Source organism: Sminthopsis crassicaudata, chromosome 1, assembly GCF_048593235.1.
Source record: "Sminthopsis crassicaudata isolate SCR6 chromosome 1, ASM4859323v1, whole genome shotgun sequence".
In the NCBI taxonomy this organism is placed as follows: domain Eukaryota; kingdom Metazoa; phylum Chordata; class Mammalia; order Dasyuromorphia; family Dasyuridae; genus Sminthopsis; species Sminthopsis crassicaudata.
Window position 1 is genome coordinate 186,459,900 of NC_133617.1, and position 288,358 is coordinate 186,748,257.

Consider the following 288,358-nt stretch of genomic DNA (forward strand, 5'->3'; position numbering starts at 1 on the left):
AAATGCAAATTAAAGCTACTTTGAAGTACTACCTCACACTTCAGATTGTCTAACACGTCAGAAAAGGAAAATGTTAAATATGGAAAAATCAGGACACTAATGCATTGTTGATGGAGCTGGAAACTGGTTAAAAAAAAAACAAAACTAGGACATTATTTGTAACTATGTCAAACAGCTATAAAACTGTGCATATCTTTCCACTCAGTAATGCTATTATTGGTCCAACCAAAGAGAGTAAGGAAAAAATGTAAAAATACATATATGTACAAACATATTTAGGCCAGTTCTCTTTATGGTCCCAAGGAATAGGAAATTGAGGGGATGTTCATCAGTTAAAGAATAGCTGAAAAAATGATGGTGTATGATTATGGTAGAATGCTATTACATTTTAACAAAGGCCAGGAGGACAATTTCAGAAAAAAACCTGAGAAGATATGTATGAACTGATGCAAATTGAAATGAACAGGTCCTGGACAACATTGTGCACATTAAAAGTAATACTTAAAGATGATTAGCTATGAAAGACTTAACTACACTAATCAATATAATTAATCAAAACAATTCCAAAATGACTTACAAAGAATAATGTTAACTACATCCAAAGAGTAAGGGCAGATTTAAACATACTTTTCCTACACTCATTTTATTTTTCTCCACATGGTTAATAGGGAATCATGTTTTGCAAGTATTCACATGTATAATTGACGTCACATTGATTGCCTTCTCAATAGATGGGGGAAGGGAAGAATTAGTAACTCAATATTTTTAATGAATGTTAAGTGAATAACATAATTATCTTTAAAAATAAATCAGTGAGTTCAACTTCTTCATTTTTAGAGTGGAGGAAATAAAGCCCTGAGATTAAAATACTTGCCCAGGGTCACAGAGTTATCATTAATCTGAGATAGAAACTGATTCCAGGTCTCCTTATTTTTAGGAGTAGCACATCATTTATAATTTAGGGAATTAGAAACAGCTGAGAATACTGGAAATTTTGCTAATTCTGCAAAAGATAGATTTGAGCAACTTGATTCAGAATAAGAGGGACTATCCAGCTAGGAAAAAAGGTCGGATACTTTTTCATCAAAGAGGGATAGGAAGGCTTATATGAAAAGTGAGAATAATTACTGTCACAATTTGGGATTTTTGTCATCCAGTTCTTTGCTATGTCTTTCTCTAAGTCAGTTATTAGAAGACAAAACTGAGGCAAATAGGATTAAGTGACTTATCTAGGGTCACATAGCTAGTAAGTGACTGAGGTCAGATATGAACTCAGGGGAATGATTCTTCCTGACTCCAGCCCTAACACTCTTCACTATACAACCAAATGATCAAATTGGGACTGGAAATACTGTTATACTCGGTTGGGAGTTTGGTGGTTTAACCTCTGTCTCTCTCTTTCTCTGTCTCTGTCTTTGTCTATTTCTGTCTTTCTGTCTGTGCCTCCCTCTCCCTCTCTCTCCCTCTCTCTCCCTCTCTCTCTCTCTCTCTCCCTCTCTCTCTCTCTCTCTCTCTCTCTCTCTCTCTCTCTCTCTCTCTCTCTCTCTCTCTCTCTCTCTCTCTCTCTCTCTCTCCAGGGTACATTATAACAGTATTAAAAAAAATTTCTCATGACTCAAACAGGGAGGCTATATGTGAAGTATCAATTCAAACCAGTGAACACAAAGGCTCCCCTAGGTGGAGTGAACATATATATTCAAAGCATGCTAAAGGATAAGCACAGGTGCTTGAGACTTCCCTTGTTATCTTCACTTTAGGCCTGGGATAACTTAGTGATACTTAGAAAGAAGGGTGAAAATTCAGGAAGCCTTGAAGTGATCCATTTGTGATTGTTCACTGTGACCAAAGTTATTCTTACCTCTCCTTCCTTTCCCTAGGACTAAAAAACTCTGTGTGGTGCATGAAGTCGAAAGTCTCATTTAAAAAAGGATTTGCCCATTGGGTGTTTCTCCCTGATTTCCTAGCAATTGATGCTAAATGAAACAGGACATTTTTTGTCTACTTTGTGGAAAAATTTCTGGAAAATACATAGAATCAAAAATTACACTAAATTTAAAATTGTTTAAAATAACAATAATTAGCAATTGTTATTTGCCATTCTCAAAGAGGACCAATGAAATCATTAAATGATGTCTCATATGTACATTGAATTGCACAAAACCAGTCTCACTTTTTCTTCCAGTCAACAATGTCCATTGACAAGATAAAAGTCAAGTCAAGTGGAGATTGACCATGGTGCAGTGGGTAACCATGGCTGCTTCTATGTCTCACCTAACTCTAAACATTATACAATGTTATAACTCCACATCTGGTCATTCCACTGGGGAAAGTCTTTATATATTTGATGTTGACACCCCTCTAACTCACCAATAGGTTTGAGGTTTTTCATTATCTTCAACCTGGTTAGCCCATCTGCTGAGTACATTTTATTGGAGTTTGGCTACTGTGCATGCTACAGCTTCTTGAAGTCACAGGCAAGAATGGAATGCTAGGTGGATGATCAGCCCTGAAAAGGACTGAGCAGGTCCTTATACTGAAGTTGCTAGTTCATTCTGAACACCCCAAATAGCATTTACTTGGCAAATGAGAACTTATAAAATGCTTCCCATGTTATTTCATCTGACCCTGAAAACAACTCTGTTCTATTTAATTCCCTTTTTTAATAGATGAGGAAACTGACTCTGATTCTGACATACCTTGGCCTTACAAGCATCATATGGCTAATCAGCATTTGAGGCATGATATAAACTCATATATTTGAACATGTTGTCCAATGCATCACCCCAGTGTTATAATAAGGATAAATTGTTACTATAAAAACTAGCACATCTTCTTCATCCTTTTTATTCTCTAATGCAGTGGAGTTAGACTTCTATTTTCTATATGGCATAAAGAAATTTAATTTAAATTAGAGGTATCAAACTCAGACACAGGAAGATGGCGGAGAAGAAACACATGACTCAGTGAACGTCCTCACTCCCTCACAACCAATTAGATAAATTAAGTCTCAGAATTAGCTCAGGACTGATAGATACCACAAGGACTGGAAGCACGACTTACCAGCTGAAGAGAATCTGGAGTTTCAACAGGAAAGGTCAGTTCTCAGGGGAGGAATAAGAGAGACCAGCACAGACGGTGGGGTAGTGGCACACTGCACCGGTCGCGCTGGGGAGGGCTCTGGGATCAGAGAAGCCACTGAGGTAAAGGAATCTGGTACAGGCTGTTAGCTCTTCTCTGCTAATTATTTAGCAGTTCAGAAGAGAAAGCCAAAATATTTTAAAACTCTGATTAGATTTTCCCCGATCCGGGGGGTGACTCAGCAGATCTCGGCACCAGGGGGTGTGGCCTCAGCTCCCACCTGAGAATAGTTAAGAGATTGACAAGTGGGTGGATACGGCCCAAGGCAACACACACTGCCTAGCTTAGCTGGAGGGAGTGGAACTCAGCTCCAGGAAGTCCCAGAGAAGCGGAACCTTTGAACTAGGGACCGAGGTTTCTGGCAGACACTTCCAGTTTGAGCACAGGGGCTTAATACGTCACCTGCTGCAGACATCCACGCCCCACCCGGACACATAGGCTGGGCTTTGTGCTGCCTTTACTATTCAACGCCCCCAAGGCACAGCAGTGCTAATCACCTCTGAGGCACCTCCAGGGAGGGGGTGGGGAACTCTCTCCCAGAGCTCTATCTTAGCTCAGGCGCAGGAGCCGCTGCATCCATCCAGTCTGGGAGGAAGCTGGTAAAGAAGTAAATAAATAATTTCCTACCCCAGGGACAGACCCCAAAGGATTTTTTAAGTATGAGCAAAAAGCCAAGAAAAACCATAGATTCCTTCTATACAGAGAAAGAGCGGGTATCCAACCCCGAGGAAGTTAACAGCAGAGAGTAAGCAGATAACAACCTAAAGGGGAACGATCCCTGCCCCCCATCACATAACTCTCTCCTAGAAGAAACTCTTAAAAAATTAAGGGAGATTGAAGAAAAATGGGGAAAGGAAAGGGAAGCTATGATAGAGAATAACAACGTCCTGAAATTGGAGTTGGAAAAAATAAAGAATTCACAGGAGATGCAGGGAAACAAAATTTATGAATTAGAAAAGGTTAAAAAAACACAGGAAAGTAGGATTTCTGAATTGGAAAAGATAAACAAGTCTCAAGAAAATAGAATTTCTGAATTGGAAAAAGAAAATAATTCTCAAAAAAAAAATTAGGGAAATGGAAAAAAATTCAATAGAGCAAAATAATTCATTTAAAAACGAAATTGGGCATTTACAAAAAGAACTAAAAACTGTGAAAGAAGAAAATAACTCCTTAAAAGTCAGGATGGAACAAATAGAAATGAATGATTCACAGAGAACCCAAGAATCAGTCAAACAAAACAAAAAAAATGAGAAGCTGGAGAACAACGTCAAATACTTACTGGGAAAATCTATAGACCTGGAAAATAGATCTAGGAGAGATAATCTGCGGATTATTGGACTTCCAGAAAACTATGACCAAAAAAAGAGCCTAGATTCTATTTTACAGGAAATTATCAAAGAGAACTGTCCAGAGATAATAGAAACAGAAGGGAAAGTAGATGTGGAAAGAATTCATCAAACTCCTTCTGAAATAGACCCTAAAAAAAGAACACCATGGAATATAGTGGCTAAGCTGCAGAATTACCACACAAAGGAGAAAATCCTGCAAGCAGCAAGAAAAAAACAATTTAAATACCAAGGTGCCACAATAAGGGTCACCCAAGATCTGGCTGCCTCCACATTAAAAGATAGAAGGGCCTGGAACCTGATATTCTGTAAGGCAAAAGATCAAGGACTGCAACCACGAATGAACTACCCAGCTAAGTTTAGCATCTTTTTCCATGGAAGAAGATGGTCATTCAATGAAACAGAGGAATTCTATATGTTTCTAAGAAAAAAACCAGACTTAAACAAAAAATTTGATCTACATCCACAAGACTGAAGAGAAACAGAAAAAGGTACACAGAACCCTTAAGAACTATAACTCTGTTGTGGGTATATAAAAAATACTCAAGGATAATTTGATTTTACTGATATAAAAGAAAAAAAGGGGGGTGTAGTAAAGGGAAGGAGGTCAGTTCAGAAAAAGGGGAAGGAATGATAAAAAGAGGGAAACTACATCCCAGGAAGAGGCATAGAAAATACACCATATCTGAGGGAACTTAGTGAGGAGGAGAATCATTGTGTGAATCTTACTCTCATCAGGAGAGGCTCAAAGAGTAAATAATTAACATATTTGTTTTTCAGAGAATTTTCTCTCACCTCATTAAAAGGGGGGAGAGGAAAAGGGAAAAGGAAAAGGAGAATAAGTGAAGGGACTTGGAGGGAGGGGGGAGGGATCCTAAAAAAAAAAAAAAAAAAAGGAGAGAGGGTTGCGCGTCACAAGGGGGGTCTGTAAATTAAATATCGGGGAGGGGGATCAGGGGGGTAAAGGGAAAAAAGCATAATCTGGGGATAATACGATGGCAGGAAATACAGAATTAGTAATTTTAACTGTAAATGTAAATGGGATGAACGATCCCATCAAATGGAGACGGATAGCAGATTGGATCAAAAAGCAGAACCCTACAATATGTTGTCTACAGGAAACACACTTAAAGCAGGGAGATACATACAGAGTAAAGGTAAAAGGTTGGAACAGAGCCTATTATGCTTCAGGTAAAGCCAAAAAAGCAGGGGTAGCTATCCTTATCTCAGATCAAGCAAAAGCAGAAGTAGATCTCTTTAAAAAAGATAAGGAAGGAAACTATATCCTGCTGAAAGGTAGCATAAATAATGAAGCCATATCAATACTAAACATATATGCACCAAGTGGTATAGCATCTAACTTTCTAAAGGAAAAGTTAAGAGAACTGCAAGAAGAAATAGACAGTAAAACTATAATAGTGGGAGATCTCAACCTTGCACTCTCAGATTTAGATAAATCAAACCACAAAACAAACAAGAAAGAAATTAAAAAAGTAAATAGAACATTAGAAAAACTAGGTATGATAGACCTTTGGAGAAAACTGAATGGCAATAGAAAGGAATATACTTTCTTCTCAGCAGTTCATGGATCCTATACAAAAATAGACCATATATTAGGACATAAATATCTCAAAATTAAATGTAGGAAGGCAGAAATAATAAATGCCTTCTTCTCAGATCACAATGCAATAAAAGCTACATTCAGTAAAAAGTTAGGGGTAAATAGACCAAAAAGTAATTGGGAACTGAATAATCTCATCTTAAAGAATGACTGGGTGAAAGAGCAAATTATAGAAACAATTAACAATTTCACCCAAGATAATGACAATGATCAGACATCATATCAAAATCTTTGGGATGCAGCTAAAGCAGTAATAAGGGGAAATTTTATATCTTTAGAGGCTTATTTGAAGAAAATTGAGAAAGAGAAGATTAACGAATTGGGCTTCCAACTTAAAAGGCTAGAAAAAGACCAAATTATAAGCCCCCAACCAAAAATTAAACTTGAAATACAAAAATTAAAAGGAGAAATCAATAAAATTGAAAGTAAAAAAACTATTGAATTAATAAATAAAACCAAGAGTTGGTTTTATGAAAAAGCCAATAAAATAGATAAACCTTTGGTAAATTTGATCAAAAAAAAGAAAGAGGAAAATCAAATTGATAGTCTTACAAATGAAAAGGGGGATCTTTCCACCAATGAAGAGGAAATTAGAGAAATAATAAGGAGTTACTTTGCCCAACTTTATGCCAATAAATTTGATAACTTAAGTGAAATGGATGACTTCCTCCAAAAATATAGGCTCCCTAGATTAACAGAGGAGGAAATAAATTGCTTAAATAGTCCCATTTCAGAAAAAGAAATAGAACAAGCTATTAACCAACTCCCCAGGAAAAAATCCCCAGGACCAGATGGATTTACATGTGAATTCTACCAAACATTTAAAGAACAATTAGCCCCAATGTTATATAAATTATTTGAAAAAATAGGGGATGAAGGAGTCCTACCAAACTCCTTTTATGACACAGACATGGTACTGATACCTAAACCAGGTAGATCGAAAACTGAGAAAAAAAACCAATCTCCTTAATGAATATTGATGCTGAAATCTTAAATAAGATATTAGCAAAAAGACTTCAGAAAATCATCTCCAGGATAATACACTATGATCAAGTAGGATTTATTCCAGGAATGCAGGGCTGGTTTAATATTAGGAAAACTATTAATATAATTGACCATATTAATAATCAAATTAATAAGAACCATATGATCATCTCAATAGATGCAGAAAAAGCATTTGACAAAATCCAACATCCATTCCTACTAAAAACTCTTGAGAGTATAGGAATAAATGGACTATTCCTTAGAATAATCAGGAGCATATATTTAAGACCTTCAGTAAGCATAATATGCAATAGAAATAAACTGCAACCTTTCCCAGTAAGATCAGGAGTGAAACAAGGTTGCCCACTATCACCATTACTATTCAATATAGTACTAGAAACGCTAGCCTCGGCAATAAGAGCCGAGAAAGAGATTCAAGGAATTAGAGTAGGAAATGAGGAAATTAAACTATCACTTTTTGCAGATGACATGATGGTATACTTAGAGAACCCCAAAGACTCTGCTAAAAAGCTACTAGAAATAATTCAAAATTTCAGCAAAGTGGCAGGATACAAAATAAATCCACATAAATCCTCGGCATTTTTATATATCACTAACAAAATGCAACAGCAAGAGATACAAAGAGAAATTCCATTCCAAACAAATGTTGAGAGTATAAAATATTTGGGAATCCATCTACCAAAGAAAAGTCAGGAATTATATGAGAAAAATTACAAAACACTTGCCACAAAAATAAAATCAGATTTAAATAATTGGAAAGACATTCAATGCTCTTGGATAGGCCGAGCGAATATAATAAAGATGACAATACTCCCCAAACTAATCTATTTATTTAGTGCTATACCAAGCAGACTCCCAAGAAACTATTTCAATGACCTAGGAAAAAATAACAACAAAATTCATATGGAAGAATAAAAGGTCGAGAATTGCAAGGGAACTAATGAAAAAAAAACTCAGAGGAAGGTGGTCTAAGTGTACCTGATCTAAAGCTATATTATATAGCAGCAATCTCCACACTCTATCCATTATATCACCAATTGCCTTTAATATAGTTACATTTATATATACATATGAATGACTATATATTTGTATGGAAAGTATATGCCTAAACATATTTTAAATTTTAGTAGGGTCCATTCAACATCACTGAGATAAAAATGAAAAATAGTCAGGTTATGGACCTTCTATGAAACATGATGTGAGACATAGTTCCAACACGAGAAAAGGAAAAGTTCTCTCAGGTATCCAGAAGAGAAAACTGATTGGGGGCAAGTAAAGGGAGGAGCATATTTATTTTAATTAACTAAGATACAATATGGAAAACATTTTGTTTGTTTTTTTTAACTTTTGAAGATTCCTAATGTTGACATTTATAAAGCATGCTATAGTCCCATTAACAATGGTTTTTAATTAGAACATACATAAACATGTCAACTCCATTCATTTAATGAGGTGAGTCTTACAGACCTTTGTTGGAATGTACCTAATATATTAAGATTACAATCTTTTAATGGGCATCTTTATTGTGCATCCTTATTAACTGAGATAACATAAAGCAAAAGAAAACAAAATCATTGGAAGAGTAAGATTTTTATAACTTGGTTATTCTCAAGAAAGAGCCTAAGTGTTACATGGATTTCCTAGTTGTCAGTGATTATCTTTGGCAAAAAAAAAAAAAAAAAAAAAAAAAAAAAAAGAAAGAAAGAAAGAAAACAGTACAGAAAAAATATTGGAATGGTTGAACAGTGATTCCATATAGAAATCCCCCTTTCATTTTGGTCAGGAGAAATATGTTTATGCTTATTACAAAATGAAGCAAGATCTTTTTCCTAATGATCATAACCATAGTTGTTGTTGGCCTTAGGTTAATTCTGAGGGTTTTTTTATTATTATTATAGCTTTTTATTGACAAAAATATATCAATGAGTAATTTTTCAAAATTGACCCTTACAAAAACTTCTGTTCCAACTTTTCCCCTTGTTCACTCCACCCCTCCCCTAGATAGCAGTCAGTCCCATATATGTTAAACATGTTAAAGTATATATTAAATACAATATATGTATACATGTTTATACAGTTATCTTGTTGCCCAAGAAAAATTGGATTTAGAAAGAAGGTAATAATAACCTGGGAAGAAAAACAAAAATATAAACAAACAACAACAAAAACAGTGCAAATGCTTTGTTGTGTTCTACACTCATTCCCCAGGATTCTTTCAATGGGTATAACTGGTTCTGTTCATCACAGATCAAATGGAACTGATTTGGATCTTCTCATTGCAAAAGATAGCCACTTCCATCAGAATTGATCTTCATATAGTATTATTGTTGAAGTGTATAATGATCTCCTGGTTCTTTTCATTTCACTTAGCATCAGTTCATGTAAGTCTCTCCAACCCACTCTGTATTCATCCTGCTGGTCCTTGCTTACAGAAAAATAATATTCCATAACATTCATATACAATAATTTACCCAGCCATTCTCCAGTTGTTGGGCATCCATTCAATTTCTAGTTTCTAGCCACTATGAAAAGGGCTGCCACAAACATTTTGGCAAATATAGGTCCCTTTCCCTTCTTTAATATCTCTTTGGAACATAAGCTCAGTAGTAACACTGCTGGGTCAAAGGGTATGCACAGTTTTTGCACATAGGTGCCTTTCCTTTCTTTAATATTACTTTGGGATATAAGCCCAGTAGGAACATTTCTAGATTGAAGGGTATGGACAGTTTGATAACATTTTGAGTATAGGTTTAAATTGCTCAACAGAATGATAGGATCCATGAGGACAGTTCCACCAATTTCCCAGTTTTCCCAGATCCCCTCCAACATTTGTCATTATCTTTTTCTGTCATCTTAGCCAATCTGAAAGCTATGTAGTGGTATCTCATACTTATCTTAATTTGCATTTCTCTGATCAATAGTGATTTGGAACACCCTTTTATGTGAGCAGAAATAATTTCAATTGTAAAGTCCTGTTGTCTCCAGGGACTGCCAATCGCTCTCTGGGAGGAGATCTGCTGTCTCAACTCAATCTCTTGGCCACCAACTCTGACCTACAGCAGAGACTCTTCTTAACTTGCTCAATGTTGTTTCTTTTATCCTCCCAGATAATGGGTGTGGAATAACTCAGGGGCTTCTGGGAAAAAATACTTCAACCAATGAACTTGCTCCTCCTAAGCATGCAAGCTCCTCCCCAGAAGTTAGAAAGGGGTAAAACTCCCCCCAAAGGCTGGAACTAGAGAACTGTTAAGTACTGACTTAGCACCTAGTAAGAACCTAATATCTCATTATCTCATTAGCACTTAGTAAGAGCCTAACATCTCCCCCTTTCTTTTGATTTAGAACATAGAGTGGTCATGACCTTGAAACATAAATCTATCAATGTGGGAGGCATTACACATAATTACATAGATTATATAAACACATAGTAACATAGTAACATTGTAACATAACACATGCTAGAAATATGTAACAAATAACATGATCAAATAATCATAAATTGAGAATTTATAAATATCCATAAGTCCATTGTCCATTAGTCTCATCTTGTGTTAGGAAATCCAATGATTCCCTCTGGTTTTAAAGTTCTTTAACAGTCTTCTTATTAGCCATGCTCTTTCAGTGTCAGATGTTTCTTATATTTTCTCCTTTGTTTTGAGGTCTTTCTCTTTTTCTGTCTCTTTCCAGGTGCTTGTTGCCATCTATCTGTTTCCTTCTTCATCTGTTTCCTTCTGTCTGTTAAAATACAAGCAAACCCTCTCTCCCAGGCAGTTAACCTATCTAATTTCCTTCTATTTACCACTTTCTAAATCTCTTCTCATCATCTGGCAATTACATTGGAGTTGTTTACACTGGACACAGCCCTGTTGGTTTAAAAGGCCTGTATTTTTCCCAAGTGTAATCCATTTTTGCATTCTGATTGCCTTTTGGCTGACTGACCAAGTTTCTTCCTTGTGATTGCTTTTTGGCTGATAGATCAGATCAGAGTGCTGACCTTCTAAAGGCTATTTGGATGTAACATCAGCTGCCATCATGCCCCAAGTCTTTTTTGCCTGGGGCCTTGGACCTTGGCCCCTCATCCCATTTCCCTGAATTAGTCTACACTATGATGCCGAATGGAGTCCTCTGTTGCATTTTGGACATGGGGTATTGGGTCTTGTTCTCCCACATGTCTTCTCACTCTATCTCCATATATACACTGAGCTCTTAGATGTCCTTACCTACTCTAATTCTCTTTTTCATCTCTTATTGCTGAAGCTAGCATTTCTAATACAATATCAAATAGTAATAGTGATGGACTTATTATACTTCTGATTTTATTGGAAATTGTTCCAATTTATCTCCATTACATATGATGCTTACTGATGTTTTTAAATAGATGCTGACTATTTTAAAGAAAAATCTATTTATTCATATATTGTCTAGGATTTTTTAATAGGAATGGGTGTTGGATTTTATCAAATGCTTTTTCTGCATCTATTGAAATGATCATATGGTTTTTGTTAATTTGCTTATTGATATAGTTAATTATGTTAATAGTTTTTCTAATATTGTACCAACCTTACATTCCTGGTATAAATCCTACTTGCTCATGGTTTATTATCCTGGGGATGATTTTCTGTAATCTTTTTGCTAATATTTTATTTAAGATTTTTTTCATTAGGGAAATTGTTCTATAATTTTCTGTCTCTATTATCATCCAACATGCTTTAGGTATCAATTCTATGTCTGTATCATAAAAGAAATTTGATAAGACTCCTTCAATACCATTTTTTTATCCAAATAATTTATATAGCATTGGAATTAATTGCTCTTTAAATGTTTGGTAGAATCACATTTAAATCCATTTGGTCCCAGGGATTTTTTCTTAGGGATTTGATAAATAGCTCATTTTTTTTTTCTAAAATGGGATGGTTTAACCAATGTATTTCTTCCTTTGTTAATCTGGGCAACCTACATTCTTAAGGCATTCATCCATTTCATTTAAATTATCAAATTTATTGGCATAAAGTTGAGCAAAGTAACTCCTAATCATTGCTCTAATTTCCTCTTCATTAGTGGTTGGTTCTCCCTATTCATTTTTAAAACTAACAATATGATTTTTCCCTTTCATTTTTCTAATCAAATTTATCAAATGTTTATCTATTTTGTTGGGTTTTTCATAGAACCTACTCTTAGTTTTATTTATTAATTCAATAGTTTTTTAACTTTCAATTTTATTAATCTATCCTTTTATTTTAGAGTTTTGTGTTTAGTGTTTGGGCATTTTAAATTTGCTCTTTTCTAGCTTTTTTAATTGTAAGTCTAATTCACTGAATTTCTCTTTGTCTATTTTATGCAAGTAGGTCTCTAGAGATATAAAAATTTCCCTTATTACCACTTTGGCTGCATCCCACACATTTTGGTATGCCGTCTCATTATTGTCATTCTCTTGGGTGAAATTATTAATTGTGTCTATGATTTGATGCTTCACCCAATCATTCTTTATGATGAGATTATTTAGTTTCCAATTACTTTTTGCTCTATTTCCCCTGGCTTTTTATTTGATATAATTTTCATTGCATCGTGATCTGAAAAGGATGCATCTATTATTTCTGTCTTTCTGCATTTGAATTTGAGGTCTTTAGGTCCTCATATATGGCCAATTTTTGTATAGGTTCCATGAACTGCTGAAAAGAAAGTATACTCCTTTCTGTCTCCATTTATTTTTCTCTAAAGATCTATCATACCTAACTTTCCAATGTTCTATTTACCTCCTTAATCTCTTATTTATTTTGTGGTTTGAATTATTTAGATCTGAGAGTGCAAGATTGAGATCCCCCACTATTATAGATTTGCTATCTATATTTTTCTTGCAGCTCTCTTAACTTCTCCTTAGGAGTTTAGATGCTATAATAGCATTTTTGTTTAATATTGATATTAATTCATTATTTCTGCTACCCTTTAGCAAGATATAGTGCCCTTTCTTATTTCTTTTATTTAGATAAATTTTTGTTTTTGCTTGATCTGCTATCAGGATGGCTACCCATGCTTTTTGGACTTCACCTGAAGCATAGTAGATTCTGCTCCAGCCTTTTACTTTTACTCCTTATGTATTGTCCTGCTTCAAGTGTGTTTCCTGTAAACAACATATTGTAGAATTCTGGCTTTTAATCCAATCTTCTACCCACCTCTGCTTTATGGGGGAATTTACCCCATTCACATTTATGGTTAAAATGATTAATTCTGTATTTTCTGCCTTCTTGTTGACCCCAGATTCTGCTTATCTTTTTCCTTTCCTCCTTCCCCCTCTCTCCAGTATTAAAATTATGAAAACCATTTGCCTCATGCAGCCCTCCATCTTTAGGATACTTCCCCTCCCTTAGAGTCCTTCCCCTTTTCTTAAACCTTTCCCTTATAATTTCTGTATTCCCATCTATTTAGTCTACTCCTTTCCTTTTTTGCTTTTCTCCTCCAACTTTTCAATGAGGTAGAAGAAGTTTCTCTGTAAACTAAATAGGTTTAATATTTTCTCTTTGAGCAATCCTGATGAGTGTAAGAATCACACTATGTTAACCCCCCTCCTTTCTTTCCCTCAGATATAATAGATTTCTTTTGCCTCTTTGTGAGATGTAGTACCTCCACTTCCCCCTTTCTCTTGTACAATTTATTTTCCACCTCTAGATCCTTTTTTATATTATAACATTAAAATCAAATTTTATTATAGATATATGTATATACTCTTTATACATACTCATAACCAAAATACAGTTTTCAAGAGTTCTTTTTACCTTTTTATGCTTATATTGATTCCTGAATTTGGAGGTCATATTTTTTGTTTAGCTCTGTTTTTTGTTTGTTTGTTTGTTTGTTTGTTTGTTTTGTTTTGTTTTCATCAGAAATTTTAGGGTTAGGGTTGAAAGACAATGCTGTTTGGCTGGGTATGTTATTCTTGGCTGCATCACAAGTTTCTTTGCCTTTTGCAATATCAGATTCCAGGTCCTTCAATCCTTTAATGTGAATACTGCTAAATCCTGAGTAATCCTTATTGTGGCTCCTCTGTATTTGATTTTTTTTTTTCTTTTCTGGATGCTTGTATTTTTCCTTGGTCTGATAATTCTGGAATTTAGCCACAATATTCCTTGGAGTTTTGATTTTGGGATCTCTTTCTGTAGGAGATTGATGAATTGTTTCAATTTCTATTTTACCTTCTGTTTCTATAACATCTCGGCTGTTTTCCTTGATGATTTCTTCAAAAATGGTGTCTGGTCTCTTTTTTTCATCATGATTACCAGGGAGTCCAATAATCCTTAGATTACCTCTCCTATATCTACTTTCCAGGTCTGTTGTTTTTCCAAATAAATATTAAATTTTTTCTATTTTTTTTCATTTTTTTTGTTTTTTTGTTTTGTTTTGTTTTGTTTTGTTTTGCTTGACTGATTATTGTTGCCTTGTTGAGTCAATTATTTCAATTTGTTCAATTTTGGATTTTAGTGTGGTATTTTCTTCATTTACTTTTTTTTATATCTTTTTATAATTGTCCAATTAAGTTCTTAAACTAATTGTTTTGTTCTGTGGATTTTTATTTTCCCATTTTGCCAATTTTATTTTTAAGGGGTTATTTTTTTTTTTTTTCTAATTCACTAATTCTGTCTTCCAGAAAATTGATTTTTTTTCCACTCTTTTAATGAGTTACACGTCTTATTCAGATCCTCTTGCAAAGCTTTTCTTTCCTTTCTCCACTTTTCTTCTAGCTCTCTTTTAAGAGCCTTTTTAATTTCTTTAATGAGAGCATTATGTAATGGGGACAGATCATATGCACTTTTGGATCTAGAGACAAACTCTTTTTAGTCTCCTCAGGGTATGAAATCTGCTCTTTTTCAATATAGAAGTTATCTATAGTTATAGCCTGCTTTGCCTTTTTACTCATTTTAACAACAACAACAACAACAACAAAAGTCTCAGTCTGCTTTTGGGGCAATGTGGTTTTATTGAGCTTCCTCATAGACAACAGGAAGTATCAGTGAAGCAGCAGTTGGATAAAATAGCTGCTCTGGGATTAACTGTTGCATACTGACATCACGCTGAGTCCCTCCCAGTGCTGGGTGGGTGTGGTCAAATTCCAAGAAACTCTAGTGTTTTGGGCATATAGTCTTTACCCCCTGTGTTTATAGTTTCTCTGCTAATCTACTGGCTTGCTGCCAGAGCTTGGCAGACAACACTGTATTAGATTTCTTCTTTCAGAATTTCTACTGGAGAAGATCACATCCCACCCCTCTGTGGTCTGCTCAGCATGTGCTGTTTCCTATGCTCTCACTGACTATCTGCCTGAGACTGCCCCTGCTCTAGCCCCATTCAGTCCCCGTGGACCAGCAAAAACAGACCTTTTCTGGTGAATTTTGAGATTATCTTCTGTTGGTAATGTGTTATACTCCCAATATTCATGGGTTTTGACAGTCAAGCACTAATTCTGAGGCTTAGTTTAATTAATGTAGATTTAGGGTAAAGGTGAGCTCAGAAAGATGCATGTATTCTGCCATCTTGGCTTCACCCCAATTCTGAAGTTTTTTAACCTGGGATCCAAAGAAGGAATAAGAGGTTAGATTTCAAAATAATCCATGAATTTTGAGAGAAAAATAATTACATCTTTATTTTCATTTGCTTCTTACTTAAATTTATAATTCCTCCAGCTATCTAAGAGCATTGTTCTAAGAAGGGGGTCCAAAAGCTTCACCACTAGGAGTTGTTAAGTCACTTGAGACTTTTTATGACTCCATTTAGGGTTTTCTTTGCAAAGATATTGGAGCCCCATTCCTTAGTTGAGCTCATTTATAGGTGATAATTAAGGCAAACAGGGTTAAATTAGTTGTTCAGGATCATGTAGCTAGGAAGTGTGAATAGATATAAACACAGTTCCTCTTGACTTTTGAACTAAATCTATCCACTCTGCCATGTAGCTACCCAAAATAGTAAAGTAGTCCTCCTTTAAATGGATAGGTTGCCCTGGACTTGTCTCATTATAGAAGCAGCATCCAATTCAACAAATTTTACTAAACTCCTCTATGTGAAAGAAAAGAATGGAAATGATGACTCTGGAGAATTTTTCTCTACTCATGCTTTAGTTACACTATACTCTTTCTCCAAAGAGTAACTGGAAAAATTCAGCTAAGGTCAAATATGTTTGACCATAACCAGAGAGGTAAAAGTTTTGTATTCAGGTAGTATTCCATTGAACAATCTGGAAGGCCATTTGTGACAATGAAGGACTACATTTTTAATTAAGATGTGTCTGGAAGAAAGGACAGGTAGGTAAATTTTTGGCACATACCTATTTCTATATTTATCAATGACAAGGTAGAGGAAATGAAGAGTTCTTAACACTTCTGATATAAAACAAAATGAGCTATCCCTTATAACCTACCTCCAAATCAATTTCAATTATTACCACTACTCACCCTCTATAACTTATAACTAAGTTGAGGAAAGTATTACTATCCCAGAGGCACATCATTTCAAGGAGAGCCAGAGTAGCTCAAGTTTTGAGATGACTATGAGAAGTATACTAAAATAATTTCACTCTTTCCATAAATGAACATAAAAAGATGGGTGGGAAACCAGTGACTGTTTCAGTCTTTTATCATGCTATTTTTCTCAATCATCAACAAGAAGCAAACCATTCCTTAGCCTTTGTATTTCCCCTTCAAGTAATATTTTGTTTGAAAGTCATAGCATAATATGAAAACTGGACAACTACCATCACTACCATCCCTCTCACCCTTGACTTGAATGATGATTAATGACTGATCATGAAAAATAATTTTTAAAAAATCTTCATTTACATGTGAGCAGTGAAAGCCAAGGTTTAACATTGCAAATATGTGCAAATTTATCCAGACACAGTAAGAATTACCAAAAAAAATGTGATGATGCTCAGGAGTTGAAACATCAGGGTGCCTTAGCTTAAGCTCCCAGACCTTGCTGTGGAGTTTAATAGGCACAATTCTGTCTGTCCTTGTTCTTCCTATGAAAAAGAGCAAGGGACTGTTTAAAAAGAAATAAAACTCTCCAACAGAATTTTAAAGAATAAGCTATAAAGTGAACAATGATGTGACTGTGATTCTAAAGAGGATACCTAAAAATAAAATGTCTGTCCAAGAATTATTTAATAGGATAGTTGAAGTTGGAAGAAGATGCTTTATTTCTTTTTCTACTAATTAATTAATTTATTTACCTTTCTATTTATGTTTATTTGTTTTATCATTAAGAATTTGACAAAATCCATCAGATGTTTAGATAGTTAAGTAGCAGAGGAGATAGAGCCCTATGCTTTGAGCTAGGAAGAAGTGAGTTCAAATTCAGCATCAGATATTTATTAACTATGTGACACTGAAAAAGTCATTTAATTTCAGTTTCCTCCACTGTAAAATGAGAATAATAGTATCTACTTTCCAGGATTGTTGTGAGCACCAAGTGCAATATTTGTAAAATATTTAGCATATTATCTGGCATTTAAAAGTTACTATATGAATTATAATAATAAGCAATATGGCATAATGCACACTCTATTTGAGGTCAGGATTACCTGTGTTTAAAACAATTTCTGCCACTTACTGAATGTATGACTTTGGGGAAGTCACTTAAACCAGTATGAACATCAGGCAAATATTGATGATTATTAAGTTATAGCTAGAATTGATTCTGCTTCTTGGGACAGAATTGCAATATTGAGGAAACTCAAATCCCCAGATAAATATTTTTTCAAAGGATTCTTAAAACTGTTTGTTTGATTTTGCTTTGTTGGTGAGGCAGTTGGGATTAAATAACTTGCCCAGGGTTTCACAGATCGAAAATGATAACTGCCTGAAGTTGGATTTGAACTGGGATCCTTCCTGACCACAGGTCCCTTGATCTCTCCACTGTGCCATCTTGCTGCTCCTCCTAAAGCTAAATAAATTGCTGCACTTGGCATCACCAATCAAAAGACTTAAGGTTATTCTGATTTTTTTCCTTTTGCTTTTGTCTCTATTTTTCTCCCAAGTGAAGAATTTCTGTTTTCCTCTAGAAATTAATAGTGTTCTGATAGAATTTGTATTAAATTTGACCCAGTGGATAAATCATTATTCAAATTATACCTATGACTTCATTGAGTGATTTTAATATAAGATAGGGTTCACTGTCTTTGTAGAGCTCATCTAGAGAAAAAAAAATCATGGAAAATGGAAATGAGGCTTGAAAAACAGATGGTACTATCCAATATTTCTAATCATATATATATATATATATATATATATATATATATATATATATATATATATATAATATGTTTTTCCAAGTTACTTAGTCTTTGTCATATTATTAGATAATACCATAACTGAAAGTAAACATTTTCATTCTCATTCCTAGTATTGGTAACTTATGCTTGAAAAGAAGTAAACAAAATCTATGATTTGTATTTGGGAAATAATATATTTTTGATGACTCATTCACTTTGAAACAATTTTTTTTTTCAGAATTATATTCCTTGAACTAATGCTGAAATTCTGTGAGTCATGGAATACTAGACTCCAAAAATGTAAGTTGAAGACTATGCCAAGAATTACCAGAGAAGATTGTTATGGGCCAGAACTCTGTACTTTAAACAAGGATTCTTACAAACTGCTAATTCAGTGGAACTGATGAGACAATGGTTATCTAGTTTAGCATGGTGATTAATAGTTCTCTAAATTCAGTATGATTGATTGAATGTTACAAAAAGTAATGGTTTCCTAGTGATATAATGATTGGTTTATACTAAAAAAAAGATTTATGGATGAATACAGGCAAGAGTTATATAAGATAAAAAGGCATGGATGAATTATAAGATGTACTATTGAAGGGAATATCCACCTTGATCAGATCTTGCATCCACATGCTGAAGAATCTTAGACCCGTCACTTCCTTTTAGTGAGGTTGAATTTGTACTGGATTTAATAGGAAATGCATTCTATAATCTGTAATATATATCAAAGATGTCAACCACATGGTCTAAAAGCCTCATGTGGCTCATACATTACAGAGAGCAGCTGGAACTACATTAAAATGTAATTGAAGAATATTTAACAAATAAAAATGCAATATAACTCTATTGTTACTTAGCCATATTGGATTCTTAGTGACCCTGTGAATCATATATATTTTCCATTGAGTTTTCTTGACAAAAATATTGGACTGGCTTACCATTTTCTTTTCTAGTGAATGGAGGCAAACAAAAATTGTTACTTGTCCAGGGTCCCACAGCTTATGTCTGAAGTTGAATTTGAATTCAGGTCTTTCTAACTCTAGTCTGGACATTCTATCCTTTAAACTACCTAATTGGCTCAAAATAGAACATAGATAATGTTAATATGTAGTTTTGTAAAACAGCATACAACTGAAGGGAATTATTTTGGAGCATTTTTGGCTTCTGTGTCTGAGTTTTTTTTTTTAATTTTTTATTATATACATATTTTTTATAATATTATCCCTTGTATTCATTTTTCCAAATTACCCCCCCTCCCTCTATTCCCTCCCCCCGATGACAGGCAATCCCATACATTTTACATATGTTACAATATAGTCTAGGTACAATACATGTGTGTGAATATCATTTTCTTGTTGCACAATAAACATTAGAATCCGAAGGTACATGCAACCTGGGCAGACAGATATTAGTGCTAACAATTTACATTCACTTCCCAGTGTTTCTTCTCTGGGTGTAGCTACCTCTGTCCATCATTGATCAACTGGAAGTGAGTTGGATCTTCTTTATGTTGAAGATTTCCACTTCCATCAGAATACATTCTCATACAGTATTGTTGTTGAAGTATACAGTGATCTTCTGGTTCTGCTCATTTCACTCAGCATCAGTTGATTTAAGTCTCTCCAGGCCTCTCTGTATTCCTCCTGCTGGTCATTTCTTACAGAGCAATAATATTCCATAACCTTCATATACCACAATTTACCCAATCATTCTCCAACTGATGGACATCCATTCATCTTCCAGTTTCTAGCTACAACAAAAAGAGCTGCCACAAACATTTTGGCACATATATGTCTCTTTCCGCTCTTTAGTATTTCTTTGGGATATAATCCCAGTAGTAGCGCTGCTGGGTCAAAGGGTATGCATAGTTTGATAACTTTTTGGGCATAATTCCAGATTGCTCTCCAGAATGGCTGGATTCTTTCGCAACTCCACCAGCAATGTATTAGTGTCCCAATTTCCCCACATCCCCTCCAACATTTATCATTATTTGTTCCTGTCATCTTAGCCAATCTAACAGGTGTGTAGTGGTATCTCAGAGTGGTCTTAATTTGCATTTCTCTGATCAGTAGTGATTTGGAACACTCTTTCATGTGAGTGGATATAGTTTCAATTTCTTCCTCTGAGAATTGTCTGTTCATATCCTTTGACCATTTATCAATTGGAGAATGGTTCGGTTTCTTATAAATTATGGTCAGTTCTCTATATATTTTGGAAATGAGACCTTTGTCAGAACCTTTGTTTTTAAAAATATTTTCCCAATTTGTTACTTCCCTTCTGATCTTGTTTGTATTAGTATTATTTGTACAGAAACTTTTTAGTTTGATGTAATCAAAATCTTCTATTTTGTGATCAATAATGATCTCTAGTTCTCCTCTGGTCATAAATTCCTTCCTCCTCCACAAGTCTGAGAGGTAGATTATCCTCTGTTCCTCTAATCTATTTATTATCTCCCTCTTTATGCCTAAATCATGGATCCATTTTGATCTTATCTTGGTATATGGTGTTAAGTGTGGATCCATATCTAATTTCTGCCATACTAATTTCAAGTTTTCCCAACAGTTTTTTCCGAATAATGAATTTTTATCCCTAATGTTGGAATCTTTGGGTTTGTCAAAGATTAGGTTGCTATATATGTATCCTTTTTTGTCCTTTGTATCTAATCTGTTCCACTGATCTACCGGTCTATTTCTTAGCCAATACCAAATGGTTTTGGTGACTGCTGCTATATAATATAGCTTTAGATCAGGTACACTTAGACCACCTTCCTCTTAGTTTTTTTTTTTTTTTTTCATTAGTTCCCTTGCAATTCTCGACCTTTTATTCTTCCATATGGATTTTGTTGTTATTTTTTCTAGGTCATTGAAATAGTTTCTTGGGAGTCTGCTTGGTATAGCACTAAATAAATAGATTAGTTTGGGGAGTATTGTCATCTTTATTATATTCGCTCGGCCTATCCAAGAGCACTGAATGTCTTTCCAATTATTTAAATCTGATTTTATTTTTGTGGCAAGTGTTTTGTAATTTTTCTCATATAATTCCTGACTTTTCTTTGGTAGATGGATTCCCAAATATTTTATACTCTCAACATTTGTTTGGAATGGAATTTCTCTTTGTATCTCTTGCTGTTGCATTTTGTTAGTGATATATAAAAATGCCCAGGATTTATGTGGATTTATTTTGTATCCTGCCACTTTGCTGAAATTTTGAATTATTTCTAGTAGCTTTTTAGCAGAGTCTTTGGGGTTCTCTAAGTATACCATCATGTCATCTGCAAAAAGTGATAGTTTAATTTCCTCATTTCCTACTCTAATTCCTTGAATCTCTTTCTCGGCTCTTATTGCCGAGGCTAGCGTTTCTAGTACTATATTGCATAGTAATGGTGATAGTGGGCAACCTTGTTTCACTCCTGATCTTACTGGGAAAGGTTGCAGTTTATTTCTATTGCATATTATGCTTACTGAAGGTCTTAAATATATGCTCCTGATTATTCTAAGGAATAGTCCATTTATTCCTATACTCTCAAGAGTTTTTAGTAGGAATGGATGTTGGATTTTGTCAAATGCTTTTTCTGCATCTATTGAGATGATCATATGGTTCTTATTAATTTGATTATTAATATGGTCAATTATATTAATAGTTTTCCTAATATTAAACCAGCCCTGCATTCTGGAATAAATCCTACTTGATCATAGTGTATTATCCTGGAGATGATTTTCTGAAGTCTTTTTGCTAATATCTTATTTAAGATTTCAGCATCAATATTCATTAAGGAGATTGGTTTTTTTTCTCAGTTTTCGATCTACCTGGTTTAGGTATCAGTACCATGTCTGTGTCATAAAAGGAGTTTGGTAGGACTCCTTCATCCCCTATTTTTTCAAATAATTTATATAACATTGGGGCTAATTGTTCTTTAAATGTTTGGTAGAATTCACATGTAAATCCATCTGGTCCTGGGGATTTTTTCCTGGGGAGTTGGTTAATAGCTTGTTCTATTTCTTTTTCTGAAATGGGACTATTTAAGCAATTTATTTCCTCCTCTGTTAATCTAGGGAGCCTATATTTTTGGAGGAAGTCATCCATTTCACTTAAGTTATCAAATTTATTGGCATAAAGTTGGGCAAAGTAACTCCTTATTATTTCTCTAATTTCCTCTTCATTGGTGGAAAGATCCCCCTTTTCATTTGTAAGACTATCAATTTGATTTCCCTCTTTCTTTTTTTTGATCAAATTTACCAAAGGTTTATCTATTTTATTGGCTTTTTCATAAAACCAACTCTTGGTTTTATTTATTAATTCAATAGTTTTTTTACTTTCAATTTTATTGATTTCTCCTTTTAATTTTTGTATTTCAAGTTTAATTTTTGGTTGGGGGTTTATAATTTGGTCTTTTTCTAGCCTTTTAAGTTGTAAGCCCAATTCGTTAATCTTCTCTTTCTCAATTTTCTTCAAATAAGCCTCTAAAGATATAAAATTTCCCCTTATTACTGCTTTAGCTGCATCCCAAAGATTTTGATATGATGTCTGATCATTGTCATTATCTTGGGTAAAATTGTTAATTGTTTCTATAATTTGCTCTTTCACCCAGTCATTCTTTTTTTTTTTTTTTTTTTTTTTTTTTTTTTTTTTTATTATATATATATATATATATATATTTTATAATATTATCCCTTGTATTCATTTTTCCAAATTACCCCCCCCTCCCTTATTCCCTCCCCCCGACGACAGGCAATACCATACATTTTACATGTGTTACAATATAGTCTAAGTACAATACATGTGTGTGAATATCATTTTCTTGTTGCACAATAAACATTAGAATCCGAAGGTACATGCAACCTGGGCAGACAGATATTAGTGCTAACAATTTACATTCCCCTCCCAGTGTTTCTTCTCTGGGTGTATCTACCTCTGTCCATCATTGATCAACTGGAAGTGAGTTGGATCTTCTTTATGTTGAAGATTTCCACTTCCATCAGAATACATCCTCATACAGTATCGTTGTTGAAGTATACAGTGATCTTCTGGTTCTGCTCATTTCACTCAGCATCAGTTGATTTAAGTCTCTCCAACCCTCTCTGTATTCCTCCTGCTGGTCATTTCTTACTGAGCAATAATATTCCATAACTTTCATATACCACAATTTACCCAACCATTCTCCAACTGATGGACATCCATTCATCTTCCAGTTTCTAGCTACAACAAAAAGAGCTGCCACAAACATTTTGGCACATATATGTCTCTTTCCGCTCTTTAGTATTTCTTTGGGATATAATCCCAGTAGTAGCGCTGCTGGGTCAAAGGGTATGCACAGTTTGATAACTTTTTGGGCATAATTCCAGATTGCTCTCCAGAATGGCTGGATTCTTTCACAACTCCACCAGCAATGTATTAGTGTCCCAATTTCCCCACATCCCCTCCAACATTTGTCATTATTTGTTCCTGTCATCTTAGCCAATCTGACAGGTGTGTAGTGGTATCTCAGAGTGGTCTTAATTTGCATTTCTCTGATCAGTAGTGATTTGGAACACTCTTTCATGTGAGTGGATATAGTTTCAATTTCTTCCTCTGAGAATTGTCTGTTCATATCCTTTGCCCATTTATCAATTGGAGAATGGTTTGGTTTCTTATAAATTATGGTCAGTTCTCTATATATTTTGGAAATGAGACCTTTGTCAGAACCTTTGTTTTTAAAAATATTTTCCCAATTTGTTACTTCCCTTCTAATCTTGTTTGCATTAGTATTATTTGTACAGAAACTTTTTAGTTTGATGTAATCAAAATCTTCTATTTTGTGATCAATAATGATCTCTAGTTCTCCTCTGGTCATAAATTCCTTCCTCCTCCACAAGTCTGAGAGGTAGATTATCCTCTGTTCCTCTAATCTATTTATTATCTCCCTCTTTATGCCTAAATCATGGACCCATTTTGATCTTATCTTGGTATATGGTGTTAAGTGTGGATCCATATCTAATTTCTGCCATACTAATTTCCAGTTTTCCCAACAGTTTTTTCCGAATAATGAATTTTTATCCCTAATGTTGGAATCTTTGGGTTTGTCAAAGATTAGATTGCTATAGATGTACCCTTTTTTGTCCTTTGTATCTAATCTGTTCCACTGATCTACCGGTCTATTTCTTAGCCAATACCAAATGGTTTTGGTGACTGCTGCTATATAATATAGCTTTAGATCAGGTACACTTAGACCACCTTTCTCTGAGTTTTTTTTCATTAGTTCCCTTGCAATTCTTGACCTTTTATTCTTCCATATGAATTTTGTTGTTATTTTTTCTAGGTCATTAAAATAGTTTCTTGGGAGTCTGATTGGTATAGCACTAAATAGATAGATTAGTTTGGGGAGTATTGTCATCTTTATTATATTCGCTCGGCCTATCCAAGAGCACTGAATGTCTTTCCAATTATTTAAATCTGATTTTATTTTTGTGGCAAGTGTTTTGTAATTTTTCTCATATAATTCCTGACTTTTCTTTGGTAGATGGATTCCCAAATATTTTATACTCTCAACATTTGTTTGGAATGGAATTTCTCTTTGTATCTCTTGCTGTTGCATTTTGTTAGTGATATATAAAAATGCCGAGGATTTATGTGGATTTATTTTGTATCCTGCCACTTTGCTGAAATTTTGAATTATTTCTAGTAGCTTTTTAGCAGAGTCTTTGGGGTTCTCTAAGTATACCATCATGTCATCTGCAAAAAGTGATAGTTTAATTTCCTCATTTCCTACTCTAATTCCTTGAATCTCTTTCTCGGCTCTTATTGCCGAGGCTAGCGTTTCTAGTACTATATTGAATAGTAATGGTGATAGTGGGCAACCTTGTTTCACTCCTGATCTTACTGGGAAAGGTTGCAGTTTATTTCTATTGCATATTATGCTTACTGACGGTCTTAAATATATACTCCTGATTATTCTAAGGAATAATCCATTTATTCCTATACTCTCAAGAGTTTTTAGTAGGAATGGATGTTGGATTTTGTCAAATGCTTTTTCTGCATCTATTGAGATGATCATATGGTTCTTATTAATTTGATTATTAATATGGTCAATTATATTAATAGTTTTCCTAATATTAAACCAGCCCTGCATTCCTGGAATAAATCCTACTTGATCATAGTGTATTATCTTGGAGATGATTTTCTGAAGTCTTTTTGCTAATATCTTATTTAAGATTTTAGCATCAATATTCATTAAGGAGATTGGTCTATAATTTTCTTTCTCAGTTTTCGATCTACCAGGTTTAGGTATCAGTACCATGTCTGTGTCATAAAAGGAATTTGGTAGGACTCCTTCATCCCTTATTTTTTCAAATAATTTATATAACATTGGGGCTAATTGTTCTTTAAATGTTTGGTAGAATTCACATGTGAATCCATCTGGCCCTGGGGATTTTTTCCTGGGGAGTTGATTAATAGCTTGTTCTATTTCTTTTTCTGAAATGGGACTATTTAAGCAATTTATCTCCTCCTCTGTTAATCTAGGGAGCCTATATTTTTGGAGGAAGTCATCCATTTCACTTAAGTTATCAAATTTATTGGCATAAAGTTGGGCAAAGTAACTCCTTATTATTTCTCTAATTTCCTCTTCATTGGTGGAAAGATCCCCCTTTTCATTTGTAAGACTATCAATTTGATTTTCCTCTTTCTTTTTTTTTGATCAAATTTACCAAAGGTTTATCTATTTTATTGGCTTTTTCATAAAACCAACTCTTGGTTTTATTTATTAATTCAATAGTTTTTTTACTTTCAATTTTATTGATTTCTCCTTTTAATTTTTGTATTTCGAGTTTAATTTTTGGTTGGGGGTTTATAATTTGGTCTTTTTCTAGCCTTTTAAGTTGTAAGCCCAATTCGTTAATCTTCTCTTTCTCAATTTTCTTCAAATAAGCCTCTAAAGATATAAAATTTCCCCTTATTACCGCTTTAGCTGCATCCCAAAGATTTTGATATGATGTCTCATCATTATCATTATCTTGGGTGAAATTGTTAATTGTTTTTATAATTTGCTCTTTCACCCAGTCATTCTTTAAGATGAGATTATTCAGTTTCCAATTACTTTTTGGTCTATTTACCCCTAACTTTTTACTGAATGTAGCTTTTATTGCATTGTGATCTGAGAAGAAGGCATTTATTATTTCTGCCTTCCTACATTTAATTTTGAGATCTTTATGTCCTAGTATATGGTCAATTTTTGTATAGGATCCATGAACTGCTGAGAAGAAAGTATATTCCTTCCTATTGCCATTCAGTTTTCTCCAAAGGTCTATCATACCTAGTTTTTCTAATGTTCTATTTACTTTTTTAATTTCTTTCTTGTTTGTTTTGTGGTTTGATTTGTCTAAATCTGAGAGTGCAAGGTTGAGATCTCCCACTATTATAGTTTTACTGTCTATTTCTTCTTGCAGTTCTCTTAACTTTTCCTTTAGAAAGTTAGATGCTATACCACTTGGTGCATATATGTTTAGTATTGATATGGCTTCATTATTTATGCTACCTTTCAGCAGGATATAGTTTCCTTCCTTATCTTTTTTAAAGAGATCTACTTCTGCTTTTGCTTGATCTGAGATAAGGATAGCTACCCCTGCTTTTTTGGCTTTACCTGAAGCATAATAGGCTCTGTTCCAACCTTTTACCTTTACTCTGTATGTATCTCCCTGCTTTAAGTGTGTTTCCTGTAGACAACATATTGTAGGGTTCTGCTTTTTGATCCAATCTGCTATCCGTCTCCATTTGATGGGATCGTTCATCCCATTTACATTTACAGTTAAAATTACTAATTCTGTATTTTCTGCCATCATATTATCCCCAGATTATGCTTTTTTCCCTTTACCCCCCTGATCCCCCTCCCCGATATTTAATTTACAGACCCCCCTTGTGACGCGCAACCCTCTCTCCTTTTTTTTTTTTTTTTTTTTTTAGGATCCCTCCTCCCTCCCTCCAAGTCCCTTCACTTATTCTCCTTTTCCTTTTCCCTTTTCCTCTCCCCCCTTTTAATGAGGTGAGAGAAAATTCTCTGAAAAACAAATATGTTAATTATTTACTCTTTGAGCCTCTCCTGATGAGAGTAAGATTCACACAATGATTCTCCTCCTCACTAAGTTCCCTCAGATATGGTGTATTTTCTATGCCTCTTCCTGGGATGTAGTTTCCCTCTTTTTATCATTCCTTCCCCTTTTTCTGAACCGACCTCCTTCCCTTTACTACACCCCCCTTTTTTTCTTTTATATCAGTAAAATCAAATTATCCTTGAGTATTTTTTATATACCCACAACAGAGTTATAGTTCTCAAGGGTTCTGTGTACCTTTTTCTGTTTCTCTTCAGTCTTGTGGATGTAGATCAAATTTTTTGTTTAAGTCTGTTTTTTTTCTTAGAAACATATAGAATTCCTCTGTTTCATTGAATGACCATCTTCTTCCATGGAAAAAGATGCTAAACTTAGCTGGGTAGTTCATTCGTGGTTGCAGTCCTTGATCTTTTGCCTTTCGGAATATCAGGTTCCAGGCCCTTCTATCTTTTAATGTGGAGGCAGCCAGATCTTGGGTGACCCTTATTGTGGCACCTTGGTATTTAAATTGTTTTTTTCTAGCTGCTTGCAGGATTTTCTCCTTTGTGTGGTAATTCTGCAGCTTAGCCACTATATTCCATGGTGTTCTTTTTTTAGGGTCTATTTCAGAAGGAGTTTGATGAATTCTTTCCACATCTACTTTCCCTTCTGTTTCTATTATCTCTGGACAGTTCTCTTTGATAATTTCCTGTAAAATAGAATCTAGGCTCTTTTTTTGGTCATAGTTTTCTGGAAGTCCAATGATCTGCAGATTATCTCTCCTAGATCTATTTTCCAGGTCTATAGATTTTCCCAGTAAGTATTTGACGTTGTTCTCCAGCTTCTCATTTTTTTTGTTTTGTTTGACTGATTCTTGGGTCCTCTGTGAATCATTCATTTCTATTTGTTCCATCCTGACTTTTAAGGAGTTATTTTCTTCTTTCACAGTTTTTAGTTCTTTCTGTAAATGCCCAATTTCGTTTTTAAATGAATTATTTTGCTCTATTGAATTTTTTTCCATTTCCCTAATTTTTTTTTGAGAATTATTTTCTTTTTCCAATTCAGAAATTCTATTTTCTTGAGACTTTTTTATCTTCTCCAATTCAGAAATCCTACTTTCCTGTGTTTTTTTAACCTTTTCTAATTCATAAATTTTGTTTCCCTGCATCTCCTGTGAATTCTTTATTTTTTCCAACTCCAATTTCAGGACGTTGTTATTCTCTATCATAGCTTCCCTTTCCTTTCCCCATTTTACTTCAAACTCCCTTAATTTTTTAATATTGTCTTCTAGGAGAGAGTTATGTGATGGGGGGCAGGAATCGTTCCCCTTTAGGTTGTTATCTGCTGTCTCTCTGCTGTTAATTTCCTCGGGGTTGGATACCCGCTCTTTCTCTGTGTAGAAGGAATCTATGTTTTTTTTTTGCTTTTTTGCTCATATTTTAAAAATCTTTTGGGGTCTGTCCCTGGGGTAGGAAATTATTTATTTACTTCTTTACCAGCTTCCTCCCAGACTGGATGGATGCAGCGGCTCCTGCGCCTGAGCTAAGATAGAGCTCTGGGAGAGAGTTCCCCACCCCCTCCCTGGAGGTGCCTCAGAGGTGATTAGCGCTGCTGTGCCCCGGGGGCGCTGAACAGTAAAGGCAGCACAAAGCCCACCCTATGGGTCCTGGTGGGGCGTCGATGTCTGCAGCAGGTGAGGTGAAAAGCCCCTGTGCTCAAACTGGAAGTGTCTGCCAGAAACCGCGGTCCCTAGTTCAAAGGTTCCGCTTCTCTGGGACTTCTTGGAGCTGAGTTCCACTCCCTCCAGCTAAGCTAGGCAGTGTGTGTTGCCTTGGGCCGTATCCACCCACTTGTCAATCTCTTAACTATTCTCAGGTGGGAGCTGAGGCCACACCCCCTGGTGCCGAGATCTGCTGAGTCACCCCCAGGATCCGGGGAAAATCTAATCTATCTGAATTTTTAAAGTGTTTAGATTTCCCTTCTGAACTGCTAAATAATTAGCAGAGAAGAGCTAATAGCCTGTGCCAGATTCCTTTATCTCAGTGGCTTCTGTGATCCCAGAGCCCTTCCCAGTGTGATTGGCAGAGTATGCTAGCACCCAGCCATCTGTGCTGGCCTCTCTTCTTCCTCCCCTGGGGACTGACCTTTTCTGTTGAAACTCCAGATTCTCTTCAGCTGGTAAGTTGTGCTTCCAGTCCTTGTGGTATCTATCAGTACTGGGCTTATTCTAAGGCTTAATTTATCTAATTGGTTGTGAGGGAGTGAGGACGGTCACAGAGTCGTGTGTTTCTTCTCTGCCATCTTGGCTCCGCCTCCAGGATGATTTCATAGAGGCCTGGAGAGACTTACATGGATTGATGCTAAGTGAAAAAATCGGAACCAAGAGATTATTATATATATATATATATATATATATATATATATATATATATATATATATATATATGATTATATGATGATCAATACTAATGGATGTGACTCTCTTCAACAATGCAATGATTTAAACAAGTTCCAAATGTTTAGTAAAGAAGAGAATCAGCTACACCCAGAAAGAGAACTATGGGAAATGAGTACCACAACATAGCATTTCCACTCTTTCTGTTATTGTTTGCTTGCATTTCTGTTTTCTTTCTTAAGTTTTTTTTTTTCTTTCTTTCTTGGTCCAATTTTTCTTGTGCAGCAAGGATGGGTAGGGGGAAGGAAGGGAAAAGTTGGAACAGAAGGTTTTGCAAGAGTCAGTGTTGAAAAATTGTCCATGCATATGTTTTGTAAATAAAAAGCCATAATAAAAAAAAATAAAAAAGAGACCTAGTATTGTGAAGACCCATCACTTAATTTAAAAGAAAATATTTCCTTTAATGTTTTGACTTTGTTTTCCTTTAGCTGAATTTTGTTGTCATTTTTTTCAAGTTCTGCAAAGTACCATTTTGGTGGTTTGATTGGTATAGCATTTAATAATTAAATTGATGATAGTAATATTATCATTTTTATTGCATTAGTTCACAGTGTTTTATTTATTGTGTCCTATAGTTCCTGTGTATTGAAGAAATGAATTCCCAGGTATTTTCTGCTTTTTGTAATTGTTTAAAATAGACATCTCATCAGCTTTTGTTGCTGATAAATAGAAAAATCAGTTATTTAAATAGGTTTATTTTATCTTATAACTTTGTTAAAGTTGTCCATTGTTTCAACTAATTTTTTAGTTCACTCTATGATTCTTAAGCAAATCAACAAATAATGTGGAAAAAAGTCATAATTTTGTTTCTTCTTTGACCTTGTTTCTTTTATTTTTCTTTTCTTGACATGGGTGTGGCAGAATAGAAGGGCAGAAAGGGGCCAGCCTAACAGAAGACTTTTTAGTTTATACCAAGCAAAATATAGTTCCATTGGAGTTTAATGGGGATGTCTTTGTATGTGCATGAGATGGGGGTCATGTAGATATATTTGGGATTTAAGAAAATCATTGTTGCAATTGAGTGGCTGAGGGATATGAGTTGGAAGAGATTTTACTCAGGGAAACCAATTGAAAGCTATTGCAAAAATCTAGAGATAGCAAAGAGCTCTACAAGGGTAGTGATGATAAGTGGAGAAAAAAGGAAATATACAATGGATGTTCAAAATGAAGAAATGATAAAATTTAAAAACACTTTTATATGGGATAAATAATAGTAAGAAATCAAGGGCAGTAAGGTTATCAACCTTGGACACAAAAAAATGTTTAATTAAAGTTAATTAAATTAATCCGATTTACTAAGGGTTTGTTTATTTTGTTGGTTTTTTCATAGAACCAACTCTTAGTTTTATTAATTAATTCAATAGTTTTTTTTTACTTTCAATTTTATTAATCTCACCTTTTATTTTTAGAATTTCAAGTTTTGTGTTTGTCTGGGGTTTTTTAATTTGGTCCTTTTCTAGCAATTTTAGTTGTAAGCTCAATTCCTTGACCCTCTCTTTCTCTATTTTATGCAAGTAGGCCTCTAGAGATATAAAACTTCCCCTTATTACTGCTTTGGCTGTATCCCACACATTTTGGCATGATGTCTCATTATTGTCATTTTCTTGGGTGAAGTTATTAATTATGTATATGATTTGCTGTTTTACTCAATCATTCTTTAGTATAAGATTATTTAGTTCCCAATTATTTTTGGTCTATTTTCCCCTGGTTTTTTATTAAATGTAATTTTCATTGCATTGTGGTCTGAAAAGGATGCATTTACTATTTCTGCCTTACTGCATTTGATTTTGAGGTTTTTATGTCCTAGTATATGAACAATTTTTGTATAGGTTTCATGAACTGCTGAGAAGAAAGTATACTTCTTTCTGTCTCCATTTAGCTTTTGCCAAAGATCTATCATATCAAACTTTTATAGTATTCTATTTACCTCTTTGAATTCTTTCTTATTTATTTTGTGGTTTGATTTATCTAATTCTGAGAGTGCAAGGTTGTGATCTCCCACTGTTATAGTTTTGCTATTTCTTTTTGCAGCTCTCTTAATTTCTCTTTTAAGAATTTAGATGCTGCACCACTTGGTGGGTATATGTTTAATATTGATACTGCTTCATTATTTATTATTGATGCTACCCTTTACTCTTTTAATTAATTAATTAGATCAATTTTTGTTTTTTGTTTGATCTGAGATGAGGATGGCTACCCCTGCTTTTTTGGCTTCACCTGAAGCATAGTAGATTCTGCTCCACCCTTTTATTTTTAGTTTGAATGTATCACCCTGTTTCAGGTGTGTTTCCTGTAAACAACATATAGTAGGATTCTGACTTTTAATCCAGTCTGCTAACTGAAAAGCATAAAATTTTTAAAATCCTTAAGCATTGGTCAAAGTTTACAACTTGATATGATATAGGTTTTTTTTTTCCTTTTCATAAATCAATTAAATCCCATTTCTAAAAGACATGTTGCCTGAAGTATTATGCACACTTGATGATAGGTGTGAGAAAAAGTAAAGATCTTATTTTTGTTTTGGAAATCTTTGGAATTTGAAAACACATAAATGTTCAGTTACCATGTCTTGCTAAAGACCAAACTTAGTTCCTAATCAGGAGCATCTGTGCTTAGTTAGAATGTCTAAGCTGTGATCTCCTAATTCATTTGGAGACCAGAATATTCAGAATTTGTATTTGTTCCATAAAACATCTTGCCCTTTTTGTATTACTTTTTCCAAATAACTGATAATTAGGATTGCCATGTACCCTTTCTTTCCCCTTCCCATCCCTAAATCACATTGCCATGTGGCTCAATGGATTCATGTCATGAACTCTGAAAATTTCAGAACTGGTTTGTTGATTTCTCTTAAGGCACTTTTCTCTTAAGATGATGAGTGTACAAAATGGTAAGGTAACAGGACTAGGATTTTGTGTGTATGTGTATATGAGAGGGGGAGGAGAGGAATGTAGAGAAACAGACAAAGAAAGACACACACATACATACACACACACATATACACACAGAGACATCCTTATTGTAGCTTAATTTTTCTCTCCCTTTCCAGTATTAATTCTGTATTTAAGTATTCCATTTCTGTCTCAGTCTCTGTCTCTCTCTTCCTCTCAACCCTGATGCTTTCTTTTTCTCTCTTTCATGCATACACACATATACACATACACATATATACACATATGTTTAAATACATACATATATATTTATCTAATATATATTAGATAAATAGAAATAAGATACAGATTTTGAAGACTGGATCTCTCTAATAATCCCTCTACTGTTCTTCTTGAGAGTTTTAGACCTGCACCATTATTATGTTGAGTCAGCATTTCATATCATAAGCAATCTGCTGGATCCCTATTTCCTAGTACTCATCATTTTACTATAGATGCCCATGTCTCACAGTAGTCCAGAAATTCCAGAATTAAGAAATTCTCCAGGGGGCAGAGCCAAGATGGGTGGAGCCAAGATGGATGGAAAAGGTATATATATATATATATATATATATATATATATATATTGGGAACACAGCACATTACCAACAGAAGATTTCCTCCAAATTCACCAAAAAAGGTCTGTTTTTGCTTGTGGTGGGGACAATTAGACCAGGCACAGACCTCAGGCAGGCAGGGAGCACACAAAAGGCAACTAAAACTGACCAGATTGGAGAGGGGCGGGGTGTGGTCTCAGCCTTTGGAAAATTTGCAGAGGGAACTTTACTACAGTATGTGCTACTTTGCCCTGGCAGCAAGCCAGTAATTCATCAGAGAAGCTACAAACACAGTGGAAAAAGACTATAATCCCAAAACACTAGGTTCTTCCAGGACCTGGCCACACCACCTAGTATCAAGAGTAACTCAGCATGCTCTCAGAGTCTTAGAGAGCAACTTCTGTGCAGGCATTGAAGCTCCATTGCTGTTTTGCTGCTGCTTCACTGCTACTTGCTGTAGTCTGTAGGGGAAGTTTAGTAACATCACACTGCCCAAAAACCAGACCACATTTTCTTTTTTTGTTTGTTTGTTTGTTTTCTTTGTTTCTTTTTTTGTCAAAAGGAGTAAAAAGTTAAAGTGAGCTCTAAGGATAAATAGCTTTTACACTTATAAAGAGCAGACTTCAAACTCTGAGGACACTAAAACAGATTGTCTCTAGTTGAATCCCCACCAAACAAGACTCTCATAGAAGATATTATAAAGGCTCCTACAAAAGAGCTAGAAGAAAAATGGGGAAAGGAAAGGGAAGCTTGTCAAGAGAGTCTGAAAAAGTCATCTCACTCATTAAAAGATAGAGTGTATAAAGATATCAAATCCCTGAAAAACAAAATTAGTAAATTGGGAAAGATAAGCAATTTCAAAGAAAATAGAATTAGTGAATTGGAAAAAGAAAGTAGCTCTCTAAAAATAAAATTGCTAAAATGGAAAAGAATTCCATAGAACAAAACAACTTATTTAAAAACTCAATTGAACAGTTACAAAACGAAATAAGAGTAAATGAAGAAAATAATTCATTAAAAATCAGAATTGAACAAACGGAAATGGAAGACTCAAGAAGACACCAAGAATCAGTAAAGCAAAACAAAACAAAACAAAAAAAAAAAAAGAAAGAAAGAAAAAGAAGAAATTGAAAAAATGATAAATACTTGGGAAAACAACAGACCTGTAAAATATATGTAGGAGAGGTAATCTGTAAATTATTAGACTTCCTGAAAATTATGATGAAAAAAAGAGCCTAGACACTATTTTCCAGGAAATCTTCAAAGAGAACTGCCCAGATGTTTATGTATATATATACATAAATATATATATATGTATATATATATTTATATATATATATATATATATATTTATATATATATGTATATGTATATCATGTGTATATATGTATATATATATATATATATATATATATATATATATATACACACACACAACATATACTCAACAAAAAATTTGATCTCCAAATATAGAACTCAAGAGTAGCATAAAAAGTAAAAAGAAAAGAACTCTGGAGAACTATATCTCTGTTATACATGGAGAATGTATGTATAATTTGATTTTGCTGTTATAATATAAAAAAGAAACTAGAGGTGGAAAGGATAGTGTACTGGAAAAAGGGAAAAATAGAGATAAAATAAGGGAAACTATTTCTCATGAAGAAGCAAAGAAAATCTATTATAATTGAGGGAAAGAAAGGAGGGGAATGAACATGGTGTGAATTTTTCATCAATTTTGGCTCAAAGAGAGAATATTAGACATATTTGGTTTCACAGAGAAACTCCTCTCACCTTATAGGAAAGTAGAAAGAGAAAGGAGAAAAGGGAAGGAATAACTTAATAGAAGGAAAAATAGAAAGAAGGTACTCTAAATCACTATTTATCAGAGAAATGCAAATTAAGACAACTCTAAGATGCACTACAAAACTCTCAGATTGGCTAAGCTGACTGGAAAAGATAATGGCAAATGTTGGAGGGGATGTGAGAAAGCTGGGACACTAATACATTATTGGTGGAATTGTAAATGGATCCAACCATTCTGGAGAGTAATTGTGCATACCCTTTGATCCAGAAGTGTTTCTATTGGGCTTATCTCCCAAAGAGATTTTAAATGAAGGAAAGGGATCCATATATGCAAAAATATTTGTGGAAGCCATTTTTATAGTGGCAAGAAACTTGGAAGTGAATAGATACCCATCAATTGGAGAATGGCTGAATAAATTATGGTATATGAATGTTATGGAATATTATTGTTCTATAAGAAAGACAAGCAGGATGATTTCAGAGAGAGCTGAAGAGATTTACATGAACTGAAATGTGAGTGAAATGAGTAGAACTAGAGATCATTATACATAGGCAACAATAAGATTATATGATGATCAATTTTGATGGACATAGCTCTCTTCAACAATGAGATGATTCAAACCAGTTCAAATTGTTCAGTAATGAAGACATCCAACTAACCCAGACGGAGGACTATGGGAACTGAGTGTTATTCACAATATAGAATTTTCACTCTATTTGTTGTTGTTTGTTTGCATTTTGTTTTGCTTCCCTTTTTATTTCTTGCGTGGCATGAGAATTGTATAAATACATATGCATATGTTAGATTTAACATATATTTCTACCATGTTTAACCAAAAAAAAATCTTTAGACCAATGCCCATCTGGGTCTTTTCATGAGAAATATACTACTTCTTTGAGTTATGCAGCAAGTTAATTCATGTCCAAAGTCAGATTAGAAAGAGATCAAAGACTCATGACAGCTCTGGCTAACTTTCTTGGCTCCTTCTTTAACCACATTTGTCATCTTCTAAAGTTTTCATATGAGAAATACTGAAAAGTTGGATTGCCACAGTATTGCAAATATTGCAGTAGTAAGTGATAATGGGTACCACTGACCAAGAGATTTTCAGAATATATGAGGTTAAGAAATATTAAGATTCCACATATTAATTAATCAACCAATTACTTAATTAATTAAAGTGATTAATAGAAGCTTTGAGCAAATAAGGCATTGGGGAGTTAGGAAGGCACAGCTGGATTCAACAATCAAAAAATCAAAAAGAGTCTTGTGGTTTTGAGAAAACCACAAAATTAAGATAATAGCTCATCCAGCCCTAATGAGTTGGGGGTCAATTAACTTATATGACCAAATAACTATTGCAACCTGCTTAATAGCCTAATTGAATATTAAACAACATCCCATGGTGAAGTTTTCCATCATTTTTGAATATGAATATGAATATGAAAAGTATTAGGGGAAATATGCAGTGGACATATCACAAATATTGTAAAATGCAAGAAATGGACCAATCTTTTCGCTGGAGGGAGAAGCTGTGACAAAATAGCGAGTATAAAATTTCTCCAACTTCTGTTGAAAATGATTTTTATTCTTGGGTAAAACAGAAATTATTTATTTTTTTGATCTGTATCATTTGAGTTTAGACTCCTAACCATATTTCAAACCAGATTTAAAATCAGGTCCTCCTGACTTTAGAGCTGGGGTTCTATCTACTGTGCCACCTAGATGCCCCAGTATTTTTAAAGTTGTTTTTTGAATTATTAAAATATTACCAAATATATTTAATTCAAAGATTTTTCTTTGATTTTTATGCGTTGATTTTAGTTGTGCCAAAGTCTTTATATTTTGTAAATCACAAAATAGGCAATCTCTAATTTTTAAATTTCAAACTTTTTGTACAAATAAAATCAAATCTGCTCATTGTGCATATGGATGGAAGTCTTTTAACCAATCATGCTTTTGCAAGATAAAATCTTTTATTTTTTCCATTTTAATCATATGACTTTTTACATTAAAATCATTTATAAAACTAAACTTATTGTAAAATAACATAAAATTTCTACTTTTAATTTTCCCAAGAGTTATTATGAAAAAGAGTTTTATTTCTGGATTTAATCAGTAATAAAGTTCATTGTGTATTTATTTCTTTGTATTGTCTATCATAATTATGTGACAGAGCAACTTTTTTACTTTTCATCTGGTACTTGTTACTATTGTCAGTTACTCTTTTGTAGCATTCTTTGAGGTTAATTAACAGCATGTTCTCTTTCTTAATTTTTTTTTAAAAAATTACATCTCTTTTGATCTTGCACACTTCCTTTTCCATAATTTTTAAAAATTTTCAAAACACATGCATAGATAATTTTCAACACTCACCTTGCAAAATCTTGTGTTCCAATTTTTTTTCTTCCTCCTATCCCTGGATGGCAAGTAAACTAATTTATGTTAAAATGTGATGTTCTTCTATATACATTTACACAAATATCATATGTATAGGATTGGAAGTCTGGAGAAGTACACTTGAAACAAGCATACTTCCAACAAGGTGTTAACTCAGTGGAATTGATGAGAAAATGGTTCTCTAGTTCACATATACTTAGTACTTAGTACGGTGATATAATATTCTCAATGCTTTCAATGTGAAAAGTAGGGCATCTGAACTCTCAATGTTGGCATAGAAGATAGGGTGGGAGAATAAGACCCAAACCCTATGTCCAAAATGCAACAAAGTCCTCCATTGGGCATAAGAATATAGGCTGACTCAGGAAAATGGGGAGTAGGGCCCAGCTCCAGGGCCCCAGGCCAAAAACACTTGGGGCATGGTGACACCCAGAGAGCATTTAGAAATCCAGTACTCTGACATGACAAATCAGACAAGAAGCAACCTGATAGGAGAAAGGGGTTTTAATTCAGGAGAATAGTTATATACAGCTGGGACTACTGAGATATCCCCTGGAGAGGTGGAATCTGTCTCTGTCAGACTATAGATCTCTTGCCTCCAGACATACTAGGCTTGATCATTTCATCTCCAGAGAGTGCTTACAAAACAGTATCCATCTATACACTGATTTGGGAAATTGAGGAATGTGTAGCTTATATTGCAATCACTAATACAGGTAGACAATGTGTGACTTACCACCCAGGAGAAGTAGTAGCATCAGGGTTACTGATACACACTCCTGATAGGCAATCTGGTGATATGAACCCAGATTTTGACTCCCAACAATAGAATCTAGCAATATTTTGGACTACAGCCAATTCACGTGACTACCCTATTCTCACTATCTATGTAAATGGCATACCAATGAAAGGATTGGTAGACATGGGTGCAGATTGTGCAGTCATAGAGGTGCTAAATGGCCCAGTCATTGGCCAAATCTATATGTCTGGCAGAGGAGGATCAATAACAGCTGGAATTAATTCTACCCCTTTGATAGGGAAATTTGAAGATGAAACAGAAGTTTTTTACTCATTTTTCAAAATGACCAAAAAAAATTCCCATCAATCTATGGGAAAAGGCATCATACAACAGTTAGGATTGCAATTGAGTACTTTGACTTTTTAGGCAGAGCTGCTGTTGAAGGTCTGCTAACACTCTCATCTGTTCCCATTCAATAGAAAACTGATATAGCAGTGTGAAGACAGAGTTAGCACCCTGGATACCTTAGAATCAGCTGAAGTCAGGATAAGCAAAAGTCCTTGATCATTATTTGTGGTCTTTTGGGATAGCAGCCAGGGGAATGGACATAGAAATCTCCATCCCTTCTTTCTCTTTTCCCACTTCCAATAAGTGACTCCCACTTATTTTACTCCACCCTCTGATCCCTCTCACAATTCTCTGTTTACACCCTACATCAAGCCAGCACAGAATAGTTGGGCAAGGCCATTCTCCAAGCATATGCTAATAGAGTATTGTCCAATTGGTAATTAGTCTCAAGTGCTCAGACCTCAGTGCATCAACTCAGTTTCAGGCTTTTACATAGCAGCATGAGTAGAACAGTGAACCCTAACAAGTGAGAAAATTCAGGCCTTATTAGATACAGGAGCAACTTGAGCAAGGACACTTACAACCTTCTCTAAGTCCTTGGAATTGCCCTGTATTTGTTGTAAAAAAGAAATCAGGAAAATAGAAGATGTTGGCTTATCTGAGATAAGTAAATGAAACGATGGAAACTATGGGGACTCTTCAGCCTGGACTTCACATTCCTATTCAATTGCCTAGAGAATGGCCTCTTTGGGATATAGACATTGTTGATTTTTTTTCTCTTCTATCCCTCTGAAAAAAAAGCATATGAAAAGATTTGCCTTTTCAATACCCAGGGTTAATTTAGCTGAGCATTATAAAAATATATATGGAAAGTTTTGCCACAGGGAATGAAAATAATTGTACTGTGTGTCAAATATATGTTGCTGCTCTTCTTACTTCAATAAGAAAAGCATTTCCAAAAGCATTATTACATTACATGTATGATATCTTGGGATGTGCACCTGAGGAACAAATGTTAGAAGCATGTTTACAAAACACTGTAGAAACACTAAGGAACAACAAATTACATATAGCTCCAGAAAAAAATTCAAAAATGTGTCCCTTTTCAATATTTAGGATATAAAGTATATCCTAAGGTGCTTACAGTTCAAAAACTTTCTTTAAGAACAGAAAAGTTGAACACCTTAAATGACTTTCAGAAATTGATAGGAGACATCCAAATAATGCATCCATTACAACCATTATTTGACATTTTAAGGGGAGACACTACTTTAAACTCACCACTCCAGCTTACAAAAGAAGCTCAAGAAGCTTTAACAGAAGTTGAATTGGCTTTATCCAATTTGGTTGAAAGAGTTATTAAAAAACCCTTGGAAATATCAGTTTTTGCTACAAAAGAAACACCCACAGCAGTCCTTCATCAAGGAGACAGTTTGATAGAGTGGGTGAACCTCCCAGCACAACCAGAACAAAGCCTTACTCCTTACCCAGTACTTGTGGCTAGAATTTTATTAAAGACGATTAAGTGAGAAGTAAATTATCTGGGATAAGACCAACAATTTTTGTCAAATAATGAGTTCTTATTTTAGAAGCTGAGGTGTTTGGATTTATTAAACATTACTATACTATAACCATTGACTGTTGTCTCTTGTGAACTTAACCTATTCTATCGATCACCTTGTCTGTTTCTTTGCCAGTTCCAAATGGTGTTGATAACTGCTGATTTATAATATACTTCTGGATATGGTACAGTTAGGCCACCTTTATTTGCATTTTTTATTAATTCCCTTAAAATTCTTGACATTTTGTTCTTCCAGATGAATTTTGTTATTTTTTTTTTAGCTCTGTAAAATACTTTCTTGGGAGTTTGATTGGTATGGCACTGAATAAGTTGATTAATTTAGATAGAATTATCATTTTTATTATATTAACAATTTAGTTTTTTTTCCAATTGATTAGATCTGACTTTATTTCTTTTTTTATTAATTTTATAATTATACATTTTTGACAGTATATATGCATGAGTAATTTTTTTAATAACATTATCCCTTGTATTCATTTTTCCAGATTTTCCGCTCCCTCCCTCTATTCCCTTCCCTAGATGACAGGCAATCTTATACATTTTACATGTGTTACAGTATAACCTAGATATAATATATGTGTATAAATCCCATTTTCTTGTTGCACTTTAAATATTGGATTCCGAAGGTGTAAGTAACCTGGGTAGATAGACAGTAGTGCTAATATTTTACATTAAATTCCCAGTGTTCCTTCTCTGTGTGTAGTTGTTTCTGTCCATTATTGATCAGTTGGAAGTGAGTTGTATCTTCTTTATGTTGAAGATATCCACTTCCATCAGAATACATCTTTATACAGTATTGTTGTTGAAGTGTATAGTGATCTTCTGGTTTTGCTCATTTCACTCAGCATCAGTTCATGCAAGTCTCTCTAAGCCTTTCTGAATTTATCCTGCTGGTCATTTCTTACAGAGCAATAATATTCCATAACCTTCATAGACCATAATTTACCCAACCATTCTCCAATTGATGGCCATCCATTCATCTTCCAGTTTCTAGCCACTATGAAAAGAGCTGCTACAAACATTTTGGCACACACAGGTCCCTTTCCCTTCTTGAGTATTTCCTTGGGATATAAGCCCAGTTTCAATTTTTTTTTCTGCATTTGTTGAGATAATCATATGATTTCTGTTAGTTTGGTTATTGACATAGTCAACTATATTAATAGTTTTCCTAAATTGAGTGGATGCCCATCAATTGGAGAATGGTTGAATAAATTATGATATATGAATGTTATGAAATATTATTTTTCTGTAAGAAATGACCAGCAGGATGATTTCAGAAAGTCCTAGAAAGACTTACTTGAACTGATGTTGAATGAAATGAGAAGGATCAGGAGTTACTTATATAATTCAACAACAATACTATATGATGATAAATTATGATGGATGTGGCCCTATTGGACAAGGAGATGAAAAAATAGAACTGTTCCAATAGAACAGTAATGAATTTAATCGGCTACACCCAACAAAAGAACTCTGGGAAATGAGTGTGAACCACTACATAGAATTCCCAATCCCTCTATTTTTGTCTGCCTGAATTTTTCAATTCCTTCACAGGTTAATTGTACACTATTTAAAAATCCGATTCTACTTGTGCAGCAAAATAACTGTATGGCCATATATACATATATTGTATTTAACATATACTTTGACATATTTAACATGTATTGGTCTACCTGCCATCTGGAGGGGGTGGGGGAAGGAGGGGAAAAATTGGAACAAAAGGATTTGCAATTGTCAATGCTGAAAAATTACCTATGCATATATTTTGTAAATAAAAAGCTATGATAATTAAAAAAATTAGCTTTCCTAATATAGAACCAGCTCTGCATTTCTGGTATAAATATTGCTTGGTCATGGTATATCATCCTGGGGAATAGTATTTTATTTTATTTACTGTTTTTGCATCAATATTCATTATGGATATTGGTCTATAATTTTTTCTTTTCTTTTCTTTTTCTTTTTTTTGACCCTACCTAGTTTAGGTATAAGCATCACATCTGTGTCATAAAAGGAATTTGGTAGGACTACTTTTTTTCATATTTTCCTGTTAGGTTCTTACTAAGTGCTAATGAGATAATGAGATATTAGGTTCTTACTAAGTGCTAAGTCAGTACTTGACAATTCTCTAGTTCCGGCCTCTATTGGTAGTTTTACTTGTGAATTCCTGGGGAAGAGCTTGCATGCTCAGGAGGAGCAAGTTCATTGGTTAAAGTAATTTTTCCCAGAAGCCCTTGCATTATCCCACTCCCATTCTCTGGGAGGATAAAAGAGTGCAGCTCTGGAAGAGAGACGGAGTTTATGTCTGGACCAGACTTGAGGCGGCTCTCTACAGGAAGAAGAATCTGCCTGAGAGATTTGAGTTGACACAACAGATCTCCAAGAGAGCGATCAGCAGCTTCTGGAGACAACAGCATGTTACATTTTCCCAAATAGTTTGCATAGTATTGGAATTAATTTAAATGTTCTTTAAATGTTTGGTAGAATTTATATGTAAATCCATCTGTCATTGGAGATTTTTTTCTTAGGGAGTTGATTAATAACTTGTTCAATTTCTTTTTCTAAAATGAGATTATTTAAGTAATTTATTTCTTCTATTAATCTGGGAAATCTATATTTTTGTAAATTTTCATGCATTTCACTTAGATTATCAAATTTGTTGGACAATCTAATACATTTAAGAGTCCAGTGATCTGCTTTTGAGTAACCAACAAACTTTGCTTTTCTATTAACCTAACTACATGTGCTTCATACTTCCCTCAGCATGGGGGAGATTCATTCCTTAGTATTTGGGTCTTATACCTTACCGAGTTCCCCCACTATCTGCAACCCTCTACAGGTATACAGTTGGGCAAAATAGCTCCTAATTATTGCTCAAATTTTCTCTTTATTGTTGGAAAGTTCTCCCTTTTCATTTTTGAAATTAACAATTTGATTGCCTTCTTTCCTTTTTCTAATCAAATTAACTAAAGGTTTATCTATTTTGTTGGTTTATTCATAAAACCAATTCTAAGATTTGTTTATTAGTTCAATTGTTTCCTTACTTTCAATTTTATTAATGTCTCCTTTTATTTTCAGATTTTGAAATTTGGTATTTATGTATTTTTTAGTTTGCTCTGTTTTCTAGGTTTTATAGTGTCATGTCCAATTCATTGATTTTTTTTCTATTTTTTGCAAGCAAGCATCTGGAGGATATGAAATTTCCCTTAAGAACTGCTTTGGCTACGTTCCATACATTTTGGTGTGCTCTTTCATTATTGATTCTTTGATGAAATTGATTGTGTCTATGATTGGGAGTTTTACCCACTCATTCTTTGGATTAGATTATTTGGTTTCCTATTAACTATTTCCCCCTGATTCTTTATTGCATGTAATTTTTATTGTACCATGATCTGAAAAAGATTTGTCAAACCTAACTTTTCTTAGAAAATTTTAATTCAATTTACCTCCTTAACTTCTTTCTGATGTATTTGGTGGGTTGATTCATCTAATTATGATAGAGAAAAGTTGATATCCCTCACTAGCATAGTTTTTCTGTCTAATTCTTCTTTTACCTTTCTCTCTACTTTTTTAGAGATTTGGATGCTATATCACTTGGTGCACATATACTTAGTATTGATATTACTTCATATCTACAATACCAGTTAGGGTTCTTATATGGTGCTAAGTCAGTTGTCTAATTTAGCATGGTACTTAACAGTTCTCTAGTTCAGAGTTCACACCTTTCACACCTTTAGGAGTTTATAAAAGGACAAGCCCACTGGAAGCTCCAGGAGATTCAGAGCCAGGATTCAATGGGGAGATTCATAAGTCCAGGAGATTCACAAGTCTAAAGGACAAGCCCACTCATGGACTTCCAGGAGATTCATAATTAGGATTGACTTCCAGGAGACCCACAAGTTAGAAACCCACAAGCCAACTCTCTGAGAGGAGGAGTCAAGATTCATTCTAACTTCCACCTTCATGCTGGCTCAAGACATTCAGAAAAGAGCTCTTGGGAACCAAGGAGAGAGATAGGCCTCTATTAAAGCTAACAGGGCCCAAGGAAGGAGATAAGATTTGGAAGGAGAAAATAAAAGATTTGGACTTTAACTCCTTGCTGCATTTAGGATTATTGAACTTAACTGAAACTAAGGCTGCCTTCCAGAAGCTGCCCAAGAAATCTGCTCCCAGAGCATAATTATATTTTTATTAAAAATACCTTTTTAGCAATTTGTAGTTTCCTTCCATATCTCTTTTAATTAGATCTATTTTTTGTTTTTGCTTGATCTGAGATCAGGATTTCTGCCCCTCTTTTTTTTAAACTTCAGCTGAAGTATAATAGATTCTGTTCCAGTCTTTTGCTTTTGCTCTGTATGTATCACTCTGCTATAATGTGTTTCTTGTAAAGAATACCTTGTAGGAGTCTGGATTTTAATCCAGTCTCCTATCCATTTCTGTTTTATGAAAGAATTTATCTAATTGATATTCACAGTTAAAATTACTAACTCCACATTTCCTGGCAAGTAATACTTCTCTTTTCCCTTTTCCCCTTTCCCTCTTCTCTGTGTTTTGTTGCTGACCACTACCTCCCTCAAATAGTCCTCCCTTTTTACAACCCCAGCCTCCTTTCTCATCCATTTCCTCTTCTACTTCTGTTCTCCTTTCTATTAGTCTCCCTCTTTTCCTTTCCCTCACCTACTTCCTTATAGGATGACACAAGTTTTTCTGTGAAGCAAAATATGTATAATATTCTCTCTTTGAGTGAAATCTTATGATATTAAGGTTCACATAATGCTCATCCCCTCACTTCTTTCCCTCAATTGTAACACTTTTTTATAAATTTGCCCCATTTTATCTCCTTTCCTCTTCTTCCAGTACAATTCCTTTTCTATTTCTAGTTTCTTTTTTTTTTTATATCATCACAATAAAGCCATACACTTTAAGCATACACCTAAGAGAGATCTTCCTATATAGGGATGTAAAATTATTAATATTTAAAGAAAATTTTTTTTTTCCTTTTCCTATTCACTTTTTAAAATCCTTCTCTCAAATTCTGTATTTGAAGATAAGATTTTCTGTTCAGCTCTGGTCTTTTCATAATATTTAAATGAAATTCACCTCTTTCATCAAAAGGTCATTTTTTTCCCTGAGAGATAATGCTTAATTTTGTTGCATAGTTGATTCTTGGCTCCAATACAAGCTTCTTTGCCCTTCAAAATATCATATTCCCAGCCTTTCAATATTTTAAAGTAGAAGCTGCTAGGTCCTGGGTAATACTAATTGTGACTCCTCAATATTTAAATTGTTTTTTTTTTTCCTTTTTTCTGGCTGCCTGAAATATTTTCTTCTTGATTTAATAATACTGAAATTTAGCTATAATATTCCTTGGAGTTTTAATTTTGGGATCTCTTTCAGGAGGTGATCAATGCATTCTTTCAATGGATATTTTACCCTCTGGTTCTAGGATATCGGAGCAGTTTTCCTTGATGATTTCTAGAAAGATTTTGTCTAAGCTCTTTTTTTCATCATAGTTTTCAGGTAGTCCAATAATTCTTAGATTGTCTTCCCTATATGTATTTTCTAGGTCAGTTCTTTTTCCAATGAGATATTTTATATATTTTTAAATTTTTATTTGTTTTTGTTTTTTTGTTTTTGTTTTTGTTTGACTGATTCTTTATGCTTCATTGAGTCTTTCACTTATATTTATTCAGTTGTAAGTTTTAGTGAACGGTTTTCTTCAGTTTTCTTTTGTATTTGTCAATTGAACTTTTAAATGAGTTATTTTGTACAATTGATTTTTTTTTTCTATTTCAAAAATTTTGTTTTTCCAAGAGTTATTTTCTTTTCCAATTTCATCAAATCTATTTTATAAGGAGTTTTATGCTTTTTTCATTTCAATAAATCTATTTTAAGGAGTTTTCTTCATAATAATTTCTATGCTTCCTTCTCCAAACTCTCCTGCAAAGTTCTCATTTCTTTTCCTCATTTTTCTTTTTTCTTCTTTTCATTCTTTGAACTCTCTTTAAGTTTTTTTTTTTTATTTTTTATTTTTTTTTATTATTATTCCAAGAGAGCCTTGTGGAGGTGGAGATCTACTCATTTCATGCTTTGGTTCTCCATTTCAAGAAATTTTGCCTTTATTGATCTCAGGGTTTGAAATGTATTGTTCTCTGTGTCCATAAAACTATCTATGGTCAGAGCTCTTTTTACTTTTTGTTCATTTTAAAAAAAATTTAGGTCTGTTCATAGGGCAAAGGAGAGATTGGCCCAGGGTTTCTTCTAGAGGCAACAGTATCTACAGGTTTCTCTGGAGCCAGTGCTTCTTGCTTCCTTCCTATGCTGAAGGATATGGCCAAGTCCTGAGTTATTCTGGGGTTCAGGGACTCACTATTTGTTTTTTTCTAGTTGTTTTAGGTGTTTCAAAGCTACTCTGCTGATTCAATAGCTTCTGAAAAAAGGCAGAGTATCCAGTGCTTCTGTATTTTGGTAAATTCTTGGTAGATTACCACAGCATGTGGATCTCTGTACAACATCTGCACTTGGCCACCTCAACCTCTGACCAATTGAAACAAACCTTTTCTAAAGTTCTTCCAAAATATCTTCTGCTGAAAATGTGTTACACCCCAAATATGTGTGGGTTCTTTCACTCCAAAACCAGTTCAGACACTTGATCTGGTGATGAAATAAGAGAAGCCAGTAAAAGATCATAGACTTTTCTGCCCACTGTCATCTTGGTTCTGTCCTACCTCTACTTCCAAATTAGCAATATTATTATTTTATCTACTTCTATTGTGTGTTTATAAAATTAGATATATTTGAAATTTGTTAATTGTAAATTTGAGCAATATATATATATATGTATGTATATATGTGTATATATATATATATATATATATATATATATATATATATATATTTTTTTTTTTTTTTTTACTATATTGACATAGTCCTTATAAAGACTTAAACTCAGATTGTCGTTATCTACTACAGCAAACATGATTGGTTCTCAAAAAAACATTTATAAAAGATTACAGATGCTTAACTCTTTCTCCTCCCCTTTAAATATATTTTAGAGAAGGACTATGTGTAAATAATTTATCAAATCTTTAAATGATTGATTTTTTTACTATCTCTGTCTTAAATAGTACCTATTTACTAAGAATGATGTAAGGCTCAAATAAGATAATGTTTGTACAACATATAACATGGCTCCTGGCATACCATAAGTACTTAATAAATGTTCATTCTCTTATTTTAGCGACTGGAGCATTAAAATGTAGAATAAAATCTCCTCTCAATGACATATTTTATAAAGAGGTGAAAGTGAACACTTCAATTTGATTTTCTGACTGGTTTCAACTCCATAGAACAATAATACCCTCCAGCATAAGCTCATCACTTCTAAACTCAACACTATGGTAATAAGCCTTGATTGATATTATCTCACTCAGTTCCCTCTTTACTTTGATTGGAGGGTTGGAGGATGCAATACCAAATCCTTCCTAGTACTTTTCTTTATAGAGGGCAGAAAATCCATTGCATCTTTGTATCTAATGCTCTGGTTGGTTTCAATTCTTAAGAATGTGTCTCTATGCTGTGTACCCTTTAGATCTCTCCCCAATTTTCATTTCCTCCTTTTTGTGTGTATTATTCCTTCTCATTGTATTGTAAGCTTCTTAAAAGCAGAAATTATTGATGCTTTTTTAAACTATATCACAGTTGGCTAGCCTTGTGCCTTAGGTGTTTAAAATGTTTAATAGATTGATTTACTTAAAATAAACTGTTATAGTCTGCAAATAGGAATAATTTTGTCCTTTATTCCTACTTATAACTTCAATTTATTTTTCTTATCATCATGTCACCACTTACAAGAAGTCTATCATGATATCCCATAACTTTTTTTTTTTCCTAAAAATTTCTTACTCTGTATTTTATATATGTATATACTTCAGTATCACTGCACTCCTATAGAATAACAAGTTTTTTGAACAAAATTTCAATCTTCGTATTCCCAGCTTGTGCCAAAATGTTTGATACAGAGCAGGCACTTCATATATTGTGAAATCCGAATTAACTCCCTGTTGACCTCAGGATCTGCCAGAGTCAGGATCAGCAAAAGTCCTTGGTCTTTAGGGGAAGAAGTAAAGAAGATGGACAAAACTCCACAAGGCTTGCCACCAACCTCCTTCACCTCTTTCTCTTCCAAAATGACTCTTGCTTGTCTTACTCCATCCCCTAATCCCTCCTATGATTATCTGTATATACCAAAAGATTGCGCCAGCACAGAACAGTGAGAAGGGGCCATTTTTCCAAGCATATGCTAAAAGAGTATTGCCTAATAGGTAATTAGCCTTAAGTACTGGGTTGTCTGATTCCAGTGCACCTATTTAGAGTTTCAGCCCTTTACAATATATATGTTGTTTCAAAAAATGAAAAACTAGTATTTCTACCACTAGGTCCTATAGTAATATAGTCAATATGCATTCTTTCTTAATTGCTCTTGAATTTACATAAATGATGATTAACATTTTAAGGAAAAAAACATTTTTTTTTTCTCCTGTGCCTTGGAGCATCTTGTTGTTAGATAAATGAAGGATCTGTTTGTAAAGGGCTTTTTTTTTTTCTCCTATGAATATACTAACATTTTTGTGACTTTTGTTATTGACATAATTTATTATGGTTATAGTTTTCTCAAAGTAGTCATCATTAAATCCAAAGTATATTTAGAGGAAGAAAAGAAAAAAAGCAAGAAATCAGTAAGAGGTCATATGATAATAGATTTAAAACTGGAAAAGACCTTACTAGCAAACAAGTCAAACTTCATCATTTTTATTGATTAAAAAACTAGGACTAAGAGAAATTAAATGGCTTTCCCAGTCTTACAGATAAATGCATAAGGCAAGATTCAAACTTAAATCTTCCTGACTTCAGTTGCAGTGTGTTATCTATTATTCCATCTATGATAGATAGTGATGTTTCATAGAACCTTCTCTTCTCAGCCAATATTCAAATTCCTGCTTTTTGTCTCTCACCTCCCTTTTTGTTAAATACACCTATAAAAATGGATGACACACTTGGCTTAAAGCAATCTTCTTTCCAGATCTACTCTCTATCTTAAACAGTCCCCACCCATCTCTATCTTGGCTTACTTTATTCCTATTAAAATTTTAATCTTTCCATGAACCAGATAAAAAACAAACAAACAAACAAACAAAAACCTAGCCAATAATCAATCAATAAAAGTTTATTAGTCACTTATATGTTCCAGACTCTCTATTAAGTGCTGGAGTTAAGAAAAAGGAGCAAAAGGAATTCACTATCTAATGGTTGGTTCATCAGAAGCTTCTTTACTTTCATTAACTTAATAGTCTTCATGTACAGAACCTCATTTCCAAGAATTTTTTTTTTGTTTTTCCTTTATTTTTCCCTTAAATAACAATATCCAAAATTTCTATCCTTTTTTTTAATTACTTTTTTTTTTAAAGGAAATTAGTATTTTCTTCTTTAACCATGTAAGGGATTGATCATCACTTATATCTTTCTCACTATTCAGATTGTAACTTTTCTAACATTTCTTTTGTAAATTATGTTTACACTCTAAAGAATGTTAAATTTTGTTGCTTTTCCCTTCAAAAACAAGTGTTTAAGTCATAAAAAAGTTTGTTCTTCTGACCCCTATAAGATTATGCTCAACTTTGTAGAATAATTTTTCAAGTACAAATAATTATCTCTGCATTTCAGTATCTTAGTCTTGTGTTTTCTTCATATTTAGGAAACATTGATGAGAAATGGGAAATTCTTTTTTTTTTTTTTTTTTTTTTTTTTTTAGGCTAGATCTAGTTTTTTTTTTTTTATTTTATAATTATAACATTTTTTGACAGTACATATGCATGGGTAGTTTTTTACAACATTATCCCTTGCACTTACTTCTATTCAGATTTTTTCCCTTCCTCCCTCAACCCCCTCCCCCAGATGGCAAGCAGTCTTATATATGTTAAATATATTACAGTATATTCTAGATACAATATATGTGTGTAGAACCGAATTTTTTGTTGCACAGGAAGAATTGGATTCAGAAGGTAAAAATAACAGTTTACATTCATTTCCCAGTGTTCCTTTTCTGGATGTAGCTGGTTCTGTCCATCATTAATCAATTGGAATTGGATTAGTTCTTCTCTATGTTGAAGAAATCCACTTCCATCAGCATACATCCTCGTACAGTATCATTGTTGAAGTGTATAATGATCTTCTGGTTCTGCTCGTTTCACTCAGCATCAGTTGATGTAAGTCTCTCCAAGCCTCTCTGTATTTCTCCTGTTGGTCATTTCTTATAGAACAATAATATTCCATAACATTCATATACCATAGTTTACCCAACCATTCTCCAATTGATGGACATCCATTCATCTTCCAGCTTCTAGCCACTATGAAAAGGGCTGCCACAAACATTTTGGCACATACAGGACCCTTTCCCTTCTCTAGTAGTTCCTTGGGGTATAAGCCCAGTAGTAGTATGGCTGGGTCAAAGGGTATGCACATTTTGATAACTTTTTGGGCATAATTCCAGATTGCTCTCCAGAATGGTTGGATTCTTTCACAACTCCACCAACAATGCATCAGTGTCCCAGTTTTCCCCACAGCCCCTCCAACATTCATCGTTATTTGCTCCTGTCATCTTAGCCAATCTGACAGGTGTGTAATGATACCTCAGAGTTGTCTTAATTTGCATTTCTCTGATCAATAGTGATTTGGAACACTCTTTCATATGAGTGGAAATAGTTTTAATTTCATCATCTGAAAATTGTCTGTTCATATCCTTTGACCATTTATCAATTGGAGAATGGCTTGATTTCTTATAGATTAAAGTCAATTCTCTGTATATTTTGGAGATGAGGCCTTTATCAGAACCTGAGGCCTTTATCAGAACCGGGAAATTCTTAATAAGTTACTTGTGACTAGTTCTTTCTTTTATAAGACAATATCTCTTTTGTTTTCTCTAGAAATTTTCAAAAAGATACATGCTTGAGTGAAACCTATGGTGATTTTCTGGTAGGGTACTCTGATTTCTATGATTTGTAAATCTGGTTTCAATTTTCCAGCCACTTCTTTTTTTATTTAGGCTTTTATTTCAATATATTTCTCTGGGGTTGTCAGGTTCTTGGATTATTGGTTAAAGTTGTGTCAATTTTCAAAATTATAAATGTATGTGTATGTTATGTTACAAGTTAAATTATAGAACTTGTGTGAATTTAAAAAAAATATTAACTCCTATATATGTGTGTATATATATATATATATATATATATATATATATATATATATATATATATACATACACATATATATGTGTGTGTGTATATATATATACATATATGTGTGTGTATATATATATACACATATATATGTGTGTGTGTATATATATATATATATATATATATATATACACATATATATGTGTGTGTATATATATATATACATATATATGTGTGTGTATATATATATGTGTATATATATATATATATATATATATATATATATATATATATATATATATATATATATATATATATATATATATATATATATATATAATTATTTCATTGAGATATTGAGTTCCGATATATCTATTGGTAGGTGTCCATAATTTCTATCTTTTTTCAAAAGGCATTATTTGTATTATTGAACTTTTTAATAAGATATCAATTTTAGTTTCATAGGTCTTCCTTTTTTTCATTAAGTTTTAAAAACATTGCTGGGATTCTTGTTGTTTTTATTTTTGGTTATTATGTAATTATTATATTCTCCTATTTTCCCTAGAATTCTCTTAACCCACAATATTTCTCCATTTATTAGAAACTTTTTCTAAATTTATTTTAAGTATTTCTTCAAAGAAGATTTCCTTGTGTCTTCCCTTTCCTCTTCTCTCTTTAATTATTATTCCTTCAGTTTATAGTATGTATTAACACATTTGGAAAAATCAGGAGACTCTGGGTTAGTATGAAACCTCTCACAAAGACAGATTTTCTGAAGTTTCAATATCTACAAATTCCAGTAAGTATCTGAGGAATCAGAAGCCTTAGGAGAGAATTTTACTTTAATAATAAGAAACTTATTTTAAGGATATGTCAAGAGAATTAACTCTTTTCAACCTGGCTTTTGTTTCCAATTTCTCTGGCTACAAATGATAGAATAATGATAGAGTTACCAAATCTGAAACACTTATTTCATCTTTGTTTCCTGAGGGCATAGTAGATTCCTTTTATACAGTAGTCAACCAATACTTAAATTGAATTGAATAAACTTACTCTTAAGGGAACTTGATCACAATTTTGGTTTCTGCTTGCCGCTTTTAAGAAGCAGTTGATTATATTTGCACATGCTTTTCTCACTAGTCATATGGGAATAAAACACTTGGAATGAGATTGTTACTTTTATCAAATTATAGAATCCTAGATTTAGAAGGACTCTCAGAGGTCTCATCATAAAATGAGTTTCTACAATAATCCAAATAAGATTTCTGGCATTTAAAGTGCATTGACTTCTTTAGAAATGTTAAGTTCCTATTCCCCCCCCCCCTTTTTTTCCATTTCCTTTTTTTTCCTTTTTCTTTTTTATTAATTTTAAAATTACAATTTTTTTTCTTGACAGTACACATGCATGAGCAATTATTTTATACCATCCCCTGCATTCATTTATCCAAATTTTCCCCTCCCTCCCTCCACCCCCTCCCCCAGATGACAGGCAATCCCACACATATTACATGTCTTACAGTATAACCTAGATACAACATATGTGTGTAAATCCAATTTTCTTGTTGCATGTTAAGCACTGGATTCCGAAGGTATAAGTAATTTGGGTAGATGGACAGTAGTGCTAATATTTTACATTCAATCTCCAGTGTTCCTTCTCTGGGTGCAGCTGTCTCCATCCATCATCAATCAGCCGGAAGTGAGTTGGATCTTCTTTATGTTGAAGATATCCACGTCCATCAGAACACGTCCCTATACAGCACTGTTGTTGAAGTATACAGTGATCTTCAGGTTCTGCTCATTTCACCGAGCATCAGTTCATGCAAGTCTCTCCAAACCTTTCTGAATTCATCCTGAGGGTCATTTCTTACAGAGCAATAATATTCCATAACCTTCATATACCATAATTTACCCAATCATTCTCCAATTGATGGACATCCATTCATCTTCCAGTTTCTAGGTACTACAAAAAGAACTGCCACAAACATTTTGGCACATACAGTTCCTTTTACACTCTTTAGTATTTCTTTGGAATATAAGCCCAATAACAGCAATGCTGGGTCAAAGGGTATGCACAGTTTGATAACTTTTTGGGCATAGTTCGAAATTTCTCTCCAGAATGGCTGGATTCTTTCACAACTCCAACAACAATGTATCAGTGTCCCAGTTTTCCCACATCCCTTCCAACATTCATCATTATTTGATCCTGTCATCTTAGCCAATATGACAGGTTTGTAGTGGTATCTCAGAGTTGTCTTAATTTGCATTTCTCTGATCAGTAGTGATTTGGACACTTTTTCATATGAGTAGAAATAGTTTCAATTTCATCATGTGAGAATTGTCTGTTCATATCCTTTGACCATTTATCAATTGGAGAATGGTTTGATTTCTTATAAATTAGGGTCAGTTCTCTATATATTTTGGAAATGAGACCTTTGTCAGAACCTTTAACTTTAAAAATATTTTCCCAATTTGTTACTTCCCTTCTAATCTTGTTTGCATTAGTATTGTTTGAACAGAAATTTTTTAGTTTGATGTAATCAAAATCTTCTATTTTGTGATCAATAATGATCTCTAGTTCTCCTCTGGTCATAAATTCCTTCCTCCTCCACAGGTCTGAGAGGTAGACTATTTTCTGTTTCTCTAATCTATTTATTATCTCATTCTTTATGCCTAAATCATGGGCCCATTTTGATCTTATCTTGGTATATAGTGTTAAGTGTGGATCCATATCTAATTTCTGCCATACTAATTTCCAGTTTTCCCAACAGTTTTTCCAAATAATGAATTTTAGTCCCTAATGTTGGTATCTTTGGGTTTGTCAAAGATTAGATTGCTATAGATGTACCCTTTTTTGTCCTTTGTATCTAATCTGTTCCACTGATCTACCGTTCTATTTCTTATCCAGTACCAAATGGTTTTGGTGACTGCTGCTATATAATATAGCTTTAGATCAGGTACACTTAGACCACCTTCCTCTGACTTTTTTTTCATTAGTTCCCTTGCAATTCTCAACCTTTTATTCTTCCATTTGAATTTTGTTGTTATTTTTTCTAGGTCATTAAAATAGTTTCTTGGGAATCTGATTGGTATAGTACTAAATAAATAGATTAGTTTGGGGAGTATTGTCATCTTTCTTATATTCGTGTGGCCTATCCAAGAGCACTGAATGCCTTTCCAATTATTTAAATCTGACTTTATTTTTGTGGCAAGTGTTTTGTAATTTTTCTCATATAATTCCTGACTATTCATTGGTAGATGGATTCCCAAATACTTTATACTCTCAATATTTGTTTGGAATGGAATTTCTCTTTGTATCTCTTGCTGTTGAATTTTGTTGGTGATATATAAAAATGCTGAGGATTTATGTGGATTTATTTTGTATCCTGCCACTTTTCTAAAATTCTGAATTATTTCTAATAGCTTTTTAGCAGAGTCTTTGGGGTTCTCTAAGTATACCATCATGTCATCTGCAAAGAGAGATAGTGTGATTTCCTCATTTCCTACTCTAATTCCTTGAGTCTCTTTCTCGGCTCTTATTGCCCAGTCTAGCGTTTCTAGTACTATATTGAATAGTAATGGTGATAGTGGGCAACCTTGTTTCACTCCTGATCTTACTGGGAAAGATTGCAGTTTATTTCTATTGCATATTATGCTTACTGATGGTCGTAAATATATGCTCCTGATTATTCTAAGGAATAGTCCATTTATTCCTATACTCTCAAGAGTTTTTAGTAGGAATGGATGTTGGATTTTGTCAAATGCTTTTTCTGCATCTATTGAGATGATCATATGGTTCTTATTAATTTGATTATTAATATGGTCAATTATACTAATAGTTTGCCTAATATTAAACCAGCCCTGAATTCCTGGTATAAATCCTACTTGATCATAGTGTATTAGCCTGGGGATGATTTTCTGAAGTCTTTTTGCTAATATCTTATTTAAGATTTTAGCATCAATATTCATTAAGGAAATTGGTCTATAATTTTCTTTGTCAGTTTTCGATCTACCTGGATTAGGTATCAGTACCATGTCTGTATCATAAAAGGAGTTTGGTAGGACTCCTTCATCCCCTATTTTTTCAAATAGTTTATATAGCATTGGGGCTAATTGTTCTTTAAATGTTTGGTAGAATTCACATGTAAATCCATCTGGTCCTGGGGATTTTTTCCTGGGGAGTTCGTTAATAGCTTGTTCTATTTCTTTTTTCTGAAATGGGACTATTTAAGCAATTTATTTCCTCCTCTGTTAATCTAGGAAGGCTTTATTTTTGGAGGAAGTCATCCATTTCACTTAAGTTATCAAATTTATTGGCATAAAGTTGGGCAAAGTAACTCCTTATTATTTCTCTAATTTCCTCTTCATTGGTGGAAAGATTCCCCCTTTTCATTTGTAAGACTAACAATTTGATTTTCCTCTTTCTTTTTTCTGATCAGATTTACCAAAGGTTTATCTATTTTATTGGCTTTTTCATAAAACCAACTCTTGGTTTTATTTATTAATTCAATAGTTTTTTTTACTTTCAATATTATTGATTTCGCCTTTTAATTTTTGATTTCCAGTTTAATTTTTGGTTGGGGGTTTTTAATTTGGTCTTTTTCTAGCCTTTTAAGTTGCAAGCCCAATTCGTTAATCTTCTCTTTCTCTATTTTCTTCAAATAAGCCTCTAAAGATATAAAAATTCCCCTTATTATCGCTTTAGCTGTATCCCACAGATTTTATTATGATGTCTCATCGTTGTCATTATCTTGGATGAAATTATTAATTGTTTCTATAATTTGCTGTTTCACCCAGTCATTCTTTAAGATGAGATTATTCAGTTTCCAATTACTTTTTGGTCTATTTACCCATAACTTCTTACTTAATGTAGCTTTTATTGCATTGGGGTCTGAGAAGAAGGCATTTCTTATTTCTGCCTTCCTACATTTAATTTTGAGATCTTTATGTCCTAATATATGGTCAATTTTTGTATAGGATCCATGAATTGCTGAGAAGAAAGTATATTCCTTTCTATTGCCATTCAGTTTTCTCCAAAGGTCTATCATACCTAGTTTTTTCTAATGTTCTATTTACTTTTTAAATTTCTTTCTTATTTGTTTTGTGTTTTGATTTGTTTAAATCTGAGAGTGCAAGGTTGAGATCTCCCACTATTATAGTTTTACTGTCTATTTCTTCTTGCAATTCTCTTAACTTTTCCTTTAGAAAGTTAGATGCTATACCACTTGGTGCATATATATTAAGTATTGATATGGTTCATCATTTATGCTACTTTTCAGCATGATATAGTTTCCTTCCTTATCTCTTCTTGCTAGATCAACTTCTGTTTTTGCTTGATCTGAGATAAGGATAGCTTCCCCTGCTTTTTTGGCTTTACCTGAAGCATAATAGATTCTGCTCCAACCTTTTACCTTTACTATGTATGTATCACCCTGCTTTAAGTGTGTTTCCTGTAAACAACATATTGTAGGGTTCTGATTTTTGATCCAATCTGCTATCCATCTCCGTTTGATGGGAATGTTCATCCCATTCACATTTACAGTTAAAATTACTAAATCTGTATTTTCTGCCATCATATTATCCCCAGATTATGCTTTTTCCCTTGACCCCCCTGAACCCCTTCCCCAATATTTAATTTATAGACCCCACTTGTGACGCGCAGCCCTCCTTTTTTTTTTTTTTAGTATCCCTCCCTCTTCCCTCCAAGTCCCTTCCCTTATTCTCCTTTTCCTTTTCCCTTTTCCTCTCCCCCCTTTTAATGAGGTGAGAGAGAATTCTCTGAAAAACAAATATGTCAATTATTTACTCTTTGAGCCTCTTCTGATGAGAATAAGATTCACACAATGTTTCTCCCCCTCTCTAAATTCCCTCGATATGGTATATTTTCTATGCCTCTTCCTGGGATGTAGTTTCCCTCTTTTTATCACTCCTTCCACCTTTTCTGATACTACCCCCTTCCCTTTGCTACTCCCCTTTTTTATATATCAGTAAAATCAAATTATCCATGCAGACTTTTTGTATATCCACAACAAAGATACAGTTCTCAAGAGTTCTTTTTACCTTTTTCTTCTTCTCTTCAGTCTTGTACATGTAGATCAAATTTTTTGTTTAAGTCTGTTTTTTTTCTTAGAATCAAATGGAATTCCTCTGTTTCATTAAATGACTATCTTCTTCCATGGAGGTAATGCTAAACTTAGCTGGGTAGTTTATTCTTGGTTGTAATCCATGTTCTTTTGCCTTTTGGAATTTCAGGTTCCAGGCCCTTCGATCCTTTAATGTGGAGGCAGCCAGATCTTGAGTGACCCTTATTATGGCCCTTTGATATATGAATTGTTTTTTTTGCTCGCTGCTTGCAATATTTTTTCCTTAGTATGGTAGTTCTGCAGCTTAGCCACAGTGTTATGTGGAGTTCTCTTTTTAGTGTCTTTTTCAGAAGGTGTTTGATGAATTCTTTCAATGCCTATGTTCCCTTCTGTTTCTATTATCTCTGGACAGTCTCTTTGATGATTTCCTATAAAATAGAATCTATGCTCTTTTTTTTGATCATAGTTTTCAGGAAGTCCAATGATCCTCAGATTTTCTCTCTTAGATCTATTTTCCAGGTCTATAGATTTTCCCAGTAAATATTTGACGTTATTCTCCAGCTTTTCTTTTCTTTTTTTTTTCTTTTTCTTTTTCCTTTTTTTTTTTGTTTTGTTTGACTGATTCTTGATTTCTCAATGATTCATTCATTTTTATTTTGTCATTCCTGATTTTAAATGAGTTATTTTCTTCATTCACATTTTTTAGTTCTTTTTGTATATGCCCAACTGAGTTTTTAAATGAATTATTTTGCTCTGTTGAATTTTTTTCCATTTCACTAATTTTTTTTAGTGAGCTATTTTATTTTTCCAATTCACTAATCCTACTTTCTTGAGATTTTTTATCTTTTCCAATTCATAAATCCTACTTTCCTATGATTTTTTAACCTTTTCTAATTCACAATTTTTTTCCCCTGCACCTCCTGTGAATTCTTTATTTTTTACAACTCAAATTTCAGGACATTGTTATTCTCTATCATAGCTTCATTTTCCTTTCCCCATTTTTCTTCAAACTCTCTTAACTTTTTAATAGTCTCTTCTAGGAGAGAATTATGTGATGGTGGGCAGGTATCATTCCCCTTTAGAGTGTTATCTTCAGACTCTCTGTTAGCTTCTTCGGGGTTGGATACATGCTCTTTCTCTGTGTAGAAGGTATCAATCATTCTCTTCAGCTTCTCACTCATTGTTAAAAATATATTGGGGTTTGCCCTTGGGGTAAGAAGTTTATTTATTTATTTACCAGTTTCCTCCCAGAAGGGCAGGGGAGGGGAGGTAGAATGCAACAACCCTGTGCCTGAGGTAAGAGAGAGCTCTTGGAGAGAGTTTTCCTCCCCCCTCCCTGGAAATGCCTCAGTGGTGTTTAGCACAGCTGTGCTGTGAGTAGTGCCCATTGAAGGACCCCACTATGTGGCCTAGTGACTTCCCTGAGGTTTAAGGCTGAAAAGTGAAAGTGTCACAAACCTCAGCCAATGCCTCCCTTGGGGCCGTCAGCAGCTGATGTGAAAAGCCCCTGTGCTCAAACTGGAAGTGTCTTCCTGGAAACCATGGTCCCTACTACAAAGGTTCTGCTTCTCTGGGAGTTCTGATTTTCTAGGAATTCCTCTGCTGCTAGAATTCCACAGTCTTAGGCTGAGCCCCACACTATGTGGATTAAAGGCTACCTAGGGCTGTGTCCCCTGCTGTTCAGGCTCTCAACTACCCCAAGGAGTAGCCCCGGGCAGCAGAAGTCATCTGCACAGTCTGCACAGCCTGGAGGAGATCTATTAGGTCACTTCTGCATTGGGGTGGATTTAGGATCTGGTTTTATATTTTAAAGTGGCTTGATTTCTCTTCTGATCTGCTGTTTTATAAGCAGAGAAGAGCTAACATCCTGTGTCAGATTCCTCTATCTCAGTGGCTTCTCTGATCCCAGAGTTCTCCCCAGCCCAATCGTCACAGTGTGTTAGCACCAATCCAACCCTGTCTGTGCTAGCCTCTTTTTTTCCATCCTCTTGGAACCGACCTTTTCTGTTGAAATTCCACATTCTCTTCAGCTGGTAAGTTGTGCTTCTAATCTTTGTGGTTTTTATCAGTCCAGTGTTATTTTTGAGTCTTATTTAACTAATTGGTAATGAGGGAAGAAGGGAGCTTACAAATTTGCATGTATCTTCCCCGCCATCTTGGCTCTGCCCCCCCCCCCCCATTCCCCTTCTTAATTGATGCATGAAATGTATATGGTATGATGGGAAAATATGTGTAATTAAAATATTTGGGTTCCTATTTTTTTGTCTGAATTTTATTACCAGTTTGATTTTGGGGAAATTATTCAACTTATCTCACCTCTATATTTTTCATTTGAAAAATGGGAATGCCAATGTTTATACTTCATACATCAAAGTTTTATTTCAGTAATTCTGTGGAATATGTAACAATATCCAACTTCTTGTAGTTGTTAATCTTATAGGGGTATTTTTTATTTTTTATTTTTTTATTTTTTTTGGTCAAAAGGTAAATTTACTTAGGGGAATAGGTTACAGACAAAATGAAGCAATACAATAGACTTTGGGAATGGTAAATATCAATTAAAGAGAGAAAGAATATGAAAGACAAGTTCCTCAGTGGAATTCAAAATTATCAGGCAGAAAGGAAACACCCCATGAAGTTAGAGCTGCAAGATTAAATCCTTAAAGGGACTTAACTCCATAAAAGTGTTAGATAACTATAAGAAGAAGTGGGGTTGGGAAGCATAGTAGAATTAGGGGAGATACCATGTGGCATGAGGGAGGAAAAATAAGGAGAAAAACATCAAGAGGCAAAAGTATTGTGGCAGACTGACCCAAAGGAGGGTAACATAGTCTTGTTTTTTTTTGTTTGTTTGTTTTTTTGTTTTTGTTTTGTTTTGTTTTGTTTTGTGTTTATCTTTTTTTTTTTTTCCTTTTGGAAAAAAGGAAATTATTTTATTATCTGTTATTTCTTTGATTGCTATATTTGTTCATGTGGGGGTTATCTTTGTTTTTTTTCATTACTGAATAGATCCATATTTATAGAATATGTTTACTTGGACTATATCTTGAAGTTCTTTGAAAAACATTCTTCCACAAGATAGTCTTTTGTTATGCAAATTCTATATCTTGTTATTTTTGAACCTCTTCCTCTCACTTTTTTACTTTATTTCTTTTTTATCATTGAACTAATTGAATTTAAACACTCATGAATTGTCAATGGGTCTCTCATGCCTATTTCCAAACTCCATCCTTAAAATAATTTGTAATTTTTTTTTTTTTTTTTTTTTGATTTGTCTTTGTTTTCCTGCATCCAAGCTCTTTGGTTGTTTTTTTTTTTTTTTTTTTTTTTTTTTTTTTTTTTTTTTTTATTGCTTCTTAAATTATGGTGTTCACAGTATTTCTCATTTTTGTTTCTTTGGGGAGATTTGTAACTATTTTTCAAGTTTTTCTATTCTGTATTACTGTTGTGCAGGGGATAAATCCAGCTTTCACAATTTTTATTTTTCTTTGAAACCATTAAAAACCTCCTGTTGTGGTTCCCTGCTATCTTAAGAATCCACATGTGCTTCATGAGGTATTGATTAATTTTTTTGGTCTTATAATACTTATTCATAGATGACTAAATTTGATTACCTGATCCTTTTATTAAAATCTTCCCTATTGGTATATCTACTGATTTTTAAGATCTTTAATGGATCTGGATTTTGTTTCCTCCTATGATGTTTATTAATTTCAAAATTTTTCCTCCTCCCTTATATTGCCATTACTTACTTCTGCTTCCTTTCCAATGGATTTCAATTTCTCTGGAACTAGTACTCAGAGATTATTCAATCTTTTCTCATACTAGGTAATACTAGTTTCATTGGCCTTGTTATCTTAGTGAATCCTAATCGGAGAAAGAACTGTCTCTAGCTTTGTGCTGGACCTTTTTCCTAATGTCTAGTGGAATGCCATATGCATTAATATTGTGACCTAGTTATCTGACTGAATATTTTTTGCAGCAGAGGAAACTGCAATGCTGTAGTACCAATTTAAGGAACTTCTTTTTGGTTTTCTAAGGTACATGGATTAAGAACAGAATTGCATTCTCTCTCAAGCCTATAAATTGGCTTTTGTAGCCCAATTAGATGAAAATAAATATAGCAATCAAAGAAAATACAAATAATAAAATAATTTCCCTCTTCCAAAAGGCAAAAAAAAACAAATAAACAAAAATAATCTGATCTGATATCAGTAGATATTGATGCCTAGTATTGTCTGATGTTAATTCATCAGGTTTTTAACCTCATTAAAGTTTTTTTTTTGGTATCTTAGTGAAAATAATTGATATGGCTTTTCCCTTTGGCATAATTTCTATTTTAAATAAGTTTGAGAGGTTGTTCGGATTGGAGAAATTTTCTATTCATGTATCTTGTTATTATTGTTTCTTGGAAGATTGGTCCCACACAAAAGTGACTTTTTCTCTTAACTCTGTTCCTTTTTGATGTGAGTATAGTACTTCATATGGTTTGTATTCAATCACTTGTAGTGTGAGTCTGCTCTAGCCAAAAACAAGGTGATAAAGGGATAAGCATGCTCCAGTTTTGGAGGCTGGAAGGTGATATGTTTGTACATATGTTCTTTGTCAATATTAAAACAATAAATGTTATTTTTTCTAAAAGATAATTTATGTTAAATTGTTAAAGTGTACTGGGACTTTAATTATTGGCATTTGAGGAAATAGTAACTGACAGTGATTAGATCATATTCATTGGAAACTATTGGTTGATATTGGAGTTAACATACTGGAATGGGGATTTGAGCCAATAGCATTAGAGAAGTCAACTTGACCCTTGATAATAAACCTAGAAGTCTAAGCTAGAATGTGGCTGAAAATTCTGTCAGGATCCAAGTTGTCATATATATGGAAGTTAAGCTAAGGATCCTCAGAGTTTAAACAACATTTGTATTTTTAAAATAATCATTTTATATGTAATGCCAAATATATATTATATGTATGTGTTTATGAACATATAAACATATACAAGCATAAACAAAGAAACAGGCTATTTATACAGATACATATATGCTTAAAGATATATTTATAATATAGAACACAAACATATATGTTATTCTCAATTACAAACTAGTGATTATTATAGGAGAGAAGCACAAATGAGATTTTAAGCCAATAACATTAGAGAAAACTGGATAAGGTACTCTTAAAACCTTGAAAGGCAGAAGACTTAGTGGTATTTAGGATAGAGACTCCCAGAGTATATATGGTTACATATGAGGGATATATATATATATATATATATATATATATATATATATGTGTGTGTGTGTGTGTGTGTGTGTGTGTGTGTGTGTGTGTGTGTGTGTGTATGTATATAATCTCAGGCAATTGTGTGTATCCACATATTATGCACATGCATGTATAAAACATCCATATTTATCTTAATAACAACAATTATTTCTAAAATTATTTCTACTATTAAGTACTATAAATATATATTTGTTTGCAAGTTATCACACATAAATGTAAATATATGAATATATATATATATATATATATATATATATATATATAATCCAGTTGAGTGGTTCTTCACAATATTCCATTGAATAAGAATACAAATATTATAATTCTCATTTTTAAAGGTGAGGAAATTGAAGGTCAGAAATACACACACTTATGCACAGATATGTATACATATATACATATATTAATATGTAAACATATATGTGTATATGTATATATAAATCAAACTTTTATAGAGAAGAATTATCTATCTATACTTACATATCTAACCATATATTTATCTCTTGATTATCTTTCTATCTATATCTCAAATGTAGCACTAATTATATACCTAGGAGCATGTAATTTAAACTTAGTTATTCAATTTCCTTGTTGACATACATACATGACATCCATATTCGTCATCCAAAAAAAAAAGTGTTTTTTTGTTTTTTTTTAATAGAATCCAATTGCTTCTCCAAATTGGACTCTTCTCTCAATAGCATTTCTAAACAGAAATACAGCAATCATCCTTGGGTAACAAGCTACTTTGATTCCTTTGTCTGTGTATGCTATGTGAAGCATGGATCTGAAACACTACTAACTCTCAGTGCCAGACCTAACACCATACTGTAACATTTGCTATTTTGACTTGGGATAGTTAATTCTACCAGGTATGTCATCTTTATTAAAATCCTTATTTCTAGGGTATGTTAATAGTCAATGTTAGCACAGCGGGTGTAGCATAGTATCATTAACAAGGGAATTGCTTTAATACAATTTAGCCTTTCTATTTCACCTCTTTAGAGACAATATAATTTGGATGCCATTTGTTCATGTTGGCACCTGCAACATTATCTTCTCTGAAGACTTCCCACAAAACGGATTTGTTATGCTAGTCTGACTAGGGAGGGTCATTACCATATCTCTATGGGGCTTGCATAGAAATTATTTTTGCCATTGAAGCAATATCGTAATAGGCTCTGACTAGGTGGTTCCCTAACTGAAACCAGAATGTTTTCATTATACTTTCATAATGCAATACAATTCTGATCAAGTGCTAATTGCTTGTAGACCAATATAGGTCCTAAATGCATGGCTAGTTTTAACACAGAGGCAGAACAGGTGGGGCGTCCCAAGAGGCAGAGCATTGAGTGTAACAAAAGTCAAAGAGACCTGTATGTGTATGTGTGTGTGTGTTTGCATGCACATGCATATGTGTACCAGCATTTTGAAATTTGTGTAGAAGAATAAGTATGATTGGAAAGGGATTGGATTTTTCAGTTTACCCAGGGGGTAAGCAAAAAATTCAAGTCAACTGCTGACTAAATGGATTAGTAAATTCAAACATTTTCAGGAAGGGAGAGAGGAGAATTTGTAAGTGGGCTGACAATAAATTTACCATGTTTTAGCCTAAGGCAGTTAAAAAAATAGAAAAAATAGCACTCATATAAAATTAGGAGGAAATCATGAGGAAAAATATTAACTTTGGGAGAATCAATTTTGCTATGAAATACTTACAGATCCCTTGAGTTCACTGATTCCTCAAATTATTGTTGAGTATTTCAGCACATTTCTAATTGGGTCACAATAATAGAAATTCTGCTTCATACATGGAGGCATTTTAGGCATAAATTTTGCTCCCATGAAATCAAATAGTCAGCTTCCTGTCTTTTGTTACACATTGAAATATGCAATACTTATGGTATAATGAAAAACTCAAACTGCAAGGTAAAATGCTTGTCTTCAACAATTCAGATACTGTTTGAATTGTCGGCCATGTGCTCAACTATTAATAAAATTAACTGAATTTACTCTATTAATATTTGAGAGTCTTGTGAAGCTTATAAAATCTTTATTGCTGCTATACTTAGGGTTTAGTGACAGGGCAGGTTTACTCCAAGACCACACTCAGATAAAACTTTCATATAGTGAGGAAAGAGAACTTGGATAGAAGAGAGACAAAGATAAGAATCAAGTCAAAGAATCTTGACTCAATTCTTTATCAAACTAGTTGTTTAACTAGGGGCAAATAATTTAAAATTCCTGAACCTCTAAAATGGGAATAATATTTATAAAACTTGTCTCATAGATACAAAGCTTTAAGGACATATATAAGTATGAATGATCGATAGAATGATGAGCCAAGATATAGGAAATATTGTTTCTAATCATCATTTAACTACTGAAGAAATTGGAGAAATCATAATATACCTAAGCCTAGTTTCCCTAAATTAAAGGTGATAGCAATATTTTATTATCTATTTCATAGAATACTTATGGAAAAAAACTCAGTAAATAGTTAAGTCCTATATAAATGTTCCATAAATAGAACATTGAGCCAAGAGTTGGGAAAAATGAATTTTAATCATAGTCATAATCTCCTTTGATAATGATCATAATATCCTTCGTCCTCATTTTCCTCAGCTAGAAAAATAGAAATTGAGCTGAATGATCTTTAAAGTATATTCCAACTCTAACAATCTCTTTTACACCAAGAGCTGCTCTGAGTATTTTCTTATAAAAAGCATACATAACTATTACCTATTTTCCCAGGGAATCACCATGTTATGACAATTATAAGGTGCACCATCTTTCTGGACTCCAATATCTCATCTATCTCTGGAATCTTTCATTGTTGTGGTATTGTAATTATTAACTAAATTGCTATTGAAAGAAAGATGGCATAACAGACAGCAAGACAGTGAGGAAAAGGATGATTTGATCTGATATGTTTAATTGTTTCAAAGGGAATTCCACAAAATCATAGAAAAATCTTAGGGTAGTGTGGAATACACGAATCTGTCAGTACAACATGAGGTTGAATAGTAACACATTCTGTAACATCTTTCACAAGTAGTCATTTAGACTCAACTCAGTTCTAGTGAGAGATATATAATTACACGTTTTCTTGGGCTATTGTTAGAGTGGAAAAGAAGAAGGGAAAATAAGGTATAGAAGAGAACTCCAAGTCTTAGTTGAAGGAAATATTGATGTGATTGATGTTTAAATTCAGACTTAATACTTTCTTTATCAAAGTGTATATGAGAAGTAGATCAGTGAACAATAACAGAGAAGTTAAACAGCAAATTTATCAGTTTTAAGGTAACTACATATGTGTTAGATCATTAATGGTACCAATTTTCCTCTCCCTTGCTTACAAGCTATCTCAAAAATATGATAGGATCTTCTGTTTCTCACTCTTTTGTTCTTTTCTTTCTTTCACTTCATGCAAAGCTTCTATGCAAACTGGATAAAACCTGCTGTTTCCAATTTCTCAACACTAAGTTCATTCCTTTTTAGATTTCTAAATCATTATTTCTTTTAATTAATTTATATTTGTTGAATTTCTCCTATATGGAAAGTGAAAGACAAAAAGGAAGAAGAATGCTATCTACCTAATCAGAATACAAGGTGTTAATATATAAATATGTCTTGTATAATGAAGATTGTAAAAATACAAAAGACTTTATAATAGATGTATATTGTAGTGCTTTGGCATCTGTTCCATTATATTGGAAAGTTTTTTTTTTTTTTTTTTTTTTTTTTTTTTTTTTTTTTTTTTTTTTTTTTTCCCCTGAGGCTGGAGTTAAGTGACTTGCCCAGGGTCACAAATACAGCTAGGACATGTTAAGTGTCTGAGATCAGATTTGAACTCAGGTCCTCCTGAATTCAGGGCTAGTGCTCTATCCACTGTGCCACCTAGCTGCCCCTTATTGGAAAGTTTCATCAGTTTTTCTTGACTACAAATATTGCTTAGTTTGTTTTCAGCCCTTTACATTCTCCCATCTCATTCTTATGAAAAATGTGTGTGAACCGAGAAAATAGATTTCTGTTTTGTGTTTATTTTTAATAGAGAGGTGGAGTGAAATGTTATATGTACTTGTAGATAGTTTTATTTTTACTTTTTATTTTATTACAATAGACAATTCATAAAGTTAGAAAAATTATAAATGTCTGTGATGTAAAAATGCTTTTTTTGTCTTTTGCCTTAAAAGAATATGAAGATGAATAACAGACAGATAGAGACATAGGGAGAAACTGACAGCAGAAACAGAAAGACACTGAGTACGTAGGGATTCACTGTAGAAACTAGCTGCTTTCAGAGCTTTTTCTATTACCCTAGGAACTAATTTTAGCTTATGATAAGAGCAGGGTTAACTTTAATGAGTAAGGAACTCATCACCATTTAGGAAGCTGGGCATAGTATTCTGAATAACTGCATTTAACATGCTACTCAAGCTTCCAACAATAGGTATCAGCTTTCCTTTTTACTTAAAATTGATTTTGTATTCCACCTTTGCCAAGTTATCTAAGCACTTATACCTTAGTTATAAAGCTATAAATCACAAATATAGAATGTAATATTTGCCATCTGGTTCCTATTAAAATCAATGCAATTACATGCTACCTTTTTATCTCTCCCATCTTCTTCTACATTTTGAATATTTTACAGTTTTGAATCCATAGAAATGGAAGAATAATCTAAGTCAATTAGTAATTTTTCCTGGTAGTACTCCTGTCATGATTAATATTGGTTGTTCTTTCAGATTTGATGGAATCAGTGAATCTACATGGTAAAATACCAAAGCATTTTGAGCAAAGGCAAGTTTGGCTCAAGTCTTGTGGAAGTTACACAATGCAGAATCACTAAGCAATAGTTCTAGTACACTATGTCATTTCTTGAAATTTTTAATGCCCTGTGGCAATTTAAAAAAATTTTCAAAAGGAAAAGTTGAGAACAAATTAAGTGAAACAAATTTTGAGCAAGAAATCTAACTCCTTGAAATCACTTTCAGGTGCCATAGAAGAGCATAAATTTAGAGTGCAAAGGACTTTAGATATCACCTTGTCCAACTCTTTCCATTTATTTTATGAATGAGGAAACTGAGATACAGAGAGAGCCAAAGAGAGAATCAAAGGTAATAAGTAACAAAATGATATGTGAACCCATGTCTCCACACTCAAAATCTATTGTCTTTTTATTGCATCATGTTGCCTCTCTGCTCAGAAGTAAATTTACAGAATCATAAAACTAAAACATTTTTCAAATTGTGAAATTATTTCAGAGTTTACCCAAAATCTAGTCTAACATTCTTGAATAGATATAAGCCTCTATATCACAAAAGTCCAAAATTTTTATTCAAATTTGTTTGATGCTCAGTACTGAGCAGACAATCTAGTTCTTCCCAAGACAGTTCACTTAATTTCCTTTAGCTCTGTTAGGAAGTTTTTCTTTGTATCAAGTTGAATTTTGCTACACAAATAAAAATATAAATTGTGTCTATTGTTAGAGTTATAGAGGAGCACAGTGGTAGACTAGTGCAGTTGTAAATGGATCTAATCATTTAAAAACAATTTTCTCATAGTTTTGCCCTCCGGGGTAAAGTAGAAGCAGACTAATATGTATTCTATGTAGTAGCCAGCAAAGTAATGAATGACAAATACCATGTCCCTCACCTTCATCTCCATCCAGTCTACTTTTCTCCTGAATAAGCTCCTTGTTCATTTGATCAATTTTCATTAGGATATGATATTGTGTTCCTTCACTAACCTACTGGCACAGATCTGGACATTATCCAATTTATCTATGTCTTCTTTAATATGTGATACCCATTACTTAATTTTTCATGATATAGTCAGAGCATGGAAGAGATCATCCAAGAACATTATATCTTTATTCATGAACCCTATATCTCTTCCCCTTTATCTCTTTCTTGACTTTCTTCAAATCACTATGCAAAGCTTACCTTCTATAGAAATCTTCTCTCACCTTTTTTAATGCTAGTGCCTTTATTTTGTTGAGTATTTTTAATTTATCACGTTTATGGCTTATCTATACATAGTCTTCTGTATGTTGGCTCTTCCAGTAAACTATGTGCTGCTTGAGATCAGAGGCTGTATTTTGCCTTTCTTTGTATCCCCACTGCTTAAAATACAGGTATTTGGCTCAAAGAAGGATGTCCATAACAATTTATTCACTCATTGATTCTTTGGACCTCTCAATATCTATATCACATTAGTTTTGTTTTGTTTTGCTTATTCTATACAAGTTGATTAAGTTCCTCAGATATTTTTCCAGCTCCTTACTGACCATGTTTTTGCCTTCTAATATCTTTCTTTCTTTCTTTCTTTCTTTCTTTCTTTCTTTCTTTCTTTCTTTCTTTCTTTCTTTCTTTCTTTCTTTCTTTCTTTCTTTCTTTCTTTCTTTCTTTCTTTCTTTCTTTCTTTCTTTCTTTCTTTCTTTCTTTCTTTCTTTCTTTCTTTCTTTCTTTCTTTCTTTCTTTCTTTCTTTCTTTCTTTCTTTCTCTCTTTCTTTTTCTTTCTCTCTCTTTTTTCTCTCTTTCTTTTTCTTTCTTTCTCTTTCTTTCTTTCTTTCTTTCTTTCTTTCTTTCTTTCTTTCTTTCTTTCTTTCTTTCTTTCTTTCTTTCTTTCTTTCTTTCTTTCTTTCTTTCTCTCTTTTCTTTTTAAGCTCTGATATAGGAGTTTACATTTATCCCATTAAATTTATTCTTATTAGATTGGAGTAAAGCTCTATCCTGTCAGCATATATTCAGATTCTGAAAGTGTGAGATTTTTGCTCTCCTTCTAAAACTTGTTATCTGCAATTGTGATAAGCATGACATTTATGCCTTCTTTTTTAATTCATTGATAAAAATGTTTTATTATATGGTAAATGACTAAGTGCTCAATAGATACAAATGAGCAGTTTTTAAAAAGAAAAGAAGTGAAAACTTTCAACAACTATATGAAAGAGTGATCCCAATGAATAGTAAGAAGAAAAATAGAAATCAAAACAATTCTGAGGTTTCATCTTATATTAGTAAAATTATTCAAGAATATACAAGGCAGAAATTATGTCTATTGTTGGAGCTATAGAAGAGTACAGTGGTAGACTAGTGAAGTTATGAATTAATATAATGATTTAGAAAACAATTTAGAATTCTGCAAATTATGTGAATAAAATATTTAAGTGTCCAATTGTTTGGCATAAACCCAAGGAGATAAAAGACAGAAAACTAAATCTTATACACTTCCAACACATTTACAACTTCCCTTTTTTGGCAAAAAACTTGAAAGAAAGGAGTTCATTCATTTGGGAATGGGTTTTGCATATAAAAGTTAAAAATTTATTAAGTATCTACTCTATTGTAGATTATTACTGTACCATAAGAAGAGTAAATGAAATTAATTCAGAGAATCATGGGAAATATAAAATTATAAATTTAAAGCCAGAAGATACTTTTGAGTCTAGTCAGTTAACATTTTCTTTTCATTGCTGAAGTATAGGGAATAGAGTGGTTACTTACTCAATGTCACACGGATAAATAAGCCCCATCAAAACCAAAAATAAACAACAACAAAATAAAACCATAATTTGACCCAAGGCTCACTCTTTCAAAAACCAATGGCTTTACTTAGTATTTCTCTCAATTCAATAAGTTATTTTAATTAAGTGATACAGAGTGAAGTAAGCAAAACCAGGAAAATAAGAAACACAAAGGCTATGCTTATGAAAACAGAAAGAAGAAAACAAAACTAAATAAAACTTAAATGAATTTTGTAGACTACACTGACCAAACCTGACTTCAGAAAAGAGGTAAAAAATATAACTTCCTTTTTTTTTCAAGAAATGGCAGACTATGATTACATATTCTGTCAAATAATTGTACTGATTGATTTTGCTGAACTACTCTTTTTATATTTTTTAAAAAACTCTTGATGCAAAAAATAGTTTACTGAATAGAGGTTTATTTTGGAATGAAGATCAAAAAGCAAAAGTATATAAGATATTTAATTATCATTATATATGTATATAAAAGTTACATAAGATAGCTTTATAATATTTTTCATAAAAAATAAAAACTCAAAACAAGCACAGGTATCTTGGACAATCAACTAAAATTTTTTCAGGTATCATGAAGTAGTCATCATTATGACTAACTAACTAACTACATCATAAATATACACAGAGAAAGATATCTACATAATATGTTTATCAAGGAGTTCCTTACTTATTTAAATCAAACTTTTTTTCTTTTCCATGAAAATTGCCTTTTTAAAAATTTCATATTTGAGAGCATCCTATCCTTCCAAAGTGAATTTTCCCTGAAGAATTTTGTTCTGCAGAATCCTATCATTTCACTAAGACCTTTGCAATCAACTTTACCAAATTCTCATGTATGTAAAGCTAGTCCTAACATTCTTATGACATTATATTACAATTTTAAAGAAAAATTGATCATTTCTCCCATCTTATATTATTTTTATTTTAGGGACAAGTGTCTCCTCATAATCAATCAAGCAAGCTAGCCTGCAAACAATTACTGTTTGATAAGCATCTAGTATGTGACAGATGTAGTGTTAATCATTGGAAATTTAAAAGGAAAACAAAATTTCTTGTTTTCATGCAACCTATTGGGGAGTCTTATTATAGATAATTGTGTACAAATAAGTTCACAGGATGAATCAGGGATAGTCTCAGAGAAAAGCCATGAAATTTTCTTTTTTTTATTATACTTTTTTTATTGACAAAACATATCCATGGGTAATTTTTCAACATTGACCCTTGCGAAAACTTCAGTTACAAATTTCCCCCTTTCCCTGCCACTTCCTTCCCTAGATGGCAGATAGTCTTATACATGTAAAATATGTTAAAGTATATGTTAAATACAATATATGTATATATATTTATAGATGTTTTGCTACACAAGAAAAATTAGATTTAGAAAGAAGGTAAAAAAATTAACCTGGGAAGAAAAACAAAAATGCAAGCATACAATAACAGAAAGAGTGTAAATGATACATTGTGGTCCACATGCATTTCCCAATGATTTTTCACTGGGTATAGCTTTTTTCTGTTCATTGATCATCAATTGGAACTGAATTGGATCCTCTTATTGTTGAAGATAGCCAAGTCCATCAGAATTAATCCTCATTTATTAATGTTGTTGAAGTGTATAATGATCTCCCAGTTCTGCTCATTTCACTTAGCATCAGTTCATGGAAGTCTCTCCAAGCTTCTTTGTATTTATCCTGCTGTTTATTTCTTAAAGAACAAAAATATTCCATAACATTCATATAGCACAATTTGCCCAGCCATTCTCTAATTGATGGGCATCCATTAAATTTCCAGTTTCCAGCCACTACAAAAAGGCCTGCCACAAACATTTTTGCACATACAGGTCCTTTTCCCTTATTTAATATCTCTTTGGGATATAAGTGCAATAGGAACGCTGCTGGATCAAAGGATATGCACAGTTTGACAACTTTTTGAGCATAGTTCCAAATTGCTCTCCAGAATGGTTGGATCCATTCACAACTCCACCAACAATGCACCAGTGTGTCACTTTACCCACATCTCCACCAACATTAATCACTATCATTTATTGTCACATTAGCGAATCTGAGAGGTATGTAGTGGTATCTTAGAGTTGTTTTAATATGCATTTCTCTGATCAAAAATGATTTAGAACACCTTTTCATATGGGTAGAAATCATTTCAATTTCATCATTTGAAAATTATATGTTCATATCTTTTGGTTATTTATCAATTGGAGAATGGCTTGATTTCTTATAAATTAGAGTCAGTTCTCTATATATTGTGGAAACAAAACCTTTATCAGAACCTTTAACTGTAAAAATGTTTTACCAGTTTACTGATACCCTTCTAATCTTGTCTGCATTAGTTTTGTTTGAACAAAAGTTCTTTAACATAATATAATCAAAAATTTCTATTTTGTGATCAATAATGATCTCTAGTTCTTCTTTGGCAACAAATTCCTTCCTTCTCCACAGATCTGAGAGGTAAACAATAGTATGTTCTTCTAATTTATTTATAATCTCATTCTTTATGCCTAGATCATGAACCAATTTTGATCTTATCTTGGTATATAGTGTTGCCTATGGGTCAACGCGTAGTGTGTGTCATACTAATTTCCAATTTTGCCAGTAGTTTTTGTCAAATAGTGCATTCTTATCCCAAAAGTTGGGGTCTTTGGGTTTGTCAGACACTAGAGTTGCTATATTTATTGACTGTTTTTCCTGTGAATCTAACCTATTCCACTAATTAACTAGTCTATTACTTTGCCTATACCAAATGGTTTTTGTGACCACTGCTTTATAATATAGTTTTAGATCAGGTACAGCTAGGCGACCTTCATTTGATTTTTTTTTCCCATTGTTTTTTTTGAAATTCTTAACCTTGGACTTCCAGCCAAGATGGTGGCATGGAGGCAGACAGTTGCTTGAGCTCTGAGTTTTCTCTCAGGAATTACTTCATGACAAGCCTCAGAGTTAATGCTTGGGCAGAAAAGAAACCCACAAATAATCACCAACCAAAGACATCCTTGAAATTTGCCAGAGAAGGTCTGTGTTTGCTCGGGGGAGGGGACAAACAGACTGAGTGCAGACTGAGGACAATCAGAAAGAGCTAGACAGGCAGCTCATATAGCTCAGATCAGAGGGAGGAGGGGTATGATGTCTTCCATTTCTGCGAAAAGACCCCAGTATGGATGTTCTGTATTGGCAGCAAGCCAGGAGCAGCAGAGAAGGTGTAATCACCAGAGGTGAAGAATAAAACCCAGGAAAGCTAGTGTCTCTCAGGACCTGGCCACCCCCACCCTCACCCAGAGTGACTCAGCAGGTTCTTAGAGCCTCAGAGCACAGACACAGCACAGCTATTTCTGTCCTGTTAGTGCCTCGCTGCTGTCTCCCACAGTCTGTAGAGGAAGTTCGATAACACCATCCAGCCCCATCACAGACCAATTATTTCTCTAGTCAATTTGTTTTCTTTGATTCCAGCTCTGACAAAATGACCAAAAAATTCAAAAGGGCTCTAACCATTGACAGCTTCTGTATGGACAGAGAGCAGACTTCAAATACTGAGGAGACTAAAAGCATATTGTCTCCAGAGGAGTCCCCTAAGGGGGATATGACCTGCTCCTCAATACAAAAGAATCTCATAGAGGAAATCAAAAAGGCTCTCACAAGAAAGCTAGAAGAGAAATGGGAAAAGGAAAGGGAAGCTGGAGAAGTAATTCCACCCATTTAAAGACACAGTGGATAAAGAAAACAAATCATTGAGAAATAAAATTAGTGAACTGGAAAAAGAAAACAGCTCTCTAAAAAATTAAATGGATGAAATGGAAAAAAATTCCATAAAAGAAAAAAAAAATTCACTTAAAATCTCAATTGGACAATTACAAAAAATATAAAAAAAATTGAGTGAAGAAAATACATCTTTGAAAATTAGACTCGAACAAGTAGAAATGAATGACTCAAGAAGTAGTCAAGCAAAACCAGAAAAATGAAACTATTGAAAAGAATGTCAAGTACCTTATTGGAAAGACAACAGACCTGGAAAACAGATCCAGGAGAGACTAATTGAGAATAAATGGACTCCATGAAAAATGTGAGGAAAAAAAGAGCCTGGACACTATTTTTCAGGAAATTATCAAAGAGAACTGCCCAGACGTTTTGGAAACAGAGGGTAAAATAGACATTGAAAAAATTCATCATTCGCCTCCTGAAGGGGAACCTAAAATCAAAACACCAAGAAATATACTGGCCAAGTTCAAGAACCATCAGACAAAGGAAAAAATATTGGAAGCTGCTAGAAAAAAGCAATTCAGATATGGAGGAGACACAATACGGAAAACCCAGGATCTAGCAGCATCCACATTAAAAGAACAAAGGGCCTGGAATATGATATTCTGAAAAGCTAAGGAACTTGGTATGCAGCCAAAAATAACTTACCCAGCAAAAATGAGCATCATTTTCCAGAGAAGAAGATGGACATTTAACAAAATAAATGAATCCCATATATTCTTGATGAAAAAAAACAGACCTAAACAAAATGTTTGATCTTCAAATACAGAATCAAGAGATTTCTAAAAAGGTAAAAAGAAATCTTGAAAACTATATTTCTGCCATAAAGATACGTAAATAACACATGTCTAATTTGTCCTAGAAACTAGAGGTGGAAATGAAATTATATCATTAAAAAGGGTAAAGTGGTGGTACTACATCTCATGAAGAGGCAAAGGTAACCTATTATATGTTAGAGAAAGAAAGGAGGGAGATGAACACAGTGTGCATCAATAGACATATTCGATTTATGGTGAAAGTACTTCCACTTCATTTAAAGTGATAGGGAAGGAGTAAGCTAAGGGGAAGGGAATACAGAAATTGTAAGAAAAGGGGGTAAAATAGGAAGAGGAAATTTAAGGTGGGAGAGGGATAGTAAAAAGGGAAGGCTATGAAAAGCAAGTGGTATTCACAAGTTTAATACTGGGTAGGGGGGTAAGAGGGAAGGAAAGGAAAAAAGCATAAGCAGGGGTTAACAGGATGGCAAGCAATATGGAATTAGTCATTCTAACCATAAATGTGAATGGGGTAAACTCCCTCATAAAGAGGAAGCACTTAACAGATTGGATTATAAGCCAGAATCCTAATATAACTTGTTTACAGGAAACACAACTGAAACAGGGTGATACATTCAAAATAAAAGTAAATGGGTGGAGCAGAATCTACTATGCTTCAGTTGAAGCCAAAAAAGCATGGGTAGCCATCCTCATCTCAGATCAAGCAAAAACAAAAATTGATCTAATTAAAAGAGATAAGGAAGGGCATTGTATCCTGCTAAAGGGTAGCATTGATAATGAAGCAGTATCAATATTAAACATATACCCACCAAGTGGTGCAGCATCTAAATTCTTAAAGGAGAAATTAAGAGAACTGCAAAAAGAAATAGACAGCAAAACTATAAGAGTGGGAGATCTTAACCTTGCACTCTCAGAATTAGATAACTCAAACCACAAAACAAATAAGAAAGAAGTCAAAGAGGTAAATAGAATACTAGAAATGTTTGATATGATAGATCTTTGGCAAAAGCTAAATGGAGACAGAAAAGAGTATAATTTCTTCTCAGCAGTTCATGGAACCTATACAAGAATTAATCATGTACTAGGACATAAAAACCTCAAAATCAAATGCAGTAAAGCAGGGAAAGTTTTATATCTCTAGAGGCCTATTTGCATAAAATTGAGAAAGAGAGGGTAAACCAATTGGGCTTACAACTAAAATTTCTAGAAAAGGAACAAATTAAAAACCCCCAGATAAACATGAAACTTGAAATTCTAAAAATAAAAGGGGTATTAATAAAATTGAAAGTGTAAAAAAAATATTAAATTAATTAATAAAACTAAGAGTTGGTTTTGTGAAAAAACCAATAAAATAGACAAACCCTTAGTAAATCTGATTTAAAAAATGTAAGAGGAAAAGCAAATTGTTAGTCTTGAAAATGAAAAGAGAGAACTCATCACTAATGAAGAGGAAATTAGAACAATAGTAAGGAGCTACTTTGCTCAACTTTATGCCAATACATTCGATAACTTGAATGAAATGGAAGATTACCCTCAAAAATATAGCTTTCCCAGATTAACAGAGGAAGAAGTAAGTAGTCTAAATAGCCCCATCTCAGAAAAAGAAATAGAACAAGCTATTTACCAACTCCCTAAGAAAAAATCCCCAGGACCAGATGATTTACATGTGAATTCTACCAAACATTTAAAGAACAACTAACTCCAATGCTATATAAACTATTTGAAAAAATGGGGATTAAAGGAGTCTTACCAAATTCCTTTTATGACACAGACATGGTACTGATACCTAAACCAGGTAGTTAGAAAACTGAGAAAGAAAATTATAGACCAATTTCCCTGATGAATATTGATGCTAAAATCTTAAATAAAATATTAGCAAAAACTCTATAGAAAATAATCTCCAGGATAATACACTATGACCAAGTGTGATTTATACCAGGTATGCCGGGCTAGTTCAATATTAGGAAAACTGTAAGCATAATCAACTATATCAATAACCAAATTAATAAGAAACATTTGATCATCTCAATAGATGCAGAAAAAGCATTTGATAGAATCCAAAATCCATTCCTACTAAAAATGCTTGAGAGTATAGGAATAAATGGACTATTCCTTAAAATAATAAGGAGCATATATTTAAAACCGTCAGTAAACATCATATGCAATGGTGATAAACTGGAACCTTTCCCTGTAAGATCAGGAATGAAACAAGGTTGCCCACTATCCCCATTACTATTCAATATACTACTAGAAACACTATCCTTGGCAATAAAGCTGAGAAAGAGATTCAAGGAATTAGAGTAGGAAATGAGGAAATTAAACTATCACTCTTTGCAGATGACATGATGGTATACTTAGAGAACCCCAAAGACTCTGCTAAAAAGCTATTAGAAATAAACTTTAGCAAAGTTGCAGGATACAAAATAAATCCACATAAATCCTCAGCATTTTTATACATTACCAACACAATCCAACAGCCAGAGATACAAAGAGAAATTCCATTCAAAATACTGGTTGATAGTATAAAATATTTGGGAATATATGTACCAAAGGAAAGTCAGGAATCATATGAGCAAAATTACAAAACACTTGCCACAAAAATAAAGTCAGATTTATATAATTGAAAAGACATTCAGTGCTCTTGGATAGGCCGCACGAATATAATTAAGATGACAATACTCCCCAAACTAATCTGTTTATTTAGTGCTATACCAATCAGACTCCCAAGAAACTATTTTAATGATCTGGAAAAAATAACAACAAACTCATATGGAAGAACAAAAGGTCGAGAATTTCAAGGGAAGTAATGAAAAAAAAAATCAAATGAAAGTGTCCTAGCTGTACCTGATCTAGAACTATATTATACAGCAACAGTCACCAAAACCATTTGATATTGGCTAAGCAATAGACTAGTTGATCAGTGGAATAGGTTAGGTTCACTGGGTAATGTAGTGAATAAAAATAGCAATCTAGTGTTTGACAAACCCAAAGATCCCAACTTTTGGGATAAAAATTCATTATTTGACAAAAACTGCTAGGAAAACTGGAAATTAGTATGGCAGAAACTAGGCATGGACCCACATTTAACACCACATACTAAGATAAGATCTAAATGGGTCCAAGATTTAGGCATAAAGAACGAGATCATAAATAAATTAGAGGAACCTCTCAGATCTGTGGAGGAGGAAGGAATTTGTGTCCAAAGGAGAACTACAGATCATTATTGAACACAAAATAGAAAATTTTGATTACATCAAATTAAAAAGCTTTTGCACAAACAAAACTAATGCAAACAAGATTAGAAGGGAAGTAACAAATTGGGAAAATATTTTTACAGTTAAAAGTTCTGATAAAGACGTCATCTCCACAATATACAGAAAAGTGACTCTAATTTATAAGAATTCAAGCCATTCTCCAATTGACAAATGGTCAAAGGATATAAACAGACAATTTTCAGATGATGAAATTGAAACTATTTCCACTCATATGTTAGAGTGTTCCAAATCACTATTGATCAGAGAAATGCAAATTAAGACAACTCTGAGATACTACTACACACCTGTCAGATTGGCTAAGATGACAGGAACAAATAATGATGAATGTTGGAGGGGATGTGGAAAAATTGGGACACTGATGCATTTTCAGTTGAGTTGTGAAAGAATCCAACCATTCTGGAGAGCAATCTGGAATTATGCCCAAAAAGTTATCAAAATGTCCATATCCTTTGATCCAGCAGTGCTATTACTGGGTTTATATCCCAAGGAAATACTACAGAATGGAAAGGGACCTGTATGTGCTAAAATGTTTGTGGAAGCTCTTTTTGTAGTGGCTAGAAACTGAAAAATGAATGGATGTCCATCAATTGGAGAATGGTTGGGTAAATTATGGTATATGAATGTTATGGAATATTATTATGAAATGACCAACAGGATGAATACAGAGAGGTTTGCAGAGACTCATATTGATTGATTCTGAGTGAAACGAGCAGAACTAGGAGATCATTATACACTTCAACAATGATACTGTATGAGGATGTATTCTGATGGAAATGGATATCTTCAACATAGAGAAGAATTCCAATTGATCAATGATGGACAGAATCAGCTACACCCAGAAAAGCAACACTGGGAAATGAGTGTAAACTGTAAGCATTTTTTTTGTTTTGTTTTGTTTTTCTTCCCAGATTATTTTTACCTTCCGAATACAATTCTTCCTTTGCAACAACAACAACAACAAAATTAGGTTCTGCATATATATATATATATATATATATATATATATATATATACATATATATATATATATATATATATATATATTTTTACCTAGGATTTACTATAAGATATTTAATATGTATGGGAATGCCTGCTATCTAAGGGAGAGAATGGAGGGAAGAAGGGGAAAAATTTGGAACAGAAGGGAGTACAAGGGATAATGTTGTAAAAAAAAATACTTATGCATATGTACTGTGAAAAAAAAGTTATAATTATAAATTAATTTAAAAAATATAAAAAATAAAAAAATAAAATAAAAGGAATTCTTGACCTTCTGCTCTTCCAAATGAATTTTGTTGCTATTTTCCCCAAATCATTAAAATAGTTTCTTGGGAGTCTGATTGGTATAACACTGAATAAATGCATTACTTTAAGGAGTATTGTTATCTTTGTTATAATTATTAGATATATCCAAGAGCACTTAATATTTTTCCAATTGTTTAGACCTGACTTTATTTCTGCAGAATGTGTTTTGTAGATTTCCTCATATAGTTCCTGACTTCCCCTTGGCAGATAGATTCCTAAATATTTTATACTATTGAGAGTTATTTTAAATGGAATTTAGCTTTGTATCTTTTGTTGTTGGATATTGTTAGTGATATACAAAAATGCTGAGGATTTATATGGATTTATTTTGTATCCTGCAAATTTGCTGAACTTGTGGATTATTTCTAATAGCTTTTTAGTAGAATCTCTGGGTTTCTCTAAGTATACCATCATGTCATTTTAAAGGAGTGATTATTTGGTTTCCTCATTACCTATTCTAATTACTTTAATCTCTTTTTTCATCTCTTATTACTGAAACTAGAATTTCTAACACAATATTGAATAATAGTGATAATGGACAACCTTTTTTCACTCCTGATTTTATTGGGAATGGTTCCAATTTATCCCCATTACATATGATGTGTACTGATGGTTTTAAATAGATGTTACTGACTATTTTAAGAAAAAACTCCATTTATTCCTATACTCTATAGTGTTTTAATAGGAATGTGTGTTGGATTTTATCAAATGGTTTTTCTGTGTCTATTGAGATGATCATATGGGTTTTGTTAATTTTGTTATTGATATAATCAATTGTACTAATAGTTTTCCTAATATTGAACTAGCCCTGCATTCCTGGTATAAATCCTACTTGCTCATGGTGTATTATCCTGGGGATGATTTTCTGTAATCTTTTTGCTAATATTTTATTTAAGATTTTTGCATCAAAGTTCTTAAGGGAGATAGGATTATATATTTTTTTCTTCTATTTTCATTCTACCTGGTATAGTTATCAGTACCATGTCTGTGTCATAAAAGGAATTTGGTAGGACTCCTTCATTCACTATTTATCAAATAGTTCATATAGCATTGGAGTTAATTCTTCTTTAAATGTTTGGTAGAGTTCACGTATTAATCCCTTTTTTCCTCGGGATTTTTTTCTTATGGAATTGATTAATAGCTTGTTCTATTTCTTTTTCTAAAATGGGACTATTTAACCAATTTACTTCCTTCTGTTAATCTGGGGATTATATATTTTTGAAGGTATTCATCCATTAATTTTAAGTTATCAAATTTATTGGCATAAAGTTGGACAAAATAACTCCTAATTATTGCTCTAATTTTATCTTCATTAGTGGAAAGTTGTCCCTTTTCATTTGTAAGGCTAACAATTTGATTTTCCTCTTTACTTTTTCTAATCAAAATTACCAAGGGTTTACCTATTTTGTTAGTTTTTCATAAAATCAGTTCTTGGTTTTATTTATTAGTTCAATTTTTTTTTTACTTTCAATTTGATAAATCTCTCCCTTTATTTTTAGAATTTCAAGTTTAGTTTTTGATTAGGGTGTTTTAATTTGCTTTTTTTTCTAGCTTTTTTAATTACAAGCCTAGTCCATTGATTTTCTCCTTCTTTATTTTATATCTCTAGGGCTCTAGAAATATAAAATTTCCTCTTATTATCACTTTGGCTGCATCCCACACATTTTGGTATGGTGTCTCATTATTGTCATTCTCTTTGGTGAAATTAATTGTGTTGCTGATTTGCTCTTTCACCCAATCATTCTTTAGGAAGGGATTATTTAATTTTCAATTATTTTTAGTTTATTTTCCACTAGCCTTTTATTGAATGTAATTTTTTATTGCATTGTGATCTGAAAAGGATGCATTTACTACTTCTGCCTTTCTGCATTTGAATTTGAAGTTTTCATGTCTTAATATATGGTAAATTTTTGTATAGGTTCCATGGACTGCTGAGAAGAAAGTATACTCCTTTCTGTCTCCATTTAGTTTTCTCAAGAGATCTATCATACCTAACCTTTCTAGTATTCTATTTACCTCTTTGAGTTCTTTATTATTTCTTTTTTGTTTTGATTTATGTAGATTTGAGAGTGCAATATTGAAATCTCCCACTATTATAGTTTTGCTGTCTATTTCTTCTGGAAGCTCTCTTAATTTCTCTTTTTAGAATTTAGATGCTACACCACTTGGTGCATATATGTTTAGTAGTGATGTTGCTTCATTATCTATGGTGCCCTTTAGTAAGATATAATAACATTCCTTATCTCTTTTAATTAGATCAATTGTTGCTTTTGCTTGGTTTGAGATAAGGATGGCTACCACTGCTTTTTTGACTTCACCTGAAGCATAGTAGATTCTCCTCCAAGCTTTTACCTTTACCCTGTATGTATTGCCCTCCTCCAATTGTGTTTCCTGTAAACAACATATTGTAGGATTCTGGCTTTTAATCCAGTCTGCTATCTGCCTTTGCTTTATGGGAGAGTTTACCCCCATTCATATTTATGGTTAAATTATTAATTCTGTGTTTCCTGACATCTTTTTAACCCCAGATTTTGCTTTCCTCTTTCTTTTTCCTTTTATCCCCCTCTCCAGTATTAAACTTATGAGCAACACTTGACTTTCACAGCCCTCCATTTTAGGATCCCTCCTCCCACTTTAAAGTTCCTCCCCTTTTCATACCCCTCTTACTCACAATTTTTGTATTCCTTTCCACTTAGCTTACTCCTTCCCTTTTCACTTTTTCCCTCCTACTTTTAAATGAGGTCAGAAAAGTTTCCCTCTAGATTGAATTAATATTTTTCTCTTTAAGCCAATTCTGATGAGAGTAAAATACACACTGTGTTCATCCCCTTCCCTTCTTTCCCTCAGATATGATAGGTTTTCTTTGCCTCCTTGTGAGATGTAGTACCCCCATTTTACTCTTTTTCTGGTATAATTTCCTTTATACCTTTAGTTTCTTTTTTATAGTATAACTGTAAAACTAAATTATACATGTGTTCTTTATGTATATTTACAATAGAAATATAGTTCCTAAGATATCTTTTTAGTTTTTTATGTTTCTCTTGAATCCTATATTTGGAGATCAAACTTTTTGTTTAGGTTTTTTTTTTTTTTTTTTTTTTTTTTTTTTTTAAGAAATAGATGAAATTCACCTATTTCTTTGAATGTCCATCTTCTTCCCTGGAAAAATGCTCATTTTGTCTGGGTAAGTTATTATTGGCTATATAATAAGTTCTTTAGCCTTTCAGAATATCAGATTCCAGGCCCTTTGATCCTTTAATGTGGAAGCTGCTACATCCTGAGTAGTCCTTATTGTGGCTCCTCTATATTTGAATTGTTTTATCTAGCTGTTTGTAGTATTTTTCCTTGGTCTGGTAGTACTGTAATTTAGTTACAATATTTCTCAGAATTTTGATTTGTGGTCTCTTTCAGTAGGTGATCAATGAATTCTTTCAATGTCTATTTTACCCTCTGTTTCTATAACATCTGGGTAGTTTTATTATCCTCACTCTGGCTGATTTCTGGGAAGACAAAGTTCCAGCAAGGGGTAAAGACTATAAACCCAAAAAGCTAGGGTCTCTCAGGACATGGCCACACTCACCCAGTACCCAGAGTGACTCAGCACACTCTCAATCTCAGAGTGCAGACACAGCCCAGCTATTGCTGTCCTGCTGCTGCCTCACTACTACCTCCTACCCTTTGTAGAGGAAGCTTGGTAATACCATCTGGACCAAAAAGGCAGATGACATTTGCCTTTTTTGTTGTTGGTGGTGGTTTGTTTTCTTGATTCTTTTTTGACAAATTGAACAAAAAGGTAAAATACACTCTAACAATAGAATGCATCTATATGGATAGGGAGCAGACTTCAAACCCTGAGGAGACTAAAATCAGAGTGTCTCTAGATATCTCCCCAAAGAGGGATATGATCTGGTACCCAAGACACAAGACTCTTATAGAAGAAATTAAAAAGGCTCTCAGAAGAGAGCTAGAAGAAAAATGGGAAAAGGAAAGGGAAGTTTGGCAAGAGAGTCTGGATAAGCCATCCCACTCATTAAAAGATAGAGGGGATAAAGAAATCAAATCCTTGAAAAATAGAATTAATGAATTGGAAAAGGTAAACAATTCCTAGGAAAATAGAATTAGTGAATTAGAAAAAAGAAAATAGCCCTCTAAAAATAAAATTGGCAAAATGGAAAAAAATTCTATAGAACAAACTCAATTGGACAATTACAAAAAGAAATAAAAAAGTAAATGAAGAAAATAGTTCATTAAAATTCAGAATTGGATTAATGGAAATTAATGACTTGAGGAGACACCAAGAATCAGTCAAGCAAAACCAAAAAAAAAAAAAAAATGAAACAATGGAAAAATGTGAAATACCTACTTGGGAAAACAAAAGACCTGGAAAATAATTCTAGAAGAGATAATTTGAGAATTATTGGAATTCCTGAAAATTAGTATGAAAAAAAAAAAGAGCCTACAGGAAAATATCAAAGAGAACTACCCAGATGTTATAGAAACACAGGATAAAATAGACATTGTATGTTAAGTAGGGCAAGTATTGGAAAGCCATTGAAGGTCAAAATCAGGCCAAGTTTAATATACAGTCTAGATTTTGATAGAGGAGATTTCAAATGGTTTAGAGAAATGATAGAATGTTACAAACTGTTTCTCAGATAAGGATAGAAAGTGAATTTCTTGTGTAAAGATATATGAATCTGTTCAGAGAAGAGCATATCTGATAGATTTCCTGTTTCTCTAATGAGCTAAAGATGACTCTTTGGGCATTATTACTTATTCTAACAATATTCTAGGACTTCTGGCCAAGATGGTAGAGAGGACACACACATCTATCTAAGTTATTTCTTGCCCTCAGAATACTTTTCTTCATGACAAGGCCTTGAAATTAATGCTTGACTAAAAAAAAAAAATAATTACCAACAGAAGATATCATGGAAATTCCCTAGAAAAGGCATGATTTGGCTCGCAGGCTGGGACAGTTAGATCAGGCTCAGATTGAAGACAGGAAGGCAGTTAGAGCATAGCAAGCAGCAATAGTATTCTCTATTAACATGTCTTTAGTCTTGGTCTTTTGAGGTTGCAATCAGGGGATTAGCTCTAACAATCTCCACACCTCCTTCTTCTCTCTCCACTGCCAAGAGAATGCCTCAATTTCCTTCTCCTACTCCACCCACACAAGTCACTTCCCCTTCTTTGTCTACACCCACCAATGCATCCAGCACAGAATAGTTGGGGAGGGTCATTCTTCAAGCATGTTAATAGAGAATTGTCCAATTGGCGATTAGTCTCATGTGCTCCATTATCCAAGTGCATTTGCTCAGTTCTAGACCTTTACAACCCCCTCTGTTTATAGTTTCTCTGCTGTCTGCTGGCTTGCTGCCAGGGCTAAGTAGCCACACTATGATAAAGTTCTCCCCACCAAAATGGCTGAGATCTCACCCCACACCCCCTCTGGTCTGCTCAGTGTGAGCTGCCTTCCATGCTCTTGCTGCCTGCTATGCTCTAACTGCCTTCCTGTCTTCAGTCTGAGCCTGATCTAACTGTCCCAGCCTGCGAGCCAAATCATGTCTTTTCTAGTGAATTTCCAGGATATCTTCTGTTGGTAATTATTTTTTTTTTCAATCAAACACTAATTTCAAGGCCTTGTCATGAAGAAAAGTATTCTGAGGGCAAGAAAGAACTTAGATAGATGTGTGTGTCCTCTCTACCATCTTGGCCAGAAGTCCTAGAATATTGTTAGAATAAGTAATAATGCCCAAAGAGTCATCTTTAGCTCATCAGAGAAATAGGAAATCTATCACTTATGCTCTTCTCTAAACAGATTCATATATATTTTACACAAGAAATTCATTTTCTATCCTTATCTGAGAAACAGTTTGTAGAATTCTATCATTTCTCTAAACCATTTGAAATCTCCTCTATCAAAATCTAGACTGTATATTAAACTTGGCCTGATTTTGACCTTCAATGGCTTTCCAATACTTGCCCTAGTTATCACACAAGATAGTTTTGAGGGAAAAAAAAAAAAAGAGATAACACATAATAGTGCTTCTCATAGCTGTGTTTGCACATAAATTATTCTGCCCCCTTTTCAAATACCTGGAAGAACTTCTTGATCCAAGAGGTTTAGACCCAACATTTTTAATAAAATATGATTATAGTTAATGGTCTTTGCAAGTGAAGCAATGCACAAAACATCATTCAAAATTTTGGTCTCCGATTAGCTAACTTCAGTCAACTATAGATTTATCATAATCTATTTTGTTCTTAGTTACTTTATAGACAATTAAAGAAAAAGCCTTGGTAGCTTTATTTTCAATTTTTTCATTTGTTGCTTAATTTAATTGTATTTGGGAGAAACTTTCTTTAAATAAAACTACTCAGATTTTTTGTTATTGTTATGTTATGTTATTTCCTTTTGGAATGGTTCCATGTTCAAAAACATAAATTACAGTAAACAATCAATAGTTGTCCTTATGATTTGGGGGGCAATTAACATATTCCTTTCCTTCTCTCCTTTCCCAAATAGAATAAAATTCCTTATTCCAAAAAAAGATAAAGTTTGATTCAGAATCGTGTTATATGGTTTAGAATAATTAATAAAACAGATTTAAAAAATATTATAGTATCTCAGCAGTTATCCAGTGGTGCTTTCTCAACCTGGGGATATTCTAAAATGGTTTTTAAAAAGTAGCTTCTTGGGAACATAAATGTTCTATGAGAGTTCACAAATTGTTCTAAAAATGGGCCTTATTAATTTAAAGTCAAAGTTGATGTGGGGTGGCATATGGGTGTGTTTTATTATCTGCCATATTCATCAGAAAATAATACATTACATGAAAATTTGCCAAGTGCTATACTTGTGTTGGCTCTCATTTGAATCACATCACAATCCTTTGTAGGTATTTCCAGTATAATTAAATCTAATGTAATGTGAAAAAAACTGAAATTTCAGAGAAATTGTATGATGGAGACAGTTAGATGGCACAATAGATAGAATACTAGATTTAGAGGAAAGGAAGATTTTCCTTCAAATCTTGTCTTAGATACTTATAAACTCTGAGTACTTGGACAAATCACTTAAGTTTGCCTCAATCAGTAAATCTATAAACATTTGTTAAATACAAATATTTATTTTGTATTTATGTGTTAATCACTGAACATTAGCTTCTTGAATTGAAAAATTAAATATCTACCAGAAATATTCTGAGGATCAAATAATATAAGTCTTTGTAAAGCACTTACTGTCATGCATGACACATAGTAGTTACCATATACATTCTTGCTCTTATTGTTTTCCATGCCCACGTTTATGCAGCAGTAATAATTATTTGAGGAATGTGGTTCAAAGTCAGCTTGTGCTGACAGCAGTTTTAGTATTCTATATTTTGCTTCATCAGAAGTTCAAAACTTGGTTCCCAATATCTTTTGATAGTGTCTAAAAATCTATATATCCTTTAGAAATGCATATTTCATAACACTAAGGATATGCAATAGCCATCACAGAGACTGGAAATGCATGTAGCCATAGAATAAAATCAGAATCAATATAGAGTCTCCTCCTTAATGGACAACTTTGAATGGGCCGCAGCATTTTTGATAATCCAATTCTGGTGCCCTTATTACAAAGTAATTTTTCATTTTTATAAACTATTTGTAGGTCAATGACACATAGAATTATAGGGTGATAGATCTGGAAGAAATAGGAGCCTCAATCTTCTATATTTTAGAGGAGGAAATAGAAATAAAGAAAGGCTAAGTGATTTACTCATGAAACTAGAAAACTGGATTTGAATCAAGGCCTTCCTGATTTCAATTCCTGACCTTTACCAATATACTATGTTCCATTAGAGTCACAGAGGTAGTAAATAGCAAATACAGGATTTGAACCTAACTCCTCTCACTTAAAATTCAGAGCTCTTTTCCTCTTTATCATGTTGCCTCTTGGTTACAAATTTCTTCTATTTAGTGTTGTAATGTTACATACTAAGATAAGATCAAAATGGGTCCATGATTTAGGCATAAAGAATGAGATCATAAATAAATTAGAGGGACATAGGATAGTTTACCTCTCAGACTTGTGGAGGAGGAAAGAATTTGTGACAAAAGGAGAACTAAAGATCATTATTGATGACAAAATAGAAAATTTTGATTACATCAAATTAAAAAGCTTTTGTACAAACAAAAGTAATGCAAAAAAGATTAGAAGGGAAGTAACAAATTGGGAAAACTTTTTTACAGTTAAAAGTTCTGATAAAGGCCTCATCTCAAAAATATACAGAGAACTGACTCTAATTTATAAGAAATCAAGCCATTCTCCAATTGATAAATGGTCAAAGATATGAACAGACAATTTTCAGATGATGAAATTGAAACTATTTCCACTCATATGAAAGTATTCCAAATCACTATTGATCAGAGAAATGCAAATTAAGACAACTCTGAGATACCTCTACACACCTGTCATATTGGCTAAGATGACAGGAACAAATAATGATGAATGTTGGAGAGGATTGGGAAAACTGGGACACTGATGCATTTTCAGTGGAGTTATGAAAGAATCTAACCATTCTGGAGAGCAATCTGGAATTATGTCCAAAAAGTTATCAAAATGTCTGTACCCTTTGATCCAGCAGTGCTATTACTGGGCTTATATCCCAAGGAAATACTAAAGCAAGGACAGGGACCTGTATGTGCCAAAATGTTTGTGGCAGCCCTTGATAACTTTTTGAGCATAGTTCCAATTTTGAGCATAGTTTTGTAAATAATCATCCATTTCCATTAGATTGTCATACTTGCTGTTATACAGCTGGAGAAAATAGCTCCACATTATTGCTTTTCTTTGTTATTAATGGGTAAATTTCTCCTTTTAATTTTTAATGTTGGGGATTTTTTTTCTTTTCTTTTTTTTAAATGAAATTAACCAAATGTTTATTTATTTTGTTTTTTGTTTTCCATAAAATTAGCTTCACTACTATTACTACTATTACTTCTCAGATTGGTTAAGATGACATCGTTGGTAGAATTGTGAATGGATCCAACCATGGTATGGGCAAACTGAGCAACTAGACATTTGTTCAAGGACAGAGGGCCTACCACTGCTATTCTGTGTTGTGGCTAAGAGCCTCCAGATAGATTCCCTTAATTGCACTTATGCTGAGCCATGCTCCCCTTTTACCCAAGTAAGACAAAGTTTTACTGAAATCTTCCTATGCTATTTTAAGTCATACATTTTTAAGTGCTTTCTGTCACTCTGTAATTCTTTTAGAGATTAGATTTAAAGATGTTTCCTAGGGAAACTAGGGAGAGCTCAGACAACTTCTTGCCTTCTCTCCACCATCTTTCCCAATTCTAGTTTTTATGGAATTATTATTTTTCATTTGACTGATTTTATTTTTTATTAAAGCTTTATATTTTTCAAAGCATATGTATGGATAATTTTTTGACTTTAATGTTTGCAAAATCTTGTGGTTTCCCTCCTTCCTCCACCCCCACTCCTAGATAGCAAGTACTCCAATATATTTTAAACATGGTAGAAATGGTTGGATTCATTCACAATTCTACTAATGATTTATTAGTGTCCCAATTTTCCCACATCCCCTCCAACATTCATCATTACCTTTTCCTGTCATCTTAGCCAATCTGAGAGGTGTGCAGCGGTAGACTGATTCTACTTTATAAGGAGTTGTTTTCTTTATTGGAATTTCTCTCTCTCTCTCTCTCTCTCTCTCTCTCTCTCTCTCTCTCTCTCTCTCTTTCTCTCTCTCTCTCTCTCTTTAATTTTGCCAATTGTCTTTTTAAGGAATTGTTTTCTGTGGTTGTTTGCCCTTGCTTTTCCAAGCTGCTGATTGTTTCTTGCATATCTCTTTTCATGCCCCTCCCCCAATTTTTCTTTTACTTCTTATTTGACTTTTTAAATCCTTCTAGAGCTCTTGTAAAAAGGCTTTTTTAACTTAAGACCAATTCATTCAGCCCTTTGAGATTTCACGTCTAGATATTTTTATCCTGTTCTGAGTTGCTATCTTGAACTTTCCTGTCATTATAGTAGCTTTCTGTATTCAAGGTTTTTGTTTGTTTCTTGTTCATTGTTTTACCTATTTTATAGCTTAGCTCTATTCCTAGGACTTAGAGGACACTGTTTAAACCTTCTTGTTCTAGGGGTCATAGGCATGGTTACTGTTTTTGAGTGTGCTGTCTTAGGTGCTGGCATCTTTCTCACTGTTCTAAGGGATCCCAGTCCAGTGACTGGCACTTATCACTGCCTGGTTTTAGGGGCTGGAAATTTGCATTTCATCTATGGCTTGATGTTTCACCACTGACCTTCTGTGCCATCTGTTTACCCAGGACATAGGAGTTTCTCTTGCTAATTTGGACTGTGGTTAAAAGCCTCCTACTAGTTTGCCCACATCATGACTGAGTTGGGTTTCCTTCTCCTTTTACCCAAGGAGACAGATATTTCATGGATTTCTTTTAAGTTATATAAACCTGGAAAAATTGGTTCACTTTTTCATTTTGTAGGTTTTGTTGCACCACAATTTGCTTAGACACTTGATTTAATGTTGATTCTTAGGGAAACTAGAGTGAACTCAGCCAAATTCCTGGCTCCTCTCCACCAATTTGCTTTCACTCCCAGGCTCTCCCTTACTTATCTAAGCTTGGGATAGACAATCTCTCTTATCATTTTTGTCTTTCTTATACTCCCAAGACTTTTACAAATACATTGGGCTTTGTCTTACATAATTTTACATTTTTATAGCCTAGGTCCTCTTCTTTCTGATATCCAAGGATATAATGACTAACCAAGCAATCACCATCTTCAATTAGTCATTTATTTTCTACCTGGCACTGTGCTAAGTGCTGTTAATATAAAGACACAAACTAAAGCAATCTCTGCTTTCCAAGATCTGAATTCTAGTGGAGAAGTTAATATTAGCATATATAATGATATATTCAATGTATACAATATATGTTGGCTTGGGTATTGAGTATATTAATAACTAGAAAAAAATAAACAAAAATTGTTCCTGCCCTCAAGAAATTTAGAGCAGAATGAGAAAGGCAGTAAGTATATAAATGGATAAATACTACATATAGATGAAATAGATTTTAAGTTACAGAGAGAAAAGCAATAGTGACTGAAGTAAGGTAGTAGGTGGGAGATGAAAGATGGTAACTGGTAGAATGTCTGTCTTGATCTCAATTTTGAAAAAAAAAAAAAGATTTTTAAAGAACATCTGAGGAGGGACAGCATCTCAGTTATAAGAAATAGTGAATGAAGGGTATAATGACAAAAATTTACTCTTTCTATAAGGAATAGAAAGAAATACAATTTGCTGAGATATAGAGAACATTATATGTATGTATGTATATATAAATAAATAAATAAATAAATATATATATATATATATATATATATATATATATATATATATATACACACACAGACATCTAATATTCTGATGACAAAAAACATGGTAAAAGAAGATAGTAATGAGGTCTAGATCTATAATTTCATTTGTGTTAGGGACTACTAGATAAAGAGATTTCCTTTATCAATGGAGGTTAGCACTTTACAACTTAAGAGTAATAAGAGAATTTTCCTGAGTACTTAGAGAGGAAATAGAATCACAGGGCTAGTATGCAGAGGAAAAATTTGAATCCAGGCTTCTTGACTCCAAAGTTGGCTTTCCATCCAATATGCCTCTTGCCCTTTGTACTAAAAATAATTATATTGATGATACATAATAGTTACCAAAATATATAACACCAATGAGTTTATTGGACCTTCCATAGAAATTAAATTCTTAGGAAGAAGCACAATGTTGGATTTTAGGAGGTGAATTCCAGAGAATGGGTGGCTGCTTTAAGGAAGAGTCAGGTGAGCACTGAGTTCAGGAACATCCCAGAACAGTCAAAAGAGAAAGTATGAAGATACTGGACTTTTCAGCAAATCAAAATATAAACTGTGTCTCCATGTTCAGCTCTACAGAGATAGATAATATTCTCATTTTAGTAGAGCATGGTGGAGTAGACAAGAGGATGCTCTTAGCCACCCCTATTTGGGTGTGCATCACCATAGTTGTGCCCTTGCCTAACTGTGGGTTACCATAACAGTCACAGAGAGATTCAATTAATTTAACAAATTATCAATTTGTGTCATTTCTTGTATAAGCTGTAACATGCACACAAAGCATCTCTTTGTGATCCAGCAGCTGTCCCATCCTCAGCTTACAGCTTCATTAATCATGCATTCGGCATGTTATTGTCTAAATTACAGCACCATTTGAGATGGGAAAAAACATTGGAAAGGAAATGTTGCTTACACTTTGAAAGCAGGAATGGATTACAAATAAGTGCTAGAAAACAGTTTATTGAATTGGTAATGAGCTCATAAAAAATAGATACTGCCACTCACAAACATACAGTTGTGTCTTCCTTTCTCCTCCAGATACTGCTTGGCAGGATTCTGTAGCTAACAACTCAGGTACAAGCTGAGTATGACACAGGATGCTTGTAAATGGCCAACAGCTATTCTACTAAAAGGAATAAATTAGGCAGACTGTTAAAGTCTCCTCTGATGTGTCCATTAGTTCAAAGAACAAAGAATTCAAAGCAGTACCCTTTTATTGGTCATCATTTCTGGGAAAAAGAAGTGGGCTTGGTATAATTTTCATTCTTTCTGCATGTCATCATAGAACTAGCAAGTACTGTAGTAATCATATATAATGGACATTAGGATGAACACTAAGGAAGGTTGACTTTGCTTTATGATTCCTTGTTCTAGATCAATTACAAGTCCCTTTTATCCTGCAGAGCAATAGATAGTTTAATAAACAAAAATGACTCTCAGTTCACATACTGCTTATACTTAGGTTTTATCTTTTCTATGTTCACAAGGTAAAAATGCCTTATATTTAGGGAATAAGACTGGCACAGACAGTGATAAAACTAGGCTGGCATATTGTGCAGATCAAGCTGGGAAGGCCTCTGAGATTAGAAAAGCTACAGAGACAAAGGAATCTGGCATAGGCTGATTGCTATACTCTGCTTGCAAAACAGCACATCAGCAGAATAATCAAGCCACTTAAAAAAAAAAAAAAAAAACAGAAACTGCCTATGGGGTACCTATGTATCCCAAACCAGAAGTGACTCAGCACAGATCACAACACCCCTTCTGCTATCCGGGGCCTTTCCCCAGTTAAGAATCTGAAAGGCAATGGGACATAGCACTGGGCAGCCTCTAATCTGCATAGTGCGGGGATTGGCCTGAGGGAGTGGAACTTCCAAAGCAGGGAAAATTCTGTAACTTCCCAGGCCAGAGACACTTCTGGTCTGTGTGTCAGGGCTATTCACTGGTCAGCTGCTAATATCCACAGCCCCACGGGGGTTTTGGCCTGGGGTGGTGAAACTTTCACTGTTCAGCCTCTAGTCTAATGGCAGTCACTAGGCACCACAGCTGGGGATTCCTCAGTAGGCACTCCCACAGCCCAGCTATGCTAAACAGCTCTGAATCACTTCCAGTGGGGAGGGGGAGGAAACTTTTTCAACAGAGCACCCTCTTACCTTTATAGCCCATTCACAAGACAGCTATCATCCATACTATGTCTGTTCTGCAGAGGAGGCTGGTAATATCCTTACCCTGAAAGCAGTCCTATAAGTTTTTTGTTTCTTTTTTTTATTATTTTTTTTGTTGTTGTTAATTTTATAATTATAACATTTTTTGACAGTACATATGCATAAGTAATATTTTACAACATTATCCCTTGTATTCCCTTTTGTTCCCAATTTTTCCCCTCCCCTAGAAGGCAGGCATTCTCATACATATTAAATATGTTATAGTATATCCTATGTACTATATACATATATATATATATATGCAGAACTGAATTTTATTGTTGTTGTCATTGTTGCAAAGGAAGAATTGGATTCGGAAGGGAAAAATAACCTGGGGAGAAAAACAAAAAATGCTAACAGTTTACACTCATTTCCCAGTGTTCCTTCTCTGGGTGTAGATGATTCTGTCCACTATTGATCAATTGGAATTGAATTAGCTCTTCTCTATGTTAAAGATATCCACTTCCATCAGAATACATCCTCATACAGTATCATTGTTGAAGTGTATAATGATGTCCTAGTTCTGCTCATTTCACTCAGCATCAGTTGATGGAAATCTCTCCAAACCTCTCTGTATTCATCCTGTTGGTCATTTCTTACAGAACAATAACATTCCATAACATTCATATACCATAATTTACCCAACCATTCTCCAATTGATGGACATCCATTCATTTTCCATTTTCTAATCACTACAAAAAGGGCTACCACAAACATTTTGGCACATACAGGTCCCTTTCCCTTCTTTAGTATTTCCTTGGGATATAAGCCCAGTAGTAGCACTGCTGGATCAAAGGTATGCACAGTTTGATAAATTTTGGGCATAATTCCAGATTGCTCTCCAGAATGGTTGGATACTTTCACAACTCCACCAACAATGCATCAGTGTCCCAGTTTTCCCACATCCCTTCCAACATTCATCATTATTTGTTCCTGTCATCTTAGCTAATCTGACAGGTGTGTAGTAGTATCTCAGAGTTGTCTTAATTTTCATTTCTCTGATCAATAGTGATTTGGAATAGTTTCATATGAGTGGAAATAGTTTCAATTCCATCATCTGAAAATTGTCTGTTTATATCCCTTGACCATTTATCAATTGGAGAATGGCTTGAAATTCTAAAAATAAAAGTTGAGATTAATAAAATTGAAAGTTAAAAAAAAAAACTATTGAAATAATTAATAAAACTAAGAGTTGGTTCTATGAAAAATCCAACAAAATAGACAAACCCTTAGTAAATCTGATGAAAAAAAGGAGAGTAAAAGCAAATTGTTAATTTTAAAATTGAAAAGCGATAAACTGGAACCTTTCCCAGTAACATCAGGAGTGAAAAAGGATTCCCACTATCACCATTACTATTCAATATTATGCTAGAAATGCTAGCCTCAGCAATAAGAGTCGAGAAAGAGATTCAAGAAATTAGAGTAGGTAAGGAGGAAATCAAAGTCTCACCCTTTGCAGATGACATGATGGTATACTTAGAGAACCCCAAAGACTCTGCTAAAAAGCTATTGGAAATAATTCACAACTTTAGCAAAGTTGCAGGATACAAAATAAATCCACAGAAATTCTCAACATTTTTATACATTACCAACACAATCCAACAGCCAGAGATAAAAGAGAAATTCCATTCAAAATAAAGGTCAATAGTATAAAATATTTGGGAATATATCTACCAAAGGAAAGACATTAAGTGCTGTTGGATAGGGTGAGCAAATGAATTCTATGTAGTGGTATAGTCATTTCCCAGAGTTCTTTTGCTGGGTGTAGCTGGTTAAGTTCATTACTGCTCTATTGGGACTGATTTGGTTCATCTCATTGTTGAAGATGGCCTTGTCTGTTAAGTACTGACTTAGCACTTAGTAAGAACCTAATATCTCATTATCTCATTAGCACTTAGTAAGAACCTAACATCTTACTAAGTTCTTACTAAGTGCTAATGAGATAATGAGATATTAGGTTCTTACTAAGTGCTAAGTCAGTACTTAATATCTCATTATCTCATTAGCACTTAGTAAGAACCCCTAACACTTATCCATCAGAATTGATCATCATATAGTATTGTTGTTGAAGTGTACAAGGAAATCCTGGTCCTGCTCATTTCACTCATCAGTTCATGTAAGTCTCTCCAGGCCTTTCTGAAATCATCTTGTTGGTCATTTCTTACAGAACAATAGTATTCCATAATATTAATATACGACAATTTATTTAGCCATTCTCCAATTGATGGGCACCCACTTAGTTTCCAGTTTCTGGACACTACAAAAAAGGCTGTCACAAACATTCTTGCACATACAGATCCAAAAGGTAATCATTTTACCTATGAATTACTTTGAGTTTTTAATATTATATACTATATATACTTTTCTATAAAAACTAGTACCATAGCTGATTATAAACCAGAGCCCACAGAGTATATAACTGACCACTAACACATTTAAAATTATTGAGTGATTGAACACACAGAGGAAAAAGATACAAAGAGAAAAATCAAGCCTTTAAAAATATAACACCAACTATTTTAGTGCTTCAACTATATGAAGATCCATCAAGTACAACAATTTTTATTAAAATCCTATAGGGAAGAAACTATTGCAACCATGTTGCAATTTTCCAGATGTTTCCAAATTATTTTTTTTCTTCCCACCACAGCTAAATTAATCACTTGCAATGGGTCAAACTCTAATGAAAAGAGAATAAAACTTATGGATATAGCAGCTTTACAAATAATAAAAATACAGATTTTTAAAATAAAATCATTCCTATAAAGGAATATTAACTATTAAGGAGTTATTGAAAATATGATTAGGCATATAAATGAAGAGGAGCTTAATCTACACACTCTCATAGTATTTCCCTCCTACTCAAATTAGTATGCATTATGGTTTCCTAATTGACAAAGTACAGGCATATGCATGGATGCACAAAGGGACAATGATAGCTAATCAGCAAACACTCACATGAAGATAATTAAAAAAACATATTTGGCACATCTACCTTATGTTACTATCAACATGAAGAATGTAAAAGTACCTTTATTGTATTCCATCACCCTATTATCTTTCTGGTCAGGTCCTTTAAATGCTGGGGGTTCAGAGGTCTATTCTTAAGGTTGACAGGTGTTTCTATATTTTGTTGAAAAGCAATTTTACATTTTTCCGAAATGACAAGAAATTACAAAAGAAGAGGACATTGAGTATAAATTAGGATAAGGTAGTTGGAATTGCTCCTTGTGATGCTTTTGGGAATCTCTGAGAAATACAAATAAGGGGCCATGTCAATAGCAACTGACTTAGATATCTCCTAATTAACTAGGTTTAAATTCTGTGTGAATATCATCATCAGGTGATTGGGGAGTCTTGGGTTATACTAGGTAAAGACTGGCCAAGGCTATGGTACATGGCAGTAGACAGAATCTTTCACTATATAGAAAACAAAAGTCAATTTTAAGTCTAGTGCCCAATCATTTGCAGTAAGATTATTTGTTCATAGAAGCCAGAAAAAAATGATCATGCTGGAAGTAAGTGGGCTTTTCACATAAATAAAAAAGGGAGGACAACTAATTACAAATCAATAATTAAATGTATTCAAGAATAAGTCAATGAAGTGAAACGCAAGGTAAAGATACCCCCTATCCCTGCTGCACACACATCCAAAGTTTTCTTCTTATCTCAAATCACTGAGGAAAAAAAATATAATTTTATTGAACTCTAACCAGCATGAGCTCATACATTCTTCCCAAGTTTAAGAGACCTTTATATGGCTTTGATTTGAATTATTTCCTTTTTTAGAAGAAAACCAAATCCTGAAATGCCTATTTTTTTTCTCAGAAACATTTAGATTCTGAAAAAGAAATATATTTGAATAGATCATTTCAAAGGGACATGTAGTTTCTTTATAAGGGACATAAGGTATAGATAAATACATGCTTTGATGAATTTCATTGAATACCTTGGATGAAATGCCACCCCAATGTCAATGTCTGATTATTTATCTTTTTATCTGATTTTATGGCCATAAGAAAAAAATATATAGGGTTTTCATACCATATGTTTCCAAGAATAGAATTATTATCCAAAAATAAAGTTCTCCTTTTCATGTAAAGGAATTGTCTTATCACATGATACTTTACACATTTATCATATTCTTGTCCTCAAATTATAAAAGCTGATTTTTTTTCCTTTTTGAATTATTTTAATTATAGAACTAATAGTTTTGTAAGTAGAATTAGAAAATTGGTAAATTCTGATTCTCTTGAGGAAAATCAGTGCCTCTTCCTCATTTTCTGTTTCCTTCAGTAAGAGCTTCTAACTTTCTGCTGAAAACATACTCTAATTTCTCTTGATCTGCTGGCTGATTCTTTATCAACTTTTATTTCCACTTTCATTATTCATCTTCTATAGATGATAATCCAGTCTTTTTATTTTTCTTAGCACTCATTAACTTCTCAAACCCTTTCAATCTGCTTTCCATTTTAATCTCCCTAATAATAGTAATAGTCATTTATATAACACTATAGTTAACAAAGTATTTTATTAACAAGAACACTGTTAGATAGATATTATTAGGAGTTATGATCTTCATTTTGCAGATAGTATATCTGAGAGTTGGAGGCGTAATTCCAGAGTTGCAAAATTACTAAATGTTGGAAATGTTATCAGAATTCAGATATTTTGCCTTCAGGCCGTATTCCTTAAAAAAAAAGATAACTAAATAATGATTTTTAATTCTAATAACTCACATCATGTGACTGATCTTCTAATCAAAAATTATTTTGACATTTTCTATATCCTGCTCCTCATAGATTTCTCAAACTTTAGACCTTATTGAATAGCCCACTCCTACTTCTTGATTCCTCCCTTGGTTTTCACAACATTACTATCTTGTAGATCACCTTCTATTGTGACTACTGTATTCTGTTGTCAGTATTCTTCCATTTCTTTTGTAATTTTAATTCTGTCATTATGTACCCAACTCTTCCTCTTATCTCCTAAGAGCCTCTGTCCTTAGTCTTCTTACTTTCTTTCATGGTTCCTTCTTTCCTGGAGATTTCATCCATCTCCCTGGATTCAGTAATCACATCCATTAACCAGCTTTATGCATGAAGCTCCAATTTCTCTCTTGACATTTCTTATTTCATTGTTTAGATGTCACAAGTGTTTTTCAAAGTCAACATATCTGAAAGCAAACTTATCTTTCCCATTAAACTATTCTTCCTCCTACTTCATTGTTTCTGTTTCTGTTCCAATTATTCTACCATTTACACAAGTTCAAAATATAAACTTATTCTCAATTCTTTCTTTCAGATGAGGAATATCCAATAATTATCAAAGAATTTTCTTTGCATTTTTTTCTAACTTTAAATGTCATCTTTTCTATTTATAGCAAGCCACTCTGGACCTCAACATTTTTCATTTAGAATATTGGAATGGGGTCCTACTTGTTCCCTATTTTTCTTCCTTTTCTAAAGTATTTTTTATGCCATTTCCATAGTCATCTTTAGGTACTCAGTATTGGAAGGTAGAGAGTAGGTTACCTAAAGAGATCCTGGATGAGACAAAGAAAAGTAATGTATGTAATTTGATTTTACTTTTTTCATGTATTAATTTTTCTTTTAGGTCTTTTTTGTCAATTAGTACCTCTTTTCTTTTTTCTTTCTTTTATATTTAGGAGTTTAGTTATTCTAAATAGACATAGTTGAATGATAGAAGGGAAATTCAAGATACTTTTTTCTTTAAAATCCGTGGAGATAAGAAAAGATCCTGGAGGAATATTCTCCCTTTCCCCCTAAAATCAGAAGCAAAAAAGATGCTGTCTCAGGCTGCTCAGATGAAGCAATACAAGGACACCCTTAAGGTCTCTCTGAAGAACTTTGGAATTGATTGACATAGGGAAGACTGGAAAAGGACAACCCAACATGGAGTGACTACATCAAAGAAGGCCATTGTGCTCTATGAGCAAAGTAGAATAGAAATAACCCAAAAGAAATGCAAGATGCCCAATTTTAGAGAACCTACCCAATTGTTCATATGCACAATTTGTGCTCAATATTTGTTAGAGATTGCCAAGCTAATATTGGTTTCATCAGCCACAGCTGGACATACTCTAACTTGACTCTAATATGATATAATTTCAATTCTCTTCAAGAACAAAAGACAAAAATCGTCAGGACACACGGAAGCACCGACATTTTCATTCAAATAGAGAAAGTAAAACCTCAGGAGGATAAGTTCCAAAATTTGTATCAGCTATATTCTCAAAGATTTCAGCATGGTAAATTTAGGTTATTCATCTCTTGGCCTGCCCCATTGAATTATGTCATTTTGTTGTTTGTCCTTCATTCTCTAAGGGGACCCCAGAAAGGTGATGCCATGTATGACATACAAGTGAGTTGGATGTAAGTGAAAGTGGGTGGTGCAAAGTCACCCTCCTCATTCTTATGTACAGAGCCATCTGAGTAAAGGGGTAAGATATAGATTAGGAAGACTGGAGATGGTCCTCAATGCAGTGGTAGTCCTTGCTCTTTTATTTATTTATTTATTTATTTGCTTATTTATTTGCTTATTTATTTATTTATTTAAATTCATTTTTCCAAATTATCCCCTCTCTCCCTCCACTCCCTCCCCCCCGATGGCAGGTAATCCCATACATTTTACATGTGTTACAATATAACCTAGATACAATATATGTGTGTAAATACCATTTTCTTGTTGCACATTAATTATTAGCTTCCGAAGGTATAAGTAACCTGGGTAGATAGACAGTAGTGCTAACAATTTACATTCACTTCCCAGTGTTCCTTCTCTGGGTGTAGTTATTTCTGTCCATCATTGATCAACTGGAAGTGAATTGGATCTTCTTTATGTTGAAGATTTCCACTTCCATCAGAATACATCCTCATACAGTATTGTTGTTGAAGTGTATAGTGATCTTCTGGTTCTGCTCATTTCACTCAGCAACAGTTGATGTAAGTCTCTCCAGGCCTCTCTGTATTCCTCCTGGTCATTTCTTACAGAGCAATAATATTCCATAACCTTCATATACCACAATTTACCCAACCATTCTCCAATTGATGGACATCCATTCAACTTCCAGTTTCTAGCTACAACAAAAAGAGCTGCCACAAACATTTTGGCACATACAGGTCCCTTTCCGCTCTTTAGTATTTCTTTGGGATATAATCCCAATAACAGCAATGCTGGGTCAAAGGGTATGCACAGTTTGACAACTTTTTGGGCATAGTTCCAAATTGCTCTCCAGAATGGCTGGATACTTTCACAACTCCACCAACAATGTATCAGTGTCCCAGTTTTCCCACATCCCCTCCAACATTCATCATTATTTGTTTGTGTCATCTTAGCCAATCTGACAGGTGTGTAGTGGTATCTCAGAGTTGTCTTAATTTGCATTTCTCTGATCAGTAGTGATTTGGAACACTCTTTCATATGAGTGGAAATAGTTTCAATTTCATCATCTGAGAATTGTCTGTTCATATCCCTTGACCATTTATCAATTGGAGAATGGTTTGGTTTCCTATAAATCAGGGTCAGTTCTCTATATATTTTGGAAATGAGACTTTTGTCAGAACCTTTCCTTTTAAAAATATTTTCCCAATTTGTTACTTCCCTTCTAATCTTGTTTGCATTAGTATTGTTTGTACTTTTACATGGAATGCTCTTTTTAATGAAATCCTGGTCATGGTTCAAGATTTGGATTAAATGGTGCATGCCTTCCTTATACCATCTCTTCTCAGATCTCTTATAACATTTTGTTTATAATTCTTCTATATTAAAATCAGGTTCTATTTCATGTCATATATATATATATATACATATATATATATGTCATATATTTGTATACATGTCATATATATACATGTATATGATATGAAATTGAACCTGATATATATATATATATATATATATATATATATATATATATATATATATATATATATTTATTTCTCTGTCCTAGATTATAAGCTCCCTTAAGGTATTGCACTGTGTTTTATTCATCTTAAACTCTTCAAGCTTCTTAGATATTACCTTGGTTATAGTTCACAATTAATATGTATTTTTCTCAATCTAATTCATTTATACAATTGAATATCTAGAAAATGAGCTTTTTCTCTTTTATATTAATTATTCTTTTATTGATATTCTTTAAAATTTTCTCCTCTTGCTTTTAAATCAAATGCTAGAGACTTTTATAAAATCAGTCAAGTCATGAAGTTCTCAAATGCTGTCCTCATTTTGTTCCTTTTGAAGAGGGTGCAGTATTGTTTTTTTGGTGGAAAAAGAACTCCAGATAATTTTCTGACTTTCAAAGATAGTACCTCAGAGGTAAAGCTACCGAGCAGCATTTTCTAATTTTTAATCTAAATCCAGAATTTCTGTGCCGTGATATAAAACTGTGGTGTTTCCAGATTTGAACCCATATTAATGAATAGCCTTTACAAAAGACTAAATAAACACTACCAACAATTAGCACATGTAATACAGCATTAAAACTTTTTAGCCAAACCAACCAAAAGAAAGTTTTCCTAAAAGAGGCAGCAGAAAACTTAATTACAGTCAGAAGAAGGGCTGGGGGCTGTGGAAGCACTTACAATGCTTCATTTGGGGCTCCATCTACTCTTCTCGTTTTGTTCTAACATACTGATACATTTACTGAAAACAAACAAATAAACAAAAAAACAAAAACAAAACAAAACAAAACAAAACAAAACAAAAAACCAAGATACTGAACATTTGTAACGTGTTCTCCGGGCAGTTACAATTATTAGTCTGTCCTAGACCCACCAGAGTACCTTTGACCACTGTCCTTTGCAGTGTGAACTCTACCCGGCTCGCCTCCTCTGAGGCCTTCAATAACGTGCTCTCTTGGCAGTTACAATTACTAGTCTGTCCTAGACCCACCAGAGTACCTTTGACAACTGTCCTTTGCAGTGTGAGCTCTACCCGGCTCGCCTCCTCTGAGGCCTTCTAAGGTCTCTGGCCACAATCTCTTGAATCTATAGTTTAATAACCGGTAGCGCACTCAAGAACAGCCACATGTAATCTTAAAAGCCTTTATTATACCTACTCACATAATGCCCTGACTGATGCCCTGACTTGTTGGTTCCCGAGTGAACACCTGGTCAGAAGTAAAGCCAGGAGTGCGTGGAGAATTTCAAGCATAATATCAAATCAGTGAAGACCTGCCTCTTTTGCTGTTGTTTTGTTTTGTTTCATTTTTTTTTTTTTTCCTTTTTGACTTCTGATTGAATTACTACTCTGGAATTATATTGTTTCTGAAGGTGTTGTTTTTTTTTTTTTTAAACAACTAAGGATATATGTTATTTTGAATGTCAGTTAAGATAAATCTAAAAGTTTACCATATTTAGCAATAGCCTAATCAGTTTTGTTTCTTCTTGAAAATGTTTAAGTAGGTTTAAGAAGGTATTGATCTTATTGGAATAATTATGCTTCCCATAATTCCCCTAACAGACTCAGAAGACAGAATTGTGATAAGGGCAAATTGGAATGAGATTAGGAGGTAAATTTTAGTTTACCTTCTTAAAAAAAATTTAAAAAAATAAGAGTAATATAACTTGTTTGAAAAATGGAGGCTGTTAAAAACAAACAAAAAACAAATAAAAATTTAAAAAATAATTATCATGGAGAGTTAAACAATTGCCTAAATAAATTTCAATCACTAAAGAGAACCAATCTTAATTTTTCAGCTAGAAAAAATCAGCAACAATATACTTTTTTTATTTGAGTTCATGGAACCATGAAATCTTAGAGTCAGAAAGGATTTTATTATTGTTCTCATATCAATGATAAGTTTTCCTTCAAAGCAGATTCCTTGGATAATTCTCAATCTGATCATTTCTTTATTGATAAATGTTTTCATTCAAAATATGTCAATAAGATGAGAAAATAATATGACTGAATTAAAAAAATGTATACTCTTTATAAACAAGACTTAGATGGAATAAAATGGAAATGTTCTTACAGGGAAGGCTTTGACATTAAAAGGAATCAGGAAAGGCTTTCTAGTAGAAGCTACAATTTAGCTGTCCAATCAATCAGCAAATATTTTTAAAGCACCTAATATGTGATAAATATTGTACCAACATCTGGGAATAGAAGTATGGAAAAAACAGTTTCTGCCCTCAAGGATCTTACAATATAATGCAAGAAAACTACATGAAAAAGGAAGCTGAAAAGTAAGGAAGAGAAAGAGAAGGCACCCCAGCACAGAAACACAATGGAGAAAAGAAGTTGAGTATAGCTGAATAAGACTAGAAGAGATAGCTGGGCAAGGCCATTCTTTTTAAACTGAGGGTCTTAGAAATCCCATATATCAATCAGTGTGATAATCTCTAGGTACAAAGATTATCAATGAAATATGAGAGAGATGAGAAAGGAGATAATTTCAGGAATGGAAAATAGCCAGTGAAAATGCCCAGAGTAAGTAAAATGAGTGTCTTATGTCAGGAATGCCAAGGAGGTCAGTATAAGAAGACTGAAAGGTAGAAAGGAGCCAGTTTATCATGGGATTTAAAATTCAAACAGAGAATATTACAGTTGTTCCAAAAGTCAGGAAACTTTCACTGGAGTTTATTTTGGAATAAGGGTATGACATGGGACCAATGCTTTAGGAAAGCCAATTTGACTACTTATTGAAAGATAGACTATTCTTAGGAGAGATTTGGAGCAAGATGACTAGTAAGTAATTGGAGATGGGAGATTGGTGGTCAGGAGAGAAGTAAGTCTGGATAAATAGATATAACATCCAGTTTTATAGACATTATCATAAAATCCATGAGAGTTGGTGACTTCATCAAGCAAAACTGTATAGGAATAAGAAAAAAAAGGATTTATATCAGAACTTTAGGGGTCATAACCTAATAGAAAATCTAGAAGAGAAGGCTGAGAATGAATAACTGTGCAGAAAAAGAGCCAGGTGAGAGTAATGTCATAAAGAACTAAAGCAGATATAGGGAAAAGGGTGATTGACATTTTTAAAATCTGTAGAGAAGTCAAAGATTCAGATTGGGAATAAGCCATTAGATATGGCAATTAAGAAAACACTGATAACTTTGGAGACAGCATTTCCCATTGAGTGAAAAAGTTGGAAGCCACAATTTAGAAAGTTAATATGTAAGTGAGAGAAAAGAATGGAAACACCTTTTTTGATGGCTATCTCAAAGAGAATAGCCATGAAAGAAATATAAAAGAAATATAAAATAAATACTATGCATGGGAAGATCAAATGTGCATTTTTTTGAAAATGAGGGACCAATGTGTTGGTTTGTAGTCACTAGGAAAACAGTCAGTAGACAAGGAGAGAGAGAAGATTAGTAAGAGAATGGAGATTTTAGAGATAATAATATGTTGGAAAAGTTGTAAGAGAATAGTATCATATGGGCATATAAAAGGGTTTGCCCTTAAAAGAGTAAGGGCTGCCTTCTCATGTAGGAAAGGAGTGAAAGGAAAGATAATGGAAAAATGTATGTAGATGAAGAGAAAAGAATCAGAGGAGACTCTTAGAGAATTAGCTTTTCCCTCCAGGGAAATATAGAGCAAGTTTCTCAACTCAGAGAGGGAGAGAAGGGAAGCCTTTGGAAATTTAAAGAGGCATGAAAAAATTTGGAATTTCTGTTGTGAAAAGTGAGATAATGAGTCATATATTTGTATAAAATGATTATGTAAATGAATATATAATGTAACTAGTCAGTACCATTTCATGATTTTCATTGCTCTTGCTCAGAAGCATATGACTAGAAGTGAAGACATTGAGTAATAGGAATGATTGAAAGCTGAGAACTGAAAAGATAGGAAAAGGGAACAAAGACATAAAGAGAAGGGAAAGCTATGGAGTTGAACTGTTGCATAAAAGAATCATGTTGAGGGGAAAAAAACCCAAAAGAGTAAGAGATTGGAGGTCATAATTAATATGAGGAATAGGATTGAGTGGAAAGGCAAAAGGAGAGAGAAAGTAATGATAGATTATGATCAGATAATGGAATTTCAGAGTTTGCGAATGTAGAAGTGAAATATTTATGGATAATAAAAAGATCAAGTCTGTGGCCATCTCTTTGTGAAGGTAAGGTAAAGTAGAAAAGTAAGTCATATGAAAAGAATAAGTTGATAAATTGAGTTTATGGTTTTGGAGAAAATATAAATATGCAAAGTCCCCTTATATGAGGGCAGGAGTTGAAGAAGAGAAAAATACTAAGAGCCAGACACTGAATTATTTAAAAAAAGAAGGAGAGAGTCCTATGGTCAATAGACATCTCCTATACCAGAATCTTGATTGGGTTTTAAATATTGAATGAAACTCAAAAGAGGGGAAAATGTTACATAATAGTAGTAGAGGGATAGTTTGGAAATGGAGATGGAGAACAAGGTGTGTTCTACTTCCTCTCCTTATATCCCCTCCTACCCCAGTGAATCAGAATATTAGTGGAAATATAAGTGCTGAAAGGTATGGTCATGGAAGTTATGTGTCAGGAGGGAGCCATGTCTCAGAGAGTACAAGTTGAAGAGAGTGATAAAAGAAATAAAAAATAATAAAATGGAACTAGATATTCCCAGGGCATAATAACAGAGATGAATACATTAAAGTGGAAATATCTTTACTTAAAGTGGATGTATACCTTTAAAGTGGTGGTTGAGAGATGTTGAGAAAGGTTGGCATATACTATATACACTTGAAATATGCATAACACAGTACTGCAAAATCCTTTATCCTTTTATGATAAGCTAGGAAATTAATGCATATGAATAAAGTGGGTAATTTCAAGTTTGTAAAAAACAGATGGTAAAGATCCTGATTTTAGCTGATTTTACTCATAAAAGTCCTTTGAAAAATAATTCCAAAATTATTTTTATAAATGATAGTATTATTAGACTAAGTGTATAATAACCCAAGGAGATCACTTTGTAAGGATCAGTACTTATTTACATACTTAAGTTCTAAGAGATTCTTGACTTTTCAAATGAACTCCAAATAAAAGAGGAATCTAGGTCTATAATTCTTCTTACAATTCAGACTATGAAAGATGATAGCTTATGTAGATGATGGCACTATGAAAAATAAAGACACAAAAGTTTGACTTCCAAATATGAATAGCTATAAGTCATGTTTTCAAGTTTCTTGTCAATCAAAAGGATATGTAGTTTTGTGCTAGTTAATTGTTCCAACCTGAATTTTGGGGGCACACTTGATTGTTCCAGTTCCTGCCTTATTTGTCTGGGGAAACACACCCTAAGCAAGATGCTTGTTAATGAAAATTTGGATCATAAAAATGCTAATATTAGGTTGTGGATTGTCACAATCTTATTGATGTTGTATAAAGTAACAAACCCTAGAAAATTGTTATCTGATTCCTGTATTCATTTTTCCCCTCCGCTAAACTACTTACAGCAACTCATATTTCAGATTTGTCACATGAGAGCAAAGTAATAGATGGAGGTATGCCAAAATATAAATTCTCTTGCTCTACAGAGAAGCTAAACTGTTTCCTATTTTTTAATGTATCAAGTTAACTAGTTTTAACCTCAGAACATATGGAAAATCCACACTTTTAAAAAGTATTAAAACATGCAACATAGGTTTGCTTTTTGATATTGACTTCAGACATTTTAATGTATAAAATATCCATGCACATAAAGTATTTCTTAAATGTGTAAAATTATACATTTTAATAAGATATCTATATATAGTTTTATTTTCATATCAGGAAAAAAAGAATTGTTTCTTTTTCCAGTTCTATTAGTAGCATCCAAAATTTCTCTTTCTTCTCATGTTATACAATATCTTGTCCCCTGTAGTAATGTTTCCAGGAATACAGTGCTGCGAATATGGCTATTCTCACACCCATGTTGGATATTAGATTATCCATATAAGTTTGTTAAATAAATTGCAGAATCAGATCTAGAAATTTCTACAAATATCATCTCATATTCTTCTCCCTCCCCTATACTCACTGTCTTAGAGATAATGGGGAGCTGCCATGTTCACTCCGTTGATTTAGCACAGATTGCTTCTCTCTAGGTGGGAAAAGAGTTGCACTCTAGAAAATTTTAAATTCTTTATTTCTTACTTTAATTTGCCTTCAAAAGGATATGAAAGTACTAAGTGAATTGTACATTCTATCAGATATATCACTTGAAGTTCTTGTTTCTTGGCTTACTGAAATATTGACCTGCATTTAGGGCACTTTTAGGTAAATTGACCTAGTAACTTAATTTGTTTACTGAGAATCTCTGATAACATCTTCCTTCCTCCCACGCCAGTTTAATTATCTTGACTAGGACCCTGACAGGTGTATATGTCACTTGAATAGTGTGTCAGGTCTTCTGGAAAACATATTAATGATCTTAGGCTTCTAGGGTGCCATTTTGTGTACTTTTGGACTGGCTGTTTAATAAATAGAATCCCCATGATCTGAAAACTTTAATGTGCTATGTTCATTTTATCACAGATTGCTTTCCTCTAGGTAGGGGGGATAGTTGGACTTAATGAAATTGTTCAAATATTAAAATAGGCATTACCCCTTCAAAGTACTCACCTCAAAAGGCATTAAATTAGTCCAAAGATATTGCCATTAATGCAAATATTTTGAGAATTCCTCTTTAGAATCTGTTTTACGAGCCACAAAGGATAATAAATATCAGTACTATTTGATTTTCCCCAATTTGCAAAAATAATGAAGGAACTAGATGATCATTTCAGTCCGAAGATATAAAGCATCAAAGAATGGAGGATTAGAGTGATCTCTAGAGTTTTAAGATTATTCTAGTGCTGAGATATTTATTTTCCCATCATTCAGCATTTGATTTAGAGGAAGTCACAGATCTACAGTTTTTTATATGACCATTTCTTCCTTTCTTCGTAAATAATCTTGAACAACTTTCCAAATATATGAACTTCAAACATTTAATTAAACAAGAATTATAATGAAGCAACATTTTCAAGATAGTGCATTTGTTCTATTGCTTAGACAATTGACTGAGTGTCAGAGAGACACTCCAATTCCTCTGCCTATTTTGATTTACAAGGCAAAGGAAGAGAGTCCATGACAATAGAGCAAAATACATAGAAAAGTCTAAACTAAATTGGACTAAATAAAGGGACTGAACTTGGAGGTGAAAGAGCTTGGAGGTGAACTTGGAGGTGAAAGAGCTAGACCTCGATTTTATCTTTATCACTTAATAACTGTGTGACCTTGGACAAAACAGTTCACTCTTATTATTTGAGTTTCTTTATCCAGAAAATGAGGTGTTATCTATTGTTATTTGTTTAATCATTTTTCATTTGTGTCCAACTCTTTCTGACCCCTTTGGGGTTTTCTTGGCAAAGATGCCAGAGGCATTTGCCATTTTCTTTCCCAACTCATTTTAGGAATGATAAAAATGAAACAGAGTTAAGTGACTTGCCAAGTCACACAGCTAGGAAATGTCTGAGACTGGATTTGAATTCCTGAAAATTATTCTTCATTTCAGGCCTGATGTTCTATATCAAAGAAATAACTACTTGGATATAAGATACATGGCTTTATCTGAGAGTGGAGTAAAAGAATCTGAAGCAGATATCTTTATAATGGCCCTTTTTTAATACCCACTACCTTTACAAGGAACTCATCAGATTAAAAAACATAAAATTCTTTGACTTGAATCTCTACTTTAAGCTGATATATTCTTTGGAAAATCTTTAAAATTAAATATAGGTTTTGTGCAATACCAGGTTTTCTTTCAAGTGTGGGCAATAGTGGGCAAACTCCTTCATAGACACTCAAAGAACAATATTAGATATAGAATAGTCTTTATCACAACAGAAAAGGAGTTAGGTAAAGGATTTAGTTACCCCTCTCAAAATAAGGGGGAGAAAAGAAGAAGAAGAGCTCTCAATTTGTTCAGACTAGGCAGGTTTCCTTCCAAAATTGAAGAATACATTCAAATTATCAATTAATAAGACAGCCTCTGAAAGAGTAGAGACTTTACAAAAGCTCTTTAATAAATACTCCTACATCCATCCTGCCCTATGTGAGCAACTTGAAAATTCTTCTCCTTCCTCATTCCCCACATAGAGTGACCCTGGTACTCCATCTTCAGAGACTCCCCCCCCCTTCTTTCTTCTCCAGAGAAAATACTAGGGTTGAAACCTGCCTCCAAGAGATGGGTGTTACAAGGTCCAAATTCAAAAGAAACTCTCAATCTCTTCAGACTACTGGAACTCAGAATTACTCACAAGATCAGTTCAAGATCTGGAAACACTCATTCTCAGAAACTCTAAGTGTTAACTTGTACTCAGAAAATGAAACAGAAAATCATAAAATTGGCATCCATAAAAGAAGATCTCAGAATTCTCTTTTCAAGTTTGTCATATGTTTCTCCTACAGTTGAGTATCTTTTTTCCTCCTGGGAGGTGATAGGAAGAAGAGAAAAAAAAAACCCTTCTTGATCATTTTTGTCTACCTCCTTTACTGTATTTTTATTTGAAGGTCAAAGAACTCACAAGAAAAGTGTCAAAGTCATTTCATTATTCATTTTCAGAAACCAAAGAAAAAGATTGACTTTTCTGAGAAGAGTTTGCCTCCCATGACATCACCAAAAATGTTGATGACAGTCTTGCTTAATGGGAAACAATTCAGGACTGCCCTGTATCCTTTCACAGGGATGCTAGAACACAAATACATCAGCAGAGAGTCACCTTCAAAGAAAGATTCTGGCTTTGTAATTTCATAAAATTCATTAAGGGCATTCATCAAATGAATCAAGAATTCCAATCCTTCCTCTTTATGGTGATTGGAAAACATCTTTCACTATGTAGCTTCATCTTTTTAAAAAATCCTGTGCTCAGAGAAATATTCTTATACTGTATTTTCTATTCATGGTACTTTCTTTCTTTTGGTAAATTTATTTATTTTAATACACATTTTTACGAATCATGGTGGGAGAGAAAAATCAGAGCAAAAGGGAAAAAACATAGGAAGATTTAAAAAAAAAGAAAAAAAGAAGAGAACATAACATTTTGCTTTATATTCAGTCTCTTTAGTTATTTTTCTTGATGCAGATGGCATTTTCTGTCCCAAGTCTATGGGGACTACTTTAGATCACTGAATCACTGAGAAAAATCAAGTTTTTCCTGGTTGATCATTACAGATTCTTGCTGTGATTGTATACAATATATTCCTATTTCTGCTTGTTTTGCTCACTATTCATGGTACTCTCCACTAGGCACAGTTTTTTATCCAAAAATCTTATGGACAGTTCTCAAAAAGATCCCTTCCAAATGGTTTAAGATCATGGACAATGCTGGTAGCAATGGTCATTTTACCTCTTTACTTGTAAATTACTTCATATTTTCTTATTATTGTGTTCATATCATTACCTCAAAATATAATGCAAGCTTATAGAAAGTAGAAGCAATTTTCTTTTGGTCTTTGCAGTGATAAAATAGTGTTTTTTGAGTAAACAAATGGACAAGCAAGATTGAAGAAGGGATTGCATTTTCTAGACAGAGGTGTTAAAAACATGGACTAGAATTCATGTAATAAGTAGGCAACATTCCCCATTTCCCACTAGATGAAATTAAAAATAGTAACTATTTTAATGGGTAGATAAAATTATATTTAAAGCTACGTCAATATGTGGTCCTCAGGGATCTTTCTACGTGGCTTCAATATTCTTATAATTATTAGGTTTGATATCACTCTAAATCACCTTTCTGTCACAAATATAATGCTATATCTACAACTTTGAATTTTGGTAAATTCAAGTAAAATAATGTCATTAGCATGATGTATTATTTAAGGTGGGGCCAATATGGTGGACTAAAGGCAGAAACTTGGCCAACCTCTCCTCCAAATGTCTCCAAATCCCTTTAAATAATGATTCTAAAAAAATTTTAGAGCATCAGAACAACCAAAAAGATGGAGTAGATTTTTTTCAGCAAAGGGAAACTTAGAAGCTCAGTAGAAAAGGTCTGTGACATCAGGGTGGGAGCTCTGCACCAGAACATGCCAGCTCAGTCCCAGCCCAGTCCTCCTGGCCTGGCCTGACCTCTGAAACAGTCACAGTGCTGCTGGCTTCCAGACCACTCAGCCCAGAGACACCAAAAAAAACCTGGAAGCTCAGCAGAAAAGTTCTGTGGAACTAGAGTGAGAAATCAGCCTGCAGTACCAGCAGAGGCTCTGCCCGATCCCAACTCCAGCATAGACCCAAGAGTCTGCAAGGCAGGATCTCTGAATTAGCTACAGTACTGGAGGATTCTCAAACTCTCAACCCAGGGACACCAGGATGGACACAGAAGGTCCATGGAGAAAATCTGTGTCAATGCAGAGAAAATCTGGTGTGCAGTCTCAGCACAGCCAGGATCAACTGAACCCCAACCTTAGGCCAGTATACTAGATTATAACATTTCAGTGGGCGGGGGACATACCTACACAGCTATAGGGCAGAAAAAAGTGCTTGTGGTCAGATTTTTAGAAGGATTTCTGAAAACAGCTACATAAAATCCTTAAAGCTTGATTGAGTGCATCCTCCCGTAAAACCAGAATAACAGACTAAGCAAATGAGCAAAAAAAAATTTAAAAATATCTGATCATTGAAAATTATTATGGTAACAAGGATGATCAAAACAAATATTCAAAAGATGATAAAAAGTCAATATTTCTGTATCCAAAGATTCAGAGAAAAGTAAGAATTGAGCTCAGGCCATGAGAGTTCAAAAAGGATGTTGAAAATCAAATAAGAGAGATAAAAGAAAAAATAAGAGAAAGAATTGAGAGAGGTATAAAAAGAAATACAAAACACTAATGAGGAGAAGAATGCCTTAAAAAACAAAACTGGCCAATTGGCAAAGGAGGTACAAAAGCTCACTGAGAACAATAATTCCTTAAAAAACAGAATTGAGGAAATAGAATTTAATGATTTTGTGATTTTATCTCATTGGAAAAAACAACTGACCTGGAAAACAAATCCAGGAGAGTTCATTTAAAAATTATTTGTTTACCTGAAAGTCATGATGAAAAATAGAGCCTGGACATCACCTTTCAAGAAATTACCAGGACAGAGCCAAAACAGTGGAGAGCAGAAATGTATCTATTTGACTTCCTTCCAGCTTCCCTCAAATAAATAGCAGATTAAGCTTTTGAACTGATGTTGGATTAACAGAGCCCACAAATATTTGGAGTACAACAAATTTCCAGAAAAAAAGATACTTTGGAGGAACTTCAGAAAAGGTCTGTTTCAATTGGGCAGGGGGAGAGGCTGCCACTCCAGACCACAAAGGAAGGAGCAAGGGGATAGGAGATAGGGGGAAACAGAGCAATGCAGGGTTCATGTACCAGGGAATGGTACTCTAAGGCTACACTGTCCTAATTGCAAACTGGTGGTTTAGGAAATTTGCTTGGAGATAGCCAAAAGGAAATACAAAAAACAAATTGTAAGTGAATGAGCCCAGAAAGAATACAGGATCTGGCCCTGAATACCTAGTACCAGAAGTCAGTCAAAAACTATCCCAGCACAAACTAATGTGGCTCTCACACCTTTGCCTTAAGAACAGAACTCAACTTTTAAAAAGTGAGCAAAAAAAAAAAAAAAAAAAAAAAAAAAGCAAAAAGAACTCTGACCATAGACAGCTTTTGTGCAGAGAGAAGAACTAACTTCAAAACCTGAGGTTCCTAAAGACAAATCTGCTCCAGATAAAGCCCCAAAAGGTGATATGAATTGGTCCCCATTTCACAAGGCACTCTTGGAAGAATTCAAAAAAGATCTTAAAATATATTTACAAGAAAAATGGGGAAAGGAAATGACAACTTTGCAAGAGGCTTTGGAAAAGGAAAAGCAAATTATCTGAAGATTTTTTTTTTTGTAAAATTAGATTTGATGCAATGGAAAAAGCAAATAACTTCTTAAAATAGATATGAAAAGAAATCAATTTGTTGAAAAACATAATTTGTGAAATGGGAAAAAAATGAAACAAAAAAGACACCACATTAGGGCAATTGCAAAAGGAGATTTAAAAAGCTAAGTGAAGAAAATAATTCACTAAATATTAGAATTGAACAAATGGAAGTGAATAACTCAACGGGACTTCAAGAATTAATGAACCAAAACCAAAAAAGTGAAAAAAAAACCCTCAGAAAAAATCTAAAAAACCTCATTGGAAAAAAAAAAATGATCTGGAAAATAGATTGAGGAGAGATTGTACTTCCTGAAAACCATAATGAAAAAAAAAAGCCTCCACATCATATTTCAGGAAATGATCAAGGAAAACTTTCCAAATGTCCTAGAACCAGGGGGTAAATTAGCCATTGAAAGAATTTACTGCTCATCTCCTGAAAGAGACCCCCAAATGAACACTCCAAGGAATATCATAGCTATATTCAGAATTATCAAATCTAAAAGAAAATATCAAAATATCAGCTAAAATCAGGATTGTTAGGTTCTTACTAAGTGCTAATGAGATAATGAGATATTAGGTTTGTACTAAGTGCTAAGTCGGTACTTAACAATTCTCTAGTTCCAGCCTTTACTGGGAGTTTTACTTGTGAATTCCTGGGGAAGAGCTTGCATGCTTAGGAGGAGCAAGTTCATTGGTTGAAGTAATTTTTCCCAGAAGCCCTTGCGTTATCCCACGCCCATTCTCTGGGAGGATAAAAAAGGGTGGCCCTCAAAAGATAGAGAGTCTTGTCTAGGCCAGACTTGCTGCAGCTCTCTAGAGGAAGAAGTCTCTCCTCTAGACCAGAGAGCAATCAGCAGTTTCTGGAGATGATAGCACATTACATATTGGTGTCCACAAAGTGGGGCAAGGACTTTTGCTTATCCTGACAAAGACTTATTCTGAGCTCTTCAGAGGAGCTAGACTGGACCATTGCATAGGATTACCCAGGACCTAGTAGCTTCCACTTTAAAAGATTGAAGGCCTTGGAATCTGATAATCTGTAAGGCAAAGGAACTTGACTTGCAGCCAAAAATCAACTATCCAATGAAATTGTGCATCATCTTTCAGGGAAAATGATGGGCTTTAAATGAAACAGGTGAATTTCACTTATTTTTGAAGAAAAGACCAGATATGAATAGAAATTTTAATCTTCAATACAGACCTCAAGAAAAGCATAAAAAGGTAAAACGGAAAGAAAAATAATTTTATTTTTTCTTTTAATAATTAAAAAGCTTATATTCTTATATGGGAATAGATATGTTTAACTCATGAAATCTGTATCTCTGTTGTGGTATAATTTGATTTTATTGTGATTATTTAAAAAAGAAAGTAGAGGAAGAAAGGTGATTTTACTGAAAGAAGAGGAAAATGGAGTTAAAATGGGGAAAAAGATTTCTTATGAGGAGGCAAAAAGGACCTATTGAGTTTGAGGGAAAGAGGGGAGGCAGATGTGAAAAGATTGTGCAAATCTTACTCTCATCAGATTTTGCTCAAAGAAAGAATATCAGACACATTTATCTTCATAGAGAAGCTTGTTTCACCCAATAGAGAAGCAAGAAGGGAAGGGGGAAAGGAAGGGGAGAGAAAGGAAAGCAGAAGTAGAAGGGGAAAGGTATAAAAAAGAGGGAGGGACTGCAAAAGAGGAAGGTTGTTTGAAGGAGGGGGTTAATCAATGTCAAAATACTGTGGAGGAGGGAAAGGGGAAAAGGGAAGAGAAAAAAATCTGGGGGTGAAGAAGATGGCAGGAAATACAAAGGTAGTAATTTTATTTGTAAATGTGAATGGAATGGACTCTCCCATAAAATGGAAGCAGATAGCAAACTGGATTAAAAGCCAAAATCCTACAATATATGGTTTACAAGAAACTCATTTAAAAGAGAATGATACATGTAAAATAAAGGTAAAAAGCTTGAGTAGAATATATAATGCTTCAGTTGATGTTAAAAAAAAAAAAAGCAGAGATAGCAATCCTGATCTCAGATTAAGCAAAAGCAAAAATTGATCTTATTAAAAGAGATAAAGATATAAAATATATATTGCTAAAATATGCCATAAATAATGAAATAATTTCAACACTAAACATACATGCAAGTGGTATACCATTCAAATTCCTAAAGGAGAAGGTAAGAGAACTGCAACAAGAATTAGACAGCAAAGCTATATTAGTAGGGATCTTAAATTTGCTCACTCAAAATTATATGCATCAAACCACAAAATAAAAAAGAAAGATGTTAATAAGGTAAATAAAATCCTAGAAAAGTTAGGGATGACAGAAAATTTTGGAGAAAATTAAATGGGACAGAAATGAATATTTTTTCAGCAGTTCATGGAATCTTTACAAAAAATGACTAATAAAAATCATATGATTATTGAAATAGATGAAGAAAAAAATTGTTAAAATCCAACATCCATTCGTATTAAAAATACTAGAGAGTATAGAGATAAGGAGTTTTCCTTAAAATGACCAGTCACATCTATTTAAAACCATCACCAAGCAGTATAGGTAATGGGAATAAACTAAAACCATTCCCAATACGATCATAGGTGAAACAAGGTGCCCATTATCACCATATACCAAGATAAGATCAAAATAGGTTCATCATTTAGACATAAAGAGTGATATTATAAAAGAATTATCTCTCTGATCTGTGGAGAAGGAAGCAATTTGTGGGCAAAGAAGAACTGGAGTTCATTAGCGAACACAAAATACTTAATTTTGATCATATTAGGATCAAAAGTTTTTGTTTTTTTTTTTTTTTTTTTACAATACAATTAGAAGAGAAGCAATAAACTGGGAAAACATTTTTATATTCATAGATTCTGATAAAGGCCTCATTTCTAAAAATATGTAAAGAATTGACTCAACTTCATAAGAATTCAAGCCATACTCCAATTGATAAATGGTCAAAGTATATGATCAGATAATTTTCAGAATAATGAATTAAAACCATTTTCAGTCATATGAAAAGGTATTTTAAAACACTATTATTCAGGGGTGGATCCAAGATGGAAGCTAGACGGAACATTCTAAGCTCTCTAATTCCTTTTCTTTTTTTTTTTTTTTTTTTTTTTTAATTTTTTATTTTATTTTATAATGATAACATTTTTTGAAAGTACATATGCATGGGTAATTTTTTACAACATTATCCCTTGCACTTACTTCTATTCAGATTTTTTCCCTTCCTCTCCCAACCCCCTCCCCCAGATGGCAAGCAGTCTTATATATGTTAAATATATTACAGTATAATTTAGATACAATATATGTGTGTAGAACCGAATTTTTTGTTGCACAGGAAGAATTGGATTCAGAAAGTAAAAATAACAGTTTACATTCATTTCCCAGTGTTCCTTTTCTGGATGTAGCTGGTTCTGTCCATCATTAATCAATTGGAATTGGATTAGTTCTTCTCTATGTTGAAGAAATCCACTTCCATCAGCATACATCCTCGTACAGTATCATTGTTGAAGTGTATAATGATCTTCTGGTTCTGCTCGTTTCACTCAGCATCAGTTGATGTAAGTCTCTCCAAGCCTTTCTGTATTTCTCCTGTTGGTCATTTCTAATAGAACAATAATATTCCATAACATTCATATACCATAGTTTACCCAACCATTCTCCAATTGATGGACATCCATTCATCTTCCAGCTTCTAGCCACTATGAAAAGGGCTGCCACAAACATTTTGGCACATACAGGACCCTTTCCCTTCTCTAGTAGTTCCTTGGGGTATAAGCCCAGTAGTAGTATGGCTGGGTCAAAGGGTATGCACATTTTGATAACTTTTTGGGCATAATTCCAGATTGCTCTCCAGAATGGTTGGATTCTTTCACAACTCCACCAACAATGCATCAGTGTCCCAGTTTTCCCACAGCCCCTCCAACATTCATCGTTATTTGTTCCTGTCATCTTAGCCAATCTGACAGGTGTGTAATGATACCTCAGAGTTGTCTTAATTTGCATTTCTCTGATCAATAGTGATTTGGAACACTCTTTCATATGAGTGGAAATAGTTTTAATTTCATCATCTGAAAATTGTCTGTTCATATCCTTTGACCATTTATCAATTGGAGAATGGCTTGATTTCTTATAAATTAAAGTCAATTCTCTGTATATTTTGGAGATGAGGCCTTTATCAGAACCTTTAACTGTAAAAATTTTTTCCCAATTTGTTACTTTCCTTCTAATCTTGTTTGCATTAGTTTTGTTTGTGCAGAAACTTTTTAATTTGGTGTAATCAAAATGTTCTATTTTGTGATCAATAATGGTCTCTAGTTCTCCCTTGGACACAAACTCCTTCCTCCTCCACAAGTCTGAGAGGTAAACCATCCCATGTTCCTCCAATTTATTTATGATTTCGTTCTTTATGCCTAAATCTTGGACCCATTTTGATCTAATCTTAGTATGTGGTGTTAAATGTGGGTCCATGCCTAGTTTCTGCCATACCAATTTCCAGTTTTCCCAGCAGTTTTTGTCAAATAATGAATTCTTATCCCAAAATTTGGGATCTTTGGGTTTGTCAAAGATTAGATTGCTATTTTTATTCACTATCTTGTCCTGTGAACCTAACCTATGCCACTGATCAACTAGTCTATTTCTTAGCCAATACCAAATGGTTTTGGTGACTGTTGCTTTATAATATAGCTTTAAATCAGGTACACTTAGACCACCTTCCTCTGACTTTTTTTTCATTAGTTCCCTTGCAATTCTCGACCTTTTATTCTTCCATATGAATTTTGTTGTTATTTTTTCTAGGTCATTAAAATAGTTTCTTGGGAGTCTGATTGGTATAGCACTAAATAAATAGATTAGTTTGGGGTCTAATTCCTTTTCTACCAAGTATTTAGTTAAGCCTCAAAAACAGAGCTTGACTGGTAAAACCCATGAAGATTGGAAATACAAAAACTTACCAGCAGAAGAGAATCTGGAATATCACCAGAAAAGGTTTGACCTGAGGTGGCAGGAGCAGACCAGTGCAGGACAGGGATAGAAATAGGAGAAGGGCAGCAGCTGATGTTGTAAGGTACACAAAGAGCTCTCTGCTGTAGCCTGACTGCTTTGCTTTAGTGGCGTTGTAGGGGACCAGCAGAGAAGTTGGAGCCTGGGGTAGTGGGTATGCTGAGGGACGCCAAAGCTCAAGAGGCTCTGGCTGCACCCACCCAGGACCAGAAGTGACCTAGTGCAGACCATAATGCAGCTCTTTGCAGCATTTGGCAGTGGGGGGGGGGGGGCAGTAACACACAGCAGGGGTGCAACCCAGGGCAGCCTTTCATCTGTATAATGAGTTATTTTCTTCATTACCATGGAGCTCTTTCCAAAGCCCTCCCTGGGCCGTTCCTTGCAGCCCATTGAGAGGGCAAATACTGTCCTTAAACTCATTAAAATCAGAACTGAACAAATATAAATGAATGATTCACTGAGACACCAAGAATCAGTCAAGCAAAGCCAAAAAAATGAAAATCTGCAGAAAAATGTCAGCTATCTACTTGCCAAAATGACAGACCTGGAAAATATATCTAGGAGAGACAATCTGAGGATTATTGGACTTCCCGAAAATTATGATGAAAAAAAGAGCTTAGATATTATTTTACAGGAAATCATCAAAGAGAACTGCCCAGAGATAATAGAACTAGAAGGTAAAATAGACATTGAAAGAATACATTGAACACCTTCTGAAAGAGACCCCCCAAAACAAAACAAAACAAAACAAAACAAACAAACAAAAAAAAAAAAACTGCATGGAACATTGTGGCCAAATTTCATAACTATCAGACTAAGAAAAAAATATTACAAGCAGCCAGGAAAAAACAATTCAAATACCAAGGTGCCACAATAAGGGTCAATCAAGATCTGGCTGCCTCTACAATAAAGGATCAGAGGGCCTGGAATCTGATATTCCGATAGGCAAAAGAAAGTGTAATGCAGCCAAGAATAAACTACCCAGCTAAGTTGAGCATTTTCTTCCATGGAAGAAGATGAACATTTAATGAAACAGATTAATTCCCATAGGTTTCTAAGTAAAAAACGAGATCTAAAGAAAAATTTTGATCTCCAATCGTAGGACTCAAGAGAAGCAGAAAAAGGTAAAAGGGGCTCTTGAGAAATGTATTTCTGTTGTGGATATTTATGGAAACTACATGTATAAATTGATTTTAAGGATATAATTTTAAAAAAGGGGGGTAAGAAGAAATGGAAAGGGGATAGTGTAAGAAAAAGGGGAAAGGGGAGATAAAAAGAGGGAAACTACAACCCACAAAGAAGCAAAGAAAACCTATCATATCTGAGGGAAGTTAGAGAGGGAGAGAAACATTGTGTGAACCTTACTCCCATCAGAATTGGCTCAAAGAGAAAATAATTAACATATTAGTTTTACAGAAAATTCTTTCTCACCTCATTAAAAAGAGAAAAAGGAAAAGGGAAAAGGAAAAGAGCAATAAGGAAAGGGAATAATAAAGGGAAAGAGATTTAAAGGGAGGAGGGAGGGATATTAAAGTGGGAGGGCTGCAAGACACAAGTGGGGCTCATAAGTTTAATACTGGGGAAGGGGTTCGAGGGGGGTAAGGGAAAAAAGCATAATCAGGGGATATTATGATGACAGGAAATACAGAATGAGTAATTTTAACTGTAAATGTGAATGGGATGAACTTTCCCATTAAGTGGAGATGGATAGCAGACTGGATCAAAAGTCAGAAGTCTACAATATGTTGTTTACAGGAAACACATTTAAAGCAGGGAGATACATACAGAGGAAAGGGAAAAGGATGGAGCAGAATGTATTATGCTTGAAGTGAAATCAAAAAATCAGGGGTAGCCATCCTTATCTCAGATCAAGCAAAAGCAAAAATTGATCTAATCAAAATAGATAAGGAAGGAAAATATATCTTGCTAAAGGGTAGCATAGACAATGAAGCCATATCAATACTAAACATATATGCACCAAGTGTTATAACATCTAACTTCCTAAAGGAGAAGTTAAGAGAGTTACAAGAAGAAATAGACAGCAAAACTATAATAATGGGAGATCTCAACCTTGCACTCTCAGAATAAGATAAATCAAACAAACAAACAAAAAAAAAAAAACAAATAAGAAAGAAATTAAAGAGGTAAATAGAACATTAGAAAAACTAGGTATGAAAGATCTTTGGAGAAAACTGAATGGTAATAAAAAGGAGTATACTTTCTTCTCAGCAGTTCATGGATCCTATACAAAAATTGACCATATATTGGGACATAAAGATCTCAAAATTAAATGCAGGAAAGCAGAAATAGTAAAGGCTTTCTTTTCAGATCACGATGAAATAAAAACTACATTCAACAAGAATTTAGGGGTAAATAGACCAAAAGGTAATTGGAAACTAAATAATCTCATCTTCAAGAATGACTGGGTAGAGCCAAGATGGCGGAGAAGAAACACACGACTCAGTGAACGTCCTCACTCCCTCACAACCAATTAGATAAATTAAGTCTCAGAATTAGCTCAGGACTGATAGATACCATAAGGACTGGAAGCACGACTTACCAGCTGAAGAGAATCTGGAGTTTCAACAGGAAAGGTCAGTTCTCAGGGGAGGAATAAGAGAGACCAGCACAGACGGTGGGGTAGTGGCACACTGCGCCCATTGTGCTGGGAAGGGCTCTGGGATCAGAGAAGCCACTGAGGTAAAGGAATCTGGCACAGGCTGTTAGCTCTTCTCTGCTAATTATTTAGCAGTTCAGAAGAGAAAGCCAAAATATTTTAAAACTCAGATTAGATTTTCCCAGATCCTGGGGGTGACTCAGCAGATCTCGGCACCAGGGGGTGTGGCCTCAGCTCCCACCTGAGAATAGTTAAGAGATTGACAAGTGGGTGGATACGGCCCAAGGCAACACACACTGCCTAGTTTAGCTGGAGGGAGTGGAACTCAGCTCCAGGAAGTCCCAGAGAAGCGGAACCTTTGAACTAGGGACCGAGGTTTCTGGCAGACACTTCCAGTTTGAGCACAGGGGCTTTTCACGTCATCTGCTGCAGACATCCACGCCCCACCCGGACACATAGGCTGGGCTTTGTGCTGTCTTTACTATTCTACACCCTCGAAGCACAGTAGTGCTAATCACCTCTGAGGCACTTCCAGGGAGGGGGTGGGGAACTCTCTCCCAGAGCTCTATCTTAGCTCAGGCGCAGGAGCCGCTGCATCCATCCGGTCTGGGAGGAAGCTGGTAAAGAAGTAAATAAATAATTTCCTACCCCAGAGACAGACCCCAAAAGATTTTTTAAGTATGAGCAAAAAAGCTAGAAAAACCATAGATTCCTTCTATACAGAGAAAGAGCGGGTATCCAACCCCGAGGAAGTTAACAGCAGAGAGACAGCAGATAACAACCTAAAGGGGAACGATTCCTGCCCCCCATCACATAACTCTCTCCTAGAAGAAACTCTTCAAAAATTGAGGGAGATTGAAGAAAAATGGGGAAAGGAAAGGGAAGCTATGATAGAGAATAACAACGTCCTGAAATTGGAGTTGGAAAAAATAAAGAATTCACAGGAGATGCAGGGAAACAAAATTTATGAATTAGAAAAGGTTAAAAAAACACAGGAAAGTAGGATTTCTGAATTGGAAAAGATAAAAAAGTCTCAAGAAAATAGAATTTCTGAATTGGAAAAAGAAAATAATTCTCAAAAAAAAATTAGGGAAATGGAAAAAAATTCAATAGAGCAAAATAATTCATTTAAAAACGAAATTGGGCATTTACAAAAAGAACTAAAAACTGTGAAAGAAGAAAATAACTCCTTAAAAATCAGGATGGAACAAATAGAAATGAATGATTCACAGAGAACCCAAGAATCAGTCAAACAAAACAAAAAAAATGAGAAGCTGGAGAACAACGTCAAATACTTACTGGGAAAATCTATAGACCTGGAAAATAGATCTAGGAGAGATAATCTGCGGATTATTGGACTTCCAGAAAACTATGACCAAAAAAAGAGCCTAGATTCTATTTTACAGGAAATTATCAAGGAGAACTGTCCAGAGATAATAGAAACAGAAGGGAAAGTAGATGTGGAAAGAATTCATCGAACTCCTTCTGAAATAGACCCTAAAAAAAGAACACCATGGAATATAGTGGCTAAGCTGCAGAATTACCACACAAAGGAGAAAATCCTGCAAGCAGCTAGAAAAAAACAATTTAAATACCAAGGTGCCACAATAAGGGTCACCCAAGATCTGGCTGCCTCCACATTAAAAGATAGAAGGGCCTGGAACCTGATATTCCGTAAGGCAAAAGATCAAGGACTACAACCAAGAATGAACTACCCAGCTAAGTTTAGCATCTTTTTCCATGGAAGAAGATGGTCATTCAATGAAACAGAGGAATTCTATATGTTTCTAAGAAAAAAACCAGACTTAAACAAAAAATTTGATCTACATCCACAAGACTGAAGAGAAACAGAAAAAGGTACACAGAAACCTTGAGAACTGTAACTCTGTTGTGGGTATATAAAAACTTACTCAAGGATAATTTGATTTTACTGATATAAAAGAAAAAAAGGGGGATGTAGTAAAGGGAAGGAGGTCGGTTCAGAAAAAGGGGAAGGAGTGATAAAAAGAGGGAAACTACATCCCAGGAAGAGGCATAGAAAATACACCATATCTGAGGGAACTTAGTGAGGGGGAGAATCATTGTGTGAATCTTACTCTCATCAGGAGAGGCTCAAAGAGTAAATAATTAACATATTTGTTTTTCAGAGAATTTTCTCTCACCTCATTAAAAAGGGGGAGAGGAAAAGGGAAAAGGAAAAGGAAAATAAGTGAAGGGACTTGGAGGGAGGGGGGAGGGATCCTAAAAAAAAAAAAAAAAAGAGGGAGGGTTGCGCGTCACAAGGGGGGTCTGTAAATTAAATATCGGGGAGGGGGATCAGGGGGGTCAAGGGAAAAAAGCATAATCTGGGGATAATACGATGGCAGGAAATACAGAATTAGTAATTTTAACTGTAAATGTAAATGGGATGAACGATCCCATCAAACGGAGACGGATAGCAGATTGGATCAAAAAGCAGAACCCTACAATATGTTGCCTACAGGAAACACACTTAAAGCAGGGAGATACATACAGAATAAAGGTAAAAGGTTGGAACAGAGCCTATTATGATTCAGGTAAAGCCAAAAAAGCAGGGGTAGCTATCCTTATCTCAAATCAAGCAAAAGCAGAAGTAGATCTCGTTAAAAAAGATAAGGAAGGAAACTATATCCTGCTAAAAGGTAGCATAAATAATGAAGCCATATCAATACTAAACATATATGCACCAAGTGGTATAGCATCTAACTTTCTAAAGGAAAAGTTAAGAGAACTGCAAGAAGAAATAGACAGTAAAACTATAATAGTGGGAGATCTCAACCTTGCACTCTCAGATTTAGACAAATCAAACCACAAAACAAACAAGAAAGAAATTAAAAAAGTAAATAGAATATTAGAAAAACTAGGTATGATAGACCTTTGGAGAAAACTGAATGGCAATAGAAAGGAATATACTTTCTTCTCATCAGTTCATGGATCCTATACAAAAATAGACCATATATTAGGACATAAAGATCTCAAAATTAAATGTAGGAAGGCAGAAATAATAAATGCCTTCTTCTCAGATCACAATGCAATAAAAGCTACATTCAGTAAAAAGTTAGGGGTAAATAGACCAAAAAGTAATTGGAAACTGAATAATCTCATCTTAAAGAATGACTGGGTGAAAGAGCAAATTATAGAAACAATTAACAATTTCACCCAAGATAATGACAATGATGAGACATCATACCAAAATCTTTGGAATGCAGCTAAAGCAGTAATAAGGGGAAATTTTATATCTTTAGAGGCTTATTTGAAGAAAATAGAGAAAGAGAAGATTAACGAATTGGGCTTACAACTTAAAAGGCTAGAAAAAGACCAAATTATAAACCCCCAACCAAAAATTAAACTTGAAATACAAAAATTAAAAGGAGAAATCAATAAAATTGAAAGTAAAAAAACTATTGAATTAATAAATAAAACCAAGAGTTGGTTTTATGAAAAAGCCAATAAAATAGATAAACCTTTGGTAAATTTGATCAAAAAAAAGAAAGAGGAAAATCAAATTGATAGTCTTACAAATGAAAAGGGGGATCTTTCCACCAATGAAGAGGAAATTAGAGAAATAATAAGGAGTTACTTTGCCCAACTTTATGCCAATAAATTTGATAACTTAAGTGAAATGGATGACTTCCTCCAAAAATATAGGCTCCCTAGATTAAAAGAGGAGATAAATTGCTTAAATAGTCCCATTTCAGAAAAAGAAATAGAACAAGCTATTAATCAACTCCCCAGGAAAAAATCCCCAGGGCCAGATGGATTCACATGTGAATTCTACCAAACATTTAAAGAACAATTAGCCCCAATGTTATATAAATTATTTGAAAAAATAGGGGATGAAGGAGTCCTACCAAACTCCTTTTATGATACAGACATGGTACTGATACCTAAACCAGGTAGATCGAAAACGGAGAAAGAAAATTATACACTAATCTCCTTAATGAATATTGATGCTAAAATCTTAAATAAGATATTAGCAAAAAGATATCAGAAAATCATCTCCAAGATAATACACTATGATCAAGTAGGATTTATTCCAGGAATGCAGGGCTGGTTTAATATTAGGAAAACTATTAATATAATTGACCATATTAATGATCAAATTAATAAGAACCATATGATCATCTCAATAGATGCAGAAAAAGCATTTGACAAAATCCAACATCCATTCCTACTAAAAACTCTTGAGAGTATAGGAATAAATGGACTACTCCTTAGAATAATCAGGAGCATATATTTAAGACCGTCAGTAAGCATAATATGCAATAGACATAAACTGCAACCTTTCCCAGTAAGATCAGGAGTGAAACAAGGTTGCCCACTATCACCATTACTATTCAATATAGTACTAGAAACGCTAGCCTCGGCAATAAGAGCAGAGAAAGAGATTCAAGGAATTAGAGTACGAAATGAGGAAATCAAACTATCACTCTTTGCAGATGACATGATGGTATACTTAGAGAACCCCAAAGACTCTGCTAAAAAGCTACTAGAAATAATTCAAAATTTCAGCAAAGTGGCAGGATACAAAATAAATCCACAAAAATCCTCAGCATTTTTATATATCACTAACAGAATGCAACAGCAAGAGATACAAAGAGAAATTCCATTCCAAACAAATGTTGAGAGTATAAAATATTTGGGAATCCATCTACCAAAGAAAAGTCAGGAATTATATGAGAAACATTACAAAACACTTGCCACAAAAATAAAATCAGATTTAAATAATTGGAAAGACATTCAGTGCTCTTGGTTAGGCCGAGCGAATATAATAAAGATGACAATACTCCCCAAACTAATCTATTTATTTAGTGCTATACCAATCAGACTCCCACAAAACTATTTCAATGACCTAGAAAAAATAACAACAAAATTCATATGGAAGAATAAAAGGTCGAGAATTGCAAGGGAACTAATGAAAAAAAACTCAGAGGAAGGTGGTCTAAGTGTACCTGATCTAAAGCTATATTATATAGCAGCAGTCACCAAAACCATTTGGTATTGGCTGAGAAATAGACCTGTAGATCAGTGGAACAGATTAGATACAAAGGACAAAAAAGGGTACATCTATAGCAATCTAATCTTTGACAAACCCAAAGTTTCCAACATTAGGGATAAAAATTCATTATTCGGAAAAAACCGTTGGGAAAACTGGAAATTAGTATGGCAGAAATTAGATATGGATCCACACTTAACACCATATACCAAGATAAGATCAAAATGGATCCATGATTTAGGCATAAAGAGGGAGATAATAAATAGATTAGAGGAACAGAGGATAATCTACCTCTCAGACTTGTGGAGGAGGAAGGAATTTATGACCAGAGGAGAACTAGAGATCATTATTGATCACAAAATAGAAGATTTTGATTATATCAAACTAAAAAGTTTTTGTACAAATAATACTAATGCAAACAAGATTAGAAGGGAAGTAACAAATTGGGAAAATATTTTTAAAAGGAAAGGTTCTGACAAAGGTCTCATTTCCAAAATATATAGAGAACTGACCATAATTTATAAGAAACCGAACCATTCTCCAATTGATAAATGGTCAAAGGATATGAATAGACAATTCTCAGAGGAAGAAATTGAAACTATATCCACTCACATGAAAGAGTATTCCAAATCACTACTGATCAGAGAAATGCAAATTAAGACCACTCTGAGATACCACTACACACCTGTCAGATTGGCTAAGATGACAGGAACAAATAATGATAAATGTTGGAGGGGATGTGGGGAAATTGGGACACTAATACATTGCTGGTGGAGTTGCGCAAGAATCCAGCCATTCTGGAGAGCAATCTGGAATTTTGCCCAAAAAGTTATCAAACTGTGCATACCCTTTGACCCAGCTGCGCTACTACTGGGATTATATCCCAAAGAAATACTAAAGAGCGGAAAGAGTCATATATGTGCCAAAATGTTTGTGGCAGCTCTTTTTGTTGTAGCTAGAAACTGGAAGATGAATGGATGTCCATCAGTTGGAGAATGATTGGGTAAATTGTGGTATATGAAGGTTATGGAATATTATTGCTCTGTAAGAAATGACCAGCAGGAGGAATACAGAGAGGCCTGGAGAGACTTAAATCAACTGATACTGAGTGAAATGAGCAGAACCAGAAGATCACTGTACACTTCAACAACAATACTGTATGAGGATGTATTCTGATGGAAGTGGAAATCTTCAACATAAAGAAGATCCAACTCACTTCCAGTTGATCAATGATGGACAGAGGTAGCTACACCCAGAGAAGAAACACTGGGAAGTGAATGTAAATTGTTAGCACTAATATCTGTCTGCCCAGGTTGCATGTACCTTCGGATTCTAATGTTTATTGTGTAACAAGAAAATGATATTCACACACATGTATTGTACCTAGACTATATTGTAACACATGTAAAATGTATGGGATTGCCTGTCATCGGGGGGAGGGAATAGAGGGAGGGGGGGTAATTTGGAAAAATGAATACAAGGGATAATATTATAAAAAAAAATATATATATATATATATATATATATATATATATATATATATATATATATATATATATATATATATATATATATATATATATATATATATATATTAAAAAAAATAAATTTATCTAACCAAAAAAAAAAAAAAAAAGAATGACTGGGTGAAACAGGAAATTATAGAAACAATTCATAATTTCACTCAAGATAATGACAATGATGAAACATTATACCAAAATTTGTGGGATGCAGCTAAAGCAGTAATAAGGGGAAATTTTATATTTTTAGAGGCTTACTTGAAGAAAATAGAGAAAGAAAAGATTAATGAATTGGACTTGCAACTAAAAAAGTCAAATTAAAACCCCCCAATCAAATACTAAACTTGAAATTCTAAAATTAAAACAAGAAATTAATAATATTGAAAGTAAAAGTACTATTGAAATAATAAATAAAACTAACAGTTGGTTTTATGAAAAAAACAATAAAATAGATAAACCTTTGGTAAATCTGATTAGAAAAAGGAGAGAGGAAAATCAAATTGTTAGTCTTAAAAATGAAAATGGGCAACTGTCCATCAATGAGGAGGAGATTAATGAAATAATAAGGAGTTACTTTGCCCAACTTTATGCCAATATATTTCATATGATAACCTAAGTGAAATGGAAGACTACCTCCAAAAATATAGGTTTTCCAGATTAACAGAGGAGGAAATAAATTGCTTAAATTGTCCCATTTCAGAAAAAGAAATTGAGCAAGCTATTAATCAACTCCCTAAGAAAAAATCTCCAGGACCAGATGGATTCACAGGTGAATTCTACCAAACATTCAGAGAACAATTAGCTCCAATGTTATATAAACTATTTGAAAAAAAAGAGAATGAAGGAGTCCTACCAAATTCCTTTTACAGACATGGTATTGATACCCAAACCAGGTAGGTTGAAAACGGAGAAAGAAAACTATAGACCAATCTCCCTAATGAATATTGATGTTAAAATCTTAAATAAGATATTAGCAAAAAAGACTCCAGAAAATATCAGGTATGCAGGCCTGGTTCAACATTAGGAAAACTATCAGTATAATTGGCCATATTAATAATCAAATTAACAAAAATCATATGATCATCTCAATAGACACAGAAAAAGCATTTGATAAAACCCAACATTTTCCTATTAAAAAAAAAAAAAACTTGAGAGTATAGTCATAAATGGACTTTTCCTTAAAATAATCAGTAGTATCTCTTTAAAACCATCAATAAGCATTATATGTGATGGGGAAAGATTGCAACCATTCCCATTAAGATCAGGGGTGAAACAAAGTTGTCCACTATAACCATTACTAATCAATATTGTATTAGAAATGCTAGCTTTGGCAATAAGAGTAGAGAAATAAGATTGAAGGAATTAGAGTAGGTAATGAGGAAACCAAATTATCACTCTTTGCTGATGATATGATAGTATACATAGAGAACCCCCCCCCCAACGATTCAACTAAAAAGCTATTAGAAATAATCCACACCTTTAGCAAAATTGCAGGATACAAAATAAATCCACATAAATCATCAGCATTCTTATGTCATTAATAAAGTCCAACAGTTAGAATTACAGAGAGAAATCCCATTTAAAGTAACTACTGATAGTATAAAATATTTAGGAACCTATCTGCCAAGGGAAAATCAGAAATTATATGAGCACTTTCCACAGAAATTAAGTCCAATCTAACCAATTGGAAAAAATATTAAATGCTCTTGGATAGGGTGAGCAAGTATAATAAAGATGAAAATACTACCTGAATTAATCTATTTATTTAGCGCTATATCAATCAGACTCCCAAAAAAACTATTTTAGTGACCTAGAAAAAATAACAACAGTTCATATGGAAAAACAAAAGGTCAAGAATCTCAAGGTAATTAATGAAAAAAAAATCAGATCAAGGTGGCCTAGCTGTAGCAGATCTAAATTTATATTATAAAGCAGCGGTTACCAAAACCACTTGGTATGGGCTAAGAAATAGACTAGTTGATCAGTGGAATAGGTTAGGTCCAAAGGACAAAATAATCAATAACTCTAACAACTTAGTGTTTAACAAACCCAAGGACCCCAGCCTTTGGGATAAGAACTCAATGTTTGACAAAAATTGCTGAAAAAATTGGAAATTAATATGGCAGAAACTAGGCATTGATCCACACTTAACACCATACACCAAGGTCAGGTCAAAATTGGTTCATGACCTAGGAATAAAGAATGAGATTATAAAAAAATTAGAGGAACATAGGATAGTTTACCTCTCAGACCTGTGGAAAAGGAATGAATTCATGTCCAAAGAAGAACTAGAGATCATTATTGATCACACAGTAGAAAGCTTTGATTATATCAAATTGAAAAGTTTTTGTATTAAAAAAATCAATGCAGATAAGATTAGAAGGGAAACAATAAACTGGGAAAACATTTTTACAGTCAAAGGTTCAGATAAAGGCCTCATTTCCAAAATATATAGAAAATTGACTCTAATATATAAGAAATCAAGCCAATCTCCAATTGATAAATGGTCAAAGGATATGAACAGACAATTCTCCGATTAAAGAAATTGAAACCATTTCTAGTCATATGAAAAGATGCTCCAAATCATTATTAATCAGAGAAATGAAAATTAAGACAACTCTGAGATATCACTATACACCTGTCAGATTGGCTAGAATGACAGGGAAAGGTAATGCAGAATGTTCAAGGTGATGTGAGAAAACAGGGATACTGATACATTGTTGTTGGAGTTGTGAAAGAATCCAGCCATTCTGGAGAGCAATTTGGAACTATGCCCAAAAAGTTATCAAACTGCACATACCGTTTGATCCAGCAGTGTTGCTACTGGGTTTGTATCCTAAAGAGATCTTAAAGAAGGGAAAGTGACCTGTATGTGCAAGAATGTTTGTGGCAGCCCTCTTTGTGGTGGCCAGAAACTGGAAACTACGTGGATGCCCATCAATTGGAGATTGGCTGAATAAATTGTGGTATATGAATATTATGGAATATTATTATTCTGTAAGAAATGACCAACAGGATGATTTCAGGAAGGACTGGAGAGACTTATATTAACTGATGCTGAGTGAAATGAGCAGGACCAGGAGATCATTATATACTTCAACAACAATACTGTATGATGATCAATTCTGATGGACATTGCCCTCTCCAACAATGAGATGAACCAAATCAGTTCCAATAGAGCAGTAATGAACTAAACCAGTTACACCCAGCAAAAGAACTCTGGGAGATGACTATGAACCACTACATATAATTTCTAATTCCTCTAATTTTGTCTGCCTGCAATTTGGATTTCCTTCACGGGCTATATGTACACTATTTCAATGTCTGATTCTTTTTGTTCAGCAAAACAACTGTTTGGTCATGTATACATATAGTGTATTTAATTTATACTCTATAACATATTTAACATGTATTTGTGGACCTGCCATATGGGGGGGAGGTGAAAAATTGGAACAAAGGTTTGGTAACTGTCAATGTTACCAAATTACCCATGCAAACAAATATCTGGTAAATAAAAATTATTATTAAAAAAAACAAAATAAAACACTATTAATCAGAAAAATGCAAATTAAGACAACTCTGAAATAACCACTGCACACATCTCTGATTGTCTAAGATGTGAATTATAATGTGATAAAATAATATGGAAAAGATAATGTGAATGTTGGAGGAGATATGGGAAAACTGGGACACTAATGCATTGTTTGTGAAATTGTGAACTGATCCAACCAATCTGGAGAGCAATTGGAACAATTCTCAAAGGGCTATCAATCTGTGCATACCATTTCTTCCAGCAGTGTTTCCACTGGGCTTATATCTCAAAGAGATCTTAAAGAAGGGAAAGGGATCCAGATTTGTAAACAAATGTTTGTGGCAGTGCTTTTTGTGGTGGCTAGAAACTTGAAACTGAATGAATGCCATCAAATGAAGAATGTCTGAACAATTATGTATATATGGAATATGAAATATGGAATATTACATTTCTATATGAAATGATCAGCAGGATGATTTCAGAGAGGCTGGGGACATTTACTTGAACTGATGTTAAGTGAAATGAGCAGAACCAGGAAATCATTGTGAATGGCAACAAGATTATACAATGATCCATTCTGATGGACATGGTCTTTTCAACAATGAGATGATTCAGACCACTTCCAAGCATCTTGTGATGAAAAGAGCCCCAGCGAGAACTGTGGGAATTGAGTGTGTATCACAACATAGCATTTTCATTATTTTTATTGTTGTGTGCTTCCGTGTTATTTTCTTTCTCATTTTATTTGCCTTTTTGTTTTGATTTTTCTTGTGCAAGAAGATAATTGTATACATATGTAGGCATATATTGGATTTAACACATATTTTACCATGTTGAGTATGTATTTATTACTTGCCATCCAGGGGAGAAGTAGGGAAAAAATTGAAACACAAGGTTTTGCAAGGGTTAATGTTGAAAAATTATCCATGAATATAATTTGAAAATTAAAAAAAAAACTTTAATAAAAAATGAATTTAACAAGGCAAATTGTCCTTATATTCTAGAACCAGAGGGTAAAACAGAAATTTTAAAAAATCCACCAATAACCTTCTGAAAGAGATTCCAAAATAAATATTCCCAGGAATATTATAGCCAAATTCAGGAACTCCCAGGTCAAATAGAAAATATTGTAAGGATTAAGAAATATATAGTGAAACCACAGTCAGGATAAAACAAGATTTAGCAACTTCTTCATTAAAGGACTGAAGGGCTTGGAATATGATATTATGAAGAACAGTGGTGCCAGGATTGCAATGAAGAGTTACCTACCCAGTAAAACTAAGTATAATACTTCAAAGAAGGTGGTCATTAAATGAGACAGGATTTTCAAGCATTTCTGATGAAAAGACCAGAACTAAATATAAAATTTTATTTTCAAATACAGGAATCTGAAGAAACTTGAGGTAATCAGGAAAGTGATATCATAAGGAACTTAATAAAATTTATCTGTTTACATCCCTACATTGGAGGATGATACTTCTTACTCATTATTATAGCAGTCAGAAAAAGCATATATACACAGAGGGTATGAGTGTCAGTTGAATATGAAGGCATAATTTTTTAAATGATGAAATTTAGGGGTGAGAGAGTAATGTGGAATAGTGGAAATTATCTGCCATAAAAAGAGGCAAGAAAAAAAATTTTAAAGTGGAGGGGAATAAAAAGCTTTTACACTGGAGGAGGAGAGGATGATCTTATATTGAAGAAAAATAGAAGAGGAATGCAATATGGAAAGGAGGGAGGGTAATAAAAGATAAGGATTAGCAAAATACTTTTTAGAGAGAGAATAAGTGGTGGGAAATGCAATTAGCAATAGTAATTGTAAAAAAAATTGAAACAAGTTTCTCTTATGAAATATTACTGTTCTCTGGAAAATGATGATCAGGATACTCTCAAGAAAAAAAAAATAACCTGGAAAATCCTCCATGAACAAAGTGAAATACACTGTATACAAAGAAAAAGCAATGTTCTGGGAAACCATCTGTAAATAAATTTATTATTCTAAGTAAAGCAATCATCCATACCTATTCTGAAGGATTTATGATGAAAAATCCTATCCATACCCAGAGAAGGAACTTAACAGGTCTGAATATTGATTTTAACATTCTCTATTACTCTATCTCCCTATTATTCACTTATTTTTTCTTGAGAATATTTATTTTCATTAGGGTATTATTTTGATTTATGTTTTCTTTCACAAATTGACTGATATGGAAATTATTGTGACACAGGTGCCACCTGACAGTGGCTGCTGAAGATCCAATCCAGACCTGCAGATTGGGTCTCCTTATGTGAGAGGATGATAGAAGGAGACTGAGAAGCAATTGTTCTCTGACCTCTCTGACTGAGAGGCCATTGCATTGTCTGACCTCTCTCCTCTTCTCTCTGTCTCCAATTTATTTCATTCCCAGTCTTCCACACCTGTGCCAGTAAAGGTTGCTCTTCAACTCCTTCAGATGCTATGATCCATAGCTGTGGAGAATCTTGGAGAATTGACCTGTCCCTTAACAGGAAATGTTTTGCATAACTTCACAGGCGATTTCTTGATTGTGGGTGGGGATAAGGGAGAGAACTTGGAACTCAAAAATCCTACAAGCAAATGTAATAAATTGTTTTGAATGTAACTTGGGAAAATATTAAATACATTAATTTTTAAAAGATGTATTTTTAAAATATGATTTAATAAAAGTGATAATAAACTCTACTTTTCCTCTATAAATAACATGGAATACTCTTCCTCAAAACCTTCTCATAGTTCATGAACCCAAGGTTAGTTTTGCTTTTTAGTTCAAAACTGATTTTTAAAAAATATGTTATGTGAAAATCTTACTATCCATTCAGATATACAACACAGTTATATGAAGACATGTTCTCTCCTAGCCTAGCCTTAATGAAGACATGATGATGGAGATCACCTAAAACTATGAAAATTTTCATCGTAGAATTACAAAGGCAAAACAGTTCAAACCATGACAGCTCAACAAAACTGAATTAAATCCATCTAATCAGACCAACGGGAATGACTTATTTGTTAAATTTTCCAGTTTATAAAAAAAATATTAAAAATATGATTTGACAGGCAAGATAGTCCCTTAGCACTATAAATTAGCATACAACAAGGAAGAAATTGTTGATATGTCAGTAAAAATCCAAATTTGTAATGCTGCTACCAAAAAACTCAAACAGGCAACTATTTTTGACATAAAATATTTAAGAATGAACACCTAGGACAGCTAAGTGACACAGTGGATACAGTACCAGCCCAGAAGTCAGGAAGTCAAATCTGGCCTCAAACACTTAACACTTCCTAGCTGTGTGACCCTGGGCAAGTCACTTAACCCCAATTGCCTCAGCAAAAATAAAATAAAATAAAATAAACAGCCAATATGAGAAAAAATTGACTTTTGTTTTTAAGTATAATTTAATTCATTATTCAAGTTGCATCGCTGATTGGAAAACTGGGCAAGTTATAAGTTCTGAGTGCCTAAAGCTACTCTTTAAAGGTAGAAATTTCAGAGTATGTACTGATCTAAGATGGTAGAGTTTTCTCATCTGTAGTTCATACACCAACAAAAATGTAAGTCCAATTAAAATAAGCAAATAAACAAAAAGCAATCAAATAGAGAAGGAGCTTCTAACTGGTAAAGTTACCTATATCCTAAGATCCTCTCACTGAAAATAGTGACAACTCACTCACTTACTAAAGTGTGGGTCTTGAAAAAATGGCCTGGTGCCATAGATAGTGTGCAAAAGGCTCTTTAGAATGAATATTACTGTAGTTCCACATGCATTTCAATGATAATGATATCAGAATTGAATCTTAGAACTAGAAGAGACCTTCAAGATTATCTGTTCAATCTTATTCACATCATTTATTAATTGATCATTGTATGTCAGGGCAATGGATACAAAGTTAAAAATGAAAGGAAAAAATCAACTCTGGTCTTAAGCAGTTTGCTCTCAACTAACAGAGGTAGGAGATAGAATGTATATTCTCACACAACTACATGTAAAACATAAACAAGTAATCATATTTTAGGAGGGAAACTATTACTTATTGAGATTAGAAAGGTGACCTGTTAGAGATAGAAATTAATCGTTACAGGTAACAAAAAAAGTGTGGCTCAAAGAGGGGGAGACAATTATTCAAAGACAGAGATAGGAGATGAAATTCTGTTTATAGAGAACAGCTCATAGGTCAAATTGAATGCAACTGAGTACTGGTTTGTAAAGCTTAATAATATGAAATGAAACATGAAAGTTAAGTAGAAGCCAGAGGATGTAGGGTTTTATGTGCAAAAAAGAGGAGAAAGTGGGAGCTACTGAAGATTTTTGAATATAGAATGAATAATACTATGTTCAATGCTGTGTTTTAGAAGTGGCAATTTATCAATTGTGTAAGGGAGGTCGTGGTGAAAGAGGGTATTGGAGCAGATAAATTGAGCCAAGGAAGCTATATAATTATTCTGGTTAGAGGAGATAGCCTAATTTAAGATATAGGGTGAGTGGAAGCAGAGAATAGAGGTTATATAAAAAGCATAATTAACTCACTAAACATGGATGATGTTATAAAAATTCTTGGTGGATGGAAAAATAGTGTATCATCAGAAATGACAAAGTTTGAAGGGAATTTTTGGGGATGATTGGATATAATTAATTTCTCTTTGGACATATTGATTTTACAGTAAATATAAGATGTCTAGTTTTACAAATTATTAATGCATTTAATTGATGACTTCACCTTTACATCAATATTTTCTTTTTTCTTATTCCTTATTGCTTTCCTTTTTCAGATTAAACTCTTCCTTTGTACAAAGGAAAGAATTAAATAAAAATATCTAAAATAAAAATCTTGTTTAATTTTCTGCCAAATTATTCTTCACTACTTGTCTGAAAATAAGAAAGACATTTTAATTGTCATTTTTTTTTCAGGATAATCTTTGGTATAGTTAGTAAAGTGAATTTTTTCATTGTTCACTTGAGACAACTGAATCCATCAAGGTGAAGTAAGTTTCTAAGGGTTACACAATTTATTCTTTAATAAATAAAAAGTGGAAAATTACCCATGCATATGTCTTGTAAATAAAAATCTATTATATATATATATGTATATATATATATATAATAAATGCAAAAAAGAATGGTTATCTTAATTTTACAAATGAAAAAGTGACTTTCCTGATTTGTACAGAGAGTATTAGGCCCAGCATTCAAATATATATTTCTTGATCTCAAGTACAGAACTGTGACATTTTATCAAGGTAAAATGATTATTTGTGGTTATGTGTTTTTGAGGGTAAGGATAGAACATCAAGAATTTCAGAAAGGATCAGAGGTCCTAAAATATACTCTCTAACCCCTTCATTTAATACATAATGAAAATAGAATTCAGAAATGTAAAATAACTAATTCAAGATTTTCTTTCTAGTTTGTAGAAGAGTGTTTTGTTTCTAAATCTAGTGCTCCTTATAATAGATCAAAAGACCTTTCTAAAATAACTCTATTGTAAAGCTCATTGTGGTTAATCTATTACCTAATGACTTGAGGATAATAAACATAATCTCCAAAGTACTATAAGTAAATTATAATATTTCATTTTTCTAAACACATATAATATATTAGAGTAATGCCACAAACCTTTTAGACTGTCCTAGAACACATCATCATTCAAAAATGAGACTTTAAAAACATTTTGCAAAAGTTCTTAAAGTATTGTATTTATCTTTATGCATGGATGTTGCCTTGTACTGCTGAATAAATAGTAAACACAAATGACCATAGTTTGAGATATTTGTTTCATTATTCCATGTTCTCTCTTCTTTCCAGAATATCAACCTAAAAACCTTTAGCATTCATTTTAACATTAACTTGTTTTTAAAATCTACTATTAACCTTTCAGTAAAGTCTGACATTTCCTGAATCGCCAGACAGATAAGTCTTTTTTTCTATCAGAGTATACAGTCTCTTTTTAAATCACTTATATGTGCCAATAATGGCTCCTTTCTTTACTGGATGGGGGAACTCAATCTGAGCTGGGGCCCCTTCTGTCCAAACTAGAGGTTTGTGTTTTCTGTGGACAAGGGGGATTTTAGAGCATGTTTGCATTTGCACTGGAGATAGATGCTCATTAGTTCATCCAAGTGTATCCCTTGAAGTCTCAATCTATGATGTGACTGTTACTTACATGAAAGCACCAAGTAAGCCCTAGTACTATTCAGCATTATATAAATTCTGGTAAAATAAGAGACAGTTGGATGCAGAAATCAATCAAGGAGTGCATGTGATGATTAGAGCAAAAAGCTACAGGAGTCTCATTTAGGAAGCACTATTTTTCTTAGTTTTTGTTTTTGTTCCTTTTAGCTTCTGATTTGTAATAATAAAACACAATATAGATATTCATCTATGAAGTAGTACACCACAAAGTTAAACAAAATTTGTCTCCCATACAAAATGATGGAAAAGACTTGATCTAGTTGGGAGGAAACCTTAGAATTGCCTAGACCTCAAAGTGCCTTCTTTTAGGGCCAAGAGTAATGGGACTAATAATGGAAAATGCTGTCCATTACAAATAGGTAGTATATTCCTAGTGTGAAATTAGAATTTTTTATATTCACTAGGGATATTTGCTTTGCTTGACAATTTATGATGATTCCTTTTCCTTTCCTTTTCCTTTTTTTTTCAGTGAGGTAGTGATGAAACAGAAGAAAATTAATTTCTGTTAATTTGAAAAAAAGGTGAGAGGTGTCACAGTTATAAAATAATGAATGTACTTTCAGATAAGGTCACTGTGTTGTTAGTTTTACTTAAATGTTCTACATTATTGCAATAACTCTCATGAAATGGACATAACCTGGAAATATATATTATATATATACATGTATGTATATATAATGTAAATATAAAATGTCAGTAAAGCCAAAACTGACAAAAAAAAAAGGAAAAAAAAAGTTCATTTCATATCATGGTTATTTTGCTGAGTCATAAATCTTGAATAGGAAGGAAAAATAAAATCTTTCTAGTTCAATCCCCTTTTAGAGACCTGTTAACCAAGGCCAAGGGAAGTTAAGGGACTTACATAAAGTTATTAGGAAATATTAGATTGAGAATTGGAACCAAGGTTTTCTGACTAGCCAAGGCACTTTTCTTATATTCTATGGTTTTGACTTGAACTGAATAGAATAACAATTTGACTCAAAGTAGAATTTAAGTTCCATGACTTTCCAAAGTTTTTTTGAAAACCGCACATCTTATAACTGCTTGAATAGGTTCCTAGTGTAGTTTATTATATTAGGTTGGCACCACCTACTTGGTATTTTGTAAAAATATATAGGTTATAGAAATACATAGATATAGATTAATTTAGATGTCCTTTAAGGTTCTTCTCAACCCTGGGATTTGCACAGTTCTCAGAGTTCACACAAAGAGTTTTGAATGGTTTTAAGTGCTTATTTAAATGAGAATTAGTATCAGTCCATCAAAAATAGCTATACTTATTTGCAAATGAGCAGATTCCATACATGGTCTTACATTTCTTACTCTAGAAATAGAATTAATGTCTAAGGAGAAATAAAGGAATAAATAAAGAAATAAATTCTCCCTAGAAGGTAGGACTGCAATTCTCCTATCCGTCAGCATGAGAATGATTATTCCAGCTGATAGTTTAATAGTACATAGATTGTTCTCAGAGTAACTCAGGCATGCATAATAATATACAATCTCATATTCACTAATGTTTTTCTCACATAACAAATGTTATTAAAATTACATTGAAAATGTTAATTGTTCACTAAATTTTCTATATGTAAATACAGGCATATAGTAATATTTATGTGATAAATGGTTGAATGAATGAATAAAATCATCTAGGTTTGATAATTGCTTTTTAATAAATTCAATTAGTTCAATAACTACTTAACCAAGTCTTGGCTTTCCTAAATAAAAGCTGCTCCCTCTCACCTACTGCTTTTGCCTGTAAAATGGCTAACTACTCCTTTCCCTTTTATATGTTAAAAAGAAGAAAAAAATACGTCAAAAACATCATCTTTATTTAAGTTTCTAATTATTTCATAAAAGCTCTTTATGCTTTCCTTATGGCCAAGATAACTCAAACTGATACAAGGTACTTAATTAATTTTTCCCTCACATCTTTATCAGTACTAATTTTCTAATGAATTACTTCTAAGTTCCAGAGTGTTTTTTTTCTATTGTTATTTTTATAATTTGTCATTCTGTTAATATAAAATTTCTTAAAAGGCCCTATCCCTTTTCTCTCAACATTTTAAATGTGATTGAAAATATCATATTGTTATTGCTGAAAAAAGTGCTGAAACTCAGAAACATAAACATTCATAGTAGTAAATCTCTGCTACTTTTTGATCATGTGATCTCAAGAAAACATCAGTTTCTTTGTGTCTAAATAAGGAATACTTCTTTTACTATCTGCCTTGAATGGTTATTGCAAGGTATAATGATGCTGTAGTCCTGAAAATGATGGAAAGATGAGTCATTTCTTTCTTGATGTAAAAGAAGACAAAATTTGTGAGATACAGATGTATTTTAAAACCTGATAAATTTAATGTATCAATAGTCTCTGGGATCTTGGATCAAAAATTTTGGACAACAGGCTCTAAGTTCTTCTGTATAGAAGAACTTCTTCTGTATACCAAAATGCATATTTTCTTGTTACCATGAAATTTCACTGAATCTGTTAACAATTTAGGAATAGATGCCGATATAAAATTTATGCTTTTTAATTCATCTCACGACAATGCTAGAGATCAAATTTCATTTTTTTTATTTTTAAATAATAGCTTATATTAACAAAATATATACAAAGACAGTTTTCAAAATTCACCATTCATCTTTGCAAAACCTTGTATTATAATTTTACCCTCCCTTCCCCTTCCTTCCCCTAGATAGGAAGTAATCCAATATATGTTAAAAGTGAAGTTTTCTATATTTCCATATTTATCATACTGCACAAGAGAAATCAAATGAAAAAGGAAAAAAAAATGAGAAAGAAAACAAAAGCAAGCAAACAATAACAAAAAAGGTGAATATACTATGTTTGATCCCACAATGCTATTTCTGTGTGGAAATGGCTCTCTCGATCACAAGTCTATTGGAATTGGCCTGGGTCACCTCACTATTGAAAAGAACCATGTCCATCAGAGTGATCATCACAAAATCTTGCTTTTGCTGTGTACAATGTTCTCCTGCTTCTATTCACTTCACTTAGCACCTGTTCATGTAAGTATCTCTATGCTTTTTTGAAATCATATTTCTGGAGATCAAATTTTAGATTTATTATTTTTTAGATAGCCATGCTTCTTTTATTTTTATGTGCAATTCCTATATTCATATTCCCACAAATATTCTGCACAAGAAAAAAATCAGATCAAGAAGGAAAAAAAGAAAGAAAATATAATGCAAGCAAACAACAGCAAAAACAATTAAAATAGTATGTTATGTTCATATTCATTTTCCAATGTTTTTCCTCTGCATGAAGATGGTTTTCTTTATCACAAGACCATTGGAACTGGTCTGAATCACCTCTTTGTTAAAGAGAGCTATGACCATCGGAATTGATCATTGTATAATGTTGCCATGTATAATGATTTCCTTTCTGCTCATTTCACTTAGAATCAGTACATAAAGTCTCTCCAGGCCTCTGAAATCATCCTGCTGATTGTTTCTTATAGAACAATAATATTCCACAATATTCATAATACCATAACTTATTCAGCCATTCTCCAACTGGTGGACATCCACTCTGTCTCCAGTTTGTTGCCATTACAAAAAGGGCTGCCACAAACCTTTTTGAATATATGGGTCCCTTTCTGTCCTTTATGATATTTTTAGCATAGAAGCCCAATAGAAACACTGATGGATCAAAGGGGATTCTTTCCAAATGACTGTCCAGAATGGCTGAATAAGTTCACAACTCGACCAACAATGTATTAGTGTCCCAGTTTTCCCACATCCTCTCCAACATTAATCGTTATTTTTTCCTGTCATTTTAGACAATCTGAGAGGTATGAGAGGTATGAGAGGAACTTCAGAGTTGATTTACATTTCTTTGATCAATAATGATTTAGAACACCTTTTCATATGATTATGAATAAATTTAATTTCTCCATCTGAAAATTGCTTGTTCATTTTCTTTGACTGTCAATTAGAGAAGAGCTTGAATTTTTATAAATTTGAGTCAATTCTGTAAGTATTTTAGAAATGTGGCCTTTATCATAACCCTTGAATATAAAAATGCTTTCCCAGTTTATTCCTTCCCTTCTAAGTTTATCTCCATTAGTTTTATTTGTATAAATAACTTTTAAATTAATATAATAAAAATTATCCACTTTGTATTCAGCAATGTACACAAATTCTTCTTTGACCAAAATTCCCTTCCTTCTCCACAGATCTGAGAGTTAAACTATTCTTTGTTTTTCTGATAGTCTTATCATATCACTCTTTTTTTTTCCCTTTTCTATCATAGTCTTTATTTTTTTAAAATTTTTTTTATTTAGAATTTTTTTCACAGTATATATGCATGAGTAAATTTTTTTATAATATTATCCCTTGTATTCATTTTTCCAAATTATCCCCCCCTCCCTCCATTCCCTCCCCCTGATGACAGGCAATCCCATACATTTTACATGTCTTACAATAAAACCTATGTACAATATATGTGGGTAAATACCATTTTCTTGTTGCACATTAAGTATTAGATTACGAAAGTATAAGTAATCTGGGTAGATAGACAGTAGTGCTAACAATTTACATTCACTTCCCAGTGTTCCTTCTCTGGGTGTAGTTATTTCTGTCCATCATTGCTCACCTGGAAGTGGGTTGGATCTTCTTTATGTTGAAGATATCCACTTCCATCAGAATATATCTTCATACAGCTTTGAAGTATACAGCGATCTTCTGGTTCTATTCACTTCACTCAGCATCAGTTGATGTAAGTCTCTCCAAGCCTATCTGTATTCCTCCTGCTGGTCATTTCTTACAGAGCAATAGTATTCCATAATCTTCATATACCAAAATTTACCCAACCATTCTCCAGTTGATGGGCATCCATTCAACTTCCAGTTTCTAGCTACAACAAAAAGAGCTGCCACAAACATTTTGGCACATACAGGTCCCTTTCCGCTCTTTAGTATTTCTTTGGGATATAAGCCCAGTAGTAGTATGGCTGGGTCAAAGGGTATGCACAGTTTGATAACTTTTTGGGCATAGTTCCAAATTGCTCTCCAGAATGGCTGGATACTTTCACAACTCCAACAACAATGTATCAGTGTCCCAGTTTTCCCACATCCCCTCCAACATTCATCATTATTTGTTCCTATCATCTTAGCCAATCTGACAGGTGTATAGTGGTATCTTAGAGTTGTCTTAATTTGCATTTCTCTAATCAGTAGTGATTTGGAACACTCTTTCATATGAGTGGATATAGTTTCAATTTCATCATCTGAGAATTGTCTGTTCATATCCTTTGACCATTTATCAATTGGAGAATGGTTTGGTTTCTTATAAATTAGGGTCAGTTCTCTATATATTTTGGAAATGAAACCTTTGTCAGAACCTTTAACTTTAAAAATATTTTCCCAATTTGTTACTTCCCTTCTAATCTTGTTTGCATTAGTATTGTTTGTACAGAAACTTTTTAGTTTGATGTAATCAAAATCTTCTATTTTGTGATCAATAATGATCTCTAGTTGTCCTCTGGTCATAAATTCCTTCCTCCTCCACAGGTCTGAGAGGTAGACTATCCTCTGTTCCTCTAATCTGTTTATGATTTCATTCTTTATGCCTAAATCATGGACCCATTTTGATCTTATCTTGGTATATGGTGTTAAGTGTGGATCCATATCTAATTTTTGCCATACTAATTTCCAGTTTTCCCAACAGTTTTTTCCAAATAATGAATTTTTATCCCTAATGTTGGTATCTTTGGGTTTGTCAAAGACTAGATTGCTATAGATGTACCCTTTTTTGTCCTTTGTATCTAATCTGTTCCACTGATCTACCGTTCTATTTCTTAGCCAGTACCAAATGGTTTTGGTGACTGCTGCTATATAATATAGCTTTAGATCAGGTACACTTAGACCACCTTCCTCTGACTTTTTTTTTCATTAGTTCCCTTGCAATTCTCTACCTTTTATTCTTCCATATGAATTTTGTTGTTATTTTTTCTAGGTCATTAAAATAGTTTCTTGGAAGTCTGATTGGTATAGTACTAAATAAATAGATTAGTTTGGAGAGTATTGTCATCTTTATTATATTCGCTCGGCCTGTCCAAGAGCACTGAATGTCTTTCCAATTATTTAAATCTGACTTTATTTTTGTGGCAAGTGTTTTGTAATTTTTCTCATATAATTCTTGACTATTCTTTGGTAGATGGATTCCCAAATACTTTATACTCTCAACATTTGTTTGGAATGGAATTTCTCTTTGTATCTCTTGCTGTTGCATTTTGTTGGTGATATATAAGAATGCTGAGGATTTATGTGGATTTGTTTTGTATCCTGCCACTTTGCTAAAATTCTGAATTATTTCTAATAGCTATTCAGCAGAGTCTTTGGGGTTCTCTAAGTATACCATCATGTCATCTGCAAAGCGTGATAGTTTGATTTCCTCATTTCCTACTCTAATTCCTTGAAACTCTTTCTCTGCTCTTATTGCCGAGGCTAGCGTTTCTAGTACTATATTGAATAGTAATGGTGATAGTGGGCAAACTTGTTTCACTCCTGATCTTACTGGGAAAGGTTGCAGTTTATTTCTATTGTATATAATGCTTACTGACAGTCCAAAATATATGCTCCTGATTATTCTAAGGAATAGTCCATTTATTCCTATACTCTCAAGAGTTTTTAGTAGGAATGGATGTTGGATTTTGTCAAATGCTTTTTCTGCATCTATTGAGATGATCATATATGGTTCTTATTAATTTGATTATTAATATGGTCAATTATACTAATAGTTTTCCTAATATTAAACCAGCCCTGCATTCCTGGTATAAATCCTACTTGATCATAGTGTACAATCCTGGGGATGATTTTCTGAAGTCTTTTTGCTAATATCTTATTTAAGATTTTAGCATCAATATTCATTAAGGAAATTGGTCTATAATTTTCTTTCTCAGTTTTCGATCAACCTGGTTTAGGTATCAGTCCCATGTCTGTGTCATAAAAGGAGATTGGTAGGACTCCTTCATCCCCTATTTTTTTGAATCGTTTCTATAGCATTGGGGCTACTTGTTTTTTAAATGTTTGGTAGAATTCACATGTAAATCCATCTGGTCCTGGGGATTTTTTTCCTGGGGAGCTGATTAATAGCTTGTTCTATTTCTTTTTCTGAAATGGTACTATTTAAGCCATTTATCTCCTCCTCTGTTAATCTAGGAAGCCTATATTTTTGGAGGAAGTCATCCATTTCACTGAAGTTATCAAATTTATTGGCATAAAGTTGGTCAAAGTAACTCCTTATTATTTCTCTAATTTCCTTTTCATTGGTGGAAAGATCCCCCTTTTCATTTGTAAAACTAACAATTTGATTTTCCTCTTTCTTTTTTCTGATCAAATTTACCAAAGGTTTATCTATTTTATTGGCTTTTTCATAAAACCAACTCTTGGTTTTATTTATTAATTCAATAGTTTTTTTACTTTCAATATTATTAATTTCTCCTTTTAATTTTTGTATTTCCAGTTTAATTTTTGGTTGGGGGTTTTTCATTTGGTCTTTTTCTAGCCTTTTAAGTTGTAAGCCCAATTCATTAATCTTCTCTTTCTCTATTTTCTTCAAATAAGCCTCTAAAGATATAAAATTTTCCCTTATTACGGCTTTAGCTGCATCCCACAGATTTTGGTATGATGTCTCATCATTGTCATTATCTTGGGTGAAATTATTAATTGTTTCTATAATTTGCTCTTTCACCCATTCATTCTTTAAGATGAGATTATTCAGTTTCCAATTACTTTTTGGTCTATTTACCTATAACTTCTTACTGAATGTAGCTTTTATTGCATTGTGGTCTGAGAAGAAGGCATTTCTTATTTCTGCCTTCCTACATTTAATTTTGAGATCTTTATGTCCTAATATATGGTCAATTTTTGTATAGGATCCATGAACTGCTGAGAAGAAAGTATATTCCTTTCTATTGCCATTCAGTTTTCTCCAAAGGTCTATCATACCTAGTTTTAGCTAATGTTCTATTTACTTTTTAAATTTCTTTCTTATTTGTTTTGTGGTTTGATTTGTCTAAATCTGAGAGTGCAAGGTTGAGATCTCCCACTATTATAGTTTTACTGTCAATTTCTTCTTGCAATTCTCTTAACTTTTCCTTTAGAAAGTTAGATGCTATACCACTTGGTGCATATATATTAAGTATTGATATGGTTCATTATTTATGCTACCTTTCAGCAGGATATAGTTTCCTTCCTTATCTCTTCTAACTAGATCAACTTCTGCTTTTGCTTGATCTGAGATAAGGATAGCTACCCTTGCTTTTTTGGCTTTACCTGAAGCATAATAGATTCTGCTCCAACCTTTTACCTTTACTCTGTTTGTATCACCCTGCTTTAAGTGTGTTTCCTGTAAACAACATATTGTAGGGTTCTGCTTTTTGATCCAATCTGCTATCCATCTCCGTTTGGATGGGAACGTTCATCCCATTCACATTTACAGTTAAAATTACTAAATCTGTATTTCGTGCCATCATATTATCCCCAGATTATGCTTTTTCCCTTGACCCCCCTGAACCCCTTCCCCAATATTTAATTTATAGATTTCACTTGTGACGCGCAGCCCTCCTTTTTTTTTTTTTAATATCCCTCACCCCTCCCTCCAAGTCCCTTCCCTTATTCTCCTTTTCCTTTTCCCTTTTCCTCTCCCCCCTTTTAATGAGGTGAGAGAGAATTCTCTGAAAAACAAATATGTCAATTATTTACTCTTTGAGCCTCTTCTGATGAGAGTAATATTCACACAATGTTTCTCCCCCTCTCTAAATTCCCTCGATATGGTATATTTTCTATGCCTCTTCCTGGGATGTAGTTTCCCTCTTTTTATCACTCCTTCCACCTTTTCTGATACTACCCCCTTCCCTTTGCTACTCCCCTTTTTTATATATCAGTAAAATCAAATTATCCATGCAGACTTTTTGTATATCCACAACAAAGATACAGTTCTCAAGAGTTCTTTTTACCTTTTTCTTCTTCTCTTCAGTCTTGTACATGTAGATCAAATTTTTTGTTTAAGTCTGTTTTTTTTCTTAGAATCAAATGGAATTCCTCTGTTTCATTAAATGACTATCTTCTTCCATGGAGGTAATGCTAAACTTAGCTGGGTAGTTTATTCTTGGTTGTAATCCATGTTCTTTTGCCTTTTGGAATTTCAGGTTCCAGGCCCTTCGATCCTTTAATGTGGAGGCAGCCAGATCTTGAGTGACCCTTATTATGGCCCTTTGATATATGAATTGTTTTTTTTGCTCGCTGCTTGCAATATTTTTTCCTTAGTATGGTAGTTCTGCAGCTTAGCCACAGTGTTATGTGGAGTTCTCTTTTTAGTGTCTTTTTCAGAAGGTGTTTGATGAATTCTTTCAATGCCTATGTTCCCTTCTGTTTCTATTATCTCTGGACAGTCTCTTTGATGATTTCCTATAAAATAGAATCTATGCTCTTTTTTTTGATCATAGTTTTCAGGAAGTCCAATGATCCTCAGATTTTCTCTCTTAGATCTATTTTCCAGGTCTATAGATTTTCCCAGTAAATATTTGACGTTATTCTCCAGCTTTTCTTTTTTTTTTTTTTTTTTTTTTTTTTGTTTTGTTTTGTTTGACTGATTCTTGGGTTCTCAATGAATCATTAATTTTATTTGTTCCATCCTGAATTTTAAGGAGTTATTTTCTTCATTCACAGTTTTTAGTTCCTTTTGTAAATGCCCAATTTCGTTTTTAAATGAATTATTTTCTCTATTGAATTTTTTTCCATTTCCCTAATTTTTTTTAGAGAATTATTTTCTTTTTCCAATTCAAAAATCCTATTTTCTTGAGACGTTTTTGTCTTTTCCACTTCAGAAATCCTATTTTCTTGTGATTTTTTAACCTTTTCTAATTCACAAATTTTGTTTCCCTGAATCTCCTGTGAATTCTTTATTCTTTCCAATTCTAATTTCATAGCTTCCGTTTCCTTTCCCCATTTTTCTTCAAACTCTCTTAACTTTTTAATAGTCTCTTTGAGGTGAGAGTTATGTGATGGGGGGCAGGAATCGTTCCCCTTTAGGCTCTTATCTGCTGACTCTCTGCTGTTAACTTCCTCGGGGTTGGATACCTCTCTCTCTCTGTGTAGAAGGAATCAATGGTTCATTTTTGCTTTTTACTCATACTTAAAAAATCTTTTGGATCATATCACTCTTGATGTCTAATTCATGAACCCATTTTGACCTGTTATATGGTGTTAAGTATAGGTTAATGACTAATTTCTGTCATACTAATTTCTAATTTTCACAGCAGTTTTTTTTTTAATCAAACAGGGAGGTCCTATCTCAAAAGCTGGGGCCTTTGGATTTGTCAAACACTAGATTATTATGGTCATTGACTATTATTTTCTGTGAACCTAACATATTTCACTGGATTGACTACTCTATATCTTAACCAATACCAAATGATTTTGATGATTACTGCTTTATAATATAGTTGTAGGTCTGGTACAGATAGGCTACCTTCATTTGCATTTTGTTTCATTAATCCCCTTGAAATTCTTGACCTCTGGTTCCTCCAGATGAATTTTGTTATTTTTTTTCCTGAGTCTGTGAAGGAATTTATTGGGAATTTGATTGGTATGGTACTGAATAAGTAGGTTAATTTAGGTAGTATTGTAATTTTTATTATATTCACGAGGCCTATCCTTGAGCCCTTGATATTTTTCAGTTGATTAGATCTCACTTTATTTGTGTAGAAAATTTGTTGTAATTGTGTTCATATAGTCCTTGACTTTGCCTTGGGAGGTAGGCTCCTCCATTTTTTTTTTTTTATTATCTACAGTTAAGTGGAATTTCTCATTGTATCACTTGCTGCTGTTCATTGTTGGAAACACACAAAAATGCTGATGATTTATGCAGATTTATTTTGTATGCTGCAACTTTGCTAATGTGAATTTTTTCTAGTAGTTTTTTAGTTGAATCTCTAGGATTCTCTAAGTATGCCATTATATAAATTGCAAAGATTGATTTCCTCCTTACCTATTCTAATTCCTTTAATCTCTTTTTCTTCTCTTGTTGCCAAAGCTAATATTTCTAATACAGCATTGAATAGTAATTGTGACAGTACACAACCTTGTTTCATCCCTGATCATATTGGAAATGGTTCGAGTTTATCCTCATTATATCTGATTCTTGCTGATGGATTTAAATAAATTCTATGGAACATTTTTCATTTATACCTATACTCTTCATTTTTTATTATAGCTTTTTATTTACAAGACATATGCATATATAATTTTTCAACATTGACAATCGCGAAACCTTTTGTTCCAACTTTTCCCCTCCTTCCCTCACCACTTCCCCAGATGGCAGTTTGACCAATACATGTTAAATATGTTAAAGTATAAGTTAAATACAATATATATATATATACACATACACATATATATGTATACACACATACACATATATATGTATACACATATACACATATATATATGTATATATATACACATATATATGTGTATATATATATATATATACATATACATATATATATATATATATATATATATATATATACATGTCCATACAGTTATTTTTATGTACAGAAAGAATTGGACTTTGAAATAGTGTACACTTAGCCTGTGAAGGAAATTAAGAATGCAGGTGGACAAAAATAAAGGGATTGGAAATTCTATGTAGTGGATAATATTCTTCTCCCAGGGTTCTTTCACTGGGTGTAATTGGTTCAGTTCATTAGTGCTCTATTATTTCTAGTGTTTTTTAAGAGGAATGGATGCTGAATTTTGTCAAATGTTTTTTCTGCATCTATTGAAATAAATATAATTTGTGTTAGTTTGTTTATTGATATAATGAGTTATGTTAATAATTTTCCTAATACTGAACCAGTACTGCATTCCTGGCATAAATCCTACTTGATCATAATATATTATCCAGAGGATAACTTGCCGTAATTTCTTTTCTAATAATATATTTAAGATTTTTTGCATTAATATTCATTAGGGAAATTATTCTATAATTTTCTTTCTTTGTTTCAACCCTTTCTGCTTTTCTGGATTAGGTATAAGCATCATGTCTGTGTCATAAAAAAACAAACAAACAAAAACAAACAAAGAAAAAAAAAACTGGTAGGATTCCTTCTTTTCCTATTTTAGCAAAGAGTTTGCATAATGTTGGAATTATTTATTCCTTAAATGTTTTGTAGAATTCATGGGTAAATCCATCTGATCCTGAAGATTTTTCTTAGGTAGCTGATTAATAGCTTGTTCAATTTCTTTTTCTAGAATGAGATTATTGAAATAATTTGTTTCTATGTTGATCTGGGCAATTTATATTTTTGTAGTTATTCCTCTTTTTCATTTAAATTATCATATTTATTGGCATAGAGTTGGGCAAAATACTTCCTAATTGCTTCTCCAAATTTCTTTTCATTGATGGAAATTTTATCCTTTTCAATTCTTATAACAATTATATTTTCTTCTTTTCTTTTTCTGATCAAATTAACTAAAGATTTACCTATTTTGTTGTCTTTTTCATAAACCAGCTATTAGCTTTGATTATTAATGCAATATTTTTTTTTACTTTCAATTTTATTAACTCCTTCTTTTATTTTCAGAATTTCAAATTTGGTTTGGGTTTTTTATTTGTTCTTTTTTTAGCTTTTTTTTTTGGTTATATGTCTAATTCATTGATCTTCTCTTTTTCTATTTTATGCAAGTAAACATCTAGAGATATAAAACTTCTCCCAAGAACTGCTGCATCCCATACATTTTGGCATGTTGTCTCATTATTGTCATTCTCTTGGATGAAATTTATGGTTTGTGATTTCACCCACTCATTCTTTAGGTTCAAATTATATATTTTCCAATTAATTTTTGGTCTGTTCTTCCCTGGATCTTCATTACATATGATTCTTATTACATTATGATCAGAAAAAGATGCATTTACTATTTCTGCTTTTCTCCATTTGATTTTGAGGACTTTCTGCTTTAATATATGGTCAACTTTTGTATTGGTTCCATGAATTTCTGAGAAGAAAGCTTACTTCTTTCTGTCTTCACTCAATTTTCTCCAAAGATCAATCACACATAACTTTTAAAAAATTCTATTTGCCTCCTTAACATCTTTCTTATTTATTTTATGGTTTGATTTATTTAGTTCTGAGAGAGCAAGTTTGAGATCCCACACTAGTATAGTTTTGTTGTTGATTTCTTCTTTCAGTTTTCTTAACTTCTAGAAATTTGGATGCTATACCACCTGGTACATATTTATTCAGTATTGATATTACTTCATTATCTATGGAACCCTTTAGCCTGATATTGTTTCCTTCTTTACCTCTTTTAATTAGATCTATTTTTGCTTTAGTTTTATCTGAAATCAGAATCATTACCCTGTTTTATTTAACTTCAGCTGAAGCATAATAGCTTCTGCTCCAGCCTTTTACTTTTACTCTATATGTATCATTCTCCTTTAAATGTATTTCTTGTAAACAACATATTTTAATTACTACAAGTCTTTTATGGCTTTTCTCTACCACTTGTATTTTACCCTCTATTAGCCTCCCCTTTTCTTTTTGTCTTTCCCCTCCCCCTTTCCTATAGGATGGGAATGTTTCTCTGTGAAGTCAAATATGTCTGACTCTTTGAGTCCAATGTGATGACAGTAAGATTCATACAATTTTCATCTTCCTCTTTTCTTTCCTTCAATTATAAGTCTTCTTTGCCTCTTTATGAAATGTTTTCCTTTTTTCCAGTACAATCCCCTTTTTTTACTTCTAATGTTTTTTTGTTTTTATATCAACAAAAAATCAAATTATACTTGCACTCTCTAAGTATACTCATAACAGAGATATAATTATCAAGAGTTCTTCTCTTTTTACCTTTTTATGCTTCTCTTGAGTTCTACATTTAGTTTGGTGATCAATTTTTTTTCACCTCTGGTCTTTTCATCAGAAATAAATGAAATTCACCTGTTTCCTTGAATGTCCATCTTCTCTGAACAATAATGCTCAGTTTTGCAGGGTAGTTTATTCTTGGATGAAATCAAAGTTTCTTGGATTTCAGAATATCAGATTTCAGTTCCTTCAATCTTTTAAAGGTGAAGCTGCTAGGTCCTGGGTAATCCTGGTTATGGCTCCTCAATATTTAAATTGTTTCTTTCTGAGTGCTTGCAAAAAATTTTCCTTGATGTGATAATTCTGAAATTTAGCTTCAATATTCCTTGGAGTTTTCATTTTGAGGTCTCTTTCAGGAGGTGATCAGTGAATTCTTCCAATGACTAATGGCTATTTTACCTTCTATTTCTAGGACATCTGGGCAGTTTTCCTTCATGATTTCCTGAAAGATGATGTCTAGGCTCTTTTTTTTTTCATCATGGTTTTCATGAAGGCCAATAATCCTCATATTGTCTCTCCTTGATCTATTTCCAGGTCAGTTGTTTCGAATAAGGTATTTTACATTTTATTCTATTTTTTTTTTCCATTTTGATGGTTTTGTTTGACTGATTCTTGATGTCTCATTGAGTCATTCATTTCCATTTATTCAGTTATAGTTTTTAGTGAATTATTTTCTTCAGTTAACTTCTTAAGCTTTTGTATTTGGCCAACTGAATTTTAAATTAGTTGTTTTGTTCAATGGATATTTTTTTCTATTTCACAAATTCTGTTTTTTTAAGGAGTTGGTTTCTTTTTCCACTTTGTCAAATCTATTTAAGGAGTGATATGCTTTTTCCACTTTGTCAAGTCTATTTTGCAAGGAATTATTTGATTTTCCCTTTCATTAAATCTATTTTAAGTATTTTTCTTCTGATAATTTCTGTTTCCTTTTCCAAACTCTCTTACAAAATTGTCATTTCCTTTCAGCATTTTTCTTCTAATGCTCTTTTAAGATCCTTTTTGAATTCTTCCAATGGAGCCTTCTGAGATGAGGACCAATTCATATCAGCCTTTGGGGTTTTATCTGATGATGATCTGCTTTTAGTGCCTTCAGGATTTGAAATCTGTTCTTCTCTTTCTCCATAAAGACTGCCTATGATCAGAGTGCTTTTGCTTTTTTTTTTTTTTTTGGTTATTTTTTTAAAAGGTTGAAGTCTGCTTTTAGGGCAAAGGGGAGATTGTCCAAGCTTCCTGTGAAGGTGATAGTGGCTAGCTGGGTTGGTGCTGATTAACTTCCAATGCAGACCAGGCATGATCATGTTCTGCTTCATTCTGGAGTCCAGGGATTCACTATTTGAAAATACTTTTATATTTGTTTTAGGTCTTACAGCTAATTAGCTGATCTACTGGCTTGAAACCAGGACCAAGTAGCCAACACTGCAATAGATTCCTTCCAATTTTCCCAGTGTTCAGGGCCTACTCCACCCTGCATCTCTGCATTGTCACAGTGCTTGGCTGCTTCCTGCTATGTTCGATTCAAATGGACCTTTCTGAAGTACTTCCAAAATAACCTTCTGCTGCAAATTTGTTACACTCCAAATATTTGTGGGTTTTGTCACTCCAAAACCAGTTCAGAGCTTTGATTTAATGTTGATCTGAGGGACATTAGGGAGAGCTCAAATAAAGATGTGTCACCTCTCTGCCATCTTGGCTCTGCCCCCAAATTTTAGATTAATCTTAAAGGTTTTTTAGTAAATAGTAAATAGAAGCCAAATTTTCTACTTTGTAAATTCCCAATAATATAGGATGTAGAGTGATTGCTATTAATTTCTCTATAGTCTCATAATTCACATTCCAAATTTGAAAAGAGAACAGAGAAATCTAGTTGTAGTACTTTATAAATACTATGAAATAATAATATTATAACTCTATAAGATAGTAGGGAGACCTAATGAGAAATAGTCCTGTTCAAGTATGGAAGAAAAAATGAGTCCAATATCCTGTTCTGTTTGACTTGCTCCAATATTGGCCTTGGAAAAATTTAAAATAAGAAAAAAAAATTTATTTAGACCAATCTTCCATTTATTTTCTTCCCATTTACTACTTATGCTGAATGTTTCTTGTCTCTTCTTTACTTTCTTCCTTTTTTTCCATTTACTCTTTCTTCTTATATTTTTCATTTCTCCCATGTATAAATGCATTAAAAAGTTTTATATAATAGTAAATAGTAATAATTTATTTATACTTACTATTTCCCAGGAATTGTGCAAAGTATTTTCTTTATATTATCTCATTTGATCCTCAACAACAATCTTGGGAGGGAGATGGTTTTATCTCCATTTTTCAGATGAGGAAACTGAGGGGAATTGGTTTATCCAGGATCACAAGTTTAGTAAGTATCTAAGACCTTGAACCAAGGTCTTCCTGATCCCAAAGGGTCTGGAGCCTATCCATTGCACCATCTATTGCCCTAGATAAATGAAATGAAATTTTTATTTTAAACAAGTGAAAATCATTTTGTTATGACTTCTTGAGTATTTGTTTTTTTTTTTTCTTCATTTATTCATTTCCTTTCCTTTTTTTGTTTTGTTTTGTTTTGTTTTGTTTTGTTTTTTTTGGAAAGGTAACATGATTTGGGCTAATTTTAATTACAATTGTACTCAGAATCATGTAATCTGAGTCCAATTTCTAGTTTTAACTATAACTCTTTCCATCATTATTATTAAAATCTCAGAAACTCAATATTTTTCTAAATGTTTTTTATTTTCAAGACATATGCATGGATAATTTGACAATGTGGACCTTTGCATAGCCTTGTGTTTCAAAATTTTCTCCTCCTTACCTCCCACTCCCTCTCATAGATTGCAAGCAATTCAATATATGCTAAACATGTTAATATATGTTAAATTCAATATGTATAAACATATTTACACAATTCTCTTGCTGCACAAGAGAAATAGATCAAAAAAAGAAAATTAATGAGTAAGAAAATAAAATGCAAGTGAATAATAAAAGGAGTGAGAATATTATATTGTGATTAACATTCAGTTCCTACAGTCCACTGTCTGGATGTAGATGATCTCTTCATCACAAAATCATTGGAACTAGCATCAATTCTCATTGTTGGAATGAGTCATGTTCATCAGAATTGATTGTCGTATAATATTGATGTTGTTGTATACAATGATCTCTTGGTTCTGCTCCTTTCACTCAGCATCAGTTCATGTAAGTCTTTCCAATCTTCTCTGAAATCATCTTACTGATCATTTCTTACAGAACAATAATCTTCCATAATATTCATATACCACAATTTATTCAGTCATTCTCCAATTGATGGGTGTCCACTCAATTTCCAGTTTCTTGCCACTACAAAAAGAGCTTCCACAAACATTTTGCACAAGTGGATATCTTTCCTTCCTTTAAGATCTCTTTGGGTTATAGCCCTAATAGAAATGCCTCTGGTTAAAAGGGTATGCATAGTTTGATAATTTTTTGAACATAATTACAAATTGTTCTTCAGAATGGCAGGATGTATTCACAACTCCATCAACTATGTATCAGTATCCCAGTTTTCCCACATCTCTCCTTCAACATTCTTCCTTGTCTTTTCCTGTTACTCAATTTAAATATATATATATATATATATATATATATATATATATATATATATATATATATATATATATATATATATATATAAAACAACATTTATTTTAATGTCTTCACACCTTTAAGGAATTTTTTTGTTTACTTTTTATTGTAAATCTTAAAGCATAATAAAGGGATATATAAAGGATCTGTAATTTTGTTAGCCTTAAGAAGTCAAAAAGTGACGTTTCCCCCCCAAAAGCTAATTCAAACTGTTTTTGAATAAAGGAAGCAGAGAGAAAAGGAGATACACATTCAGTGAAAGTATTTGAATCCATTTCTAAGCCCAATATTTTATCTACACTACTATCATAATTTCTCAAGTAGATCTGTGATCCCAGTGGTATAGATGATAACTTATCTATGCCCACCAATCTTATAAAATTATTTTCCATTTTTCTTATAAGTTAATTAAAAGAAGTCCACCAAATATTCTGGAATCCTTAATTGCTTTGTCCTCATGTTGCCAGGTTATGAATGCCACAGTCTGATTAACAATCTGTTATTGTTTACTCTTTTTTGTGAAAATCCATCTTCTCTTTCCTCCAATTCTCTTATGTCATCATTTACTCATGTTATTGACAGTAATCTATTGGTTAGATGTTGAAGTAGATGTCTACTTATCATCATGTACTTTTCAATTTTCCTCTCAGTGCTGATGTTCATCATAGGGCTACAGAAGCTATGGTGTTTCAGGTCTTACTGTCATATAGTAACAATAAGATATTTTTTCATTATTATGGGGAACTTGGAGTCACTAAAACATGTTTTGCAATTTTCTAAAAGCAATTCAGACCTCTTTACTCTTTTTAAACTCAGTGTCTATCTATACTATCTGTCCAAGAAATATATGCATATTTATATGTGTATATGTATACACAACCATGGGTATATACACAATTAGACAAGCTCTTTGAGACATTCATTCAAATACCTATTAAAATACAGACAAAAGACACTCTTTATTCATTTGATTTTCGCATGTGGATGGACAGGACCATTTTTAACTGACTTCGCATTTCTTTCAGTAGACATTAAATAATCCTAGGATTTGATGGAATCGGTGCAACATTGCTCATAAATAGGAGCTTTTGAAACACTTTACCATCTGATGAGAATCCCTCTTTGACATGTACACCAGACAGTCAATTGAAGAAGACTATTTTGGCTATTACATTTTGTAAGGAATCTCGAATAATAAAGGCCTTTGTTGGGAATGAAAGGACTTATAAAGCAATATTTTGGTTTTCTGAAGAATTTTTTTTTTGGAGATCAAATAATAAACAAAATTGGATCTTATATTTTTATATCCTTTAGTCAACTGTGAGATGGTAAATGTGTGCCCCATTTTGAATAAAATTTTGAATGATTATTTGTTCCCAATTAATGCCTTCATCAAGTATATATTCAGTATGGGTTAGTATAGTTGATATTTTTAGATCAACTTTTATCAGATATTGGAAATTCTCCCCCCCCATCTTTGGTATCTTTACCTCCTTTACAAATTTTTTAAAAATAGTTTCTCAATTTTCTGACAAATGTATTGGTTACAGCACAGTAAATTATGATTGTTTTTTCCTTATTCTCTTTAATGCCTTTTCTTCTTCAAAAAGTACCTCAGAGACTGATTTTAACATTCATGTGTACTGGTTCCACTCTTCTTGATAGAAAAAAAATCTAATAATTTTCCAAATATTTTCCACGTGTTTTATTTTCATAATTTCTATTTTTATCTTTTCATGCTCTTGAGAAGAAAGGAAAATTATTGTGTTTTCTACTTGCCAGGTACTGTGCTAAGAGCTTTAAATTATCCTCATTTGATCCTCACAATCCTGGGAAGTAGTTATTACTGTATCCATTTTGAAGTCTTGGAACCTGAGGCACACAGAGATTAACTGACTTGGTAAGTATATTTTAGATTTAAATCTAGGTCTTCTTGACTTCAGGCCCATTACTTTATTCACTGTTTCACTTAATTACATTTGCCTTTAGAATGATTTTGATATATTTGTTATGTCACCTAGTTTTATTTATAATCTTTTAGCCTTCCAGTATTTTCAGATTTATGAGATAATCCTAATGTTAGTATTCCATCATCTTCTGCATATGATTTTGCAAATAATTTTGTATTTATTATAAAATGGTGAAGATGTTTGTGTGCTCTCTGTCTGTCTGTCTCTCTGTCTGTCCTTCTCTGTTTTTTTCATCAAATGTTTTTTGACTAATGCATTCTAAGTTCTTTTGACCTTTCTGTTATATTAATGAATTTAAATTAGTTTAACTTCTAGATGAAATTATTTTAATTGTTCTTGATGTCATTTCTAGTGTTAATTTAGCATTAATTTTTAATAGCTTAACCAACTCAGAGCTAAATTATCTTAATTCTATAACATATTATATCATTGTTACTTATTATTTATTATAAAATTTAATCTTAACTTTAATGCATTCATAATCTAACTGTACTGACAGCTGACTCAGAGATAACTCTCATATGAGTAATTCAGTCAGTTGTTGACTGGAAGTGTTAACTTCAATCCTTGTGATGTTGTTTGATGCTTGCAGTGTCTACATATTCTTTCACCACCATCCCACCTGATCAGAAGTGCTGTGTTCCTTGAAAATTAGAGGATTTCAAGTTTTATTTTTCTTTAACTTATAGTATTAAAGAGTTGCTCGGGGGAAAAATCTAGGGGTGAAGTGGTTAGAGCATCAGCCCTAGAATCAAGAGTACTTAAATTCAAAGGCAATCTTAGATACTAGCTGTATGATCCTGAATAAAGTCAATTAATCACATTTTCTCTTCCTCATCATGAGATTGCTAAGTATACTTTGATTGCTTTGCTTTTTCTCTTTCTTTTCCCAACACTGCTTCCTATTTCTGTTTCCCTCTCATGCACAGGAATGATAGGATTTATTCATTAAACTAGTTTTTCAATAATATTTTAAATTCACTTGAAATTTACCACAGTACTTACCTCCTTATACTAAGAATAATAAATAATATGAGAAAAATAGAGGAAACTTGATAACTTCTTCATTTTGCTAAAGAGGTACTGCCACCACAAAGTTGTACAAAATTTCTGTGTCTATTCCATATCTCTGTATATGGCTAGGATGGGGGTTAGGTTAAGACAGATTCCTAAAATTTTATTCTAAATTTATAATTTTGAATACAGTTTAATATTTATTCCAAATCACAAAATACCATATGACTCTAAGCAATATTTATCCTCTAGGGACAAAATCTTTGATTTTCTTTAAGAAAATTTAGATGTTATTTAGGAGTATCAAGAGGGAAAGCGCTTTTTCTGTCATTACAATAATCACATCAAACAGATAACTGCCTATTCTGACTATATGTAAAATTGGCCCTGGTTTATTTATTGTTCTCCTCACTTATCATATAAATTTTATCTAGTATTGGTCCTTTGGGGTATATTTTCTAAAATAAATTTATTCTGTTTCTCTTTGTGTGTGTGTGTATATATAAGTGTGTGTGTCTACGTGTACATAAATAGAGTGTAAAAATACTTCTGCTTTCAAGAAGCAAGGAACATTCCTGGGGGTATGGGGAAGAAATAAAAGAAGAGAATTTTCTGCACATCTTCCTTTGACTCTGAAAGAGTAATGGTATTGAGATGTTATAATGATTACTTTATTTACAACCTAGCATTTCCATCCTCCATGATTGATGTACCCCAGTGACTATTTTCTTATCCCAAGTATAATAAATACGATGAAAAAAATCAGAAATCTAGTAATTTATCCATTTTAAAAAGAAATGCTGCTTATATGAACATATATAAAGTCCCTTTGTTTATTCCATTGCTTGGTATATAGATAGGATTTGGTTTAGGATATAAAGAAATCCTAAATAAGCAGAACTTCACTATTTATCAAGTATCTTTTTGAACTGCAAATTTATATGCCAAAAAATTTTAAACCCAAAATATCATAATGCATCTTAAAAATATTTCCCATGAAAAGAAAGGCTATAGTTATAATAGAGATACTAAGACATTTCTATAATCTTGAATTCTGCAGATCCTGGCTGTTTAAATCATCTAATCATTTTTCTCCCACTCTTTGCACCATTATCCTTCCAAATTCCCTGTAATGTTCTTAGACAAGATAGTTATGCTGTATCGTCCATGCAACAATATGAAAATAATATTACAGCCAGAAGCTAAAGGAAAATGTGTTATCATAAGACTGACAAATGGAAAACAAATACTTGTAATATTTTTGTTGTCATTAAAATTTCTGTCAAAGGCAAACACAATGACATTCTAATATCCCAATACAGTAAATTCAATTTGATATCTTTGAGGATATTATATTGTTGGCACTAGAAAGGGACACTAGTTTAAAACAAAGCCATTTATCTATAATTTTAGTCATCTGTTAGTTACAAATATATGATGTGACAGATCTCTCTAAAGAAAAGGAGGAAGGAAGAGGTAGAACATTAATAAGGTTTAAAGCTTTAAATTTTGAGTCATAGTTTCATGTTTGTGATTCAGCTCAGAATATTGTAGAAATTTAATACAGTATTGGGTAAGTTTGGGAAATAATTCTAGGATTACAAATTCAAAGGTGGAAGGAACTTTAGAAATCATGAAACTCCACGACCTCATTTGGTAGAAAAGTGAGGTTCATGTGGAAAAGTGACATTAAATCCCACTGGTATTAAGTACTAGACCTAGGATGTGGCCTGAGGTTATCTGAACCTAAATCTTCTGCTCTTTTTTCCATAATTATATTCTAAGGAATCAATGGACCAAATGCCATTGCCAGTAATGCTTCCCACTATCTTTTTCTTTAATAAAAAAGAATAGTTTGTAAAGGTCTGGGATTGTTTCCTCTTGTTTTATAAAGATTCACTTCTATATAAACATCGTTTTACTTGGCCCATGACAATGGGGAATTAATGTGTTGAATTATTGACTGTAGAATACTTATAAAATTTAATGTAGTGTGCTATAGTAGAATGATCTCCAAACATTGAGTCTAAAAAACTACATTCTAGTTTTCTTCAACATCTATTATCCACAGGAACATCTACACAGCATTGGGACTTTCTGAGCCTCAGTTACCTGAAAGAAGAAAACAATGGAACTTGTAATATGCTTTTCTCAGGAGTTTGGGGGGGAAGTATTTAATAAGCTTCACAATGCTTTAGAAATGTAAATTAATCTTGCTGTGGATGCTAGCAATACAATATATAATACAATAAGTTAATACCTTATAAAATATAATACAAGCAAAGAGAGAAATAAAAATAGACTTAGCAGTTGTTCAAAAGGATCACATGTGCTTAAAGAACCATGAAATCAGTTATTAAAATTGGAAAGTAGAACATGATATGAAGGAATTGTCTAATTAGTGTTCTTCCTCTTCTGATGTTTATCTTTTTCAGATGTATATCTGATCCTAAATTCTTAAAAGTATGGATATTTTAGCATAAGTTCACAAAGACAAGTGAAATCAAGTCAGAAGGCACTTTTAGGTGTGCCAGTCCCATTTGGCATTTTCCTGTCCCATTGTAGAAGTCAATGATGGGCAAAGACTTTTTCAATCTTCTTTAGGACTCTTCAAACTTAATTTGTTTTAGCCACTTCTGGCTTCAGGTTTTAAGAGGGTGGTTGGAAGAAGTCAATCCCATTTTGGATTACTGAAGGAAAAGACTTTAGGAAGACATGAACAGGTGCTGGCTGTTTCCATCATGTAACTATTTCTACAATAGAGACCAGGGATTTTATCTTAGTAATGATCAGAAATCTCATTCTTGGTTGAGCTCAATTGGAGAAGTCTTTCACTTTATCATTTCACTGCATGCACATACAAACATACACATGCACACCCCAAGTTTTGTTGTTTCTAAATTTATAATATCTTTCATAAAGTCTCCCTTTTCTCTTTTGACATTGACACTATCTTGTAGTATAGCTGAACTACTATTAGAAATCGTTACTGTAGAAGGTTGTAAAGAAGTAATTCCAGTGGTAATTGGATGACATTTTCTAATACACCTGGACTCAATTTTTTTTTAGAAATTTCTCAGGTCATTTCCAGGAGATGGGTATATAAAAGACTGATTTTGTCCATAGATAAGGAGAAATGGCAGTTAGTAGTATAAATCCCTCTACATATTAAGACTTCTGAATATTGGAAATGATTGCTTGGTAAATATCTGATAGAAAGAGATTCTGATTCTTAAAAAAAATGGCCAATTTTGTTTATTCATGATTTACTATTCAATTAAGTCCTAATAACATATGTCATCAACTCAATGTATGTTTCTTGCTTGATCTATTAGCATGATAAAACCTGAACATCTTTAGAAATTGTGTTCAAGCAGGATGAAGCACTGAATGAACTAAGACAAATGAATGTAACAGCTGAGCTGAATTAATATAATTGAAAATATCCTTGCCCTTGAGAAGAGAACCTTAACCTTCAAACATTCCAAAGTGAGTGATTCCAAGGTAACATCTGCTACCATCTTTCATGGATTTCATTGCTGGTAATTCTTTCCTCAAAGTAAAATTTTAGAAGGCCTTTCTTACTTCTCAGTAAACACACTGATAAAAGATACCCCAAAGAAGATTTGATTAAGGCAATAAATGTTTCTTATTTAAATGAGAGAAGTCTATCTGGTCAATATTTACATTAGGTAATCATGCTCTACTTCCAGTTGAACTTGTCCTTGATGAATTATTAACCTTTGAAAATGTCCCAAAACTGGGTCCATTAGTCAACATGTATAGTTAATAGACTTAAGCTTTAGACGAAGAGAATCCTGGAGTCCTAACTCTATTAGTTGCATAGTGCTGAACAACTGGAGAAAAAATATAGCTGTGTAAAAACAGAGATAGTTTACCATAGAAGAAAGAAGAAAAGGAAGGAAGGAAGGAAGGAAGAAATTAATGAAAGAAGGAAGGAAGGAAGAGAAAGAAGAAAGGAAGAAAGTAGAAAAGGAGAGAAGAGTGAAGAGGGAAAGAGTAAGAAAGGAAAGCTTAAATTAATTAAATTAAAAACAGTAATTTAAAACTGATTCAGAATTTGATAAATAATAACTTCAATCATACCAACTCCCATTCCCTCAAGGAGGAAAGGGAGTACCTGTTTTAAAAGTGGCACTTCTACACAGAAAGAAACCAGGCTTACTCTGTCTTTAAATGCTAAACATGAATTAAAAAGACAAAAGAGAGAGAGAGAGAGAGAGAGAGAGAGAGAGAGAGAGAGAGAGAGAGAGAGAGAGAGAGAGAGAGAGAGAGAGAGAGATGCTTGCTCTGTCTTGGTTCTTGTGTTTTTTCCCCTTTCCAGATAAAGACTGTGGGTTCTGCTTGAAGTAGCCATCATTGCTCTGTGGAGAACAATCTCAGAGCTCTTAGACCTCCTCAAGCTGGCATCTTCTCAAATCACTGAGAGTAAAAAAGCTATACAATTAATGCAATTTATTGTTAAATGAATGTCTATTACTTCTAAGATGCAGCATATTTATTATTTGGATAGATCATATTTTTTGGCTTTTGAGATATTTCCTTGAGGAAGATGATGATGATTGAGCCTATAATTAATTAAAATAAAATAATATCATCATAGAATTAGAAACTGACATTAGAAAGTAACTTCAATCCAACTAGCTCTTTTGACAAATGAAAATACAAAAAAATATTTTTAGATTTAGAACTAAAACAAAAATATAAGGGTCAATTTTCAGAACAAAATAAGCCTCATAAAAAGAGAAATTAACTCCCTGTGTTAGAAAGAGTAATACAATCAGGAAGTCAAGATCATTGGTTTTTGAGACAGGCAAACAGTAGCTGTAGTCAATAATGCTGATGAGACTGCTAGCTTATTTTAGCCTCTGAAGTTGTCTGTAGTTACCTTATAAAAGCAAAGTTAGGCTAGGTTTATGGACTAGCAATCAAAAACTGGCTCATTCTTCAGAGATTGTTGTGTTGACAGATTGTCAGAAAGAACAATCTAGCTAGTTTAGATCTGTTTGTGATAATATCTTGCAGTTCTAGAGGGTTTGGTTGCTTGGGTGAGATCATCTGCTGGGGGTTTCTGGGTTCTTATTTCTTTTTTTTTTAATTTTTTATTATATATATATATATTTTTTATAATATTATCCCTTGTATTCATTTTTCCAAATTATCCCCCCCTCCCTCTATTCCCTCCCCCCGATGACAGGCAATCCCATACATTTTACATGTGTTACAATATAGTCTAGGTACAATACATGTGTGTGAATATCATTTTCTTGTTGCACAATAAACATTAGAATCCGAAGGTACATGCAACCTGGGCAGACAGATATTAGTGCTAACAATTTACATTCACTTCACAGTGTTACTTCTCTGGGTGTAGTTATTTCTGTCCATCATTGATCAACTGGAAGTGAGTTGGCTCTTCTTTATGTTGAAGATTTCCACTTCCATCAGAATACATCCTCATACAGTATTGTTGTTGAAGTGTACAGTGATCTTCTGGTTCTGCTCATTTCACTCAGCATCAGTTGATTTAAGTCTCTCCAGGCCTCTCTGTATTCCTCCTGCTGGTCATTTCTTACAGAGCAATAATATTCCATAACCTTCATATACCACAATTTACCCAACCATTCTCCAACTGATGGACATCCATTCATTTTCCGGTTTCTAGCTACAACAAAAAGAGCTGCCACAAACATTTTGGCACATATATGTCTCTTTCCGCTCTTTAGTATTTCTTTGGGATATAATCCCAGTAGTAGCGCTGCTGGGTCAAAGGGTATGCACAGTTTGATAACTTTTTGGGCATAATTCCAGATTGCTCTCCAGAATGGCTGGATTCTTTCGCAACTCCACCAGCAATGTATCAGTGTCCCAGTTTTCCCACAGCCCCTCCAACATTCATCGTTATTTGTTCCTGTCATCTTAGCCAATCTGACAGGTGTGTAGTGGTATCTCAGAGTGGTCTTAATTTGCATTTCTCTGATCAGTAGTGATTTGGAGAACTCTTTCATGTGAGTGGATATAGTTTCAATTTCTTCCTCTGAGAATTGTCTGTTCATATCCTTTGACCATTTATCAATTGGAGAATGGTTCGGTTTCTTATAAATTAGGGTCAGTTCTCTATATATTTTGGAAATGAGACCTTTGTCAGAACCTTTGTTTTTAAAAATATTTTCCCAATTTGTTACTTCTCTGGGTTCTTATTTCCATGTGGCATATATGTCTTCAGGAAGAATTCCATCTAATATTTTGAGCTGCCAGAGTTCTTAGATTGTTATCCATCAAAAGTCAATAGCTATACTGTGTAATATGGCCATAAATAGTTTTGTCTTCAACAGCCCTTTCTAAAACCTTTTCTCTTAGACTTACTATTATAAAGGCCATAGTACCCATAACAAAAAAAAATTAAGATACTTTTTTATTAGAGATGCTAAATGCATATAAATGAAAATTTCACATTATGAGAGAAATAATCAGTGACAGAGACAGAGACAGAAACGAAGAGAGACAAAATAAACAAGGGAAAAATAAATAATATGAAAGTCATTATTGTTGACAATCTCTGAAAAATAATAGCTAACTGAACACATATAAAAAATCTCAAAAAAAAATTGTTAAATAAATTTTCAGAAGAGTAGCAACCTACACATGACAAATCTTTACATCAATCTTCATTCAAATGGTAAAATTGTTTCTTTAACAAATGGGTATAAATTTAAAAAGAACATTTTGATCACTCAGATTCGACATGATTTTTTTAATAAGAAGGAAAACCAAGAACCTTATTTCCTCCTTAAAATGAGGTTACATGACTGACAGACAAAGATAATGTCATATACAAGTATTTCTTGATTTTAGCAAGACATTTAATAAAGTTACATGATTTCCTGAAAGATGTAGAAATGTATTCGAGGGTACAATTGTATCCATTGAATTCACAGTTGAATAAACAGATATTTTACTTAATAGAGCAATAGAGAAAGGTATGTGTTGCTATGCCACAGGACTATGACTTGTCCTACTATTGCCTACTTTTTAAAATCAATGATTAGGATAAAAACACAAATGGCACGCTCTTAAGTTTTTAAAATGTCATAAACTTGCAGCAGATAGCCAACATGATCCATAAGAGAGTCAAGACTTGAAATCATCTTGACACTATAGAGATGGAACCAACAAGAACAATGTTATAAGGATAGATGTAAAATTTTGCACTTACACTGTGGGAGCTCTGACTTAATTACAGCTTAAATATTGGAGCTTTTCCTGATCAGTCTCCTAAGTTAATAGTATAATGCTGTTGCTAAAATATAGTAATAAAATCTTCAACTCTATAGAGTGAGGATCCAGATATCTGGAGGTAAAAGAGTCATTATACTTTGTGATGGTATAGCCACACATGGAGAGTCTGGCTCAGTTTTGTTTTTAATCAGTGTGGTGCTCATTTTAAGAATACATGTATATATGCACATAACTGTGCATCTGAACACACAGGTATGAATATATGCACATGTATAGGAATATTCATAGACTTATGAAATGAATAATAAAATTAGGAGCAGATCCAAAGTTAGATGAGGCTACTAGAAGTGTCATATCATGTAAAAAATTGTTGTAGAAATTAAAGTGAAAATTTAGGAATGGTATAATCGATCTTCAGATATTTGAAGGCTTGTTAAATGTTTTATCCTGTGGGAGCTAGAACAAGCACCATTATAATTATAATAGGGAGAGAGATTTTAGTAAAATCTTTCTAACTATTAAAGCTGTCTAACAACAGACACAATAATATTAGTTCCCTTTGATGAGATTTCTAACTAACCCTGTGATCATCTGGTTGGCATATTATAAAAAGAATTCTGACATAAGAGATTTTATAATCTCCCAAATAACTTCTCTACCTTTTCAACGCTCTCAACTTTGATTCTATGGTTGATCTCTCTTCTCCTATCTGCTCTGATCCTATCCAAGGCACTCCCTGTAAGGCGAGGGAAGAAACAGTGCTCCCAAATTATTTCCAGTTTCTAGATCCATCCAATAATTTTTTGTGCTCTGATGGTTCCAGAAGGTACTGAGGGGGTCAGGAAATATCACTCCAAAATTAATAAAACCTAGGTTTCATTCCATGTTGTTTTTTTTTTTTAATGGAAAGCAAAATTATTAGAACCAAGATAACAATGTATGCAGTAACAGTGATAATTATTTTTAAAAAAATTAATGTATGCAAATAAGTCATTTTGACTATTATAAATATTCAAATTAACTATAAAGAACATATGAAGAAAGACACTATCTGAATCCAGAGAAAGAACTGGTAAATAAAAAGTATATAAAGACTAATTTTACATAGACATACCTATTTTATTTAAAAGTAATAATCTCTATGGTGGAGAGAAGGAAAATTTACATGATAACTTTGTTATAGGAATAACATGTTATACCTAATAGATATGCAGTTTCATGTTCAATCTTTTCTTTATTATGCTATATTGTGGAAATTTCTGTTTTATTCTATGAATCAAAAATAAATATGGGAAAAAAATCTTTCTATTTTATAAAGAAAGAAATGCTTTCTATCTTTCTTTGTAAATGGAAATGTGTGTGTTTATATGTAAACAAATATTTCTTTTAAAAAAGTATAAACATTTAGCAAACATTTACTAGTAATAGGCTCACAGAAAAATTTTAGGAGTTTGGAGTGTACAGGAAATAGAAAAAAAAACATTATTTTGTTGTTGTTTTATTTTGCTTTTGCTTTTTAGATATTACTCTGATTCTGATGTACTATTAACACAATAAAAACCTTTAGAAGAATATAACTATGGAAGTTTGGTAGAGGGAAGATCCATTAACTGGAATTTCAATGAAAAAAAAAAAGTCAGTTCTGATGTCACTTCTGTTCTGAGACAAGCTCCTGATTGGGAAGAAGTATTAATGGAAGATTCTGATTGTCTAACTAAATCCTTTCCTTGCTAACAATTCTTAATATGTAAATGTTTGCCTTGGATCAGTCTTTGTCTATAGTGATGGTGAGAGTTTGGTGAAAATGTGAGCAATTATTTGATTTAAATCTTCATAGTAAGAAACCCTTCTGTGACTTTCTATTTTATTAACTTCCTGGTAAACTCCATTATTAAGCTGAGTCTCTGAAAAATAAATAATGGATAACAGCAAGGGAAAAAAGTTTCTCAGCAGTATTTGTTTAATAAGTGATGGGTCTTGAGGTTTGGCCTTAATATTTTCTACCTATTAAAGTATGTTTCTGAGCAAAGAGTCTCCTTGAACTGCTTAAAAATATAATTGTTTTTTGCAGCTTTGGTAATATCTGTACTAACAAAGGGGATGGGGATCATTAAAGTAGTGGGAAGTCTATTCTCAGCTGGATGGAGAGTGCGGTTCCTGGAACTTTAGACTATCAGATTTAGAAGGAACCTGAGGTATTAGTTTATTATTCTTTGTGGGATGGTGGGATGGAAGATGGGAATCTATCAGTTCAACAAGGTAGGCAACCCCTAGTGTGGAAATTCTCTTCCCTGAGTCAGATCCAGAAATTGTCTGTTAACTTAAACTCATAGGAAATTTCTGAGAGAAAAGCTAATGTGTTTCATAGGCAACATTTAAATCAGGCCAGGCCTTGTGGATTCTAAGGTCAGTCCCTTTAACCAGTAAGCCACACTGCCAAATTTCTCATCTAGTTCTGTTCTTTCATTTTTGAGATAAGGAAACTGAGCCTTTGCACTTTCAGATAATTTGACACATTCTATATACATACTTCTTGTACTGATACCCTTCATTGACTGGTCTCTCAGATTATTTAGCCTTATGTATTTGCCACTCAGTCGCTTTTATTAAAAATTACTTACTAAGCATAAAAATCAAGCCATGCCATTCTTCCTCCTGGGACTGAATTCAATTAGTCCTATTCTGGCTGACATTTGAGCTATATATTGATGTAGTTTTCTACAGTTTAAACTATGCATGGTATTGAAATGTTAACAACATTTTGATTCTGAGCCAGTTGAAACAGAAATAATTTTCCTAATTTTAATCTTTCTCCTCACCTTTTTTCCCTTTTCTTTTCCCTCCCTTCCTTTTAATGTTTTTCTTCTCAGGATCTCAAGTCTCTACTAGAAATGCCAGTGGTGAGAACATTGCCTATGGAGGCAAATCTGACCAAGAAGAATCTGGGACTCAGAGAAGTTATCTACCACCCAGTCCAAATGAGCTCAGAATCACTCCAGAATAGACAATCTGGTTTTCTGATATGGATATTGCCCAGAGTTGTTATGGTATACTAAGGCAGGTTCATAGCCTGTGTATGATCAATCAGTTCAAGTTAAGTCTGCCTTCTCCATAAAAATCATTTGTGTTGATAAATGGTCAAAGGATATGGACAGGAAAAATATTCAGATGAAGAAATTAAAGATATCAATAGTCACATCTAACAATTATATAAGTCACTATTGATTAGAGAAATAAAGATAAAACAATTCTGAGAAACATATTACATCTATCAGATTGGCTAATATGACAAAAGAAAAATTATGAAAATTGGAGAAGATGTAGGGTAATTGAACATTAATGCACTGTTGGCAGAGTTGTGAACTGATCTAGCTATGAAATTTGAAACTATATACAAAGAGCTATGAAACTGTAAATACCCTTTGATCTAACAAGATGTTATTACTTGGGCTGTATCCCAAAGAGGTTATTAAAAGAGAAAATGACTCACATATACAAAAATATTTATATCAGCAAGTAATTGTAAATTGAAGGGAGGCCCACCATTTGCAGAATTTCTGAACAAACTGTGGTCTATGAATGTAATGGAATACTAATGTTTTATAAGAAATGATGAGCAGGTGGATTTCATAAATAACTGAAAAAAATGTATTTGAAGTAATAGTGAGCAAAACCAGGAGAAAATTGTACATAGCAACAGCAAATTGTACAATAAACAACTATATTGACTTAACTCTTCTCAACAATGCCATGATCCAAAACAATTCCAAGCAACTCATGATGGAAAATGCTACCATGTAGAGAGAAAGAACCATGAAGTCTGAATGCAGATATTCACTTTTTGAGGTTGTTTTTGTTTTTGTTTTTTATGTTTCCCTTTTGTTTAAGTCTTCTTTCACAACATGATTAATGGGAACTATGGTTAACAGAATTGTTTATGTATAACCTTTATAAAATTGCTTGCTCTCCTGGGGAGGGAAAAAGGAAGGAAAGGAGGGAGAAAAATTTAGATCCCCAAATCTTACAAAGATAAATGTTGATGAATATTTCAGATTGTTTGCCATCTAAGGTGGGGGGGAGAGAGGGAGAAAAAAAATGGAACAAAAGGTTTTGCAAAGGTGACTTTTGAAATCTATTTTATGCCTATGTTTTGAAAGTGAAAAAAAATACTTTAAAATAAAAAAATAAAGATCACTGCAATGAGCTCCCCCCCAAAAAAGATAAATGTTGAAAACTATTTTAAAATAAAATTGAAGAAAAAATATATTAAATAAAAATGCCCATTGTGATATTCATCTCCAATACAATCCCACAAACTTTTATACCCAATTTCAACTAATTCTCCCTTCCCCCAAGCTACAGTCTCCCCCCTGAAGTTCCTTACCTACTTTCACCTGAGGCACCTAAATGGCCAAGTGAATAGAACATTGGCCCTAGGGTCAGAACAACTTGAGTTAGAATCTGAGCTCACTAGTTTTATTTCACTAGTTTTACTACCCAAGTTAGTACCTCTTAGCATGTGTTATATTAATGGTTATTTTCTTCCCTCTTCTCCTCAGCCAGATGTTGATCATTCACAATTGCAAACTAAAATTCTACTTTGGCATCCCTAGCAGCAGTTGAGAAAATTTCACAAACTTCCCCACATGAATACTTACTCCCTCTTCCTTAGATCCCTACTTAGCTATAATAAGTGTCTCTTTGTTTGCAGTTCCATGCATCTAGTAAATAGCCAGTATATAAGAACTCTATCATGATTTTCATCTTGACTGGGACAGAATATAGGACAAATAGACATGGATAAATTATAATTATGATGATATCATTATGTTCTCTTTTCCTTGAAACATCTTTGTCTTGTGAAATTTCCTATTACTGTCCAAGAAAACTTCTAATTAGGGTTACAATCTTTGTGTCATCTTCAAACTTCACTCTTCCTCACCTAAGTTTCTTATTTTTTGTCAAATATGTCCTGTCTACATCCACAAGATCTTTCACATCTTTCTCCTCTCTGCTCATATATTCACTACTCTAATTCAGGTTCCATCATCTCTTGAAATAGTTTTCTAACTGACATCACTGTTTTAATGTTTTCCTTCTCCAATATAATCTCCAAAGTCTGACCCTAAAGCATATGTTTGACCATTTGTTTCCTTTGGTCCCAACTGACCCATAGAGGCCAGAAAACTAGGACCCACATGGCAAATTCTTCCACCTGTTTCTGTATATCTTGCTAGCTAAGAATGCTTTTTACATTTTTGTAGCTTTTTTGACCCCTAGACTGTAAGATAAAATATTATTTTATCTTTAGATCATCTTTCTTCATTTTTATTTTTTGTATTTCACAAATCACATAGTGTACTTGAGAATTATAGAAATTATAAATAAGCTAATATATAAATTAAGTAGACAATAAAGAAAGTTTCAAAGCTACTGAGATAGAGATGTAGGAACAGATAAGAATGTAGTTTACAAAGAGAGTGATAAGGATGTTTACAGAAAAGCCAAAACCAATTAAGATCTAAATGTCCTGCTGCCTTGCACTGACAGTTGTGAAATCCTGTTAGATTAAACATCAACTAGGGCTTACTCTGGTGTTATCTCATCTCCTATCCTCAGCTTCTATATCATTGTCTCCTCCTGTTTTAATGTTAATTAATTGACCTAGTCTCAGTTTCCCTATTGGATTGACCCTAAAACCAACTCTCTCTTTACCTTCAACCCTAGCCAATCATTTTGACCATGACTCCTGCCTAGGTCCACCACCTAAATCCTATGAATTATATAACAAATGCTAATCCCTGATATTCTAACAAAGCTCCTTCTTAAAACATGATGGTACCACTACTTATCTCATTTTCAAACCAACAACTGACATTGCCAGTTCTAACTCTTTGGATATAATCAATCATAATGTTAGCTAAATGGAACATATAGGAAAGAGACAAATTCATCATCTCATGGGTCAACCATATAACTGACCCTTAAATGCACTATTCATTTAAATAAGATGTTATTTTGCTTTATTTACTTAGTGGATACTATGAGGTGAGTCACTTAACCTTCATTGAATTTCAGAGACAAGCATGTAAAAGGTAATTACTTCAATTATGTAATTAAAGTTAAAATAATATTTTTATTTATGAGAGACAGAATAGGGCAAGCTTAAAATTAAAACAAATATGCATAGAATCTCATATCCCAAGAATGGGTGTTACTGATTATAAACTTCCTAGATTGAATTAACTCACATGTAAAGATCCCTACAAAGAAAAGCTACTTCTCTCAAATGCATGTATATCAGCCCTTTCTGGCTGATACATGTACCTATTCCATGCATATGTGAGTTAAAATATTTTAAAACTATATAAGTTAATTAATATGTTGTTAAAGATGAACTTTCAAGAATAAGGCCTGAAAAACAGAGATTTTAAGAGCTGCTTAGAAATATTGTACAAGAGAAAATGGATTGATTTGATTGAAGACAGAGGTTATAGTGGTCAATGAATGCAATAGAGATGACACAGACCTAAGAGGGACATGTAACACATAAAGTAACAGAATATATCCAGATTATTCAACAACTATGAAGAATGTCTCAAAATCTTCCCTTTCTACACTAGGTGAGTCAGGAAGATGTAGTTCCTTCACTTTGGTTAAGGAACTTAAGAGTGGTTTGCATAAATCCAGTAAGATAAGAGATGTGAAGTTCTAGAAGCAGAGAGGAGAGTCCTTTCCCTGAGAAGAAATCATTATGGGTTAGAGAAGAAAAGCCTAGCTATATTCTCTTCCTCCTCTACATCTTAATCACAAAAAATCCTTATGAATCTCAAAGAATCATACTATTTGTACTTTAAAAAATTCTGATCCTAGCAGTTTCCCCAGAATTGTTGACTCCATCTCTTTATTAAGTTCTGTAACCAAATTAGACATACTAGGGTAAAGCAATTTTAAGACTACAAGATGCCCATCAGAAAGCCTCCAATGACTAAGGGAATCTTCTAAGTACTCTATGGATGAAGTGACTGATCATCTCCCAACCAAAAATTGAGAAGTATTAACTTTTCCACATATGTTATCTTTTTCTGAGCACATTTTTTTCTCCTGGAGCAAGCAACAGAGAGATATTTTATAATCATGGTTCCTTCTATACTATATGAGTAAGTATTACTTTCTAAAAGCTAATTAAATCTAACTAATTAATGTAAAGCAATAACCATATTGGACAGACTAGAGGAAGAACAAAAATGAAGACTCAAAGCTTTACAAAACTAATTCCAAGTTCTCTGGGCTATCTCTACAAACCTGAGTGGAAATATGGTAGACACCTTTTTGGAAAACTAGCTTCCCATTACATGGCATTCTAACTTCAGAGTATGAGATAACAGATATATTAATTGTTAAAGCAGTAATTTATACCACAATCAGAAGCCAAAGGATAGGAATACCAAAGAATTGACTGCTTATTAGATTCAGAGTAATTTGATCTCATTTGACAAAATTTTAATATATTTACTACTGTATGCCAAAACAAAAGCACATGACTTAAACAAAGTATATAATTATTATCTTTTTCATACAAAAGCTGAAAATACTGAATTTTAGGAATAGTCATGAAAGTAGTTTATAATAATAATGATAGTACCTACACTCAAGGAGTTTATAGTCACTTAGATAAATTAGAAATACAATGTGAACACAGTTATATATAACACCATGGAGAATGTGATAAAGTCATAAAAGATTCAGATAAGGTGCTCCAGGAAAAATTAAAGTAAAATTAAGCAGTTTCATTTGATGGAACATAATGTATATGAAGAGTGTTATAAAAGATGAAAGAGTACATAGGAGAAAAAATTAAAGGCCTTCATTAACACGCTAATGACTTTGTATTTCATCCAAATATGAGAAAGGACATTATTTATTCAGCCGTGAATTGAAAAATAATATTTTTGAAACTGTACAAAGGATAAATAATGTAAGGAATGGCCTATCAATAAGAACATTACTATTTAAAATGTACATAGAAGAAACAAAGTTGTAGAATAGGAGAGGTGTTTGCTACTACATACTGAACAATCATTTTTTAAAAAAATTAACCTTAAATATTGAGAACAGAAATTGATTGTTTGTACCTTTCATATTTACCTCTCAAAATGTGTTGTTTTAATTAATTAGTCAAGAATGGACAGATAATTTCTTATCCAGTATTTGGAAAAATTCAAACCAAAAAAGTGATGAAAATCATTGAATATATTACAAAGGGGGATTATTTGAACAAATAAAAGGGAGTGCCTGGCATGTAGTAGACATTTCTTTTTTAAATTTTTGTTATTAATATTTTTATTAAAGCTTTTTATTTATAAAACCTATGCATAGGTAATTTTTCAATACTGACCCTTGCAAAGCCTTCTGTTTCAGATTATCCCCTCCTTCTCCCAATCTCTTCCCCCAGATGGCAGGTAGTCCAATACATATTAAATATGTTAAAATATATGTTAAATGCAATATCTATATCTATATCTATATCTATATCTATAACTATATCTATATCTATATCTATATCTATATCTATATCTATATCTATATCTATATCTACATGGTTCTCTCTCTGGGTGCAGATGGCTCTCTTCATCACTGAACAAGTGGAACTGGTTTGAATCATCTCAATGTTGAAGAGAACCACGTCCATCAAAATTGATGATCGTATATTCTTGTTGTTGCTGTGTATAATGATCTCCTGGTTCTGTTCCTTTCACTTAGCATCAGTTCATGTAAGTCTCTCCAGGCCTCTCTGAAATAATCCTGTTGCTTGTTTCTTACAGAACAATAATATTCCACAATATTTATATACCATAATTTATTTAGCCATTCTCCAATTGATGGGCATCTATTCAGTTCTCAGCTTCTTGCTACATGCAGTAGACATTTCACAATTATCTATTCTGTCACTTTGCTGTTCAGTCCTAATAATTAGAAGTATTAGCTATGTGTTCTTTAACAAATGACATTGTCTTTGAGATACAGTTTCCTTATTAATAAATATGATGATTATGCTGCTATTGTAAGAGCTGGTATGACCTGATAAAGAGTTTCTTGGTATAAGGAAGATCTTTGTTTAAGTGCCATTTAATTTCTATATTTCTCTTGATACCAATCAAATTATTAACCTATGATCTATTGAAGCCCCTATGCTCAAAACCTCAACCTCATATTTCCCTCAATTCTCACATCTAATAAATTCCTAGGATTTTTAAATTCTATCCCTAGTTGATCTCTTGCCCCTTCCCTTATTCTCTGAATAGAGGAATTGAATGTAAAATATTAGCACTACTGTCTATCTACCCACACTAGTTCAACAAACTTTCAATTAAAAAACTATTAATCAAATATTAATTTAGCAAGATTAATGGGATACATGATCTACTTTTTGAGGATCAAACTGGATAAAAAATACAGAATGACATCATTGATTGGGCTAGTCACCAATTAACGAATTATTTGGCCATGAAACTCATAACAAAATTATTTCTATTACGTATTTTGTCGTATGTGTCTTTTTTCTGTTTTTTCATTGCTAGCAATAGAGTAGCAAGGGCAATGAATTCCGGTGATTCCATCTTGCTAGCAGGATTAAATATAAAATCCTGTTTGTCATTCAAAGTCCTTTGTAATCTTTGATACACTGACATTACTTTCCTCACTCTTCCTGGAATAAAATGCTCCATCTTTCAGCTCTGGTCATTTTTACTAGCTCATCTGATGTGTAAAATGTTCTTCTCCTCCAAACACCATCTCTGTCACCTGGATTCCCTTACTTTCTTCAAATTACATAAAAAACCCATTTTAAGGGGAAAAAGTCTTTCCTGATATCCCTTAAAGGAAATGCTTTAACTCTCTTCATTATCTCAAATTTATCACATAAATATCTTGCTCATACATAAGTGTCTGCATATTAACTCCCACATTAGACTGTGCACTTCAAGAAAGCTGGGGTTATTTTTGTTTGTTTTCTTTTTGTCCCTTTTTCATATTTCTAATATTCCTTACAATGTCTTTCATATAGTAGGAATTTAAAAATGGTTGATCACTACCTGATAAAAAGGGAATTAAAATATTAAAAGGCAAAAACAAAACATCCCAAATGTCCAAGCTCTAAATGTTCAGTATAGTGGTCAATAGTTGGACATATACTATTAAATGATACCAATGTTGAAACTCCTATTTTAAATAAAATCAAAAAGAAGGATCAAAAGGAATTTGCAGTCAAATAGAAGGAAATCTTAAAAGTCCTTTTTAGAGAGGTTAATTCAACAGGTGATTTTATCACACTTTATTGTTTCATTATGAGTTCTTTTCCTTCATGGATGGTCATTGCTTTGAGCATGATTTATACAATTTTCATCTTTTTGCTAATTATCTTTCCTTACAATCTCTATTTGGTGACATTAATATTCATATTCATATCCCTTATAATATCCATTTTTTTTCATTTTATTAACTTCATCAGTTCTCAAGGCCTCCATCTTTATTTTACTTTGGCTATTCTCTGAGGTGATTACATCTTAGATATGTCATTGTAAACTGATAAATTTTGAAGATACTAAACAACCAATTTCTCCATATCATAATCTCTTGACATTTTCTTTCATACTTAAGTCATACTCATTTTTCATTCTCATTACAAACTCATTGTGAAAGAATCTGGCCATTTTGGAGACCAATCTGGAACTATGCCCAAAAAGTTATCAAACTGTGCATACATTTTGATCCAGCAGTGCTAGTACTGGGCTTATATCCCAAAGAAATACTAAAGAGGGGAAAGGGACTTGTGTGTGCCAAAATGTTTGTAGCAGCTCTTTTCGTAGTGGCTAGAAACTGGAAGATGAATGGATGTCCATATTATGGTATATGAAGGTTATGGAATATTATTGCTCTGTAAGAAATGACCAGCAGGATGAATACAGAGAGGTTTGGAGAGACTTGCGTGAACTGATGCTGAGTGACATGAATAGAACCAGAAGATCATTGTACACTTCAACAACAATACTGTATGAAGATGTATTCTGATGGAAATGGATATCTTCAACATAAAGAAGATCCAACTCACTTCCAGCTGATCAATGATAGACAAAAAACAACTACACCCAGAGAAGGAAGACTGGGAATTGAATGTAAAATATTAGCACTACTGTCTATCTACCCAGGTTACTTAAACCTTCAGAATCCAATACTTAACGTGCAACAAGAAAGTTGGATTTACACACATATATTATATCTAGGTTATACTCTTAACACATGTAAAATGTACGAGATTGCCTGTCATCTAGGGGAGGGAGTGGAGGGAGGGAGGGGAAAATTTGGAAAAATGAATACAAGGGATAATGTTATAAAAAAATTACTCATGCATATATACTGTCAAAAAACTTGCTATAAAAAATAAAATTAAATAAAAAAAAAACTCATGTCCTTTCTCTTCTCACTTTCCTCCTTTCACAGTATATCTTCATAACAAGTTAAACTGTTCACTATCCTATATCTTTGAACTCTTTGCTCCCTTGTCTTTCTGCAATGACAATCCATAACCTCTTGGATCATATCCAAGATTCATCTACTTCCTACACCCAAGTAACAAAAAAAGTTTGAAATCATTTAATTGTGCCAATTATTTTTCACTACAAACACATATTATTTAATTATTCAACTACTCTCATAGTGCCACATTTCTTTCATTTTTCCATAAATTATTTTCTATCACATTCTACACACTCCTCTCTTCAAGCTCCAATGTCATACCAACATTCACTATTGGCAAAAGATTACTTTCCTTATTTCATTCAGAGGTTCAAGAGATCTATAGAAAATTGCTCTTAATAAGAGAGAAAGCTTACATATGGCAAAAGTACTGTAGTTCTTTTATTGCAAGGAAGGTAGAACAGATTGTAAAAAGAATTTCATGTGACAGACATTGTTATATGTGATTTTATAGTACTATTCCTGTGATAAGCATTTATATTTTTAAAAAATAATCATCAAGATAATTCCCATAACTATGCCACCATATATGGAAGAAAATAATCAAATAAAGAAAATATATAATTAATTTAAATTACTATATACTTTAATATACAGGTTTTTTTTAATTCCAAGTGAACAAGGGGAAAAAACCAAAAAGTATATACTGGAAAATATGGTTAGCAGTTAAGAAGCATGAGAAATCAATTATTTGTCAAACATAAAAATTTTCACATCTATACATAAAATGAATAGTTTCTATGAGAAGACAGAGAAAACATCCAATAAAAACTATATATATATATATATATATATATATATATATATATGATAGTATACACATATACACATATATATTAAAGGCTGGTTATAATTCAATAATTTTAGTTACTAAATTGGAAGAATAAAAGTATAATAATTAGAACATATTTTAACCACTAATCTGACTTAAACAAATAATTGATGGCAAGATCAGTATCATATAGTAGGTAGAAATCTAACCTTAGAATTGGAAAAATTTGGTTTTAAGTGTTCCCTTAAACTCTAAATATGAACCCATAGAAAAGTCATTTAACATTTTTTGAACATCAAACATTAATACTAATAATTTAATACTAGGAGAAGTTTCTGAAATTCATTTGGTAGAAAGAATTTTTTGCAAGAGGAGTTCCCACAGCAATTATATCACATCTGGAAAAAAATGCACATGTAAAAAGTTGGCCTTTTCATTTTTCTAAATGAATGGGAGGGGAGAACAGACATTGACATTGCTAATGATGTTTAGAGAGATTTTAAGTAATATATATCAATTGCCACTATGAAGAAATCAAATGAGGCTAGGAAGCATTTTATTTTTTTTTCATATCTTTTTATTAAAAAAAACAACAACATGCAAAAGTAGTTTTCAACATCCACTCTTTTTTACATTTTTTATTAATTTTATAATTATTACTTTTTTTTGACAGTACATATGCATGGGTAATTTTCTTACAACATTATCCCTTGCACTCACTTCTATTCCGAATTTTCCCTCCTTCCCTCCACCCCTTCCCCTAGATGGGAAGCAATCTTATACATGTTAGATATGTTATAGTATATCCTAGATACAATATATGTGTGCCAAACCGAATTTCTTGTTGCACAGGAAGAATTGGATTCAAAAGGTAAAAATAACCTGGGAAGAAAAACAAAAATGCAGTTTACACTCATTTCCCAATGTTCCTTCTCTGTGTGTAGCTGATTCTGTCCATCAATTGGAACTGAATTAGATCTTCTCTTTGTTGAAGATATCCACTTCCATCAGAATACATCCTCATACAGTATCATTGTTGAAGTTCATCATTCACTCTTGTAAAACCTTGTATTCCATTTTTTTTTTCTCTTCCCTCCACTCTCCTCCCTTGGACAAAAATTAATCCAATATAGGTTAAACATGCAATTCTTCTAAACATATTTCCACATTTATCATGCTGTACAAAATAAATTAGATCAAAAAAGAAAAGAAAAAAACAAGGAAACAGCAACAAAAAGGTAAAATATTGTGTTGTGATCCACAATCAGTCCCCATAGTCTTTTTTCTAAATGTATATGGCTTTCTCCTTCCAAGTGCATTGGAATTGGTCTGAATCATCTCATTGCTGAAAAGAGCTAAGTCCATCACATGGACATGTTGCTGTTACAATGTTCTCTTGGTCCTCTACTCATTTCACTGTAATGTCTCGATTAGCTCTCAGGAGGGCCTCAGGATCAGTTGAAGTTGGAGTAAGGCGAAGGGGAAGAGGCAGGCAAGCTGAAATATGACTCATCAAAGATGAATCCTGGACTCGGGAGTCTGTGGCCTGAAGTTTTCCCTGCTGAGCTTGTTGTGGCTGAGAGACTCTGATCCTCTCCCTCAGCCCTCCAGTCCTTCCCTATGATTACCTCACCACAACACATTCAGCAAATACCAATCAATGAGCCATCAATCACCATATCATCTAAATATATTTTTATAGAGCCATTATCACACATTAAGTAGGTACTACTCTACTGTCCTAGTTTCAAATACCTCTTTTCATGGTTCCAAACCTCTGCATCTCTCACTTTGTTTTAGAACACAGATGTTCACGCCCTCCCTGAGTTTTCAGGGAAGTAAGAACCCAAAAAAGAGATGATCATGCCCTCCCTGACTTCTCAGGAAGAGAGATGAAAAACAGCAAAAAGTAGTGGGGAGTCAAGCCAGATATTGTTAATGGATTTCTGGACTGAAGGGTCTTACCACAAACAGGTGTGCACAAACCCATCAGCTTGGGAGTTATTACACAAGCACATAGCAATAAAGCACACGCTAGCAGTGATGACTCTCCCCACAGCCAGTGCAGGCTCAATGTGATGTAACAAACATGAATTTTACCTGCAAGTAGTGACATAATATGAATATGAATCAACATGTTGTTGTAAAAGATTTCCAGAAGTTCTAGAAGGAGGGTATGTAAACAATAATTACACATACGCCTCCTTCATCAGCTAAGAGATAGTCCAAAATCAATCTATTGTCCATTACTTCATGTGTCAGGGAATCCAATGATCCCTGCAAGTTTTTGAAGTCCTGCAACAGTCTTAGTATGTGTTAGGGAATCCAATGATTCCTGCAGATTTTGAAGTCCTGAAACAGTCTCATCATGTGTCACAGAATCCAATGGTTCCTGCAGATGTTCAAGTCCTGCAACAGTCTTATCATGTCTCAGGGATTCTAATGATCCCCGAGGGTTTTTAAGTCCTGCATCAGTTTCATTAACAATTTTTGATATCCCTAAGTGTTAGGTTCTTACTAAGTACTAATGAGATAATGAGATATTAGGTTTTTACTAAGTGCTAAGTCAGTACTTAACAATTTTCTAGTTCTGGCCTTTCCTGGGAGTTTGACTTGTGAATTCCTGGGGAAGAGCTTGCATGCTTAGGAGGAGCAAGGTCATTGGTTGAAGTATTTCTTCCCAGAAGCCCTTGCATTATCCCACGCCCATTCTCTGGGAGGATAAAGAGGGCAGCTCTTGAGTAAAAAGGGAGTTGTTTCTGGACCAGACTTGAGGCTGCTCTCTGCAGGAAGAAGAATCTGTCCGAGAGATTTGAGTTGACACAGCAGATCTCCTCCCAGAGAGCGATCGGCAGCTTCTGGAGACAACAGCACATTACATCTAAGTCAAATGCCATAACTGCCATGCTCTTTCAGTGGTGGGCACAGTCAGCGACAGAACCACCTGATGTTTCTTGGGTCTTCTCCTTCGTTTCAAGGGTCTCTCTCTGATGGACAAGGTGAATATAGCTCATTGGCACCTATCTGATTCCTTCTCCATCTGTAGAGATATAAGCAAACCCTCTCCCCCAAGCAGTTACCCTATGTGGTCCCTTCCATTCACTACTTTCTGGATCTCTCCACATCACCTGGTGATTATGTATAGATAGTGGAGCTGCTCATACTGGACAATGCCCTTCAGGTGGGTTATAAAACCTGTCTGCCAGAGCCAGTGAATCTTTGTCAAAAATCAAGAAGTTAATAGTATAAAGAGCTAGATTTAGAAGTTCTCTAGGCTTACCTGTCGCTCCCCCTTTCTTGGATTTTTGGAAGAGCATATTAATGTCTCTGTTTCTCCTCTATTTAGCCTGTCCTTGAGGATTAAAGGGTATGCCAATGGTGTGTAAAATCATATACTGTGCACAAAAGTGTGCAAAATGTTTAGAAGTATATGCAGGTCCATTGTCTATTTTCATTGCTTATGGCACACACATAATTGCAAATGCTTGTATAAGGAATTCAGTGACCACTCAGGCTGTCTCTTTTGCTGCTGGTATTGCAAAGTGAATCCTGAAAAAGTGTCTGCCACAACATAGATAAAAGACAGACAACCAAAAGATTTTAATGGGTCACATCCATCTGACAAATTTCATATGGTCTCAAACATTGAGGAATTTTCCATGGAAGGAGTGTAGGAGCATGGAAAGAAAGGCAAGCTGCACAGGCTTTTACTATGCTCCTAGCTCCTCCTTTTGTTATCCCAAATTGTAAATGTAAAGCTCAGGCAACCTGATGATATTTAGAATGAGATTTTTGTGCTTCTTGCAATAAAGGAGTATTGGCCAACATGGTTTGAAGGCTATCTGCCTTTGAATCACCAACAAAAATAGGACCTGGAAGTCCACTATGGGAGTGGACATGCAAAATATAAATCTTACCTGGTTGCTTTTTCACTTGCTTTGAAGTTCCTTAAAGATCTGATAAAGGTCTTATCCCAGATAATTGTACTGCTTGTTTATTGGCCTTTAATAAAATTCTAGCCACAAGTACTGGGTAAGGAGTAAGGTTTTGTTCTGGGAGGTTCACTCACTCTATCACACTGTCTCCTTGATGAAGAACTGCTGCGGGTGCCTTTTTTGGAGTAAAAACTTATATTCTCAAGGGTTTTGGAGTGACTCTTTCAACCACATTGAATAAAGCCAGTTCAACTTCTCTCAAAGCCTCTTAAGCTTATTTTGTAAGCTGGTGTGGTGAGTTTAAAGCACTGTCTCCCCTTAAAAATGTCATATAATAGTTGCAGTAGATAGGTAGTATGGACACATAAACTAGATATCTCCTATCACTTTCTGAAAGTCATTTATGGTGTTTAGCTTCTCTGTTCTTAAGGAAAGTTTTGTACGGTAAGCACCTTAGGATATACATTATATCCTAAATATTGAAAAGGAGCATGACTTTGAATTTTTATGGAGCTATATGCAATTTGTAGTTCCTATAGTGTCTTTTGTAGACATGCTTCTAACATTTGCTCCTCAGGGGCACACCCAGATATATCATCCATGTAATATAACAACATAACTTTTGGAAATGCTTTTCTTACAGGATTAAGAGCAGCAGTAACATACATTTGACACATAGGTAAGCTATTTTTCATTCCCTGTGACAAAACTTTCCATTCATATCTTTTATAAGACTCAGCTAAATTAACACTTGCACTGAAAAGGCAAATCTTTTCATATCCTCCTTATCTACAGGGATAGAATAAAAACAATCCTTAATGTCTATAACCCAAAGAAACCATTCTCTAGGCAATTGAGTAGGAGATGGAAGTCCAGGTTGAAGAGTTCCCATAGTCTCCATCTGTTCATTTACCTTTCTTAAATCAGTCAACATCCTGATTTTCCAGATTGCTTTCTTACAACAAATACTGGGAAACTCCAAGGACTTAGAGAAGGTTGTAAATGTCCCTGGTCAAGTTGCTCCTGTACTATATCTAATAAGGCCTGAATTTTATTGCTAGCTAAGGGCCCCTGTTCTATCCACACTGTTGTATCAGTTTTCCATTGGATAGGAACAGGTGAGAGTGCAGGCAGGCTTCAATAGCAGCCCTGCCTAAAAAAACAAAGCACTCATTTGTAATCCTAACTGTTGCAAAATATCTCTTTCCCACAGGTTGATGGGGATTTTCTCAAGTATAAAAGAATAAAAACTCCTGTTTCATCTTCAAATATCCATCTCAAAAGAGTAGCACTAACTTCAGCTGCTTTGATCCTCCTATGCCAGACATGTAGATGTCTGCCTTAACCTTTGGCCAGTGACTGGGCTAGTTGGCACCTCTAATGACTGTACAATCTGCACCAGTGTCTACCAATCCTTCTAATGGTATGCCATTTATATAGATAATGAGCATAGGTCAGTCAGCTGTCACAGCTGCAGTCCAGAATATTCCTGGATTCTGTTGCTTGGAATCAGAATCTGGGCAACTATCACCAGATTGCCTATTAGGATTCTATATTAGTAAACTTGATGCTACTACTTCTCCTTGTTGATAAGTCACACATTGTCTACCTGTATTAGTGACTAGTGTAATAGTGATATTAGTGGGATATTATCTACTCATTCCCCAATTTCCCACATCAGTGTATGGATGAATACTGTTTTATAAGCACTCTCAGGAGGAAAAATGGTCAAGCCCATTTTGCCCAGAGACAAAGCATCCATAGACTGGAGAGGAACATATTTCACCTCTCCTGAGGGTATCTCAGTAGTCCTAGAAGCATATAGCTCTATCCTCTCCAATTGTAATGTTTTTCTCCCATCAGATTGCTTCTTGGTTAATTGGTCATGTCTAAGTACTGAACTTCTAGGCACTCTCTGCCATCATGCCCCAAGTATTTTTTGCCTGGGGCCCTGGAGCTGGGCACCTCATCCCACTTCTCTGAATCAGTCTATATTCTGATGCCCAATGGAATCCTCGATTGCATTTTGGACATGGGATTTTGGGTTTTGTTCTCCCACCTTGTTTTCTCACTCTATCTTTATGCCATCACTGAACTTTCAGATGCCCTACTTTACCACAGCATTGACGAGTCTCTCTGGAGGTCCCTTTTCACAAGAGACCCTGTCTTCCCATGTTTGCATCTTGGGAAGTCTGCATTGTAGCCTAGGCATAAAAGGCATTTGTGCTTACTGTGGCACAGTGTCTTATGATCTCTTCTAAAGGAGCATCCTTGCATAGTCCTAGTATAATTCTTCTACAGATCTCATTAGCATTTTCTTTAGCAAGTTGTCTTATCATAATTTCTGTTGCTACAATTTCATCAATAGTTCATATGACAGCTGTCTTCAGACATCCCACAAATCCAGCAAAGGGTTCGTTTGGACTTTGTTCTATTTTCCTAAAGACTTCCCCTCTATCTTGCCTTCCTGTGAGGGTATCCCATGCTTTGATAGCAGCAGCAGCAATTTGCTCATATGCTTCTATAGGATAATTCATCTATGCTAAAGTATCTAAGGCCCTATACCTGCTAGTTGGTCAGAGGTGACTGGCATATTAACTCCAGGTGGCCTATTTCATTGGGCTTGTGTCCTACAGAGTTCACTATACTCAGAAAGTCAGGACAATTTTTGTCCAGGAACTAAGCATGTCCTTTTTATAGATTTCCAATTACTAGGGGTTTAATATTCAAAAGACAAATTTTCTAACAACATCTTAACATAAAATGTTAAGACCCATAAAGAGTTCAAGTCATTTTCAGATCTTTGATTATTTCCAGATTAAAAGGAGTATCTTCTTTTTTCTTTATCTGAAGAGTTAAACTCTTCAATCACAGGCAGAGGTGAAACAAGAGGCAGGAGCGGTGCACGGTATTTAACTTGGTCTGCGTGGTTATGCCATTCAACTGTGTTGTCAGTCTCATTACTCCTTTTCTCTTTCTCCTCACATTTCCTTGTCTGGCTGTGCTTATGGCACTCAAAATCTAATTCTCCAAATCTTTCAGCTGCTTTTTCAGTGCCTTCTCCTTTCTGCTCTTTCTTCTTATGTAATTCCTTATGTATTATATTGTATATTGTATTTATAGAAGTTTCTTCAGGGATTGAATCAGGACCATTATTTTCATAAATTGAAATAGTTGCTCTATCACTAGTTTCCACTTATCTGGTTCTAATCCTTCTTCCATTGAATACCAAGGAAGCATGCATTCTAATATTTCTAAAAGTCCAAGGATCTGATCCCAAGTTACCAACAAACCTTGGCTCTTCATTAACCTAACTATGCTTTCTTCACATTTCCCTTGGGGTGGAGGAGACTCTTTTCTTAGTATCTGCCCCATTTCAGCTAAGAAATGAAAGTTACTAGTTTAGCCCTTACCAAAGTTTCCTGGTTGTCTATTTTTATATTCACTCAATATCCAGGTCACAGGAACTTCTCCATTGCAGTTACGATCATATCAGTCAAGCTGCATGCAGGTCCTTAGTTCAAATTGGGTGCCAATATGTATTGTCTGGATTAGCTTTCTAGAGGGCCTCAGGATCAATCAAAGTCCTTGGTCTTTAGGAGGAGAACTGGAGGAGGCTGCCACATGGCTCATCATAGATGGCTCTTGGATTTTGGAGCCTGGAGCCTGAAGTCTTCCCTTCTGAGTACACTCTAGCAGAGAGACCCTGACTCTCTCCCTCAGCTCTCTAATCATTCCTTATGATTACCTCACCATAATACATTGAGCAGGTGCCCATCCTGAGGAGAACCATCACATCACCATATTATCTAAGCATTTGTTTATAGAACTAGTATCCCATATTGAATAGGTACTTAGTCTTAAGTATTCTTCTGTCTTAGATTCAAGTACACCTTTTCAGAGTTCCAGCCTTCTGCAATCCTTCCAGCCTTCTGCATTTCACTTAGCATCAATTTATGTAAATTTTTCCATGCCTTTTAAAAATCATCCTGGTTATTATTTCTTATAGAATAATAATATTCCATTGTATTAATATGTCATGATTTATTCAGCCATTTTCTAACTGATGGACATCCACACAGTTTAAGAAGCATTTTAGACAATAAACTTGAATTTCGCTAATTGGAAAAATATGGCAACTCAGGCAAATATAAATATAGATAATAAACATGTTTCTTTATTTTATGAAAGACTTTTAATTTTAATAAGCAAGGACTTTTAAAATCTGATACCAAGGCCAATAATATAAAAACAAGCCTTGAAATCTGCTCATTTCTTTGTACTTATTTTCAAATAATAATCACCATACTCAGAATATAGAATAGCAATTCTTAAAATATGGTCTGAGGACACCTGAAAATTCTCTGAAGTTATAATTATTTTCTTCTTGAGTCAAATGATACTATAGCTATGATAATTTTTATAACTCCATAATAATATTAAGATGCTATAATTTTGAATGTGCTACACATTTATAAATATGACTTACAAAACAGAAGTTTATGGCATTCTTGATGGGAGTGGGGATCTTAGTTTTGTTTATGTATAATTCTATTTAGTATTTTTCTAATTACATGTGTAAACAAATTTTAACATTCCTTTTTAGAACTTTGAAAATTCTTATGGGTTTCAAGTGTCATCTCATTCAAGAAAGTCAACAATTTGACCATATTAAGGCCATTATGATTTCCTTTTCCTATTTACATTTATATATTTTTTTATTCTTGAATTTGAAAGTGAAATTATCTATTCATCTCTAGTCTTTTCTTCAAGAATGCTTAAAAGTCTTCTATTTCATTGAATATCAATTTCCCCCCGGAAAAATAATACTCAGTTTTGTTGTATAGGAGATTGTTGGACAAAATTCTAGCTCCTTTGCCATCTAGAATATCATATTGTAAGCCCTCTGATCCTTTAATGTAGAAGCTGCCAAATCTTGTGTTATCCTGCCTGTGGCAACACAATTATTGAACTGTTTCTTTCTGGTTGCTTACAATATTTTCTCCTTTACCTGGAAGCTCTCTGCAATTAAGCTATGCTATTCTTAGAAGCTTTCATTTGGAACCTCTTTCAGTAGGTGGAGTCTTTGAACTTTAATTTTCCTCTCTGTTTCTATTTTTTCCAGGAGAGTTTCCCTTGATAATTTATTGAAGGATACTTTCTAATTTCTCTCTGTCTCTTTGTTTCTCTATCTCTTTCTTTCTTCTCCTCCTCCTCCTCCTCCTCCTCCTCCTCCTCCTTCTTCTTCTTCTTCTTTTTCTTCTTCTTCTTCTTCTTCTTCTTCTTCTTCTTCTTCTTCTTCTTCTTCTTCTTCTTCTTCTTCTTCTTCTTCTTCTTCTTCTTCTTCTTCTTCTTCTTCTTCTTCTTCTTCTTGTTTTTGATCATGGCTTTCAATTAGTCCATTATTTTTAAATAATCTCTCCTGTATCTATTTTCCAGGCCACTTGTTTTTCTGATGAGATATTTCAAATTGTCTTCTTTTTTCATTCTTTTGGTTTTATTGTTTCTTGATTTCTTATAAAAACATTTTCTTTCATTTTTCATTTCTAGTTTTTTAAGGAATTATTTTCTTTGGGAAAATTTGGACCTTTTAATTTGGTCAATTCTGCTTTTAAAGCATTTTAAGCATTTTAAAGCATTTAAAGCATCTACATTTTTTTGACTGGAGTTGTTTTTTTTTTGTTTGTTTGTTTGTTTGTTTTGTATCTCTTTAACAAATTGGCCTGGTCTGATTTTTAAGGTTTTATTTTCTTTAGTACATTTTTGTTATTCAAGAAGTTGACTCAGTTTTCATGATTTTCTTGCATCACTTTCATTTCTCTTCCCAGTTTTTCTTCTGTTTCTATTAGTTGATTTTCACAATCCTTTTTGATTTTCATAATCTGCACCAATTCCTATTTTGTTTCAAAGCTTTGTATGGAGAAACATTGACTTCATTACTTTCTTACGAGTGTGTGTTTTGATATTGCTTATCATTATAGTAATTTTTTTATATTCAGAATTTTTTTTGTTTTCTGCTTGTTTTCCCAGCCTATTACTTGATTTTTCATTCTTTGTTAAAGTGGAACTCTGCTTCTCAGGCAAGGGGTACACACCAGTGTTCAGGGATTTTGTATAGGTATTTATGAGATACTTCTACGGACCTGTACATTTTCAGTTCTTCCAAGTGATATGATCTAACAAGAGATACTTATTTCTCGCCTTTTCTGTACTTTGGTCACAAGTGACCATAAGCATTCTTTTCTGCCCTGGAATTGTAAAAAGGATACCTACTTTACTATGGTCACAAGCTGTGGTGTGCTAGTGCTCTTCTTCACCTTGGGATTGCTACCTACAACTGGGACTTAGATCCATGTATGAGCAAAATAACAGTTGTGCTTCAGTGCTATCAAAAAATCCTTCAAATCTCCTTCTGATCAATTCATTGATCCAGATTTGCTACAAATTTAGTGACAGTTTCAAGGACTGGTCCTGGCTTACTGCAGCTGGAGTTGTGCAGCAAAATCTGCCTAGATTGTGCTTCTCTCTCTGGTGGAAAAGATCTTTCTTGCTGACCTTCTATATTGTCTTAGGCTGGATAATCTGCACCAATTCCTATTTTGTTTCAAAGCTTTGTATGGAGAAACATTGACTTCATTACTTTCTTACGAGTGTGTGTTTTGATATTGCTTATCATTATAGTAATTTTTTTATATTCAGAATTTTTTTTGTTTTCTGCTTGTTTTCCCAGCCTATTACTTGATTTTTCATTCTTTGTTAAAGTGGAACTCTGCTTCTCAGGCAAGGGGTACACACCAGTGTTCAGGGATTTTGTATAGGTATTTATGAGATACTTCTACAGACCTGTACATTTTCAGTTCTTCCAAGTGATATGATCTAACAAGAGATACTTATTTCTCGCCTTTTCTGTACTTTGGTCACAAGTGACCATAAGCATTCTTTTCTGCCCTGGAATTGTAAAAAGGATACCTACTTTACTATGGTCACAAGCTGTGGTGTGCTAGTGCTCTTCTTCACCTTGGGATTGCTACCTACAACTGGGACTTAGATCCATGTATGAGCAAAATAACAGTTGTGCTTCAGTGCTATCAAAAAATCCTTCAAATCTCCTTCTGATCAATTCATTGATCCAGATTTGCTACAAATTTAGTGACAGTTTCAAGGACTGGTCCTGGCTTACTGCAGCTGAAGTTGTGCAGCAAAATCTGCCTGGATTGTGCTTCTCTCTCTGGTGGAAAAGATCTTTCTTGCTGACCTCCTATATTGTCTTAGGCTGGAAAATTGTTTTGCTTCATTTTTTGTGGATTCTGACACTGCAGAATTTGTTTTGAATTATTATTTAAAGGCATTTGGTGGGATTTGGAAGAGATTTCAGGTGAGACCCTACCTTTACTCTTCCATTTTAGCTTCACATTTATACATATGTTTCTAAAATCCTACAATGCAGACATTTGGAACATGATTTTTTAAAGTAATGGGTAGTGGAGGAAGAAAAAGCAAGTTTTTTTTTTTTTTTTTTTTCCAGGAAGAAAGAAGAAAGTTTGTCAGGAGAGACAATTAAGTTGATCGTAATTTAAGAATGTAACTGGTCAGACATAAAACAAAAGAGAAACAGTTTGTCAAGATTGATATAATAAACTAGTATCTCCAACACTGATACAGGAGTCACTATATTTGTACTAAATTATCAAGTTCCCAAATTGTTATGTGCTAGACATGGCTCTGAAGAAAAAAAAAAAAAAAAAAAAAAAGAACAGATCAATGGATTAGATTTAATATACACCAAAGAGGGGTGCAATTTTGGACCGTGTTGATGGGTTATTATATATCTGATGGATTATTATATATCTAGGTTATATATGGTTATTATATTTCTGAAAGAGAAGAATCTATCAGAAGCTTTTAGTGTCAGGGGTATGTGGATATGTGGAATCAAGTTATTACAACTGAAAAAACAAATTCAAGAAAACATTTTGCATATTTGTTCTGCATATTTTATAAGAAAAATTTGCATATTTACTCTACATATTTTATGAAATGATATACAAATAAATTAAAGCTTATGTGATGCTGGGAACTTACTTTATCAAATTATACTCTCTAGTGGATGTTTTCTTTAAAATCACACAATTGACTGGAATGTGTATAGAATATAAAATCCCATTATGTTAACTGTGTGCTGAGTATAATAAAACTTTTAATTTCGCAGGGCAAAATTTAAGTTAACGGATCTCCTGCAACTAAGCATATCCCATGCATAGATCCAAATCATAAGTGATTCTTAGAAATCTATAACAATCAATATTACTTTATACAATAATGTTTTGGTTATCCAAATCAAACAAAGTATATATCAATAAATCAATCAAAAATTTATTCAGTTCCAACTATATGTTAGATACAAACATCAAAAAAACAAACATAGTCCCTCCCCTCAAGGAACTTATAATCTAATAGAAAAAATCAACGCACAAAAGAAAATTGAAATGAGTCAGTGGGAGAGAGAAAGGGGCATAGTGAAAAAGTCAATTAGAGAAATTCCCAAAAAGTACAGCCAGACAAGAAATGAAGAAGAGATAAAAGGGATGGGGGACTATGAGAAGACCAGGAAGACTGTTAAGTTTCTAGCCTGAGAAACTGGGTGGTCAGTATAGAGAGAAAGATAATGAATTCAGTTAGGAAGCTATCCCCACCAAAGATGATTGCCACTATCATATAAAATGCATAGATTAAAGTCTAAATGGAAGAATAATGTTCTTTTCAGGAAAAAATAAAAGTATTGTCATGTTAACAATGATCTGTAATGTTTAAAAACTTCCTAATGAGATACAAAATCACTCAAAAGAGTTTGGCTTACATATGCACATAGGAAGAAAAAAAATGTTGATAAAGAATGCCTCCTATCCAGACTAGAATGTGAATTTGAAAACATGTCCTATAGATTTGGTCTCTCAGGAAATAAGTCTTATAAAAACTCTGCTTACAGGAAATTAGCTGGTGTCACAATTGAAAGGGAAGAATGTAGGAAGTATTACATTTTAAAAGTTGTGTGATGTACACATTTATGCATAATATTAAAAGTAATGTATGTAATTTCTCTCTAAAACAAAGGCTTATCTCTTTTTTTGCATCAATGTCACTGTATACATCTGCAAAGCATTTTATCCCCAAGAATCTGCCAAATTAGAGTTACAAGTCCCACAATGGACTCTAGAGCTATTCATGATGAGAAGACAAGGAATTTATTACTTATTTGATATCTATCAAAACATGCATATTAGTATATCTAAGCACACATGTATGTGCATATATATGTGTGTGTGTTTGTATAAATGCATGTTTACATGCACATACATATGTTCAAACATATACAAATCTATAGCTATAGTTACATGTATTTATGCATGCATGATCTTGTATTGTGCATGTATGCTAAATTCTCAATAGTTAGATTGTCCATTAGTTGTATCTCTGACTTACATGAACTGATGCTGAGTGAAATGAGTAGAACCAGGAGAACATTATACACTTCAACAACAATACTGTATGAGCATGTATTCTGATGGAAGTGGATATCTTCAACATAGAGAAGAGCTAATCCAATTCCAATTGATCAATGATGGACAGAATCAGCTACACCCAGAGAAGGAACACTGGGAAATGAGTATAAACTGTTTGCATTTTTGTTTTTCTTCCCAGGTTATTTTAACCTTCTGAATTCAATTCTTCCTGTGCAACAAGAAATTCGGTTTGGCACATATATATTGTATCTAGGATATACTATAACATATCTAACATGTATAAGATTGCTTCCCATCTAGGGGAAGGGGTGGAGGGAAGGAAGGGAAAAATTGGAACAGAAGTGAGTGCAAGGGATAATGTAAACAATTACCCATGCATATGTATTGTCAAAAAAAGTTATAATTATAAACTAAAAAAATAGTAATTAATTAAAAAAGTTGTATCTCCTAATTATATTGGCCTGTATAATTGTCATTGATTCCATATTGATGGAGGGTGGTAATAAGGGGTATCAAGAATAATGCTAGCTGAGGGATTAATGTACTATTGTTAAGTGGAAAAATAAAAAGGAAATATATTATGCTGTCAATATTTTAACATGTAGCTCAAACATGTCATTTATTGAATTAATTCAATCTATATATGACAGAAATATAATCTTAATTGCGATATTTTTGACAGATAAACTATACTCAATAATGAGGTATGACTATTGATTATTACATTAGGATATATACGATTGTTAACTTTCATTTTAGAAACAACTAGCAGGGGGTAAATATATAAAGATAAACCTTCTATAAATGACACAAAGGCACAGCAATGAGAAAATACTAAGGAAGAACAGAAGTTATGGAAAGAGTAGGCAGAAGGATATGTCCTTCTGAGATATTAAAAATATTTTAGAACACTTTAAGTCCTATGACAGTTGGCTTCAAAATGATAATTATTCATGTACCTTGTCCATACCTGAATTCATCTTTTTTAAAGTAGACCTAAAGAAGCAAGAAATTCAAGAACAAAGAGTGGTCACAAAACACTTGAACTGAATTCCTGTAGGAAGGAGAGAAGGACTTTCCTGTGTCCTCTCCAAGAAGCAGTAACCTGCAGAAATGACAATAACCTGAAGCAGAGTAAACTGGTGAGTGTATCTTTGGCCAACCCAGAAACAGTGGAAAAGCAAGGGACAATACCACAGTGGCTAATAGATGAGTCAACATTCATAAGAAGGAAACACTTGATCCCCCAATTATTAGAATTTTCTACCTTTAGAAACCATTCAAAAATAATATTTTAAAAGCATTTCACATATGTCATCTCATTTGATCCCCATAATAATTCGGAGATATAAGTATTTTATCCCCATTTTATAGAAATAGAGTCTAATTACCATTACATAGGTAATCCTATGACTATGATCATAAAGCTATTAAGTATCTAGGGTTGGATTGGAACTCAATACTCAATTCTTCTTGACTCCAGGTCCAGTGTTCTGTTACCTAGCTGGGTAGGTCACCTAGCTACCTCTTTATATATGCTTTGTTATTTAGCTACTTTCACATACATTTTGTTTTGCAAGGGGAAATAAGAACCTTGAGGACAGGAATATTTTTGTTGTTGTTCTTGGTTTTCTATTTTCAAAATCAAGCATTATTTCTTCTTTCATTCACAATTCATTTATTAACTTCCTAATATGCACTAGGCATTGTGCTGATCTCTGAGATATAAAGACAAAATTGAAAACAGATACCATAGAGTATTTGTGATTACATTGTGTTGATGGAATAAAACCTATGCACAGTGCCTAGAATGTTTGCTAAATTGAACTAAATTGCAGAACAAAAGGGAATTTGTATCTGATTCCCTAGGGGAGAAAAATATTCATGCTTTCCCATGTTTTGGAACATTGTAAAGGTCTATGGGAACCTACTGGAAAGATAAGAGGATTTATCTATTATACTTGATGATATATGCTATAAGACATTCAACGGTTTTGCAAAGGTTTTTTTTTTAATAATTTTTATTATATATATTTTTTATAATATTATCACTTGTATTCATTTTTCCAAATTATCCCCCCTCCCTGTATTCCCTCCCCCCGATGACAGGCAATCCCATACATTTTATATGTGTTACAATATAACCTAGATACAATACATGTGTGTAAATACCATTTTCTTGTTGCACAATAAGCATTAGATTCCAAAGGTACATGTAATCTGGGCAGACAGATATTAGTGCTAACAATTTACATTCTCTTCCCAGTGTTTCTTCTCTGGGTGTAGCTACCTCTGTCCATCATTGATCAACTGGAAGTGAGTTGGATCTTCTTTATGTTGAAGATTTCCACTAACATCAGAATATATCCTCATACAGTATTGTTGTTGAAGTGTATAGTGATCTTCTGGTTCTGCTCATTTCACTCAGCATCAGTTGATGTAAGTCTCTCCAGGCCTCTCTGTATTCCTCCTGCTGGTCATTTCTTACAGAGCAATAATATTCCATAACCTTCATATACCACAGTTTACCCAACCATTCTCCAACTGATGGACATACATTCATCTTCCAGTTTCCAGATACAACAAAAAGAGCTGCCACAAACATTTTGGCACATACAGGTCCCTTTCCGCTCTTTAGTATTTCTTTGGGATATAAGCCCAGTAGTAGCACTGCTGGGTCAAAGGGTATGCACAGTTTGATAACTTTTTAGGCATAGTTCCAAATTGCTCTCCAGAATGGCTGGATAATTTCACAACTCCACCAGCAATGTATTAGTGTCCCAGTTTTCCCACATCCCCTCCAACATTCATCATTATTTGTTCCTGTCATCTTAGCCAATCTGACAGGTGTGTAGTGGTATCTCAGAGTTGTCTTAATTTGCATTTCTCTGATCAGTAGTGATTTGGAACACTCTTTCATGTGAGTGGATATAGTTTCAATTTCTTCATCTGAGAATTGTCTGTTCATATCCTTTGACCATTTATCAATTGGAGAATGGTTCGGTTTCTTATAAATTAGGGTCAGTTCTCTATATATTTTGGAAATGAGACCTTTGTCAGAACCTTTGCTTTTAAAAATATTTTCCCAATTTGTTACTTTCCTTCTAATCTTGTTTGCATTAGTATTATTTGTACAGAAACTTTTTAGTTTGATGTAATCAAAATCTTCTATTTTGTGATCAATAATGATCTCTAGTTCTCCTCTGGTCATAAATTCCTTCCTCCTCCACAGGTCTGAGAGGTAGACTATCCTCTGTTCCTCTAATCTGTTTATGATTTCATTCTTTATGCCTAAATCATGGACCCATTTTGATCTTATCTTGGTATATGGTGTTAAGTTTGGATCCATATCTAATTTCTGCCATATTAATTTCCAGTTTTCCCAACAGTTTTTTCCAAATAATGAATTTTTATCCCTAATGTTGGTATCTTTGGGTTTGTCAAAGATTAGATTGCTATAGATGTACCCTTTTTTGTTCTTTGTATCTAATCTGTTCCACTGATCTACAGGTCTATTTCTTAGCCAATACCAAATGGTTTTGGTGACTGCTGCTATATAATATAGCTTTAGATCAGGTACACTTAGACCACCTTCCTCTGAGTTTTTTTTTTTTCCATTAGTTCCCTTGCAATACTCGACCTTTTATTCTTCCATATGAATTTTTTTGTTGTTATTTTTTCTAGGTCATTAAAATAGTTTCTTGGAAGTCTGATTGGTATAGCACTAAATAAATAGATTAGTTTGGGGAGTATTGTCATCTTTATTATATTCACTAGGCCTATCCAAGAGCACTGAATGTCTTTCCAATTATTTATATCTGACTTTATTTTTGTGGCAAGTGTTTTGTAATTTTTCTCATATAATTCCTGACTTTTCTTTGGTAGATGGATTCCCAAATACTTTATACTCTCAACATTTGTTTGGAATGGAATTTCTCTTTGTATCTCTTGCTGTTGCATTTTGTTAGTGATATATAAGAATGCTGAGGATTTATGTGGATTTATTTTGTATCCTGCCACTTTGCTGAAATTTTGAATTATTTCTAGTAGCTTTTTAGCAGAGTCTTTGGGGTTCTCTAAGTATACCATCATATCATCTGCAAAAAGTGATAGTTTGATTTCCTCATTTCCTACTCTAATTCCTTGAATCTCTTTCTCGGCTCTTATTGCCGAGGCTAGTGTTTCTAATACTATATTGAATAGTAATGGTGATAGTAGGCAACCTTGTTTCACTCCTGATCTTACTGGGAAAGGTTGCAGTTTATTTCTATTGCATATTATGCTTACTGACAGTCTAAAATATATGCTCCTGATTATTCTAAGGAATAGTCCATTTATTCCTACAATCTCAAGAGTTTTTAGTAGGAATGGATGTTGGATTTAGTCAAATGTTTTTTCTGCATCTATTGAGATGATCATATGGTTCTTATTAATTTGATTATTAATATGGTCAATTATATTAATAGTTTAACTAATATTAAACCAGCCCTTCATTCCTGGAATAAATCCTACTTGATCATAGTGTATTATCCTGGAGATGATTTTCTGAAGTCTTTTAGCTAATATCTTATTTAAAATTTTAGCATCAATATTCATTAAGGAAATTGATCTATAATTTTCTTTCTCAGTTTTCGATCTACCTGGTTTAGGTATCAGTACCATGTCTGTGTCATAAAAGGAGTATGGTAGGACTCCTTCATCCCCTATTTTTTCAAATAATTTATATAACATTGGGGCTAATTGTTCTTTAAATGTTTGGTAGAATTCACATGTAAATCCATCTGGTCCTGGGGATTTTTTCCTGGGGAGTTGGTTAATAGCTTGTTCTATTTCTTTTTCTGAAATGGGACAATTTAAGCAATTTATCTCCTCCTCTGTTAATCTAGGGAGCCTATATTTTTGGAGGAAGTCATCCATTTCACTTAAGTTATCAAATTTATTGGCATAAAGTTGGGCAAAGTAACTCCTTATTATTTCTCTAATTTCCTCTTCATTGGTGGAAAGATCCCCCTTTTCATTTGTAAGACTAACAATTTGATTTTCCTCTTTCTTTTCTTTGATCAAATTTACCAAAGGTTTATCTATTTTATTGGCTTTTTCATAAAACCAACTCTTGGTTTTATTTATTAATTCAATAGTTTTTTTACTTTCAATTTTATTGATTTCTCCTTTTAATTTTTGTATTTCAAGTTTAATTTTTGGTTGGGGGTTTATAATTTGGTCTTTTTCTAGCCTTTTAAGTTGTAAGCCCAATTCGTTAATCTTCTCTTTCTCTATTTTCTTCAAATAAGCCTCTAAAGATATAAAATTTTCCCTTATTATCGCTTTAGCTGCATCCCACAGATTTTGGTATGATGTCTCATCATTGTCATTATCTTGGGTGAAATTATTAATTGTTTCTATAATTTGCTCTTTCACCTATTCATTCTTTAAGATGAGATTATTCAGTTTCCAATTACTTTTTGGTCTATTTATCCCTAACTTTTTACTGAATGTAGCTTTTATTGCATTGTGGTCTGAGAAGAAGGCATTTATTATTTCTGCCTTCCTACATTTAATTTTGAGATCTTTATGTCCTAATATATGGTCAATTTTTGTATAGGATCCATGAACTGCTGAGAAGAAAGTACATTCCTTTCTATTGCCATTCAGTTTTCTCCAAAGGTCTATCATACCTAGTTTTTCTAATGTTCTATTTACTTTTTAATTTCTTTCTTATTTGTTTTGTGATTTGTCTAAATCTGAGAGTGCAAGGTTGAGATCTCCCACTATTATAGTTTTACTTCTCTATTTCTTCTTGCAATTCTCTTAATTTTTCCTTTACAAAGTTAGATGCTATACCACTTGGTGCATATATGTTTAGTATTAATATGGCTTCATTATTTATGCTACCTTTCAGCAGGATATAGTTTCCCTCCTTACCTTTTTTAACTAGATCTACTTCTGCTTTTGCTTGATCTGAGATAAGGATAGCTACCCCTGCTTTTTTGGCTTTTCCTGAAGCATAGTAGGCTCTTTTCCAACCTTTTACCTTTACTCTGTATGTATCTCCCTGCTTTAATTGTGTTTCCTGCAGACAACATATTGTAGGGTTCTGATTTTTGATCAAATCTGCTATCCGTCTCCGTTTGATGGGAGCATTCATCTCATTCACATTTACAGTTAAAATTACTAATTCTGTATTTCCTGCCATCATATTATCCCCAGATTATGCTTTTTCCCTTGATCCCCCTGATCCCCCTCCCTGATATTTAATTTACAGACCTCCCTTGTGACACGCAATCCTCCCTTTTTTTTTTTAGTATCCCTCCCCCCTCCCTCCAAGTCCCTTCCCTTATTCTCCTTTTCCTTTTCCCTTTTCCTCTCCCCCCTTTAATGAGGTGAGAGAAAATTCTCTGAAAAACAAATATGTTAATTATTTACTCTTTGAGCCTCTCCTGATGAGAGTAATATTCACACAATGTTTCTCCCCCTCTCTAAGTTCCCTCAGATAAGGTGTATTTTCTATGCCTCTTTCTGAGATGTAGTTTCCCTCTTTTTATCATTCCTTCCCCTTTTTTCTGAAACGACCTCCTTCCCTTTACTACACCCCCTTTTTTTCTTTTATATCAGTAAAATCAAATTATCCTTGAGTACTTTTTATATACCCACAACAGAGTTACAGTTCTCAAGGGTTTTGTGTACCTTTTCCTGTTTCTCTTCAGTCTTGTGGATGTAGATCAAATTTTTTGTTTAAGACTGGTTTTTTTCTTAGAAACATATATAATTCCTCTATTTCATTGAATGACCATCTTCTTCCATGGAAAAAGATGCTAAACTTAGCTGGGTAGTTCATTCTTGGTTGTAGTCCTTGATCTTTTGCCTTTCGGAATATCAGGTTCCAGGCCCTTCTATCTTTTAATGTGGAGGCAGCCAGATCTTGAGTGCCCCTTATTGTGGCACCTTGGTATTTAAATTGCTTTTTCTAGCTGCTTGAAGGATTTTCTCGTTTGTGTGGTAATTCTGCAGCTTAGCCACAATATTCCGTGGTGTTCTTTTTTTAGGGTCTTTTTCAGAAGGAGTTCGATGAATTCTTTCCCCATCTACTTTCCTTTCTGTTTCTATTATCTCTGGACAGTTCTCTTTAATAATTTCCTGTAAAATAGAATTTAGGCTCTTTTTTTGGTCATAGTTTTCTGGAAGTCCAATGATCCTCAGATTATCTCTCCTAGATCTATTTTCCTGGTCTATAGATTTTCCCAGTAAGTATTTGACGTTGTTCTCCAGCTTCTCATTTTTTTTTTTTTCTTTTGTTTTGTTTGACTGATTCTTGGGTTCTCTGTGAATCATTCATTTCTATTTGTTCCATCCTGACTTTTAAAGAGTTATTTTCTTCTTTCACAGTTTTTAGTTCTTTTGTAAATGCCCAATTTCATTTTTAAATGAATTATTTTGCTCTATTGAATTTTTTTCCAATTCCCTAATTTTTTTTTTGAGAATTATTTTCTTTTTCCAATTCAGAAATTCTATTTTCTTGAGACTTTTTTTTATCTTTTCCAATTCAGAAATCCTACTTTCCTGTGATTTTTTAACCTTTTCTAATTCACAAATTTTGTTTCCCTGCATCTCCTGTGAATTCTTTATTTTTTCTAACTCCAATTTCAGGACGTTGTTATTCTATATCATAGCTTCCCTTTCCTTTCCCCATTTTTCTTCAAACTCTCTTAACTTTTTAATAGTCTCTTCTTAGGAGAGAGTTATGTGATGGTGGGCAGGAATCGTTCCCCTTTAGGTTGTTATATGCTGACTCTCTGCTGTTAACTTCTTCGGGGTTGGATACCCGCTCTTTCTCTGTGTAGAAGGAATCTATGGTTTTTCTGGCTTTTTTGTTTATACTTAAAAAGTCTTTTGGGGTCTGTCCCTGGGGTAGGAAATTCTTTATTTACTTCTTTACCAGCTTCCTCCCAGACTGGATGGATGCAGCGGCTCATGCGCCTGAGCTAAGCTAGAGCTCTGGGAGAGAGTTCCCCACCCCCTCCCTGGAAGTGCCTCAGAGGGAGGGCGTTGTGTTCTAGCTGCTTCCCTGAGGTTTGAGATTGAACTGTAAAGAAGGCACAAAGCCCAGCCTATGCTTCCCGGTGGGTCGTGGATGTCTGCAGTAGGTGATGTGAAAAGCCCCTGCTCTCAAACTGGAAGTGTCTGCCAGAAACCACGGTCCCTAGTTCAAAGGTTCTGCTTCTCTGGGACTTCCGGAGCTGAGTTCCACACCCTCCAGCTAAGCTAGGCAGTGTGTGTTGCCTTGGGCTGTATCTGCCTACTTGTCAATCTCTTTAACTAGTCTCAGGTGGGAACTTAGGCCACACCCCCTGGTGCCAAGATCTGCTGAGTCACCCCCAGGATCCGGGGAAAATCTAATCTATCTGAATTTTTAAATGTAATTTAGATTTCTCTTATGAACTGCTATATTATAATCAGAGAAGAGCTAATAGCCTGTGCCAGATTCTTCTATCTCAGTGGCTTCTCTGATCCCAGAGCCCTTCCCAGAGCAATCGGCGCAGTATGCTAGCACCCAGCCGTCTGTGCTGGCCTCTTTTCTTCCTCCCCTGGGACCTGACCTTTTCTGTTGAAACTCCTGATTCTCTTCAGCTGGTAAGTCGTGCTTCCAGTCCTTGTGGTATCTATCAGTCCAGCGCTATTTCTGAGGCTGATTTATCTAATTGGTTGTGAGGGAGTAAGGATGTTCACAGAGTCGTGTGTTTCTTCTCCGCCATCTTGGCTCCGCCCAACTCCTGCAAAGGTTTTTACAGTCAAATACATTTAATCATATTCATTTTTAAAAATTCCTTAGTGATTACATCATATTTGAGGGATATTTTAATTTTGTCATGAAGTCTTAGGCATGAAATAAATTCTCTTGTTTCTCTAGGGAAAACCAAACTATGCCTCTTAACCTTTGTTTAATCTTTTCAGCTCCATATCACTGAAATTTAGACTTTAGCCCAGATATCCTGGCATCCTAATAGATGAAAATTTCCTTTATGTTGTCTGAAGCTGGTAATAGCACTTTCTATCATTTTCAAATCATAGCACCAGACATAAGCTCCAATCACCCACCATTAGTATCTTATACAGGTTTTTCTTCATTAACATGTAAGTTCTTGCTTGTTTACAATTGTATGGTTAGCACTTAGAGCAGTGATGGGGCACATAGTAAACACTTAACTAATTTTTCTTCATTTATTCATGAACCAAAGAATTTATTTGAGAAGCCCTCATTGATCCTGTTTCACATAAACTCATAGCTTTGGTTCTTAAACATGGCATGTATTTATAGGAGCTTTTCAGGGACTATTTATTTTATTTGCTTGCACTTGTATTAGCAGTTGTTCTTGATGCTCCTTGGATCCCATTTTTGCTTATTCCAGGAACTCACTTCAATCTAAGAATGCCTATAACTCTCACATTGCCACCACAGCATTTCTAGATCCCATCCCTGTAGCTTTCATCTTAGCCATGAACTCTTTACTGCTCTGTCTGTGCGGCCAATCTCAGATACCATCTCTGGAATACATCAGGGCCCATGTTAACATACATGCCTGTTCCCTCTAGGAAAATGAATCTAAGTCTCATTGTAACCTCTTCTGTTTCCCTTTGTTTCTAGTTCCTACCTTCTAGTCTCTAGTTCTGTCTCTCTCTGTTTCTATTTCTGTTTCTCTATTTTAGTCTCTGTCTCTCTGTATTTCTCTGTTTCTGTCTCTGTATCTCTGTCTCTATATCTGTCTTCCCATATCTCTGTCTTTCTTTCCCTTCCTCCCCTAGTTCCCCTTATAAAGGTCAAGTTAAGATATATGAGTGGTAGTGAATCTTTTCATTAATAAGCCATCTTTTTTTGTATCAGTTAGATAATTACTCAGGATAGGACAAAATACACAATAAAGCATGATTTGGTGCTAGAAAAAAAGGGCTTCATTAGTGTAGCAATATGGAACATACATCTTGTAAAGGGCATACTATTAATGTCAGTGCTAGTAGACTAAGAAGAATCTAGAGCAATGCATAATCATAATAATTAACTAATATTGTACCATAATTGTTCTAGCCATTTCATGAGACACCCCAATCTCAGAAGACTACTAACTTCAGGCATTTTGAAGGCATAGAGTGACTAATAGTAGGTGTAGGTAGCTGTTGGATATTCCCAAAGGAGGAATTTCATGTAAGCAATATAAATGACATTAAGGGCAGGTGTTGGACAAAGAGATGCACTGGTGATTTAGTGAGATTAAGGAATAATAGAACTAGTCCAATGAAATATTTAAAAAGTCTGAAGAAGGCTCCCTCACACAGACCTTCTATGGAAGAGTTATAGAAAGTACAAAGTATTAGACAAGGTGAAAAAATGTGGATAGGTTATTACATACACTAACAAGGAGGATACCAAGGCTAATGAGATCCTAGAAGAACTACTATATCAAACCAAGATGGTTTAAAATTTTTCATTTTCTTAAATCTCATTTTATACCAACCTTTAATTAAATCTCACTAGGATCTTAGCCTGTCTTGTTTTCTCGACACAGATTATTTCCACTAATGAGAATTTTCTGGTTTGATAAAAGAAGTGCTATTTTGTTGTGTGCTTTGATGAATATTCAACCCAATGCTTCCTTTCAACCCTAACTAGTTCAAGGTCATGATGTATATTGTGCTGATTCCCACATCTCTGGTTATTTCTCAATATACTTGAAAATAACATGTATTGCTGCCCTATTCGATCTGTCACTAAATACATTTCTCTAAGTACTACCCTCCAGCTTGACCCAGAGGGACTTGAGGCTGTTGTATTTCATTCATCATGAAAACTTTGGCCAAGGTTTTTCTTCAACTGACACAGAATTCCATGTAGATTCCTTTCTATAAGAGACCTCACTGAAACCAGCAAATATATTTGACTTTAGTGCTCAAGTCAAACTTGAATCACAGTCACAGCAAAAAAGAAAAAAAAAACAAAACAAAAAAACAAACCTAGTGTAGCATTTTAATAGAATCCCAAAGGCTCCTTTAGCTAAAAGCAGTTTGCAGGGGAGCATCAACAGTACAGTACAATACAGTACAAACATCTGCTATTTACCAATTTAAGGATAAAATATCACCTGCAAATAAAGGGGAAAAATCCTACAGAGTGTAGATAATGTTTCCAAATGGAGGGTTTCTATGCTTTATTAGGGAAGATCTGCTCAGAAGATGGATATTTTTTTTAATGGTTGATTCCATGTCCTATTCCAGAGCCCCATGGAAGCCATACATCTTCATTTAATGTCCTCATGTGTCATTTTCCTTTCCAATTTTTTTCACCAATTGATGGAACAATTCTTTTCAAATAAACTCTATTTCACCATCCCTTTGTTCCTTTCACTACTCTGGTCTTCTCCCAGACTGTTTTCTTTTTGTATTCAGGATTCACCTCACTTCCTCCATTTTAACAGTCTTTGTGATGTTTTAAGGGTAGTGTTGTGTAAAAATTTGGGAACTGATTGTAGGTTTTTAGATCACAGGAAGAGTGATGGTGCAATTTGTTAGTTGGCATCATTTTTATGACTAATAAGGGTTTATTTCCTTGGGGGAATAAGAAAAGAAAAATTAATATGGCTTTGAAAAAATAAATAACCAGCTAAAAAAGAAGTCCTAAATTTATAAAGATTAGGATTCTTTTTACCATTACCCAAACTGAGACTTTTTGTTTTCTTTCTGAACAAAGATACTGTCCCCTCCAACATTCATCGTTATTTGTTCCTGTCATCTTAGCCAATCTGACAGGTGTGTAGTGGTATCTCAGAGTTGTCTTAATTTGCATTTCTCTGATCAATAGTGATTTGGAACACTCTTTCATATGAGCGGAAATTGTTTTAATTTCATCATCTGAAAATTGTGTGTTCATATCCTTTGACCATTTATCAATTGGAGAATGGCTTGATTTCTTATAAATTAAAGTCAATTCTCTGTATATTTTGGAGATGAGGCCTTTATCAGAACTTTTAACTGTAAAAATGTTTTCCCAATTTGTTACTTCCCTTCTAATCTTGTTTGCATTAGTTTTGTTTGTGCAGAAACTTTTTAATTTGGTATAATCAAAATTTTCTATTTTGTGATCAATAATGGTCTCTAGTTCTCCCTTGAACACAAACTCCTTCCTCCTCCACAAGTCTGAGAGGTAAACCATCCCATGTTCCTCCAATTTATTTATGATTTCGTCTTTATGCCTAAATCTTGGACCCATTTTGATCTAATCTTAGTATATGGTGTTAAATATGGGTCCATGCCTAGTTTCTGCCATACTAATTTCCAGTTTTCCCAGCATTTTTTATCAAATAATGAATTCTTATCCAAAAATTTGGGATCTTTGTGTTTGCCAAACACTAGATTGCTATTTGTATTCACTATCTTGCCCTGTGAACCTAACCTATGTCACTGATCAACTAGTCTATTTCTTAGCTAATACCAAATGGTTTTGGTGACTGTTGCTTTATAATATAGTTCTAGATCAGGCACAGCTAGACCACCTTCACTTAATTGTTTTTCATTACTTACCTTGAGATTCTCGACCTTTTGTTGTTCCATATGAATTCTGTTGTTATTTTTTCTAGGTTATTTAAATAGTTTCTTGGAAGGCTGATTGGTATAGCACTAAATAAATAGATTAGTTTAGGGAGTATTGACATCTTAATTATATTCGCTCGGCCTATCCAAGAGCACTGAATGTCTTTCCAATTATTTAAATCTGACTTTATTTTTGTGGCAACTGTTTTGTAATTTTGCTCATATAATTCTTGACTCTCCTTTGGTAGATATATTCCCAAATATTTGATACTATCGACTGTTATTTTGAATGGAATTTCTCTTTGTATCTCTTGCTGTTGGATTGTGTTGTTAATGTATAAAAATGCTGAGGATTAATGTGGATTTATTTTGTATCCTGCCACTTTGCTAAAATTCTGAATTATTTCTATTAGCTTTTTAGCAGAGTCTTTGGGGTTCTCTAAGTTTACCATCATGTCATCTGCGAAAAGTGATAATTTGATTTCCTCATTTCCTACTCTAATTCCTTGAATCTCTTTCTCAGCTCTTATTGCCGAGGCTAGAGTTTCTAGTACTATATTGAAAAGTAATGGTGATAGTGGGCAACCTTGTTTCACTCCTAATCTTATAGGGAAAGGGTCTAGTTTATCGCCATTACATATGATGTTTACTGAAGGTTTTAAATATATGCTCCTTATTAATTTAAGGAATAGTCCATTTATTCCTGTACTCTCAAGCATTTTTAGTAGGAATGGATGTTGGATTTTATCAAATGCTTTTTCTGCATCTATTGAGATGATCATATGGTTTTTATTAATTTGATTATTGATATGGTCAATTATACTAATAGTTTTCCTAATATTAAACCAGCCCTGCATTCCTGGTATAAATCCCACTTGGTCATAGTGTATTATCCTGGGGATGATTTTCTGGAGTCTATTTGCTAATATCTTATTTAAGATTTTAGCATCAATATTCATTAAGCAAATTGGTCTATAGTTTTCTTTCTCAGTTTTCCAACTACCTGGTTTAGGTATCAGTACCATGTCTGTGTCATAGAAGGAATTTGGTAGGACTCCTTCAATCCCTATTTTTTCAAATAGTTTACATAGCATTGGAGTTAGTTGCTCTTTAAATGTTTGGTAGAATTCACCTGTAAATCCATCTGGTCCTGGGGACTTTTTCTTAGGAAGTTGGTTAATAGCTTGGTCTATTTCTTTTTCTGAGATGGGACTATTTAGACTATTTACTTCTTCCTCTGTTAATCTGGGCAAGCTATATTTTTGAAGGTATTCTTCCATTTCATTTAAGTTATCGAATTTATCGGCATAAAGTTGAGCAAAGTAGCTCCTAACTATTGTTCTAATTTCTTCTTCATTAGTGGTGAGTTCACCCTTTTCATTTTCAAGACTAACAATTTGCTTTTTCTCTTTCCTTTTTTTAATCAGGTTTACTAAGGGTTTGTCTATTTTGTTGGTTTTTTCATAGAACCAACTCTTAGTTTTATTAATTAATTTAATAGTTTTTTTTTTTTACTTTCAATTTTATTAATCCCACCTTTTCTTTTTTGAATTTCAAGTTTTGTGTTTGTCTGGGGGTTTTTAATTTGTTCCTTTTCTAGCAATTTTAGTTGTAAGCCCAATTTGTTGGCTCTCTCTTTCTCTATTTTATGCAAGTAGGCCTGTAGAGATATAAAACTTCCCCTTATTACTGCTTTGGCTGTATCCAACACATTTTGGTATGATGTCTCATTATTGTCATTCTCTTGGGTGAAGTTATTAATTATGTCTATGATTTGCTGTTTTACCCAATCATTCTTTAGTATAAGATTATTTAGTTTCCAATTATTTTTTGGTCTATTTTCCCCTGGCTTTTTATTAAATGTAATTTTGATTGCATTATGGTCTGAAAAGGATGCATTTACTACTTCTGCCTTACTGCATTTGATTTTGAGGTTTTTATGCCCTAGTATATGATCAATTTTTGTATAGGTTCCATGACGTGCTGAGAAGAAAGTATATTCCTTTCTGTCTCCATTTAGCTTTTGCCAAAGATCTATCATATCAAACTTTTCTAGTATTCTATTTACCTCTTTGACTTCTTTTTTTTTTTTTACTTAATAATTTTTTTATTATATATATATATTTTTATAATATTATCCCTTGTATTCATTTTTCCAAATTATCCCCCCCTCCCTCTATTCCCTCCCCCCAATGACAGGCAATCCCATACATTTTACATGTGTTATAATATAGTCTAGATATAATACATGTGTGTGAATATCATTTTCTTGTTGCACAATAAACATTAGATTCCGAAGGTACATGCAACCTGGGCAGACAGATATTAGTGCTAACAATTTACATTCACTTCCCAGTGTTTCTTCTCTGGGTGTAGCTACCTCTGTCCATCATTGATCAACTGGAAGTGAGTTGGTTTTTCTTTATGTTGAAGATTTCCACTTCCATCAGAATACATCCTCATACAGTATTGTTGTTGAAGTGTACAGTGATCTTCTGGTTCTGCTCATTTCACTCAGCATCAGTTGATTTAAGTCTCTCCAGGCCTCTCTGTATTCCTCCTGCTGGTCATTTCTTACAGAGCAATAATATTCCATAACCTTCATATACCATAATTTACCCAACCATTCTCCAACTGATGGACATCCATTCATTTTACAGTTTCTAGCTACTACAAAAAGAGCTGCCACAAACATTTTGGCACATATATGTCTCTTTCCGCTCTTCAGTATTTCTTTGGGATATAAGCCCAGTAGTAGCGCTGCTGGGTCAACCTCTTTGACTTCTTTCTTATTTATTTTGTGCTTTGGTTTATCTAATTCTGAGAGTGCAAGGTTGAGATCTCCCACTATTATAGTTTTGCTATCTATTTCCTCTTGCAGCTCTCTTAATTTCTCTTTTAAGAATTTAGATGCTGCACCACTTGGTGCATATATGTTTAATATTGCTACTGCTTCATTATTGATGCTGCCCTTTAGCCGGATATAATGCCCTTCCTTATCTCTTTTAATTAGATCAATTTTTGTTTTTTGCTTTGGTGAACACAAAACCACTTGCTTTTCTTGCTTTTAACAGCCCTCCCTTTTTAGGATCCCTCCCCCACCTTAAAGATCCTCCCCTTATTTTACCCCTTTTCCTCAAAATTTCTGTATTCCCTTCCCCTTAGCTTACTCCTTCCCTTTCACTTTTCAATGAAGTGGAAGAAGTTTCACCATAAATCGAATATGTCTATTGATACACACTATGTTCATCTCCCTCCTTTCTTTCTCTCAGCTATAATAGGTTACCTTTGCCTCTTCATGAGATGTAGTACCACCACTTTACACTTTATGATATAATTTCCTTTCCACCTCTAGTTTCTAAGACAAATTGTACATATGTTCTTTACATATTTTTTTGGCAGAAGTATAGTTATCAAGATTTCTTTTTACCTTTTTAGAAATCTCTTGAGTTCTGTATTTGAAGATCATCCTGGGTTCAGACTTAATATTAGTACTAGGTTTTGTGCAAGAATGTTTGTGGCAGCCTTCTTTGTGTTGGCCAGAAACTGGAAACTATGTGGATGTCCATCAATTGGATATTGTCTGAATAAATTGTGGTATATGAATATTATGGAATATTATTGTTCTTTAAGAAATTACCAACAGGATGATTTCAGAAAGTCGTGGAGAGACTTACATGAATTGATGCTGAATGAAATGGGAAGGACCAGGAGATCATTGTTTACTTCAACAACTATACTATATGATGATCAATTTTGATGGACACAGCCATCTTCAACAATGAGATGAACCAAATCAGTTCCAATAGAGCAGTAATTAACTGAACCAGCTATACCCAGAAAAAGAACTCTAGGGGATGAGTATGAACCACTACATAGAATTCCCAATCCCTCTAAGTTTATCCACCTGCATTTTGTATTTCCTTCACAGGCTAATTGTACACTATTTCAAAGTCCAATTCTTTTTGTACAGCAAAACAACTGTTTGGACATATATACATATATGGTATTTAATTTATACTTTAACATATTTAACATGTATTGGTCAACCTACCATCAGGGGTGGGGCAAGGAGGGGAAAAATTAGAATAAAAGGTTTGGCAATTGTCAATGTTGTAAAGTTACCCATGCATATATATGGTAAATAAAAATATTTTTTAAAAAGTTGTGATGATTTTCAAAGAACAAAATAAAAAAAAAAAAAGAAGAATAAAAAAAGTACACTGGAGGTGGGGAGGGAAGAAGGTTAAGGAAAATTATCTCACATTATGGGTGCGTTCAGATAGATTATGCAAACATGCATACAAAGATTTGGCTAGGCTTCTGAGCATTCTTTAAATGTGGCCTTTGGGAGGAGATTTTTTGGTCTTTTTTTCTTCTCAGAAGGGCAAAGGTTATTAAGTCTTGATGAGATTTAAGTACCAAAGCTGATGATATCTCCATGATATGGACTCCTAAATCATAATGTTAGAAAACCTAATTCTTCAGGATTAACCACAGAACTCTGAAGAGAAATTCAGCCACTTTCTCTATAGATTCACCTTCCTTCCACTCAGTGAGGGCTATGATTACTACATACTACTCTTCCTTGTTCCATTGGAAGATGAAAGACTGAGAATAGATGAGTCTGGATTTCCAGATTCAGGCAGAGCTGTCTCCAAATGTAATGCCAGAGTAACTGAGGCAAAATAGAGATTAAATACTTTTTTTTTTTTAATATTTTATATTTGAGAGGGAGAAATTGTGCTGGGGGCAAAACAGGATCCATGTTGCCCCAGGGTTGAATAAGTCTCAAAATATACAGCAAGGAATGAAGAATTCCAGGATTTTTATAGGGCTCCAGAAATCAGGGAAATAAAGCTGAAGGTGTAGATATCTCTAAATGACCTATATATAACTTGTGGCTCTATGAAATGCTAATAATGGTCCAGGCTAGTTATCTCTGTCCTAATTTAAATAATTTCTAATGATCAGAAAGGGGGGGTTGCCATCAAGGCAGAACAATTCAGGGAAACTGAAGTAGAACAATTTAGGAAAACTGAGACAGAACAATTAAAGGAAACTTTGGCATAACACAAAAAAATAAATTTTTCCTGGTCTCCAGCCATTCCTAGAAAACAGACAATTAAACCAAGAACAAAGCTACTGGTTTCTAAGAAAGTAGAGGAGAGTGGAGAAGCCATTGCTAGTGATAGCACCCTCTCCTGTATTTATGTAAAGCTTTGAGATATCCTGACACATCTCTGAGGTGTCTTTCTTGAAGCTCCAATCAAATAATTTCTGCTTGATAAAATTTTATGTAATATTTAATTTTTCATTTTCTGGGGATTTCAATTCTTGACTCACAATAATAAAATCTAACATTGATTTTGTATTTCACACATCTTTTCTTTTTTGATCCTCTCAACAACAGTTATTTTCTTTTTTTTTCCATAAGAAGGGTAACTGTGGTGATGTAGATGGAATTTTGGACTTGGACTTAGAAAGCTCACTCATCTTCCTGACTTCATGTATGATCTAGTCACTTAAAGCTAAAGAGCTAAAGAAGGAAATGGCAAGGCCTTCCATTATTCTTGCCAAAAGAACACCAAGGGAGGTTACAAAGAGTCAGACACCACTGAAAAATGAGAAATTGAGACTGAAAGAAATTAAGCAGTTTGTCTAAGGTCACAATTGCAAGGTTACTTGCAATTAAGTGAAATTTGAACTCAGGGCTTCCTGACTCACTATCATTCCATTCCTTATTACATACCTTATAAAAAGAGGTTATCTACTTCAGAGTTGTAAGAAAAACACTCTGTAATTTGTACAACACTGCAGCAGAGAGTATTTTTGAGGTGTTTCTCTTTTTCAGTCTTATTCTTGAGGAGGGAATATAAGAAATGAAAACATAAAGAGATATTTTATTGTATCCTTTTATACTAAGAAAACTTTTTTTTCTGTTTTGTTTTGTTTAAAGTATTTCTATTCTCTGAACTAATATCAATTTGTCTCTGATGTACTTAATAAAAATAATTGGGCAAATTCAGCAACTTCATTTATTTGGCAATTACATTATTTCTGATTGAAATGATGTCATTTCTCTGAAGTATAGAACATTTAAAGAATGTACCAGAGCAATCAATCAACAACCATTTATTAAATGTTTACTGTGTTCCAGGCAGTCTCAGCTCAGAGCAACTTATTTCTAGTGAGTGGAGAAAACATATATATATATATATGTGTGTGTGTGTGTGTGTGTGTGTATGTATATATATATATATACACATATATATACATATATATACACATATGCATATACATATACATACATATACATATATATATGTGTATATATATATATATATATATATATATATATATATATATATATATATATATACACACACACACATAAACAAATCAAACACAAGGCTCTGGGAAGATTAGTGGTTGGAGAAATAGAAATGTGACTTTCATTTAATGCTTTTTTGTAAAGTTTTTGAAAAGTACTTTATATATCTCCCATTTGATCCTCATGTAACAGCTTCTCTGATAATTTTTATCATACAGAAAAGAAAATGTGGCACAAGAAAATGAAGAGTTCTGTTTATTGTAATCGCTAGCAAGTATCTGAACCAGAATTTGAATCCAAGTCTTCCTGGCCCAGGGTCTAGTGTCTTAGTCATTATGCATATTATGCATTATGCCTCTTTGACACCAGGAAAGGCTTCATTTAGGAGGTGTTTCTGAAGTAAGACAGATGAGTCATTCAGTTCATAGAACGCCTGGAGTTTAATCTGACCTAAGACACTTTCTAGTTATGTGACTTGGGCAAAACACTTAAACTCTGCCTGCCCAAGGTTCCTCATCTGAGAAATTGAGGTAATATTAAAATATACCTCTCTGCAGGATTTTTGTGAGAAAAAAAAAAGTTTTAAGATTTGGAAATCAATTTGTAAACCTAAAAATGCTGCTGCTGCAACTACTTCTATTACATTGTGATATATTACATGTATTAAGAATTAGACTTAAACCCTTTGGGATATGAAGAAAATCCCCAAAGGAACTACCACGTAAGAGGCCATACTATAGAAGTGTGGTTATGAATTGTGTCTACTTAGTCACACTAATCTCCAGAGTCATTCGGATTCACAGTGTATTGTTCATTTATCATCTAGAAGTTTGGGCATCCTTTTGTCCAAGCCACTGAGATGATTCCTGTGCTTGTTTATCACAGTTTTTTTTTTTTTTTTTTTTTTAATAAGGAAGTTGTGGCCATGCAAGTTTTATGAGCCTCCTAAAGAAGGACTTCAAGAGGAAGAAGGCAGTTATCTCCACATCAAGCAAAATAAAGAGAGAAACAGCTTTATAGCCTGGAATGTGATTTGTTTCCATTAAATTGACTTCTTTTATAACTCTCACTAGTAATGTCAGAATGTACATGGAATCTGCTGATACAGAAATAGAAATTTCCAGTGAAAACACACACAGGGACTTTTACAAGATCATATGTTTGTTTGTTTATTTATTTTTTCCCCTTTGGCTGTAATTTTGGGAGTGATGCTATTTCCTCTGTTAAAATGATTAGTGTTCTAAATGAATGAGATCACTTGCTGAAATAAAAGCCTAGCCAAGCCACAAACTTATAATATGATCTCATACCGGCTCAGCCCCAAGAATGTCCTCCTGAGAGTTTTTTGTAGCATTGTTCATCCAATTGTTGTATGCTGCCTCTGTTCTGAGAGGAAACGTGGCTGACAAAACCAAGTCAAGAGTCCTTTGATGCCAAAACCAATATCAATGTTTGTGCATATCTTTAAAAATATTCTTATTTTACAAAGAAATTTTCCTGTTAGGGATACCTTAAACCCATGGTGCATGAAGGATGTACTAAATCTGAAATCTCTCCTTAGTTAGTAAATCATACTACCTGGACCCTACAAGAACAAGTGATAAATACAAAAGCAAGGTGAGAAATTATTTTGTGGCTAAGGTGCTCCATAAGACTTGTAGTTTTCTTCAAATGCCTGAAAGACACACCCTCTGGAATAAATACAGTTTTGAATTCATAATCACCAGAAGGTACTGACTCTTGAGAATTAGCAATAGAGATAGTAATCAGTAGTTTGCTGAAAAGGAATATGATCAAAAAGTTGGGTGAAAGAGATGGACCATCATATCAGCAGAGAAAGCAAGCTGAGATAGAGTCTTGGAATATATTGATTTTAGTACACAGCAATCTAAAAAACAACTGGGTTTCAGAAAAGCAAAGAGAAAAAAAAATCAGAAAGGAACAGAGAAATTCAAATTTACATAGCAAACAGAGAAGTGGCTAATCTTTTGTTGTCTAACAAAACACCAAATCAGAGATTACTCTGATATGCCTCAGAAAAAGCCACTTGAACCTGTTTGTCTCAGTTTCTTCATGTGTAAAATGATCTGGAGAAGGACATGCAAATGACTCAAATGACTCAATTATTTTTTGTCCAGGAAACTTCAAATAGTGCCATGAAGAGTCTGATATGAATGAAAAATTCAACAACAAAACCTGCTTCTAAAAAGCATTGTATCAAAGTTAGGAACTTATGTCTTTATTCACTTGATCAGTCATTCAATGAGTATTTATTAAGCACCTATTATGGATATAAGACATTATATTAGGTACTGAGAGTATAGAAAGATATTGAAGAAAATCTCTCTCTTCACAGGGCTTACACTTTATGTGGATAAATATAATTCTTTTTTTTTTTCTAGTCTAAGGACAACTTTATTAAGGACTTTTAAAATTTTAATATTTTTATTAGTTTTTATAATTATAACATTTTCTTTGACAGTACATATGCATAGTTTTTTTTTTTTAACAACATTATCCCTTGTACTCCCTTCTGTTCCTAATTTTTTCCCTCCTTCCCTCCATCCCCTCCCTTAGATGGCAGGCATGTCCATACATATTAAATATCTTATAGTATATCCTAGGTACAATATATATGTGCAGAACTGAATTTTGTTGTTGTTGTTGTTGTTGTAAAGGAAGGATTTTTATTGGGAAGATAAAAATAATCTGGGAAGAAAAATAAAACAAAACAAAACAAAACAAAACAAAAACAAAAAACGAAAATCAAAAACAAAAACAAAAACAAATAAATAAACAAACAAAACAAAACAAAACAAAACAAAAAAAAAACAATGCTCACAGTTTACACTCATTTCCCAGTGTTCCTTTTCTGGATGTAGCTGATTCTGTCCATCATTGATTAATTGGAATTGGATTAGCTCTTCTCTATGTTGAAGATATCCACTTCCATCAGAATACATCCTCATACAGTATAATTGTTGAAGTGTATAATGATCCCCTAGTTCTGCTCTGTTCGCTCAGCATCAGTTGATGCACATCTCTCCAAGCCTCTCTGTATTCCTCCTGTTGGTCATTTCTTACATAACAATAATATTCCATATCCTTCATATACCATAATTTACCCAACCATTCGCCAATTGATGGACATCCATTCATTTTCAAGTTTGTAGCCATTATGAAAAGGGCTGGCACAAACATTTTGGCACATACAGGTCCCTTTCCCTTTTTTAGTATTTGCTTGGGATATAAGCCCAGTAGTAGCACTACTGGGTCAAAGGGTATGCACATTTTGATTACTTTTTGGGCATTGTTCCACATTGCTCTCCAGAATAGTTGGATTCTTTCACAACTCCACCAACAATGCATCAGTGTCCCCACTTTTCCCACAGCCCCTCCAACATTCATCGTTATTTGTTTCCTGTCATCTTAGCCACTCTGACAGGTGTGTAATGATATCTCAGAGTTGTCTTAATTTGCATTCTCTGATCAATAGTGATTTGGAACACTCTTTCATATGAGTGGAAATAGTTTCAATTTCATCAATTGAAAATTGTCTGTTCATATCCTTTCACCATTTATCAATTGGAGAATGGCTTGATTTCTTATAAATTAAAGTCAATTCTCTGAATATTTTGGAGATGAGGCCTTTATCAGAACCTTTAACTGTAAAAATGTTTTCCCAATTTGTTACTTCCCTTCTAATCTTGTTTGCATTAGTTTTGTTTGTACAGAACTTTTTAATTTGGTGTAATCAAAATGTTCTATTTTGTGATCAATAATGGTCTCTAGTTCTCCCTTGGACACAAGCTCCTTCCTCCTCCACAAGTTTGAGAGGTAAACCATCCCATGTTCCTCCAATTTATTTATGATTTCGTTCTTTATGCCTAAATCTTGGACCCATTTTGATCTTATCTTAATATGTGGTGTTAAATGTGGGTCCCTGCCTAGTTTCTGCCATACTAATTTCCAGTTTTCCCAGCAGGTTTTGTCAAATAATGAATTCTTATCCCAAAAGTTGGAATCTTTGGGTTTGTCAAACACTAGATTGCTATTTTTATTTACTATTTTGCCCTGTGAACCTAACCCATTCCACTGATCAACTAGTCTATTTCTTAGCCAATAAATGGTTTTGTTGACTGTTGCTTTATAATATAGTTCTAGATCAGGTACAGCTAGACGACCTTCATTTATTTTTTTTTTCATTATTTCCCTGGAAATTCTCGAACTTTTGTTGTTCCATATTAATTCTGTTGTTATTTTTTATAAGTCATTAAAATAGTTTCTTGGGAGTCTGATTGGTATATCACTAAATAAATAGATTAGTTTGGGGAGTATTGTCATCTTAATTATATTTGCTTGGACTATCCAAGAGCACTGAATGTCTTTCCAATTATTTAAATCTGACTTTATTTTTGTGGCAAGTGTTTTGTAATTTTACTCATATAATTCCTGACTTTCTTTTGGTAGATGTAATCCCAAATATTTTATATTATCGACTGTTATTTTGAATGGAATTTCTCATTGTATCTCTGGCTGTTGGATTGTGTTGGTAATGTATAAAAATGCTGGGGATTTTTGTGGATTTATTTTGTATCCTGCCACTTTGCTAAAATTCTGAATTATTTCTAATAGCTTTTTAGCAGAGTCTTTGGGGTTCACTAAGTATACCATCATGTTATCTGCAAAGAGTGAGAGTTTGATTTCCTCATTTCCTACTCTAATTCCTTGAATCTCTTTCTTGGCTCTTATTGCCGAGGCTAGCATTTCTAGTACTATATTGAATAGTAATGGTGATAGTGGGCAACCTTGTTTCACTCCTGATCTTACTGGGAAAGGTTGTAGTTTATTTCTATTGCATATTAGGCTTACTGAGGGTCGTAAATATATGCTCCTGATTATTCTAAGGAATAGTCCATTTATTCCTATACTCTCAAGTGTTTTTAGTAAGAGTGGATGTTGGATTTTATCAAATGCTTTTTCTGCATCTATTGAGATGATCATATGGTTTTTATTAATTTGATTATTGCTATGGTCAATTATACTAATAGCTTTCCTAATATTAAACCAGCAATGCATTCCTGAAGTCTGCTCTCTCTCCATACAGAAGCTATCAATGGTTAGAGCCCTTTTGAATTTTTTGTTCATTTTGTCAGAGTGGAACGGAAAAAAAAACAAATTGACAAGAAAAACAATAGGTCTGTTTTGGGGGAGATGGGGCTGGATGGTGTTAATGGGCTTCCTCTACAGACTTGGGGGGAGGGCAGCAGTGAGCCGCTAACAGGACCAAGATGGCTGTACTGTGTCTGAGCTCTGAGGCTCTAAGAAAGCGCTAAGTCACTCCAGGTGGGGGTTTGGGGGTGGCCAGTTCTAAGAGATGCTAGCTTTCCGGGGTTTTATTCTTCACCATCGGTGTTTACACCCTCTCTGCTGCTCCTGGCTTGCTGCCAAGATGGAATATCCACACTGAGGTAAAAGTCTTTTAGCAGAAATGGCAGAAATAGTACCCCTCTCCCCTCTGGTCTGAGCTTTGTGAGCTCTCTGTCTAGCTCTGGCTTGCCTGCCCTCAGTCTGCGCCCAGTCTGATTGACCCTCCCCTGAGCAAACACAGACCTTTTCTGGTGAATTTCAAGGATGTCTTCTGTGGGTGATTATTTGTTGGTTTCTTTTCCGCTCAATCATTAACTCTGAGGCTTGTCATGAGGTAAGTCCTGGGAGAAAAAACGCGGAGCTCAAGCAGCTGTCTGCCTCCACACTGCCATCTTGGCCAGAAGTCAATAAATATAATTCTAATAGTCCCATTTATTTGTAGTTTAATCAAGGAATCACTCCAACAATATAGATGATAATCAAATTATGCCTATTTATACTGAGTGACTCCTGTATGTCTTTTCATAAGTCACTTACACAAAGGTCCACCTTACCTTTTGTTTTACATTATAGTAGTCAGAGACTTATTATCTATTATATAATCATAAAGACATGATTTCAGTGACTTAGAACTAGAAGAGACTTTATCTAGTTTACTTTATAGGTAGAAAAACTGCAAAGTTAAATAATCTGTCCAGGTTCAAACCTATAAAAAGTTGAAGGATCAAGAGTTCATTTCAGGTTTTCTGATTCCAAATTCTTTATTATACTATTCTAGCTTTTCTTTCAATAATTTTTTTTCAAAATTAAAACAATAAGAAAAATTATACAAAATAGAATTTTGAGCATAATGCACTAGATTTGAGATAAAAAAACAAAACAAAAACAAAAAAAAAAAACAACACCACTGGTTTTCCGTCTAAATTTTGCTCCTTACTAATATTACTGTAGCCATATAACTTCCTCTCTTTTTGCCTCAGTTTCCCCTTTTCAAAATAGATGGTTCAGACTAGATGATCCTTAACCTGTTTTACAATTCTAAAAGTTCTATGAACTTTGCCCATGTTTGCATCAGGGATGGTGTAGGGAGTGAAGATCAGATGACCTCTAAGTAATCTTCCAATTTTAAATCCTATGATCCTGACATTAATAACAAAATAAATGTTATGGAAAATAAGAACTATTTAAAATATTAGTTATTTTGGCAAATATTAGACACTTTAACCCGAATTAGTTACATCTTTCAAAGCTACTCTTCCCAGGGTTATTTATATTTTAAAAGGGATGAAACTATAGGTACAATTTCAGGTATCAAAAAGCAAACAGTCAAATTTGAGGTATGAATTTTTGAAGGAACACAGAACATTTCTGAACTCCTAAAATCCTCAGGATTCAAAAGAAGACTCTATTCTCTGTATTTAAGAATAATGCTAGTTCCACAGGATTGTGGAGTACATTTTTTTCTTTTGTTAAAGAGGAAGCTGACTGTCAGATTTGTTGAAGTGGTTTGCCCAAATTCATACCAGGAGTTAGTAGCAGGACTGCCAATCGTGTATACTGATTCTGAGTTCAGTATTCTTTCCAGAATACCTTTGCTTCCAGCATCTAATGTGAAAGCTGTTCTGTGAAGAGATCAGTGGAGTAGTATTTTTATGAAGCAGTTTGTCCCCTCAAGTGACAGACACTGTGTGTAAGCACCTTTCTAGGGAAGAGGGGAGCATGGAGATTGTCACTAATATGCAAAGTATTTCATTTGATAATGGCTTTTGCTAGACCCATTTAAAGCTCTCCTACTGCTATAGTAATAGATCAGATCTATAAATTGTTTACTAACAACAGTCAATAAAGATGAGAACTACAAGCTTGTTTGTACAAAACACAATCAAATGGCATAGTGCTTCTAAAATAAACAGATGAGTTTTTATTTAGCTCAATTTTCCTCTAAACAAAATTAATCTAACCAACATGCCTTGCTGTAGATTGTTTGGAAATTACATTTTCTCTTAACTGGCTTTGAGGCTTGCTTTGAGAACCAGAATTTTCTCCCTCCTTTCACTTGTGCTCTGTTTCTTTTCTCTTAAACAGATAGGATATTGACATAATAATGACAATTGGATGAGAAAGCACTAGCCCATGCTCTTTGCTTTATTTCAGACTTAATTCCCAACCCATTCCTCCTAACAATATTGCTCCCATATCCTCCCCAAATGTTCTTTGTACCTAAAAAGAAACTCTCACTTTTATTCTATAACTTGGCAAAGAAAGAATTAAAGGACCCTGGCATAAAATCTATAAGTAGTTGAGGGTTGAATCCTTCCTTCCTTCCTTCCACAATATTTGGGGTGATCTTCAACTATCCTGATATATGTGTTGCCTCTTGACCCAGATGGCTCTGGGGAAGAGTGAGGCTGGTGATTTTACACAGCCTTCTCTTACTTAAATCCAATTTATTTGTAAGTTATAGTGTCACCTTCCTGATGTCATAGTCTCCTTCAAAAACGAAGGATAAACAACAGCAAAAGACAAACAAGGGTGTTTCTTATTCTATCTTTGAGCTATCTTTCAAGGGTCATTTCAGATTTCTCCCCTACATAAGCCAAACTATACTACTTAGTGATCATCTCTCAATCCTGTTTCAAACCTTTCCTCTGGCCATCTGTTTGTGTATCACATCCTCAAAGTCCATCAAATCTCTATCATTTTTTCCCTTTCTTTAAAGGCTCAGCTTATGTGATAATTTCATTCTCAAAGTTTTCCTTGATATCTCCAGCTAGAGATAGTATTATTCTTTATCAATCTCTCATTTTTTTTTTTACTTTATCTCTTCCATGAAGTCAACATAGAGGTTATGTGACATGACTAAGATTCACTTTAAGCAATTGTTTCAGGATGAGAAATAATGCTATAAGTTCCAATAATGCTACAACTGCAATATGCAGTTATAGAGGGAGTTCTTTACCTGTAGCTTCTTATGCTAGTGACTTCTCAGGTCAATTTAAAAAAATGAAATAAGTGCAGGGGGAGATATAATAACGAATAAGACCTAGGCCCTAGCCTCAAGGGATTTATTATACAATCTACACCTTATCTGTCTTCACAGGATTACTACAAGGATAAAACAGAAAATATGAAAGTAACATAAAGACTATAACCTCTATACAAATAAATAATAATTATCACCTCTTAAAATATCCCTTCATAAGTAAATAAATTTGCAAAGGTTATGATTTAAATAATTTTATTTTGAAAGAGTTTTTTGTTTGATCATTTCAATTCCAGGGATGGTGGTAAAGCAATGAGAGGGAAAGAAGATTTCAATAGAATAATAAATACAAAGTATCTTATCTTTCAATTTGATGTCTTATTGACCATTTCAAAACATAACAAATAACTCTTGAGTTGGGGGAAAGTGGCTAAAGCAAGTCAAGAATTATCCCAAATTTCTTCAAATTTTGTTTTTACCTTCTGAGATCCACACCTCATATCATAAGGAAAATTTGGCAAAAGATATTTTAGGGTGATCCACAAGAATTATGTGAATTGTGTCTACTCATATAACCAGAGAATAAGTTCAGTTTCATTAGATTTCATTAATCATCCATTGTCATTTTGAATTCTCCACAGAGCAATATGAGTTTGTTCAAGTATAGAATATGGAAAAAATATGGATTAGGAAAAATTATAAGCAGGTACAAGTTGCACAGAGGTTAGAAAATTAGCCTTGGAGGGAAGGAAGTCTAGGACAAGTTTTGGCTCTTTTTACATACAAGTTCCACAAATAAAATAACCTTGTCAGTTTCTCCTTGAAATTCCCTAAGAACAAACTTTTTAAATGAGCTATTGATCTGTATTTAGAAAGGAAGATTTGACATTTTAAGCTCCCTAAACTAGTTATATGAACATTTGGACCATGCAGCCTATATTTCTTTACATTGAACCTTTTCCTTGAATCATTGATGATTATTGGAAAAGCTTAATCTTACGTGGATGGGGAAAAGAAATGAGTTCAAAATAATTGAATTGATAGATGTGACTTGCTGATTTTTAAAAGATATTTCCTTGATGAATTTGCTAAATGGCAGAGGGATCCAGTGTGGGGTTAAAATTGTCCACCCTATTACAAAAGAGACTGAAGCAAAACTCCAAGCCAATGGTACTTTCTTAAAGGTCCATGGTCCCCCCTAATGAAGTAGATCTCAGATCTTCCTCAGGATATGAGATGCCCAATTTTTCCACCACCTTGTTGTGATATTCAAATATGCAAAGAAGTGCCAAAATACAAAATCTCTTTAGGTGATAGATTTTGTTCTTGAGGGATCATACTGTTTAGCAGGAATGATACAGATAGATAAAGTATGGAGCATCTTCACTGACTAAATGATCATAAGATGGTCACCTACTCATGTTGGACAAGAGATAGTGGTCTGGAAGTATAAAAGTAAATTGGAGGATTTTCTATATAGTTCAATGACCTTGGCCATACTGGGCTTGGTCATCCTGACAAGAAAAAAACAAGGATGAGGGCCATTAGTCATTTTCCTATAATTAAGCAAGTGATCTTACTATCTGCAGTTCATAGTTCTGGGGCCTAATATACAGAATTTATCCTATGGAATCATATCAAATTAATTATTTTTCACCCCAAAAGAATTTTGTAAAAGCAGAGATGAAGAAATTCTGACAGGATGACTTCAAGAAGGGCATCTAGGAAAATGCAATATATTATATAAATTACTTTGTTTCCAAAACTGTTATCTTTTATGCTATTGATGTTTTTGTGAAAAGGGAAGTATTGGCTAGCTTGGTATTACTTACGATTTTGTTTATTTCCCAGATAAATTCAATGGTGTAAGTGTTAAATAAGATAAAAAGTGTGTGTACATATGTGTAATTGTGTGTGTGTGTTGGAGGAATGTTATTTGCATTTTCGTGCTTTGGAATTAGGAACTATAAGTTCATTGATATGAAGAGTTGTTTCTAGAGTATGTTTTTAATAACCTTTCAGGGTCATCATGAGGCCAAAATTAATTTTAATAATATTAAGAAACTTTAATGTCTAATTCTCTAAATATCAATAGATATTATGTATCAGAGGTATTAGAGATAATGATAGAGGGAAAAGAGTATCCCCAGTTCAAGGAGACATTTGGGTTCTTTTGTTCTTGATATATCATTTTACCAAATATCTCTTTGTAAAAGCAAATTTACATCAACTGGTTGAATTAAGGATGAAATATTAAAATGGGTTAATTGGTTTAAATGATAATGGGACTGTAATCACTAATATTTAGGGGTTATTAATTTGCACTGGGTAATTGAAATTGGGGATAATGCATAGAAATCAGGTACAAACCAATATATTGAAAAAAATCTTAATCATATATCCAAAATATTCATAGCAACATTTTTGTTGTGGGAAAGAACTGTTAACAAAGGATTCCAATTTATTGGATAAATCTAAGGAAATTTTAGAATGTGAATGGAATGAAATATCAGTATGGTCTATGGAATGATGAATATAATGAATAGAGACAAACATAGAAAAGATTATATGAACTGAAGACAAAAGGACTTGAGAAAATTCAAGAGAACAATATACATAATTACTATTAAAATACAAATAGACAGAACAACAATCATAAAATAATGCATGTACCAAAATTACAAACAACCATCATGGCTTTAAAGAAGAAATATGAGAATATACCTTTTCTTTTCCATCCTAACTGCTTTATAATCATGGGCAGTATAGAAGGACTTTTGAAAAGTATACTTTAAACAAAGATACTTACAACAGGGTGTTTATTCAGTGTGATTTACAAGATAATGGTTCTCTAGTTTACATATATTTAGTACTTAGTATGGTGATGTAATGGTTCTACAGGTGACACATGTTCAGTGTGTTATAGAGATATAATGGTACAAAGATATATAAGAGCTGAGAAGACTTGAAATAAGCAGACTTGAGAGAGACTTGAGTGTGTGTGTGCTCAAGCTCAAGCTCAGACTCCAGACTCCAGAGAAAGCTAGCTCGGATATTACATTTTGAAGCCCAATATGGGGTACTGAAAGAAGCACACTGCATTTTGAGGCTCTGAACATAAGGACCTACACTCAGCAGTTTGACTGATGTGATCATACACTCAGTGGAGAAGTCCCTGTAATGGAGAAATAGAGTGAGTATAAAAATAGACAAGCAGGAAATTTTGGTAAGGGCTAACGTAGTCACTTTTGTTTTTCGGCTGAAATGGGGCAAATACTAAGAAAAGAGCCTCCCCCCCATTCCAAGGGAAGTATGAAGGATGTATAGTTAGGTTAATAAAGAAGCAAGATTTGTTGGTAATTTAGAAGCAGATTACAGGACTCATAAATATATTAAGAATGCATATCTCCTTGTTTCTCTAAGGAAGAAAAATTAGAGCCAGATATGTAGAAACTAGTGGGAGAGCAACTAATTGAATATTATGAAGCTAAGTGTCCTGATTCAATTCCTGAGGAAGCATTCTATATATACAACACAATATAATTGGCTTTAAGGAAACCCACAAAATTTTTTTTCTTTCATTTTTTTTTCTTTTAATTCATTTTTTCCAAATTATCCCCTCTCTCCCTCCACTCCCTCCCCCTGATGACAGGTAATCCCATACATTTTACATGTGTTACAATATAACCTAGATACAATATATGTTGTGTAAATACCATTTTCTTGTTGCACATTAATTATTAGCTTCCGAAGGTATAAGTAACCTGGGTAGATAGACAGTAGTGCTAACAATTTACATTCACTTCCCAGTGCTCCTTCTCTGGGTGTAGTTGTTTCTGTCCATCACTGATCAACTGGAAGTGAGTTGGATCGTCTTTATGTTGAAGATTTCCACTTCCATCAGAATACATCCTCATACAGTATTGTTGTTGAAGTGTATAGTGATCTTCTGGTTCTGCCCATTTCACTCAGCAACAGTTGATGTAAGTCTCTCCAAGCCTCTCTGTATTCCTCCTGCTGGTCATTTCTTATAGAGCAATAATATTCCATAACCTTCATATTCCATATTTTACCCAACCATTCTCCAATTGATGGACATCCATTCAACTTCCAGTTTCTATCTACAACAAAAAGAGCTGCCACAAACATTTTGGCACATACAGGTCCCTTTCCCTTCTTTAGTATTTCTTTGGGATATAATCCTAATAACAGCAATGCTGGGTCAAAGGGTATGCACAGTTTGATAACTTTTTGGGCATAATTCCAAATTGCTCTCCAGAATGGCTGGATTCTTTCACAACTCCACCAACACTGTATCAGTGTCCCAGTTTTCCCATATCCCCTCCAACATTCATCATTATTTCTTCCTGTCATCTTAGCCAATCTGACAGGTGTATAGTGGTATCTCAGAGTTGTCTTAATTTGCATTTCTCTGATCAGTAGTGATTTGGAACACTCTTTCATATGAGTGGAAATAGTTTCAATTTCATCATCTGAGAATTGTCTGTTCATATCCCTTGACCATTTATCAATTGGAGAATGGTTTGGTTTCCTATAAATTAGGGTCAGTTCTCTATATATTTTGGAAATGAGAGCTTTGTCAGAACCTTTACTTTTAAAAATATTTTCCCAATTTGTTACTTCCCTTCTAATCTTGTTTGCATTAGTATTGTTTGTACAGAAATTTTTAGTTTAATGTAATCAAAATCTTCTATTTTATGATTAATAATGATCTCTAGTTCTCCTCTAGTCAGAAATTCCTTCCTCCTCCACAGGTCTGAGAGGTAGACTATTCTCTGTTCCTCTAATCTATTTATTATCTCATTCTTTATGCCTAAATCATGGACCCATTTTGATCTTATCTTGGTATATGGTTTTAAGTGTGGATCCATATCTAATTTTTGCCATACTATTTTCCAGTTTTCCCAACAGTTTTTTTCCGAATAATGAATTTTTGTCCCTAATGTTGGTTTGGGTTTGTCAAAGATTAGATTGTGGTAGATGGACCCTTTTTTGTCCTTTGTATCTAATCTGTTCCACTGATGTACCGGTCTATTTCTTAGCCAGTACCAAATGGTTTTGGTGACTGCTGCTATATAATATAGCTTTAGATCAGGTACACTTAGACCACCTTCCTCTGACTTTTTTTTTTCATTAGTTCCCTTGCAATTCTCTACCTTTTATTCTTCCATATGAATTTTGTTGTTATTTTTTCTAGGTCATTAAAATAGTTTCTTGGGAGTCTGATTGGTATAGCACTAAATAAATAGATTAGTTTGGGGAGTATTGTCATCTTTATTATATTCGCTCAGCCTATCCAAGAGCACTGAATGTCTTTCCAATTATTTAAATCTGACTTTATTTTTGTGGCAAGTGTTTTGTAATTTTTCTCATAATTCCTGACCTTTCTTTGGTAGATGGATTCCCAAATACTTTATAAACTCAATATTTGTTTGGAATGGAATTTCTCTTTGTATCTCTTGCTGTTGCATTTTGTTGGTGATATATAAGAATGCTGAGGATTTTATGTGGATTTATTTTGTATACTGCCACTTTGCTAAAATTCTGAATTATTTCTAATAGCTTTTTAGCAGAGTCTTTGGGGTTCGCTAAGTATACCACCATGTCATCTGCAAAGAGTGATAGTTTGATTTCCCCATTTCCTACTCTAATTCCTTGAATCTCTTTCTCGGCTCTTATTGCCGAGGCTAGCGTTTCTAGTACTATATTGAATAGTAATGGTGATAGTAGGCAACCTTGTTTCACTCCTGATCTTACTGGGAAAGGTTGCAGTTTATTTCTATTGCATATTATGCTTACTGACAGTCTAAAATATATGCTCCTGATTATTCTAAGGAATAGTCCATTTATTCCTATACTCTCAAAAGTTTTTTAGTAGGAATGGATGTTGGATTTTGTCAAATGCTTTTTCTGCATCTATTGAGATGATCATATGGTTTTTATTAATTTGATTATTAGTATGGTCAATTATACTAATAGTTTTCCTAATATTAAACCAGCCCTGAATTCCTGGTATAAATCCTACTTGATCATAATGTACAATCCTGGGGATGATTTTCTGAAGTCTTTTTGCTAATATCTTTTTTTAAGATTTTAGCATCAATATTCATTAAGCAAATTGGTCTATAATTTTCTTTCTCAGTTTTCGATCGACCTGGTTTAGGTATCAGTACCATGTCTGTGTCATAAAAGGAGTTTGGTAGGACTCCTTCATCCCCTATTTTTTTCAAATAGTTTATATAGCATTGGGGCTAATTGTTGTTTAAATGTTTGGTAGAATTCACATGTAAATCCATCTGGTCCTGGGGATTTTTTCCTGGGGAGTTGATTAATAGCTTGTTGTATTGCTTTTTCTCAAATGGGACTATTTAAGCAATTTATTTCCTCCTCTGTTAATCTAGGAAGCCTATATTTTTGGAGGAAGTCATCCATTTCACTTAAGTTATCAAATTTATTGGCATAAAGTTGGGCAAAGTAATTCCTTATTATTTCTCTAATTTCCTCTTCATTGGTGGAAAGATCCCCCTTTTCATTTGTAAGACTAACAATTTGATTTTCCTCTTTCTTTTTTCTGATCAGATTTACCAAAGGTTTATCTATTTTATTGGCTTTTTCATAAAACCAACTCTTGGTTTTATTTATTATTTCAATAGTTTTTTACTTTCAATATTATTGATTTCTCCTTTTAATTTTTGTATTTCAAGTTTAATTTTTGGTTGGGGGTTTTTAATTTGGTCTTTTTCTAGCCTCTTAAGTTGCAAGCCCAATCCCTTAATCTTCTCTTTCTCTATTTTCTTCAAATAAGCCTCTAAAGATATAAAATTTCCCCTTATTACTGCTTTAGCTGCATCCCACATATTTTGGTATGATGTCTCATCATTGTCATTATCTTGGGTGAAATTAGTAATTGTTTCTATAATTTGCTGTTTCACCCAATCATTCTTTAAGATGAGATTATTTAGTTTCCAATTACTTTTTGGTCTATTTACCCCTAACTTTTAATGAATGTAGCTTTTATTGCATTGTGGTCTGAGAAGAAGGCATTTATTATTTCTGCCTTCCTACATTTAATTTTGAGATCTTTATGTCCTAATATATGGTCAATTTTTATATAGGATCCATGAACTGCTGAGAAGAAAGTATATGCCTTTCTATTGCCATTCAGTTTTCTCCAAAGGTCTATCATACCTAGTTTTTCTAATGTTCTATTTACTTTTTAAATTTCTTTCTTATTTGTTTTGGGGTTTGATTTGTCTAAATCTGAGAGTGCAAGGTTGAGATCTCCCACTATTATAGTTTTTCTGTCTATTTTTTCTTGCAACTCTCTTAACTTTTCCTTTAGAAAGTTAGATGCTATACTACTTGGTGCATTTATGTTTAGTATCGATATGGCTTCATTATTTATGCTAACTTTCAGCAGTATATAATTTCCTTCCTTATCTCTTTTAACTAGATCAACTTCTGCTTTTGCTTGATATGAGATAAGGATAGCTACCCCTGCTTTTTTGGCTTTACCTGAAGCATAATAGATTCTGCTCCAACCTTTTACCTTTACTCTATATGTATCTCCCAGCTTTAAGTGTGTTTTCTGTAAACAACATATTGTAGGGTTCTGATTTTTGATCCAGTCTGCTATCCATCTCCGTTTGATAGGAGCGTTCATCCCATTCACATTTACAGTTAAAATTACTAATTCTGTATTTCCTGCCATCATATTATCCCCAGATTATGCTTTTTCCCTTGACCCCCCTGAACCCCTTCCCCAATATTTAATTTATAGACCCCCCTTGTGATTCTCAACCCTCCCTTTTTTTTTTAGTATCCCTCCTCCCTCCATCCACATCCCTTCCCTTATTCTCCTTTTCCTTTTCACTTTTCCTCTCCCCCCTTTTAATGAGGTGAGAGAGAATTCTCTGAAAAACAAATATGACAATTATTTACTCTTTGAGCCTCTTCTGATGAGAGTAAGATTTACACAATGATTCTCCCCCTCGCTAAATTCCCTCAGATATGGTGTATTTTCTATGCCTCTTTCTGAGATGTAGTTTCCCTCTTTTTATCATTCCTTCCCCTTTTTTCTGAAACTACCTCCTTCCCTTTACTTCACCCCCTCCTTTTTTTTCTTTTATATCAGTAAAATCAAATTATCCATGGGTACTATCTATATACCCACAACAAAGATATAGTTCTCAAGGGTTCTGTGTACCTTTTTCTGTTTCTCTTCAGTCTTGTGGATGTAGATCAAATTTTTTGTTTAAGTCTGGGTTTTTTCTAAGAAACATATGGAATTCCTCTATTTCATTGAATGACCATCTTCTTCCATGGAAAAAGATGCTAAACTTAGCTGGGTAGTTCATACTTGGTTGCAGTCCTTGATCTTTTGCCTTTCAGAATATCAGGTTCCAGGCCCTTCTATCTTTTAATGTGGAGGCAGCCAGATCTTGTGTGACCCTTACTGTGGCACCTTGGTATTTAAATTGTTTTTTTCTAGCTGCTTGCAGGATTTTCTCCTTTGTGTGGTAATTCTGCAGCTTAGCCACAATATTCTGTGGTGTTCTTTTTTTAGGGTCTATTTCAGAAGGAGTTTGATGAATTCTTTCAACATCTGCTTTCCCCTCTGTTTCTATTATCTCTGGACGGTTCTCTTTGATAATTTCCTGTAAAATAGAATCTAGGCTCTTTTTTTGGTCATAGTTTTTGGGAAGTCCAATGTTCCGCAGATTATCTCTCCTAGATCTATTTTCCAGGTCTATAGATTTTCCCAGTAAGTATTTGACGTTATTCTCCAGCTTTTCTTTTTTTTTTTTTTTGTTTTGTTTTGTTTGACTGATTCTTGGGTTCTCTGTGAATCATTCATTTCTATTTATTCCATCCTGAATTTTAAGGAGTTATTTTCTTCATTCACAGTTTTTAGTTCTTTTTGAAAATGCCCAATTTCATTTTTAAATGAGTTATTTTGCTCTATTGAATTTTTTTCCATTTCCCTAATTTTTTTTGAGAATTATTTTCTTTTTCCAATTCAGAAATCCTATTTTCTTGAGACTTTTTTATCTTCTCCAATTCAGAAATCCTACTTTCCTGTGATTTTTTAACCTTTTGGAAGTCACTAATTTTGTTTCCCCGCATCTCCTGTGAATTCTTTATTTTTTCCAACTCCAATTTCAGAACGTTGTTATTTTCTATCATAGCTTCTCTTTCCTTTCCCCATTTTTCTTCAAACTCTATTAACTTTTTAATAGTCTCATCTAGGAGAGAGTTATGTGATGGGGGGCAGGAATCGTTCCCCTTTAGGTTGTTATCTGCTGACTCTCTGCTGTTAACTTCCTTGGGGTTGGATACCCGCTCTTTCTCTGTGTAGAAGGAATCTATAGTTTTTCTTGGCTTTTTACTCATACTTAACAAATCTTTTGGGTCTGTCCCTGGGGTAGGAAATTATTTATTTATTTCTTTACCAGATTCCTCCCAGACTGGATGGATGCAGCGGCCCCTGTGCCTGAGCTAAGAGAGAGCTCTGGGAGAGAGTTCCCCACCCCCTCCCTGGAAGTGCCTCACAGGTGACTAGCACTGCTGTGCCTTGACGGCGCTCTGTTCTAGCGGCTTCCCTGAGGTTTGAGACCAAACAGTAAAGGCGACTCAAAGCCTATCCTATGTGTCCCGGTGGGGTGTGGATGTCTGTAGCAGGTGACATGAAAAGCCCCTGTGCTCAAACTGGAAGTTTCTGCCAGAAACCTCGGTCCCTAGTTCAAAGGTTCCACTTCTCTGGGACTTCCCGGGCCTGAGTTACACAGCCTCCAGCTGAGCCAGGCACTATGAGTTACCGCCCCGCCCACTTTTCAATCTCTTAAGTACTCCCAGGTGAAAGCCTGGATTGCCTATATTGGCCACACCCACAGTGAGTCACAACCAGGATTGGGGAGGTTGTAGTATCTAGATTATATTCCAAAGTGGCTTTGATTTCTCTTCTGAACTGCTGTATTATAAGCAGAGAAGAGCTAACAGCCTGTGCCAGATTCCTCTATCTCAGTGGCTTCTCTGATCCCAGAGCCCTCCCCAGCACAATCTGCGCAGGGCGCCACTACCCCACAGTCTGTGCTGGCCTTGCTTCTTCCTCCCCTGGGAGCTGACTTTTCCTGTTGAAACTCCAGATTCTCTTCAGCTGGTAAGTCGTGCTTCCAGTCCTTGTGGATTCTATCAGTCACGCGCTACTTCTGAGACTGATTATATCTAGTTGGTTGTGAGGGAAGAAAGGAGCTTACACAGTCGCGTGTATCTTCTCAGTCATCTTCGAAACCCACAAATTTTAAAGTAAGGAAAAATTTTATGTGGACAACTAGACAAGGAAGTATGGAGAGAAAGAGCAGGAGGGGGATGGTATTTACAAAGCAGCTGAAAACCATAAAGAAGTGCACAAGAAAGGAGTTAAGTACAATGCTGTTAAAATTAAAGAGTGTAGTGCTTCTCAGCAGGCACCCTTAGGGCATTTCCCATCTCCTGACCTTCCCCCTTCAATTTTGTTTTTGTTGGTGGAGGGAGGAGGAGGAATGGGAGGGGCAGTTCCACCATTAGCACCAACTATGAAGGGACTTTGTCCACTCCCTATGACATGATTATTGAAGTCACTGGTTAAAGCTAAAGAGGAAGGACTGGATACATCTGATTTGAAAATAGAAGCATATCCTGTGATCTAAGAGTTTGAGTCTTCAGGTCAAGAAAGCAGAAGATAAACTTCTTTTAATCTGGAAATTATTAAGGATATGAAAAAGACTTGCACTTTTTATGGGTCTACATCATCTTATGTTAAGATGGTATTATAGAATTTGGCTTATGAAATCTTAAACCCTAGTGATTGGAAATTTATAGCAAAGACATGTTTAGAACCTGGACTGAACTTGTTGTTGCTTTCTGAGTATTGTGAACTTTGTAGAATACAAACGCAATGAAATAGGTAACCTGGAATAAATATACCAGTCAACTTTGATCAACTTGCAGGTTTAGGACCTTATGTCGACACTTTAGAGCAGATTAATTACCATTTGATAGCATAAGAGCAAATTGCTTCCTCTGTTAACAAAGCATGGGACACCCTCCCAGGAAAACAAAATAGATAGGAAGCCTTTGTAAGAATAGTGCAAGTTCCAAATGAAGCCTTGCTGAATTTGTGGAACATCTGCAGACAGCTGTCATATGAACTATTGGTGAAAATGAAGCAACAGAAATTATGATAAGACACCTTGCTAGAAAAAAATGCTAATGAGGTTTGTAGAAGTATTATACTAATACTATACAAGGATGCTCCTTTAGCGGAGATCATAAGATGCTGTGCCACAGTGGGCACAAATACCTTTTATAACAAAGCTATGATGCAGATGGGAAGACAGGGTTCATTTTGGCAAGGGATTTCTAGAAAGACTTGTCAATGCTTTCAATGTGGTAAAGCAGGGCATCTGAAAGCTCCATGTTGGCATAGAGATAGAGTGAGAAAAAAGGGTGAGAGAACAAGACCCAAAACCCCATATCCAAAATGCAACAGAGGCTTCCATTGTGCATCAGAATGTAGACTGACTCAGGGAACTGGGAAGTGGGGCTCAACTCCAGGGTCCCAGACAAAAAATACTTGTGACATGATGGCAGCCAAGGTTATACACATAGAGTCTTTAGAAATTCAGTACTCTGACATGTTGAATCAGTTTTTGCTACAAAATAGGCACCCACAGCAGTCCTTAATCAAGGACACAGTGTGATAGAGTGTGAACCACCCAGCACATAATTGCCAGGTGATGTGGAGAGATTCAGACAGTGGTCAATGGAAGGGAACAGATAGGTTAACTGCTTGGGGGAGAGGATTTGCTTATATCTCTAGAGATGGAGAAAGAATAAGATGTGTGCCAAGGAGTTGTATTTGCCTTGTCCATTGGAGAGAGATGGAGCAGACCCTTGAAATGAAGGATAAGACTGAAAAAACATCAGGTGGTTCCATTGCTTACTGTGCCCACCACTGAAAGAGAATGGCAGTTATGGCAATTGACTCATGAACATTAAAAATTGTCAATGAGACAGCTGCAGAACTTCAAAATCTGCAGGAATCACTCTAACATGATGAGACTATTGTAGATCTTCAAAATCTGCAGGAATCATCAGATTTCCTAACACATAAAGTAATGAACAATAGATTAGTTTAGGATTATCTATTGACTGCTGAGAAAGGTATATGTGTGAATGTTATTTATATACCATCCTTCTAGGACTTTTGGACATGTATAATTCTTCATGCTGATTTATATTGTTTTTTTACATCACTACTAGCTTGTGTTATATTACACTACCATGCAGATGGATTTATGTATACCTATTTCAAGTAAGATCTTTCAGCCCAGAGTAAACCTGTAAATGATATCTGCTTTGATTTCCCATTTCCTTTTGTTGTTTTCACCTCCCTTCCTGAGAAGTCAGGGAAGGTATGATCACCTTTTTGGTGTTCACCCCCCTTCCTGAGAAGTCAGGGAGGGCATGAATACCTGTGTTTTAAAACAAAAGAAAGCAGGAGATGTAGAGGGCCAGAACTCTGGAAAAGTATACTTGAAACAACAGGGTGTTAACTCAGTGTGACTGATAAGATAATGATTCTCTAATTTACCTCTAATTTACCTACAGTTGACACATGCTCAGTGTACTATAATGATGTAATTATACTAAAGTATATAAGGGCTGAGAGGACTTGAAATAAGCAGACCTCTAGAGAGACTCAAGTGAATGTGTGTGTGTGTGTGTGTGTGTGTGCTTGAGCTTGAGCTCAAGACTCCAGATAAAGCTAACCCAGACATTACAGGGTAACTATTCAATTTAAATTATTTCAATTTTGATGATTTTTTCCCTGGTTTTTCACCTTTTCTTATGTCTAATTCTTTGTTACTGGTGATAGTTCTTTGGGCAAAGAAGAGAGGGATTCAGAACCAAATTCATTACTATAAAAGATATCAATTATATTAAATTTATTTTTGAAAAAGTACCCAAATCTCCAGGAATAATCTTGGATTCCTGAGAGGTTTAGATGTACCCAGCCACCCTCTCTAGATGTGATTTTCTAATATAAGTGTGAGTTCAGATATGTAATCCCTATACTATACTATTATCTATACTACTATTATACTATATTATACTTCTATATTATCTTTAAAACAAAGCAAATACAACAACAAAGAACAACTTAAAAAACACCACAACTATGGAACTTTTGATTTGATCTCTCAAAAACCAGAATAGAGCTCATACAATCAAGTTATAACATGTGACAATATAATTTACTTAAAAGTCATAACTGAAGATACATCTTGAAAAACAATTAGCTATTAAGGCAGATGGGATATTTTTCACTAATTCTCTGAACTTCCACTATTACTGCATTCTTTTACAAGGCACAGGTTGAACTCTAAATATTTCCAGTAGATCCCAGAATAAATATAAGCTTTTACCCATTATGGTAAATCCGTAGAAAAAGTTTGTGGCTCATTCTATATTTCAATAGAAATGAAATAAATGTCCAAACATTTTTTAAAACAGAACAACATTCTATGACAGTGATATTTCAACAAAAGTCTTTTGTGAAATGCTACTGTAGCAAAGTTCATCATGTTTCCTCCTCTTCCTTTCTATTCTGAGGTTTAAGTATATTTTAAATAAGAAGTAACAGACTGTAGTTTTGTTATCAGAGCCAACTATTATTCTTCCATGCCAAGAAAATTTGAAGATCTTACCTCTTATTACTTCACCATTAGAAAAATGTACATATCTTCTTTTTCCATATGTTGTGATAACTAACATTTTTTCCTGGAAAGATTAGCTGTGTTAAATTCAGCACAATTAAAAAAGAAGTCAAATTTCCATCGTGCTCTGTACATTACAATGTTCTCTTTTCCCCCATAACAATTCTATGAAGAATATGCTCAAAATCGAATGTTAAGGTAGAGAAATGAATTGGCCAAGCTCACAATTAATGAGTTTTGGAATGAAAACTAAATTGTGTGTGTGTGTGTGTGTGTGTGTGTGTGTGTGTGTGTGTGCATGGGCACGTGTTTATGACAGAAAAACAAAGACAGTGATTCAAAAAGAGAGAAAGAGAAGAGTATGGAAGGAGGTGATTAGAAATATTTTGAAGCAGTTTCATGGAAAATACACTGTACTTGATAGTCAAAATCTTGGGATTGTATGATTGCTTACTCCCCTAATCGGTTGTGCTAAGTTGGGTCATATGCACCCTATTTTGTATGATGGGAGTGAAACTATTTGCCTAAGATCATATGAAAATGTAAATGTTCAAATGCTTTGAAGAATTTTAGTATAATGCAACTCCTTAGTTCTATCTACAAAATAATATATGCAAAATGCTTTGTAAGCCTTAATGTGCTGTATAAATATGTTAACTATTAGTATTAGCTATTATTATTAGTGTTGATCTATAGAGAACCATCTTTATTTTTAAAAAATCACTCTGAACTTTGCTAGTAATTACTTCTTCCTGCATGAAATATGTGGCAAAACTTATCAAGTATTTACAATTTTGAGAGGAATAGAAGAGAAATTAGTATTGTTGATTTTTTTCTTCTTAAATAGCCAATCACAAAGTAATGGCCTTTTTTCATATAAGGTGATTAATTATTCAATGTTTAACTTGGATGAATTCTATTTTTTAAAGTTGCCCCCCACAAAGATTGCACACCATCTCTAATTCTCCCCAAAGCAGTAATTTGAAGAAGAAAAGGCATGGAAGTAGAAGAGGCCCAAAGAGGACTCTGCCAAATCTAAAACAGAAGGAAGAAGGCCTTAATGGCATAGGCTTAGTTGGATAAAACAGGCCCAAGATAGTATTTGCAATTCTGAGCAAATTTATAAAAACTGTGTTATTAGGGTACTACAAGGGAAATCAACTAAAATTAATCATAATTTCTGGCTTCTGATTTGTTTCCATATAAATACAGTGGGAGAAACAAAGCATTTTTCATAGTCTTCTTTGCAAGAAAATGGTCTCAAATGGTCTCTCAAGTTTACACCTATTTTGATCTCAGGTTAAATGTGAGGTAAAAATAATTTAAGAAAAAATAAACTTAGAAAGAATAATAAAACATTCAACTAAAAATAAAATAGCTCTTATTCTTATTAAAGGGGACATCATAATTAACTTTAGAAAATTAAAGGTCTTGTTATATCAAAGGAATTAAAATTGTGTTGCTTATTCCCAGACATTAGAACCAGTAACTCCCCAGGTAGGGAGATATAATTTTAGAGTGCTAGTCTAGAAATCAGTAATGCTTGAATTCCAATTTTGTGTTAGGTTCCTACTTGCTGTGGGATTCTGAACAAGTCACTTAATCTCTCTTTGTTTTTCTTTCCTCTACCAAGGTTGTTATGAGGATGAAATGGGGTAATCTAAAAGTGTTATACTACTTATTAATTATTCTTATTATGTTTAGTAAATATTATAGAAAAAAATCTATTTTCATATTTGGGAGCACTATTTGCATAATGTTAAATAAGTTCCTTCATTTCCTTGGGTGTCAGTTTCTCCATTTATAAAAAGAAGGTCTCAGACAAGTTGATTTCCAATATCTAAATTATGCGATTTGTTTAATTTATGAACTCCCTTTTCCAAGTTTATCCTAATCACTTTGAGCATTCCATGCTGCCCTTTGGAGAATTCATTAAAATACATTGACAGTTTGGGTTCAATCTTTCCTAACAGTTCATTCCTAGTTTATCTCCTTGAGAAACATTTTCCTATTTTTGGAATATTTCTAAGATGAAAAGAATGAAAGAAAATTTAGCATGTCAGAAAAATTTAATTAAGGGGCAGAAATCACCCTACAAGCACCAAATCCTTATAAGTAGTGAAAAGATTACTAGTAATCAAAATGTCTGACTTTCTCTTTATGCAAATATTATTGAAAACCATGCATATGCAAATAAAGGTGCTTCTTTATGACAGAGAGATTAAATACATCCAGTTCAGTGATTAGTATTCTTTGTGCACTTTCAAATACAGAAAAATGATATTCATGAGAAATGAATTACATTAAGGTTTACACTCTATTATTATTATTATATCATTCATTACCAACACAAAGTAGAAAATCTAGGATATAGGGAAATATTGGAGGAAACACTATGAGGAACAACAAAAAGATAGAGAAGGATTTTTCTTAAATGAATGTATTTTAATAACAGTAATGAGCTGGAAACCTCTAGGCAACAAGCAAAAAGAAAATGTCAGAAAGTAATATATCAACAAGATTACATATATGGACACAACACCAATTCTACATGTTGTTTCAAGCCTTAGGCTACACTGATTTTTTCAGGCATAAACTTAAAGAGATTTTGTATTAAAGAGTTCCTATATAGGAATGTATAATATGTATAATATTTTATATTTCCCCACATATATGAATAGATGAATATTTGGGCATGTATCTAGCATGTATGTGTATACATACAAATGTATACATATATACATAAATACATACATATTCATTGTAGATGAGTGCAATAAACGATAAGAAGAAATCAGTGGTCAACACAGTAGGGAAATATAAACTGATCAGGAATTGTAGGAAGTCACTTAACAATACCTAATCATTAGTTGTATCAGCCTAAGATGGTATAATGAATGAAATATCTGTGGGTATGGAAAACACCATCCAAATCCATAGAGAGAACTATGGAGACTGAACATAAGTCAACCCATGCTTTGTTCACTTTTTTTTTCCTTTGGTTTTCTTTGTTTTCTTTTCTCTCTTGTGGTTTTCCCACTTTGTTCTGATTTTTCTCCTCAAATATGATTGTACATCTACAACCAAAATGGTTGTTTTTTTATATATAACTGGGGAAAATAAAAATTTAAAAAGGTGCATTCAAAAAAAAAAAAAAGAAAACTTAAGAGGAATGACTGTATGAGTTACCTCTGACAAAAGTGGAGTAAGCAGTCATGCCAGTGATCTCTTGGGCCCATCAAAATATTGAGATCATTTATGTGTTTGTGTAAAAATTTATGCAAAGTAATAAAGTGGATAAATAGCTGATCCTGGAGTCTCTTTTTTTATACATATTGGCCTAGCCTAATCTCTTAACTTCCTAGTTTCCCAGGAAACTTTTAGTTGTAGAGAGGGTGCAAATTTATATTAGTAAAAGAAATGCCTTACCAGTTTTGTTTCATCATCATCATTCTCTACCCTGATTACCACTCCCCCCAAAAAAGTATTGATTGTTTTCTCTCACCAAGTTCATATTCCATTTATTGTAGCATGGTTATTATGTATCTCAAAAGCTACTCCAGGCTTGCATAAACTTTTGAAGTTCTTACCAGGCTAAAAATATTTGAGTTCAAGTTCAGTGATGAATAATATCTGTACTTTAAGGAGTTAAGTTTGGAAAGAGACATTCCCAGTATGTTAGGTGACAGGTGATTTTTTTTAATGTGAAAAGATAATGCAATATTTATATTGTGAAGGCATTAGTGAAGCCTGTATCCAAATGGATAAAATCCTAGATTGTTAAAATTTTGAAGTCACTATGTTTTATCATTGTAAATATGATTTTTTTTAAATCTGCAAGTGAAGTAGTATTTAGTTTTCTAAGTGTAATTTCAAGTCTGAAGGACATCTAAATACTTACATTTCCTACATTTTCACTAATCACCTGCTGGCAATGACCAGAGACAATGGAAAGGAACAAGTAGGAACTAAACAGTTTCCTTAGCATATGCCCTACAACCTCAATTTCTCAACAGTGAAGGAAATGTCCTGAGGGAAATAGAAAATAAAAGAAGGGAAGGACAATGCTGAATATTACTTCTTTGATGCTAGATATAAAAATGTGTGTGTACTGCAGCAAAAGATAAAAACTGAATGGATCTCAAATCCCCAGGCAGTGCCATGAAGCATTTTGCCCATTCTCACAGCTATTCAAAAGAAACTGGCATTTTAAAAAATACATGAAAAGATCCCCACAAAGAAATATTGAGGGAACCTTGTGAATACTAAAATGTGTGCATGTATATATTATATTTGTATATTCTAACATACATTTACAAGTCTAATATATATATTTATATGGTCTAACATATATATGTATGTGTGTGTTTATTTACACAGATGCCTACATTATCCTAAAGTAGCACTTGAGTAACTATGTAATAACTAGGGCAGTGATAGCTAACTTCCAGACATTAGGATATTGAGATATAAGGGATTCTAGATATGTGGAGTTTATTTGTGCTTACTAGTCTTATATGTAGTATGTAATGGAGTTGAAATTTATTTCCATTTATTCTACAGAAATCTGAACAGAATTTTATAGTCTGAAAATTATTGATCACATAAGATAATGGGTGTGGACCTTTTGGTGACAAATATCTATTAGAAATTATGACAGTGACTATGATTTTGTTAATAATGAAGGTGAAGAAAAAGAGAAGGAGAATGTAGAAGAGGAAGAAGGAGGAGGAGGAGGAGAAGCAACAGCAGCAGCAGTCTTTCTATCTATAGAAAGTTGTAACTATAAAAATGCAAATGATGAAGTAATTCTACTGATATTGATGGACTAATAGTACTGGAGTTACTTACACACTCAAGTTATTTTAAATACCTGTGCTATTTTCCAATCTTTAAAATAAGGACAATAAAACTTCCATGCTCCTTATCTCATGGGGACATGGTGAAGTTTAGTTGAATGTTTTCATTAAGCTAGAACTGGCCAAATTCTTATATATCTGAGGATAATGGCTTTTTTGTTTGTTTGCTTTTTTTTAATATGATAGGATGATGTAGACAAAAATCATTTATTTAACATTAGCAGGAACTTTGATGAAGGTTGTTATATTAATTAATTACTTTCAAGTCCTTAAGTGTCCATGTTTACAAACTTTTCCTTTGAATCACTCTGTAACACTATTCTGCTACATGTCAAATTAACAAATTTTTTTAAACATCAAAATCTACACACATATATTAGACTTCAATTGATCTGTGTGATTATTGGAAGCTTGAGATCTTTTTTATGTATTTACAGCATGGAGGCAAGAACCTTGCATTTTCACTCTTCTATATGTATTTATGGAAAATTAGCTTCCAAGGTAAGCTAGTTAAAAATATGATTTAATTAGTTAATTGGGTTAGGAAAAATTAGGAATTAGGTAATATTTCCTGTAATAAATCTGTCAAATAATGTGTAAATAACCTTTGAGCATCAAAAAAAAAAAAAAAAAACATCTAAAACTTTTTTTTTTCCTTTTGGGTCCTTATAAATTTGAATTTTATTAATTTATGCATTAATGTGACTTTTAAAGTCAAATTTTTAATAAAAATGCAATGTTAAAAATCAGAATAAATATTAAATATGTATCCTTTGGGTCACACAAAATAACAAAATTAGTGATTTTTATTATTTTGTAGATATGGGTTCTTATTTTCAATGAAATCAGACCTATGTCAGGTTTTGTTTTTAATATTTAAACATCTTACAAGAGAATAAATATTTTAAAGTAAATTAGTGATTTCCTCACTTTATTTCATGAAAAAGTTTGGAGGGCCAGTGATAAGGTAAAAAAGGAAAACATAAAATGTTTAGGAAATCCCTAAAGAAAAATAAAATACAAATAGGAGGTTGCAGTTACTATACAAAAATAAGGTATAAATAGAAAAATAATAAAGAAAAAAAATAACATTATTTGAACAACTTGCTGTTAGGACTTATTTGAAGGTTTTCATGTCCTTAAAATTAATTTGCTCACTATTTTTATTGCTTCACAAGATTATTCTTTGCAGTAATGTATTTGTGCCCATCAAACATTATGGGAGAATTAAGAAACTAATACATGCAATATTAAGTGTACATTCCACAGAAATTAAGGCAATCCTAGTAAAACTGAGGGTCCAGTCTTTGATAATCATTTCATTCTTAGTAGCAACTTATATGGAGCTTCAGTATAGCCATATGAAGAAAAATTGAGGAATCATTTCCTCTTAAAAGGTCAAGGAGAGGAATAAAAGGAAAAGGAAAAGAAATGCGCGTGATAATTTCGATGTATAATTTAAAGGAATAGCAAGTTGTACATAATAGATTTGTGGTTTCATGTTCAATCATCTTTTTAATGGTAAAGGGATGCTTAATTTGTCTATAAATGAAATAAAAAATTTAAATAGAAATTTGGATTGGATTATTCCAAGTCATTTATAAACATTTAAAAATCTATCAAGAATTCAGAATGTACCATAGAAAAATTTTAAGTTTTTCAGACTTAGAAGCTTAGCTAAAATTAAGTTGGAAAGACCTTAGATGATATCTAGTTGAGCTATTCTTATATGGTTTTGCATTCTTAAAAAAAAAAAATTATTACTGAGTACTTACAGGAAGAAAAATCTTTCAAATGATAGTTTTCATTGCCTAAAACTAATGTAACTCAATAACAGAAGACTTGTTAAAAAAACAAAAACAAACATAAATATTAACAACAAATAACATAAAATTTTATTTCAAAAGTGACGAAATTATTTTGTGTGATAAGAATATAATTTTTCTAAATTTTATGAATTGGGGAATAAATTTGTAATTAAGTTGATTCTTTAAAAAAAAATTATATAGATCTTTTATACAACTCAAAATGGGGGGTAGGTGTTTCAGTGTGTCACATGTTTAGATTTAAATTATGCCTTTTGCTTTTAATTTGACTCTTTTGATAATAACTATGCTTCTAATTTGTTTTTTTTTAATATTTTAATAGTTTTTATTTACCAGATATATGCATGGGTAATTTTACAACATTTTCAATTGCCAAACCTTTTGTTCTAATTTTTCACCTCCTTCCCCCCACCCAAGATGGCAGGCTGACCAATATATGTTAAATATGTTAGGGTATAAATTAAATACAATATATGTATATATGTCCAAAGAGGGTAAAAAAAGGGTAAAAATAACCTGAGAAGAAAAACTAAAAATGTAAGCAAACTGTAATAGAAAGAGTGGAAATGTTATGTTGTGGTCCATACTCATTCCCCAGTGTTCTTTTTCTGGGTATAGCTTGTTCTGTTCCTTACAAATCAATTGGAACTGATTTGGACCCTCTCATTGTTGAAGAGAGCCACGTCCATCAGAACTCATCATCATATAGTATTGTTGTTGAAGTGTATAATGATCTCCTGGTTCTGCTCATTTTACTCAGCATCAGTTCATGTATGTCTCTGCAAGCCTTCCTATATTCATCCTGCTGGTCATTTCTTATAGAACAATAATATTCCATAACATTCATACATGACAATTTATTCAGATATTCTCCAATTGAGAAGCATCCATTCAATTTCCAATTTCTAGCCACTATGAAAAGGGCTGTCACAAACAGTTTTGCACATACAGGTCCCTTTTCCTTCTTTAATATCTCTTTGGGACATAAGCTCAATAGTAACACTGCTGGGTCAAAGGGTATGCACAATTTGATAACTTTTTGAGTAGAGTTATAAATTGCTCTTCAGAATGTTTGGGTCTATTCACGACTCCACCAACAATGCATCTGTGTCCCAGTTTTCCCACATCCCCTCCAACATTCAGCTTTCTCTTTTCCTGTTATCTTAGCCAATCTGACAGTGTGTAGTGGTATCTCAGAGTTGTCTTAATTTGAATTTCTCTGATCCATAATGATTTAGAATACCTTTTCATATGACTAGAAATAGTTTCAATTTCTTTATCTGAAAATTGTCTGTTCATATCCTTTGGCTATTTATTAATTCAAGAATGTCTTGATTTCTTAAAAATTGGAGTCAATTCTCTATATATTTTGGAGATGAGGCCTTTATCAAAATATTTTGCTGTAAAAATGTTTTCCCCATTTATTGCTTCCATTCTAATCATATCCATATTAGTTTTATTTGTACAAAAGTTTTTTTTTTTAACTTAATATAATGAAAATTCTCTATTTTGTCGTCAGCAAATATCTCTAGTTCCTCTTTGGTCACAAATTCCTTCCTCCTCCACAGGTCTGAGAGGTAAACTATCCTATATTATTCTAACTTATTTATAATCTCATTCTTTATGCCTAGAGCATGGAACCATTTTGATCTTATATTGATGTACAGTGTTAAGTAAGGTTCAATGCCTAATTTTTGCCATAGTAATTTCCAATTTTCCCAGGAATTTTTTCAAATAATGAATTCTTATCCCAAAAGCTGGGGTCTTTGTGCTTGTCAAACACTAGGTTGTTTGTAGTTATTACTATTTGGTCCTGTGAACCTAATTATTCCACTGATTAACCAATACCAAATGCTTTTGGTGACTGCTGCTTTATAATTTAGTTTTAGATCAGGTACAGTGAGGCTATCTTCATTTCATTTTTTTTTTCATTAGTTCCCTTGAAATTCTTGAATTTTGTTGTTACATTTTCTAGGTCATTAAAATCGTTTCTTGGGAATTTGATTGGTATAGTGTTAGGATTACTAAGTGAGAACTCAGGTTGTCTGGACAGTGACAAGGTGAGAATTCAGGTTTTCTGGACAATTACAAGGTGAGAACTCAGGTTGACTTGATAGAGGGGGCAAGCCCATTGGCTGAAGTGGTTCTTCCCAGAAGCCCTTGCATTATCCCACGCCCATTCTCTGGGAGGATAAAAGAGACAGCACTGGGCGCAGAGAGCAGATCGGCCTGGAGAAGGATAAGAGCTGGAGGAGATTCAGAGCCAGGATTCAAGAGAAAGACTCTGCATTGCATCAGGCTTGACGGGGCTCTCTGCAGGAAGGGAAGTCACTCCTAAGGACAAGAGTTAACAGCAACTACCTGGAGACAACGGTTCGTTACAGGAAGAAGAATCTGTCGGAGAGATTTGAGTAGAAGACACAGCAGATCTCTTCCCAGAGAGTGATCCGGCAGCTTCTAGAGACGACAGCTCGTTACATTTGGCGCCCAACGTGGGGCAAGGACTTTTGCTTACCCTGACAAGAAGAGCTAGACCAGACCTTCGCAGTATAGCACTAAATAAATAGATTAGTTTATGTAATACTGTCATCTTCAACATATTCACTCGACCTCTCTAAGAGCACTTATTTTTTTTTTTTCCAATTATTTAGATCTGACTTTATTTGCATGGAAAGTGTTTTGGAGTTTTGCTCATATAGTTTCTGACTGTCCCTTGGTAGATAGATTCACAAATATTTTATACTATTGACAGTTGTTTTAAATGGAATTTTTCTTTGTATTCTTGCTTTTGGACTTTGTTAATGATATGTAAGAATGCTAATGATTTATGCAGATTTATTTTGTATCCTGAAACTTTGCTAAAATTGTGGATTATTTTTAATAGTTTTTTTAATAGAATCTTTGGGGTTCTCTAAGTATACCATCATTATCATCAGCAAAGAGTGATAATTTTGTTTCCTCATTACCTACTCTAATTCCTTTAATCTCTTTTTCATCTCTTATTGCCGAAGCTAGCATTTCTAATACAATATTGAATAGTAATGATGATAGTGGGCAGCCTTGTTTCACCCCTGATTTTATTAGGAATAGTTCCAGTTTATTCCCATTACATATGATGCTTACTGACAGTTTTAAATAGATGGTACTGACTATTTTGTTCCCTCTGCCATTTAATGTCAATGAATTGCTTCATTCTTTGGGTTTTGATTATTAACTTTTTTCTTGTCCCTCAAAATGTTCTTTTACCCAATTACCCTCTTAGAAAATAATGCAAATATATCATTAAAGAAAACTTCAACCATACAAAAAATCGAATGATTCTTAAACACTCTAAATATATTCTCTGAAGACTAAGTAAAAGTGAGCTAATTATATAAAATAGATTTAACTAAGTAGATTCAATATGTATTTATTGTAAACTAATTAAAACAAATTCTTCAGTCACATGACTAACTTTGAACAAGTTTGGATTGTCCTCTGAATCAGCTTAAATCCATAGGACAGCAACTTGAATGGGCTTTCTGTGATTTAGTTGTCTACAATTCATACTTAACTAAACAATGATTACAATATTTGAGAAATTCTCTTCTGATGAGGGAAAAATTAACCCAATCTAGAAATACAATATAGAAAAAGTTTCAATTCAATAGCTTTATTTTACAAATCTAAGGCACATTTTTACTAAACATTATATAAATGGTTAATATCAAAAGGCTAAATCAGAAATAAGATACCCTGAGTTTTAATTGCAAAATTTATTTGTTATATAACTATGAATTTCTATATAGCTTTATAATATCTAGTGTCCTTTAATTTCAGAATCATAGTCAGATTTCAAAGCCTATTGTGTTATATCTGTAGCTCAGCAATAAGCTATTCCTCAATATAACCAGTAAAGGGTGCTTTGCCTTTTGTAATTAAATTAATTTTTTAGTCAATGAGTACATTTTCATTAATGCCTCAATTTTCATTAAAATTCACTACCAAGCTCCAATCCTGGATTATTCCCACAATCTTTCTCTTTTGATCCTATTTATATACTTGTGAACAGATATGGAGGAAATCACAAAACATAGCCTGGGTACAACCTAATAGTATCTTCTTTAAAATACGTATAACATTTCAAAAATATATACTAGATTCACCAAAAGGTATACTAATTTAAGTATAAAAACCTTTGATAGAAATAAAGATAGATATAAATAATTAAAAAATATTGATTGGTCATAGGTAGATAGAAGCCATATAATAAAAAAAATTCTAATAATTTATCTTAAAAATATTTATTTACCTTACTTTTACTTACCATGTTTGTTTTTATACTATTTATATGTTATATTATATATTATGAAATGTATAGTTTTTTACATTAAATCATTTAATCATTGTAACTACCCAGCTAAGTTTAGCATCTTTTTCCATGGAAGAAGATGGTCCTTCAATGACATAGAAGAATTCCATATGTTTCTAAGAAAAAAACCAGACTTAAACAAAAAATTTGATCTACATCCACAAGACTGAAGAGAAACAGGAAAAGGTACATAGAACCCTTGAGAACTGTAACTCTGTTGTGGGTATATAAAAAGTACTCATGGATAATTTGATTTTACTGATATAAAAGAAAAAAAGGGGGGGTGTAGTAAATGAAAGGAGGTCGTTTCAGAAAAAGGGGAAGGAATAATAAAAAGAGGGAAACCATCCCAGGAAGAGGCATAGAAAATACACCATATCTGAGGGAATTTAGTGAGAGGGAGAATTATTGTGTGAATCTTACTCTCATCAGAAGAGGCTCAAAGAGTAAATAATTGATATATTTGTTTTTCAGAGAATTCTCTCTCACCTCATTAAAAGGGGGGGAGAGGAAAAGGGAAAAGGAAAAGGAGAATAAGTGAAGGGACTTGGAGGGAGGGGGGAGGAATACTAAAAAAAGGGAGGGCTGTGCATCACAAGGGGGTCTATAAATTAAATATCGGGGAAGGGGATCAGGGGGGTCAAGGGAAAAAAGCATAATCTGGGGATAATATGATGGCAGGAAATACAGAATTAGTAATTTTAACTGTAAATGTGAATGGGATGAACGCTCCCATCAAACGGAGATGGATAGCAGACTGGATCAAAAATCAGAAACCTACAATATGTTGTCTACAGGAAACACACTTAAAGCAGGGAGATACATACAAAGTAAAGATAAAAGGTTGGAGCAGAGCCTATTGTGTTTCAGGTAAAGCCAAAAAAGCAGGGGTAGCTATCCTTATCTCAGATCAAGCAAAAGCAGAAGTTGATCTAGTTAAAAAAGATAAGGAAGGAAACTATATCCTGCTGAAAGGTAGCATAAATAATGAAGCCATCTCAATACTAAGCATATATGCACAAAGTCGTATAGCATCTCACTTTCTAAAGGAAAAGTTAAGAGAATTGCAAGAAGAAATAGACAGTAAAACTATAATAGTGGGAGATATCAACCTTGCACTCTCAGGTTTAGACAAATCAAACCACAAAACAAATAAGAAAGAAATTTTAAAAAGTAAATAGAACATTAGAAAAAATAGGTATGATAGACCTTTGGAGAAAACTGAATGCCAATAGAAAGGAATATACTTTCTTCTCAGCAGTTCATGGATCCTATACAAAAATTGACCATGTATTAGGACATAAAGATCTCAAAATTAAATGTAGGAAGGCAGAAATAATAAATGCCTTCTTCTCAGATCACAATGCAATAAAAGCTACATTCAGTAAAAAGTTAGGGGTAAATAGACCAAAAATTAATTGGAAACTGAATAATCTCATCTTAAAGAATGACTGGGTGAAACAGCAAATTATAGAAACAATTAATAATTTCACCCAAGATAATGACAATGATGAGACATCATACCAAAATATGTGGGATGCAGCTAAAGCAGTAATAAGGGGAAATTTTATATCTTTAGAGGCTTATTTGAAGAAAATAGAGAAAGAGAAGATTAACGAATTGGGCTTCCAACTTAAAAGGCTAGAAAAAGACCAAATTTAAAAACCCCAACCAAAAATTAAAATTGAAATACAAAAATTAAAAGGAAAAATCAATAATATTGAAAGTAAAAAAAAAAAACTATTGAATTAATAAATAAAACCAAGAGTTGGTTTTATGAAAAAGCCAATAAAATAGACAAACCTTTGGTAAATCTGATCAGAAAAAAGAAAGAGAAAAATCAAATTGTTAGTCTTACAAATGAAAAGGGGGATCTTTCCACCAATGAAGAGGAAATTAGAGTAAAAATAAGGAGTTACTTTGCCCAACTTTATGCCAATAAATTTGATAACTTAAGTGAAATGGATGACTTCCTCCAAAAATATAGGCTTCCTAGATTAACAGAGGAGGAGATAAATTGCTTAAATAGTCCCATTTCAGAAAAAGAAATAGAACAAGCTATTAATCAACTCCCCAAGAAAAAATCCCCAAGACCAGATGGATTCACATGTGAATTCTACCAAACATTTAAAGAACAATTAGCCCCAATGCTATATAAACTATTTAAAAAAATAGAGGATGAAGGAGTCCGACCAAACTCCTTTTATGACACAGACATGGTACTGATACCTAAACCAGGTCGATTGAAAACTGAGAAAGAAAATTATAGACCAATTTCCTTAATGAATATTGATGCTAAAATCTTAAATAAGATATTAGCAAAAAGACTTCAGAAAATCATCTTCAGGATAATACACTATGATCAAGTAGGATTTATTCCAGGAATGCTGGGCTGGTTTAATATTAAGAAAACTATTAATATAATTGACCATATTAATAATCAAATTAATAAAAACCATATGATCATCTCAATAGATGCAGAAAAAGCATTTGACAAAATCCAACATCTATTCCTACTAAAAACTCTTGAGAGTATAGGAATAAATGGACTATTCCTTAGAATAATAAGGAGCATATATTTTAGACCGTCAGTAAGCATAAAATACAATAGAAATAAACTGCAACCTTTCCCAGTAAGATTAGGAGTGAAACAAGGTTTCCCACTATCACCATTACTAGTCAATATAGTACTAGAAACGCTAGCCTCGGCAATAAGAGCCGAGAAAGAGATTCAAGGAATTAGAGTAGGAAATGAGGAAATCAAACTATCACTCTTTGCAGATGACATGATGGTATACTTAGAGAACCCCAAAGACTCTGTTAAAAAGCTATTAGAAATAATTCAGAATTTTAGCAAAGTGGCAGGATACAAAATAAATCCACATAAATCCTCAGCATTCTTATATATCACCAACAAAATGCAACAGCAAGAGATAAAAAGAGAAATTCCATTCCAAACAAATGTTGAGAGTATAAAGTATTTGGGAATCCATCTACCAAAGAAAAGTCAGGAATTATATGAGAAAAATTACAAAACACTTGCCACAAAAATAAAGTCAGATTTAAATAATTGGAAAGACATTCAGTGCTCTTGGATAGGCTGAGCGAATATAATAAAGATGACAATACTCCCCAAACTAATCTATCTATTTAGTGCTATACCAATCAGACCCCCCAGAAACTATTTTAATGACCTAGAAAAAATAACAACAAAATTCATATGGAAGAATAATTGCAAGGGAACTAATGAAAAAAAAAAAAAAACTCAGAGGAAGGTTGTCTAAGTGTACCTGATCTAAAGCTATATTATATAGCAGCAGTCACCAAAAACCATTTGGTATTGGCTAAGAAATAGACTGGTCGATCCATGGAACAGATTAGATGCAAAGGACAAAAAAGGGTACATCTACCACAATCTAATCTTTGACAAACCCAAAGATACCAACATTAGGGATAAAAATTCATTATTTGGAAAAAAACTGTTGGGAAAACTGGAATTAATATGGCAGAAATTAGATATGGATCCACCCAACATCATATACCAAGATAAGATCAAAATGGGTCCATGATTTAGGCATAAAGAGGGAGATAATAAATAGATTAGAGGAACAGAGAATAGTCTACCTCTCAGACCTGTGGAAGAGGAAGGATTTTATGACCAGAGGAGAACTAGAGATCATTATTGATCACAAAATAGAAGATTTTGATTACATCAAACTAAAAAGTTTCTGTACAAACAATACTAATGCAAACAAGATTAGAAGGGAAGTAACAAATTGGGAAAATATTTTTGAAAGTAAAGGTTCTGACAAAGTTCTCATTTCCAAAATATATAGAGAACTGACCCTAATTTATAAGAAACCAAACCATTCTCCAATTGATAAATGGTCAAGGGATATGAACAGACAATTCTCAGATGATGAAATTGAAACTATATCCCCTCATATGAAAGAGTGTTTCAAATCACTACTGATCAGAGAAATGCAAATTAAGACCACTCTGAGATACCACTACACACCTGTCAGATTGGCTAAGATGACAGGAAGAAATAATGATGAATGTTGGAGGGGATATGGGAAAACTGGGACACTGATACATTGTTGGTGGAGTTGTGAAAGAATCCAGCCATTCTGGAGAGCAATTTGGAACTATGCCCAAAAAGTTATCAAACTGTGCATACCCTTTGACCCAGCATTGCTGTTATTGGGATTATATCCCAAAGAAATACTAAAGAGCGGAAAGGGACCTGTATGTGCCAAAGTGTTTGTGGCAGCTCTTTTTGTTGTAACTAGAAACTGGAAGTTGAATGGATGTTCATCAATTGGAGAATGGTTGGGTAAATTGTGGTATATGAAGGTTATGGAATATTATTGCTCTGTAAGAAATGACCAGCAGGAGGAATACAGAGAGTCTTAGAGAGACTTACATCAACTGATGCTGAGTGAAATGAGCAGAACCAGAAGATCACTATACACTTCAACAACAATACTGTATGAGGATATATTCTGATGGAAGTGGAAATCTTCAACATCAAAAAGATCCAACTCACTTCCAGTTGATCAATGATGGACAGAGGTAGCTACACCCAGAGAAGGAACACTGGGAAATGAATGTAAATTGTTAGCACTAATATCTGTCTGCCCAGATTACATGTACCTTTGGAATCTAATGCTTATTGTGCAACAAGAAAATGGTATTTACACACATGTATTGTATCTAGGTTATATTGTAACACATTTAAAATGTATGGGATTGCCTGTCATTGGGGGGGAGGGAGTAGAGGGATGGGGAGATAATTTGGAAAAATGAATACAAGGGATAATATTATAAAATATATATATAATAAAAAAATAAAAATAAATTATTGGAAGGAATGTTATTTTTCAGTGAGAAATGATTGAAAATAAAGATGTAATTTTTTCCTAAAAATTAAAATTAAATTAAAAAAAGGTTATCCTTCTGCTGAATGCACAAATTATGGTACATTAATATAATGGAATATTATTGTGCCTTAAGAAATAACAAAATGGCTGATGTCAAATGAAATTATAGAGATGGCCTTGTATGAACTGATTTAAAGTAAGTAAAATTAGCATAATATAAAGCAAAACATTGAGATCTTGTAAGAAATTGAAAATCAACAGAAGTCAGTAATATTTTAGGGGGGCTAATCTCTCCACTTCTGAACTTCCCAGTTACTGTGAAGAACAATGCTTTCCTCTCAACCACCCAGACTCACCACCTCAATGTTTTTAAATAACCACTTTCATTCACTCCACATATCTTTTCCAAATCTTGCTGTTTTGTATACACTACATTTCTTGTATATGTCTTCCTCTTTCCCTTATATATATATATATATATATATATATATATATATATATATATATATCTGTTATTTAGCTGATAATGAGACCCTCATTACTCTTGCCAGGTATGTTACTTATTCCAATATTTTTTTTTTCTAAAACAAAGCCTAATTATATATTTTTCCTTTTTTGCTATGACTTACATCTCTCAGCATTAATGACAGAATTAAACTGTGTAATCTGCATTCCAACCATCTCTGTTCTTTTATGGACCATATTTAACTTTCTAGGTACTTACTCAAATGATCTCTTGTCTTGTATTCCCAAGAGCGCCTCTGGAAAATCTCAGGATGTACCTCAACTATAACCTGCATCGAACCAGAAGATCACTGTACACTTCAACAACAATACTGTATGAGGATGTATTCTGATGGAAGTGGAAATCTTCAACATAAAGAAGATCCAACTCACTTCCAGTTGATCAATGGTGGACAGAGATAGCTACACCCAGAGAAGAAACACTGGGAAGTGAATGTAAATTGTTAGCACTAATATCTGTCTGCCCAAGTTGCATGTACCTTCGGATTCTAATGTTTATTGTGCAACAAGAAAATGATATTCACACACATGTATTGTACCTAGACTATATTGTAACACATGTAAAATGTATGGGATTGCCTGTCATCGGGGGGAGGGAATAGAGGGAGGGGGGGTAATTTGGAAAAATGAATACAAGGGATAATATTATAAAAAAAATATATATATATATAATAAAAAAATTTAAAAAAAAACTATAACCTGCATCATTGTCTGCAATATGTAAATAAAATATTCTTTAGATTTCATATGAGCTTTCAAGGTAATAATTTATATCATATATAACATGTAAAAAATCTAATAATGATATAAAGAGCAAATAATAAATCATAAAAATCAGTAAAAATATATTATTTTATAGAGTGTTCCACTTTTTCTTTAGGGTCTCTATAGTTCTCCTAACTCATTACCACACATTAGTTTGGACTCTTTTTGGAATGAAAATAGAAAATATTTTGTTCTGGTAGAAGTTGTATTTTCCCTGTATTATGTTGCCAAGCTCTTATCATCAGAGGGTTTGTTGCTTTTAGTTAACCTGAAGTTATGAAGACTATTTAGAGAGGTGAAGCCAAGATGGCAGTAGGTATACAGGTCTTTGTCTGAACTGTTCCTAGCTTTCTGCAGATCAATACAAGATGAAGCCTCTGAAATGGTTTTAGAGTGACAGAACCCACAAATCTTTGGAGTATAACAAATTTACAGCAGAAAGTATTTGGAAGGAATTCATAAAAAATATGAAAGGCATAAAAAGGTCGAGGGGCTATAAAAGGGGAAGACTGAGGGAGATGGTGGTCAGTCAAAACAATGGGGAAGAGAAGAAGAAGAAAGAGAAAATAAGATGTCAGGAAATAGAGGTTTCAATTTAAACTGTGAATGTGAATGGGATGAACTCTCTCATAAAAAAGAAATGAATAGCAGAATGGATTAAAAATAAAAATCCACTTAGAGAACCCCAAAGACTCTGCTAAAAAGCTACTAGAAATAATTCAAAATTTCAGCAAAGTGGCAGGATACAAAATAAATCCACATAAATCCTCGGCATTTTTATATATCACTAACAAAATGCAACAGCAAGAGATACAAAGAGAAATTCCATTCCAAACAAATGTTGAGAGTATAAAATATTTGGGAATCCATCTACCAAAGAAAAGTCAGGAATTATATGAGAAAAATTACAAAACACTTGCCACAAAAATAAAATCAGATTTAAATAATTGGAAAGACATTCAGTGCTCTTGGATAGGCCGAGCGAATATAATAAAGATGACAATACTCCCCAAACTAATCTATTTATTTAGTGCTATACCAATCAGACTCCCAAGAAACTATTTTAATGACCTAGAAAAAATAACAACAAAATTCATATGGAAGAATAAAAGGTCAAGAATTGCAAGGGAACTAATGAAAAAAAACTCAGAGGAAGGTGGTCTAAGTGTACCTGATCTAAAGCTATATTATATAGCAGCAATCACCAAAACCATTTGGTATTGGCTACGAAATAGACCGGTAGATCAGTGGAACAGATTAGATACAAAGGACAAAAAAGGGTACATCTATAGCAATCTAATCTTTGACAAACCCAAAGATTCCAACATTAGGGATAAAAATTCATTATTCGGAAAAAACTGTTGGGAAAACTGGAAATTAGTATGGCAGAAATTAGATATGGATCCACACTTAACACCATATACCAAGATAAGATCAAAATGGGTCCATGATTTAGGCATAAAGAGGGAGATAATAAATAGATTAGAGGAACAGAGGATAATCTACCTCTCAGACTTGTGGAGGAGGAAGGAATTTATGACCAGAGGAGAACTAGAGATCATTATTGATCACAAAATAGAAGATTTTGATTACATCAAACTAAAAAGTTTCTGTACAAATAATACTAATGCAAACAAGATCAGAAGGGAAGTAACAAATTGGGAAAATATTTTTAAAAACAAAGGTTCTGACAAAGGTCTCATTTCCAAAATATATAGAGAACTGACCCTAATTTATAAGAAACCGAACCATTCTCCAATTGATAAATGGTCAAAGGATCTTAACAGACAATTCTCAGAGGAAGAAATTGAAACTATATCCACTCACATGAAAGAGTGTTCCAAATCACTACTGATCAGAGAAATGCAAATTAAGACCACTCTGAGATACCACTACACACCTGTCAAATTGGCTAAGATGACAGGAACAAATAATGATGAATGTTGGAGGAGATGTGGGGAAATTGGGACACTAATACATTGCTAGTGGAGTTGTAAAAGAATCCAGCCATTCTGGAGAGCAATCTGGAATTATGCCCAAAAAGTTATCAAACTGTGCATACCCTTTGACCCAGCAGCGCTACTACTGGGATTATATCCCAAAGAAATACTAAAGAGCAGAAAGAGACATATATGTGCCAAAATGTTTGTGGCAGCTCTTTTTGTTGTAGCTAGAAACTGGAAGATGAATGGATGTCCATCAGTTGGAGAATGGTTGGGTAAATTGTGGTATATGAAGGTTATGGAATATTATTGCTCAGTAAGAAATGACCAGCAGGAGGAATATAGAGAGGCCTGGAGAGACTTAAATCAACTGATGCTGAGTGAAATGAGCAGAACCAGAAGATCACTGTACACTTCAACAACAATACTGTATGAGGATGTATTCTGATGGAAGTGGAAATCTTCAACATAAAGAAGATCCAACTCACTTCCAGTTGATCAATGATGGACAGAGGTAGCTACACCCAGAGAAGAAACACTGGGAGGGGAATGAAAATTGTTAGCACTAATATCTGTCTGCCCAGGTTGCATGTACCTTCGGATTCTAATGCTTATTGTGCAACAAGAAAATGATATTCACACACATGTATTGTACCTAGACTATATTGTAACACATGTAAAATGTATGGTATTGCCTGTCGTCGGGGGGAGGGAATAGAGGGAGGGGGGGTAATTTGGAAAAATGAATACAAGGGATAATATTATAAAATATATATATAATAAAAAAAATAAATAAAAATAAATAAAAATCCTACAATATGCTGTTTATATATATTTAAAGCAGAGTGATACACACAGAATAAAAGTAAAATTCCGCTAGAGCAGAATCTACTGTGCTTTAGTTGAAATAAGAAAAGGACGGATCATGATCCCGATCTCAGATGAAGCAAAAATAAAATTATATCCAATTAAAAGAGATAAGAAAGGAAACAACATCCTGCAAAAGACTACCAGAGATAATGAAGAAATATCAATACTAAACTTACAACAAAACTGTACTAGTGATGGGGGTTGAGGTCCCTTTAAGATTCCTTTCTGATTTCCCAACCCCCATGGCTGAATATCTGGCCCAGCCCCCAAGGGATCTGAGCTGACTTGGGTTTTCTCCGCCCCCCACAAATAGTTTCTTCCTTATCTGAAAAGCCTGACAAGAACTTGGAAGCACCCATAATCTTTTAGGTATAAAAGAGCCAAGCTGGAGCTATCTCTTTGCAGGAGCTCTCCCCCGCCCACCCCCAACACATGGTATCCTTCCGGCTATGTAAGGGCTCCTACCTGCTCAGCGGCCACCTTCGGCCCTGGCGTCTTTCTAACCGAACTTTACTTCCAAATTCCTACAATAAACCTTTTATTTATCAATCTAAGTTTTCAGGCCTGTAAATTCATTTACAGGGGACACTGTACCTCATGGGATTATTTTACTATCTCTGCTCTGGCAAATGGGGTTCCCCCTTTCCTTTCCCTCATCATTTGGTGGCATGTACAGGGACCCCAAAACTTGTTACCCTGAAAAATAACCTTAACCTTTTCAGGTCTCTCAGAAGCAATCTTCGTCCTTAGCAGTTCAAGCAGCTTCTGGGAAGAATATCTGTGTTCCTATCCTCCTCTCATTCTATCTCTAAAACATACGGAGCACCCAGGCCAGCTTTTGGCTGTGAGCAAAAGTTTCCAGTGGAGACTACTTTCATTTCAGGCAAAAAAGTCCTCCTTTTGTCTAACTCTCTGTCTCTAGAGGCTGCTTCTAGAGACAAAAGACCTTCTTTTCCAAGGCATTTATAATCCCTTTATCTTGCCAGAAAAGCCTGTCCTCAGGCTGGAACTCCAAAACACAGGGGAAAGTTTCTTTTCTTCACCCCTCCCCCCACCACTGGCCATCCTTCTCAGGTCCCAGGCCAGCAGTCTCCTTGATCTATTCTGGGGGAGAAATCTGTGTTTGAGCCCCTTGCTCACTCCACCATAGTGGTAGCCACAAGGAGACTGTCACTGAATTGGGGTGAGCTTGGAGATATGTCTCTGCCTAGCTGCTGCTCCCTCCTGGACAGGGGTAAGTGGTCTCCCCTTCAGGTCTTGCTCTCCCAGAAAGATTTAGGGGACTTGGAGCTACCCCTCTCTCAAGTTCCAGTGTGAAATCAGCAGAGAAGCCCTCACTATTCAGGATGCAAAGCACTGGGTAAGATAACATCTCTCCCTTCCCCCATCCTCTCTCTTTTCTAACCTCTCCCATGTGGCTTGGCAACCTGCCATTTAAATGCTCCCATCCTGTCCCCTTCTTGGGGTGCAGTGAGGAGATTTGGAGACTCTTCAAGATCTCTAGAAATGTCTCCTATTCACTTTTAAAAGGTGCTCTGCCGAACTCTGAACACCCCTCCCATAGCTTTTACCTGGATCTTAAAGGGATCTCAACCTCCATCACTAGTAGTGAATTTCAATCTTGCTCAATCAGAACTAAATAAGTCAAAATACAAAATAAATAAGAAAGAAGTTAAGGAGGTAAATAGAATTTTATAAATGTTATGTATGATAAACCTGGAGAAAATTGAAAGGAAACAGAAAAGAATATGTCTTTTTTTCCAGTGGCTAATGGAAACTACAAAAAAATTGAACATGTACTAATGCATAAAAACTTCAAATTCTAATGCAGATAGACAAAAATAGTAAATGTATCTTTTTTTCAAATCATGCTGCAACAAAAATTATATGTAATAAAAAGCCATGGAAAGTAGAACAAAATTAATTGGAAATTTAAAAATTTAATCCTTAGAGTGAGAGGGTGAAAAAATAAATCACAGATATAATATTTTCAACCAAGAGAATAATGAAACAGCATACCAAAATTTATAGGATACAGGCAAAGCAGGTCTTTGGGGAAGTTTTTATCACTAGATGTTTACTTGCACAAAATAGAGAAAGAGAAGATCAATGAATTGGGCTTACAACTTACAAAGCTAGAAAAAAGAACAAATTAACTCCCTCCAACTAAATGCCAAATTTGAAATACTAAAAATAAAAGGATAAATTAATAAATTGAAAATAATAAAACTATTTAATTAATTAAAAAACAAAACAAAACTGGACATCTAGTTGGTGCAGTGGCCAGAGTACTAGCCCTAAGGAGGGCCTGAGTTCAAATCTGATATCAGACATGTAACACTTCTTAACTGTGTAACCCTGGACCAGTAACTGAACTCAAATTGCCTCAGCAAATAATAATAATAATAATAATAATAACAATAATAATAATAATAATAATAATAATAGCTAATACATAAAACTAAGAGTTGGCTTTATGAAAAAAACAGTTAAAACTTTACTTAATTTGATAAGAAAAAATAAAGAAGAAACTCAAATTGTTAGTATCCAAAATGAAAAGGGAAAACTATCCAACGATGAAGAGGAAATTAGAGCAATGGTTAGGAATTATTTTACCTAAGTATAGGCCAATAAATCTGATAAACTAAATGAAATGGCTGAATATTTAGAAAGTTTTACATTACCTGGATTAATAGAGAAGGAAATAAATTACTTAAGTAGCCCCATTTTAGAAAAATAAATTGAACAAGCTATTAATCAACTGCCTAAGAAAAAAATCTTCATGGACAGATGTATTTACATGTGAATTTTACTAAAGAATGATTTTTAATACTTTGCAAACTATTTGGAAAAATAGGGAAAGGATGAGTCCTACCAAATTCCTTTTAGGACACAGACATGGTGCTGATAAATGTCTCATTTCTAAAAATTTATAGAGAATTGACTCAAGTTTATAATTCAAGCTGTTCTCCAGCTGATAAATGATGAAAGTATATGAGCATATGAGCAGATAATTTTTTTTTTTTAGTTTTTATTTACCAGATATATGCATGGGTAATTTTACAACATTGACAATTGCCAAACCCTTTGTTCCAACTCTTTCCTTCCTTCCCCCCACACAGGTGGCAGGTTGACCAATACATGTTAAATATGTTAAAATATAAATTAAATACAATATATGTATACATGTCCAAACAGTTGTTTTGCTGTACAAAAAGAATCAGGTTTTGAAATAGTGTGCAATTAGCCTGTGAAGGAAATCAAAAATGCAGGCAGACAAAAATAGAGGGATTGAGAATTTCATGTAGTGGTTCATAGTCATCTCCCAGAGTTCTTATGCTGGGTGTAGCTGGTTCAGTTCATCACTGCTCTATTGGAATTGATTTGGTTCATCTCATTGTTGAAGATAGCCACATCCATCAGAATTGATCATCATATAGTATTGTTGTTGAAGTATATAATGAACCCTTGGTCCTGCTCATTTCACTCAGCATAAGTTCATGTAAGTCTCTCCAGGCCTTTCTAAAATCATCCTGTTGGTCATTTCTTACAGAAAAATAATATTACATAACATTCATATACCACAATTTATTTAGTCATTCTCCAATTGATGGGCATCCATGAGCAGACAATGTTAAGATGAATAAATCAAAACTATTTATAGTTATATGAAAAAATGTTTTAAATCATTATTGTTCAGAGAAATGCAAATTAAAACCACTCTAAGCTACCATTATATACCTCTCAGATTGGCTAAGATGACAAAAATGGTAATGATAAATGTTGGATGAGATGTGGAAAAACTGGGACACTAATACATTGTTGATGGAGTTGTGAAATGATCCAACCATTCTGGAGAGCAAATTGGAACTGTGCCTAACAGGCTATCAAACTGTTGATACTTTTGATCTAGCAATGTCTTTTTTTTTTAGAATTTTTTTCACAGTATATATGCATGAGTAATTTTTTTATAATATTATCCCTTGTATTCATTTTTCCAAATTATCCCCCCTCCCTCCATTCCCTTCCCCCCGATGAAAGGTAATCCCATACATTTTACATGTGTTACAGTAAAACCTAGATACAATATATGCGTGTAAATACCACTTTTTTGTTGCACATTAAGCATTAGATTCCGAAGGTATAAGTAACCTGGGTAGATAGACAGTAGTGCTAACAATTTACATTCACTTTCCAGTGTTCCATCTCTGGGTGTAGTTATTTCTGTCCATCATTGAACAACTGGAAGTGAGTTGGATCTTCTTTATATTGAAGATATCCATTTCCATCAGAATACATCCTCATACAGTACTGAGGTGTACAGCGATCTTCTGGTTCTATTCATTTCACTCAGCATCAGTTGATGTAAGTCTCTCCAAGCCTCTCTGTATTCCTCCTGCTAGTCATTTCTTACAGAACAATACTATTCCATAACCTTCATATACCATAATTTACCCAACCATTCTCCAATTGATGGGCATCCATTCAACTTCCAGTTTCCAGCCACAACAAAAAGAGCTGCCACAAACATTTTGGCACATACAGGTCCCTTTCCCTTCTTTAGTATTTCTTTGGGATATAAGCCCAGTAGTAGTATGGCTGGGTCAAAGGGTATGCACAGTTTGATAATTTTTTGGGCATAGTTCCAAATTGCTCTCCAGAATGGCTGGATTCTTTCACAACTCCACCAACAATGCATTAGTATCCCAGTTTTCCCACATCCCCTCCAACATTCATCATTATTTGTTCCTGTCATCTTAGCCAATTTGACAGGTGTATAGTGGTATTTCAGAGTTGTCTTAATTTGCATTTCTCTAATCAGTAGTGATTTGGAACACTCTTTCATATGAGTGGATATAGTTTCAATTTCTTCATCTGAGAATTGTCTGTTCATATCCTTTGACCATTTATCAATTGGAGAATGGTTCGGTTTCTTATAAATTAGGATCAATTTTCTATATATTTTGGAAATGAGACCTTTGTCAGAACCTTTAACTTTAAAAATATTTTCCCAATTTGTTACTTCCCTTCTAATCTTGTTTGCATTAGTATTGTTTATACAGAAACTTTTTAGTTTGATGTAATCAAAATCTTCTATTTTGTGATCAATAATGATCTCTAGTTCTCCTCTGGTCATAAATTCTTTCCTCCTCCACAGGTCTGAGAGGTAGACTATCCTCTGTTCCTCTAATCTATTTATTAAATCATTCTTTATGCCTAAGTCATGGACCCATTTTGATCTTATCTTGGTATATGATGTTGTGTGGATCCATATCTAATTTCTGCCATACTAATTTCCAGTTTTCCCAACAGTTTTTTCCAAATAATGAATTTTTATCCCTAATGTTGGTATCTTTGGGTTTGTCAAAGATTAGATTGCTATAGATGTATCCTTTTTTGTCCTTTGTATCTAATCTGTTCCACTGATCTACCGGTCTATTTCTTAGCCAATACCAAATGGTTTTGGTGACTGCTGCTATATAATATAGCTTTAGATCAGGTACACTTAGACCTCCTTCCTCTGACTTTTTTTTTTTCATTAGTTTCCTTGCAATTCTCGACCTTTTATTCTTCCACATGAATTTTGTTGTTATTTTTTTTCTAGGTCATTAAAATAGTTTCTTGAGAGTCTGATTGGTATAGCACTAAATAGATAGATTAGTTTGGGGAGTATTGTCATCTTTATTATATTCGTGCGGCCTATCCAAGAGCACTGAATGTCTTTCCAATTATTTAAATCTGACTTTATTTTTGTGGCAAGTGTTTCGTAATTTTTCTCATATAATTCCTGACTATTCTTTTGTAGATGGATTCCCAAATACTTTATACTATCAACATTTGTTTGAAATGGAATTTCTCTTTGTATCTCTTGCTGTTGCATTTTGTTGGTGATATACAAAAATGCTGAGGATTTATGTGGATTTTTTTTGTATCCTGCCACTTTGACCCAGCAATGTCTTTACTGGGCCTGTATCCCAAAGAGATCATAAAAAAGAGAAAAGACCTATCCATGTAAAATGTTTATAGGAGGAGTGGCAAGGAACTACCAACTGAGTGGATGCCCATCAGCTAGAGAATGGCTGAATAAGTTATGGTATATGAATGGAATGGAATGTTATTGTTCTCTAAGAAACAATTAGGAGGCTGATTTCAGAAAGGCCTGGAGAGACATAAGCTAATGCTAAGTGAATTGAGTAGAACACAGCAATAGCAAAATTCTATGATGATCAGTTATGTGGATGTGGCAACAATGAGTTGATTCAGACCCCTTCCAATGATCTTATAATGAAGAGAGCCATCTGCACCCAGAGGAGAGGACTATAGGGTCTGAGTGTGGATCACAACATAGTATTTCACTTTTTTATTATTTTTTGCTTGTATTTTTTTTCCTTTCTCATTTTTTTTTCCTTTGTGGTATGATTTTTTTTTGTGCACCATAAAAATTGGAAATATGTATGGAAGAATTACCCACATTAAATATGTTGGATTACTTGCAGTCCAGTAGATGAGATGATGGGAAGGGAAGGGGAAAATAGAACACAAGGTTTTATAAAGGTGAATGTTGGAAATTTTCTATGCACAATTTTTGAAATTATAAAATTATTTTTGAAAAGCTCTTTGAAGTAACAATAATTTTATTTTATTATCATCATTATTATTATTTTTTTTAGGCAATTAGGCTTAAATGACTTGCCCAGAGTCACAGAGCTAGGAAGTTTTAACTGTCTGAGCCCAGGTTTGAACGCAGATCCTCCTGATTTCTCTCAGAAACACCTAGGTGTCCCAATTTTATTTTTAATTGAACAAAAAAGATTTTTTTGAGATGAAGCCATTGTCACATACTAAATGAATTGAAAAAGAGAATTTGTCCAAGATCTTGTTTAAGGTAAACTACCATACACTGTAGCCTCTACTTGACAGTATATTTTAATACTCAGACAGAGGTCTAGTTGCTTAACATATGAATATTTTCCTCTCCTGAATCCAGTGAGATTGTATAATTTATGCCCCATGATAATACCCCTCTTCTGAGTTATCTAGCTGGTGCCTTTTGCTAAATCTTTTTATATTCCCTTTTTCTTTGTTATTCCTAATTATAGAGCTGACAATCTCCAAACTCACAAAAGAGAGAAATTTGAAAACATAGTAGATATGTATTGTATTATTGAATGAATGATGGTTTTTTTTTTTCATATTGCTAGAGAGAGACAGCTTTAAATGAACTTTTCATAGGCAAAAATAGGTGTCTTTAATAGGAAAGAATGGAATTGACAGATATATAATTATTGGTATCTCTACTTTGTTACTTTCTACCCTTTGTCATCTCCCTCTTTTCTTGTTCCACCAACATACATTCCGAAATAGTTTAGATCAAGACCCATTTATTGTCTTACAAAAACAGCCTGAAGAGGCATATTTTTTTAATAGTTAAAACTGCAGAATTGAAAAACAAAAACTGGAGAATGTGAGAACTTCAAAATCATTCTGATTTTGCCATTACTAAAAGAGTAGAATTTCTAAATATGTATATCAAGTAAGGTGTTGTAATTGTAGTTATTCAACACAAAAACCATATTCTGGTTTGATCAAGAATAACTAGAAGTAATAAAAAATAAATAAAATATAAATAGAACATACTTTATTCATAAGGAACCAAGAAAGATCAGTTTAAATAAATTTCATAAAGCTAATTTATTATGGAATAAATGAATTTCAATTTCTTTATAATGCTACTGATAAGTGTCATAAAATGATAAGTATGGAAGAAGTGAAGATTTGGAGTCAACACATGCAAATTTCACTCAAGAGAAGGAAAACAAAATTTACAAATAAGCAAAAGTAATGGTTCTATAAAGTGTAAATTTTATTCTAAAAAAACACATGGACATATATTCTTTATTTATTTTTTTTGCTGATTAACCTGGACTACAACTGGGCTTTAATATGCATTTCTTATTTTAGGTTTTTGCCCCCACTAAAGTCCTGGTTTGGTATATCATCATAGCATGGAGATGATTCTGGGTTCTAGAAGACTATACCAATGGAATATAAACATTGGCAAATTCTACAAAACAAAAGTGTTTAACTATATCTGGATGACAATTTGTAGATTTATGGTCTGAAAATTGATCTAATTAACTTCAAAGACACTCATTGAAAGGTGAGCTTCATGGTGATATAAATTTGCATCTAAAATAGCTCTTAAAGATAATCTAAGGGTTTTGATCAATTCATTTGGAGTAACAAGAAGGGGACTGATTATGCCAGGGAAGTTGCATATATTTGAGGTATTAAAATGCTAGGAAGCTTACTGATTTAGTACCCTACTTCAAAAATTATCAGAGAATCAAAAGACAACCAGCTAAAAGGGAAATGCTAAATTACTGATTTAAAAAAGACTTCATTTGGTACATTGATTGTTATTTCAAATCAAATGGTTAATTCATAAATTCTTCAATAATATATATGTGTATGTATATATGTATGTATATTGACTCATCCTTAATAAATTATATGCCGTTCTACATCATGTTCCACAATATGACTAATCAATTTATTCCTTGTAGTCTAATTACTCTGTGGGTGCCATCAGAAAACGTATAAAAATAAGCAATAACTCAATGCAAACAAGGGAAAGGTGCAATAGAGAGAAATGCTGTAATAACATTACAATATTTATTTAAGGAATCCTTACCTAGCATTATTTTTTGACATTTCAAATTCATCCTATGAATATGTATTGATGTAAGTCCAGATGAGATTGCTTTAGTAAAATCCAATCTGTTGAATTGCAGAAAGAACGTTAGTAATATATTGGCAGAACCTGATGATATGTTACTCATATTACCAGTAACTCTAAAAATTGATATCATGCTGTACTTTGTTTTCAATATGGTCTCAACTTTTTTGTGTGTGGTTTTATTTAAGTCAGGGGAGAGAAAGACTAATTATTTTAGTATAAGAATCATCCCATCATTTCTTCTGAGCAGAAAATTACTGGATGCTATTTTAAAGCCAGGAACTAGGTTCATTAAAGCAAAAGTTTTCTCTACCTTCAGAGTTTCTTTCTTGAAACCCCATGACTGGATTCTATCCTATCCCTTGTTTCATTTTTAACCATTATGAATCAGTTATCGCTAATAATCTATAAATACCCCCATTTTTCAAAGTTTCTGACTTCATTTTATATACTCCATTTCCATTATTTAAGTCTATTTTGTATGTCTTGAAAAATTATTTTCTATTTTAATTAATTTTATAATTATAAAAATTTTGACAGGACATATGCATGAGTATTTTTTAAATAACATTATCCCTTGTATTCATTTTTCCAAATTTTCCCCTCCCTCCCTCTACTCCCTCTCCTAGATAACAGGCAATCCCATATATATTAAATGTGTTACAGTATAACCTAGGTACAATATATGTGTGTAAATCCAATTTTCTTGCTGCACATTAAGAACTGGATTCCCAAGGTATGAGTATACTGGTTAGAAATACAACAGTGCTAAAAGTTTACATTCAATTCCCAGTTCCTTCTCTGGGTATAGCTGTTTCTGTCCATCATTAATCAACTGGAAGTGAGTTGGATCTTCTTTATGTTGAAGATATCCACTTCCATCAGAATATATCTTCATACCATATTGTTGTTGAAGTATATAGTGATCTTCTGGTTCTGCTCATTTCACTCAGCATCAGTTCATGTAAGTATCTCCAAACCTTTCTGTATTCATCCTGCTGGTCATTTCTTACAGAGCAATAATATTCCATAATATTCATATACCATAATTTACCCAACCATTCCCCAATTGATGGAAATCCATTAATTTTCAGTTCATAACCACTACAAAAAGAGTTGCCACAAACATTTTGGCACATACAGGTCCCTTTCTCATCTTTAGTATTTCTTTTGGATATAAGCCCAGTAGTAGCACTGCTAGATCAAAGGGTATGCACAATTTCATAACTTTTTGGGCATAGTTCCAAATTGCTCTCCAGAATGGCCGGATTCTTTCACAATTCCACCAACAATGCATCAGTTTCCCAGTTTTCCCACATACCCTCCAACATTCATAATTATTTGTTCCTGTAATCTAAGCCAATCTGACAGGTGTGTAGTGGTATCTCATAGTTGTCTTAACTTGCATTTCTATTATCAGTAGTGATTTGGAACACTCTTTCATATGAGTGGATATAGTTTCAATTTCATCATCTGAGAATTGTCTGTTCATATCCTTTGACCATTTATCAATTGGAGAATGGTTTGATTTCTTATAAATAAAGTTTAGTTCTCTATATATTTTTGAAATGAGACCTTTATCAGAACCTTTAACTGTAAAAATATTTCCCAATTTGTTACTTCATTTCTAATCTTGTTTGTATTAGTTTTGTTTGTATAAAAGCTTTTTGATTTGATTTAATCAAAATCTTCTATTTTGTGATCAATAATGATCTCCAGTTCTCCTCTGGTCATAAATTCTTTCCTACTCCACAGCTCTGAGAGGTAGACTATCCTCTGTTCCTCTAATCTATTTATGATCTCATTCTTTATGCCTAAATCATGGACCCATTTTGATATTATCTTGGTATATTGTGTTAAGTGCAGGTCCATATCTAATTTCTGCCATACTAATTTCAAGTTTTCCCAACAGTTTTTTTTTTCAAATAATGGATTCTTATCACAAATGTTGTTATCTTTGCGTTTGTCAAACAGTAGATTGCTATAATTGTACCCTATTTTGTCCTGTGTACCTAATCTGTTCCACTGATTGACTAGTCTATTTCTTAGCCAATATCAAATGGTTTTGGAGAGTGCTGCTTTATAATTTAGCTTTAGATAAGGTACAGCTAGACTACCTTCTTCTGACTTTTTTTCATTAATTCCCATGAATTTTGTTGTTATTTTTCCTAGGTCATTAAAATAGTTTCTTGGGAGTCTGAATGGTAAGCACTAAATAAATAGATTAGTTTAGGGAGTATTGTCATCTTTATTATATTCGCTTGGCCTATCCACAAGCACTGAATGTCTTTGCAATTATTTAAATCTGAATTTATTTTTGTGGCAAGTGTTTTATAATTTTGCTCATATAATTCCTGACTTTTCTTTGGTAGATGGATTCCCAAATATATTATACTCTCAACATTTGTTTTGAATGGAATTTCTCTTTGTATCACTTGCTGTTGTATTTTGTTGGTGATATATAAAAATGCTGAGGATTTATGTGGATATATTTTGTATCAAGCAACTTTGCTAAAGTTGTGAACTATTTCTAATAACTATTTAGCAAAATCTTTGGGGTTCTCTAAGTATACCATCATGTCTTCTGCAAAGGAAATCAAACTATCCTCATTACCTACTCTTATTCCTTTAATATCTTTCTCAACTATTATTGCCAACGCTAGCACTTCTAATACAATATTGAATAGCAATGGTGATAGTGGGTAAACTTGTTTCACTCCTGATCTTACTGGGAAAGGTTCCAGTTTATCTCCATTACATATGATGTGTACTGAGGGTCTTAAATATATGCTCCTGACTATTTTAAGGAATAGTCCATTTATCCTATACTCTCAAGGGTTTTTAGTAGGAACGGATGTTGTATTTTATCAAATGTTTTTTTCTGCATCTATTGAGATGATCATATGTTTTTTATTAATTTGATTATTAATGTAGTCAATTATACTAATAATTGTCCTAATGTTAAACCAGCCCTGCATTCCTTGATCAAAATTTATTATCTTGCGGTTGATTTTCTGAAGTCATTTTGCTAATATCTTATTTAAGATTTTAGCATCAATATTCATTAAGGAAATTGATCTACAGTTTTCTTTCTCAGTTTTCAATCTCCCTGGTTTAGGTATCAGTACTATGTCTATGTTATAAGAGGAATTAGCTAGGATTCCTTCATCCCCTATTTTTTCAAATAGTTTATATAACATTGTGGCTAATTGTTCTTTAAATGTTTGGTAGAATTCACATGTAAATCCATCTGCTCCTGGGAATTTTTTTCCTGGGGATTTGATTAATAGATTGTTCTATTTCTTTTTCTAAAATGGGACTATTTAAGCTGTTAACCTCCTCCTCTGTTAATCTAGGAAGCCTATATTTTCTGAGGTCGTCATACATTTCACTTAAGTTATCAAATTTATTGGCAGAAAGTTGGTCAAAGTAACTCCTTATTATTTCTCTATTTTCCTCTTCAGTGGTGGAAAGTTCCCCCTTTTCATTTTTAGTACTAACAATTTCATTTTCCTCTTTCCTTTTTCTGATCAGATTTAACAAAGATTTATCTATTTTATTGGTTTTTTCATAAAATCAACTCTTGGTTTTATTTATTAATTCAATAGATTTTTTTTTTTTTTACTTTCAATATTATTGATTTCTCTCTTTAATTTTAGAATTTCAAATTTAGTTTTTGGTTGGGGTTTTTTAATTTGGTCTTTTTCTAACTTTTTAAGCTGCAGGCCCAATTCATTGATCTTCTCTTTCTCTATTTTATTCAAGTAATCCTCTAAAGATATCAAATTTCCCCTTATTACCGCTTTAGCTGCATCCCACAAATTTTGGTATGATGTCTCATCAATGTCATTATTTTGCGTGAAATTATTAATTGTTTCTATAATTTGCTGTTTCACCCAGCAATTACTTTTTTTTTTTTTTTTTTACCAATTTTGTCTATTTACCCCTAACTTCTTATTGAATGTAGTTTTTATTGTATTGTGATCTGAGAAGAAGGCATTTACTATTTCTGCCTTCCTGCATTTAATTTTTAGATCTTTATGTCCCAATATATGGTCAATTTTTGTATAAGTTCCATGAACTGCTTAGAAGAAAGTATACTCCATTCTATCACCATTTAGTTTTCTCCAAAGGTCTATCATACCTAGTATTTCTAATGTTCTATTTACCTCTTTGATTTCTTTCTTATTTGTTTTGTGGTTTGATTTATCTAATTCTGTGAGTGCAAGTTTGAGATCTTCCACTATTATAGTTTTGTTGTCTATTTCTTCTTGCAACACTCTTAATTTCTCCTTTAGGAAGTTAGATGCTATACCACTTGGTCCATATATGTTTACTATTGATATGGCTTCATTGTCTATGCTACCTTTTAGCAGGATATGGTTTTCTTCCTTATCTCTTTTAATTAGATCACTTTCTGCTTTTGCTTGATCTGAGATAAGGATGGCTACCCCTGTTTTTTGGCTTTACCTGAAGCATAATAGATTCTGTTCCAACCTTTTACCTTTACTCTGTATGTATCTCCCTGCTTTAAGTGTGTTTCCTGTAAACAACATATTGTAGGGTTCTGACTTTTCATCCAGTCTGCTATCCACCTCCGTTTAATGGGAGAGTTCATCCCATTCACATTTACAGTGAAAATTACTAATTATGTATTGCCTGCCATCATATTATCCCCTGATTATGTTTTTTTTTCCCTTTTCCCCCTTGAACCATTTCCCCAGTATTTCATTTATGGACCCCATTTGTGACACACAGCCCTCCCTTTTATGTCCCTTCCCCTTTCTTGTACCCTTCCCTTATTCCCCTTTTCCTTTTCCCTTTTCCTTTTCCCCCCTTATAATGAGGTGAGAGAGAATTCTCTGAAAAACAGATATGTCAATTATTTACTTTTTGAGCCTACTCTGATGAGAGTAAGATTCACACAATGATTCCCCCCCTCTCTAAATTCCCACAAATGTGATAGATTTTTTTATGCCTCTTCCTGGGATGTAGTTTCCCTCTTTTTATCTCTCCTTTCCCTTTTTCTGATACCATCCCCTTCCCTTTACTACTCCCCTTTTTATGTTATATCAGTAAAATCAAATTATCCGTTTGGACTTTCTGAATATTCACAACAGAGATACAGTTCTCAAGAGTTCTTTTTACCTTTTTCTGCTTCTCTTCTGTCTTGTGGTTGTAGATCAAATTTTTTGTTTAAATCTGGTTTTTTTCTTAGAAACATATGGAATTCCTATGTTTCATTAAATGACCATCTTCTTCCATAGAAGAAAATGCTAAACTTACCTGGGTAGTTTATTCTTGGTTGAAATCCTTGTTCTTTTGCTTTTTGGAATATTAGGTTCCAGGCCCTTCGATCCTTTAATTTGGAGGCAGCCAGATCTTGAGTGAATGTTATTGTGGCACCTTGATATTTGAATTGTTTTTTTCCTAGTTGCTTGTTATATTTTTCCTTAGTTTGGTAGTTCTGCAGCTCAGCTACTATGTTCTGTGGAATTCTTTTTTTAGGGTCTTTTTCAGAAGGTGTTCGATGAATTCTTTCAACTCCTATTTTCCCTTCTGTTTCTATTAACTCTAGAGTGTTCTCTTTGATGATTTCCTGTAAAATAGAATCTAGGCTCTTTTTTTCAACATAATTTTCGGGAAGTCCAATGATCCTCACATTATCTCTCCTAGATATATTTTCCAGGTCTATAGATTTTCTCAGTCAATATTTATTCTCCAGCTTTTCATTTGTCTTTTTTTGTTTTGTTTGACTGATTCTTGGTTTCTCAATGAATCTTTCATTTCTATTTGTTCAGTCCTGATTTTTAATGAGTTATTTTCTTCATTCACATTTTTAAGTTCTTTTTGCATATGTGCAATTGAATTTTTAAATGAATTATTTTTCTCTGTTGAATTCTTTTTCCATTTCACTAATTTTTTTTTAGTGAGTTATTTTCTTTTTCCAACTCACAAATCCTACTTTCTTGTGAATTTTTTTTATCTTTTCCTACTTTTCTGTGATTTTTTTTAAACTTTTCTAATTCATAAATTTTGTTTCCCTGTATTTCCTGTGAATTCTTTAATTTTTCCAAATCAAATTTCAGGACATTGCTGTTCTCTATCATAGCTTCTCTTTCCTTTCCCCATTTTTCTTCAAACTCTCTTATCTTTTTAATAGTCTCTTCTACTAGAGAGTTATGTGATGGGGGGCAGGTATCATTCCTCTTTAGGGTGTTATCTGGAGACTCTCTGCTGTTAGCGTCCTCATGGTTGGATACCTGCTCTTTCTGTGTAATGAAGGTATCAATCGTTCTCTTCAGTTTCTTAACACATTATTAACACTCTGTGGGGGTTCTGCTCTTGGGTAAGAAATTTATTTATCAACTTCCTCCCAGACCGGATGGATGCAGCAGTCCTGTGTCTGGGCTAAGAGAGAGTTCTGGGAGAGAATTCCCCTCCCCTTTCCCAGAAATGCCTCAGAGGTGGTTAACAGGGCTGCATTGTGAAGAGTGCCCAGAGAGGAACCTCGCTCTGTGGCCTAGTGACTGCCCTGAGGTTTAAGACTGAACAGTGAAAGCATCACGAACCTCAGCCAAAGCTGTGGATATTAGCAGATGATGTGAAAAGCCCCTGCACACAAATGGGAAGTGTCTGCCTGGAAACCATGATCCCTGCTGAAGAAGTTCCGTTGCTCTGCAAGTTATGCTGCTGTTGGAGTTTTGCTAGTGCCAGAATTCCACTGCCTCAGGCTTAGCCCTGCAGTATGTGTATTAGAGGATCCCCCGGGCTTTGTCCCCTGCTGTTCAGGCTCTCAACTACCCCAAGGAGAAACCCTGGACAACAGAAGGTGGCTGCACAGCCATGCCAAGATTGCTGCTAGGACACTTCTGGATTGGGGTGGATCTAGGATCTGGCTTTATATCTTAAAGTGGATTAATTTCTCTTCTGATCTGCTGTTTCATAAGCAGAGTAGAGCTATCAACCTGTTCCAGATTCGTCTATCTCAGTGGCTTCTCTGATCCCAGAATTCTCTCCAGCCTGTTTTGCACAGTATGCTAGCATCTAACCCTGTATCTGCTGATCTTTTTTTCCTCCCCTCAGAACCGACCTTTATTGTTGAAATTCCAGAATCTCTTCAGCTGCTAAGTTGTGCTTCTAATCCTTGTGGTTTTTATCAGTCCAGCGTTATTTTTGAGGCTGATTTAACAAGTTGGTATTGAGGGAAGACAGGAGCTTACAAATTCATGTGTATCTTCTCCACTATCTTGGCTCTGCCCCCCAAAATTATTTTCTAATTCTTTATTCTTTAATACCAGTACACATTTCTTTTCTGAGCAGTCCCTGTTACCTCAATGATAGGAGACAGGATTCTATTCAAAATGAACAACAGCAACTCACAGTTATAAGCTACTTCAATACCCAGAACCACTTTATTTACAATAGATTTCATGGGTTAGGTAGTAAACTATTATTGTTCTCATTTTGAACTTGTTAAAACTAAGTTGATAGTGACTTATTCAAGATCACGCAGCTATTAAGTATCAGTCCTGGACCTCAGTGCAAGCCAGGTTCCAAGACTAGTATGACCGTTTTCTCTCAGGAAATAGAAATTGATGTTAGTTTAAATCAGGTGGAAATGAAATATATCTCTCCCCCTCTGGCAACTTAACTTGTATTTAATATTTTACAGTGACATTTGAATGAATGTTACTAACAAATAATCAACAATCTGAAATGATACATCTGATAAGCATCACTTGATGAATCAACCAATTCATTAAGAAATTTATTTTTCAAATGATTTTACCTTTTCTTTGAATAAGAATAAGAAAATATTTGTTATGGAATATGATTAAAACATGTAATTTGCATTCTATAATATTATCAATTTCTCAAGTAATAGAAATGATCACCTTGAAACAAAACACCTTATAATTTAAAGATACTAATAGATACACCAAATAATTTTTCATATTAGAATTCATAGGAGGGAGAAATTTCTCCTACTTAAAGTAATCAATGACAGTTTTGTGACATAGGTGAGATTTTAGATTAAGATTAAAATATATTTTAGAGGAAAAGAAAGTCTTCAATCTAATGTAATGGGACCAGAATGATAAAGGCATGTTTTAATTATGGAATATCGAATGTGCTTATAAAAGGTCAATAAAAGATTTATCATAAGAGGAATAGACATTTAAACTTCAAAATCGGTTGGGTACAATTGTGTAGAACCTGAAGTATAAAGCAGATGATTCTGACTTTTTAAAATAGGAAACAAAATGAATGTATTTGAGCATGAATGACATGAAGACACTAGAATTTATTAGGAATGAAATATCTTGTATTAATTGGCTATCACTGGAAAAGGGAAGATATGAATGACATTGTTAAATACATGTGAAGAGTATTTGGCTATTTAAATGATACATAAAGAATATGTGGAAAGGAATGTAAGGAATTTTAGAAGACAATATTAACTTTAATAATTTAATTCTGCATAATTGGGAAAACAAATGTTAACCATCTATTCTGTGTGGAGGAAGTCTTCGCAGGCTTTGGAATAACCATCCTCCTAATTCACTGATGGGTTTGATCCCTATTACCTATACTCGTTCTGGTTTAGCCTATCTGTGGCCACCATGCATGATGCACCTTCTCAGTTCCAATATTCGTGAAAGCAGGTAAACAGGCACTATGGAGTACTTAGAGCTTGGTCAATTATAAAAAATATTAAGGTCATTCATTATATTCTAAGTCATTTCTAGATGTCTTGATTTTTGTCTTGTCATGGAACTTCACTGACTTAGGAAGAATGTGAAGCTGACAACTTTGAATAACCCTACCTCCCTGAAATTGAATTCACATGCAAATCAAGGCATCACCCATTACCTTATGATATCATTGTTTCTCTTTGAAAATGAAGACTGAACAACAATGACAATGTGGAAAATGAATGGATAAGAGAGGGATGAGATGTTATAAGAGCAAAAATATAAGTTAGAATTGAGCTATATTACATTTAAATTAGAAATGACACATCCCTCCTGTCAGAAGTATGTATATGGAAGTTTAACTGAGAGGTAATGAATTAAGATAATGATTTGTTAGTCATGTAGATGTGTTAATGGGGGTTATAGGAGTGGGTAAGATCTCTAAAGCAAGAGGAAATTAAACAAAGAGCAACATGCTGAATATAAATTTTTCATTTTATTTATTTAGGGTCAGGGAATTTGGGGAACATAAAAATGTTTTCATAAAGGTCAAAAGAGGTCAGTATTATGGAGGAATAATATATTCAAATAAATTATTTCAGTGTTTGTAAAATAAATAATTAGTCCTTGGGATAGTGGTGCTAAAATGAGTAAATTATTCATTGATTAGGTTATCCAATATCTCTTTAAATGGTTGATAACTGTTTTGGAATTTGGAAAGAAAAGGAAATAATATTTTAATAACTAACATGAAGAGGTGGAGGCAATATGGCAAAGAAATTGAGGTGATTCACTAGACATCTATAAGCATCTACTTCCCCCTCCTCCCACCCCCCCAAAAAACATTTAAATAATACCATAAAACAATTTGTGGAGCAGCAGAACCCATTAAAGGATGGGGAAAATAATTATTAAGTCAAAAACAACTGAGAAGGTCAGCAGAAAAACTGTGTCACACCAAGGTGAGTGTGGAGCACATTCTAGACTATATCAGCATAGCCCTAGACATACAAACCAGAAGAAAACATTGTCATTGAATCAACAGCAACTACATCTGCTAGAGATTTCAACCAACAGATGCTAAAAAGGTTAAAAAACTGGTCAGAAGTTTTTTTTTTTTTTCTTTTTACTTTTTTCTAGTATTTCTTTAAATTATAATACTCATTATCATATGAATCACAATATTCGGAAAGAAAAATCTGTACAAATGTAAAAAGCAAGGGAGAGATTAAAAAAAAAAACAGAAAAAAGAGGTGAACATAGCATATGTTGATTTATATTCAGTCTCCTTAGTTCTTTTCTGGATGCATATGACATTTTTTATGTAAAGTCTATTGGGATAGTTTTGAATCATTGAACTATGAGAAGAACTAAATTTTTCTTAATCATTGCACATTCTTGTACTCAGCATCACCTCATGTAAATCTTTCCAGACTTTTCTAAAATCAGCTTGTTCATCACATTTAAAGAATAATAATATTCCATACCTTCACATACTACAACTTGTTTAGTTATTCCCAAAATGATGGGCATCTATTAATTTCCCAATTCTTTGTCACCACAAAAAAAAGCTACTACAAACATGTTTTGCACATGTGGGTACTTTCCTCTCCTTTATGATTTCCATGGAATATAGATCTAGTAAGGTATTACTGGATCAAAGGATAGGCACAGTTTATAGCTATTTGGGCATAGTTCCAGATTGCTCTCTAGAAGGGTTAGATCATTTCACAATGCCACCAATGATGCATTAGTGTGCATTTTCCCACATCCCCTCCAACATTTATCATTATCTTTTCCTATCACCTCAGCCCATCTAAGAGGAATGAGGTGGTACATCAGAGTTGTTTTAATTGGCATTTCCCTACTCAATAGTGATTTAGAGCATTTTTTCATATAACTCTGAATGGCTAATTTTTTTTTTATCTGAAAATTGTCTGTATACTTTGACCATTTATCAACCTTCCAGAAGCTGAGTCAGTCTCTCTGGGCGTTTGAGGGAGGAAGGTGTGTGTGAAGTTGCTAGGCTTAAGCCCCTGACCTTGACCGTAAAAGATCAAGAATAAAAATGTTTAGATCCTGACTCCAGCTGATTTCTGGGAAGACGGAGTTCTAGCAGTGAATTATTTGTACTAATTTTTTATTAGAATCTCTAGGGTTCTCTTAGTATACCATCATAGCATCTGCAAAGAGTGACAGTTTGATTTCCTCATTACCTACTCTTATTCCTTTAATCTCTTTCTCAACTCTATAATAAGTCTATAATTTCTAATACAGTATTGAATAGTAATGGTGATAATGGGCAACATTGTTTCAATCCTGATCTTATGGGGAAGGTTCCAGTTTATCCCCATTACATATGATGCTTACTGACGGTTTTAAATATATGCTTCTGAATATTTTAAGGAATAGTCCATTTATTCCTGTACTCTCAAGTGTTTTTAGTAGGAATGGATGTTATATTTTATAAATGCTTTTTCTGCATCTATTGATATGATCATAAGTTTTTTTGTTAGTTTGATTATTAATATGGTCAATTGTACTAATAGTTTTCCTAATATTAAACCAGCCCAGCATTCCTGGTTTAAGTCCTACTTGATCATAGTGTATAATCCTGGGGATGATTTTCTGAAGTCTTTTTGCTAATATCTTATTTAAGATTTTAGCATCAATATTCATTAAGGAAATTGGTCTATAATTTTCTTTCTCAGTTTTCAATCGACCTGGTTTAGGTATCAGTACCATGTCTGTGTCATAAAAGGAGTTTGGTAGGACTCCTTCATCCCCTATTTTTTCAAATAGTTTATATAACATTGGGGCTAATTGTTTAAAAGTTTGGTAGAATTCACATGTAAATCCATCTGCTCCTGGGAATTTTTTCTTGTGGAGTTGGTTAATAGCTTTTTCTATTTCTTCTTCTGAAATGGGATTATTTAAGCAATTTACTTCCTCCTCTGTTAATCTAGGAAGTCTATATTTTTGGAGGTAATCATCCATTTCACTTAAGTTATCAAATTCATTGGTGTAGAGTTGGGCAAAGTAACTCATTATTTCTTTTTTTCCTCTTGATTGGTGTCCCCCTTTTCATTTTTAAGACTAACAATTTCATTTGCCTCTTTCCTTTTTCTGATCAGATTTACCAAAGGTTTATCTATTTTATTGGCTTTTTTTCCTAAAACGAACCCTTAGTTTTATTTATTAATTCAATAGTTTTATTTTTCTCGTTTTTTTTTTTTTTTTACTTTCAATATTATTGATTTCTCCTTTTAATTTTAGAAGTCTAAGTTTAGTATTTGGTTGGAGGTTTTTAATTTGGTCTTTCTCTAGCTTTTTAAGTTGCATGCTCAATTCACTGATCTTCTTTTTCTCTATTTTATTCAAGTAAGCTTCTAAAGATATACAATTTCCCCTTATTACTGCTTTAGCTGTATCCCACAAATTTTGGTATAATGTCTCATCATTGTCATTATCATGGGCAAAATTATTAATTGTTTCTATCATTTGCTGCTTCACCCAACCATTCTTCAGGATGAGATTAGTTTCCAGTTATTTTTTGGTCTATTTATAGCTAACTTCTTGTTGAATGTACTTTTTTATTGCATTGTGATCTGAGAAGAAAGCATTTTATATTTCTGCCTTCCTGCATTTAACTTTGAGATCTTTATGTCCTAATATATGGTCAATTTTTGTATAGGTTCAATGAACTGCTGGGAAGAAAGTATACTCCTTTCTGTCACCATTCAGTTTTCTCCAAAGATCTATCATACCTAATTTTTCTAATGTTCCATTTACCTACCTAATTTCTTTCTTAATTGTTTTGTGGTTTGTTTTATCTAGTTCTGAGAGTGCAAGTTTGAGATCTCCCATTATTATAGTTTTGCTGTCTATTTATTCTTGCAACTCTCTTAACTTCTCCTTTAGGAAGTTAGATGCTATACCACTTGGTACACATATGTTTAGTATTGATATGGCTTCATTGTCTATGCTACCCTTTAGTAGGATATAGTTTCCTTCCTTATCTCTTTTAATTAGATCAATTTCTGCTTTTGCTTGATCTAAGATAAGGATGGATACCCCTGCTTTTTTGACTTCACATGAAGCATAATAGATTCTGCTCCATCCTTTTACTTTTACTCTGTAAGTATCTCCCTGCTTTAAATGTGTTTCCTATAAGCAATATATTGTAGGGTTCTGACTTTTGATCCAGTCTGTTATCCGCTGCCGCTTAATAGGAGAGTTCATCCCATTCACATTTACAGTTAAAATTACTAATTCTGTATTTCCTGCCATCATATTATCCCCAGATTATGTTTTTTCTTCCTTGTCCCTCCTGAACCTCTTCCCCAGTATTAAACTTATGGGCCCTACTTGTGTCACACAGCCCTCCCTTTTTAGTATCCCTCCCCTCTCCTTTTAAATCCCTTCCACTTTCTTATACCTTTCCCTTAGTACTCTTTTTCTTTTCCTTTTTTTTTCTTCCCCTTTTTAATGAGGTGATAGAGAATTCTCTGAAAAACAAATATGTCAATTATTAACTCTTTGAGCTTACTCTGTTGAGTGTAAGATTCACAGAATTTTCCTCCCCCTCTCTAAATTCCCTCAGATGTGTTAAATTTTCTTTGCCTCTTTCTGGGAAGTATTTTCTCTCTTTTTATCTCCCTTTACCCATTTTCTGATACTATCACCTTTCTCTTTCTACTTCCCCCTTTTTATTTTATATCAGCAAAATCAAAGTATTCATGTGGACTTTCTGTATATCCAAAACAGAAATACAGTTCTCAAGAGTTCCTTGTATTTTTTCTGCTTCTCTTGAGTCTTGTGGTTTGAGATCAAATTTTTTGTTTAGATCTGTTTTGTTTTTTGTTTTTGTTTTTTTCTTAGAAACAAATGGAATTCCTCTGTTTCATTAAATATCAATATTCTTCCATGGAAGGAAATGATAAACTTAACTGGGTAGTTTATTTTTGGCTGCATTCCAAGTTCTTTTGCCTTTCAGAATATCAGATTCCAGGCCCTTTAATCCTTTAATGTGGATGCAGCCAGGTCTTGAGTGACCTTTATTGTGGCACCTAGATATTTGGATTGTTTTTTTTTCCTGGCTGCTTGCAATAATTTTTCCTTAGTTTAATAGTTCTGCAGCTTAGCCACAATATTCTGTGAAGTTGTTTTTTTTTTTTTTTTTTTTTTTTTTTTTTTTGTTTTTAGGGTGTTTTTGAGAAGGTGTTTGATGAATTCTTTCAACACCTATTATCCCTTCTGGTTCCATTATCTCTGGACAGTTCTCTTTGATGATTTCCTGTAAAATAGAATCTGGGCTTTTTTTTTTCATCATAATTTTCAGGAAGTCCAATGATCCTCAGATTATCTCTCCTAGATTTATTTTCCATGTCTATAGATTTTCCCAGTCAATATTTGACGTTATTCTCCAGCTTTTCATTTTTTTGATTTTGTTTGACTGATTCTTAGTGTCTCAATGAATCATTCATTTCTATTTGTTCAGTCCCAATTTTCAATGAGTTATTTTCTTCATTCACATTTTTTAGTTCTTTTTGTATATGTCCAATTGAGTTTTTGAATGAATTATTTTGCTCTGTGGAATTTTTTTCCATTTCACTATTTTTTAGTGAGTTATTTCCTTTTTCCAATTCACAAATCCTACTTTCTTGAGAGTTCTTTATCTTTTCCAATTCAGAAATCCTACTTTCCTGTGATTTTTTAACCTTTTGCTATTCACATATTTTGTTTCCCTGTATTTCCTGTGAATTATCTTTTCCAATTCAAATTTCAGGTCATTGTTACTCTCTAGCATAGTTTCTCTTTCCTTTGTCCATTTATCTTCTATCTCTCTTTTCAAGTCTTTAATAGTCTCTTCTAGGAGAGAGTTATGTGATGGAGGCCAGATAACATTCCCCTTCAGGGCATTATCTAGAGAGTGTCTGCTGTTAGCCTCCTCAGGGTTAGAGATCCACTCTTTTTTTCTGTACAGAAGCTATCAATCATTCTCTTCAATTTCTTACTCATTTTTTATAACTTGTGGGGTCTGCTTTCTTATTAAGGGGTTCCCAGCTTCATGTACACAACAGAGATATGAAAGGTAGCTATCTTGTGAACAGGGTGGAAAAGGTACAACTCTGGGAGAGAGTTCCCTCCTCCTCCTCTGGAAGCCATTCAGAGCCTGGCTGTGGGTGTGCCCAGTGAAGGACCCCCCTCTCCCCCCGCTTTGTAGCCTAGTGACTGTCCTAAGGCTAGAGGCTAAACAGTGAAAGCATCACAATCCCAGGCCAAAGCCCCCCATGGGCCCTTGGATATTAGCAGCTGACCGGTAAATAGCACTGGTGAACAGCCCGGAAGTATCTCCACCCCGGGAAGCATAGTCACTGTTCTGGGGGTTTTGCTACTGTGGAAGTTCCACTGCCTTGGGTCAAGCCCCCCACTGTGGGATTAGAGGCTGCCTTGGGCTGTGTCCCCTCCCACTGCCTTGCAGGTTCTTAATTGCCCCAAGGAAAAGGCCCAGACAGCAGAAGGCATGCCACAATTTGTGCTGTCTCACTTCTGGTTTGGGATAGCTATAGGCAGTTTCTGGCTTTTTTTTTTTCTTAAGTGGCTTGACTTCTCTGCTGGTCTGCTCTTTTGCAAGCAGAGCAGAGCTATCAGCCTATGCCAGAATTCTCTGTCTCGGTAGCTTTTCTAACCCCAGAGACCTCTCTAGCCCCATCAGCACAGTAAGCTAGCCTTTAGTCTCTCTCCTTCTGTGTTGGTCCTTTTCCCCCTCCCTTCATCATGCACCTTTTCTGATGAAGTTCCAGATTCTCTTCAGCTGGTAAGTTGTTGTGTTTCTAATCTTTGCGATTTTTGAAGCTGAATTAATTAATTGGTATTGAGGGTAAAAGAGAGCCTAGAAGTTCGCGTGTATCTTCTCCTCCATCTTGGTTCCACTCCTCCCTGCACAGATAATTTTCAACACTTACCTTTGCCAAATATTGTATTCCAAAATTTTCCCTTCCCTTTCCCAACCCCCTTCCTTAGATGACAAGTAATCCAACATGTTAAACACATGCAATGCTTGTATACATATTTCCACAATTATCATGTGCACAATAAAAACCAGATAAAAAAGGGGAAAAATGAAAAAGAAAATAAAGTTTAAGCAAACCACAATTTAAAAAGTGAAAATACTATGTTGTGATCCACACTCATTCCTCTACACACACCAGGCACAGATGGCTCTCTTCATGACAAGACTATTGAAACGGGCTTTTGAGCATAGTTTCAAATTTTAAGCCATCATTTTTCAAGTAATTATAAAGGAAAATTGTCTTAATATTCTAGAAGAGAGTAAAATCTAAATTGAAAGAATATAATCATCACTACCTGAGAGAGATCTTAAAATGATACCCCCCTAGGATGACTATAGCTAAATTCCAAAGCTCCAATTTCAAGTAGAAAATAATGCAGGCAACTTGAAAGAAGTAAGTAAAATATCATTGGTGAAATAGTCAGGATAACACAAGATTTAACATCTTCTGCATTAAAGGATTAAAGGGCTTGGAATACAATATTTTAGAGGGCAAAGGAGCTAGGATAACAACCAAGAATCATATACCCAACAAAACTGAGTATAATCATTCAGGAGAAAAATGTGGATATTCAATAAAAAGATGACTTTCAAGCATTCTTGAAGAAAGGACCAGAGCTGAATAGAAAATTTCACTTTGAATGACAAGACTACAGAAGTACAAAAAGGCAATTAGAAAAAGGAAATTATAAGGGAGTTAATAGGTTAAGTTTACAGAAGGTATATTTTCTTGAATGGGAGCATAATACTTATATTTTTACAAACTTCTTTATTAGTGCAGTAAGAAAGAGTAAATACAGACAGAAAGCATAGGTGCGACATGAATATGAAGGCATGCTATCAAAGAAAAATAAAATTAATGATTAAGAAAGGAATGCACTGGGAGAAAGGAAAAGGGACAGGTAAAATGGGGTAGATTATCACAGAGGCAAGAAACAGCTTTTACAATGGAAAGAAAGTGAGCATGTGAGGGGAAGTGAGTGAATTTACTTTCATCATAAGTTGCTCAAATAGGAAATAACATACACACTCTTTTTTGGCATAGAAATCTATCTTAACTTATAGGAAATGGAAAATAAAGAGGGAAAACGAATATGAATATGATAGAAAGGAGGGCAGATTAAGAAAGGCAATAGTCGGAAGTAAAACAGTTTTGAGAAAGGACAGGATGAAAGGAAAGGGAGAATAGAATAAATGAAGGATGGGATAGAGGAAAGTACAATTAGCAAAAATAAATGTGAAAAAAATTGATCTCAAACATATAGATAATTAAGTCAAAGTTATAAATATAAGAGCAATTCCCTAATTGATAAATGTTTAAAAGATATGAAAAATTTTCAGATTAAGTAAAAATTATATATTACCATATAAAAATGCTCCAACTTATTGGAGCTATATTGGAGAGATACTTATTGGAGAAATAAAAATTTAAACAAGTCTTTTGTATTACCACATACCTATTAGATTGTCTAATAATACAGAAAAACAAAATGTCAAATGTTGGAGAGGATATGGAAAATTGAGACATTAATATACTATTTGTGTACTGATTCAACCATTTTTAGAATAAGTTAAAACTATACCCAAAGGGTTATCAAATCGTACATAAACTTTGACTTTATAATAGCAATACTAAGTCTATATCCCAAAAGTAAATCAAACTGTAACCCTTGCAAATGATATGATGGTATACTTCCAAAAGGAAAAGTATCTGTAACTGTTCTTTTTCTGTGAAAAAGAATTGGAAATTGAGCTAATGTCCATCAATTTGGAATTGCTGAAAAATTATGGCATATAACTCTGATGGAATACTATTCTATAAAAAATGATCAGCAAGATGCTCTCAGAAAAGTCTGTGATGACTTCCATGAGTTGATACAAATTGAAATGTCCTGCTTAAAATATATATTTAGCTTATCTATTTAAAATAAATACAAAATAAGAAAAACATTAGAAATACAAAGAAAGACAGAAAAAGTGTGTATGTGTGTGGAGGGGTTGTTTGTATTAATATTATCATGTGCTCCACAGAACATCAGGGAGGATTTGAAATACATAACAATAAATTACATTTTAAGAAAATATATATAATAATAGAAGACATTACATTCATGAATGTTCATCTTTTCTTTGCTTTCTTATAGTTTATTCTTTTGTTCTCTGATGTGGACATTTTACTTTATCCTTTTTTCCCCTTTCATCTCCCCCTCACTTTCCTAAAGCAGGCTATTGTTAAGCACAGTTATATTTATATACACATGCATGCATACATACATGTATATGCATACATACATCAATATATACATACATACATACACACACTTGAACACATACAAATAATTATCTATCTACACAATAATATCCTTACACACAAATATACAAATATATATAGATATATCCATACATAGAGATGCACCTAAAACAATATGTTTGAAATATAAAATAAATTTCTCACTTGAGTCTTTAAATTTAACTTTGATATCAATGTTTACTAGCCCTACTTTTTTTTCTAATAAATTCTATTACTGATTCTTGTTATTAAAAACAATTTTTAAAATTTGTTTTTAAAACTTTGAGTTCCAGATTCTTTTCCCTCCTCCCTCCCCACCTATTTATTGGATTCCAAACAATTCAATGTAAGTTATACATGTGTAGTTATACATACTATTTCCATAATAATCATGTTGGGAAGGAAAATATTAATTAAAGAAAGAAAGATAACAAAAAAGGCAGAAAGCAAGCAAGCAAGAAAGAAAGAAAGAGAAAAAGGAAAGAAGGAAAAAGAAAGGACAAAAGGAAGGAAGGAAGAAAGAAAAAAGAAACCTCAACAAAAAATTTCAAAAGTAAAATTGTATGTTTAATTTTTTATTCAAAAACCATCAGTTCTTTCTCTGGATATGGATAGCATTTGTCATTAAGTTCCTCAAATTTGTCTTAGGTTATTGTATTGGTGAGAATAGTTATGACATTAAAAACTGATTATCTTAGAATATATTGCTGTTATTTTCATATTGTTTTCTAGTTTTTCATTATTTTGTTGTTTTATTTTATTGAATCTTGATTTCTCAGAAAATCATTAGTTTCCATCAACTTTATTTTTATGGAATTATTTTCTTCATTGAGCTTTTATATATCCTTTTCCACTTTTAATTTTAAAGAGTTATTTTCTCCAGTGAATTTTTGTGCCATTCTCTGCATGTGGCTGTCAGCTATTTAAGGGACCTTTCCTCTCATTTGCTTTTGCACATCCTTTTCCATTTTGTTCAGTCTGTTCTATAAGATGTTATTTACTTCAATAATTTTATGTGTTTCCTTTACCACTCTCTTTTGCACTAGAATTGTAAGAAAAGTTGCCATACCACCGTGGATGCAAGATTGGTTGTGCTAGTGCTCCTCCTTATCCAGGGACTGCCACTCAGGAGTACCTGGATTTAGGTACAGGCAAAGTAGCATATTCTTACATCAGTTTTAGGAGACCCTTGCAATCTTCTTACAAGTTGTTCAACTTCCTTACTATCTGTGGGCAGTTTTTCCCAAGAATTGTTGATGCCTATTCATTGGCTTCTAAGTCCAGTTCTGTTTTGCTGGTGCCCAGACCGTGCTGCTGAAGACTGTTAGAGTGTGTTCTACTCTCATCTAGATGTGCATCTGTAGGCTTAGAGACTTGGAAATTATCTCTGCTTCCACTAAATTTGTCACTCCAAGGCCAGTTCCTGGTTTGCTGTGACCAGGAGCTATGTTGCCTCAACCTACAATGGGCTGTGCCCCATTTTCACCATAGTGAAACAGATCATTTCTTCTAAATTTCTAAGTTGTCTTGGGTTCAATAGCTGTTTCACTCTGACTTTTTGTGGGTTCTGGTGCTCTTGAATTTTTTAAAGTATTATTTGAAGGTATTTGTAAGAGTTTCAGGGAGTGCTAAGGCAAGTTCCTGCTTTTATTCAATTATCTTGGCTTTGCCTTTCCTAGTTGTGGTTTTGCTAGGTTAAATTGTGTATACTCTTTTATCGTCCTTTAGTTATATTTAGAGCTATTCTATTCTATTTAGAAAAATTTAGTTCTAAATTGTTCATCAAAAGAGTTGGACTGGCATGCTAATCCACCAATACTTTATTAGTATGTATATTTTTTCATGCCCTCAAATTTTTCATTTTTGATAGATAAGATGGTATCGAAATCTTATTTTAATTTTTCAGTTCTTTAATAATTAAATAATTTTTAAAATTTTAAATAGCTTTTATTGCTTCTTCTGATAACTACATGTTTATATTATTTGACCCTTTCTTGATTAGTAATTATTCTATACTAATTAGTAATTATTTTTGTAAATTTGTTGTCATTCTATCCTTCATATATATTTGAAAAATGAGGTATTTTCAGAGCAAAACTATAAATATTTTGATATTAAATCATTTTCCATTGTATCTTTAATTAAAATATAGTTTTTCAGATTCTCTTCTGGAATTAGTAAGTCTATTTTTTTGCTTTGTATGAGATCCTGACTGCTATTCCTGCTTTTTCTTTGCTCAGCAGAAGTATATTAGATCTGATTTATCCTTTTAATTTAAATTTGTGTGATTTTCTGTTTCAGGTATGTTTCTTGTAAGCAACATATTTTTTGGAGTCGAATTTCTATTCCATTCTTTTTTCTGCTTTCATTTTATGAGTTAGCTCATCTCATTCACAATCACACTTTTGATTACTAATTGAATATTTCCCTCTACCAAATTTTCTTGTTTATTCTTCTCTGTCTGACTCTGTCTGCCTCTTTGTCTCTCTGTCTGTCTCTCTTTCCCTCTCTCTCACTCTATCTTATCCCTTCAAAATTTTTTTGCTTCTAACCACAGCCTCCTTTAATCTGCCCTCCCAATTTTCTTATCCTTTTCTCTCCTGTTTCTCTATAAAGCAGATAGACTTCTACTGATAACATTATATCATTCTGTTTATGTCATTTTCTATTTGAACAAATTCTGATGAGTGAAATGTACATATTTCTTATTGCCCCTTTTCTCCCCCCACTGTAAAAATTTTTACTTGGGCTCTTTCGTGTGAAAAAAAATTCTATTCTAATACTCCCTTCTCCCTTTCTCCTAAGGTATTCTTTTTAGTCACATTTTTTTAAATAATCCAAACATAACTGACTTATTCTCCTGTGTTCTGTATATACGGAATCTTTCCAATTGCTTTAATAATGAAAAAAAAGTTTTTAGAAGTTATATGGATTACTTTCCCATACAGAAATGCAAAAGTTTAACCTTATTAAGACTAATGATTAGTTTTTTTTTTTAATTTTTTACCTTTGTATTCTTCTCTTCAGTTTTGTGTATGAATATTTAAAAATATATTTTGCTTTGTTTTTATCAAGAATGATTGAAAGTCCTCTATCACATTATATATTTCCCCCCTAAAGGATTAAACTAAAGTTTTCAGGATAAATGATTTAGGATAAATATAATTTCTTTGCTTTTGGTTATTCAATTATCTCTTTGACAAGGGTGTTCTCAAATTTGGCTTATACTGTTGTAGGGAATTTTCATCAGCATATTTTTCAGAATGTGAATGTTAGATTCTTTCAATTTCTATTTATCCTATGAATCTAAGTATCAAGGCAGTTTTCCTTGATGATTTCTTGAAATATTATGGCTAGACTATTACTTTGATCATGGCTCTCAAAGATTTAATATTTCTTAAATTACTTCTCCTACAAGTATTGTACAAATCAGTTGATTTTTCCCAGTGAAACATTTCAAATTATGTGGGTTTTTTCATTTTAAAATTTTGCTTTATTGTTTCTTGATTTCTGCTGAAGTCATTAACTTTTATTTGCCCAGTTCCAATTTTTAAAATATTTTCTCAGTGAGGTTTTGTATCTTATTTTTTAATCTGGTCAAATGTTTCATTTTAAAGAGCTCTTTTCATCAGTGAATTTTTGTACATTTTTACCTTTATTACAATTCTGTTGCTTAAAGTGTTATTTTCTCCAGTATTCCAAATACTTTTTTTTAATCAAGCTGTTAATTCTTTTTTTCAGCTTTCATGCATCACTCTAATTTCTCTTTCCAAACTTTTTACTACCACATTTAACTCATTCTTTAACTCTTCTAAAATTCTTGGTGGCAATGGATTCAGTAAACATTCTGGCTTTATTTCTTTCTTTTCTTTGACACTCTCATACCTTTATATGGTCAAATTATTTTTGTTTCATTACTTTTCCAGCATACTTCTCTTTTGTAAATTTTAATAGTATTTTAAATACATGTAAATATACATTTCAATATTCATTTTTGTTAGACTTTCCTTTCTCCCTTACCTCTATCTTCATCAAAAAAGCAAGTAATCTGATATGGGTTAAATATGTGCTATTATTTTAAAAATAAGTTTGTACTTGTGGACCCACATTTAACACCACATACTAAGATAAGATCAAAATGGGTCCAAGATTTAGGCATAAAGAATGAAATCATAAATAAATTGGAGGAACATGGGATGGTTTACCTCTCAGACTTGTGGAGGAGGAAGGAATTTGTGACCAAAATAGAACTAGAGACCATTATTGATCACAAAATAGAAAATTTTGATTACACCAAAGTAAAAAGGTTCTATATGGCAGAAATTAGATATGGATCCACACTTAACACCATATACCAAGATAAGATCAAAATGGGTCCATGATTTAGGCATAAAGAGAGAGATAATAAATAGATTAGAGGAACAGAGGATAGTCTATCTCTCAGACCTGTGGAGGAGGAAGGAATTTATGACCAGAGGAGAACTAGAGATCATTATTGATCACAAAATAGAAGATTTCGATTACATCAAACTAAAAAGTTTCTGTACAAATAATACTAATGCAAACAAGATTAGAAGGGAAGTAAGAAATTGGGAAAATATTTTTAAAAGCAAAGGTTCTGACAAAGGTCTCATTTCCAAAATATATAGAGAACTGACCCTAATTTATAAGAAACCGAACCATTCTCCAATTGATAAATGGTCAAAGGATATGAACAGACAATTCTCAGATGAAGAAATTGAAACTATATCCACTCACAGGAAAGAGTGTTCCAAATCACTACTGATTAGAGAAATGCAAATTAAGACAACTCTGAGATACCACTATACACCTGTCAGATTGGCTAAGATGACAGGAACAAATAATGATGAATGTTGGAGGGGATGTGGGAAAACTGGGACACTGCTACATTGCTGGTGGAGTTGTGAAAGAATCCAGCCATTCTGGAGAGCAATTTGGAACTATGCCCAAAAAGTTATCAAACTGTACATACCCTTTGACCCAGCAGTGCTACTACTGGGCTTATATCCCAAAGAAATACTAAAGAGTGGAAAGAGACATGTATGTGCCAAAATGTTTGTGGCAGCTCTTTTTGTTGTAACTAGAAACTGGAAGATGAATGGATGTCCATCAGTTGGAGAATGGTTGGGTAAATTATGGTATATGAAGGTTATGGAATATTATTTCTCTGTAAGAAATGACCAGCAGGAGGAATACAGAGAGGCTTGGAGAGACTTACATCAACTATTGCTGAGTGAAATGAGCAGAACCAGAAGATCACTGTACACTTCAACAACAATGCTGTATGAGAATGTATTCTGATGGAAGGGGAAATCTTCAACATAAAGAAGAGCCAACTCACTTCCCTTTGATCAATGATGGACAGAGGTAGCTACACCCAGAGAAGAAACACTGGGAAATGAATGTAAATTGTTAGCACTACTGTCTATCTACCCAGGTTACATGTACCTTCGGAATCTAATGCTTATTGTACAACAAGAAAATGGTATTTACACACATGTATTGTATCTAGGTTATATTGTAACACAAGTAAAATGTATGGGATAGCCTGTCATCGGGGGGAGGGAGTAGAGGGAGGGGGGGATAATTTGGAAAAAGGAATACAAGGGATAATATTATAAAAAAATATATAATAAAAAATTTTAAAAAAATTCCAAAAGAAGTCATGAAGTGTTGGACACAACTGAAAAAGAAATAACTAAATGAAAAGTTCACAGATTCTTTTGTAATCTTCTTCTTTGAATATTGAAATGTTTGTAGTTTAATCAATCATATTTTTAAAGTTTAAAGACATTTTATATTCATTATCTAAATTCTTCAACTTGAAACCTGTGTCCATAACATTTACAAACTGTTAGTAAATAACTACTATTCTCTTCTATGTATGTAAATGTATAGCCATGAAAAACAAATAAATCTTTTTATTTCTTTATTTGCTCAATGTGAATATTATTTCAAGATCCGTATCTTCCTTTGAATAATTCTGCCATCTTATATCTAAACTCAGTAATTCATAACAGAATACAGTGTCCTCATTGTAAACATGCTTGTTCATTTACTATAATTAAATTGAATGTTTAAAACTATGCCTGCTTTTTTCCAAATAAATACAGTATATTTTGTAAAAAAAAAAAAAAAAAAAAAAAAAAAAAAAAACTAAAAAGGTTCTGCACAAATAAAATTAATGCAAACAAGATTAGAAGGGAAGTAACAAATTGGGAAAATATTTTTACAGTTAAAGGTTCTGATAAAGGCCTCATCTCTAAAATATACAGAGAATTGACTTTAATTTATAAGAAATCAAGCCATTCTCCAATTGATAAATAGTCAAAGGATATGAACAGACAATTTTCAATTGATGAAATTAAAACTATTTCCACTCATATGAAAGAGTGTTCCAAATCACTATTGATCAGAGAAATGCAAATTAAGACAACTCTGAGATATCATTACACACCTGTCAGATTGGCTAAGATGACAGGAACAAATAATGATGAATGTTGGAGGGGCTGTGGGAAAACTGGGACATTATGCATTGTTGGTGGAGTTGTGAAAGAATCCAACCATTCTGGAGAAAAATCTGGAATTATGCCTAAAAAGTTATCAAAATGTGCATACCATTTGACCTAGCAGTGCTACTCCTGGGCTTATATCCCAAGGAAATAGTAAAAAAGGAAAAGGGGCCTGTATGTGCTAAAATGTTTGTGGCAGCCCTTTTAATAGTGGCTAGAAACTGGAAAATGAATGTATGTCCATCAATTGGAGAATGGTTGGGTAAATTATGGTATATGAATGTTATGGAATATTATTGTTTGGATTATTTCACAACTTCACCAACAATGAGTTCGTGCATTAGTTTTCCTATATTCTCTTCAACATTTATCATTATATTTTCTTGTCATCTTAGACAATCTAAGAGAAATGACCAACAGGAGGAATACAGAGAGGCTTGGAGAGACTTACATCAACTGATGTAAAAAGAGCAGAACTAGGGGATCATTATATACTTCAACAATGATACTGTATGAGGATGCATTCTGATGGAAGTGGTTATCTTCAACATAGAGAAGAGCTAATCCAATTCCAATTGATCAATGATGGACAGAGTCAGCTACATCCAGAAAAGGAACAATGGGAAATGAGTGTAAACTGTGAGCATTGTTTTTTTTTTGTTTGTTTGTTTGTTTGTTTGTTTGTTTTGTTTTGTTTTGTTTTATTTCTCTTCCCAGATTATTTTTACCTTGTGAATATAATCCTTCCTTTGCAACAACAATAACAACAAAATTCAGTTCTGCACATATATATTGTACCTAGGATATACTATAAGATACTTAATATGTATGGGAATGCCTGCCATCTAGGGGAGGGGTGGAGGGAAGGAGGGGAAAAACTTGGAACAGAAGGGAGTACAAGGGTTAATGTAAAAAAAAATACTTATGCATATGTACTGTCAAAGAAAATGTTATAATTATAAAAATAAAAAAAAAGTTTGTACTTGTCATGTTGTGCAAGAAAAATCAGACCAACAAAGAAAAAAAAAAAAAAAAAAAACAAAGGAAAAAGAAAAACAAACAAAAAAGTAAAAATATACTACATGTTTTGATCCATATTCAGTCTGCATAGTTCTTTCTTTGGATGGGGATGGCATTTTCCATCTCAAGTCTATTGTAATTCCCTCGAAACTGCATTGCTAAGAAGAACCAAGTCCATTGTAGTTGATCTTCATATAATCTAGGAGTTTCTATATGCAAAGTGCTCTTGCTTCTGCTCATTTCACCCAATATCAGTTCATGTATGTCTTTAAAAGCTTTTCTAAAATCAACCTGCTCATCATTTCTTAAAAATTAATATCAATTACATTAATATCCCATAAGTTATTCATCCATTCCCCAATTGATGAACATTCACTCAATTTTACATTTCTTTGCCCCAACAAAAGGAGTTTCTGAAAATGTTTTTGCACACATGAGTTCTTTTCCCTTTTTTATAATCTCTTTGGGATAAAAATTGATCTGCAGAATGTTTGGATTATTTCACAACTTCACCAACAATGAGTTCGTGCATTAGTTTTCCTATATTCTCTTCAACATTTATCATTATATTTTCTTGTCATCTTAGACAATCTAAGAGATGTGATGTGGTACCTCAGAGTTGTCTCAAGTTGCATTTCTCTAATCAATAATGATTTAGAGCATTTTTTCAAAGAACTAGAAATTGTTCTAATTTCTTCATCTGAAAACTATTTGTTCATAGCCTTTAACCATTTATTAATTGTTTCCCAATAGTCCAAATTGTGCTGCTACTAGCATTGACTTCCTCCATATGTGTTTATCTAGTGTAAGTGCCTCACTTCATTTTTGTTTTAATTTAAGTTTTGCTTTGTTCATCTTTAATGTAATTTTATTTCTTCATGAAGCACATTCAAAATATGCTGGAACGCTAATATGTTATCCCTACTTTCATTGATTGAAAAAAATTTTTTTTCAAGAAATATTTTCAGATTAAAAAAAAAATCATGTGTTTTTCCCTTCCTGCTTCATTTTTAATCTCCATGCAATTTGATTTAATTTTCTTGCCACCTTTCTGCCACCCAACATTGTTTTATCCTATTTTATACATATTATCTCTTATGAATTTTATATGCTTCTCAAAATTAAAAGAGAGAAACATTGAGTTCATATTTAAACTGACGTTACCATTGACTGTCATCTTTGCACTTGACAAAGATATCAAATGTTTGCTGGTTGAATTAGTTGATAGGAATTTGGCATCTTCATTTTGCTGACTTACTTATAAAAGTTAATCAACCTTAGGAAATGGTGATGCTTGTGAGTGTCTACTCTTTTATCCATTGTCTGACCTCTTGTTGTATTCACAGTTTGTACAAATAAATCAGATTGCAAAAGCCTCAACTATTTGTTTTGTATCCCCATTTCAATGTTTTTATTCCTAATGATACTTATTTGGGGTTTTGTCCTAGTAAATTGTTGCTCTTTGTATACACAACTGATTTAAAATGAGCCCTAAAATACAAAATCCATCTGTTTTTTTTTTCCTAAAATATAGTGGCTTTCATTTTATATATATATATATATATATATATATATATACATACATATATATTCTTATTGGTAGTTCCTATTTACCCTCTTTGAAGAAAATATTCATGCTTTCATGTAGTTTGAAATTCTTTGATCTGGGTCAGCTAGGTGTCTCAGTGGGTAGAGCACGAGCCCTGAAGTCAGGAGGAACTGAGTTCAAATCTGCACTCAGACACTTAACACCTCCTAGATATGTGACCTTGGGCAAGTTACTTAACCTAATTGCCTCATCAAAAAAAAAAAAAAAAAAAAAAAAAAAAAAAAAGACTTTGATCTATTTTCTTCATGTCTAAACTGTGGGATTATTTAAAAAATTTAAAATAATTATGTAATTTCATTTTCAGCTCTGAATTCTTTCCCTCCTGCCCATCCCCATCAATTATAAAGGAAAGAAATACAATATTCAGTTTTCATATGATGTCATATAAAACATTTCCACACAAGCAATGTTATAAAAGAAAAGTGAAGAAAAATGAAAATGAAAGGGAATGTGCTTTAATTTACTCTTATTTTGTAATTTCTTTCTCTAGAAATATACATTTTTTTTCATTCCTGAGCCCTTTAAAATTGTCATGGATCATTGTATTGATCAGAGTATCTAAGTCATTCAAAATTGACTGTCATTACAATATTTTTACTGACTGCTCGCTTTACTTTGAAATAACTTGTATAAAACTTTCTAGGTTTTTTTTTTTCCCAAAACCATTTACTTTGTTATTACTTATGAGCTAATTGTAATCCCCTCAATTTTCAATTCTTTGCACCACACATAAAAAAACAGTTGCTGTTTTGGTATCTTTAGGCTAGTAGTCGTAATTCTAGTTCTACAGGTAAATACATAATTTTAATAACCATTTTGGTATAGTTTCAAATTTCTTTCCAAAACCATTGAATAAATTTAGAGTTCTGCCAACAGTGCATT